The 288,358-nt window shown below is 45.3% G+C and overlaps 5 protein-coding genes and 1 long non-coding RNA gene across 20 annotated transcripts; 3 read left to right on the forward strand and 3 right to left on the reverse strand.

Annotated features, from left to right (window-relative positions):
* Positions 1 to 25,838: 25,838 nt before the first annotated feature.
* Positions 25,839 to 132,003, reverse strand: LOC119820298 (zinc finger protein 431-like). 6 transcript variants are annotated; one of them, XM_038338443.1, is made up of 11 exons: positions 131,795 to 131,929; positions 108,489 to 108,700; positions 107,792 to 107,847; positions 104,719 to 104,878; positions 92,997 to 93,205; positions 83,548 to 83,589; positions 82,517 to 82,663; positions 57,661 to 57,787; positions 57,409 to 57,469; positions 54,705 to 56,282; positions 53,718 to 54,039 (listed from the first exon to the last, which is right to left on the reverse strand). In XM_038338443.1, exons 5-11 carry the CDS (start codon positions 93,057 to 93,059, stop codon positions 53,871 to 53,873), a joined length of 2,187 nt encoding a protein of 728 aa, XP_038194371.1. In that variant the 5' UTR covers positions 93,060 to 93,205; positions 104,719 to 104,878; positions 107,792 to 107,847; positions 108,489 to 108,700; positions 131,795 to 131,929; the 3' UTR covers positions 53,718 to 53,870. The 6 variants fall into 6 exon arrangements, with proteins under 6 accessions (XP_038194375.1, XP_038194376.1, XP_038194371.1 ...); XM_038338445.1 differs by having other exon boundaries at positions 82,517 to 82,740; XM_038338447.1 differs by lacking the exons at positions 53,718 to 54,039; positions 54,705 to 56,282; positions 57,409 to 57,469; positions 57,661 to 57,787 and adding exons at positions 25,839 to 27,875; positions 28,780 to 28,840; positions 29,041 to 29,167 and having other exon boundaries at positions 131,795 to 132,003.
* Positions 97,404 to 107,685, forward strand: LOC119820299 (ribonuclease P protein subunit p29). 2 transcript variants are annotated; one of them, XM_038338449.1, is made up of 8 exons: positions 97,404 to 97,767; positions 97,805 to 97,807; positions 100,392 to 100,444; positions 102,077 to 102,297; positions 103,362 to 103,439; positions 103,591 to 103,652; positions 105,107 to 105,208; positions 107,084 to 107,685. In XM_038338449.1, the coding sequence occupies exons 1-8, from the start codon at positions 97,761 to 97,763 to the stop codon at positions 107,218 to 107,220; spliced, it is 663 nt and encodes a 220-aa protein (XP_038194377.1). In that variant the 5' UTR covers positions 97,404 to 97,760; the 3' UTR covers positions 107,221 to 107,685. The 2 variants fall into 2 exon arrangements, with proteins under 2 accessions (XP_038194377.1, XP_038194379.1); XM_038338451.1 differs by lacking the exon at positions 97,805 to 97,807 and having other exon boundaries at positions 97,408 to 97,767.
* Positions 132,004 to 154,236: 22,233 nt separating the features above from the next.
* On the forward strand, positions 154,237 to 160,521 carry Plekhf1 (pleckstrin homology and FYVE domain containing 1). Of its 2 annotated transcripts, none has more exons than XM_038339400.1 (2): positions 154,237 to 154,322; positions 158,989 to 160,521. In XM_038339400.1, the coding sequence occupies exon 2, from the start codon at positions 159,005 to 159,007 to the stop codon at positions 159,830 to 159,832; it is 828 nt and encodes a 275-aa protein (XP_038195328.1). In that variant the 5' UTR covers positions 154,237 to 154,322; positions 158,989 to 159,004; the 3' UTR covers positions 159,833 to 160,521. The 2 variants fall into 2 exon arrangements, with proteins under 2 accessions (XP_038195328.1, XP_038195329.1); XM_038339401.1 differs by having other exon boundaries at positions 154,281 to 154,751.
* A 19,968-nt stretch (positions 160,522 to 180,489) lies between these two features.
* On the reverse strand, positions 180,490 to 194,738 carry C8H19orf12 (chromosome 8 C19orf12 homolog). 3 transcript variants are annotated; one of them, XM_038339712.1, is made up of 3 exons: positions 194,558 to 194,738; positions 189,327 to 189,496; positions 180,490 to 182,502 (listed from the first exon to the last, which is right to left on the reverse strand). In XM_038339712.1, exons 2-3 carry the CDS (start codon positions 189,484 to 189,486, stop codon positions 182,237 to 182,239), a joined length of 426 nt encoding a protein of 141 aa, XP_038195640.1. In that variant the 5' UTR covers positions 189,487 to 189,496; positions 194,558 to 194,738; the 3' UTR covers positions 180,490 to 182,236. The 3 variants fall into 3 exon arrangements, with proteins under 3 accessions (XP_038195640.1, XP_038195639.1, XP_038195638.1); XM_038339711.1 differs by having other exon boundaries at positions 194,445 to 194,738; XM_038339710.1 differs by having other exon boundaries at positions 194,552 to 194,736.
* A 30,624-nt stretch (positions 194,739 to 225,362) lies between these two features.
* LOC119821381 lies at positions 225,363 to 250,969 on the reverse strand. Of its 6 annotated transcripts, none has more exons than XR_005286609.1 (6): positions 250,550 to 250,969; positions 244,413 to 244,544; positions 229,587 to 229,698; positions 227,895 to 229,346; positions 227,337 to 227,445; positions 225,363 to 226,273 (listed from the first exon to the last, which is right to left on the reverse strand). It is a non-coding gene; the product is annotated as an uncharacterized LOC119821381 (long non-coding RNA). The 6 variants fall into 6 exon arrangements; XR_005286608.1 differs by lacking the exon at positions 225,363 to 226,273 and adding an exon at positions 226,748 to 226,923; XR_005286612.1 differs by lacking the exon at positions 225,363 to 226,273 and having other exon boundaries at positions 227,338 to 227,445; positions 227,895 to 228,568; positions 229,297 to 229,346.
* Positions 250,970 to 273,029: 22,060 nt separating this feature from the next.
* Ccne1 (cyclin E1) lies at positions 273,030 to 283,498 on the forward strand. The gene is made up of 12 exons (XM_038339733.1): positions 273,030 to 273,169; positions 273,654 to 273,705; positions 273,810 to 273,897; positions 274,134 to 274,202; positions 278,173 to 278,321; positions 278,443 to 278,578; positions 280,633 to 280,779; positions 281,521 to 281,616; positions 281,843 to 281,977; positions 282,099 to 282,210; positions 282,296 to 282,453; positions 282,857 to 283,498. Exons 2-12 carry the CDS (start codon positions 273,683 to 273,685, stop codon positions 282,977 to 282,979), a joined length of 1,236 nt encoding a protein of 411 aa, XP_038195661.1. The 5' UTR covers positions 273,030 to 273,169; positions 273,654 to 273,682; the 3' UTR covers positions 282,980 to 283,498.
* Positions 283,499 to 288,358: the final 4,860 nt, after the last annotated feature.

Below are 288,358 nucleotides of genomic sequence, written 5' to 3' on the forward strand. Positions count from 1 at the left end.
TTCCATCAGTCCATTCCAACTGGACTTGGTGATCTCCCGTTAGTTCTGTCCCACTGTCTCCATGTGTGAACCCACCCCTCACAGTCCTGACTTTCTTTCTCATGTTCTCCCTCCTTCTGCTCCTCATCAGGACCTTGGGAGCTCAGCCCGGTGCGCCAATGTGGGGCTCTGTCATTTTCTCCATCCATCGCCAGGTGAAGGTTCTATGGTGATATACAAGATATTCATGAGTATGGCAATAGAATCTGGACATTTCTGGCTCCCTCTCCTCAGCTGCCCAAGGAACTAGCGGAGAGCATCTTCCTGGACACATGGGAACCCCTCTAGAGTCATCTCTGCCAACCCTAGAATGGCTCCCTTAATTACGATATATAATTCCTTGTTCCCACAATCCAACCTTCCTATATCCCTACCATCCTATTCCCCAAGCTCTCCCCATCCTCCACTTCACACTTTTCTACCCCATCCCCCCATCCCTCCCCATCCCACCCACCCCCGAGTTCCCATTTTTGCCTGGGAATCTTGTCTACTTCCAATATCCAGGGGGATAACTATATGTTATTCTTTGGTTTCACCTTCTTATTTAGCTTCTCTAGGATCACGAATTATAGGCTTGCTGTCCTTTATTTAGAGCTAGAAACCAATTATGAGCGAGTACATCCCATGTTCATCTCTTTGGGCCTGGGTTACCTCACTCAGAATAGTGTTTTCTATTTCCATCCATTTGCATGCAAAATTCAAGATGTCATTATTTTTTACAGCCGAGTAGTACTCTAATTTGTATATATTCCACAGTTTCCTCATCCATTCTTCCACTGAAGGGCATCTAGGTTGTTTCCAGGTTCTGGCTATTACAAATAATGCTGCTATAAACATAGTTGAACAAATTCTTTTGTAGTATGATTGGGCATCTCTTGGGTAAATTCCCAAGAGTGGAATTGCTGGGTCCTGGGGTAGGTTGATCCTGAATTTCCTGAGAAACTGCCGCACTATTTCCACAGTGGTTGCACAAGTGTGCATTCCCACCAGCAATGGATGGGTGTACCCTTACTCCACACCTCTCCAGCAAAGACTATCATTGGTGTTTTTGATTTTAGCCATGTGACAGGTGTAAGATGGTATCTCAAATTTGTTTTGATTTCATTTCCCTTATTGCTAAGGAGGTTGAGCATGGCCTTAAGTGTCTTTTGGCCATTTGGGACTCTTCTGTTGAGAAATCTCTGTTCAGTTCAGTGTCCCATTTTTTAATTGGGTTAATTAGCATTTAAAGTCTAGTCTCTTGAGTTCCTTATATATTTTAGAGATCAAACCTTTGTCTGTTGCTGGGTTGGTGAAGATCTTTCCCAGTCAGTAGGCTGCCTTTTTGTCTTAGTGACAATGTCCTTGCTTTACAGAAGCTGTTCAGCTTCAGGAGGTCCCATTTATTCAATGTTGCCCTTAATGTCTGTGCTGCTGGGGTTATACATAGGAAGCAGTCTCCTGGCCCAATGTGTAGAATATATTTTTTTGCACTTTCTCCTCTATCAGGTTCATGTGTGTTCAGATTAATATTGAGGTCTTTAATCCATTTGGACTTGATATTTGTGCATGGTGATAGATATGGAGCTATTTTCATTCTTCTACAGGTTGACATCCGGTTATGCCAGCACCATTTGTTGAAGATGCTTTCTTTCTCCCATTGCATACTTTTAGCTCCTTTGTCAAAAATCAGATGTTCATAGGTTTGTGGGTTATATCCGGGTCTTCTATTTGAATCCATTGTCTATTTCTCTATTTTTATGCCAATACCAAGCTGTTTCATTACTGTAGCTCTGTAATAGAGTTTGAAGTCAGGGATGGTAATGCCTCCAGAAGGTTCTTTATTGTATAAGATTGTTTTGACTATCCTGGGTTTTTGTTTTTCCATATAAAGTTGACTATTGTTCTCTCAAGGTCTGTCAAGCATTTTGTTGGATTTTAATGGGGATTGTGTTGAATTTCTAATTAATTGCCTTTGGTAGAATTGCCATTTTTGCTATGTTGATCCTACCCATCCAAGAGCATGGGAGTCCTCCCTTTCTGGTGTCCTCTTCAATTTCTTTCTTCAATGCCTTAAAGTTTATGTCAAATTGATCTTTTACTTCCTTGGTAGAGTTACCCCAAGATACTCTATGCTATTTGTGCCTATCACTGAAGGTAAAGTTTCTCTGATTTCCCTTTCTGCTTCTCTATCCTTTGTGTATAGTAAGGCTACTGATTTTTTGAGTTTGATCTGGTAACCTGCCACATCACTGAAGGTATTTATCAGCTGTAGGAGTTTTTGGTAGAGTTTTTGGGTTCACTAATGTACACTATCAATATCTGCAAATAACGAAAGTTTGACTTCTTCCTTTCCATTTCGAATCCCCTTGATCTCCTTATGCTGGCTTATTGCTATTGCTAAAAACTTCAAGAACTATGTTGAGAGATATGGAAGAGTGGAACAGCCTTGTCTTGTTCCTGATTTTAGTTGAATGGCTTTGAGTTTCTCTATACATTTAATTTGATATTGCTGTGGCTTGCTATATATTGCTTTTATTATATTTAGGTATGATCCTTGTATCCTAACCTCTGCAAAACCTTTATCATAAAGGGGTGTTGAATTTTGTCAAATGCTTTTTCAGCAATCAATGAAATGATCATATCATTTTTTTTTTCAGTTATTTATATGATGGATTACATTGATAGATTTTCATATGTTGAACCAGCCCTGCATCTCTGGTATGAAGCCTACTTGATTGTGATGGATTTTTTTTTAATTTGTTCTTGGATTCTGTTTGCCAGTATTTTATTGAGAATTTTTGCGCATTGATGGTTCATGAGTGAGATTGGTCTGTAATTCTCTTTCTTGATTAATCTTTGTGTGGTTTTGGAATCAGGGTGACCGCAGCTTCATAAAAGGAGTTTGGCAATGACGCTTCTGATTCTATTATGTGAAACACATTAGGGCATATAACTATCAGCTCTTCTTGGAAGTTTTGATAAAATTCTGCATTAAAACCATCAGGTCCTGGGCTTTTTTTTGTCAGGGAGGTTGTTTATGACAGCTTCTATTTCCTCACAACTTATAGATCTATTTAAACTGTTCACCTGATCTTGATTTAATTTTGGTAAATGGTACTTATCTAAAAACAAGTCTGTTTCTTTTACATTTTCCAACTTTGTAGCATATAAGCTTTGTGTGTAAGACCTAATGATTCTTTAAATTTCATCAGTGTCTGTTGTTATGCCCCCCTTTTCATTTCTGATTTTGTCAATTTGAATGTTCTCTCTCTGCCTTTTGATTAGTTTGGATAAAGTCAATCTTGTTGACTTTCTCAAAGAACCAGCTCTTTGTTTCATTGATTCTTTGGATTGTTTTCTGTGTTTCTATTTTGTTGATTTCAGCCCTCAGTTTGATTTTTTCCAGTCTTCTACTCCTCCTGGGTGAGTCTGCTTCTTTTTTTTTTTCTAGAGCTTTCAGCTGTGCTGTTAAGTCTCCAATATGAGCTTTTTTCTGTTTGTTTTTTTTTAATGTGAGCACTTAGAGCTATGAACTTTCCTCTTAGCACTGCTTTCAAAGTGTCCCATAGGTTTGGGTATGTTGTGTCTTTATTTTCATTAAATTCAAGGAAGACTTTAATTTCTTTCTTTATTTCTTCCGACCTAGGGGTTGGTTCATCAGCAGTTTGACTGTTCAGTTTCTATGAGTTTTGTAGGGCTTTCTGGGGGTAGATTATTTTTAATTCTAATTTTACATCCATGGTGATTGAATAACGCAGGTGGCTATTAATATATTTTGTATTTGTGGAAGTTCGCTTTGTTACCGAGTATGTGGTCAATCTTTGCGAGGGTTCCATGAGATGCTCAGAGAAATAGTTCGTTACTATTTGGGTGGAATGTTCTATAGTTTGTCTGTTAAGTCCTTTGATTTCATTACCTCCATTAATTCTCTTATTTCTCTGTTAGGTTTCTGTCTGATTGACCTGTCCATTGGTGAGAGTGGAGTGTTGAAGTCTCCTACTAGTAGTGTGTGTGGTTTGATGGCTGCTTGAGTTCTAGTAATGTTTCTTTTACATAAGTGGGTGCTTTTATATTAGGGCATATGATATTCAGGATTGAGACTTTAATCCTGATGGATTGTTCCTGTTATGAGTATAAAAGCGTCCCTTTCCATCTTTCTTGATTGATTTAAGTTTGAAGTCAATTTTGTTAGAAATTAGTATAGTCACACCGGCTTGTTTCTTAGGTCCGTTTGCTTGAAAAAACCTTTTCCCAGCCCTGTACTCTAAGTAGATTTCTGACTTTGTGCTTGAGGTGTGTTTCTTGTAAACAGAAGAATGTTGGATCCTGTTTTCATATCCAATCTCTTAGCCTGTGCCTTTTTAAGGTGAATTGAGTCCATTAATATTAAGTGATATTAATCTGACCAGTGGATGTTAACCTCCCGTTATTTTTTCTTCTTTTTTGGTGGTAGAGTTTGTGTGTTTCCCTTCGTTTCAGTTGTTGCTGGTGAAGGGGTCGCTAGATGTCTGAATTATTGTGGGAATTGTTTGGATTCCTTGGTTTGTGATTTTCCTTCTATTACTTTCTGTGAGGCTGGATCTGTGGCTACGTATTTGTTTATAAATTCATTTTTAATCCTGGAATATCTTGTTTTCTCCATTGATGGTGAATGAAAGCTTAGACTGGGTATCGTAGTCTGGGCTTGCATCAATGGGCTCTTAGTTTCTGCAGCACATCTATCCAAGACCTTCTGGCTTTCATGGTTTCTATAGAGAAGTCAGGTGTAGTCTGATCAGTTTACCTTCATAAGTAACTTGACCTTTTTCCTTTGAAACTCTTAATATTCTTTCTTTATTCTGTATGTTTTGTGTTTTGATTATTTTATGGTGAGGGGATGGTTTTTTATCTAGTCTATTTGGTGTTCTGTATGCTTCTTGAACCTTCATAGGAATATCCTTCATTGGTGGGAAAGTTTTCTTCTATAATTTTGTTGAATCTATTTTCTGGGCCTTTGAGCTCTATTCTTCTCTTTCTTCTACCCCTATTATTCTTAGGTTTGTATTTTTATAGTGTCCCAGATTTCCTGGTGTTTTGTGATAAGAATTTTTTGTATTTGCTGTTTTTCTTCTTTGATCAGTGTGTTTATTTTCTCTATAGTGTCTTCAGCATCTGAGATTGTTTCTTCTATTTCCTTGTATTCTGTTGGTTATAATTGTCTCTGTTTGTTTACCTACATTTTCCATATCAATCTGGCCCTCAGTTTTGTGTTTTCTTCATTGCCTCCATTTCAGTTTTTAAGTCTTGAACTGTTTTCCGTTATCTGTTTAAATTTTTTTTCTTGGTTTCCTAGGGTATCTTTAGGGATTTATTCATTTTTTTTCAAATTTTTTGTTCTTCTTCTCATCCATTTCTTTAAGGGAATTTTTCACATCCTGTTTAATGGACTCTATCACTTTCATAATGTCTATTTTTTTCTACTTCTTCTGGATTAGGTGTTGTATGTTTCACTGGGTTCTGGTGTTATCATGTTTGTTTTTTCTGATTGTTGGAGGAATTCTTGCATTGGTGCCTGCCCATCTCTTTCCTTCATAGTCTGGCATTCTTTTTGCTTTTTGTACATTGAAAAAGCATCTCATTCTTTAAGTTAAAAAAATGTTCTTGTATGGTTTCACTCCAATTATTTTCTGGTTCTTTGTTTTTGGATTCTTCTTCTTCCGTTTCAATTATTCTACTATTTAGGCCTTTAAAGATGCCGCTGGTTTTCTGTGTATTTTTTATCAGATGCATTTTGGATTTAACATTTTCTTTTACCAAAGTTTCTATTTTTCCTCTCATATTCTCAAGTCTGATATTTCGCACTTCTATCCCTTCCATTCCATTTCTTAAACATTCCTCTGTGGTTCTTATTCAGATCCCTACATTTTTTGGTTCAGAAAACACTTAGTTTATATTCTCTTTATTTATGGATTCTATTTCCACTTTTAGGTCTAGATCAGTTTTTGTTAGCTTCCACAGTTTGCTTGCGTGTTCTTACATTCAATCCATGTTTTTCAATTCTTTTGTCCTGGACTTGGCTAAGGGATTTAGTTGAGGACACCTCTGTCTCCTTTATATTTGCAATTAGTTGTTTTACTGTTTGTTTAGTTTTTGTTTTGCATTTACATCAGCTCTGAATATGTGGTGCCTTCAGTGGAGGAATATCTTGGACCTAGTGGTGACATCACCCTGGTTGTTATTCCCTGTGTCTATTCTGCTGTCCTCTAATCATCTGTATTTGTGATAAGTATAAGTTCTAGGTGCAGATTTCTACATTTGATTTTGTTAAGTGGATGTTTTGTCCTTTGCTTTATGTTTCCTATCCAAGGTTTCTGAGATGGCAGTTTTTGCCAGTTGCCTGCCCACTGTCGTCTTCACAGGAGTGACTGGTAATTTTTGAGAGTGGATTACTGGGTAAATTTGGATAGGGAAGGTTGGAAGATGACCATGTGATCCTTGGTGGTGGTTCATAGAGGAAAGTGTGACTACTGCATGTTTTGTGCTGCACAGCTGGGAATGAGACTGCAGGGATTGGATCTGAGAATTATAGGTATCCCTTCTGCCCAAATGTTGCCCAAGTTTATGTGTGTGTGATCCACAGGAGTTTGTAGCAATGGTCAGAAGTCAAGTCTGTCATGTTGTGTTCTGTTAAAGAGGTCTGGATGAGCTTGTAGGAATGTGTCTGCTAATCGGAGAGATAAGAGAAGTTCTACAGGTAGCCTACATGGTTTTTCATGTGGTCTTGAGGAATTTCATAGATATTTGAAGTCATTACCATTCAGAGTTCAGATTTTGGGTGAGTTTTAATTCTTGTGAATTTTCTAGTATTTGTCAATGCCATAACACTCATTTTCTTCCTTACTCTTGTTGTGCAGTTTATTTCTTCCCATGGCTTATAGGGTTGTTCTCTCTCTCAGTGATAGGTCACTCTTATGTCCTCTTCTCGAAGTCATGACTCAGTGGGTATTAATTCTTGTAGTTTGTGTGTTCAAGGGAAGTTTTACTACTTCCATTAGCCAATGGGGTATTTGTGATAGATATACTATTGTAGGTTAATGGTCTGTCTCTTTGTGTGTTTAAATGGATTATTCTGTGACTTCCTGGTGTTTACACTTTAGGATGAGGATTCCATTCTTAATAGGATGTATCAGAATGCATGGGAATTTGTATTTTCTTTTTTTTTTTGGTGTGTGTGTGTATTTGTGTTTGTTTGTGTTCTCTTTTGCTTCAGCATGGCTAGGATAACGTAATGAACAGAACTAAGTTGGTGCAGGATTAAGTGTCTTTCATGTTATCCTTTACAGACCATTGTCTAAGTAATCCAGAACAGGGGACCAAGGAAGTATGTTGAGGTAGGATCTAAATCAGAGACTGCAGGATATTTCTGTTTACTGGCATTCTTCTTTAGATTTGCTTAGCCAACATTCTTATATATTCCAAGTCCAACTGTGTTTGTATAGTACTGCCTAGCATTGACTAGGTCCTTCTGCATCATTTATTAATGAATATCATGTTCCATAGCCAGTCCAAGAAAGGCAACCATTGAATTGTCCTATCCTCTTTCCTTAGGACCCTGGTTTGTTTCATGTTCCATAAGCTAAATAGGAGAGTGTGCATTGGTACTTTCAATTGAAGTCGTCACTATTACCCTTTTGTTATATCACAGCTGTGTTCAAAGTACCTTGGCAAAGGAAACATTTTTCTGGCCAATTTGTTCATTATTATTCAATTTTGGGGTTCCCATAAGTACCCAAGGCTAATAAGATTACAGTGGCTAGAGGTATCGATGGAATAGAACGTTGCGAGCGATCTCTGATGTCTTGTGCATTGCCCATAAATGGATGGACCTGTGTTCCTGATTGTTTTAGGAATGAGATTAATTCACCAGGGACTCTGAGAGTATTATGGGGCTGTAGAACCTTTGCTCTTCCTGTTGGATTGTTATGGTCATTGTAAGCAATGAGAGGCCTTGGTAGTAATGAGTGATTCAATCTAAAATGCACATTGGTGGTGTAAAGAAACCAAGAGAAGCAGAGAGAAGGAAAGACAAGGAAACAGGCCCACAATTTCTGTTTGCTGAGCAGCATCTCTTCCACACTGAAACTTTCTTTATAGAAGAGGAGACTTATGTCACTCAAAGCAGATACAATTCAAGTTCTAGGGAAACTGAAGTGAAAGGTGCACAGGACTCCTCCCCAAACTCATACACATTTCAGGATTATTAGAGAAGCACTCTCCACACTGTGTTGCTTGGTTCTGTTAATGAAAGAGCCCTAGGGACCTTGATTACCTGTCATATATACATATCTGTTGCAAGGAGGGAGGGCCTGCTCTTCATCCCGGCCGCCCGGCTAGTTTACACCCAAAATAACCACACAGAAACTGTATTCATTAAAACACTGCTTGGCCCATTATCTTTAGTTTCTTATTGGCTAATTCTTACATCTTAATTTAAACAATTTCTATTAATCTGTGTATTACAATGTGACTGTGGCTTACCAGCAAGATTCTAACCACATTTGTCTCAGGCAGGAAATGCATGGCATCTGCAACTCTGCCCTTCTTTCCAGCATTCAGTTCTGTCTACTCCGCCTACCTAAGTTCTGCCCTATTAGGCCCAAAGCAGTTTCTTTATTCATTAGCCAATAAAAACAACATATGAACAGGAGAACCTCCTACACCACATATCCATGTGAGTTTATGCTTTATGCATCTACATCTAAAAATGATGTTTAGTGCATGTAAACCATTATTCATTCATTTTAAGTAACTTGGGTAATCATACAAGGATGTAGGATTCACTTCTGTATGCTGATTAGCCTTGGCAGTGATGTGTGTTCCTGTGACGTGGTCCTTGGACATGTCTTAATAAAGGGTGGATGTCACCCACTGTCCTGTATTCTCTCTCACTATAGAGACTGAATTTTGGATGGTGAGCCAGAGCCAAAGCTAACATGTCATTACCCCATTCTTCCTCTGTGTGGACATCCACTTCTGAAAGGAAGAGCTGTGTCTCCTCTGAGGGCTGATGTCACACCTCCCCTCCTGGCTTTACTCACCTTGAATCTGGTGTCTGGCGTGGTTTGAGCAGATGTGGGCCAGTAGATGGCAGAGGTGGAGTAAGGTGTTTGGACGTTCATTGGCTGAATGTCCTGTAGTGCCATCACCATCTCTGGGTGCAGAGAGGAAGCCTGGTTGTCAGAGCAGGACACAGAACCATAGGCCTGCTGGCACTGCCAGAATTCTTCAGCCATCGGAGGACCCAGGCTGTTCTGGTCATAGTAATAGTCCTGACTTTCATCCTGGTAGCAAGGTGCCAGGATGTATCGTTGAACTGGTACATTTGATGGTGTTGCCTGTACAAGGCAGGCAATGTTTGATAGGATGGTGGTAATGCATTGATATGGAAAGTATTATCACACTGGGCTGTCATAGACCGAGACCAGGGGGTTGTATTCTGGTCAATGACAGTTACACGGGTGTCCAGGAATGGAGCTTTCCTTCTGGTGGTGCTTTCTCTGAGATCCCAGTGGAGAACACCTGGATAGGAAAATGTCGAAGTAGAGATCTGGTTCTGGTCAGTCAGCTCAGTCAGCATGGTCATGCCAGCTCGTTGGTAAAGGTTGGCACTGTCCGTGAGCTGCTGGCAACATGTGCTGGAGTCTGATGACAGGAGCCATGCTGAGCTCACATCTGGGGTGGAGACCCCGTAGAAATTGTATACCCTTCCTGCTGAGTGTGTGGCATTCCTCAGCACAGGCACAGAGGGCTGCTCAGCACAATCTGTCCCAATGAAAGGTGCACTTTGGCAATTTTCTGAAGGAAGCAAGAAGAGAGATGGAAAAATTTGAGATGGAAGCTTTCTAGCTTCCTGGGAGGGACTGTGTTCTCTCCAGGTTGTACTGTGTGGGAGAGTCTAGCACCTATGTTCCCTTACATATCCTAAACAAATGGGTTAAGATTGATCCTTGGTGCTAGGAAGGATGACAATCATAAGATGAACTGCTTTTTTTCCTGTGTGTGCATGGAAATCCTAGTTGATTTGCTTTAATCCTCACTCAGATCTAGACACCACCCTTCTTTGTCCTGATTGTATAATGCCTGTTGGGATACTTCCTCACAAATATATTCTACAACAGATGTTTTTTTATTGGGAGGAGACCCTAAGGCATCTTCCATGCCTGTGACTTTGTTCTGTTCCGTGCAAATCTTACAGTATAGAGTTAGCTAGGGTCTCTACATAGATCAGTCTTGCCTTGAAATCACACAGATAGGCCTGCTTCTGTATTTAATGTGCTGTTGCTGGGGGTTCCTGCCATGTCTACCAGGCTAATCTCTATGTTATTGAATTTTTTCATGAATGATGTATAACAAATTTCATAGATAAGTACTGAATTTAGGTAATTATCCTTTCCTTTTCTCTCTCTTCCTGTTCTCCATGCATTTCTTGTATAATTAATGATCTCTTATTATCTTATAACTTTTCAGCTATATGCAAATATGATTTCAGAAATATAACCTGCTGACAAAATTTTTTCTTGTTTGCACCAGTTTAGTGTGTCCTCTTGAGATTGCTAATGTTTTATTGGGTTCATCTCTGAATAAGATTATTTCTCAATTTAATATCTGTTGATTAAATTGTTTTCTTAACAGCTCCTCAGTAACTGTTAATTTTATATCTCTTCTAAGGGGGAATCCTTGTGAAAATTGCCCCCTCACAACAGCGTGTCAGTTACCATGGTCAGATTCTAACTGACTGGACTTCCCAACCCCAATTGATCCTATCCAACACCACCAATGCACATGAGACATGGAGAACTGGGCAGAAGCTGGGCTGGATGGAGTGTAAGAACCAAGGACCGGATCAGGATATTCTTTCTATATGTGCCAGGGAACCTTTGTAAGACTAATCTGAACAGTATGTTTGGTTAAACATGGCTTGGGAAATGACAGTGCCTTGTCCCTTTTGATTATAATCTGTGGTCGTCTTCAGCATTGTGTTCTAAACTACCATTGTGGACCACCAGGGTCCTCTCTGCAGAGTGCCTTCTTATATTTATATCATTTCTACACCCGTACTGTGCTTGCCCCCTTCCCTGACTTCCTGTAGGTCTGTCTTTCAAGTAATGGCATCAGTATGTCTTCCAGTACAACAACTGCATTCTCACATTCCACAGTCCTCTTATTCTCTTCCACTCTCCATGTTTAGTCCAGGGAAGTCCAAGTAACTGCACAACATGGCAGTCATTGTTTTGTTCATAGTCAATATTCATTTGGTGAGTATGGAGAGAGGCCAGTGCAGAACTTGAACTAACTGTCATCCCATCCAGGTCTCTCTCCATGTTGTGATTATAGTTGTGTGCCACCATCCGTGGTGTGACCATGACTTTTAGAGTAGCCCTGAATTTTAAACCAAGATTGTAATCAGTAGTGGGGGGAGACTGTCTCATCAGTGGTGTGGAATGCTAGATCTCTGCACACCTTTTTCATGTTCCTGTGTCTCTGTGGTTTTATACTGTCATGAAGGGCCTGATTTTATTCCCTGTTGACTTTCCTCTGAAAATCCAACAGTACAGAACCCAAGCACAGTGACACTGTTCACTCCTTGAGGTGGATAGAAAACACTTGAGAATAAACTGTCTAAAATCACCTACTTAGTAAGAACCAAAGCTAAGTCTGACATTCAAATCTAGATATCTATATCAACCACAGTAGTATCCACATTCAACAAAGATTTAAAAGTATAGCAAAACTCAGTGGAGAAGATCAAAAGACATGTTTTAAAGTTTCTTTTCTTGCCTGACATGGTCAAGGGGAGAGGATCAGCAATCCACAGTACAATGGAGAAGATAATTGGTCAACCTTGTCTGATCAGCTGACCTCAGTGGCAAGTGTGCCCAGTATCAGAGAGCACTCACTGGTCACTGGTCACCTGTGACCTGTGATGATCCAAATTTGTTTACAGTCATCACCATGGAAACTCCAAGATTATTTCAGGTGCTGGTAGGGTTGGAGGGAGAATGATGTCATAAATGAGGCAACAGCTAATGGGAAGGTCCGATTCCTAACTAGAAGATGGGACTGGTTGGAGAAGATGCCAGGAGACCAACAGTAGCCACGGAGGCTGAGGTGTGGGCTACTGAAAGAGGCAATCATGGCATGGAAGTGCCACTTCCCATGGCGTTTAGCCTAGGCTATCATGGCAGTGCTCCTATAAGGTTTATTGATGAAACGGTGTATAATGTACATATGATGTCACCTTCCAACAGAAAGTGTCCCATCAGCCTACACTCACATACAGTGAGTAGTCTCGGGCAGGGGGGAGAACTGCTGTTGAGGGAACTCAGGTGATAGGCCATTCCAGTCCATCTGGCTTTTGTGCCATCAGCATCTGTCCATAACCCAAGGAAGAAATCAAAGTGTTCCATTGTGACTGTGTGCATCTTTGTGATAAACTCTAAGACACTGGTGTTTGTGTTTCTTCTCCTACAGTCCTTCCTGATTCTCTACTGGCCCATGCTGGACTGACAACTCTCTTGTATACTTTTCATCCCTTCTTTGTAGGTTTTCACTCTTGGACCAGCCCGACCCTTCATTGTTACACTCGTGGGCGATGTCACTTTGAACTTCAGATCAGTGGTCCTCTGTGCATCCTGAAGATGCTTGTATTTGGATGCTGCTGGCAGGAGCAAGCAACTTAGTGACTGATGGTGAGCATGGATATACCTGTGGTTCTCTGCATGTGTTTCCATCTTCTGCAAGAGAAGGCCTCTTACATGATGTAAGATACATACTTACATATGTGTGTGTGTGTGTGTGTGTGTGTGTATCAGTAAGATATATCAGTAAGGCACTGATATATGAATGAAACTATATCATTAGCTGTCATTTTTGATATTTGTTGGATTTTTATTTAGACCAGTAGTGTTTGCTTTTCTCCTTAGGATTGTTTTCTGTCTCTTGGTTACAAGGGCAGTGTTTTGATTAGTTTCATCTCTTGGAGTGTGTTTTAAATCCCATCAGACATTGTTTGGCTACTCACATGTGTTCTCTGTCACCATTGCCCTATCAAAACTTTCAGGCAAGAAAGATTGTAGGCCAATGTGTTTGTGGCTGTGATGGTTTTCACATTTCTCTTTCCTCAGCCTGCAGAATCCCTTTCCACACCAGAGACATTAGATTGTAGGGGCTAAGGCTGCATGTAGGCAACAGGTTGATATCTCCAAGTTCAATGAGTATATGGGTTTTTGTCCAAGGAATGGTGCCCTCTTTGTCACTTTGCAGAGAGCAACTGTGTACCTTAGCAACAGGCTGATGTGTTTGAGGATTTTGATGGCTCCCCCTAGGATAATAACTCAACTAAATGCAATCAAATTCTGCCCCAGACACCTTGGCTGGTGAGTGCGGATGACCTGTGAAGAGTCCATAGTCCTTATTCTCTGAAGTCTCTTTTTAATCTGCCTTCATGGATTCCAGAAAGATTCCACTATACTAATTTTACACATGAACTTGGAAATGCCTCTCTTCCTAAGTCAAGTCAATTTTTTCCTGCTCTTTGTCCTACCAACCACTTCCCCCTGTTCCCACATGCTTGCCACTTGCATCAGTACCCAGGAGCAATTCTTGTGTCCCACAAGTAGACTCCTCCCATTTTTGCAACCTATCTGGACCTACAGACTGTAGCTTGATTATCATTTACTTAACAGTTAATATCCACATATAAGCAAATATATTCCATTTTTATCTTTGTAGATTTAGATTTTCCTCTACAGGATGAAGTTCTAGTTAATCCACTTTGCAAATTTTCTTTCCCAAAGAAGCTAGGTAACAAGGAGAACACTAAGAGAGACATACTTGGATTCCCGTAGGGATGGGAAACAGAGAAGTTCTCCTGAGAAAATTGGGAGTGTAGGGGGTGAAGAGAGGATGGAAGGGAGGGGTGAGCAGAGAAAGTTATGGAGGTGTTGGCTATTACAATAAAGTAGTCCCATACTAGCTCACAATGGAGTATAATAAAGGGTTCTTTATTTAGATGTAGACTCACAGATCAACAGTCCTGTGCACAAGCAGGGAACAAGAACCGAATTCAGCAGCCAAGAGAGTACACACATTTCCACATCTGTTTGTATAATACCCAAGGCCATGCCCCAAATGCACCAACATCTCAAAGACCATTGGCTGAAGTTCTCCTAGCACCTCTCTATTTTGTTAAGAGAGTTCCAAACCCAATACAAAATGATATACAATAAGAACAGATATCAAGTATAAAAATTAGAGTTACAACCAACCTAAACAATATTGAGCAAGAAACATATGCTAAATGTTTAGTAATTATCTTATCCTAAGGAGTCTCAGTCTTATATTAGAAATGGCTTGGTTAAGTCACAAGAGGATAGTAACAATGACTATCTAGTATTTAACCCCATTGAAGACCTGAGAAGGGAAATAATACTACATGAGTAAACAGGAAGTGCAATCATGCAACTTCCAAAATGTGCAATAAATGATAGAGACAACTGGCTACCTGGACAATCACCCAAATTCTTCTCATTTGCAACATTGGAGCATCAAACTTTGGCTAAGACCTAGAGTAACTGTCAAATGACAAATTACCATTTTCAGAGGTAAGAAAATTTTAAAAACTGTCTTACCTGTCTTGGCAAGATTTGGCAGTCTTTTTTCATGTATCCTGCTTGTCCAGTCCAGATACCATGCATTCTACCAGTGACCAAGGCATGGGCAGTTTTTTGCCCAAAGGCCCGTTTTGTCAAGAAAAAAACAAACTCCATGTAGAGTGTCTTTAGTGCCCAACAGTATCTCGGGAATAGATTGGTACTGCCAGGAGCAATACATCTCATGTAAACAGAGCCCAAGTTATTTAAATGACTTATTCTACAGTTCTTTCAAGTAGCTGAAGATTACCTGTCGATGCATAATACATTCTCCATGAATCTAAAGAACCTTAGTCCAACTATAAGTATGACAAATATGAATGACAAATGACCTATAATTCTTAATACCTATATAGCTTAAAGACTAAGGTTTCATAATAGAATATTAGACAGTCTTTAAACCACTGTGCAGAAAGTGAATACAATAACTTCAAAATTTAAACAATGTATAAGTATTTTGATCAGAGGCAGAAATGTGTAGTGCACTATGATAAATATATCCTAAAATTGTATCAATATACAAAATGTCTTAAGCAGAGGTAGAAACATACTTATATACAATAGGACAAAATAACTTTGCATAGATATACAAATATTGTAAACAAAAATAAAAAAGCATATTCAACATAACAAGTATAACTTAAATTTATATCAACATACAAAAATCTATACCAATGCAAATTTTCTATAAAATAGCTCACAAGTATATACTCTATTACTCAGCATTATTATTAGTGTGAGTAATCTCACTCTAATCTACCTATTAGGGAGGAGAAGAACATGAGGGAATGGGATGCTAAGAAGGGAGAAGGACAAAGATGGAGAGAAAGAAAGGAGATACCTTGACTGAGGGAGTCATTAAAGGGGTAGCAAGAAGCATAAGCACTAGGGAAATTCCCTGAAATTCACAAGGATGCCCCCAGCTAAGACTCTAAGCAACAGTGGAGAGGACACTTAATCTGGCCTTCCTATGTAATCAGATTGATGACTACCTTAATTGTCTTCATACAACCTTCACCCAGCAACTGATGGAAGCAGACACAGATATCCACAGTGAAGCACTGGGCCAAGCTACTGCAGACCAGTCCAAGAGAGGGAGGAGTGATAATATGATCAAAGGGGTGAAGACCATGAAGATGAAATTAGTGAGAGCTCCCTGATTTCATTGTTTTACACAGCTGTACCACATTTGTTTATGTTTTCTTCTGTTGTGCAACTTGCTGATTGTTTCATGTTTTTGTCTATTATTAAATAAGTCACAATGGACATGGTTGAGGGTGTGTCCTTGGGGCAGGATTGAGGATGCTTTGGGCATATGTCCATGAGTGGTATGGCTGGATCTTGAGATTTTTGCTGTCTGTGGAACTGACAAATTGATTTCCATAATGACTATGCAGCTTTGCACTCTTACCAGCAACGGAGGAATGTTACCCACACTCTACATCCTAGCCAAAATGAATTGTCACTGGTGTGATTGAATTTTGCTACTCGGACAGGTTTTTAGCAAATGACTTTATGAGTCTCTGATTCTCCCAGATATCTGTGATTATGTCCCACTGTTCATTTTGGTCATTTCAAACAGTTTACTCTCTTGGGTATTATTGCTTCTTTTAGTTCCATAGCCTTCAAGTTTTCTTTTAAGTCGTTAGCACAAGATATCAATGCTTCCTTTATTAAGGCACTTATTGCTGTGAATTTTCCTATTAGCACCTCTTTCATTGTGACCACAAGTTTTGGTGTTTATTCCTTTTCCTGAATTGGAGAAAGTCTTTCCTTCCCTCATTCCTCCCTTTTATCTCTCTCTCTCTCTCTCTCTCTCTCTCTCTCTCTCTCTCTCTCTCTCTCTCTCTCTCTCTCTCTCTCTCTCTCTCTCTCTCTCTCTCTCTCTCTCTCTCTCTCTCTCTGGAGAAGTTTCTGTCCTGCCCAGTCCCACAGCCATTTAGTCCCAAATAAACACAGAGGCTTATATTAACTATAAGTGGTTTGATCTGTTGTTTAAGCTTATCACTAGGTGTTATGACTTAAATTTACCCATAATTCTTGCCTATGTTTATCCATGTGGCATGGTACCTTTTCTCAGTATGGCATTCTCATCTTGCTTCCTCTGCATCTGGAAGATGGCTGTATCTCTGTGTTTCCTCTTCCCACCTTATTTGTCTAGGGTCCTTTTTGAAAGGTTTCTCAGGCTTTATGAGGAAGCTCTTTCCAAACATTTGGGTACTGTTTGTAAACTGAAGTTTATGTCCCCCTCAGTCCTGCAGCCATTCAGTTCCAAATGAACACACAGAGGCTTATATTAATTATAAACTATTTGCCTATTGCTCAGACATTTTACTATCTCTTACACCTAAATTAATCCATAACTCTTATCTATATTTAGCCACATGGCTTGGCACATTTTCACATTCAGCAAGTACAACCACATTAAACCTAAAAGAGTTTCAAAAGGAATTCTAGACATAAAAGAACAGACTCAAATACAGGTTCTTGGAAGCAACATTTTATTGGGTAGGCTCTGTTTGGTAGAGGCAAGCAGAGGCATGGATCCTTTATAAAGGCTTCCTGACTCAGCTTTAGCAGCAAAACCACATGACTCTTTTTGTTGATTATATTGAGCTATGCATTTGTCTCTACTTCCTTCCCTTTCTCTCCCCTCCCCCTCAACCCTCTGCCATGGTACCATGCTCCCAATTAATTCAGGAGATCTTGTCTTTTTCTACTTTCCATGTAGATTAGATCCATGCAAGCCTCTCTTAGTGTCTTCATTACTGTCTAGGTTCTCTGGAATTGTGAATTGTAAATTGTAGGCTGTTTTTTTAAAATATTTTTTTTCTTTATGTCTAAAAATCACTTGTGAGTGAGTACATTTGATATTTGTCTTTCTGGGTGTGGGTTACCTCACTCAATATGACGTTTTCTAGCTCCATCCATTTGCCTGCAAATTTCAAGTACAGGTTTTTGAAATATGACCTAATGATCCTCTAGATTTGCTCCATGTCTGTTGTTATGTCCCCCTTTTTATTTCTGATTTTGTTAATTTGGATATTCTCTCTCTGCATTATGCTTAGTTTGGATAAAGGTTTGCATATTTTGTTCATTTTCTCGAAGAACCAACTCTTCGTCTCATTGATTCTTTGTATTTTTTCTTTGCTTCTATTTTGTTGATTTCATCTCTCAATTTGATTATTTCCTGCTGTCTAGTTCTCATGGATGAATTTGCTTCTTTTTGTTCTAGAGTTTTCAAATGTTCTGTTAATTCACTAGTGTGGGATTTTTCCAGCTTCTTTATGTAGGCATTTAGTGCTATGAACTTTTCTCTTAACACTGCTTTCATTGTGTCTCATAGATTTGGGTATGTTGTGTGGTCATTTTTATTGAATTTCAGGAAGACTTTAATTTCTCCCTTTATTTCTTCCTCGACTCATTGGTGATTCAGGTAAGCATTGCTTAATTTTTATGTGTTTGTGGGCTTTCTGGAATTACTGTTGCTGTCGAATTCTAATTTTAAGTCATGGTGATCCAATAAGATACATGGGGTTATTCTAATTATTTTCTATCTGTTGAGGTTTGTTTTGTTAACTAGTATGTGGTCAATTTTTTAGAAGGTTCTATGAAGTTCTGAGAAGAAGGTATATTCTTTTATAGTTGGGTGGAATGTTCTATAGATGTCTGTTAAGTCCATTTGAGTCATAACATCTGTTAATTCCCTTATTTCTTTGTTAATTTTCTGTCTGACAGACCTGTGCAGTGGTGAGGGTGGGGTGTTGAAGTCTTCCATGACTAGTGTGTGTGGTTTAGTGTGTGATTTAAGCTTTAGAAGTGTTTCTTTTACATATGAGGGTGTCCTTGTATTTGGGGCAAAGATGTTCAGTAGTGAGATTTCCTCTTGATGGATTTTTTTCTGTGACTAATATGAAATGTCCTTCTTTGTCTCTTTTGACTGATTTTAGTTTGAAGTCTATTTTGATAGATATTAGGATAGCTTAGACCAGCTTGTTTCTTAGGTCCATTTGATTGGAAAATTCTTTTCCCAACCCTTTATTCTGAGGCGATGTCTCTCTTTGAGGTTGAGGTGTGTTTCTTGTATGCAGCAACAGGATGGATTCTGTTTTTGTATCCAGTCTGTTAGCCTGTGTCTTTTTTATAGGTTAGTTGAATCCATTTATATTAAGGGATATTAATGACCAGTGATTGCTATCTCCTGTTACTTTAGTTTTATTGTTGGTGATGTTATTGTGTATATTTTTACCTTCTTTGATATTTGCTGCTGTGAGATCATATATAGTCTGTGTTTTGTGGATGTAGCCAACTTACTTGGGTTGGAGTTTTCTTTCTAGTACTTTGTGTAGGGCTGGGTTTGTGGCTAGGTATTGGTTAAATCTGGTTCTGTCCTTAAATATTTGGTTTTGTTCATCTATGGTAACTGAAAGTTTTGCTGGGCATAGTAGTCTGAACTGGCATCCATGGTCTCTTAATGTCTGCATAACGCTTGACCACGGCCTTCTGGCTTTCATTGGTTCCATTGAGAAGTCAGGTGTAATTCTGATAGGTCAGCCTTTATATGTTACTTGGCCTCTTTTCTTTGCAGCTCTTAGTATTCTTTTTTTTTTATTCTGTATGTTTAGCGTTTTGATTATAATGTAGTGAGGGGGGAGACCTTTTTTTGATCCAGTCTATTAGGTATTCTGTAAGATTCCAGTATCTTCATAGGCATATCTTTCTTTAGGTTGGGAAAGTTTTCTTCTATAATTTTGTTGAATATATTTTCTTTTCCTTTGAGCTGGAGTTCTTCTTCTATACCTTTTATTTTTAGGTTTCATCTTTTCATGGTGTTCCATATTTCATGGGTATTTAGTTAGTGATGCTGGTGGTATTGGTGGTAGTGCTGATGGTGGTCAAAGTGGTGGTGGGTTTTAATTAAGTAGGTAGTAGTGGTGGTTATGGCACTGATGGCATCGGTGGTAGTGGTGGTAGAGGTGCTGGTTGTGGTAGAAGTAGTGGTGGTTTTAAAGGTGTAGGTAGTAGTGGTAGTTGTAGTATTAGTGTTACTGGTGGTAGTGGTGGTTGTTTTTGGTGCTCATTTAGGTTTTAGTGATGTTATGGTAGTGGTAGTTCTGGTAATGGTGTTTGCTGCAGTGCTTCTGGTGGTGGTGTTAGTGGTAATGGTGTTGGTTGTAGTGCTTCTGGTGGTAGTAGCAGTGGTTTTGGTTGTGGTGATGGTGGTTGCTGTGCTTTTTGTGGTAATGGTGGAGGTAGCTGTGGTGATAGTGTTTTGATGGTGGTGGTAGTGGTATTACTGATGGTAGAGTTGGTGGGTGGTGGTAGTGGTTATGGACGTGGTGGTGGTTGTGATTGTGGTGGTGGTTATGGTAGTAGCAATGATGGTAATGACAGTCGTGTTAGTGGTGGTAGTGATTGTGTTGGTGGTCATGGTATTTGTGGTGTTGGTGGTAGTTGTGAAGGTGGTGGTTGTTTTGGTAGTTGTAGTGGCAGTAGTAATAGTATTGTTAGTGGTGATATTATTGGTCATAGTGCTAGTGTTTGTGCTCATGTTGGTGTTGCAATGTGGTTGTGGTAAATATGCTGATACTATTTGCTGTGGTAATGATGATAGTTGTGGTGGTGCTGCTGCTGTTGGTAACGGTAATGCTGGTAATGGTAGTACTGGTGGTGGTAATTTTTGTTGAGAGGTCGTGGTAATAGTGGTTATGCTCTTTGGTTGGTGGGTGGTGATCATGGTGGTGCTTGAGGTGATTGTGATAATGGAGTTTGTGGTGATAGGGGTGGTAATTTTTGGTGGTGGTGGAAGTGGTAGTGTTATTGGTGGGTTGTGGTAATAATGGTTGTGTTATATTGGCACAGGTAGTGCTGGTGGTAGTAGTTATGTTACTGGGTGGCTGTGGTATTGGTGTATGTGGTGGCTGTATTTGTCATGGTGGTGGTAGTAGTGGTTATGGTGTTGCAGTTGGTAATTTTGGTAGTGATACTGGTAATGGTCTTGGTGGGTAGTGGTAATGGTGGTGGTGGTGGTGGTAGTGATTTTGGTTCTGGAGGTGGTCAAGATGGTGTTGTTGATGGTAATTGTGGTAGTGTTGTTTGTGGAGTTGTAGTAGAGGTAGAAATTGTGGTGGAAAAGGTGGTAGTAGTAGTGTAAGCAGTAATGGTGGTGGTGGCAATAGTGGTTTGTGGTATTGGTGGGAGTGGTTGTAATGGTAGTGATGGTAATGGTTTTGGTAGTGGTAGTGTTGATGATAGTGCTAGTAAAGTTGGTAGTACTCATCATGGTGGTAGGAATCATGGTAGTGATGGTTGTAGTGGTGGTAGAAATGGTTCTAATGATGATGTTGATGGTGGTGTTGTTGCTGATGATATGGTAGTGGTGGTAATGCTGGTGGTATTGTAATGGCTATAATGGTATTGGTGGTAGTGGTGTTGGTGGTGATAGTAGTGATAGTGATGGTGATGATGGTAATATGTTGGTGGTTTTAGTGGCTGTATTGTGGTGGTGGTTGTGGTAGTGGGGCTAGTGGTGTAGTAGTATTACTAATATTTATGGTAATGGCAGTAGGGGTAGTTGTGATAGGGATGATGGTTGTATTGGTAGTGGTGATAGTGATGGTGGTGGCGATCCTGTTGTTGTTGCTGGTGGTGGTAGTGGTAGTGGTAGTGGTAGTGTTGGTGGTGGGGGTTAGTTGTTGTAGTGATGCGTATATTAGTGGTGGTAGCGGTAGCTGTGATATTTGTTGTGGTGGTCATGGTGGTAATGGTTATGGTGGTGATAGTAGTGGTTGTGGTAGTGGTGGTAGTGATGGTGGTGGTGATATTGATGGTGGTAGTAGTTGTGATATGGTAGTGGTGGTTGTGATGGTGCTGGTGGTTGTGGTTGTATTGGTAGTAGTGGTAGTGGTGGTGATAGTATTGGTAGTGGTGGTAATTGATGGTATTGATAGTTGTGGTAGCGATGATGGTGGTGGTAGTGGTATTGGTGGATTTAGTGGCTGCATTCATGGTGAAGTGGTGGTTGTAGTGATGTTAGTGATGGTTATGGTAGTGGTGGTTGTGGTAGTAGTGGTGTTCACGGTACTAGTGGTGGTGGTAATGGTGCTGGTGGTAGTGTTGCTTGTTGTTTGTGAGTGGTGCTGATAGTGGTGGGAGGATGATTGTTGCTGTGGTGATGGTGAAAGTGGTATTTGTGGTAGTTCTGAATTTGGTAATGATATTGGTGGCAGTGATTGTGTTGGTCATAGGGGTAGTGGTGTGTGGATGGTGATGGTAGTGCTAGTAGTTTTAGTAGTGGTGTTATAGTGATTGCAGTAGTTGTGGTAATGGTGTTGGTCATGCCAGTAGTTGTTCTGTTGGTGGTAGTGGTGGTGGTGGTTGTGGCAGTGGCAGGTGGTTGTGGGGGTGGTAGTGTTGAAGTAGTAGTTGTGTGGTAGTAGTGGTGGTAATGATGTTTGTGGTAGTGGTTGTGCAAGCATTGTTAGTGGTGCTATTGTTGGTGCTGGTGTTAATGGTGTTGTGAGTGTCATGGTGTTTGTGGTGGTAATGGTGATGGTGGGCGGTTCTGGTAGTTCTGGTGGATTTGGTACTAGTAGTGGTTGTGGTATTGATGGTAATGGTGATGGTGGGTGGTTCTGGTGGTGTTGGTAGTAGTAGTAGTTGTGGTGTTGATGGTAATGGTGATGGTGGGTGGTTCTGGTGGTGTTGGTAGTAGTAGTAGTTGTGGTGTTGATGGTAATGGTGATGGTGGGTGGTTCTGTGATGTTGGTAGTAGCAGTAGTGGTTGTAGTGGTTTGGTGGTGGAGGTAGTGGTGGTTGTGGTAGTTTTGTGGCTCTTTGCTGCCTTTATGATTAGCACACTCTTATATGGCACATGCTGATGATGATGCTGACAAGGGAAGCCATCAACTTCAGTTTCACTCAGGGTTTCCTGCCTTTTACTAACTTCCCTTCATCACTTTAAACATGGGACTCTAACAGTTTCTTCTTCTGTCTGTCTGTCCAGGTCCTGTATGATGGTTATTGAATACTATTCTTCTGTTAGACATTTCACACAGCTCTCTCCAGTTTCTCCAACCGCTATGTAAACATGTCCCCTTTTACTTTGACTGTTCACTGCAGGGGTGTCCTGTAAGACTTTTGACATTTGTTTATTTTGAGACAGGGTTTTCCTGTACAGCCAAGGCTGACCTCAAGTCTGTAATCCTCCTGCCTCAGTCTCCTGAGTATTGGTGTTACAGATGTGAGACACCACACCTGTCCTGTTTGACATCTTCAGCAATGTTGCTCTGCACAGCAGACTAAGCGAATGTACATAGTGAGTAATGCAGGTAGGGATTCACCGCATGTGGGGCATCATGGGTATCTGGAAGCACCGCATCAGATCTACACAGACTGCTCTACTCCCATTGTGCTTGCTTTCCTGGGGGAGTCTGCAGATGTCTCCACCCTAAAGAACTATGGGCAACTACGGAAGCTAAGAACAGGAGATCACACTGGCTTTTTGACTCAGATAATTACATGAGATCAGTCATGGAGATTTTTACTTTTGGCATTACAGGGCACTGCAAAAGTTTCATAGTTTGAGCTGGGTATGATGGCTCCAGCCTGTCATCTCAGCACTTTCAAGGATGAAGCAGGAGGGTTGCCCTGAGTTCTAGTCAGCTTGGGCAGCAGAGTGAAACTTAATCTCAAAATCAAAAGCTGATGGAGGACTCTAATTGGCTAATAAAGAAACTGCCTGACCCATTTGATTGGCAAGCCCATAGGTGGGTGGAGTAGACAGAACAGGAAGAAGGAAGTGAGGTAGATGGCTCAGTCAGATGACACGCCTCTCCTAAGTGAGATAAATCGCCATGCCTCACCTCTCTGGGCAGACTGCCATGCCTCTCCTCAGTGAGACAGATGTGATGAAGGCAGCCACCAGGTCAGACGTGCTGAATCTTTCCCGTAAGACACCATTCGTGGTGTTGCACAGATTATTAGATATGGGTTAGTCAAGATGTGAGCAAGAGGCTGAAAATAATGGGCCAGGCAGTGTTTAAAAGACTACAGTTTGTGTGTTGTTATTTCGGGTGTAAAGCTAGCCGTGCAGGAGCCAGGGCAGCAGGAACGCAGCCCGTCAGCTCCACACTACAAAAAGCAAACAAGATGAGCCAGGAGTGGTGGGGCATATCTGTCATCTCAACACTTGGGAAGTGGCGGTGGAAATATCAGGAGTTCAAGGTCATCCATAGCTTCCAGGATACTTGAACTATGTGAGTCCTATATCAAAAACAGTTTCAGATATTCAAATTTTGTTGGAATCTTGGTTGTTTTCATTTTTTCTTATAAGTATTGGTATGACGAATATGCTTTCGTCTTAAGTTTCTTATTTTTACTTATTTCCCCAAGGCTATGTCTGAAAGCTAACAAGTAATTTGCTATAAATAGTTACCTAGTCTCTTGCATAATTTCAAATCCATTTCCTGAAATTTGTTTAAATGACTTGAATTCCCACTAGTATAGTGATAGACAAGAATTTTGAAATGGGTGGTAAAGTGGCTATTGTTTCAGCAAGGGTAGGTGTAAGAAACACCTTAGTTTTGTGTGTGTGTAGATGAACTCATCTGTGGTGTCTCTCTGTGTGTGTTTGTGTAGGTGAACTCATATGTGGTGTCCATCTTTGTGTGTATATCTGTGTGTATGTGAACTCAACTTTGATGTTTGTATGTTGATATGGGATTTCCCTCTGTATGCTGTGTATATGTTTTGTTTCGATTGGCTGATAAAGAAGCTTCTTTGGGCCTTGGCAGGGCAGAATGTAGCTAGGTGGGAAATCAAAACAGAGATATAGGAAGAAAGAAGGGGGAGTCAGGAAGATGCCAGAAGCTGCTGGAACAATAAGATGTACTAGAGAACAGGTAATGCCACAAAGCCACGATACGGGGATTATTAGAAATCAGTTAGTTTATATGTAGAACTTAGTAAGAAGCCTGAGCCATAGGCAAAACGATTGTATTTAATATTAAGCCTCTGAGTGATTATTTTATAAGAAGCTATGGGTACTAGTGAAAAGGAAAAAAACTGGTTTAATGGAACCAGGTGGGACAGAGAAATGTCTCCAGCTTGTGTGTGTGTGTGTGTGTGAGAGAGAGAGAGAGAGAGAGAGAGAGAGAGAGAGAGAGAGAGAGAGAGAGAGAGGAAAGAGATTGAGAGAGAGAGTGAGAAATTGAGAGAGAGAGGAGAGAGAGAGACAGAGAGACAGAGAGACAGAGAGACAGAGAGGGGGAAGACAGAGAGGGGCAGTAAATGCACGTTTGGTGCTGGGAATGGATTTAGGGCTTCTCAGCTACTAGGTAAGCACTCTAACCCCCGAGCTTCATTTCTAGCCCATCCATCTTTCCAATGTGTCCCGTGTGAAAACCATTAAGATACCTTAAGTGGACTATAGCTCAGTGATAAAGCACTTGCCTAGAATGTTAAAGGCTCAGGGCTCCATTGCTAATGCTGAAAGAGAAGGATGAGGAGATGATGGAGAAGGAACAGAAGAAGAGATTCCCTACCCATAGAACTGTCTGATGAAGGGAAAGCTAAGGTATTATGCTCTAGAAAGGCAAGATGCTGCTTGTTTCAAGTAAAATAAAAAGCACCCCTAAAGAGAAATAACACCAAAAGTGTTATGAGGTGTAGGAGCAATAGACATCCTACTTTATTACCTACCACAGAAGTAGAAATGCTGCTTCAGATACACGAGATCATCATTGCTTCTGGTATCCTGCTATCAATCATTTGAACATTTACATTATTAAAACCAGTTGATCAAACAGGAAATATTGGAGTTACAATTCTGCATCCTAAGTTCAAAGAAAGTATTGCATGAATATGATCACATACTGCTTGGTATTTACATAAAAAGTGAACCACTTGAATGATGGGCATCCAAGTCTATAAATTGTAGGAGAAAAATACTATCACCAAGTATAAAGCACAATAGGAGAAAAACAGAAATCATAGACGGAAAATAAGAACTTCCAAATAAATATCAGTAGAGAGATTTGCCACATCTACTGCACACATCAATGGCTACCCCCAAAGTTTCAAACTGCAAACAACATTGGAGTGATTGATATACACCATAGACTTCAGTGAACATAGAAAATTATATTTATTTCAAAACTATGGTGAAATGAAGCAACAATTTTTATTAACACTGAAGATAACTGTGATGTCTAATGTCTTTACCAAATTGTTTACATGAATAAGGTTTTTCTAGTGTATGAGTTCTTTCCTGTTTGCTAACATCAAGGTGAATATACTTAAATATTGCTTAAAATATTACTTCCATAGCTAGCAAGAAGGCACAGCAGTTAATTCTCAGGACCAAGGGCAGATGGCTGGCAACTTCCTACAATTTATTGCAATAGGAGATGCAATACCTCTGGCTTCTTTGCTCACACTCACATGCAAACACACCAACATCACACAATTAAAAATTAAACATATCTTTAAATAAACATTTCCACTTCTGACTGTTTTTCTCCTGTGTTCATTCCTCTAAGCCAGTTGTTGCAGCATCTACAGGCACACCTATAAAGTTTTCTCCATCATGAATTTCTTTACATAACTGAAAGCAGGCATGCTGGCTAAAGACTTTTTACACACAGAGTTTCTCTGCAGTATTTCATTTATGTATTTAGAGATGACAGTAACTTATAAAGGCATTACCTCTCTATGTTGATTTGAATGAGAAACATCCTGCAAACTTTTGGGTATTTTGAACACTGTGTCCCTAATTGGTGGCATTGTTTGGGAAGATTTAGGAAATGTCACTTTGCTGCAGGAAATATGTCACTGGAGGTGAGTTTTGAGAGTTTAATGCCTTGCATCATTTCCAGTTCCCACTTTTTGCTTCATGTTTCAGGTTGAGTATGTGAGTTCTCAGCTTCCTGCTTCAGCTACCATGCCTCCCTGTCATGATGGATTATGGAACCATAACCCAAAGTAAAGTCTTCAATAAGTTACCTTAGAAATGCTTTTTTTTTAATCTCAACAACAGAAATGGAACTGAACACATCCTTAAGTTCTTCTGCTGTGTGAGTATCTGGAATGGAGTTTGCTATGCACACTGTTGACGTTCATATGGTTGCACTCCAGAATGAGTTCCTTCTTTTCCTTGAAAATGACTGTGACTTGTGAAAGCCTTACTTCATTGTTTACATTTATGCATTTCCTCCAGTATGGCATCTTCCATGCTCTCCAAGGCCACTGTGACATACAAAAGTTTCAGCACACTAATTACAGTTACAGAGTTACTTTCCAATATGACATAATTCGTGATATTTGAAAATTATTGTGACATACAGAGTGTGCACCACATAGGCTCACACTGATAGGGTTTCTTTCTCTCGTGTATGAATTCTGGTATGCTTTTGAAGAATACTGGGAGATAGAAAGGATTTACCACAGTGATTACACTCGTAAGGTTCTTTTCCAGTATGACTTCTTTCATGAATTTGAAGTTGACTACAATATGGAAAAGCTTTACCACAATGTTTACATTCAAAGGGTATTTTTCCAGTATGAATATTTTTATGTCTTCGAAGATGACTGTGATTTGCAAAGGCTTTACCACACTGATCACATTCGTAGGGTTTCTCTCCAGTATGAATTCTTTTGTGCCTTAGGAGATCACTGCGACATGCAAAAGCTTTACTACAATGATTGCAATCATATGGTTTCTCTCCTGTATGAATTCTTTCATGATATCGAAGATTACTAGGATATGCAAAGGCTTTACCACAATAATTGCATCTATAGGGTTTTTCTAAAGTATGAAATCTTTCATGCCCTCGGAGATCACCACGGCTTGCAAAAGCTTTACCACACTGATTACATTTATACGGTTTCTCTCCAGTATGACGTCTTTCATGATTTGCAAGACTGCTGGGACACGTAAAGGCTTTACCACATTGATTACACTCATAAGGTTTCTCACCAGTATGAACTCTTCCATGCCTGTGAAGGTGACTGTTACACACAAAGGCTTTACCACACTGATTACATTCATAGGGTTTCTCGCCAGTCTGAATGCTTTTATGCCTTTGAAGTTGACTCTGGTGTGCCAAGGCTTTACCACATCGATTAGATTCACGGAGTTTGTTTCTAATATGACCTTTTTCATGCCTTTGAAGAGAACCGGAAGAACACAGAGATTTACCACACTGATCACACACATAACATTTTCCTATTGTGTGAGCCACTCTGCCTGTACCAAATAAACCAGGACAAGCTGGAGGGTTTCCACACTGCTTGTATTCATAGGGCTTTTTTCCAGTGTTAGTTTCCTGATATATTTCTGATGAAAGTTGAAAATCAATTAACTCTATACATGTATCACATTCACCAGGTCTATTCATATTCGGGGCTCCTATAAATCTTTGAACTGTTCTTGGAGACAAAGAGGTACATCGCATATTTCCATATCCTGCATGCTCAAGTGGCTTGTATCTAGAGAGATACATGATATGCCTATTAAAGGATGATAAATAAAAGGTTTTTACATTGTAGTCAGACAATTTAACTTCATAAGAAATTCTCCTCCTAAAGTTGCATTTTGCTATGGGATTTAGGTTCATCCACCTCTGTGCCTCTCATTGACTGTCCCTCTCACTGTATTTTGGTGTGTCACTACGAGCATCTTTGAGTACTGCTTGCTTCACTGTGGTCTATTTGTGTACTATAAGGTCTTAGACATACACTGATCCCCTAATTAAGGTGTCAAATATGAATGATTTGAAAATAAATGGACTTGCTAGCTCTATAGTTAGTTTACAGCTCACAGGACTATGGCTAAAAAAAAGAGATATTTTAATACCAGGGTCCTAGTGTTGTTTCTTAGTGAAATGTATTAGAAACACAAAACAGCTACTTAACACTGAAGAATAAAGCTTTGTGAAAATGTAATAATTATCAATACATTTAAAGCTGTGCTTGTTTTTTTTTTTTCCTGTTGATTGCCCAGAAACTACCAGGGGATGTTAAAATTCCTTCAAAGGGACCTTTGTACTAGCTTTCACATGAGAATTACCTTCCATTTCTTCTAGAACTTTGACAAGGTTCTTCACTCTTGTAGGCTTCCCATTTGTAGCCTAAAATATAGTACCAGAGAATGTAAATATTGTTGGAAATTTTGAAAAATTTAAGTTTCAAGCTTCAGTGAACCTTGTAACCATTCCTGAATTCCTCACCATGTTCTTCCTTTAACACAGCATAATTTATAGTAGAGCACTGGTAACCAAGAAACACTTGCCCCCTTATTTAGAAAGCAGATGAAAACTCATATTCTTACCTATAGCAGTGAGGTTCCTGCAGGTCTCCAGCATCACATCTTTGTACAGACTCTTCTGGGAAGGGTCCAGCAAAGCCCACTCTTCCTGAGTGAAGTTCACAAGCACATCCTGAAAGGTCACTGAGTCCTAAAATATCCATACATGTGTGTGGCAGGTGGGTGAGATTGGAAGGATTACAAATGTGTATTTCATTGACATTGCATCTACATAATCCAGTGAGCTTCACGCATTTATTTCATGACACCGAGGCTGTGATGTAACCACCAATTCATTTTAGAAGGAAACTGAAATGGAGGATCACCCTCTCATGTCTAGGCTACTGATTATGTTATTGAAAAAGGACTGCCTACTAACAGATATACAGAGAGTCAGCCAAATAGATCAACAGTAGTGAGAAGAACAATAAAACCAATCAAAATAATGTTTTTCAAGACAAGGTTTCTCTGTTTAACAGTCCTAGTCGTCCTGGAATTAGCTCTTGTAGACCAGGCTGGCCTTGAACTCACAGAGATCCACCTGCTTCTGCCTCCCAAGTTCTGAGATTGCAGGTGTGTACTACTACCACGTGGCTACAACCAAAACAAATTAAAGCAAAAGACAAAAACTCAAGGCCTCACTGGAAATTCCTCCAAACAGTTCAACATTCATTCTAGGTCTGCACTTATTTCACAAAAGCAGGAAGGCACCAGTTTAAACTGTAAGGTTAGTAAATAGATCTCCATACAAATCAACCCCATTTTAAACAGTTACAGACAAATAAAACAAAACTAAAAATATCACCAAAATCTATACTGATCTTACTAAAACAAAAACGTAAGTAGAAGAGATGGCTCAGCAGTTAATGTGGTGGCTCACAAAAACTGTAACTCTAGTTCCATGAAATGCCCTTTCCTGATTTCTGTGTATTGCAGGAATGCACCATCACCAAACATACAGGCAAAAGAATCATATACATTTAAATACATTTTTAAAAAGTAAAGGAGTGAAGTAACTGACCTTCTAAGGTATTTAATAACCATATGGATGACAGTTGTGTGACTTGGGCAGTTTGTGAGGCCACTGTCAGTGGAACCAGTATTTATCCTTGTGCATGAACTGTCATTTTGGCGCCCATGGAGGGATACCTTACTTAGCCTAGATACAGGGGAGAGGGCCCTAGTTCTGCCTCCTGATGTGTAGGACTTTGTTGACTCCCTATGGGAGATCTTACCCTCTCTGAAAATTGGATGGAGAGGGATGGGTTGGGAAGAAGTTGGAGAAGAGGGTAGAGGGAAGTGAGAGGGAACTGGGATTAGTATGTAAAATAAAAAAAGATGTCTGTTATGGAAAAGAACATTTGTTTAACTATGTAAGGAAAAGTTGTATTTGTTTATGGTGCATTTGTACAATTATGTAAAAATGTGATGTTGTTTCACCTTGCCTGCCTAAGGCACCTGATTCGTAGAATGAATAATAAAAATTGAGAAGCTAATATTAGAGTTCAAACTAAAACCAGAAAAGTAAGGCAGTCAAGCTACTAGGGAAGTCTTAACCTGAACTAAGGCTGGGTGACAGCAGACTAAGCAATCTAAATAAACAAAGGAGTCTAAGCAGACTAAATAGACTAAGACTCTCTTGCCTCTCTAGTTTATATTCCCCCTAGTGCTGGGATTAAAACCATGTGACTCCCTAGTACTGGGATTAAAGGAGTGAGCCAGGACTACCTGGATTTGCTTAAGTATTGATCTTGTGTGGCCAAGGATAGCTTTGAACTCATAGAGATTCATCTGCCTCTTGGGAGATGCCTCCTGGGATTAAAGGTGTGAGCCACCACTGCCTGACCTCTAGGGCTTAGTTTTACCTTTCTGAGCTTTAGGCAAACTTTATTATCAAAACATAAATATTACTATATTTCCATTTTCTGTCTAAAATGAGAAAAGGCTATGACTAATATAGAAAAACTATATACAGAAGTACCATAACGATATATAATATATACAGGCAATAAATAGAACAACGATGTCTTGTCCAATTCCATTAGACAAATTTAGAGAAAATACTCCATATCTATGCTATCTTGATGAGTCCAAAGTCTTGTATGTAATTTACTTACTTTCATAAATTGCGTTCTGCATCTGGTAAATAAGGAAAACTATAACTATCTAGTGTTCAACTCCCTCAGAGACCCAAAAAGGAAATAATATTAACTGAGTAAGCAAGAAGTATGAGCAAATGACTTGCAAAAAGTGTGAGTAATAACAGAAACAACTGGCTGCCTAGACAGTCAGCTGAAGTTCCTCTGCAACATTGGGGCATCTATCTTCAGCGTACACGTCTAGCATTTCTGACAGATTTCTCTAAGAAGCAGGATATTTTGAAGGGCTGTCCCTCCTTGTTTGGACAATGTTTGGCAGCCACTCTCTTGTGTCCTGCTTGTTGAATTAGAACAGCATGTCACCAGTCGAGGTAAGGACATTTTCTTGCCCAGTGACTTTCTTTTGCCACAAAGAAAGTAAACTTAATGTTGAGTTTCTTCAATGTCCATTATCTTCTCTGAAGTAGATTGGTGCTGCCAAGAGCAGACATGTCTCATTGTCAAAAAAAATAAAAAAAGAACCTATGCTATTAAAACATCTTAAATGCCATATTCTGTAGATCTTTGAAGTTTTTGAAGATGGCCTGTCTATCTAAAATGTATCTTTGTTTGACCTTGAAAACATACCTAATATGACTACAAGTTTGATTATAGTAGGTGATTTAACTACTAACCTGCATTTTCTTATTATCCTAAAGAGCTGGTAATAATAACTTTCAAGGACTAGAAATTTGCATTACATTATTAAATGAGTTTTAAATGAATAATACCTTGGAAAAGAGTAGAAATGTATGTACAGTGTTTTAACAAAATAAATCTCAGTATACAAAATATAAAAGTCCAATCTAATGTAAAACATTTAAAACTAGTAGTTGCTTTTTAAAAAGTAGATTCACTAATCTACCTTTTTTATCTTAAATCTATACTCTCCTTTTTTTCTTTTCACAGTAGATTCAATAATCCATTTTTTATCCTATCATATCTATATTCCCCTTTTCTCTTTCTAAAACAAGAACTCTGGCTATAATTTCCTTTATTTAGCTTTTGACCTGACCATTACCAATAACAACTTGTAACTAACCCCCCCCCCAAACAATGACAAGTATCCACAACCCATTGAATGACCAAACACTGCCCACCCCATCTCTTGGGTATGTGGATGTCATATTTTTAAATTTACTTCCTGTTGTCTAGGGGCAATGGTATCTTTAGGGGATCCTGAAAGGAAAAGGCTGGGTCAATTGTCAAGTCCTGGGAGGAATAGCTACATCATTTGTTGTCCAGTCTCTGCATAATGGGAAACTGCAGGACTTGTCTCAAGTCCTGGCTAGAGTAGTCTGTTAGTCTGTTAGATTAGTCACCTCAGCTAACAATCCCAAAATTGTTCTCAGCAGTTTGTAGTCCAAAGTCGATCCTTAGGTGGTGTTTTTTAGCTTAGTGGTGTTATCATAGTTCTGGAGGAGTTGTCATTGTGGGGCCCCTTCCTCCTTAAGGAGACTTCAAAGGTACCTGGTTCACTGAGGAAAACTGATAGATACTCAATCAGAAATCATATGCAGGAAGGCAAATAAAACCATTTTCCAGAATTAGTACTCTATATAACCATTAATATCATGACAAAAAGACATGTGTGTATATGTATATGTGCATTGTATATGTATGTATATACAATACTATATATATATATATATATATATATATATATATATAATACCTTAAGAAAAAACGTCATATGGGGTCAAAATAAAACCAAAGAATTATGAGATTAGTAGCAATAAAATAGTCCTCAAAATCTAGTTTTTCTTCTGCCCCATATCAGGTGACTCTTATAATATGAGAGAGATTTTAAATTTTACTTTAATAAGCTTGCCTGGGTTTAGAGAAGGAGGGAGCCACACTCCAAATCCAACTTTAATCTTTCATTGGGCTGAGACTACAAAAACATCATTTGTATTACATATCTGTAGATGATAGCAGAAACAAACATTTGGAAAGATTTATGATATTTTACCCTGTTGGAAATGTGGTATACCATAGGCCAATTTACTGGGGTTTTTTTGAGACATTTTTCTGGAAGACATACCCCTTTTCTTCACATGTCTCATTTGTCCAGTAGTCCTCAGATTCCTTAGCTGGATACTTTTATTTTTCTGAATAGAGAGAAACAAAACCCTCCCCAACCCTAATTTTGGGAAGATTCTCTTTTGGCAAGTTATATGTGACCAAATGATAAGTATCTGTTAGTTTTATAGGTTAGTTTAGAATAAATGGCCATGGTGCTTAATGAACTATCATTTCTTCTAATTAAGAGCTGTCTCTTGTTCAAATCTAATCTTTATCCATTTTGATGCTATCCATAGCTTTTCTCCTCCTGTGGAAACAAAAGCAAAACCATTTCCCCAACGTACAACAGGTATATTTTGAAAAGATTCATTTATTCACTATGTTCATGTAGTGCAGGGCCCAAGGATGCCAGAACGGTGATTATAGATGCTTACAAGCATCCATCTGGTTTCTAGAAATGAAACCCAGGTCCTCTGGAAGAGCAGTCAGTATTTTTAAATGTGGAGCTCTATCTCAGACTGTACACTTTCTTGTTAGGTGATTAAGGCCATGTAAGTGACCAAACATTAACATTTTGTTGCATGTGTTGGTAAGGTCAGTTGGCATGCTTGACTGGATTGTTGTTTTAAGAGAATTAGAAAGAGCCCCTTGTCTCTCTTCATTTCTCTCCATGAGGTGTGCTACCAGCTGGGCTAGTTCAGGGTCTTGCTGATCAGGTGACTTTGCTTCAAAACAATTTCCCTCCATGTGGCTCCTCCTTCACATAAAATGTACCCTTTTTGAGTCCAACCCCTGGAATGTACATGGTTCTCTGATCATGAGGTGACTTCCTGGAGGAGCTACACTTTTAGAGATGTCCTTATGACCTCCAGAGATTCTGCGAATTGGAGGTAAGAGCCAAAGTATTTGTCTGTCCCTAAATCCCCTATATAGCCACTGGCTTTGTGATCTGAGTATATTTATTAAATACCTTAGAAGGTCAGTTACTTCACTGCTGAAAGAACTAGTTGTTCTTTAACTCTCAGCTACTTTGTGACATTTAGATGAAACTTGACACATTTTAAGCAATTATTGTGTGTATGTGTGGTATGCATGTGGTCAGACTAATGGCACAACACATGTCCTGAGGACATTTAGGGAGATTTAACCTTGTATCACAGCTTCCAGGGATTAAACTCCATTCATCAGGCTTACGCCACAATCACTCTTATAAACTGTGTTATCTTGTTAGTCAAAGCACAAGAGTTGTCATTTTTAACATACATTTTATGCTGTATATGTATGTGGGTGCATGCACACCAAAGCACAGAGAAGTGAAAGGATAACTCGAGGGAGTTAGTTTATTCCATCAACAGTTTAAAGAATCATATTGAGATCATCAATTGAGAGAAAGTTCTTTTGCCTTCTGCCACTGTTTGATTTCTGCTAATGTGATAAGATACTGACCAAAGCTAAAGTAGGGAGGAAAGAGTTTATTTGGCTTACAGGTTATAGTCCCTCAGGAAGGAAAGTCAGGGCAGAAACTCAAGGCAGGAACCTGGAAGAATGCTGCTTTGTTCACCTGATCTCATGACTTGCCCAGCTTATTTTCTTATACACTTCACGACCACCTGCTAAGGGTAGTACTGCCCACAGTGGGCAGAGCCCTACTACATCAATCATTAATCAAGAAAATGCCCTGCAGACTTGTGCTGAGGCCAAACTAACTATAGCTTATTTAAGTTAACAAAATGAACCTGCTTACCGACTGAGCCCTCTTGCTAGCCCCCAAAGACACATTTTTAGTTAACCTCAACTCTCTTAACTCTCTTCAGCCTGTGCATGTGCACATACACCCTAAAAAACTTTTTAGATCTGTCAAGTTTATGAATGGAGAGATAGTTCAGAACTTAAGGGTGCGTCTGGTCCTGAAGAAGACCTGACTTTGGTTTCCAGGATCCACATGGTGGCTCACCATCATCTCTAGCTCTTGTTCCAGGAGATCTGGTGCTGTTTTCTGTTCTCTGTGGTCACCAAACACAAATATGATTGAAAGAGGCACAGCTTAAAGAAAGCATTGGAGGAACCAGACCTGCTAAACACACAGCCCTATTTTCTTCAAAAGAAGAACAAATTCTGAAGCAAATGTCTAACAATCTTGTGATCTGCTATTCGACGGAGTCAGCCTTCCTGAATCCCCCAACATTTTTTAGGCGCTAACCCTGAGCTCAATCTTACAGTGAATAGGATCCATCCTTATGAAAGAGGTCCCACGTACTTTGCATTCTTCATCAACAGAAGGATACTTATTCTTATCACAAATCGTTCCTCCTTAGATCCTTGCCCTGAGCTTGGTTTACCACCCACTAGAACCCATCCTTACTGTAGAGGTCACAGGTGCTTTGCTACATTGCTAGGGAGTTCCCACGTAGCTATGACTGAAGCTTTGTTGGGATAAGTGTCATGTAGAAGCCTTTTTCCAAAGTCCTACTGTGTTTCAATGTGTAGGGAAAAAAAATCGTGGGGAGAGACGAAGGAAGTTACTACCCGAGTACCTGCAAAAGTGGTGCTGACTTGACTTTCATTCTTTGCCTGGCACAGATCATTTTCCTGAAGGCCATGAGGCTTATGAGGTACCCAACATGTGGTGAACATACATACATGCAAGCAAAACATGCACACACATAAATAGAGTATGTTTGGAAAAATTTTAAAAACATACCCCCATGCCTCTTATACTCATCATGGATAAAATGGCCAGAAATATTTAGAAATGAAACAATATCAATAGACCAGAACTTTAAATTTATAATTTAAAAAAAATAAGAAATACCATAAAAAGAGGGAAATTCTATGGCTGCAGATAAGAAGCCTCAATATGATGTCATTTAAGAGTCTGAACTATAAAACTGGGCATGGTGCTACACATTTTTAATCTCAGCACTCAGGGGGCAGAGGCAGGCAGATCTGAGTTTGAGGCTATCCTGGACTACAGAGTGAGTTCCAGGACAGCCAGGGCTACAAAGAGAAACCCTCAGTCAAAAAACAAACAAAAACAGGGACAAAATAATTTGAACTATAAAATTCTAACAATTTATGTTATCAATAACAGAAAACTAAAATCCAAAGGCAATATGGACAGAAAAATAAGGTCAACTTGTTAGTGAATAAATAGTAAATATAGTGACCCATCTAACTTCAAAACTTCTCATATGGGCTGGAGAGATGGCTCAGTGGTTAAGAGCATTGCCTGCTCTTCCAAAGGTCCTGAGTTCAATAACCAGCAACCATATGGAGGCTCACAACCATCTGTAATTAGGTCTGGCTCCCTCTCTGGCCTTCAGGAATAAATATTGTATACATAATAAATAAATAAAATAAATATTTTAAAAAACTTCTCATACAACTACAATAAAGATGGTACTATGTGGGAAAGAATAAAATGATCAGCTGCGTATAATAGCAAATGTAGAAATAAAAACACAGTCAAATGAGCCAAGAACACTCAGTATGCAGTTACTAACAAATGTGGCTAGTATCTATATGCAAATATATTACTATATACAAATTAATTACAAACTGACATTACAACCTCCAGAAAATTAACTCCAAATGGACGATAAGTGTTAAATCCGAAGTGAAAACCTTCTAGAACACAGTAGAGAATCTAGGGCTCTCGGGGTTTAGAAACTTGCATTACACAGAGAGAGCAAAAGCACTACAGGCACAATAGAAAGGTCAGCTCACCCACAAAAAATTTATCAACACACAGTCCACTGTAGCCGGTGCCCTGAGCAGATGCAGAGCCAAAGGATTCGGAGGGTGCAGTCCTGGGGCCAGGAGTTGCACGGACCTCATGGGGAGCATTGCCATCCAGCCCAGGAGAGGACCCACCACATCTGCTCCCACAGGGCAGCCCCTGCTCATCCCCGCCTGGGGACAGTGGACCCCGCTCACCATGATGCTGCTTCCATTAGCCGGTACTCGCTCCCTCACAGCACTAAACACCTGCCAGCTCACTCTGCCTCAGCCACAGAGCTAAACTGAGCATGGCCGACGGAAGAGCCCTCCGCCCTTTCTGAGTGGCTGGCACACCTGAGGCCCTGATTGGGTGATGCGTCCTGAGTGGCAGGAGACTGTCCCTGCTGACTGCTTGCACAAAGCGACCCACCTGTCCCACACCTGCAGAGTTTTAAATTTCTGTAAATCGAACTTGCACTTGAAGCCCTGACTACAGGAAGCTGGAGTATCAGCAGCGATGGAGGCTTCCCTGAAATGACCTCGTAGGAGGGACTTCAGGTCTGCCAAGGCCAATGCTGTCTCTAGGCCCTTTGTTTTTCTAAGGCAGCCTACAGGATGAGGTGAGGGCTTCCAACCTTCCCTCCTAGAAACAGACCAAACCTCAACTTTGACTTACTTCTGGGTGCTGAGAAATGATTTCTGAGATACTATCCCGGTTTTGCTTTGAAATCAACAAAGGGAAACGGAATTCTGCCAGTTTGGTGTTTTGAGCTAGTGATACCACAGGCCAGCTCTGGGCAACATGTTCTGATTTTCATTTTTGAAAAAGAAAGTTTGACTTAAAAGTAGTGTGACGACAAAACACACACAAACAAACAAACAAAAATGGGCTGTGTTGGCACACGCCTTTAATCCCAGCACTCGGGAGGCAGAGACAGGTAGATCTCTGTGAGCTCAAGACCAGCCTAGTCCACAGAGCTAGTTCCAGGACAGGCTCCAAAGCTACACAGAGAAACTCTGTCTTAAAAAAAAAAATAAAAATAAATAATTAATAGTATGAACCAAAAAACTGTATTAAAGGCCAAACATTCTAAATACAGAATTTTAGTCAATTAAGTCTTTTGGAATCAAAGCAGAATTGTATTTAATCACTCAATACATTAAATAGAAATCATTTAGTATCGAGGCTCTTAATAGTCTGATGACTACATAAAGCATATATTACTTCTTAATATCCCCCTTAAGGATGCAGAAATATATTAATATTTACACTAGCCAAACTGGAAATGTCTTTTTTATGAGAGTTTACATATGAAACTACTGAATTATTTTTCTCTCAATGTTTCATAATTAGGAAAACTAAGTAAAGTAAATTAAAAACACATATTTTTATTTTATTTTATTTTTTGGCCCCTCAGTCAGCATCCACTTTGAAGCAAAGACTGAAGTAGAATTCACTGTGTAGACCTGGCTAGCCTTGAATTCAGAAAAATCAGTTTGCCGCTACCTCCAGGGTGCTAGGATTAAGAATTAGCACTACCACACCTGACTTCTATTACTTCTGCATATTTTTAAGTCAGGTATGGTAGACAGTTGCGGTCCCCCCAAAGAGTAGAGTCAGGCAGAAGCATCATCACTGTGAGATTTAGGCAAACCTCCGTTATAGGCCATACCCTAGCTCACAAACCAAGTAGCAACATTGATGCAGGACTTGACATGGTGGGGTCACCACGCGTTGATCCCACCCTCATCTTTGCCCCAAAATCCATATTCCCTTTCGGACAGCCTTACCTTATATCTGTAACACGACAGAAGCAGTGACCAAGAGCCATGGTAGTGCTTGAAGAACCTGCATCCTGCTGGTCTACTGCTATGCACCACCGCTTTTGTGGAGGGATTTGACCCAGTGTCCTGCTAGCAGAGATTCCACTGAGGGCTCTCGCTTACACTACTGTTTGACTGGCATGCTCAGTCTGACATACTATACTGTTCTGGGGCTCAGGCAATCTAATTTCTTAGGGCTATTCCTCTCTACCTGTTTAGTTCTCAGCTGTAGAAACAAAATAACCAGAACTTGGAAAACAGCCAATAATAGTGATTGCAGATCTAGCTTGACAGTTGTGATAGCCACTGGACTGATTGTCACACTGATTGTCACAGCATCAGAACATTTGCTAGAGACCGGAAAACAGAAGGTGATGGGTGGCTGAAGATGTCTTTCCCTTCCAGGATCACCTGCTTTGGTCAATGATCCTTGAATTTCAGCCCATGAAGCATCGACAAATTTCCAAGCGTATATCTTATGCTTCATCTTCTTACCTGTGAGCAAAAATGGATCCATGATGATGATGTCCAACAATTCTGTATTGACTCTTACTCCTTTTGAGGAAAATTTCAGTAGGAATATGTTATGCTAACAAGTTTTTATCATTTCCAAAGGAAATGGAGAAAAAACCATCTTCTAATGGTACTGGCCTATCAGCTTCAGAACCCTGCAGTGCCTAGAGAGATGGTTCAGCAGTTAAGACTGTGTGCTGCTTCGACAGAATACCTGACCAAGGATGATTGACTCACAGGCCTATAACTCCAGCTCCAGGGGATGTGACCTCCTCTTCTACCCTATGAGGGCACTGGGCAATCACATACATACATGCAGGCACTCACACAAACACAAATAGCAAACAAAGTTTAACAAATAGATTAAACAAAACCTATGGTTAAAACTCCAAAGAATTTTCTTAAAGATGTGATCACCAGTGCACACAGCTTGCACCCCTACTAAAATGAAAAGAAGTATATCATATATTACTGGTGTTATGATATGGTGTGGGAGGTACTTTGGTGGGTTGGGTTCAAGGAGTCCCATGGTAGTTGAGAGACAGATCCACCATGCAGAGAACACTCAGGCAGAGGGGTTTTTATTGGGGGAACGGAATGGGATAAGGGGGGCGGTCAGAGGGAAAACCGGCCTCTGGGTTCAGATGCAGAAGATTAGAGAGAGAGAGGCAGAGAGACAGACAGACAGAGAGACCAAGAAAGAGAGGTTCAAAGGTCTACCTGCCTCTTCAGAGGAGCAGCAGGAAAGAGAGAGGGAATGAGTGGAGTCACCTCAGCCCCTCCCTCTACCCCCTACTTCTCTTCTCTGGTCATGAAACTAGCTCTTGTGGACCAGGGTGGACTCACAGAGATCCACCTGCCTCTGCCTTCTGAGTGCTTGGATGGAGCTTGCTTCTTAAAGGGGCCTTTTGCACCTGCCTACAGAGCCTTACACAGCCACATGGATTATGTAGGATTTATGTAGGATTATGTAGGATTTACGTAGGACCCTGAGCTGACTAAGTATTTGCCTGAATAGCGCCAAGCGCATGTGTGGCTGTAAAACGCTGGGATTGATTTGGTGTTTGCTTAAATGCTGACAAGTGCATCTTGCCAGGTGACATGGGTGGGCCAGCATAATGCCTGAATGCTAACAAATGGTTTTACAAAAGTTAATAGCATGACATTCCAAAAAGCATAGTATAGTTTATTCTAGTAACAAAGCATTACATATGTTCACACAGGCAACAGTACCCTTGAATGACTGGTTTCCTAACACATAGACTGTTATTCTACAGCCTCATTTTACTGGCAAGTAGCAACACGGCTGTAAGAACTTATTTAGACTTCTAAACTAAATTAAGAAAAAAGAAGTCAGCCTGAAGTGGAATTATATGGGCAGAATTGTTTTTGCATTTAAGCTAGGATACATGGGTGTGTCATTCTAAAAGATACGACAATTTGGCACGTGGAGTGACAAAGCTATCATTTGTTTTCCCTGAGACATTGTCTCAAGAAAATTTTTAAAAATAATGTAGTTAAAACAGCTTAGGATTTGCTTTTTTTTTCCTCTTTTTATATCTTTTTTTTCTTTTTTTCTTTCATTTTTTGATTAAATATTTCCGTCTCCTCCCCTCCTCCTCCCCCTTCCCTCCCCTCCCTTCCACCCATACCCCCACTCCCTCCCTCTCCAAGCTAAAGAGCCATCAGGGTTCCCATCACTATGTTTATTTATTGTCATTATTTTTTATTCATTGAGAGTGGGGCTCATTATGTAGCTTTGGATAGCCTGGAATTCACTTTGTAGAATTCTCTTTGTAGAAAGAGATTCACCTCTCTTTGGCGCCAGGCTGTTGGGGTTTAAGTGGTGGTACATCATTACAGCCTGCGAAGATTTTGCTTTTTTGGACTTAGTGTTTCCAACAATCCAACATTATTATTTGGAATTAGAGCAGTGATAGCCGCATAACTGGCAAGAAAACAGTTTACAGTGGTGAGTTTCACTGTGTAGCTCTAGCTCAGTAAGGAGGTTTTTTTTTTTAACTAACTATATGTTTGGCTAGAAGCATCACTCCAGCCCCTGGCATCCAAATACCCAAAGAGTCTGGGATGTTTGGGTGGAAGGATCAATCCAGTCCCTGGCATCCATATATTCAAAGACTCTGGAATGTTTGGGTACAACGTTGTAAGAATGTGCACCATTTCAGGTAACCAAGTTGAAACCATCTTGAGCAGCTAGTACCCCAAACCAGTCTCAAAGTAGTGCTATCAGCATCATGATGTCTTCTCAACCAGGTGGAGTCATTGTTGTGGGGGCCCATCTTCTTCCTGGAAACTTCAAAGATTACTGCAGGAAAATTTATTGTTCATTGTGGAAAACATGAAAGTTATTTATATAGACATATAGTCAGTGAAAGAGACAAAAATAGATATGGAGAAAAGTAAAATTTTTCATAAATTCTTTCTTCTTTTTATCCCATACCAGATGGCTTCTGACATGAGACAGAAACTCTGAATTTTCCTTTTAAAACCATGCTTGGGCTTAGAGAAGAATAGCCATTGTCCAACTCCAAAGCCAGCTTTGATTTTTAAGTGAGTTGCGACTATTATTATACTGAGAATTCTGTGTGTGTGTGTGTGTGTGTGTGTGTGTGTGTGTGTGTGTGTGTTTAGGTAATGAAAATTTGGCCTACAGATGACCTCATAAGTCAGATTTCTCTTTGCTTGATGATCTTTTCTGGATAGTTTTTTCTTTTGTAGGCATCTAAATGTCCAAAGTTTCTTGATTTTTTGAAGATGAGTATTTTCCTGCACAGACAAGAACAGAACCCTGCCCCAAACCTTATGAGTTTTCCTTACCACCTGTATGACCATCATCTCTATGGATGAGCTGCCATTTCTCTTTCTCAAGGTTTCTCTTTTTCAAGCTGAATCTTTATTAATTTTGATTGTAATCATACCTGCTAGGGGACTATGGTCTTGTACCCTATAGTGTTTGTTGGTTGTACTGGTTTAATACAGTACTGATTTGCAAATAGTATGCAGCAAATGTAGGAGGGCCAACCAAGCACGAAGAATAGGTGGGGTGATTAGAATAGGATAATTCTGGGAAAAGGACAGTTTCATTCTACAGTTGTAACCCAGACACAGAGGAAACAAGATGAAAATTCCTTGCTGATAAAAGGTATCAAGCCATATGGCTAACACAGACAAGTATTGTGGGCTAATTTAAGATGTAAAAATTAGTTAGTAAGGAAGCCTGAACTACTAGGCCAGTTGATAATTAATGTAGACCTCTGTGTGTTTCTTTGGGACTGAATGGCCACAGGACTGGGCGGGACAGAAACTTCTGTCAACACATAGCTTTTCTTCCTCTGTGGAAATAAGAGCAATACCCCTTCCCCAACATAGTACATCTCCTGGTTTCCTTCATGAGGTCAACACATCGTTGAAATACACTGGCTGATTTACTTCAGAAGTTTTTTTCTATTACCCAATGTCTCTCTGTTGCCATTGTTCCTCTCTCATTAGCATTAAGAAAATCAAAGTTTAATACACCATTATGCAATGTATTTCTGGGGGTATTTTCCATCACTTTCTGTTTAATATATCCTTCATAGTTTGATTTGATCTTTCTATAACTGTCTGACCTGTAGGATTGTTTGGAATAACTGTAATATGTTTTATATTATAATAAGCACAAAAAACTGTTTCATTTTATTGACATATGTTGGATCATTTTCTGTCTTTATTTTTGCAGGTATATCCATGATAGGCATAGCTTCCAATAAATAAATGATTACTGAATCATCCTTTTCTGAGCTCGAAGCGGTTGCCCATTGAAAACCTGAGTGTCAGTGGTGTGGTATACATATTTCAATTTTCAAAATTATGTAAAGTGGAACATATTCATTTGCCAGATATCATTCCTTTGAGTACCCTTTGTGTAATTCCCTACAGGTAATGGTGTTTGGTTAAAGAAAGACCAAGTAGGACACCTCTTTATAATCTCCTTAGATTGTTTTCATGTAATAGAAAAATCTTTCTCTAAGCCTTTGCAATTGACATGATTTTTAATATAAAATTCTGAGGCTTTCAGTGTGTTTCCAATCAATAATACATTTATTTCTGCATTACTTGTACTAGTGGACCTGGCAGACTTGTATCGAACCAGATGTATGGTATGTATATGGAACAAAGCCTATTCCTGATTATATCTTGAACCTAATGAATAATGAAGTCAATTCTGTATCACCTGTTATAAATTCAGTGGTTTCAACATGAAAGACAACTCTTCTATATATATTGCAAATCAATATCTATATTGAGAGGGTTTTTTGGGTTTTCAAGAGAGGGTTTCCCTGTAGCAACCTGTGCTGGAACTTGCTCTTATAGACCCAGCAGGCCTCGAACTCAGAGATCTGCCTGCCTTTGCTGAGTGCTGGGATTAAAGGCAAATAACCTCGACGGCCTGTGTTTTTGAGACCAGGTGATGAAATACCCACAAAACAAATCAAACCCATAAATCAGCATCTGTATCTCTAATCATGCTAGTTGCAGATTCTTTGATGCCAGTGTAAAAACACCATCAATAACACTCAGGACAATATGACTACACAAGAGTCCAGGTATCCTCCAAAACAACAGGCCCTGAATATTCCAATATATTTCAAGCATAAGACAAAGACCTGAAAACACCCATGTGAAGACAGAGGTTCTTAAAGAAGAAACTAACATATACCTTAAAGAACTTAAGTAAAATACAAAGAGATGGTGGATCGGAAATGTAGAAAACTGTCAAAGATCTGAAAATTGAAATAGGATCAGTAAAGAAGCCCCAAATTGGGGATATATTAAAAATGAAAAATTTAGGAATTCAGATAAAAAGTATAGAGTCAAGCTTCACCAACAGAACACAAGAGATAGAAGAATCTCAAGTGTTGAAGACACAAAAGAAGAAATGGATATTTTAGTTAAAGAAAATATTAAATCTCAAAGTTTCCTGAAAAAATCCAGGCAATCAGACTCTATGAAAAGATAAAACCTATGAATAATAGGAATAAAGGATAAGAATCCAAGCTCAAAGGCTGAGAAATTATTTTTAACAAAATTGCAAAAGAAACTGTCCATAACTTAAATGCGATGTCTACAAAGGAACAGGAAGCATATAGAACACCAAAATGATTGGGCCAGAAAAGAAAGTATCCTTGACCCTAATAATTATACAGAACAAAAAAAAGAATATTAAAAGATGCAAAGAAAAAAGACTGAGTAACATATGAAGGCAGACATACTAGAATTATATCTGACTTCACAAGGGAGACACTAAATTTAGAAGGTCATCAACAGATGTACTTAACATTCTAAGAGACCAGATGTCAGTCCAGACTACTATACATACATAGAAAAAAATTTCAAATGCCTAACCCTAACCCCCCTAACCCTAACTGAATGTTGAGCAATTTGGCTATAACTGAAGCTGTGGAGGGAAGGTATGCTGATACCTAGGGCTCTGAAGAAAAAGGTACCCAGACTGTTAGAAGTCAGGCCATACCTACAGCTGTGAAGGGAAAGTGTACTGGATACCAACAGCTATGAGGAGAAAAGTTATCCTTGTGGAAGTCAAAAACCGTGAGTCTATTTCCACTTTATCTGAAGGTCAGAGTTTGAGGTTGCTCAAAGTTGTTAACAGGTGTGGTTACACACCCAGACCTAAGGTGTGGCTGTTTTGTGTTTTGGACTTTAAGAGGGACCATACAGGTAAATCTACTCCTCCTTGAGGAAAGTGAGAGAATTCAAACATACTTTTTTTTCTGCCCCACACCCCTTTCTTTCCCCAGTGATGTAGTTCAGGCTGGTCTTGAACTTGTGATCCTCTCGCTTCAGCTTTCTAAGCACTGGTATGGCAGGCATGTATGACCATGCCAGGTTTTATCTATTTTTAAATGATGGAAGATTTCTATAACATTGGTGTAGGGGCAGGTAACAGCCTCAAATTCATATTCTTTTTCATTTTTATTTTATGTGAGTAGATGTTTTTTTCATGGTTTATTTTTTTATATTTAAAAATTTCCATCTCTTCCCCTACTCCTCCCCTTTCCCTCACCTCCCGTCCTCCCATACCCCCCTCCCTCCATCTCCAGGACAAGGAGCCATCAGGGTTCCCTACTGTATGTTAAGACCAAGGTCCTCCCAATTCCCCCCAGGTCCAGAAAGGCGATTAACCAAGCTGAGAAGGCTCCCACAGAGCCCGTCCATGCAGAAGAATCCTTGGCTTCTCAGTCAGCCCCCACCGTAGGCCACATTCAGAGAGTCCGGTTTGGTCTCATGTTCCATCAGTCCCATTCCAACTGGAGTTGGTGATCTCCCTTTAGTTCTGTCCCACCGTCTCTATGGGTGAACGCACCCCTCACGATCCTGACTTTCTTTCTCATGTTCTCCCTCCTTCTGCTCCTCATCAGGTCCTTGCGAGCTCAGTCTGGTGCTCCAATGTGGGGCTCAGTCATTTTCGTCATCTATCGCCAGGTGAAGGTTCTTTTTATCATCTTCTCAAGAATCCCGAATTAGAGGCTCGATGTCCTTTAATTATGGCTAGAAACCGATTATGAGTGAGGACATCCCATGTTCATCATTTTGGGTCTGGGTTACCTCACTCAGAACAGTGTTTTCTATTTCCATCCATTTGCATGCAAAATTCAAGATGTCATTGTTTTTTACCACTGAGTAGTATTCTAACATGTATATATTCCACACTTTCTTCAACCATTCTTCCACTGAAGGGCATCTAGGTTGTTTCCAGGATCTGGCTATTACAAATAATGCTTCTATGAGCATAGTTGAACAAATTCTTTTGTAGTATGATTTGGCATCTCTTGGGTAAATTCCCAAGAGTGGAATTACTGGGTCCTGGAGTAGGTTGATCCTGAATTTCCTGAGAAACCGCCACACTGCTTTCCAAAGTGGTTGCACAAGTGTGCATTCCCACCAGCAATGGATGAATGTACCCCTTACCCCACAACCTCTCCAGCAAAGGTTATCATTGGTGTTTTGGATTTTAGCCAATCTGACAGGTGTAAGATGGTATCTCAAAGTTGTTTTGATTTTCATTTCCCTGATAGCTAAGGAGGTTGAGCATGCCCCTAAGTGTCTTTTGGCCATTCGAACTTCTTCTGTTGAGAAATCTCTGTTCAGTTCAGTGCCCCATTTTTTAATTGGGTTAATTAGCATTTTAAAGTCTAGTCTCTTGAGTTCCTTATATATTTTAGAGATCAGACCTTTGTCAGTTGCAGGGTTGGTGAAGATCTTTTCCCAGTCAGTAGGCTGCCTTTGTGTCTTAGTGACAGTGTCCTTTGCTTTACAGAAGCTGCTCAGCTTCAGGAGGTCCCATTTATTCAATGTTGCCCTTAATGTCTGTGTTGCTGGGGTTATACGTAGGAAACGGTCTCCTATGCCCAAATGTTGTAGAGTACTTCCCACTTTCTCCTCTAACAGGATCAGTGTGATCAGATTAATATTGAGGTCTTTAATCCATTTGGACTTGAGTTTTGTGTATGGTGATAGGTATGGATCTACTTTCATTCTTCTACAGGTTGACATCCAGTTATGCCAGCACCATTTGTTGAAGATGCCCTCTTTCTTCCATTGTGTACTTTTGGCTCCTTTATCTAAAATTAGGTGTTCATAGGTTTGTGATTTAAGATCCGGGTCTTCTATACGATTCCATTGGTCGACTTCTCTCTTTTTATGCCAATAGCAAGCTGTTTTCAATACTGAAGCCCTGTAATAGAGTTTGAAGTCAGGGATGGTAATGCCTCCAGAAGTTCCTTTATTGTATGAGATTGTTCTGGCTATCCTGGGTTTCTTGTTCTTCCATATAAAGTTGATTATTGTCCTCTCAATATCTGTCAAGAATTTTGATGGGACCTTGATGGGGATTGCATTGAATCTATGGATTGCTTTTGGTAGAACTGCCATTTTTATTATGTTGATCCTCCCAATCCACAAGCAAGGGAGATCCTTCCATTTTCTGGTATCCTCTTCAATTTCTTTCTTCAAAGACTTAAAGTTCTTGTCAAATAAATCCTTCACTTCCTTGGTTAGAGTTACTCCCAGATTATCTTATGCTATTTGTGGCTATTGTGAAAGGTGATACTTCGCTGATTTCTTTCTCTGCTTCCTTATCCTTTGTGTATAGGAGGGCAACTGAGTTTTTGGAGTTGATCTTGTATCCTGCCACATTACTGAAGGAGTTTATCAGCTGTAGGAGTTCTTTGGTGGAGTTTCTGGGGTCACTTATGTACACTATCATATCATCTGCGAATAACGAAAGTTTAACTTCTTCCTTTCCAAATCGAATCCCCTTGATTCCCTTATGTTGTCTTATTGCTATTGCTAGAACTTTAAGCACTATATTGAAGAGATAAGGAGAGAGTGGACAGCCTTGTCGCGTTCCTGAATTTAGTGGGATGGCCTTGAGTTTCTCTCCATTTAATTTGATGTTAGCTGTTGGCTTGCTGTAAATAACCTTTATTATATTTAGGAATGACCCTTGTATCCCTAATCTCTCCAAGACCTTTATCACAAAGAGGTGCTGAGTTTTGACAAATGCTTTTTCAGCAACTAATGAGATGATCATATGGTTTTTTTCCCTACAGTTTATTTATGTGATGGATTACATTGATAGATTTTTGTATGTTGAACCAAGCCCTGCATCTCTGGGATGAAGCCTACTTGATCATAGTGAATAATTTTTCTAATGTGTTCTTGGATTCGGTTTGCCAGTATTTTATTGACAATTCTTGCATCACTCTTCATGAGTGAGATTGGCCTGTAATTCTCTTTCTTGGTTGGGTCTTTGTGTGGTTCAGGTATGAGGGTAACTGTAGCTTTATAAATGGAATTTGGCAATGACTCTTGTGTTTCTAGATTATGAAGTACATTAAGGAGTATAGGTATTAGGTCTTCTTTGATGTTCTGGTAGAATTCTGCAGTGAAACCATCTGGTCCTGGGCTCTTTTTGGTAGGGTGGTTTTTGATAACAGTTTCTAATTCTTCATGACTAACAGGACTATTTAGAGCATTTACCTGGTCCTGGTTTAACTTTGGTATATGGTATTTATCTAAAAAACTGTCCATTTCTTTTACATTTTCCAATTTTGTGGCATACAGGCTTTTGTAGTAAGATCTAATGATTTTCTGAATTTCCTCTGTGTCTGTGGTTATGTCCCCCTTTTCATTTCTGATCTTACTAATTTGCATGTTCTTTCTCTGCCTTTTGAATAGTTTGGCTAAGGGTTTGTCAACCTTGTTGATTTTCTCCAAAAACCAGCTTTTTGTTTCATTGATTCTTTAGATTGTTTTCTATGTTTCTATTTTGTTGATTTCTGCCCTCAGTTTGATTATTCCAGTCTTCTACTCCTCCTAGGTGATTCTGCTTCTTTTTTTCCAGAGCTTTCAGGTGTGCTGTTAAGTCACCAATGAGTGGTTTCTCCGTTTTCTTTAAGTGGGCACTTAGTGCTATGAACTTTCTTCTTAGCACTGCTTTCATTGTGTCCCATAGGTTTGAGTATGTTGTGTCTTTGTTTTCATTAAATTCAAGAAAGACTTTAATTTCTTTATTTCTTCCTTGACCCAACTGTGGTTCAGTAGTTGACTGTTCAGTTTCCATGACTTTTTGGGCTTTCTGGGGGTAGCATTGTTGTTGAATTCTAATTATAATCCATGGTGATCCGATAAGACAAAGGTGGTTACTAATATTTTTTTGTAACTGTGGACGTTTGCTTTGTTACCAAGTATGTGGTCAATTTTCAAAAAGGTTCCATGAGACGCAGAGAAGAAGGTATATTTTTTCCTATTTGGGTGCAATGTTCTACAGATGTCTGTTAAGTCCATTTGGTTCATTACCTCTATTAAGTCTCTTAATTCTCTGTTAGGTTTCTGTCTGATTGACCTGTCCATTAGTGAGAGGAGTGTTGAAGTCTCCTACTATTAGTGTGTGTGGTTTGATTGCTGCCTTGAGTTCTAGTAATGTTTCTTTTACATAAGTGGGAGCTTTTATATTAGGGGCATAGATATTCAGGATTGAGACTTCATTCTGATGGATTTTTCCTGTTATGAGTATAAAGTGTCCCTTTCCATCTCTTCTGATTGATTTTAGTTTGAAGTCAACTTTGTTAGAAATTAGTATGGCCACACCGGCTTGTTTCTTAGGTCCATTTGCTTGATAAACCTTTTCCCAACCCTTTACTCTGAGTAGGTGACTGTCTTTGTGGTTGAGGTGTGTTTCTTGTAAACAGCAGAATGTTGGATCCTGTTTTCGTATCCAGTCTCTTAGCCTGTGCTTTTTTATAGGTGAATTGAGTCCATTGATATTAAGTGATATTAATGACCAGTGGTTGTTAACTCCGGTCATTTTTTTTGTAGTAGAATTTGTGTGTTTGCCTTCTTTTAGTTGTGCTGGTGAAGGGTCGCTAGATGCCTGAGTTATTGTGGGCGTTGTTGGACTCCTTGGTTTGCGATTTTCCTTCTATTACTTTCTTCAAGGCTCGATTTGTGGCTACGTATTGTTTAAATCTGTTTTTGTCCTGGAATATCTTGTTTTCTCCATTGATGGTGAATGCTAGCTTTGCCAAGTATAGTGGTCTGTGCTTGCATCCATGTTCCCTTAATGTCTGTAGCACATCTATCCAAGACCTTCTGGCTTTCATGGTTTCCAGTGATAATTCAGGTGTAATTCTGATAGGTTTCCCTTTGTATGTTACTTGACCTTTTTCCTTTGCAGCTCTTAATATCTGTTCTTTATTCTGTATGTTTTGTGTTTTGATTATTATATGGCATGGGGATGCTTTCTTTTGATCCAGTCTATTTGGTGTTCTGTAGGCTTCTTGTAGCTTCATAGGAATATCCTTCTTTAGGTTGGGGAAATTTTCTTCTATAATTTTGTTGAATATATTTTCTGGGCCTTTGAGTTGTAATTCTTCCCCTTCTTCTATTCCAATTATTCTTAAGTTTGGTCTTTTCATGGTGCCCCAGATTTCCTGGATGTTTTGTGTTAAGAATTTGTTGGATTTGTTTTGTTCTTTAATCTGTGATTTTATTTCCTCTATAGTATCTTCAGAGTCCGAGATTCTTTCTTCCATCTCTTGTATTCAGTTGGAAATACTTGTCTCTGAAGTTTCTGTTCGTTTACTCAGAATTTCCATTTCCAGTCTTCCCTCAGATTGTGTTTTCCTCATTACCTCCATTTCATTTTTCAGGTCTTGTACTGTTGCCCTTAACTGTTTGATTGCTTTTTCTTGTTTTTCTTGGGTATCTTTAAGAGATTTATTTATTTCATCTACTTTTTTGTTTGTCATCTCCATTTCTTTATGGCAGTTTTTTACCTCCTGTTTAAGGTCCTCTATAATTTTCATGAAGTACTGTTTAAGGGCGATTTCTTCTATTACTTCTGGAGTAGGGTGTTCAATTCTTGTTGTTTCGGGATGACTGGATTCTGGTGATGACAAATTGCCTTTCAGGTTGTTAGAGGAGTTCTTGCATTGGCTCCTGCCCATCTCTTCCTTTAAATGGAGCTAGGAGAGACTTGGTGACTTGTTCCAATCCTTGCTCTGACTGAATCTGGGTGGATCTCCTCAGTACCAGGGCAGGAGCTATTCCTTGCAGCACAATCTGAAGGAGCCAGCACTCCCTTGCTGGGCTCCTCAGACCTGCCTGGACAGGAGCCTCTCCCCCCTCTGGTTAGGTGGCCTTGGCACAGGGTCAGGATACTTGACTACGCTAGGGAAGGCCGTCCAGATGGGACTCCACAGCACTGAGTCAGGGATTCCTTGTAGTTGAGGGACGCCTCCCAGATGTGTCTTCCGGTTTTAAGATCTGGTGTCTTTGCTCCCAGATGTGTCTTCTGGTATGAATATCTGGTGTCTTTTGTTCCCAGATGAGTCTTCTGGTGCTAGAATCCGGTGTCTTTGCTCCCAGATGTGTCTTCTGGTCCTCCTAGATGTGTCTTCTGGTCTTTATGTCCAGTGTCTTTGCTGGCCATGGAGTTCTGAGGAGAGGCTACCTTGCCACAGGCAGGCTAATGAAACAAACAAACAAAAAAAAGCCAAACATACTTCTTTTGAATTAAGAGGTTTGACCTAGGGAATGACTGCCTTTAGGATACTAAGTCTAGGGTGCATTCACTGCGTGAATAACAGAATGTTTTTCTCAACAATTATGGACTTGATGGCTCCAAGTATTGAAGCAAGTAACTGTTTTCGTTGCCCTGTGCATCACGTTAAAGCAGTCTTTTGTCTTCTTCCCCTACTGTATCGGGGTTTGAAAGTATATGGAAAATTAAATGCAAGCAGACGTACAGTATTCACTGGAACTCCCTCCCGGTGCTATCCTATGCTTCTAATATTTTCACTTGTGTCTTCAATCTCTTTTCTTACTTTTCTATTCCGTACGCCCCTACCCTGCTAAGTGGTCTACTTGTCAAAGATGGTCCTGACATATACTATTGAAAAGTCCGGCTATACCCGAGGCTGTGGTCTAGTGGGAGAGGTTCTTCCTGCAGGATGTAGCAATACTGCTCCTCTCCAAGAAAGCCATCACAGATGGGCCCTGTTTCATTCTGCTAAGAGAGCTTCAAAGCAGAGATGTCCATGGCTGTTCTGCTCCACTTCCCTAAGGGAGTTTCCTAGCAGAGGTTTCCGTTGCTCCTCTGTTCCACCACACTAGGGAGTTTCCTAATAGAGATGTCAATTTCTTTCTCGGCTACAGCCCAGGTTGTTACTTCTCTGCTTCACTGGAGTTAATGGAAACTGTTGCTGAAATGTTGCAGTCTCTGGTGAAGAGTAGCTACTTCTGCCCTGGTCCTTTAAGAAAGTTTGCCAGCAGAGGTGACCAAAGCTTCTCCACTACAGAGTTTCTTATCACTCCAGTGAAAGGTTTTCACCCAAAATTCATTCAAGAAATTCATTTGGAAGGGAAGAATCCAAGAGAGGGGCTGCCTCTGCTAGGACAGAAATAGGCAGATGCCAACTGGACAGGTACAGAACTTATATAGGACTTCTTAGGGGCAGAGTTTTCCCAGGGAGAAGATTCTCTGGGAGGGAATTGGTTAGATGTTAATCTCTGATCTTGAACAATGCAGAGAATGGCTGGATTTTGCTCAGATGTTGGTAGATCTCGAGCTTAGGGATTAGCTGGTTTGTGCTAGTTGGTCAAGAATAGAGTGTGTATCTTTGGCTCTTGTTTCAGAATCAAAGTGTGTTCTTTCACTTGCCCCTTCTAAACTTTTGAGTCTGGTTTCAGGTTCAGGTGTTTCTTTCATTGACTCTGGATTCAGAAACAAAGTGTGTTTCTTTGTCTTGGTTTTGGAGTCAGGATATATTTCTTTGAATTCAGTTTCAGAGTCAAAATTATGTACTTCACTGGCTCTGGTTTCAGGGTCAGGATGTGTTTCTTTGGCTGGCCCATTTACCCTATACAAAGGGCTTCATAAATTCATAAATTCATTTTTGCCATGAGTTTGTAAATACAAACTGCATAAAAAGGGCATAATGCTTCAAAAGACTGTTAACACTGCCAACTTTATTTCTACAGAAGAAATAGTCTTGTGTTATAAGTGGAGGATTCTTTCTCATTACTGGCTGCCCAGACCTGAAAGAATCACACAGAACTATATTAATTAAAACACCTCTTGGCCGATTAGCTCAGAATTCTTTTGTTGTTGTTGTTGTTGTTGTTGTTATTTTGTTTTTTGAGACATGGTTTTTCAAGGGCTTTGGAGCCTGTCCTGGAATTAGCTCTTGTAGACAAAGCTGGCCTCAAACTCACAGATATCTACCTGCCTCTGCCTCCCAAGTGCAGGGATTAAAGGTGTATTTCACCAGTGCCCTGCTAGCTCAGGATTCTTATTAACTAAGGCTGACATTTTAATTAACCCGTTCCTATTATTTTGTATTTTACCACAAGACTTGTGATTTTCCGGTAAGGTACCAGGGCATCTGTCTCCTTCAGCAGATACATGGAGTCTGACTCCCCTTTCTTTTCTCCTCTGTCTTTGCTTGGAATTCCTGCCTTGCTCTATTCTGCCCTGCCATAGACACAAAGCAGCTTCTTTACTAAACAACAGTAACAAAATACATTCACAGCATACAGAGTGGAATCCCAAATCACTGTGTAGCTGATTAGAAGAGTTTTGGCTAAAGATCTCACCAAATACTTTATAATAAGAAGTCCTCAGTATCTTCTTCAGGTACTGAATGTTTATTGTAATATACAAAGATTTTAACAGATTGTTGCATACAAAACGTTTTACTCCTACATAAAGTACAAAATTTTATCACATGGAATACATTTATAGGGTGTATATGCAGTATGATTTTTCTCATGATTTAGGTTATTCACACAGATAACATTCATAGAGTTTATCTGCAGTGTGTGATCTTTCATGCATTTGAAGAGTACTGTGAGGTGAAAAGGCTTCACCACACTCACAATGTTCACAGGGTTTCTCTCCAGCATGTGTTAGTTCATGTCTTTGAAGATGAAGGTGATAATCAAAGCCTTTACCACACTAATTACAGTCATAATGTTTCTCTCCAGAATGGCTTTTTTATGTTTTCAGAGATTACTCTGACATACAAAGTCTTTACCACACTGATTACACTAAAAGGGCCTCTCTCCAGTATGGGCTTTTTTATGTTTTTGGAGTTGAATGTGGTGTGCAAAGGCTTTACCACACTGACTACATTCATAGGGTTTCTCTCCAGTATGGCTCCTTTCATGTATTTGTAGATTCCCGTGGCATGCAAAAGCTTTACCACACTGATTACATTTATAGGGTCTCTCTCCGGTATGGGATTTTTTTTTAAAATTTATTTATTATGTATATAGTGTTCTAGGCACCAGATCTCATTATAGATGGGTATGAGCCATCATGTGGTTGCTGGGAATTGAACTCAGGACCTCCGGAATAGCAGTCAGTTCTCTTAACCTCTGAGCCATCTCTCCAGCCCCAGTATGGGATTTTTTATGTTTTTGCAGATGACTGTGATGTGCAAAGGCTTTACCACACTGATTACATTCATAGGGTTTCTCTCCAGTATGGCTCCTTTTATGTATTTGTAGATTCCCGTGGCATGCAAAAGCTTTACCACATTGATTACATTTATAGGGTCTCTCTCCAGTATGGGATTTTTTTAAAAATTTATTTATTATGTATATAGTGTTCTAGGCACCAGATCTCATTATAGATGGGTATGAGCCATCATGTGGTTGCTGGGAATTGAACTCAGGACCTCCGGAATAGCAGTCAGTTCTCTTAACCTCTGAGCCATCTCTCCAGCCCCAGTATGGGATTTTTTATGTTTTTGGAGTTGAATGTGGTGTGCAAAGGCTTTACCACACTGACTACATTCATAGGGTTTCTCTCCAGTATGGGTTCTTTTATGACTTTGGAGACCACTGTATTGTGCAAAGGCTTTACCACACTGATTACATTTATAGGGTTTCTCTCCAGTATGGCTTCTTTTATGTATTTGCAGACTGCTGTGAAAAGCAAAGGCTTTACCACACTGATTACATTCATAGGGTTTCTCTCCAGTATGTGTTCTTTTATGACTTTGTAGATAACTGTGGCGTGCAAACGCTCTACCACACTGACTACATTCATAGGGTTTCTCTCCAGTATGGCTCCTTTTATGTCTTTGTAGATTCCCGTGGCATGCAAAAGCTTTACCACATTGATTACATTTATAGGGTCTCTCTCCAGTATGGGATTTTTTATGTTTTTGGAGTTGAATGTGGTGTGCAAAGGCTTTACCACACTGATTACATTCATAGGGTTTCTCTCCAGTATGGCTCCTTTTATGTGTTTGTAGATTCCCGTGGCATGCAAAAGCTATACCACATTGATTACATTTATAGGGTTTCTCTCCAGTATGGCTTCTTTTATGTCTTTGGAGATGACTGTGTTGTGCAAAGGCTTTACCACACTGATTACATTCATAGGGTTTCTCTCCAGTATGCGTTCCTTCATGACATTGTAGATCACTGTGGCGTGCAAAGGCTTTACCACACTGATTACACTCAAAGGGCCTCTCTCCAGTATGGGTTCTTTCATGATTTTGTAGATAACTGTGGCGTGCAAAGGCTTTAGCACACTGATTACATTCATAGGGTTTCTCTCCAGTATGGGTTCTTTTATGACTTTGGAGACCACTGTATTGTGCAAAGGCTTTACCACACTGATTACATTCATAGGGTTTCTCTCCAGTATGCGTTCTTTCATGACATTGTAGATCACTGTGGCGTGCAAAGGCTTTACCACACTGATTACACTCAAAGGGCCTCTCTCCAGTATGGGTTCTTTTATGATTTTGGAGAGTACTATGTTGTGCAAAGGCTTTACCACACTGATTACATTCATAGGGTTTCTCTCCAGTATGGCTCCTTTTATGTCTTTGTAGATTCCCGTGGCATGCAAAAGCTTTACCACATTGATTACATTTATAGGGTCTCTCTCCAGTATGGGATTTTTTATGTTTTTGGAGTTGAATGTGGTGTGCAAAGGCTTTACCACACTGATTACATTCATAGGGTTTCACTCCAGTATGGCTCCTTTTATGTGTTTGTAGATTCCCGTGGCATGCAAAAGCTATACCACATTGATTACATTTATAGGGTTTCTCTCCAGTATGGCTTCTTTTATGTCTTTGGAGATGACTGTGTTGTGCAAAGGCTTTACCACACTGATTACATTCATAGGGTTTCTCTCCAGTATGCGTTCTTTCATGACATTGTAGATGACTGTGGCGTGCAAAGGCTTTACCACACTGATTACACTCAAAGGGCCTCTCTCCAGTATGGGTTCTTTCATGATTTTGTAGATAACTGTGGCATGCAAAGGCTTTACCAAAGTGATTACATTCATAGAATTTCTCACCACACTCATTTTCTTCATAGGATTTCAATCTAGTATGTGTTTTTTCAGGCCTCTGAAGATGACTGTCATATGCAAAGGCTTTAACACATTGAGTGTATGCAGAAGTTTTCTCTCTACTTTGACTTGTTTCTTGCCTACAATGATAATGGAACATATGAAAGCATTACTACATTTAATACATCGTTGAATTTTTTTATCTGTATAAATTAATTTTACAATATAGTCCTATTTTAATTATATATTAAGGTTTTATCACCATGCTTACAATCTTGTTTTCCCCTTCATTAAGGCTTGCTTTTCATCTTTGAAGATAACTGATAACAGCCTTTATTACATGATTCACATTTATAGAATCTTTTTTGTGTATGAGAATTATCATGTATTTGAAGAGAACTGAAAAAGCTCAGACCTTTACCACTTTTATTGCATTCATAAAGTTTCCTATACTGTGAGTGATTGTATATTTGCTACTGAACTAGGACAAACAGAAGTATTTACACTGTCCTACTACTCATGATGTTTTTCTGAAATGTGAGCTTATTGATATATTAACAATGAGAGTAGAAAATCAATTACTTTTATACTTGTACATTAAATTTAACAAGTATACTCAGCAAGGGGACTGCTACATGTCTTCTATCTGTTCTGAGAGAGAGGTATGTTGTATCTTTTCACATCCCTATGCTCACGTGGCTTGTATCCAGAGTAACATATGATATACCTAATGAAGGAAGAATAACAAATATAAGGTTTCCACATCGAGCTCACACAGTTTGACTTTCTGTCATCATAGTCTTGTAGTATCTGGACTAAGGCCTCTCCGCAACAGCTGCCCTTTGATTTGTAACTCTAACTGCCTCCTCATTAAACTTAAAAAGTATATAGGTTAAACCACTCTTTCTATGGACTATTAGTGTAGTAGAGAAATTTAGAGATATACTTATCACCTTTTCAATATGTATATCTTATAATATGAATAATATGAAATACATGGATTGGCAATTTTACATCATAGCTCTCATTGTATTATGATTCAAATGGTAATATAGGTTAAGACATTGTTTCCTTGACTTCTTTCTCAAAAGAATGATTTGCAAGTTCAGTTCACCTATCTGAAATTAAGGTATATGATTTTGTGAGATGAATTTAATAAACATCAATGCACTTTATTATTTACACTGTTGCTTTTCTTTAAACCATATAAGATACATTATAAATTCTTTAGAGGTACATTTGTATCAGGTTATACATGAAAATTACCTTTCATGTCTTCTAGAACTTTGACAATGTTCTTCAATATTATGGTCTTTCCAGCTGTATCCTAAAAGTGCCAGAAAAATGTATGTTATATATTTAAAATTGTAAAAAATTTAGTTATCATTTGAAGCAAACCTTACAACCATGCCTGATTTATGTACCCCACTCATCTTTCTCAATCATATTACAAAAACCATCATTAACCAATGAACAGTTGTCCCCGTATGTGAAACATGAAAGATAATTCAGTCTTACCTATACTAGTAAGGTTCCTGTAGGTCTCCACCATCACATCTTTGTAGAGACTCTTCTGGGAAGGATCCAGCAAAGCCCATTCTTCCAAAGTGAAGTTGACATGCACGTCATCATAGGTCACTGCATTCTAAAATATCCCATACATGTGTACAACAGAGTTTGACAACACTGTAAATATATACTTCTTTGACAGTATAGTCATATAATTCTGGTGCTCTCCATACTTATTCCATGACATAGACATCATAATTTAATAACTAAGTCACTTTAGAAGCACACTGAATAGGAGGTTCACCTCTGTCATTTCTTAACTCTTTAAATAAGATATCACCTTGCAAGAGTAATGCTTATTAACCAAAAATGAAAGATATATAAACAGATCAACAGTAAAAGTACAGATAATAGAAATTGTATAAATGATTAATTCCTAATAACAAAAAAGAAAAATAAGATGAAAAAGGCTGGATGCATTGAATCACGCCTCTAATCCTTGCAATCAGAACGCAGAGGCATGTATATATCTATCTGCTTCTGAGTTGAATACAAGTCTAGTTCATGCAATCACTTTGAGGGTATCCAGAAATACATATTAAATACCTGTTTCACATGAAAGAAATTAATCAAACAAATATAAAAGATTGAAATAACTCATAGATTTTGGCTGAAGTTTCAACAAAGAGTTATGTATTTACTTCAACTCTTTATTCATCTACCAGAAACATGAAGAGCGCCAATTTAAACTGCAACATAAATAAGATTTTACTAAAAGGCACTGTGTGTTTTAAAAGTTACCAATGTAAAAATGAAAACAATAGCAATTAATACACTGATTACAAATAACACAGAACAGAAAAGATAGTTCAACAGTACAGAGTCCTCTTGGTCTTGCAAATAGGTGGGCTCATGGGGGATCATAACGATCCATTATTCCAGGTCTTGCATATAGGTGGCCTCATGGGGGATCATAACGATCCATTATTCCAAGTTCAGGGTTTCTAGTACCATCTTTTGATCAATATAAGATCCAGGTACTCACATGGTGCATATCCATGCATACAACTAAAACACTCTTTGTAAAATAAAAATTCAAGACAAAGACAGGCAGGAAGAAGGTTATGCACCTGCAATCCAATGACTAAGAAGGCAGTATTAATGTCATGAATACATGCCATCCTGGGAAACATAATGATACACTCTGTAAAATTTTAAAATTCAAGATATGGGTGAAGCTCAGTACAACAGCATATGCTTGATAGGAACAAAACCATCATACAACAATATAAAAACAAAAAGGCCAGGAAGGTTGGCCCACCTTTAATCCCAGTACTTGGAAGTCAGAGTCAGATATCTGAGTTTTAACCCAGCATGGTATATACAGCTAATTTCACGATAGCTAGGGCTACACAGACAAATCTTGTCTTCAAAAATAAACAAAAATGAAGAGAGTACGCTACCAAACCACTTTAGCACCAAATAGCAGTTCATTCTACTGAATCTTGTGTGATTTAGTGATAGAGTTCATGATGGTGGGGAAGTTATGACACCAAAAGAAGAAAGTTGACTGATTAGTTTCAACCACAACACATAGACACAACGAACAGGAAATGGCTTAAGGCTATAGAAACTCATATTGTGGGATTCCCCTCTATATGCTGTGATTATTGTTGGTTAATAAAGGAACTACTTTAAGCCTATAGGAGAGCTATAGGATCCTAGAGATCTTAGAGAGCCAGGAAAGGAATTCTAGACACTAAAAAAACGAAGTTTAGCTGCATTTATTTCCCCAGATGAGATTTGCTAACTGATGATATGCTGTGGCTCCTTTAAGAGAGCTTTTCATGATTAAGAGGTAGAAATCAAAATCAAAATCAAAAATCAATAAGCTGAACCATTTTGAAATGCCAGGATTCTGGGCCGTGCTGCCAGCACAAACTCTGACTCTTTCTGGAGTACCAGCTGTGGGGTCTCTGAGCAGATTGCTAATGGCAACTTAGATCCCCTGTGTGCCTGAAAATGGGGCAATGTACATGGCTCTCAGAGGCACCAAACATGCCTCTGCTATGTTGGACTGGGTGGAACAAGCAGGCAGGCCGAATTTGCTCTACCAATGGCACAGCCTAAGTTCATAAGAAGTCCTTATCATTCTAAGAAGCACTCCTGAACAGTAAAGAATTACAGATACACAATAGGACAGATTCATACATAAAAGACCTCTAAATGAAACACAGTGTGTTTTAAAAATGTACATAGGCTTAGGAGAGAGAAGGAGTTCATGAGATTGGCCTGTAATTCTCTTTCTTGGTTGAGTCTTTGTGTGGTTTAGGTATCAGGGTAATTGTAGCTTCATAAAAGGAATTTGGCAATGACTGTTATATTTCTAATTTATGAAATAACTTAAGGAGTATAGGTATTAGGTCTTCTTGGAAGTTCTGGTAGAATTCTGCAGTGAAACCATCTGGTCCTGGGCTTTTTTTGGTAGGGAGGTTTCTGATAACAGTTTCTAATTCTTCGCAACTAACAGGACTATTTAGATTGTTCACCTGGTCCTGGTTTAACTTTGGTATATGGTATTTATCTAGAAAACTGTCCATTTCTTTTACATTTTCCAATTTTGTGGCATACAGGCTTTTGTAGTAAGATCTAATGATTCTCTGAATTTCCTCTGTGTCTGTGGTTATGTCCCCCTTTTCATTTCTAATCTTATTAATTTGTGTGTTCTCCCTCTGCCGTTTGATTAGTTTGGCTAGGGGTTTGTCTATCTTGTTGATTTTCTCCAAGAACCAGCTTTTTGTTTCATTGATTCTTTGGATTGTTTTCTGTGTTTCTATTTTGTTGATTTCTGCCCTCAGTTTGATAATTTCCAGTCTTCTACTCCTCCTAGGTGAGTCTGCTTCTTTCTTTTCTACAGCTTTCAGGTATGCTGTTAAGTCTCCAATGTGTGCTTTCTCCATTTTTTTTAAGTGGGCACTTAGTGCTATGAATTTTCCTCGTAGCACTGCTTTCATAGTGTTCCATAAGTTTGAGTATGTTGTGTCTTTATTTTCATTAAATTTAAGGAAAACTTTAATTTCTTTATTTCTTCCTTGACCCAGGTGTGGTTCAGTAGTTGACTGTTCAGTTTCCATGAGTTTGTAGGCTTTCTGGGGGTAGCATTGTTGTTGATTTCTAATTTTAATCCATTTTGATCCGATAAGATGCAGGTGGTTATTAATATGTTTTTGTAACTGTGGACGTTTGCTTTGTTACCGAATATGTGGTCAATTTTCGAAAAGGTTCCATGAGCCGCAGAGAAGAAGGTATATTCTTTCCTATTTGGGTGGAATGTTCTATAGATGTCTGTTAAGTCCATTTGGTTCATTCCCTCCATTAAGTCTCTTAATTCTCTGTTAGGTTTCTGTCTGATTGACCTGTCCATTGGTGAGAGAGGAGTGTTGAAGTCGCCCACTATCAATGTGTTTGGTTTGATTGCTGCCTTGAGTTCTAGTAATGTTTCTTTTACATAAGTAGGTGCTTTTGTATTAGGGGCATAGATATTCAGGATTGAGACTTCATTCTGATAGATAAATCCTGTTATGAGTATAAAGTGTCCCTTTCCATCTCTTCTGATTGATTTTAGTTTGAAGTCAACTTTGTTAGAAATTAGTATGGCCACACCGGCTTGTTTCTTAGGTCCATTTGCTTGATAAACCTTTTCCCAACCCTTTACTCTGAGTAGGTGTCTGTCTTTGTGGTTGAGGTGTGTTTCTTGTAAACAGCAGAATGTTGGATCCTGTTTTTGTATCCAATCTCTTAGCTGTGCCTTTTTATAGGTGAATTGAGTCCATTGATATTAAGTGATATTAATGACCAGTGGATGTTAACTCCAGTTGTCATTTTTTATTTGGTAGTAGAGATTGTGTGTTTCCTATCTTTGAGATGTGCTGGTGAAGGGTCGCTAGATGTCTGAGTTATTTTGGGCAATGCCGGACACCTTTGATTGTGAATTTCCTTCTATTACTTTCTGTAAGGCTGGATTGTGGCTACGTATTGTTTAAATTTGTTTTATCTTGGAATATTTTGTTTTCTCCATTTATAGTGAACGAAAGCTTGGCTGGGTATAGTAATCTGGGCTTGCATCCATGGTCTCTTAGTTTCTGCAAAACATCTATCCAGGACCTTCTGGCTTTCATGGTTTCCATAGAGAAGTCAGGTGTTAGTCTGATAGGTTTACCTTTATATGTTACTTGATCTTTTTCCTTTGCAGCTCTTAATATTCTTTCTTTATTCTGTATGTTTTGTGTTTTGATTATAATATGGCGAGGGGATGATTTTTTTTTTTGATCCAGTCTATTTGGTGTTCTATAAGCTTCTTGAACCTTAATAGGAATATCTTTCTTTAGGTTTGGGAAGTTTTCTTCTATAATTTTATTAAATATATTTTCTGGGCCATTGAGCTGTAATTCTTCTCCTTCTTCTACCCCTATTATTCTTAGGTTTGGTCTTTTTATTGTGTACCAGATTTCCTGAATGTTTTGTGATGAGAATTTGTTGGATTTGCTGTTTTCTTTGATCAGTGCGTTTATTTTCTCTATGGTATCTTCAGAATCTGAGATTCTTTCTTCTATCTCTTGTATTCTGTTGGTTATGCTTGTTTCTGTAGTCTCTGTTCATTTACATAATTTTCCATATCTAGCTGGGCCTCGGGTTGTGTTTTCTTCCTTGCCTCCATTTCAGTTTTCAAGTCTTGCACTGTTTCCATTATCTGTTTGATTCTTTTTTCTTCGTTTCCTAGGATATCATTTACGGATTTACTCAATTCTTCAAACTTTTTGTTATTCTTCTCGTCCATTTCCTTAAGGGAGTTTTTCACCTCCTGTTTAAGGGACTCTATTACTTTCATAAAGTCAATTTTTTTCTACTTCTTCTTGATTAGTGTGTTCAAGTCCTCCTGTTATAAGTTAGCTGGGTTCTGGTGCTTTCATGTTGTTTTTCAAATTGTTGGAGGAATTCTTGCATTGGCGCCTGCCCATTTCTTCCTCCGAATGGGTCTTCCTCCCTATGGGTCTTCTTTTTTTTTTTTTTTTTTTTTTTTTTTTTTTTTTTTTTTTTTTTTTTTTTTTTTTTTTTTTTCCCTATGGGTCTTCTTTTAGAAGTTCAATTCTCTTTGCTGGCCAGGCAGCCTGCAGGCAAAAGGCCTACCTTGCTGCAGGCAGGCTATTGAAACAAAGGAACTCCCATGCCCCTGGGTGCACTCAATACCTGGTCCCAGAGCCCAAACAGGCTGAGCTGTTGGATTTTATGGCCCTGAAGATGGGAGGATAAGGGGTGGAGTTCTGGGTGCAAGCTAGAAAGGGACAGGAAGAGAGAGGCAGTATCCAGGGAGAATAATCCCTGCAGGAAGACCAGGAAGTGTGGGGGGTTGGGGAATGTCTGTGGTCCATCTCCAGGTGTCTGCCACGGTTCAGGCACTCACTCACCCCTATGAATGATGGATCTTCTGGTAGACAATCAGGTCTCCTTGCTGGCCAAGTAGCTCGCTGACAAAGGGCCTACCTTGCTGCAGGCAGACTATTGAAACAGAGGACCTCCCACCTGCCTGGGTGCACTCAATTCCTGGTCCCAGTGCCCAAACAGGCTGAGCTGTGGGATTTTATGGCCCCAAAGATGGGAGGACGAAGGGGGGTTCTGGGTGCAAGCTGGAAAGGGACAGGAAGAGAGAGGCAGTATCCAGGGAGAATAGCCCCTGGAGGAAGCTGTTTAACATATCTTTTATACTTTAATTTGATCTTTCTATAACTGCTTGACTTGTAGGATTGTATGATATACCTGTAATATGTTTAATATTGTAATAAGAAAAAACCTGTTTAATTTTCCTAGAGACATACGCTAGACCATTGTCTTTATTTATTCAGGTATACCCATGATGGCCATAACTTCTAATAAATGTGTTATTACTGAATCAGCCTTTTCTGGGCTTGAAGCAGTTGCCCACTGAAAACCTGAATAAGCTTCAATGGTGTGGTGTACATATTTTAATTTTCCAAATTCTGCAAAGGGGAACACATCCATCTGCCAGATTTAATTCCTTTGAGTACCCTTTGGGTTACTCCCGGCAAGTAGCGGTGTTTGACTATAGAAAGAGCAAGTAGGGCATCTCTTTATAATGTCCTTAGCTTGTTGCCATGTAATAGAAAATTCTTTCTTTAAACCTTTGCTATTGACATGATTGTTTTTATGAAATTCAGAGGTCTGAAACATGCTTCCAAACAATAATTAATCAATTTCTGCATTACCTTGTACTAGAGGACCTGGCAGACCAGTATGGGACCTGACTGTGTTATATATATATAGGACAAAGACTATTCCTGATTATTTCTTGAACCTGGATGAATAACAAAGTCAATTCCATATCATCTGATATAAATTCATTAATTTCAATATGTAAGACTACTCTTTCTGCATATTGTGAATAAGTAACTATATTAAGAGTTCTTTGAAGGTTTCAATAGCCTGCCTGCAGCAAGGTATGCCCTTTCCGAACTCCCTAGGCAACAAAGACACCTGATTTTAGTCCCAGAAGACACATTCGGGAGGTGAGTGAATTCCTGACCCCTGGGCAGCGGCCTGGGAGACGGAGCACAGCCACTCCCTAAACCCCTACACTTCCTGGTCTTCCTGCTGGGGCTATTCTCCCTGGCTACTGCCTCTCTCTTCCTACCCCACCCAGCTTGCACCCAGAAAAACCGTCCCTTCTTCCTCCCATCTTCGGGTTCATAACATCTCCAGCTCAGCCTGATTGGGGTCGCTGGGACTTGGTAGGGAGTGCAAACGGGCGGGCGGGAGTTTCTTTCTTTCAATAGCTTGCCTGAAGCAAGGTAGGCCCTTTGTCTGGGAGCTCCTTGGCTGATGGAGGAGTGTCTATGTGTTACTTTTATTTAAAAAAAAAACTGCCTTGGCCCTTTAAGAGAACAGAAAATTAGGTAGGCGGAGTAGACAGAACAAAATGCTAGGCAGCAGGCAGTGGGGAGACGCTTCAGGCAGTTGCCATAGTGAGTCGCCATGCTTCTCCTCTCTGAGATGGACGCAGGTTAAGACCTCTCCTGGTAAGCCACCCCTCGTGGTGCTATATAAATTACTAAATATGGGTTAAAGCAAGATATGAGAATCAATCAATAAGAAGCTACAGATAACGGGCCAGGGGCCAGGCAGTATTTAAATGAATACAGTTTACATGTAATTATTTTGGGTAAAGCTAGCTGGGTGGTGGGACACAGCCTGCCAGTCCTTCTACACTTGGCAAGTAAGGACACCTGAACCTGTAAAAGAAGATCCATAGAGGAACATTTGGAAGAAGAAATGGGCAGGTGCCAATGCAAGAATTCCTCAAACAATCTGAAAAACAACATGAAATCTCCAGAACCCAGCAATCTTACAACAGAAAAGTTTGAACACCTCAATCAAGAAGAAGTAGAAAAAATTGACTTTATGAAAGTGATAGAGGCCCTTAAAGAGGAGGGGAAACACTCCCTTAAAGAAATGGATGAAAAGAATAAGAAAAAGTTTGAAGAATTGAATAATCCATAAATGATAACCTAGGAAACCAAGGAAAAACAATTAAACAGTTAATGGAAACAGTTCAAGAGTTGAAAACTGGGATGGAGAGATGGCTCAGTGGTTAAGAGCACTGCCTCCTCTTCCAAAGGTCCTGAGTTCAATTCCCAGCAACCACATGGTGGCTCACAAACATCTGTAATGGTGTCTAGTGCCCTCTTTTGGCTTGCAGGCATATACACAGACAGAATATTGTATACATAATAAATAAATAAATAAATACAAAAAAGACATGAAAACTGAAATGGAGGCAAGACAGAAAACACAAATTGATTGCTGGCTGGATATGGAAAATCTAGGTAAACGAATAGAGACTACAGTAACACGCATAACCAACAGAATACAAGAGATAGAAGAAAGAATCTCAGATTCTGAAGATACCATAGAGAAAATAAATGCACTGATCAAAGAAAACAGCAAATCAAACACATTTTCATGACAAAACATTCAGGAAATCTGGTACACAATAAAAAGACCAAACCTAAGAATAATAGGTATAGAAGAAGAAGTACAGCTCAATGGTACAGAAAATATATTTAATAAAAATATATAAGAAAAATTTCCCAATCTAAAGAAAGATAATCCTATGAAGGTTCAAGAAGCATACAGAACACCAAATAGACTGGATCAAAAAAAATCCCCTAGTCATATAATAATCAAAATACAAAACATACAAAATAAAGAAAAAATATTAAGGGCCCCAAAGGAAAGAGGTCAAGTAACTTATGAAGGTAAACCTATCAGACTAACACCTGACTTCTCTATGGAAACCATGAAAGCCAGAAGGTCCTGGATAGATGTTTTGCAGAAAATAAGAGACCATGGATGCAAGCCCAGATTACTATACCCAGCCAAGCTTTCGTTCACTATAAATGGAGAAAACAAAATATTCCAAGATAAAACAAATTTAAACAATACGTAGCCACAATCCAGCCACAAAATTGGAAAATGTAAAAGAAATGGACAGTTTTTTAGATAAATACCATATACCAAAGTTAAACCAGGAAAACGTAAATGCTCTAAATAGTCCTGTTAGTCGCGAAGAATTAGAAACTGTTATCAGAAACCTCCCTACCAAAAAGAGCCCAGGACCAGATGGTTTCAATGCGGAATTCTACCAGAACTTCCAAGAAGACCTAATACCTATACTCCTTAAGGTATTTCATAATATAGAAACACAAGAGTCACTGCCAAATTCCTTCTATGAAGCTACAGTTACCCTGATACCTAAACCACACAAAGACTCAACCAAGCAAGAGAATTACAGGCCAATCTCACTCATGAACATTGACGCAAAAATTCTCAATAAAATACTGGCAAACCAAATCCAAGAACACATTAGAAAAATTATCCACTACGATCAAGTAGGCTTCATCTCAGAGATGCAGGGCTGGTTCAACATACAAAAATCTATCAATGTAATCCATCATATAAATAAACTGAAGGAAAAAAACCATATGGTCATCTCATTAGATGCTGAAAAAGCATTTGACAAAATTCAGCACCCTTTTATGATAAAGGTCTTGGAGAGATTAGGGATACAAGGGTCATTCCTAAATATAATAAAGGCTATTTACAGCAAGCCGACAGCTAACATCAAATTAAACGGAGAGAAACTCAAGGCTATCCCACTAAATTCAGGAACACGACAAGGCTGTCCACTCTCTCCTTATCTCTTCAATATAGTGCTTGAAGTTTTAGCAATAGCAATAAGACAACATAGGGGAATCAAGGGGATTCGATTTAGAAAGGAAGAAGTTAAACTTTCGTTATTTGCAGATGATATGATAGTGTACATAAGCGACCCCAAAAACTCCACCAAAGAACTCCTACAGCTGATAAACTCCTTCAGTAACGTGGCAGACTACAAGATCAACTCCAAAAAATCAGTCGCCCTCCTATACACAAAGGATAAGGAAGCAGAGAGGGAAATCAGAGAAGTATCACCTTTCACAATAGCCACAAATAGCATAAGATATCTGGGAGTAACTCTAACCAAGGAAGTGAAAGATCTATTTGACAAGAACTTTAAGTCTTTGAAGAAAGAAATTGAAGAGGATACCAGAAAATGGAAGGATCTCCCCTGCTCATGGATCGGGAGGATCAACATAGTAAAAATGGCAATTCTACCAAAAGCAATCTATAGATTCAATGCAATCCCAATCAAGGTCCCATTAAAATTCTTCACAGAGATTGAGAGGACAATAATCAACTTTATATGGAAAAACAAGAAACCCAGGATAGCCAAAAAAATCTTATACAATAAAGGTACTTCTGGAGGCATTACCATCCCTGACTTCAAACTCTATTACAGAGCTACAGTATTGAAAACAGCTTGGTATTGGCATAAAAACAGAGAAGCTGACCAATGGAATCGTATAGAAGACCCAGATCTTAACCCACAAACCTATGAACACCTGATTTTTCATAAAGGAGACAAAAGTACACAATGGAAGAAAGAGGGCATCTTCAACAAATGGTGCTGGCATAACTGGATGTCAACCTGTAGAAGAATGAAAGTAGATCCATATCTATCACCATGCACAAAACTCAAGTCCAAATGGATTAAAGACCTCAATATTGATCTGAACACATTGAGCTTGATAGAGGAGAAAGTGGGAAGTACTCTACAACAAATGGGCACAGGGAACCATTTCCTACGCATAACCCCAGCTGCACAGACATTAAGGGCAACATTGAATAAATGGGACCTCCTGAAGCTGAGCAGCTTCTGTAAAACAAAGGACATTGTCACTAAGACACAAAGGCAGCCTACTGACTGGGAAAAGATCTTCACCAACCCTGCAACTGACAAAGGTCTGATCTCTAAAATATATAAGGAACTCAAGAGAGTAGACTGTAAAATGCCAATTAACCCAATTAAAAAATGGGGCGCTGAACTGAACAGAGAATTCTCAACAGAAGAAGTTCAAATGGCCAAAAGACACTTAAGATCATGCTCAACCTCCCTAGCTATCAGGGAAATGCAAATCAAAACAACTTTGAGATATCATCTTACACCTGTCAGATTGGCTAAAATCCAAAACACCAATAATAACCTTTGCTGGAGAGGTTGTGGGGTAAGGGGTACACTCATCCATTGTTGGTGGGAATGCACACTTGTGCAACCACTTTGGAAAGCAGTGTGGCAGTTTTTCAGGAAATTCGGGATCAACCTACCCCAGGACCCAGCAATTCCACTATTGAGAATCTACCCAAGAGATGCCCAATCATATTACAAAAGCATTTGCTCATCTATGTTCATAGCAGCATTATTTGTAATAGCCAGATCCTGGAAACAACCTAGATGCCCTTCAGTGGAAGAATGGATGAAGAAACTGTGGAATATATACATGCTAGAATACTACTCAGCGGTAAAAAACAATGACATCTTGAATTTTGCAGGCAAATGGATGGAAATAGAAAACACTATTCTGAGTGAGGTAACCCAGACCCAAAAAGATGAACATGGGATGTACTCACTCATATTCGGTTTCTAGCCATAATTAAAGGGCATCGAGCCTATAAATTTGGGATCCTTGAGAAGATAATAAGAAGGTGAACTCCCAAAAAAAGATATAGTAATCCTCCTGGATATTGGAAGTAGACACGATCGCCAGGAAAAATTGGGAACTTGAGGGTTGGGCAAGACTGGGCCAAGGGAAGACGGGGAGAGAAAAGTGTGAAGGGGAGAACGGGGGGAGCTCGGAAGAATGGGGTGCTTGGGATATAGGAAGGGTGGATATGGGAGCAGGGAAGCACATATCTTAATTTAAGGAGCTACCTGAGGGTTGTCAAGAGACTTGACCCTAGAGGGGTTCCCAGGTTTCCAGGGAGACGCCCCCAGTTAGTTCCTTGGGCAGCTGAGGAGAGGGAGCCTGAAAAGGCCAGTTCCTATAGCCATACTGATGAGTTTCTTGCATATCACCATAGAACCTCCACCTGACGATAGATGAAGAAAATGACGGAGCCCCACATTGGAGCGCCGGATTGAGCTCCCGGGGTCCTGTTGAGGAGCAGAAGGAGAGAGAACATGAGAAAGAAAGTCAGGACCGTGAGGGAACCTCCATCTGGCGACAGATGGGGAAGGTGACTGAGCCCCACATTGGAGCACTGGACTGAGCTCCCAAGGACCTGATGAGCATCAGAAGGAGCGAGAACATGAAGGAGAAAGTCAGGAACTAGAGGGGTGCGTTCACTCATGGAGACGGTGGGACAGAACTAATGGGAGATCACCAACCCCAGTTGGAATGGGACTGATGGATCATGCGACCAAACCCGTCTCTCTGAATGTGGCCAACAAAGGGGGCTGACTGAGAAGCAAAAGACAATGGTGCTGGGCTCTGGTTCTTCTGCATGGACGGGCTCTGTGGGAGCCTTCTCAGCTTGGTCGATCACCTTCCTGGACCGGGGGGGAGTTGGGAGGACCTTGGTCTTGGCATGGAGTGGGGAACTCTGATGGCTCCTTGGCCTTGAGGGGGAGGGAGGGGAGGTGTGGGTGGAGGGGAGGGGAGGGAAGGGGGAGAAGGGGGGGAGGGAAGGGGGAGGAGGAGGGGAGGGAAGGGGGAGGAGGAGGGAAGGAGATGGAAATTTTTAAATGTGAAAAAAATAAAAAAAAAAAATAATAAAAAAAAAAAAAAGAAAAAAAAAAAAGAAAATAGAAGAAATCAGTGACACTTTGGTCCTGCAACCACAGGCTGATTTGAAGCGGGACCTGGGCCAGTCTTTCAGTGAGAAGACCTCTGTGAAGGCAGAGCAGACACCGGATCAGTTTGCCACTGCTGTTCTGCCTCCAGGTCCTGCCAACTCCTTCCAGCTGACTTCAGACAGCTGAGAAGTTCCCCAGATATGTTGTATCAGTATTTAAAGAAAATCGAAACATCTTTGTATCCGAAGTTGTTTCAGAAAAACCTAGATCCAGATGTATTCAATCAAATCATTAAAATTTTACATGACTTTTACACTGAGAAGGAAAAGCCATCTCTCATCTTTGAAACCCTACAGAGGCTTTCTCAGCTGAAGAGGTCTGACATGGTAGTGATGTTCATGTCAGCACCCGAGAGGAAGATCACAGATGTATTATTCAATCACTTAGAAAAATCAGAATTGAAGGATTCTCTTGAAGAACTCAAGAAAAGATATGGTGGCTGATCATGACTGCTGAGGTTGTCTTTGTTTTTTACGTATACATTATTTTTCTCACTGAAATCAAGTGTTTTGTTTGACTTTTAAAAATGAATGAAATCATACCTGAGAGGACTCTCATCTCGATGGTATTAATTCATGTAAAGTGTACTAATGAGAAATGGTTCAAACAAACTTAAGTTTTTATGAAAATAAAAAAATGTAAATTAAAAAAAAGAAATCTGGAAAATGGAGAATGGTGACAGATCTAAGAGCTCTCAACAAGGTTATCCAACCTATGGGCCTTCTACAATCTGTAATTCCTCTGCCTTTTCTATTACTAAAAAAATGGCCTCATATAGTTATTGATTTAAAGGATTGATTCTTCACTATACCTTTACAAGAAACGGATCAAGAAAAAATTGCTATCACAGTGCCTACTTATAATAAGTCTCAGCCTGCTAGAAGATACCAGTGGACTGTCCTTCTACAGGGAATGCTCAGTAGACCCACCCTGTGACAATACTTTATATATCAGCATTGGAAATAATACGCAAGCAAATTCCTAAGTCTATAATTTATCATTACATGGACAACATTTTGTTATCTGACTCAAATGCAGATACTTTAGAAAGAATGTTTGAAGAAGTAAAAAAGTTTTGCCTAAATGATTAAAAATTGCTCCTAAAAATACAAAAAGGAGATTTACAAAATAGGTTTACAGAAAATTAGAACACAAAAGGCACAGATTAGGAGAAATTGTTGTGGACTCTTAATGACTTTCAAAGATTTTTAGACAATATTTCCAGTCTATGACTGGCTGTTGGGATAATACCTGACTTAATAGTTCTTTTAAACAAAACCTTATATGGTGACAAAGACTTAAGTGGTCCCAGAGAAGTAACTTAAGCTGAAAAAGAATTGATGGTCATTAAAAAGAAATTACAGGAGGCACAGGTGGATAGAGTGAATCCAAATCTTAATTTTATTCTAATCTTCTTGCCTTCCAGAATTTCCCATACAGGAATCTTAATGCAGAGGGAAGATATTATCTTAGAATAGATAATTTTACCATATAAGCCAAGTAGAAAAAGTCTCTGAATTAATTATAAAAGGTAAATTGAGACTTCATCAATTAGCAGGTATAGACCCAGCAAGAGTATAGTCCCTTTTACTACTGATGAAATAAAAATAAAATATGGGAAGACAAAGAACCTTGGCAAAGAGCTCGTACTAAATTTTTGGGAGAAATTAATAGAAATTATCCCAAAAGCGATAGACTTAACCTTATAAAGAGAACTACTTGGATTCTTCTGTGAATTGTACATGACACACCAATAACTGGGGCCTGTTCATTTTATACAGATGCAAATAAACCAGGAAATGCAAGTTACAAATCAGAAGAATTAAGTTGGAACAAAGCCCTTATACTTCTATTCTAAAGGCAGAATTATATGGTATTCTCAGGGTACTAAGGGATTTTAAAGAACCTCTCAATATAGTTACTTATTCACAATATGCATAAATAGTTGTCTTGCATATTGAAACCACTGAATTTATACCAGATGATGCAGAATTGAGTTTATTATTCATACAGGTTCAAGATATAATCAGGAACAGGCTTTGTTTTATATACATAACCAACATCCAATTCCATACGGGTCTGCAGATCCTCTAGCACAAGGTGATGCAGAAATTGATAAATTATTGATTGGAAGTGTATTTCAGGCCTCTGGATTTCATTTAAAAAATTGTGTTAATAGCAAAGGTTTAAAGAAAGTTTTTTATTACATGGCAATAAGCTAAGGAGATTATAAAGAGATATGCTACTTGCTCTTTCTACAATCAACCCAAAGGGTACTCAGAGGAATGAAGTATGGCAGATAGATGTGTTCCACTTTATAGAATTTGGTAAATTAAAATATATACACCACACCATAGACACGTATGTATTCAGGCTTTCAACGGGCAACCACCTTGAACTCAGAAAAGGCTGATTCAGTAATCCTGTATTTATTGGAAGTTATGGCCATCAGGGGCATTCCTGCACAAATACAGACAATGATCCAGAATATGTATCTAAGAAAATGAAACTTTTTTGCTTATTATAATATAAAACACATTATATTTGGTATACCAAATAATCCTACAGGTCAGGCAGTTATAGAAAAGTTATAGAAAGGTCAAATCGTACTATAAAGGATATGCTGAATAAACAAAAAGGGATGGAAAATACCCCCAAGAATAGATTGAATAATCCTTTATTAACCTTGAATTTTCTTAACACTAATGAGAAAGGAACAGCAGCAGCAGAGAGGCATTGGATAATGGGGAAAAAAACTTCTGAATTGAATCAACCAGTATATTTCAAGGATGTATTGACCTCACAATGGAAACTAGGAGATGTGTGACACTGAAGAAGGGGTTTTGCTCTTGTTTCCACAGGAGAAGAAAAATTATGGATACCATCAAAATTAATATTCATTTTGAAAAGGAGAAACCTCTGGAAAAGAGAAATGACAGCTCATCCACAATGGTGGCAATCACACAGGTAGTAAGAAAAGCTCATAAGGATAGGGGCAGGGTTCTGCTCTTATCTTTACAGGACAACATACATCATCAAAAATTCAAGAGACCCTGGATGTTTCAATGCTGACAGAAGGAAAAATAACTATCCACTATGGATCATCTAGAAAATGAAATATGGATTATGAGGCCAGGTACATTCAGCTGGTTTTGGTTTTGGAGTTGAACAATGACTCTGTACTTCTCTATATCCAAGTTTGTTGTTAAAAGATACATTCAGAGTTTCTGTCTTGTATCGGGAGCCATCTGGTATGGAACAGAAGGAAGACGTTAGGAAAAATTTTACTTTCTCCATCCCTATTTTGTCTATAGCATATTCTTCATTAAATATATGTTTGTATGAATGATGTTTAAGTTTTCCACAATGAACAATGGATTTTCCTACAGATCCTTTTCCTGTAGTGATCTTTGAAGTTTCCAGGAAGAAGATGGGGCCCCAGAGCAAGACCTCTGCTTGACTGAGATGATATCATGATGCTGATAGTGCTTCTATAAGACTGGTATTTATGGGTACCAGCTGCTGAAATGGTACACCTGATGATGGTCTGGCCAGATCTCCAAATAAGAACTTTAGGGGGAAAAAAAACAACCCTATCAACTGCTCGGAAATCATTTGTACCTATATCTCTAGTTAACCATCACTTTACTTTTGCAGGATCCCATTAGGATAACATTGCCCCCATGACAGTAGAAAGCAATCCTAAGAGACAACACCCCCTATCCCAAAAAAAAAGTTTGTCCTTAGGGTTGGGAACACTGTTTAGGGGTTGTTGGTTATTACTTATACTAGATAGAGGGTTGGGGTGAAAACTATGTTTGTTCAAAATAAAGGGATAATAGTTGGTAATAGAGTGAATAATTGTGAGCTATTATTTATGGATAATTTACATTGGTATAGTTTTTGTATATTGATACAAGTTCAAATTATATTTGTTATTTTTGTTTACATTATTTGTGTGTATACCTATGCAAAGTTATTCTGTCAGATTGGATATATGCATGTTTCTACCTCTTTCTAGGACATTTTGTATATTGATACAACTTTTAGAATATATTTTCATATTGCAGTTAGCATGTGCTCCTTGCTTAATATTGCTTATGCTAGTTGTAATTCTAATTATACTTGATATCTGTTCCTAGTGTATGTAGTTCTGTATTGGGTTTGGAACTCTCTTATTTAAACAAAAGGGGGAGGTGCTGTGCGAGCACATTCCACTTCTTCAGCGAAGCCTTTAAGATACCAGCCCACTTGGGTATGATCTCTGATACTCTAAAAGCAGTTGTAAAGCATGTGCCTAGTCTCTTGCTTCTGGCTCCCACTTCTGGCTGCTAGACTTTGTTCCTGTTTGCACGGAAGACTGTTATCTAGGACAGGGATCTGTAAGTTTTCTTAAATAAATAACCCTTTTATTATTTATAATTCTAAACTGGCGTGGGATTATTTTGTGACTTCCATCATCAGCTAGTACATTTCAAGGATGTGCTGACTTCACAATGGAAACCAGGAGATGTGCTACATTGGGGAAGGGGTTTTGAACTTGTTTCCACAGGGAAAAAAAGCTATGGATACCATCAAAATTGATAAAGATTCAGTTTGAAAAGAAGAAACCTCTTGAGAAAGAGAAATGATGGCTCATCCACAGAGGTGACAATTATGCAGGTGGTAAGAAAACCTCATAAGGGTTGGGGCAGGGTTCTGTTCTTGTCCTTGCAGGAAAGTATTAATCTTCAAAGAATAGAGAGACCTTGGACATCTAGATGCCTAAAGATAAAAAGATAGCTATCCATAACGAATCAACAAGCAAAAAGAAATCTGCCTTATAATGTTGTATTATCTGCATGGTAAAACAGATTATTTAGACACATATACTACTCTACTTAAAAATAAGAGCTGGCTTTGGAGCTGGACAATGGCTATCCTTCTCTAAACCCAAGCAAGCAGTTAAAAGAAAAATTCAAAATTTCTGTCTCATATCAAGAACCATCTGGTATGGGACAGAAAGAAGATATATTTTAAGGAAATATTTAACTTTTCTCCATGACCATTTTGTTTTTATCATATCTTTGATTGGATATATGTCTTTATGAATAATGCTTCAGTTTTCCACAATGAACAGTAGATTTTCCTGCAATAATCTTTGAAGCTTCCAGGAAGAAGATGGGTCCCCACAACAATGACTCCTCCTGATTGATATGACATCATGATGCTGATAACGCTACTATGAGACCGGTTTTTTGGTACCAGCAGTGCAAATGGTGCACCTTCTTACAACATTCTGGCCAGAACTCCAAAAAAGAAGTTCAAAACAAACAAACAAAAAGACCCATTGACTACTCAGAGACCATCTGTACAAAATAGTAATCTTAAAACTTAACCATTTTATTTTTACAAGATCTCCTAAAAGAGACATTGCCCCATGACAGCAGGAGGCAATTCCAGAAAGCAACGTTCCCTCTCCCCACAAAGTTTGTCCTCAGGGTTAGAGACACCATTTAGGGTTTGATTATTACTCACATAGGGTTGGGGGTTAGGGTGGAAATTATGTAGGCCTAGAGATTTTAAAAAAAAAGGAAGATTGAATGGTATAATAGGTAATATAGTATGGATTTATTCACACTATTAATAGTAATAATAGTGAATAATAAAGAGAATACTTGTGAGCTATTATTATGGAAAATTTACACTGGTATAGTTTCTTGTATATTGATACAAGATCAAATTATATTTGTTATTCCAGTTTGCAATATTTGTACACCTATGCAAAGTTATTTTGTCATATTGTATGCATGCATGCATGTCTCTACCTCTGTTTAAGACATTTTGTGTATTGATACAATTTCAGGATGTATTTATCATATTGCATTATATATTTCTACCTCTGATTAAGATATTTATACACTGTAACTCTAACCAAAGAAGTGGAAAACTTCTATGACAAGATCTTTAATCTTTGAAGAAAGAAATTGAAGACACCAGAAAGTGGAAAGATCTCCCATGCTTTTAGGTATGCAGAATTAACATAGTTAAAAAGTGGCAATCTTACTAAAAGCAATCTACAGATTCAATGCAATGTCCAACAAAATCCTAGCAAAATTCTTCACAGACCTCAAAAGAACAGTACTCAACTCAATAGGAAAAGCAAAAACCCAGGAAAGCCAAAACAATCCTGTATAAAAGAACATCTGGAAGCATCACAATTCCTGACTTCAAACTCTACTACAGAGCTACAGTACTGAAAACCGCCTGGTATTGGCATAAAAACAGACAGGAGGACCAATGGAAACATATAGAAGAACCGAATATCAATCCACACATCTTCAAACACCTGATCTTTGATAAAGAAGCAAAAAAATATATCAAATGGGAAAAAAAGAAAGCATATTTAACAAGTGGTGCTGGCATAACTGGATATCAACATGTAAAAGAATGAAAGCAGACCCATATCTATCACCATGCATGAAACTCAAGTCCAAATGGATCAAAGACCTCAACATAACGCCAGCCACACTGAACCTTATAGAAGAGAAAGTGGGAAGTACACTTGAATGCATTGGCACAGGGAACCAGTTCCTAAATAAAACCCCAGCAGCACAGACACTGAGAGAAACAATTAATAAATGGGACCTCCTGAAACTGAAAAGCTTCTGTAAAGCAAAGGACACGGTCAACAAGACAAAACAACAGCCTACAGAATGGGAAAAGATCTTCACCAACCCCACATCAGAGGTCTGATCTCTAAACTATACAAAGAACTCAAGAAATCGGTCATCAAAAGAACAAATAATCCAAATAAAAAAAATGGAGTACAGACCTAAACAGAAAACTCTCATCAGAGGAATCTAAAGTGGCTGAAAGACACTTAAGGAAATGTTCCACATCCTTAGTCATCAGAAAAATGCAAATCAAAACAACTCTGAGATTCTATCTTAGACCTGTAAGAATGGCCAAGATCAAAAACACTGAGGACAACTTATGCTGGAGAGGTTGTGAGGAAAAGGAAACACTTCTGCATTGCTGGTACAGCCCCTTTGGATGTCAGTGTGGGGATTTCTCAGAAAATTAGGAAACAACCTTCCTCAAGACCCAGCAATACCACTTTTGGGTATATATCCAAAGGATGCTCAATCATGCCACAAGGACATGTGCTTGACTATGTTCATAGCAGCTTTGTTTGTCATAACCAGAACCTGGAAACAACCTAAATGCCCCTCAACTGAAGAATGGATAAGAAAAATGTGGTACATTTACACAATGGAGTACTACACAGCAGAAAAAAATAATGACATCTTGAATTTCGCAGGAAAATGGATGGAACTAGAAAACATTATTTTGAGTGTGGTAACCCAGACACAGAAAGACAATTATCATATATACTCACTCATAGGTGGTTTTTAAACATAAAGCAAAGAAAGCCAGCCTACCAACCACAATCCCAAAGAACTTAGACAACAATGCAGACACTAAGAAAGACTTACATAGATCTAATCTACATAAGAAATAGAAAGTAGAAAAAGATCTCCAGAGTAAATTGGGAACATGGAGACCTTGGGGGAAGGCTGAAGTGGGGAAGGGAAGAGGCAGGGAGGGGAGCAGAGAAAAACGTAGAGCTCAATAAACATCAATAAAAAATGTATAAAAAATAAAAAGCTATCATATGAATCTCTATTCACTTGGTCACCCTGGTTAATTACTCTCCTGTCATCATTGGCTGTGCCCTTGATCCACTTAATGTTGGCCTTAACCTATGGACCTTGCATCATTAACGCCCTAGTCAAATTTATAAAGGAGCAGATTTCTATGGTCCAACTAGTAGACTATAGATTTAGAAGAAAAACATCTCAAAGATTTTAAATACTACTCAAGGGGGAATGAGAGGGCCAGGGAGCCAGACCACAGGCTTAACAGCTTTCTAACAACCCCTGTCAGGGACTAGGCCTTTGTTTTGCTTTACTAGAACTGGCTAGAGTTGAGCAATCAGTTCTTGGAAAAACCACAACTCAGGAGCAACCAGTCACCAGGGACTCCACAGCCTTCTGCTAGCTCAGCAGGTGCCCCACAGCCTCCTGCTAGCTAAAGATAGCTTTTCCTACCTTGCTGTTGCAAAGTTCCTAGAGCCACCTGCCAATTCTATGAAAGTTTGGTTATACTCACCAATCAGCCCCCAGAATAACCTCTACTCTCTAGAATTCCCCTAACCCTGTATAAAAGATGTGAGCTTCTCTGGGGATTGCCATTTGCCACCCCAACATGTTGGCAGTTTTTAAATAAATGTTCTTGCTGACTGCATACATGACTGGTGGTCCTTTATAGAACTTCTCTCGGACCCTAATAGACAGTTCATAAAGCAGATCAGCTGAAATGGTTTCCCACCTGAGTTTCCTCAACCTAGGTGTTCCTCTCCTTCCTGCCCAAGGCTACTACTGTATGGACAGGGTAGGCTGATGGGGCACATTCTATTAGAATGTGATACAGCATATGCACATCATGCACAGCTTCATCAGTGAACCTTAGAAGAAGCACTGCCATGACAGCCTAGGCTAAACGCCATGGGAAGCAGGATTTATATACCATAATTTCCTCCTCTCATTAGCCCAATTTCAGCCTTCATGGCTGCTGCTGGTCTTCCGGCATCTGCTCTATCAAATCCCATCTGTTAGCTAGGAATCAGACATCCCCATTGGCTGCTGCCTATTTATGACATCATTCTCCCTCCTACCCTACCAGCACCTGGTAGAATCTTGGAGTTTCCATGGTGATGCCTGTAAACAAATTTGGATCATCACAGGTCACCTGTGACCAGTGACCAGTAAGTGCTGTCTGATACTGGACACACTTGCCACTGAGGTCAGATGATCAGACAAGGATGATCAATTACCTTGCTCCATTGTACTGTGGATTGCTGATAATCTCCGCCTGACCATGTCAGGTAAGGAAAGAAACTTTAAAATGTTTCTTTCAATCACTTCTCCGATTACTTTCCGATTATGCTTTTAAATCTTTGTTTAATGGGCACACTATTCATCTTGATATAGATATCTCCGGTTGAATGTCACAGTTAGCTTTGGTTCTTACCAGAGGTTTGAAAGCAGAAATAAAGATAAACTGCACAGATGGCTGTAGAGGTACATGAAGGTAGTTGGGAATTGAATGTTACAGACAGCCAGAGATTTTAAATCTAAAGGCACAAGATAGCATCATATTCCAAGCCATTTTTAGGCAACCACACTGCTGAGATTAGTCTAGGTAAGGTTCCCTATCAAATATAGTAAACAATATCTCACTCTGGTCTCTGGCTCTTAACATCTACCCAGACCATCCTCCAGAGCATTCCCAACATCTTATGTGCACTGTTGTGCTGGATGATACCAACAGGGGCTGGGTACTCCACGGTCAGTTGTTCTCTAGACAAGAGCTGACACATGGGGGGAATTCTCACAAGGATGCCCACTAGAAGAGTTACAAGAGATTAACAGTTAGTGAGGAACTGATCATTTAAGAACCAGTTAACCAACTATTAAGAAACAATCTTGTTCAGAGAGGAACCCCATACTACATTAGTATTCTTAAGATGTCACATGAAACCTAGGCAAGCAACGTGAAATGTTATCACTGGGCTTTATTCGTGTAGTTATATGTGCATATGTACTCAATGGTTATACAAAAATAAGAGGTCATGACTTATACAAGAAGTAGAAGGAAACAGGAGGAGTTAGAGAAAGAACATATAATTACCTAAATACAGTACTTATATATGAACTTCCTGATACATCATTTACTTAAAAAGCTCAGAGTAGAGACAAGCCCGGTGGACATGGCAAATGTCTATGGTGCCAGAACTCTGGAGGAAGAAGCAGGCCTATCTGTGTGATTTCAAGACCAGAATGAGACCCTGTGTCTACACAGAGTAAAATCTGCACAGAACAGGGTAAAGATGCGGCCATGAGAAGCTGTCTAGGTTCTCCTGTCTCCAAACACTTCTGTTCTAGGACACAGCTGTAAGGCGGTGTCACGATACAGCCATGAGAAGCTGTCTAAGGTTCTCCTATCTCCAAACACTTCTGTTCTAGGACACAGCTGTAAGGCGGTGTCACAGCAGGTAGGAGAGCAAGACAAAGCAGGGGAAAGAACAGTGCTGTCTAGATCCCAGGGAGGGCTAAAGCAGATCAACTAGGAATTACAGCTCCACAAAGGAACAATAGGCAGGTTATTAAATGAGCGTCATCCTATCTAGTACCAAGAATCATTCTGAACCATTTGTTTGGGATATGTGAGGGAACACAGGAGTTGGACTCCCCCAGACAGCACAACCTGGAGATGCACAGCTCCTCACAGGAAGCGAGAAAGCTTCCATCTCACCATTTTCCCCTGTCCTCTTGCTTCCCACAGAAAATGGCCAAAGTGCACCATTCTTTGGGGCAGAATGTGCTCTGCAGCCCTCTGTGCCTGTGCTGAGGAATGCCACATCCTCAGCAGGAAGTGTATGCAACTTCTACGGGGTCTCCACACCAGCTGGGAGTTCAGCATGGCTCCTGCCATCAGACTCCAGCACTTGTTGCCAGCAGCTCATGGACAGAGCCTCCCTTTACCAGCGAGCTGGCACTACCACGTTGACTACACTGACCGAGCAGAACCAGATCTCCACCCTGGCACTTCCCTATGCAGGTCTCCTCCAGTGTGATCTCACAGGAAGCTCTGACAGGAGAGAAACTGCATTCCAGGACTTCACTGTAACTATCATTGACCAGAATACCACACTCTCCTCCCTGGCTACGACAGCCCAGGGTGACAGTATTCTAGATCCCAATGCCTTAGTCCCTCTTTATCCGACACTCTCTGCCAGCCTTGTCCAGGCCACATCATCAGAGGTGCCAAATCAAGGATACAACCTGGCACCTTCCTACCAGGATGGCAGCCAGCTCTATTACTACAGCCTCAACAGCCTGAGCCCTCTGACGGCTGGAGAACTCAAGCAGTGCCTGCAGGCCTATGGCCTTGTGTCCTACTCTGGAACTCAGGCCTCCTCCCTGCAACCAGAGATGGTGATGATGCTAAAGGAGTTTCAGCCAGTGAACGTCCAAACACCTTTCTCCACCTCTGCCTTCTACTATCCCACATCTGCTCAAGCCATGCCAGACAGCAGCCTTCAAGGTGAGTACAGAACCAGGAGGGGAAGGAGTGAGATCAACCCTCAAAAAAAGAGGGCACAACTCTACCTCTCAGTAGTGGACAGTCCATACAAAGGGAGAACGTGAGTTCTGATAGGTTAGGTTTGCCTCGGGCCCATCATCGCAGTCTCTACAATGAGAGAATGCAGGGCAATGAGTGGCATCCGTCCCTCATTAAGACATGTCTGAGGACCATCCCCACAGACGCACAGATCACCCTGCAAGCTAATTCGTCCCATCCATCAACACACAGCAATCACCTCCTTCCTAATCCTTCCTATTGCTCAGGGCTCTAGAGGACACAAAGGCCTTTCTGTTTTCATAACACTTGATTTTCCCTGTGTTGAGATCTGACTCGGGAGCAAAGCAACTCCAAACCAGTCCTTCCTCCCAGATCCCAAGTGCTGGCCCTGCAATTCTCTTACAAATGTAAGTGCATCCAAGTCCAGTATAACCCGTGGACAATTGCTTTGGGCGAAGCTTCTCTCTCTCCTCTCTCTCTCTCTCTCTCTCTCTCTCTCTCTCTCTCTCTCTCTCTCTCTCTCTCTCTCTCTCCCTCTCTCTCTCCCCTTCCCTCTTTCTCTCTCTCTCGAGCAAAGCCCATGATCATTAGAACAAGTTTCCTACAACACAGTCACACACAAGCCCAAAGATTTTACCATTTTGTTTGTTTGTTCTCTTTTGCTTTGTTTTTGAGACAGGGTTTCTCTGTTCCACCTGACTGTCCTGGAGCTTGCTTTGTAGACCAGGCTGGCCTCAAACACAGAGATCTGACTGCCTCTGCCTCCCAAGTGCTGAGATGAAAGGTGTGTGCCACCACTCCCTGGCTGATTTTACTTTCTTAAACCAATTTTTGTGTCACTAATAACAAGACTGTAAAATGTGCGGCTAGAGGAAATCCTGGGTTGTTGAACTGCTTGCTTTGCAGGAGTGAGGAACTTGGTTTGGATACCTAAAGCCACATAAAAAGCCAAGATTCTGGGGGTATTTAAGTAATGCCAAAAACAAAGTTGGAAGAAAAGGGTAAGTTCTTAAAAATGATGGACCAGACAACCTGCCTAATAACAAACTTGCAAGGAAATGAGGGATACACTTTCAAAGACAAAGGGTAAAGCAAGAGAGGAGCACACACCAAGGGAATTCTGTAACCTCCCCATGGCCAAGACACATGCACACACCACACAAACACAAAGGAACACACAATCATCTGTGAAAACATGACATTGCATTACCACCAAAAAGAACAGAGCAGTCACCACGAGTCTCCCAGTAGAGATGTTGCCCCTTGCGATTCAAGCAGAGCTCATAGGAATGCCTGCCCCACTGCTGTAGGGCCTGAGTGCTGAGGAGCACTGAAAGGAGGGGAACAGGAGGGGAGCATCTCACTTACCAGGCATCGACTTCTTACTTGACTCTTTTTCAGTGGTGGAAATGGAGACACCCCTGGAATTGACACCTTCAGGTCAGACATTCTGTTTGCTGCAGAGTCCAGACCTTGGCAATGCCTGCACCCATGACACCCGGATGAGGACACCACCTGTCAGTGAAGACAGGTCATTAACTACCCTCATCCACAATCCTTCAGAATTCCTGCCCTTGCCTCCAGCTCCAAGCCTGGAACAAACAGAAAATAACAACTTGGATTTAAAGACAGCCGATCTATCAACGCCTCTGGATACCTATGAGGGCACAAAAGAAAGCCAAGACCCAGCACTCCTACCTTTAGCACACCCCGACAGGCAGCAGACCCTGAAATACACTGACGCTGAAAGCCTACGGCAGAACCTTGTTCTTGACAATGACGCCTTGGGAAACGGCAGCCTAGGTCAGGAAGAGCCTGGGGTGTTTCAGAGTGTGGTGGGCTCCAACATGGACTTTGCAGACATGACTGCACTCGTGGCCGACATTCACCTTCCCCAACTCTTCAACTCCCTCACAGAGCTAAACCAATTCCAAGATCCCAGAGCACCTCAATCCAAAGACTCCACAGTCATCAGGAGGGATCAGGCCCAGGAAAGCTCCAGCAGCATCAGTGCACCCTCAGACCAAGTAAGAAAGAATGACCAGAAAGTCTCTGAGCTGCTTGCTGGAGCTCCTCAAGCCAGAATCAAGCTCCAGAAACTGGTGGAGGGAGAAGAGGCTGTGGGCAGTGCTGGGTTCAGTGAAGGGGCTTTCGACAACATGACCAAGCACTTGGAGGGCAAAGCTCAGAAAGTCACACCCAGCAAGCGCAGCAGAGCTGGGGCACATGGGCAAGACAAGGCCAAGAAGACTAGAGAAAACAACTCCAAGAAAACAGAGGAGCTGAAGCCATCAAATCACAGAGCCAGGGCAGAAGAGAAGCCCACCATCCCCAAGACCAAGAGGAAGAGGAATCCACCTGAGCTCAGCCATGACAGCTTTAAGAAGCCTCGAACTCACCTGGGCATGCACATGCTGGAGTCCGTGCAGGTCTTTCACCCACTGGGGAAGAAGAGTGAGAAGAAAACTGGCATCTCCTCCTCCCGGGCTCTGCTGAACTTCAGCAGCAACAAAGATCCCAGGACAGGCCCGGATACCACATCACTGCTGGATATGCCACGTGAGGGCCAAACCCTTGACAAAAGCCTGGGCAAGATTCAGAGACCAGGGGGCATTGCTCACAAGCGGTGTCCATCTCCATCCCAGTATGAGCTGCCCCCACCTGGGAAGGTCAAGTTAGTACCTCTGCCTTTCCCAGTCCTGGACAAGCCTCAAGCCAAACCTGTTTCCAGAAAGCTGCTCTGCCTGGCTTCACGCAGGCCCCCTGTGGCTTACCCAGTGAGGTCTCAATCCCACTCAGCTCAGCCTCCCACGCTCAAGCCATCCCAACCAGCTCCTGCCAGCACATCTTTGATGGCCTCTGACAAGCCAGCTCTGCCAAACGGCACCAGTGCCACACGAGCTAACATAACCAAGCCCATCCAGTCGTTCACTGGGCCCCAGCCGGCTGCCTCAAGGCCTGCACCCTACAGAGCATCATCTCACACTTCACTCCACAGGGAGCCTCTTTCTGCTGCCAGGAACAAGGCCCTCTCGTCTCCCAAAGCTAAAGCCCAATACCTGCTGCTAGACTTCAGTTGCCAACCCATCCCATGGAGGAAAGTGGACATTCCAGGGCCAGTCATCTCACAGCCCATCCCTGAAGAGCAGAGGCCAGAGAGGGAGGCCATGAAGAGGCGGGCTCAACAGGAGCGAGAGAATGCTGCCAAGTACACCTCTCTGGGAAAACTGCAGTTTTTCCTTCAGAGGGAGAAGGATATGGAAATTTCGAAATATTATGGCTATGCAATGTAAGAGCTAGCCAGGTTCTCAGTGTAAAGTTCTGTTCAGTGTGACTAAGAGGAGATATAAATACCAAAACACATGCATACATAGGTTTGAAAGACTTATGTGAATATATTGGTACATTGGTACAAGTATAGGCAAATAGATGACATGTAGATATAGACGGATATGTAAAATATTTCTATTCATACATATTTGAGTACTTAGTAAAACTCTCTAAAAATCTTAAGTCTGTTATTTTATTTGTGAGTAATGAGTGGTTGAATATTTCTCTCTGATAATTTAACATTTATGTTTTCTAATTGCAGTATCATATTCTATATGAAATAAAGCTCACAAAATATGTATTTAATCTCAGATCAATTAATAAATGCTATAGTGGTATTAAAACCGTTCTCCTAGTGACTTCATTCTCTGGACACGGGATGTCTTGAAGCACACACTGACTACTGAGCGCACTCCTTGTTACCCCAGTCTGCCCAGCTCTCATCTCTCCCCACAGTGCTTAGTCATCATTTTCTGCTCTAGAGCTTTGCCTCTGATCTCATGAAACCTATGTTCACAGGATCTCATTTATGTAAATACAATCGGGAACCACATCTGAAAGAAAACATGGATAGTTTACGGAACCTGGCTAATTTATATGACTATATCCACTGAATTTTTTTCCTGCAAAAAAAAGCATAATTTCCATTCTTTTATGAATAAATAGTTTTCCATTGTGCTGATACATCACATTTTCTTTATACCTTTCTCTGATGCTGACACCCAGGCTATTTTCCTAATGTAGCTACTATGTACTGTTGCAATGGCTACTGTTGGCATCAACCTGAACACATGTGGCATTAACTAAAACCCAATTGATTGGATACACCTGTAAGGGATCTTTCTTAATTAAAAAAGTAAACCATTTGAAGTAGAAATACCCAACTTACTCCAGCTCTTTTGAAATGGGAAGCTCTGTCTAACTTTGGCCACACCTTCAGGTGGCAGCCTATATAAAGGATAAGGAAGAAGGAAACCCTTTGCTCTTTGCTGGCTGGCCCTTACTCTTGCTAGCATGTCCATTCCTTCACCGGGATTAGAGCCTACTTCTTCAGAATTCCAGAATATACCGAAGACCAGCTGAGATATCTAGCCTCATGGTGTGAACAACTACTCTACTCTTGAAATCTCTCATGGTAGATAGCCACTATTGGAATAGGTAGACTATGGCCTATAAGCCACTTATTAAATCACCTTTCTATATATACACAGATGGATAGATTCTATCAGTTCTGTTCCTCTAAGGAAGCCTGACTAGTTTAAGTATGCTGCAATCAATATTGATGTGCAGATATGCCTCTAATAGAAAGAACTGAAATGCTGTGTGTATATACCCGTGAGTGGTATAACTGATTCACTTTTAATTTTTTGAAGAGTCTCCACTGTGATTCTGTTGTGTGGTAATTCTGACAAAGAGCACACATGGACAAGAACTTTATTCTTAAAGTTGAATAGAAAGTCTTTATTTCTGGCCAGCAGCTACATGGTAAACTTGCACAAATGATGCAGCCCCAAGACTCATTGCCTCTGATCTTCTAAGCACAAAAACTACCTCCTGGATTGACATAATTTAGTTAGCAAGAAGCAGAACTATAGAAGCCAAAAGGGAAGACTAGTACATTTAGAGACGTTCCTGGATCCTGGAACTATTGACTATGTCTTTGAGGAGTAGGTCTTTGTTCCCATCTTAGCAGGTATTGGGACCTACTTGCTGGGTTCTAGGGTCAGAATGGTGCCTACAACATGGTGTCGGTTGTGCTAAGGTCAGGGGACTGATATCCAAGATATATAAAGAACTCAAGAAACTGGACATCAAAATACTGAATAATTCCATTTTTTAAAAGGGAAAGGATCTAAACAGAATTCTAAACAGAAGAATCTCAATTGGCTGAAAGTCTTTTAAAGAATTGCTCAACATCCTTAGTAATCAAGGAAATGCAAATCAAAATGACTCTGATACCTGTCAGAATGGCTAAGAGCAAAAGCACTGATGACTGCTTTGTTACAGATGTGTTGGAGTAAGGAGAACACTCCTCCACTGCTGGTGGGAGTGCAAACTTGTACTGGCATTTTGGAAATCAGTACAGCTGTTTCTCAGAAAATTGGGAGTCTCTACCTCAAGAACCAGCGATACCACTCCTAGGAGCTCACTCATGCCACAGGGACACCTGCTCAACAATGTCCATAGCGGCAGTGTTCACAGGGACACCTGCTCAACAATGTCCATAGCAGCAGTGTTCACAGGGACACCTGCTCAACAATGTCCATAGCAGCAGTGTTCAGAATAGCCAGAACCTGGAAACAACAAGATGCCCTCAGCTGAAGAACAGTTAAGGAAAATGTGGTACATTTACGCAATTGAGTATTACTCAGCAAAAAAGAAGAAAAAGAAAAAGAAAAAAAGATATTATGAAATTTGCTGACAAAAGGATGAAACTAGAAAAAAATCATCCTAAGTGAGGTAACCCAGACCCAGAAAAACAAAAACAGTACGTACTAACTCATAAGTGGATATTAGATGTAAATCAAAGAATAACCAGGATGCAATCCACAGTCCCAGAGAAGCTAGGTAACAAGGAGGACCCTAAGACGGATACATGGGTCGCCCTGGGAAGGGGAAATAGATGAGATCTCCTGGATAAACTGTGCCTGAGGGAGACAGAGGGCAGGGGATGGGAATATGAGCGATCGGATTGTCCATATGGGGGAGTGACAGAGAGAGGAAGAGCAATGAAAGAGATATCTTTAGAGGGGTCATTTGGGGGTTAGAGAGAAACCTGTGCCAGGAAAACTTCCAGGAATCCACAAGGATGACTCCAGCTAAGATTCCTAGCAAGAGTGGAGAGTGTAGAAGGAGCAGTGGGCTGCATTCCTGCACGGCTAGCTTTACACCCGAAATAACAACACACAAATTATATTCATTTACACACTGCCTGGCCATTAGCTCTAGCCTCTTACTGGCTAATTCTCACATCTTGGTTAACCCATTTCTAAAAATCTGTGTAGCACCACAAAGTGGTGGCTTACCAGGAAGATTCTAACCTGCGTTCATCTCGGAGAGGAGACCTATGACATCTGGTCTGCCTGACTCTGCTTTCTTCCTCCCAGCATTCTGTTCTGTCTTCCCCACCTACCTATGTTCTGACCTATCAGGCCAAGCAGTTTTCTTTATTAATTAACCAATGAAAGCAACACACAGAAACACCCACCTACATCAGGAGAGGGTACCTGAACTGGTCTTCTCCTGTAATCAGATTGGTGACTACCCTAATTGTCATCACAGACCCTTCATCCAGTAACTGATGGAAGCAGATGCAGAGATGCACAGCCAAGTACTAGGCTGAGCTCTGGGAGTTCAGTTGAAGAGAGGGGAGAGGGGGGTCAATATCATGATGGGGAAACCCACAGAGACAGCTGACCCAAGCCTGTGGGAGTTCACAGACTCAAGACCACCAGCTAGAGAGTAGGCATGGAACTGATGTAGGCTCTCTGTATGTGGATGACAGTTGTGAAGCTTGGTCTATTTGTGGGACCCCTACCAGTGGGACAAAGATCTGTCCCTGGTGCATGGAACCCACTACCTATGTTGGGATGCCTTGTTCAGACTTGATGCAGGAAGAGACGCTTGGTCCTGCCTCAACTTGATAGTCTACGCTTTGTTGACTCCCCTTACACTTTCTGAAGAGTGGATGGAGGGCAGAAAGGTGGTAGGGGAGGAATGGCAGGAGAGGAGGGTGGGGAAAGTGTGGTTAGCATGTAAAATAAATAAAAATAATAATAAAATAAAAAAGTCAGAAAGGAGCCAGGATCTTACACTCCTCTTTATGACCTAATTTCTCCCATGTCCCCACATCCTAAAGGTTCCATTGCCTCCCAGTAGTGGCGCCCATCTGGATCAGAAGGGGCAGAGGCTCCTGCCAGCTCTGCACTGTCATTTTCTTGTCACTGGAACCCAGAGAGCATAAGTGGTCATTCGTGTGACATAGGGAACAACTTTTAAACGTCTATCTTCAGGACCCAGCCTCAAGGGATGATTTCCCATTTCATTATCTGTTAGCTAGGTGGGTAAAGGCAAACCTCCTGGACACCCTTAGAGTGTTGGTCTTTCCTAGATCTCACACCGTGATCCACCACACAGCTTTATCCCTTCCAATAAGTGCCTAATGCAGAAATCATGTACTGAAAATTAGCATCATTGATTACCATCCATCCAGGAACATGGTCAACAGGCAGAGTTTTTTGATCCATGTTACTGATCAATCTCCTAATTAAAGAGAAGGAAGAGCCTCTCTGCCCATCAGAGTGCATTTATGGGCAGTTCTCATATCCGTTGGGACTGGCTCTCTGCTGGGGTCATCTTGCAAGAACAGTGAGAAACATGTGTGCTCCGTGGCTCCAAAAGAGAGTGCATCTCCAGGAAGTGGGGGGACACTTTGAAAATTACAGTGTGTGGCACAGACAGACCTCAGCTTAGAACGTACAGAACTCAGAAGGCTTGCCTCAGCCAGGCAAAGCAAAGTGATCAGTTCAGGGAAGTGACAAACAGGGATGAGCTCTTCAAACTGTGTCTCCTCACATCCTGCCTTCCTGCAACCCTTTATGAGGATCCTTGGTGGGTGGGGCCCAGCGGATAAGGAAACAAGCTACTTGTCCCTAGTTACACGCACCAGAGATGAGCCAAGCTCCCAGAGGCTCTATCCTAGTCAGGTGGAATCTTATTGTCCTTAGGAGGGAAACTGGAATCTGTGTGTGTAGCTCGTCTGATCCTCAACCCTCCCCACCCCCAATTTTGATCTTTACCTACCCACTTGCTCCCTTCACATCCTGACTCTATCAGTGATGCAGGGTGCAGATGTACCTCGGGACACGGCTCACATCCTGACTCCATCAGTGATGCAGGCTACAAATGTACCTTGAGACATGGCTCACATCCTGACTCCATCAGTGATACAGGCTACAGATGTACCTTGGGACACGGCAGAGTTCTTTTCGTACCCTCTCAAGAGGCATTTGCATTCCAGAATATGACCCTGAAGAAAGCTGGCCACCTCTGCTGATGGAAGGACTCTCCTCTCTGCTGTTGGGAACTTGGGCCCTGCAGTTCCCTGGAACACGAGCTTGCTTGTTGCTATACTGATAGAAACAGGGAATCTGACATGCTATGGTGCTCCCTGGAATCACACCACTTAGGAAGCTACCTGAGCCTGCGCCAGTCGCTCAGTCATTGCTACACTCCTTCACAAAGGCTGTCTGCACCCCGCACACACCTCGGCATTGTGGGATCCTGCACCCCGCACACATCTCGGCATTGTGGGATCCCGCTGTCACACCTATCTGCACCCCGCACATACCTCGGCATTGTGGGATCCCACCGTCACACCTGTCTGCACCCCGCACACACCTCGGCATTGTGGGATCCTGCACCCCGCACACACCTCGGCACTGTGGGATCCCGCCGTCACACCTGTCTTAAGCGCCTCTCACAAAAATTCGTCTCTCATGTTGATGAAGAGGGAAAATTGAAATCCCAATGAGATGACACCAATAAACGTCATCATATACACACTAAGTGTGAAAATAGATAATCTCAATTCGTAACAATTTCCCTGAATGACTGCTTGAGTTTTACTTGTCACAGGAAAATGACACCAGCACCTTAAATTCATGAGCTCGTGGACATACATAATGCACAATGGTGGACACATATATACAGTTCGATGCAGAGACACTCTGCAGATATGAGTGCCCCTCCACGGCCATAACAAAGTCACTGGGCAGAGAAGCCTTTCATGGGAAAAGAGGAAATAATACCATCAAAAATAAATAAAAAATAAACATGAGATGAAGCCAGAGTGTCAAGTCAAGACCCTTGCGCTCATCGGAGCAGCCCTGTGTTGGGCTCACTAAGATCTACCTGTGCATCCCCTCCTCTGGGATGGCTGGCCTCCTGCTCTTGCAACACCTTGAGCAGCCACCAGTTCATGAATGTCATCTGCAACCACGCCTCTTCTCCTTTTAACATCTGTTAAATTGACGCCACCTAGGCTGTTGAAGTAGTAAATCAAAATCCAACCAGGATGTGGACAGAGAAATAATTCTGATCCTGAATGTCCACAGCTCCTTCTCACAAGAACCAGCTGCATTCCTCAGAAATGGTGAGTAATCCTGACTTTTAACAGGCACAGGGGAAAATCACTCTCCTGGGAGGGGGGGGGGGGGTAGGGGGGGAACTATTTCATTCCTGATGCTACACTGACATCTAGTGGTCAACTCAAGTATCATTCTGAAGATCCTCCTGCAATTTTGAAGGCTTGTATTTCTCCAAGCTGACCACTTCCATGTTCAAGATGTTCAGGGCTGGCAGAAGATAATTGTTGCTAGGCCTGGTGATGCGAACTGTTATCCAGCCTACTTGAGAGGCTGAGGCTGGGAGATCACAACTTCAAGACTAGCCTGGGCACCTACCCTGGGCTCCAAATAAAACACATAAAGAGGGCAGAGATTGAGCTGGGTGGCAGAACACTTGCCTAGAACACGTCAGCTGCTAGGGTCAATCACAAATATAATTGTTTATCAAACGACTGAGCATGAAGTGTGTGTGACTTTAGGGTGGATTTATGCTCAGTAATTATCTATGAGCTTACTTTATACGTGCAGCCACAGATGAGAACAATTAGCAAGGTCTTTAGCACTTCCGTGGATTATTTGTTTTCTATTCACCCATCTTTTCCTCTATGCTGTTTGATGTGTCTGTTGTAGCATTTTATGGATCCTTCCAGTTCAGGCATCTCAGATGTCCACAGCTCTGTCCTCTCCTGGTCTAACCTGCAGTTCCCTGCATCTGATAGCACTGTCCTCTTCTGGTCTAGCCTGCAGATTCCTGGATCTGATAGCACTGTCCTCTCCTGGTCTATCCTGCAGCTTCCTGCATCCGATAGCACTGTCCTCTCCTGGTGTAACCTGCAGTTCCCTGCATCTGATAGCACTGTCCTCTCCTGGTCTATCCTGCAGCTTCCTGGATCTGATAGCACTGTCCTCTCCTGGTCTAGCCTGCAGATTCCTGCATCTGATAGCACTGTCCTCTCCTGGTCTAGCCTGCAGATTCCTGGATCTGATAGCACTGTCCTCTCCCGGTCTAACCTTCAGATTCCTGCATCTGCATAATTTTCTCCTTTGTTGCTTGTGCATATATTCTTCTATACTGCTTTTTATATTTTAAGCTGCATGTTGCACATTACAGGACAGAAAAGGCAGGAGAAGCAAAAGGTATTTCCTCATCTCAGAAGACACGGGGCTTTTAAACCATTGCAAGCAGCTTTGCTGAGGGGCTCTCTTCACAGAACCAGGCCAAAGTAGCTCCAAGTCTACTGTGACCTGAAGGGGAGGTAGGTCTCTTCCTTCCAGCTAGGTGTCAGGACACATCACCACAGCCTAACTTCAGTCTCTGCTTCCACTACTTCCCCCCTCTCTCACTTGCCAGTATTAGGAACCACCATGGCAGCATGCACAGGGAACTCTGAGGCCTGCAGCCAGTGCCGACTTCTCTGAGACTGAACTTGTCAGAAAGGGAAGTACAGTGTGGACTGAATGCATGCCCTTGCAACCTACAGTGCGACCCTTGCAAACTCCTCCAGTGTCTCAGGAATAGCTCCCAAATCCAAAGAGCCTCAAGTTTATGTGAGCCCCTCACAGAAAACCAAACCAAGTTTTACTCAATGGGGTCAGCACACAGCAAGACCCTTCAGCTAACCTAAACAATCTACTGAAAATATAATGTAGAGGTTCATACCTACAATCCCAACACTCAGGAGGCAGAGGCAAGTGGATCTCTTTGAGTTCAAGGCCACTCTGATCAACACACAGTGAGGACCAGGACACCAGGACAACAGAGTGAGACACTACCGTGGACCAGGAATCTACGGGAGCCCTGCTGTATACAACACGGGGTCACTTTCACAAGTTGAAAGACCAGGGAATTGAATTGGACAAACTGATGTTGGGCTATACATGTTATGCGCCAAAGCCTCTAATGTTGATAATTCCAAATATTAAAATATGGTGCCTCCTCTGGACCAGGGGGGTGCATATAATCAGGCCTGTGATTTCTATATCCGATGTGTCTAGTTATTCAATGCAGGAAACGGTCTGCCCAGGAGAAATGCCCAATGTGGAGCTGGGCTAGAGTTCAATAGTAGATCTGTTGCCTAGCAAGTGGGAAAACAGGGCCCATCCACACATTGTGGGGACTAACAAGATAAATGGATGAAAGTAAGGTCTAAGGTCAGTCTCTTTATTCTTCAGTGGCATCTGGAGACATTATTAAACTAGAAGAACATGGCCAGAAAAGTGGGTCAGTAGGTAAGAGAACAACCTGCCAAGCCTGATAACCAGAGTTCAATATCCTAAACTCAAGATATAAGGAAAGGAGCAACTATTCTAAGCTGTCTTCTGACCCCCACATACACGGCACGGTGAACATACACACGTATACTCCCAAACACAATAGGTAGTCAACCAACCTGAAGAGCGCCGGTGCCGCTGTGCCCATGTTCTCCTCTAGCCACAACCTCCGAGCCCTGCATGCCAGTCCTCGTCCTGAGGCCAGTATGTGGATCAAGTGCAAGGCAGGGCCAGGAAACTCATAACCTGTGTCTTAACTGTTGCGGGCGTGGATAAAGCTGGGTATCCTCTGTCAGGCAGTGTTGTATCGCAGAGTACTCCAAGTCAGCTATGAAGCAAGCACAGGAGAATCCACAATTAAATCTGAAATAACCCAGAATCCAAAGTATCTTGAAAAACCATCAGATTTTCAGGACAATTTCCGGCTTCGAGTTTTCAGATTAAGATACTTCAATCAGCAGATTCATGCCAATATTCCCCCAGTTCAGAAAACTCCAAAGTAAGAGACACTTCTGGTCCCAGACATTTTGGATAAGATGGGAAATATTCACCCTCTGTTGTTCTCATGCTGTTACACATGGGGATTTCTTTTGTGAAAGCACAAAGGGCCCGTCTCTCTCATACATATTCAAAAGAGCCAGAATTGGGCACAGTAGTGATCTACAATCCCATCACCGGGCAGGCTGAGACACATGTATGCATGGGTGTACACACATTTCATACAGCAAATGAAATAAGAGTAATGAAACTTGTTAGATGACAACTCTGATGATTAGCCAGGCCTTCTGGCTCTAATTGCATGCTTGGCGGTAATTCATCTAATCCCTAACTTTTAAGCAGTATTGGGAAACTCCAGTAGAAATGTGTTTCCTTAATTTGAAAGTGAAGGGGGCTATAGAAAGTACTTCCCACTGTCACCAGGAGTCATTAGATAAATGGATCTCTGTCACCTATGGAACACATGGTTTGAATCTGCAGTGTCCCCCAGAGGCTCGTGTTTTGAGTACTTGTCCCCTAGCTGGTGGGAATATTTGGGAAGGCTATGGAACCCTCAGGAAGCCCAGCCTTCCTGGAGGAAGTGGATACTTAGGAGTGGCCTTTGAGTTTAGAGCCCAGACATGGTCCTAGCCACTCTGCTCTTCTTGGTCAGCCATGACATGAGCAGCCACTGCCACACACTCCCACTGCCATGAACTGGGCCACTCCAGCATGCCCACTCCGCTGTGACAGACTGCAGATCACAGACCCTAAGCCAAAGTAAACTTTTCCACCCTATTTTCTGTGGGTATGGTGTCACGGCAGCAAGAAATAAACTAAGGGGTTAGCAAGATGGTTCTGTGGGTATGCTGGCTAGTTTTGTGCCAACTTGATACGAGTTCACCTGAGTGCAGGGTAAAACTGGGGTTTCAATTGAGAAAATGCCTCCGGAAGATCTGGCTGTAGGTGAACATGCATGGCATTTTCTTAATTAGTGATTGATGTGGGAGGGCCCACCTCATTGTGGCTGCTACCACTCCTGGGCAGGTGGTCCTAGGCTCTGTAAGAAAACAGACTGAACAAACACTGAGGGGAAAGCCAGTAAGCGTCGCTCCTCCATGGCCTCCGCATCACCTCTACCTCCAGACTCATTCGCCTTTGAGTTCCTGCCTTGGCTTCCCTCAACGGACGGTGACTCGGGACATGAATAAATTTATGCAAACCCTGTCTTCTCCACATGACTTTTGGTCGTAGTCTTTCATCACAGCAGCAGAAACCCTGACTAACACAGCAGGCAGCTGTACTGCTGCCAAGCCTGATGGCAGGGCTTCGATTTCAGGGGCACAGAGTGCACGGGGAGAACCGACTCCTACACCTGTCCTTAGACTTCACACATGCGCTGTGGTATGCACATACAAATACACACGGACACACATAATAACTGGAAAAGAAAAAAAGGGGCTGGAGAGATAGCTCAGTGGTCAAGAGCTCTGGCTGTTCTGGCGGACCTGATGATCTCTGCGAGTTCCAGACCAGCCTGGTCTACAAAGTGAGTTACAGAACAGCTAGGGCTGTTACACAGAGAAACCCTATCTTGGAAAACCAAAAAGCAAAACCACTCACAAAATAAAAATAGTTCCTTTAAAAATAGAAACTCCTAAGAACCTGAAAGAGACTGGCCTTTGCCTCTGTCACTATGTCCACAGAAGTCATCTACAACCCACAAAATGACTGCTGTTTTTGTTGTCTAATCCAACCTCACCCCTGCAGCTCTGGGAATCAAACTCAGGGCCTCATTGTACAAAGCAAGTGTTCTACCACTGAGCTACACACCCAGTCCGCTGTTGTATTATGCTTCTCTAAGTTCATAACTGTGAGGAGGAATAGTTTAGTGGTACATAGCATAAATTAGTCCTAGGTTGATCCTAAGAATCAATAATTAATTAATTAACTTTTTAAAGAAAAGAAAACCAAAAGTTCACATATAATATTCTAATTATGTCATAGTAACTATAGCAACATCATTTGCTTGAAAAACATCACTACAGGGCTGGAGAAATGGCTCAGTAGTTAAGGGCATTGCCTGCTCTTCCAAAGGTACTGAGTTCAATTCCCAGCAACCACATGGTGGCTCACAACCATCTGTAATGAGGTCTGGTGCCCTCTTCTGGCCTGCAGGCATACACACAGACAGAATATTGTATACGTAATAAATAAATATAAAAAAGAAAAACATCACTACAGTTTTAAATGTCTCACCACAAAAACAATTATATGAGGGTATTGGGTTAATTAGTCTGATTTAGCTATTCTTCACAATATATAAATTTGAAAGTCTCATTTTAAATGTCATAAATATATACAATTTTTGTCACGTAATATTTTTAAATGTTTTAATCCAGCACTCTTGGGACTGAAGCAGGTAGAGTTTGTGGCCAGTTTGACCTACATAGCCAGTTCCAGGACAGTCGGGCCTACAAAGACCCATTCACAAAAAGAAATCAAGTGATACAATATTGAGTTCACATGTTGGATCCCCAAGGGCACTTTCTCTACACAGTCTTATAGATGCTAAACTTGTCGCAGGCCTTTGTCAATGCCACACATTTAGTGTCCATCCTGTTGCTGTCAGGCTGGCCTCAAGCTCTAAACCATATGTGTGTTAGCATGTCCTATACTGCTTAAGATCAAAAAGGCACACAATTATCACCCAAAGAAATACAAAGCCTATGTTTCTTAAAGAACGATGTTTTTGCCCAAGTTTCTCTGAGAATTCTTTTTCCTTCTTTAAAAGGAGGTTGCATAGTACTCAGTATTAAAAATCACTGACTAAAGAGAGTACAGGGACAATAACTCTGCTCTCTCACCCACCATCCAAATTAGAGACAGCACTCAAGAGAAGTTAAGGGCAGTGTCTGGACAGAACCAGGCAACCTGAGAGGGCTGGGCTGGACCTCCGTGTCCCAGATCTCTAGCCATGAGAATTACTTTTTGTCTTTTATCATAACGACAGAAATTAATGCTACCAGTCTCAAGAACGCTGTCTGGGTTAGAGGCAGTCAGAGAGGCAGGGAAATTCTAATGCTCCAGGAGCTGAGACAGGACTATGACACTTCCATCCTCAGTCTGGGCTACATAGTAAGTGTCTGGCTTCACAGGGAGACTTTTGTCTTCGCAAGGGAAAATTAATTTCAGAAAGCACGCGTTCAGAGAGCAAAGGCAGATAAAGCTACTCTCCTTCTTTACTCATTGAAAAGAGACCCTTAAACGGGATCACAAAACTTAGTACTTAGTAGCTGAGACAGAAGGAAATTCCCAGACACTGTTACAAGATGGGGGTAGTAGCTGTGAGGGAATTCTAGACCAGCCAGCGTCACAAGTGCCCCTCACTAAACAAACAAACAAATAAACAGTTGGCGGTGGTTCACGGCATAATAGAGAGGAGAGAGAGAGGAGAGGGAAGAGAGGAGACAGGGGGAAGGGGAGGGGGAGGGGGAGGGGAGGGGGAGGGGAGGGGGGGGAGGGGGGGGGAGGGGAGGGGGGGGGAGGGGAGAGAAGGGGAGAGGAGGAGAGGGGGGGAGAGGAGGAGAGGAGAGGAGGGGAGGAGAGGAGGGGAGAGGAGAGGAGGAGAGGAGAGGAGAGGAGAGGAGAGGAGAGGAGAGGAGAGGAGAGGAGAGGAGAGGAGAGGAGAGGAGAGGAGAGGAGAGGAGAGGAGAGGAGAGAGGCAGAGACAGACAGACAATCGGGGCGAGGTGGTTCACGCCTCTAATCCCAGCACTCGGGGGCAGAGGCAGGCAGATGTCTAAGTCTTAGGTCACCTGGTCTACGGTGAGTTCCAGGGCGGCCCGAGCTGTAACACAGAGAAACCCTGTCTCAAACACGCTAAAGGAATCCTAAGACCTCACTACAGCCATTACCTCCACTATTTCAGACCCACTTCCGCCCTCCCTGGCCCCAATCTCCCTTGCGTCTCTTCCGTGACAACTTGCCTCGCTATACTTCATTAATTCTGACCCGTGACCCGACTCTTCCAACCGGTGAGAGACTCAAAAGAGACAAGGCACAAAAAACAGATTCCACCCGGCACAGAAAGGGCGGTTAGCTCGCCCCTCCCTAGGCCGCGGAGCTAAACCTAAGGCGCCAGTACCGCCAGACGCCGACGCGCGTCGATGACGTCACTCAAGGCGCCATCTCCGAAATCTGGTCACAGACCACTGTTGCCCGCTGGAGCAAGTCTGTTTGTGTACTGTGCCTACGTTGTTTCTTGGGCACAACGGATTTTTCTAGCGGAAAGTTAGACAAGAAAGAGTCCTGGTGACTGAAAACTGCAGAACAAAACGAAGAAAGAGAAAGAAGAGTGGGGCCTGAAGGAGACGTCATCAGAGCGCTCCGGAAGTGTTCCGAAGATGAAGGGTAAGCGGGATGAGAGACAGCACGGATCACAGTATAGAGGGTCGGGACTGGAAGATGAATCAGGGATACCTGTCGCAAAGAGTCCCAGGACAATACCCAGGGAGTTGACTCAGCACACAAAAGAAATCGAGGCCCAGAGTGTGAATTGGCCCGACTCTGTCTCTAAGCTAGGAACAGATGTCAGGATCGAGTGTGTGTTCACCTAAGGAAATTAGAAGGTGGAGCCAAGGCCTTGGCCAGAACTAGGCACTACCTGCCCTGATAACAGTGGCCAAGTGCCTGCTCCCCTCTGCAGCCTCGCTTTACACGCTTCGTCCTGTAAAAAGCTTCCTAGGCGCAGTATCTCAAACCTAAGGCGTAGGTATTTGATCAGAACACAGATGTGTCAGGAAGGGGAAGCAAGCACTGGAGCACTATTAGAGGGGAGAGTGGATACGAACAAGATGACTCACACTCCTGCCATGTCCTTTTATCAGAGATCACGTGCCTTGGCATATCTCGACTTCAGTATTATGTGCATAGAGAAATTCCCAGGAATCCACAAGGATGGCCCCAGCTAAGACCCTAAGCAATAGAAGAGAGGGTGCCTGAACTGGCCTTGCCATGTAGTCAGATTGATGACTGTCTTAAATGTCATCATAGAACCTTCATCCAGCAACTGATGGGAGTAGATGCTGAGATCCACAGTGAAACAGTGGGCTGAGTTCCCAATGTACAGTCGAAGAGAGGGAGAAGCTATAATATGAGCAAAGGGGTCAAGACCATGATGGGGATACCACTGAAACAGCTTACCTGAGCTAATGGGAGCTCACCAACTCCGGCCTGACAGAGAGGGAACCAGCACAGGACCAAACTAGGCCCTCTAGTTTACAGTGACAGTTGTATGGCTGGGGCAGACTGGGGCCACTGCAGTGAGACCAGGATTTATCCCTACTGCTTGTACTGACTTCATGGAACCCATTCTCTTTGGAAGGATGCCTTGCTCAGTCTAGATGTAGTGGGGAGGGCCTTGGTCTTGCTAGACTTTGACTTCCCATGGGAAGTCTTTCCCTCTCTGAAGAGTGGACGGGAGTAGGGTGGGGGAGAAGGTGAAGTGAATAGGAGGAGGGGAGGGAGTATGAGCTGAGATTGGCATGTAAATAAATAAATTTTAAAATTATGGGCATAGTTAGGAATAACTAATTTAAAATTGCTTAGGAGAATTAATGAGACTAAAGTAAATGTCAACACACATATGTCCTTTTAAATCAACTGCTTGACAAGCATTGAGTGTACCAGAGCTGTTACATGTATACTGATGCAGAAAGACTTAATCTGATGCTAGGCATTTGGGTTAGGTAAAACAAAGTTATTCCTAGGTCCCAGGCCCTGCACATTTTTCTCAGTAAACAAACTCAATCTGCAGTTCAAGGGAGAACCAGATTCTACATGTAAAACTGGGAACTACCTTGGTTTGTTTACTTGGTCAAACATTTTCTCAGGGAAGCCCAAGAGAGCAGAGATGGGTTTTTGTTTCTTTGTTTGTATTGTTGCTGTTGGGATAAGGCCAGCTATGTACTGGAACTCACAGTGTAAACTAGGCTGGCCTCTCCCTCTGAAGTAACAGGATTAACCATGTGTGTCACTACACTCACCTTAGAGATAAATGTATAGGGTGTCGTGTAAGCTACATTTTCTGGTCATTTGCTCTTTCTTACCCCATTTACTCCTATACTCTGTCCCCCAGTGTCACCATGATGGTTTCCTCCAAACGAATAAGAAACAGGAGCATGGATAGTTAAAGGGATTTCAGCATCATGCTGGATATATTTAGATTTGAAGAAAGACTGTTGTATTTTATCTTGTCAGGATACATTCCAATTTTATAGATTCTGAACTGAAAAATCTGTTTCGAACTTCTTGTAGTCAGCAAAATGTAGTGTTTCAGCCAACCACACGCCCTAGCCATCAATGTCACCTCAGCTTTAGAGTCTTCACTACTTAGTGAGCACTGCCATGTGTAACTGTAACGTGTATTTTAAATGAGAACAACTCTAGAGTGCTCCAGTGAGGACTTCTTTTGGACAGGCAGAATCTGGAGTTGGAACTAAACCTATGCTTTAATCAAATACCAGTGACTCTTAAACACATTAAGCTTTGAGAAGTGTTCTTTTTAAACCTCATCCTGGGAATTTCTAGGACAAGTCTGGCCAGAGGAAAGAGGAAGCAGTGTCTAAGACAGTTGTGGTGGTTCATGTCTATAATCCCAGCAACTAGCATTGGGAGCTTGAGACAGGATTGTTGGGGGTTTAAGGCCACTGTGAGCTATATAGCAATTTCTAAGCCAGCCTAGGATACAAAGTGAGACCTTGTCTTTAAGTAATATGTAATTAAGCAACATTCAGTAGGGTCAGGACATGGATCCAAGGTAAAGCACTTGCCTGGCATGCATTAAACACCACTGAGTTGAACCCTCCAACACTGCAGAATAAAACAGGAGGATCATCCAAGAAAGCTTTGCCTTTTCATACTAACCCAATATTCCTTCTCTAAATAAGTGTAGTTATTGCCATAGTTAGAAAAGCCTTGGGTGTTATACTCGTTCCTAACAGAAGTAATCGTCTGTTTTTGTGTTTGTCCCCCAGCTGTGATTTACCATGCATTTTCTCACAAAGAAGCCAGAGAGCATGATGTGCAGGTACAGTCATTCAAAGGGGGGCTGGAGCAGTAGACTCGACAGCAGAGCAGGCTCAATGTCTTCTTAGACTGATCTAGCCGTTCTTTCCCATGGATTACTCATCTGCACAGGTCGTATTTTAGGCCAAATCAAGGTCTTTTTGGTTGTTGTCTTCATGTTCCAGGCTCCTTTCTTAGGGTACCAGAGTCAGCTGAGGCACTTGGACTCCTTAATTTCATGTCATCTCCCACTCTGTAGGGAATGACAGACAGCCTGTGCCTACCGAAAACCTGTCTTGATCTTGCTTCTGTGCCCGATCAGTGCTCAACCCATTTCATAAGTAGATGTTACAGATTCTCTCTGAATGCTCACAGGCTTTGTCAATTGGACAGAAGCTTTACCTGTGGCTCGTAAAGAGAGCGTATCCTGCCAGGTTGTGTGGGACACGCCTTTAATCCCAGCACTTGGAGGCAGAGGCAAGCAGCTCTCTGAGTTCAAGGACAGCCAGAGCTACACAGAGAAATCCTGTCTCAAAGATGCGGGGTGGGGGGGGGGGGGCAGAATATCCTTTAAATCAAGATGTTAAAAGGCCAGTTAACCTTTAACCTTTAATTGTATTTCCCCATGAAAGAGAGACCATGTATGTATTTAAAAGAACCAAATTCTCCTGCTATTGATGATGAATTGTTTAGCCATCCCTGACTTGAACTACCTCAAAGATTATGTATTCTGTCTTTTCACCCCCTGCATTAGCACAAAGAGGGTATCATTTACTATTGATATGTTAACCTAAAGCTGGCAGTTAGCCTTAGACTTGTTTTTACTGTCTGGTTGATGCAAAAAAGAACCCAACAAATGGCCCAGACAAGAGGTAGATGCTCAGGAAAGATCACTGCCCATATCTGCAGCAGATGAAGGCCGAGTGAGGTACCTGCCGGCCAGTGTACAGTAGACTGTTGCTGCCCCAGCCTGAGAGGTGGGAAACTAGCATGTTTCAGGACTGATGCGGCTGTGAAACAGTCTCGCCCTACCTTCCCCAGGAGTCCATGTAACTTGATATATGTCCTGTGACATATGAGAGTGTGTGTGCCCTAGATGCCCTTCACACTTTCTGCCTCAAAGTGGGGCTGCAGCAGACCTCTCCAAGAACAGCCACATGGAGTCCACAAGGCTGAAAGCAAGGGAAGGTGACTGTGCTGCTCACTGTCAGAATTCCTCCTCCTTGACCTACCTGGAACCCCCAGGCAGTTTCCCCTAATACTGAAATGGCTCATTTCCCTAACAACCCCAGCTCTCTTCCACTTCAAGCTAGTCTTGTGGTCATGACTTATTAAATAACCTGTGTAGTCCATTTCTCAAGCTTCCTTCCCCACAAGGATTAGAGAAGGCTTGCATTACAAAGGATTTTGAATGCTCAGTAGAGTAACCTCAAGGAAGCAGTACTGGTCAGCATTTGACCTGGCTGCAGTGTGGGGCCGTGTCATAGTTAGCATGAGTGTGACTTTTACATCTTGGCAGTTGTATGTAGGAAATCCTTGGCAGACAGGAAATGTGTGAGCCTAGATCAGCAAAGATGCTGGCTCTAAGGAATGGGATGAGTGCCCTGGTGTCTGAGAGCAGAACGGTGAACCACACCACCATGTCTCTGAGCAGGAGCTGGGAACCCAGCGGGCTGAGGCCTTTGTGAGGGCCTTCCTGAAGCGCACCATCCCACACTTGAGCCAGCAAGACTGTGAGAGCCATCTGCAGCGCAAGGCTATGGTCTTGGAATACTTCACTCGCCAGAAGCCAAAGCAGAGGAAGAAATCCAAAGGCCTCTCTTCCAAACAGAGGAGAGACATGAGGCTCTTTGACATTAACCCAGAGCAACAGAGGTACGCCAGTCTTTCCCATGGCCTTGCCACTCACCATTGCCTAGTCTTCCTGGTAGGGCTCTGGACTGGGATTCCAGGGATTCCCTGGACAGCTCCGCCCCTTTGGTCTCAGGGGCTTCTCCGCCATCTGCCACAAGGGGGCAGCGTCCCGCTACCAATTTTCTTATGTCTTGGCTTGGCGTCTAAAAGGCAGGCATTGGTCAGACTGAGGACTTTTCATCCTTTAACTTCTCTCCTAGCCTCACTAGTAAGTGTCTCCATTGCCCATAGCAACAGGCTGATATTCTTTAGTATGTGCTTTCCTGTACCTTTAACATCACTAGACAGAATCACCCACTCTAAGGGTGCTGCCAGGGAGAAGCTCTGCCTTCACATTTCAGAAGTTTCTGAAAGGAATGTGTCACTGTTTTGTGGAAGGATGTCTCCCTCAAGATGGTTCTGAGTTTGTGTTTACAACCACTATGTTTAGGCTTTGTATAACATAGCCACACAGCCTTTCTTGTCCCAGAAGGCAAGAGAGTGTCGCTTTGCACTGGGGCTGCCTCCCTGGAGTCCTTGCAAGAAGTGCCTGTTTCAGATTTGAGCCTGGCGTTCTTGACTCTGATCCTGGCTTTGTATGAATGGGCACCAAGACAAATGATAACCCCAGAGAAAAGCTCTTGGTCCTTTACCCTCCCTTCCATACAGTCCTGCCACCTTACACAAGGCCCTGCCTGGCAACCTGCACCTGGGTTGTTATGGCTGAGGCTACATCACTACCTTCAGATGCTCTCCTGCTCCGAGCCAGGGGCTCCTCCATCATGCCCACAACTGGCCAGGAGGAAGGCATTATCAAGGCAAAGGGCCCCTCTTGCCTTCTCAAGAGTAGAAATTTAGCCCTGAAAAGGTTCTGCCAGGGAAGAAATTGAGGTTCAAGGAGGAGAGTGCACTTGGCCTTGGTCACATTGTCATCAGGGCACCTAGGGCTTCCACGCAGTCTCGGGTGCTCCCTCATGCTTACTCTCAGCCTTGGCCCAGCTCTGGTTTGCCAAACACTGGAAATCTTGTGTTTCTGACTCTGACAGATACAGTCTCTTCCTCCCTCTGCATGAACTCTGGAAGCAGTACATCCGTGACCTGTGTAACGGGCTCAAGCCAGACACGTGAGTTTTATTTCTGATGCCTGCCATGGGATTAGATCTCAAGTCTTGCGTGCACTAGAGATGCAGCCTGGGAAACCAGCTGGCTGTAGGCGTTTGTGATCCTGTTTGCTTTGTTACCAGCTCTTCTTTGTGGGCTCTCTTGACCTCCTAGGCAGCCGCAGATGATTCAAGCAAAGCCCCTTAAGGCAGATCTTCATGGTGCTATTATTTCAGGTTATTTCTGTAAGAGCGTGTGGTCATCTGGAAACTGTTGTTCGGTGGCAGTACTCAGCCTGGCATCTGTCACTTGGCATCCTGAGGTTTCTCTAAGTTACAAGCAGTGAGGCTCTAAGGTGGTTGGACCCATGCTGGGACTTGTTAAACAGACACTAAGTGGTGTCGGCATGCCGTCAGCTCATGCTGTTGTCACCTCGCCTCTAGTGCAGACTCTGGGGGACAGATTCCCCCTCTTCATGTTTCCAGGTGCCATCACCAGTGCAGACCTTTCCCATGATTGCCAGACTCATTCACCCCATGGCACCCAGCAGCTACCTGGACAGCTAGGAGGGGCCTCAAAGTACCTAACACAGAGTCCTTGGTCTCCCCTGAGGTCAGCTCTCTGATTATGACACATCTCCATATCCAGTTTGTTCAGCTAGAGACCTAGAAGTACATACACATTACTTCTTTCCTAATCCTGCACCTCAGGTCGGTTAACACACCTAGTTCCTGAATCTGACCTACCTCTAACTCCTCAAGCTGCTATGGAAGCTTCTCCCACCCTCCCCAGCTCACATACTGTTTCATTCCCACATACACACCATATCAAATACACAGAATGAAGGCTGTCATCGAACATCAGACTCCTGACTGCCGTTTGCCTGTCCTAAGCCTCCAGCAGCTTCCCATCCAGTCAGAGTAGAAATCTACGGTGTCCTTTGGCTGCCCTCTGTGTGACTTATACACCCAGTGCCTTTGCATGGGTCCTTCTCTCAACGAGGGGGCTCTGAAGGTTCATGCGTTGACTCCTGCTGTAAATCAGGTCCCTCTCCTGATGTCACTTCCTGAGAGTCTACCACCTCTAAGGTTTCCCCTCCGCTCTCATTGTGCTGTTCTTATTTTCCTCATAGCCATTATCAATCAGTATCAAGAAATAGAATAGCCCATGCTGTCTATACACTGTCCTCCATGAGAGCTTCAGCTCACAGGAGCAGGATACAGGCACCTAGTATATTAAGCACATGGTTCCAAATGCTGATTACATGGAGGAGGGCAGGGCCCTGCCAGTGAGGTGACTCACCTGTGTCACTTCTGGGCAGCTCTGTAGAAGGACTGCATTCAAGGAAAAGTTCAGGAGACTCAAAAGTGAATGATGGATGTCCTGCCCATGGCACTTGCTCAATCAAAGCAACATGAATGGACTTAGTTCTTTCTGTGTATGGCCTTTTGGCTCCAGAACCCTGCATAAAACCCAAAGGATACCTGAGAACAGCCCAGAGAGTGCAAAGCCCAGGACAAAGAGTTGGGAATCCTGGGCTCTTGCTGGCTTGGTCATTGCCCAGCTACAGAACCACTATCCTCTGGGCCTTCTTTTCCTCAGCTTAAAAGGGCCGGGCTCCTAGTCCCTGAGGCCAAGCTGTGACTGCTACTACCCAGGCCTTACCCTCATCTGCTTTTCTCCTTTGCAGTGACAAAATCCAAGTGCCCCTCCTATGTGGGGATCACAGGAATCCTCCTGCAGGAGACCAAGCATGTCTTCAAGATTATCACCAAAGAAGACCGACTAAAAGGTGTGTGTTGTGTCCCTAGGGAAAGGGAGAGAGAGAGAGAGAGAGAGAGAGAGAGAGAGAGAGAGAGAGAGAGAGAGAGAGAGAGAGAGAGAGAGAGAGAGAGAGAAAGAGAGAGAACCTTATTCTTTCCTTGAGGTTTTCAGGTTCCACTTGACTATGGAGTCAGACAGTCTGCAGGTGCTTGCTATGTTATGAACTGCAGAGAGAGGCCCCTGCCCCTGTGGCTACCGAGAGACATCATGAACACAATCAGCAGCCTGTCCATAAACAGGACAGAAGAACTGCTTATCTGGGTCTTTGGCACTCATGTATTTGAGGTTTTTACTTGCTAAGGTCACCACCTCTCAAATGAATAACTAAAAGACAGTCAGAAGGAACCAAAACAGCCTGCCACTGGAGTTCTGAAAACTACACCCTTGCTGAAGACACTCTTGAGTTTTAGCACTGTTGGGAGGAGAGAGGCACTTGTTCATCCCCAGCCGCTTAACCCTGAAATAATCACACAGAAACTATATTATTTAAATCATTGTTTGGCCCATTAGCTCTAGCTTCTTATTGGCTAATTCTTACATATTGATTTAGCCCATTTCTCTTAATCTGTGTATTGCCACAAGGTTGTGGCTTACCAGATAAAGTTCCCAGAGTTTGTCTCTGTCGGAGGCTCCATGGCTTCTCTCTGACTCAGCCCTTCTTTCTCCCAGCAATCAGTTTAGTTTTTCCCACCTAGCTAAGTTCTACCCTGCTATAGATCCAAAGCAGTTTTTCTATTCATTAATGGTAATCACAGCATACAGGGGAAATCCCACATCATAGCATGGTTATTGCTACTCCAGCAGGTACTTTTAAATTTTTCAATACCCCAGTACCCAACCTTGCCCACAAATCCAAAGTTCAAACAACAGTTGAGAGGTTTGTAATCATTTCTGTTGATGCTGGAAATCAAGACCAAGACCTCTGTCTGCTAATCCTGGGCTCTATGCCTGAGCTACCCCCACAGCCCTGCTTCATTGTTTTTCCATTTCCCTGTATGTTCTTCTGCTCACTTTATAAGTCCAAGGAAGTAATGTAGAAATTTCCCCACTATGCACAAAACTAAGAACCAGTTAAAGATGGTATGGGAAATTGGCTTTGGTGGTATGGGAGCCCTCAGTTCTAGGAATTAAGTTAATCACCTCCAAATCTGGAAATTAGGCAGTGAGTTATATTTAGACTTTAAGTCAAATAGCCCAGGTCTTTTTTGGGTACTTCTGGCATGGGTCTCCTCATTGCTGTACACTTTTTTAAAGACAGTCTTATATGCAGTCCTGGCTAGCTTGGAACTTGCTATGTAGACCAGGCTTGCCTTGAACTCTTAGATCTGCCTGCCTTTGTCTCCTAAGTGCTGGCAATAAAGGTGTGGCCATCACCTTAATAATGGTGTGGGAAGTCCTTCTGTATATGTGTTGCTTTTATTGGTTAATGAATAAAGAAGCTACTTGGGCCTATGACAGAGCAAAATAGAACAAGGCAGGAATTCCAAGCAGAGATAGAGGAGAAAAGGCAGAGTCAGAGAGATGTCATGTAGCTGCCGAAGGAGACATAACCAGTAAATCACGAGCCTCATGGCAATAATAGAATTAATAAATTAATATAAATGGTTTAATTTAATATGTAAGAGTTATTTAGTAAGAAGCCTAAGCTATTGGCCAAGCAGTGTTGCAATTAATATAATTTCTATGTGATTATTTTGTGTCTTGGCAGCCAGGAAATGTACAAGCAGCCTCTGACTACTTTAATACAATTTAAATGTAAACGTGCATGAATCATGCTGTACATGAACATGAACACACTGTCTATATTGTTCCTTGTCTTTTTCCTTTCTTTTTTTCCATTCAGTTATCCCCAAGCTAAATTGTGTGTTCACCATAGAAATTGATGGCTTTACTTCCTACATTTATGGAAGCAAATTCCAGCTTCGGTCAAGTGAGAGATCCGCCAAGAAGTTCAAAGTAAAGGGAACAATTGACCTGTGAACTCTTTGCTACTGGCGACAGATGTCCCTGGCAGCTGAGAACTGGAAACACCTTTAATACCCACTTTTCCATGAAGCGCTTTCTGACTGTGTCCCGAGTCAATTCCAGGAAAAGCAGAGTGGCTGAAGAACATTGAACAACACAGGAGGAAGTCGGGGGTAGAGATTTGTCTCTCCAGGGAGGAAAGACTAGCAGAAAATACACCAGGACTAACCTTGGGTGATTTGAAGAAAGTGGCTATTGGGTTCTGTCTTTCATACTTTCCTGTGTTTCTGGAACATTCTGTGCTAAATGAGTTCAGTTAATAATGATATATATTTGGACATCTTAGTTCCATTTTAGCTGCCATATTTGTAACCTTTCTACTGTGTAAGACCAGATGAGGTCTTTCTGCACATGGCCACTGGAACTACAGGTCAGGACCAGCATTAAAAATGGCTGGGGTGCAGCTACTCTGTGCTAGTATTGAGGAGACCTTGTCATTGACACCTTGTTTGTAAGAGGTATGTGACTGCTGGCCGGCTCAGAAACTGCCCTGGCAATAGTAGATGACAGCACATCCAACACTCACCCAGGTCAGCAGTGGTGCTGGTGGTCAGTTCCTCGGTGCCTCCCACTCAGACTGCACTGGATGGAAAAGGAATGAGTGAGCCTGATGGTCTTTAGATGACGAAAACAAAGCCTACTCCCTCCCAGAAACCAAAGTGTGCCCCCAAGTCCCAGAGATTATCTAGGCCCTGGTTCTGTCAACATCACCTGGACATTCCTCATGGCACTGCCCCGTCCCACCTGACCCCCATGTTATCACACCGTCCTTGCCACCCAGGTTCAGGGCACACATGACCCCTCAGCCTGAAAATGATCACTGTCCGAGGTCTTATGGACTGGTAAAGAAAGGCTAAGATCTGAACCAGAAGAGCTGGCTCCAGAGTCATGTTCTTCACACGAGGGCAGCCACAGCGGGTGAGAGAGACGCTAAGAGTGTGTGTGCTCCTTGTTTACCCAGCGCTCTACCAAGGAACTCTTGTGTGTAGAGTGACTGCTGTTCTAGAGGCTGAAAGTGCGCAGGTGCTGCACCTTCAGAGCAGACCTGTTCAGCCCCACCCTCTGTGATGTAAGGGGCGCGCTATGTTGCATAAACACAGTTGCTTCCCAAAAAAGCTGCTGGTGCCGCTTGCCAAGTGAATCATGTTACTGCTGGCCCCAACTCAAGTGTCCATTGACTAGCTAAGGACATTCTCCCTCAAGGGAGACAATGTAATGCTCACCTGCCATAGAGTCTCTGCTCTTTGCCTTGTCTGGGATGTGCTGCTCTTGTCTTCCTGACCTCCTCAGGGGACCAAGGTCCACAGCATCCTCCCAGACACTGGTCCTGAGGAAACTGCACTTGGTATTACATACAGCATGACTATCCAAGTCGCCACAACTTCATGGAGAGGGGTATGGTGCTGGCATTTGTGACTGTCTCCAAGGAATAGGTCTGTGGAAGAAATGAGATTTGGGGTGTAGAGAGTCACATGACAACCAAGTCTGTTTAATGTAAACCATGGTCTAAAGAAACATGAGCCCCTTGGAGAGTGCCATAGAAGCCAATGGGAAGAACAGTTGGCACCTCAAGAAAGTGCTCAGACTGCTGTTGAAATTAGTTTCTGCTAAGGCTTCCTCCTGACTGGTCAACAGCCACCTCTCTGTGTGTATGGTCTGTCCTCAAGAGGGGAGCTCTAGTGTGCCTCTTATAATGATACTGGTTCATATAACTAACATCCCATCTAATGACTCCTTTATCTTTATTACCTCATAAAGATCCTAGCTCCAAACATAGTCATGGAGGTTAGAGCTTCACCATAGGAATTTGAGGGTAGTTAGTAACAACTGAAATGTTCCTAATTAGAAAAGTTGGCATTACCTTCCAGGACGGTGGCAATGTCCAGTCTGGACCCCATCCACAATGGCCTGGGTTTCTCTGCTGTTTCTTTGCTGTATGAAATTCTTGGGACACCAGGCAGCTCAGCCTAACTGCTAGGCTATGAGCTCACATTTTCCTGACTTTCATGGGCTTTGACTTAAGGTGCACGCACAGTATCCAGAGTCCCGGAGTTGTGAGCAGCCAAACTCCTCCCTCCTTGTTCCATTGGAGCCAGCAGAGTCAGGAGGGAAATGTGTAGAGGGATGGAATGGTTAATGCCAACACGGCTGGATTGAGAAATGCTTTGAAAAGGGCACTTCTTGCCGGGCGGCGGTGGCACACGCCTTTAATCCCAGCACTCGGGAGGCAGAGGCATGTGGATCTCTGTGAGTTTGAGACCAGCCTGGTCTACAAGAGCTAGTTCCAGGACAGGATCCAAAGCTACAGAGAAACCCTGTCTCGAAAAACCAAAAAAAAAAAAAAAAAAAAAAAAAAAAAAAAAAAAAAAAAAAAAAAAAAAACGAAAAGGGCACTTCTTGGTGTGTTTCTGAGGGCTTCCAGAGAGGATTAACTGAGGTAGAAGATCCACCCTATACGCGGGAAGTTTCATTCCCTAGGGTCAGGAGCTGGATACAATAGAAGGAAGCATGCTACAACACAGGCATCCTTGCTCTCTCCACTTCTCTGTCATGTGTCCTGTCCCACTGTGTCTTCCTCATGTCATTTGTGTCAGATATTTTATCACAGGGACAAAAAGTCCAACATGTGAGATGCACAGAGTTGGCCCCTGAGGGGAGCTGTGGAATATGAAGAATTAAATCACACCCAGGTTCAGAACCCTGATGAACCCAAGCAATCAGAGCAAGGCTTGGGAAGGTCTCCCTAGGGGAGGAGAAATGGGAAGGGGACATGTGGCCACTAGTCAGTGGTGATGCCTCAGGTTGCACCCAGCTCTCTAATGGTGGGGAAGGCATGGCAGGAACTAGCTTTGTAAACCAAGGGGCAGGTTACCGAATTCTGATCAGTTCATCAATACCTGCAATCTTTCAGGGTCTCCAAGCTACCATCTGTCAAGTGAGACATCTTGACTGCATGAAGGCCTCCTAGATCAGGCTGCTGGAATCCTGCAGCAGCATAAGCAGGCACATGTGTGCAGCAGCTGTCCTATGCTGCTCTTCAGCCATACTGAGTCAGGCCCCAGGAGTGGAACTCACATGTCTATGTGTTTGTGTAACCCCACCTGCTTCCTCCAGTCACCAGTATTTGAAGATGGTACATTCCAGATGGCATCTAAGTCTCTTCCAGTCCTGTCATCTGATTTGACCATAGATTCTTGGGCCAGTCTTTTCTGGATGCGGAAAAGGATCAACCAATGACCAGGCCCTCATATTCTGAATAATAAACATGAAGATTCTTTCCAAATATATCAATTATGGTAAAGGGCTCACTTTCTGGACAATGGCTTTTGTATTAATGTAGTTTGCATTTCTTATCTATAATGCCTCATTAAGACATCTGTTAAATGTCTATAATATTAATTTAATTCTAATAGAACTGTATTGGAATTGTCCATTTAATTAACCTCATAGGCTTTTAATGGACATCTTAAATAGACATCTTTAACAAGAGTGCTAGACAAATTAGAATTAGAGCCAATAACATTCTTGGTAATTTCTCATGAGCTGTGAAGGACAAGCATTGCTAAGTAGACAAACAGGGATGACTGCAAAAGAAAAAGTGTTAGAGCAGCAGGAAATCCAGAATGGACAGGGCCCTGAGGGTTCACCATTCTGTGTCCCAGGAGATTTCGACAAAGATGTTTCCCAGCCACCAAGATGGTACTCAGGAGCAAAGCTTCAGGCTTCATTTGCATTTACAGAAAATATTCTCTCTGTGTGTTCCCTTGGACTGAGCTCAGGTAGGGAAGAGTGGAAAGAGTTGGGGAGCATGAAACGAATGGGGAAAGAGAGAAGTATTAGAGAGGGGAGGGTCATGACAGTGGACTACGGACCGGGCACAGAGGGACTCACTGGGATAAGGCAGGTTGGTTGGCACAGAGTGTGGGATGGGATGAGATGGGGAACACTACATTGCGTTTACCTCCACCATCCACTCACCCGCTGACCCAAGTGATGCATCTCTGCAAAGCCGAAGGCTGTCTCCCCATATTGATCTCCGTTGACCTCCCTCCAGTCAGCACTTGGTAGGAGTAACCGTTCCTCACCTGGGCACTCCTTATCCCACCTCCTAACCTTCACCACCTTCCTGGGCAGTCCCTCTCAGAGTCCTTCAATGACTTTTATATCCCAGGCGCGTAAATACTGAGCTGCCCTCATTCCAGTTGTTGGACCTCTCTCCAACTTCCCCCCATCACATGGCCCCAATCTCAGCTACACCTAAAGTTCTCACAATCATATTTTCAAGCAGAGAGGAAGTATGTTCATGGTCTTCCTCCCCCAAGTTAGATTAAAAGCTTGGTAACAATAAAGCCTGTGTTTTGATCATTCTGGATCCCCAGTTATCTAGAAGGAACCTGACCAATGGTAGAGTCTCACTGAATGCTTGTGTGAAAACACTGCCCTTTGACCTCTCCATGTAAGTACAACTACACCCACCTCATGGAACTGTCTTATTGCGTCTGAAACTCAGGTACAAGATCCAGTTATGCCTTGCTTCTTCTCTTTTGTCCGCAACCACATCCGACCTTTCTTGAAGTTCTGCTGGACGTCAGCTTAATAAGAACTGAAGTCTCCTCCCAGCTCCGCTCACGTCCTATCTCTTGACCTCATCCTCCCACACCAACTGCCCAGCCACAGCCCCAGCTCTTCCGTAGCTTCCCTGATTCCATACTCAGCCACGTACAAACAAGGTGGCCATTGGAACAGGACTTAGACTGTGCCATCCTTCCACTTAAAACCCACAAGTAACTTTCCCCTAACTTGATGTTAAGTCATGCTCCTGACCAGAATTCCCAAGTTCCTCCCTGATGGCCGTAGGCTCCCCCTCCCCAGCACCTGTCCTGTCTGCTCTGGAACCCTCAAGTGTGCACGGCTTCACTGTCGGTGTTTGCTCTTGAGTTCTTTATTTGTGGGATTTTCTGTCCCTTGTCCCTCAACCCCATGCCAGCCTTATCTTCTGCATTTGTCTCTGTTCTACTGGAAGGTTCTCTCATGGCCTTCCTAGGTCACTCCCATCTTCCTAGCTCAGCAGCCCCTCCTCCACCAACCTATCACTTCTTGTGGGTACTACAACCCTTGTCAGCTGGGACTTTACCTACCTATTTGTCATTAGAGCCATCAAACATCCCCATATGGTGATGACACTGCTTTGCATAGAATGTGTTTAGCAGTCACTGGGCATGGTGGCACACAACTGTAATCTCAGTGCTCAGGAAGCCTCTGAGGCAGAAGGATCATGAGTTCCAGGCCAGCCTGAGCTACATTGAAAAACCTGTCTCAAAAACCACAAGGAAGACCTCAAAGTGTAGTCCAGTGGTAGAGATCCTTGCCTAACATGGTCAAAGCCCTAGCACCCACTCTCAACACAGGAAAAAACATGTTCCTAAGTATTTGTTGCTTATCTAGTTGTAGTGGTCCATACTAGTATTCTAATCACTTGGGAGACTGAGGCAGAAGGAGAACCATGAGTTCAAGGTCAATAGTGAGTTCTAGGCCAGCCTGGACTACACAGTATGAGACCCTGTCTCAAACATTGAGTTCAAAGTCAATAGTGAGTTCAGGTCAGCCTGGGCTACACAGTATGAGACCCTGTCTCAAACACACACACACACACACACACACACACACACACACGATTTATATGTGCAGTGTCTTGTTAGAGAGAGGGAGCCAAAGGTGGATGATGAGTGGGCATTGGTTCTCACAGCTGCCATGATGACAGCAGTGACTCCATCCTTGTGACTTGTCCACAGCAGATCCATATGCTACCCTCCCATACAGGCAGGCACTGCATCCCCAAGTGCCACAACTGCCCTGTGTCCTCAGAGCCTGCCCCCAACACACAGAGAGAATCACAAGTCTACACTCCACAAACAGCAGGACCATGCAGTATTATATGCCTTTTTAGCTCCACCCATTGAAGCCACTGTGCTGTCATCTTTGATAGTCAGGAAATCAGAGGTCAAGGCCCAACTCACTATCCACCCTCAGTTTCAACAACAGAGATGAGGAATAAGGAGCAGTGTCTACACTGAAGCATTTAATACACACACATTAAATTGTACCTTCAGCCAGAAGTGAGGGAGACAGAAATGTCTTATTTAATGCATCCGCAAGCCCTCTCTCCACAGAAAGCTTGCCTTGCAAGGATCATGAGGTGGAGAACCCTTGGCTGCCTCAGTTTCCTCCACCAGTGATTATACTGTGTTCCATGACCACACAGGGCACACAAACATATCCTACAGGTGTGTGCCTCTCTTCCTGACACGTTTGTGGTGACAGCATGGAACGGACATGGCAGGACTCTCAACATTACCAATTACACAAGAACAAATGGGTTTCCTTCCAGATGTTGCTGTTTGGAAATTGGGTTGTATGGCTGCCCTCAGCAGAGGTTGTGACAAGGCTAAGTCAAGAGCAGGAACCCTGAAGCCCCAGGGTCAGCTGCTGCCGTGCCCTTCCTGCTTGGGCCTGAAAGGTTGCCTTCAGACTTAGCCCCACAGACAGCCCAATGCTACAGTCCAGGGGCTGAAAACATGGGTTATATGCTGGTGGGAAATGGAGAGAATTATAAACTTAGTATTTGTGCTTTCTCTGACTCCTGCCCGTCTCCACTGGAACAAACAGCAAGCCTTCCCTGCCTTGATGGACAAAGTCCTCTGAAACTGAGACAAACCAAATCCTTTTTAGTTACATTGCTTCTGTCAAGTATTTTGTGGCCACAAGGAAAAGTATATACATACATGAATGAAAAGTGTTAGCCAGGTGAGGCAGTTCATGACTGGAGGAGGCTTGGGCAGAAGGATCACAAGTGAAAGACCTGCCTATGATACCGCTAAGACTCAAAGCCAGCCTGGAAGACTTAGACACTGTTCTGTTAAAGGAAAAAGGATGCTGGGGCTTGTTGCTACAATTCCTTCCCTTCAGGAGATGTAAAGAATGTCTACCTCCTCCTCCTAAGGTGCCAACAACAAACCAAGAGGTGATTCAACCAGACCTTACTCTGGGGAACCAGTGAGTTGTTAGACTTACTTAAAGAGCCATGGGAGACTGTAAAGCAGCCACACTGAAAGGTCTGCATCCTGTATGGATGATACCTCCCCCATAGCTGTGTGCATGGAGTCCCCTGTCTTACATAGGTTGCTGTGATAAAGCACCATGGCCAAAAGCGACATGAGAAATAAAGAGTTTCATTTCATGTTTGTACTTGCTGGCTACTCTTATGTCAACTAGACACAAGCTAGAGTCATTTGAAAGGAGGAAGCATCAATTGAGAAAAATGCCTCCCTAAGATTCAGCTATAAGGCTTTTTTTGCATAGCTGTCAAATTATTTTTAATTATTATCATTATTTATTTATTTATTTACTTACTTACTTATTTTGGTTTTTTTCAAGGCAGGGTTTCTCTGTAGCTTTGGAGCCTGTCCTGGAACTAGCTCCTGTAGACCAGGCTGGCCTCGAACTCATAGAGATCCGCCAGCCTCTGCCTTCCGAGTGCTGGGATTAAAGGCATGTGACACCACCGCCCAGCTTAATTCTTTTTATTTTTAAAACAATCTTATTTTACATACCAATCCCAGTTTCCGCTTCCTCCCATCCTCCAGCTTCCCCACCTTTTCCCCACTCCACCCCCCATCCACTCATCAGAGAGGGTGATGCTTCCCATGGGGAGTCAACAAAGTCTGTTGCATCACTTGAGGCAGGACCAAGACCCTCTTCCCTGTATCTAGGCTGGGCAAGGTATCACTCCATAGGGAATGGGCTCTAAAGAGACAGTTCATGCACTAGGGATAAATACTGGTTCCATTGCTAGTGGCCCCACAAACTGCTCAAGCCACACAATTGTCACCCACATTCAGAGGGCCTAGTTTGGCCTTATACATGTTTCCCAACTGTCAGTCTGGAGTCAGTGAGCTTGTACTTGCTTGGGTCAGCTATTTCTGTGGGTTTCCCCATAATGTTTTTGGCCCCTTTGCTTATAATTATTGCCCCTCCCTCTCTATGATTGTAATCTAGGAGTTCGGCCCAGTGCTTAGCTGTGGATCTCTGCATCTCCTATCATCAGTTAGTGGATAAAGGTTTTATGATGACAATTATGGTAATCATCAATCTGATTACAGTTTAGGTACTCTCCCCACTATTGCTTAGATTCTTACCTGAGGTCATCCTTGTGGATTCCTGGGAATTTCCCTAGTGAATAAGGCATTTTCTTAATTAGTAATTGATGGGAGAGAGCCCAACCCATTGTGGGTGGTGCCATCCCTGGGCTGGTGGCCCTGAATTCTGTAAGAAACCAGGCTGAGCAAACCATGGGAAGGAAGCCAGTAAGCAACACTCCTCCATGGCTTCTGTATCAGCTCCTGCCTCCAGGTGCCTGAGTTCCTATTCTGAATTCCTTCAGTGACGAACAGAATTATGGAAGTTGAGCCAATCAACCCTTTCCGCCCCAACTTGCTTTGGGTATGGTGTTCTGTTGCAGAAACAGAAAACTAAGGCAGCCCTCATTAGGCTGTGGTCCATCGTGAAGGGAAGTAAGGGCAGGAACTCAAGGCAGGAACAGAAGCCGGGAAGCAGAGAGAATGTTCCTTATTTCTCATGGATTGCCTACTTTGCTTTCTTATACCATCCTGGACCTCCTGCCCAAGGCTGGTAAGACCTTCAGTAACTGGACCCTCCTGCATCGATCTTTAAGCAAGAGAATGCCCTACAGACAGTCCAATGGGGGCAGGTTTTTTCAACTGAGGTTGCTCTTCCCAGATAATTATACATTGTGTTGAGTTGACAAAAACCAACCAGGACAGTCTTTTTCCTGACTCCTCCCCTACCTATTGGGATATCCTAGAGGGCTTGGGTCCTCTAGCCCTTTCTAGAGAGCAAACCCAGTTGACCTCCTGAAGATGGCTGCACTTTGGCTCACAGGTTAGTCCTGTGCAACAGGATTATAACGTTATAGTCTACAGATAGAGCACTTGCCTAGTATGTGCAAGATCCTAGGTTCTGAGACACTGGGGGCAATGGGAGTCATCTGTAGAAGAACCATGAATAAGCCTACTAAGTGCAGGCTTAGCAGGTATCTGAAATAATTTAAACATTGCCATGGTAATTTTATCTCAGTGGTAGGACTTAGGCTACTAAGGGCCTTTGCCTAAGAACTGCATATTTAAGGCAAGAAAACACCAAGTCCTAAGGAATGCAGTATGTCACCAAATACATGATTTAATATCTCCTGTCACCTCTCAAAATATTGGCTCTTTCTCTACCCTGGACCTCTGGAGACCAGGCATTCAACCATGTTTCAGTCACTAGGGTGTGGTTGTCTTGAATCTGCTGGTCCCCACCCCATAGGTCATCCTGAATTTAGTGTGTGAGGCAGTGACTATAGAGTGGGAAAGGGAAGAGCCACGCCTATCTCCTGTGGGAACTGATGTTAGGATGAAGGAGGCCAGACATCTTCACTGGGTAAGGCAGGCAGGAAAACTGGCATGAGGTAAGACGTAGGACGGTAACTATAGGTGCAGCTGGAAGCTCCAGGCTATGGACGGGCTGGGAAGAAGCCAGGGAAAAGTGGGCAAGAGTGAAGGGGTAGACCAGAAAGATCAGGACAAGGAACGTAAGACCAGGGAGGAGGTGGCTATGGCCTGTGAGGGATATGTGTAGCCTAAACCAGGGCTAGCACTGGAGGCTGTTTTAGTTTGGGTCTCTTTTCTGCAACAAAACACCATGACCAAAAAGCAAATTGGGGAGGAAAAGGGTTAATTTGGCTTACACTTCCACTTTACTGTTCATCACCAAGGGAACTCAGGACAGGAACTCAAACAGGGCAGGATCCTTGCAGCAGGAGCTGATGAAGAGGCCATGGATGGGTGCTGCTTACTGGCTTGCTTCCCTTGGATTACTCTGCCTGTTTTTTTGGAGAATTCTGGATAACCAGTCCAGAGATGGTACCACCACCCACAGTGGGCTGGGCCCTCCTCTATTGATCACTAATTGAAAATATGCCTTAGAGCTGGATTTCATGGAGGCATTTCCCCTTACTTTACAATGACTCTTAACTTTTGTCAAGTTGACACACATAACCAGCCAATACAGAGTCACACAGAAGCATGATTTCCTTTGTTGCTTGTTTGCAATGCTGGGAACTAAACCCACAGCCTTGAACCTGCAAGGCAAGCACTGTACCTATGACCTATACTCCCAGCTTTTCTTGATTTTTTTGCTTATTTGATTGGCTTTGATTTTTTTTTTCTTTAACTAGGATCTCTCCCTTGATAGCCCAGGTTGGCCTGAAACTTGGATCAGCCTGACTGGGGAATTCCAGCTCTCCCTGCCTCAGCCTCCCAAATGCTAGGATTATAGGCATAGTTTAAGCATATTCCCTCACAGCCATCTCAGAAACAGTTCTGAAGCATGAAAATAGCATCCACGAGCAAGGTTTCAGAAGCAGTCTCTGCCTCTTTGAATCTCCATGTACCCACAACTAGGTGGCCCAAAGGAGAACGGACTTACTAGGGAAACATGCACACAGGCTGATGATGGATTGTAAGTGGGAGCCTACTACCCGCAGGACTGAAAATGTGGGGACAGGCCTGCAACCAAGGGCTCAGAGAAAAGCGGAGTGGGAAGGGAGGCAGGAGAAGCATGTCAGGTCCCAAAGATCAGGATCAAGGTGGGCACAGCTGAGAGGTACCAGAGAAGTAGATCCTTGCCTGTCTTGTTTGTGTGACCTTAGGCAACCCACCATGGGCCTTCTGGTTTCTCAGCATTATCTTTAAAATAAAAACTATGAGTGAACTGTGTAAGGAATCAAGTTCTTGTGTGTGGCTTCAACCCAGAGTTGTGTTGTAGGAGGCCACTTGTTCACTCTCAGGTGCCCAGACCATGAAATAACCACACAAAAACTGTATTAATTAAATCACTGTTTGGCCAATCACTTAAACGCATTGCTAGCTAACTCTTATATCTTTGGTTAACCCATTTCTATTATTTTATATTTTACCACGAGGCTCATGGCCTACCAGAAAGGTTCAGGCTGGCGGCTTGCATCTTTCTCCTCCGCTGTATTCTGTTAAGCCATTGGTCTAAAGCAGCTTCTTTATTAACCAATGGCAATAAAACATATTCACAGCATACATCACGTCCCACGTCAGAGTTGTGGGTCTACAGCTCTGTCTTCCAAACCAGGGACCAGGCACGTTCCAAAGCTGTCCCTGCCACAGCACACTCCAGTTAGCCACACTGGCAGTCCATTTACTAGCTGAGGACACAGATATGTCTACCTAGAACCACACAAGAGCAGATGAGTCACAAGGCTGAACCTCTCTAGCCCAAATCATCTCTGTCTCCAGAACTTAAACTTACCCTGAATTTAAACCCCATTGACAAGAAAGGATGAAGACTCTTTTCTGCAAGGCAGGAACCCCTGCCAGCTCCAGGCTCCTACCCGTGTTTACTACAGGATTTACAGATTGCAATAACCATCAAACACCCTATTACCCAGCAGCCTAATTAATATAACAGATAGTTATAGTCCACTCACTGAAGCTTATGTTCCTCTGCGGAGGCCCTGAAAGCCACCTGGGCCCCATTCCAGGAGCTTTTTATGGTGGCAGCCCCTCCTTGGCTGGGTTGAGTCGGACATAAGGATAGCCTTAAATAATGAAGACAGAGGAGCTCAGGGGCTCCTGGAGTAGGGCAGCTCGAGCTGAGCCTGGAATCCTGCGTCAGCTCAGTACTATGCTGGCTCCTTCCTTTCCATTGCAGAGGCTCAGCTGCCCCTCAAAACACATATGGCCATGTTCCAAGGCTTCCCTGCCTGGCAAAGAAAGGAAGTGCTTATCCCCTAAATCCTAGTAGGTGTGCACATCTGGCTCTGTGTCTTCTCTCCCTTCCTCATGCCAGCCTTCCTTTTGTCCTGTGGCTCAGATGAAGCTGCCAAAGTGATCAGGGTTGCCAGAGTCTTGAACCAACCAGGGTGACTGGCCACCTTATTTCAGTCACACTAGATTCATCTTGGTTCCAGACATAAGCCTGCGAGGTCCTCCTGCTGTGGGCCTATGCCTTCACCTGTTCGGGCTGCAGTCACGAAAGGACCACAGATCGGGTACCTAACAAAAGACTTTTGCATGACTCTGGATGCTGGCATGTCCAAGATCAAAGTTTCGAAAGATTTGATATTAAGTAAGGCCCCATTCTTTAAGATGGCTGTCTGACTGAGACCTCACTTGGCCAATGGTCAACGCAGTCTCTGAGGACTCTTTCAAAAAGACACAGTGCTCGCCAATCATGTGCTCACCAATCTTTCAATAAGACACAGTGCTCACCAATCATGACCCAATCTCTCCTAAAGGCCCTACTCCCTCCCTCCTTTGTTGTTGCTGTTTGGTTTTGAGACAGGGTTTTGCAATGGAACTCTGACTAGACTTGTAACTTACTAAGCAATCCAAGATGACCCCAAACTCCTGTCAAAGCTCCTGCATCAGCTGGGATTCCAGGCAATGAATTACCACAAACAACAAAGTCTCTTAATACCATCTGTTAGACTGGGTCTTAAAAGCCCCCCCCCCCCATGGACTCATGGGTTTGATTACCCAGTTCCCAGATGGAGGGGTGCCATTTTGGGAAATCTGAGATCTAAGTTTTATAGCGTGACTTTGGTTCCATCTTGTGCTGTCTGCTCCCAGATCTGCACCATGTGAAGAAACAGCCACAAGCTCCTACCACACAGACCATGCTGCCCCATCCCCCCACTACATTGCTCTGAAATATTTCAACTCATGAGCTAAAACAATGTATCCCTCCCTTAAAGTGTTTCTGTCAGGTATTCTTGTCACAATCTTGTAACCAGTCAATTGTCACATTTGAGGATTGGCTTCAGCATGTGACTTTTGAGGGAACACAAGTATTCAGTGTTCAGCAGTCTGTCTAGCTTCTGTCAGAGCCTCAAAGGGTGTCACCTTTTAGAGAGCCCTTGTCCCCTTGTCTTGGAAACTGACATTCCATGGCCAATCTATTCTCATGCATGGGCCAAAGGTGAGCCTTGCAGCAACTGCCCACTCAACCTCCTCTATTCTCATATGGTGCTCACAGGAAAGTGTGGGGCTGTCCTGCTCAAGCCTGTATGTTAAATCACTAGGGAGTGCCCAGAACAATACTAATTTCAAGCATCACTGTATCTCCAAATTTAAACCAGAACCCCTGGGGCGTGGACCCTAAAAATCTACATTCTTTCAAGTTCATAAATCATTCACCTCTGCAAGCCTGCAGAGTGGACATGCTTGTAATCCCAAAGCTTGACAGACTGAGACAGGAAGAGCATGCATTCAAGGCCAGACTGTGCTACATAGTGAGATGCCCTTTCTAAAACTAAAGCCTGAGAATGTGGCAAGATTCTGGGTTCCACCCCTAGCGCAGAAGAAGAAGGAGGAGGAGAGGAAGACTATGAGGAAGAAGAAGGAAATGGGGCCCACATAGATACTCATAAAATTTTTTCTGTCTTGGTTCTTGTTTTGCTATCCTAAGTATGTCCCCTAAGTCCCCAAGATAACACACACTGGGGGCATAGACAGGCACAGAGGCCCGTCCAACCAAAGGCAAGATTGTAGGGGTTTAGATGCATCATGACATGCCATGATATGTTACAGAGTTTGAACTAAAAAAAAAAAATCTACCAGTCTTAGGGTTTCGCACAAAGACCTCTGTGCAGGTGTTTGGTGAAAGTCCACAAAGCTGGTGTGATCAGGCACTAGCAGGTCACTTCAAAGGCCTTCAGCTCTTCACAGAAGTTTCAGTGACCACACAACCAGGATCTGTCTGCCTCCGCATGCCATGAAGTGACAGTGCTATGGGCTAATGCCTCCAGACTAGGTACCATGACCTCCCCATGTCTTGTCATTAAGATAACAGGGGTGGGAGCTGGAGAGGTGGCTCCATGGTTAAGGGCACCTGCTGTTCTTCTAGAGGACCCAAGTTCAGTTTTCAGTGCCCATGCTGAGTGTGTTACAACTGCATGTAATTCCAGTTCCAGGGCATCCAACACACTTTTCTTACCTCTATTTACTCTTGCATACACATGGCACACATAAATTCATGCAGGAATAAATGAAACACATAATAATAAACAAAGCTTTTAAAAAAGATAGCAGAGATAACTTTTTTAAGAAATGAGACAGACTATGTGAAGAAGTATCAGAGTGGGGCCAGGTGGTGGAGGCACACATCTTTAATCCCAGCACTCAGGAGGCAGAGCTAGACCAATATCTGTAGGTTTGAGGCCAACCTGTTCCAGGAGAACCATGACTGCTACACAGAAAAAAACCCTGTTTCAAAAAGAAAAAAAAAGGGGCTGGAGAGATGGCTCAGTGGTTAAGAGCATTGCCTGCTCTTCTAAAGGTCCTGAGTTCAATTCCCGGCAGCCATCTGTAATGAAGTCTGGTGCCCTCTTCTGGCCTGCAGACATACACACAGACAGAAAACTGTATACATAATAAATAAATAAATATTTTTTTAAAAAAGGGCTGGAGAGATGGCTCAGTGGTTAAGAGCATTGCCTGCTCTTCCAAAGGTCCTGAGTTCAATTCCCAGCAACCACGTGGTGGCTTCACAACCATCTGTAATGAGGTCTGGTGCCCTCTTCTGGCCTTCAGGCATACACGCAGACAGAATATTGTATACATAATAAAAATAAATAAAAAAGATTTAGAAAAAAAAGAAAGGAAAGAAGAAAAAGAGGAAAGGAGGGAGGGAGGGAGGGAGGGAGGGAGGGAGGGAGGGAGGGAGGGAAAAGACATCCTGATTTAGACCCACCTAGAGACATAAGAAGGTCAGAGCACCCTCTCAGTCTGTACCCCCACTATCACAGCCACATTTACAGGCTGTGGAGGTCTCTGTGCAAACTCAGTCACCACTCCCCACCATCCAAATGTCTGGTGTAAACCAGTCATGGCTATCCTAGACTGCCTGCCAGGGATTAGCTTTAAAATGGACATGTGACCCTCTCTTGAAAAAAATGAGAGCAGGTGTAGCAACTTTTAGCATTGTGTGTCCAAAGTTTCCTGGTCCCTTTGTGTTTGAGTGGTGCCATAACACCCTAGCTGATGCCATGAGCAGAAGCCATGTGTGTCATTTCAAGACTACAGCATTTGGAGGCCAGTGGGAGACTCACCAGGGCTCCCTTTGCTCTTCCACCGACAAGGTTCTAGATAGCACTGGTCCTTCAGTGGGCTCCCTCAGTGACCTGAGGGAGAGTGAGCCCCTGTGACTGCTAGTATTCACTGTGAACTCAACAGGGTCTAGAATCACCTAGGAGATGCGCCTGCCATCATAGCTGGGAAGGATTATTTCATCCCTGGGATGGACAGTGAAGAATTACATTGATTAGGTTCCTTGAAGTGGGAAGACTCACACTCAAGTGGGCAGCTCCATTCTCTGGCCTTGGGTAAAGGACGTGTAAAAATGAGAACGCTGGCAGAGCACAAGCGTTCATCATTGATTCTCACTTGTGACCGTCTCGAGATCCTGCTACCATGACATCAGACCATGATGGACTGCCCCCTTGAACTGTGAGACAAAATATACCTTTTTATCTTACGCAGCTTCTTTCAGAGCAGTATCTCATAGCGGCAGGCAGTGAGACTAAGACAGCCCCTTTACTGACCCAGCATAGCAAGCAACAGAGAAAAAAAGCAGACTTATTTGCAGTCACCAAGGCTTTAGGACATTTTGTTACTGATCTGTAACCTAGTTTATCCTGACTATTACAAACCAGGAGAGCAATAGACAATAGAATGGTTCATTTGTTTCTAAGAGTAAGATGCAGAACAAGAACTTGTACGTAAGTCATCCTCTAAGGAGTGTCATGTCAGGATGAGAAACCTGGAGGTGATGTTTTTTCATAAAAAAAAAAAAAAGACCCCCATAGATGCATGTATTTCAATGATTAGTCCCCAATTGGCAGAACTATTTGGGAAGGATTAGGAGATATGGTCTTGTTGGAGGAGTTGTGTGGGTGAGGTATGGGGGAGGAGGTGTGGAGGAGGGTGTGGGCTTCAAGGATTCAAAAGCCAACATCATTCCCAGTTAGTGTTACCTCTCTCTCTCTCTCTCTCTCTCTCTCTCTCTCTCTCTCTCTCTCTCTCTCTCTCTCTCTCTCTCTCTCTCTCTCTGTCTCTCTGTCTCTCTCTCTCTCTCCCCCTCCCTCTCTCTCTCTCTCTCTCTCTCTCTCTCTCTCTCTCTCTCTCTCTCTCTCTCTCCACCTCTTGCTTTTGATAAGATGTAAGAGCTCAGCTACTGTGAGGGGGTGGTCATGGATTTACCTTCTGATACTGTAAGCAAGCTTCTAATTAAATGCTTCCTCTCATGGCTTGCTTTGGTCATGATGTCTCTTCACAGCAACAGAGAAGGAGGTAAAAACACTAGACTCAGCCCCTTCCTCAAAATCAGAAGCCAGGATGAAGGAAAGCCACTACCCAAAGGAAATCACGAGGCAGAAAATAGCAGAGAGACTGAGAGGAGTGGAATCTTGGGGCTGTAAGATGTCTCAACAGTTAAGAGTACTTGCTCATGCAGAAGACCTGGGTTCAGCTCCCAGCACCCCCACAGAATTGCCCCACCATTCTTAACTCAAGCCCCAAGGGATCTGACACCGTCTTCTGACCTCCCTGGGCGCACACATACTCGTGGCACACCTACATACACACGGACAAATGCTCAAACACGTAAAGCAAAGATAAATAAGTCTAAAAAGAAAAGTGGAATTTTGCAAGGGGTAGCCCAACCATTGAATTAACCAACCCTGAACTTCTCTGACTTCTCAACCTTCTGTTGTGTGAAGCAAATTGTTTCTCTTTTTCACCCACTATCCAGCTCAAACTGGCCTCAAACTCATGATCCACCCCCACAACCCACCCCTGTCTCCCCAGTGGGATTATAAACCTGTGGCACCACACCTGGACTTAAAAGTTCCCTCTTGAATCTAAAATGGCTGAAAGACACTTAAGGAAATGTTCAATATCCTTAGTCATCAGAGAAATGCAAATCAAAACAACTCTGTGATTCCATCTTACACCTATAAGAATGACCAAAATCAAAAACACTGATGACAACTTATGCTGGAGAGGTTGTGGGGAAAAGGGAACACTTCTGCATTGCTGGTGGGAATGCAAGCTGGTACAACCCCTTTGGATGTCAGTGTGGCAATTTCTCAGAAAATTAGGAAACAACCTTCCTCAAGACTCAATAATACCATTTTTGGGTATATATCCAAAGGATGCTCAATCGTGCCACAAGGACATGTGCTCAACTATGTTCATAGCAACTTTGTTTGTCATAGCCAGAACCTGGAAACAACTTAAATGCCCCTCCATCAAAGAATGGATAAGAAAAATGTGGTACATTTACACAGCAGAAAAAAATAATGACATCTTAAATTTTGCAGGCAAATGGATGGAGCTAGGAAACACTATTTTGAGTGAGGTAACCCAGACCCAGAAAGACAGTTATCACATGTACTCACTCATAGGTGGTTTTTAACATAAAGCAAAGACAGCCAGCCTACAAACCACAATCCCAGAGAACTTAGACAACAATGTGGACACTAAGAGAGACTTACATGGATCTAATCTACATGGGAAGTAGAAAGTAGAAAAAGACAAGATCTCCTGAGTAAACTGGGAGCATGGGGATCTTGGGGGAGGACTGAAGGGGAGGGAGTGGCAGGGAGGGGAGCAGAGAAAAATGTAGAGCTCAATAAGTATCAATTTTTAAAAAAAGTTCCCTCTTACTTAAGCCAGCTTAACTTAGCATTTCTGCGCCCTGCGGCTGAAAACACCTGAACTAATGAAATGTGCAAACATGTTTTCCCTCCAAGCAACCGGCAGAGGTGACGGTTTCCCAGCTTTACTAAGAAGAAACTGCACCCAAGGCCAGAAGTCTCAGCCAGGACAGCACAGCCCTCCTCCTGATCAGAATGCTAACAAGACCGAACGATGGACCATCCAGAAAACAAACTCAAAATTGACCTGTGCTTTAAAACAGCTGTTCCGGTGTTCATTCACGGAAGTGAAATGACAGAAGCAGCCTAATTCTAAGGAAATATTAGTGGAGACGTTAGGAATCTGCCTTTCTCTCTTTTAGCTACATTTTTCTTTCCTGTTCTTTTATTTATTTTTGTTTTGCTTTGCTTTTTAAGACAAGCACTTTCTCTATATCGCAGCCTGGCCTAGAACTCATGATCCTCCCGCCTCAGATTCCCTAGGACTGGGGTCACAGATCTGCACTGCCGTGACCAGTTCAACTACATTTTTTTTTCCCCTGTCAACTTTGCTCTCAGTTGGGATTTCTTACCAATTGATCCTGGTAAGCATCCAGTTCCATTTTGACCAGCTCAACCTCCCAGGGTAAAGGGTATCTCTTTTCCTTTCTTTCTTTCTTCTTTAATTCTTTTTTATTTTGGTCTGACTTGGTATGCCTGGGACATACCTTTTCTGTTTGCTTTCTTTTTTTCCAAGATTTATTTATTTATTAAGCATACAATGTACTGCTGGCAAGGAAGACACCAGATCTCATCACAGATGGTTGTAAGCCACCATGTGGTTGCTGGGAATTGAACTCGGAACCTCGGGACCTCTGGAAGAGCAGCCAGTGCTCTTACCCTCTGAGCCATCTCTCCAGCCCCTGGCATCTCGTTTTCAATAGTGCCAGACAAGGGCCTGGGGCATGGTCCTAGTTAGCTTTAATTTAATTGTCAATTTGACAACAAACTAAAGGCATCTGAGAGGAATACTTCAATTGAGAAATTGCCTAGATCTCTTTGGCCTGAGGTCACATCTGTAAGGGATTGTCTTAAATTTTAATGAATGCAGGAGGGCAACACCATCCCTAAGTGACTGGCCCCGGGTTGTATAAGAAATCTAACTACGGATGAGCCTGTGAGTGATACAGCAAGCAGCATTCCTCCTTCTGCTTCAGCTCCGGCTTGAGTTCCGGCCCTGCCCTCCCTCACTAGTGGACTGTGACGTGGAAGTGAATGGCAAATAAACCCTTTCCTCTTTAAGTTACTTCTGGTCAGAGTGTTCTATCAGATCAGCTGATAGAGAGGAGGGGAGACAAGAAGAGGGTTACAGTGAAGGGTCCAAGAATAAGAACATAAAAATGTAGATTCTAAAAATAGAATGTAAAACTAAAAAATTATAAAGTTGTAAGCCTAGGAAAATGAGAACAGACTGTCAGCAGCTTTCTCAGTAGCTTAAGGATTAGAACTATTAACAGTGGGTTATTTCGCTTTACAACCCATAGCTCTGTTTACAAGGCCAAAGCATCTCTCTGCACACTGAGAGCTAGCCTACGGATATGAGCTGAGTCAACTTTTAGGAAATAGACATATGACCTCTGGGTTATGCATTATCCCCGCTATGTGAAGCTGGCAGCATCGAAGAGGAGAGCACAGGGCTTCAGTAAACACCACCTGGAAGGACCAAGGAAGGCAACAGATTAAGTGCAAACACTAGTTTAACTAAAAAAACTCTGTTAATGGAGATTGTAAAGCAGGGCAATCTGTATCTGAGTTTTACCTTGAGATTGTAAATATTCCTTTGTTCAGACCTACTGTTTGGTGCCCCTACTATAAAAAGGTGGGTTCAGAAACCGGCCTCTACCACACACAGCCTTACACAAACCATCTCTTGCTGTGGTCTCAGCTAGACCAGAACTGAGACCACAGCAAGCTTTTTGTGTCCCATGGAGATTTTTTTTATTTTTTTAATTTTTTTTCCTGGATTCTGGTTTCTGGAATAAAGTTTGCTTCTGGTTTATTAGGTTTTGGTGGTCTATCCCCATCTTTGCACAACGCCCCTGGACTCAACAACTGCAGGCCACAGAAACTGGACCCCAAGAAGTATTCTGGGAAGGTGTATGATGTCCTCATAGCACTGGTCACTCCAACTGACCCCTCTGCAGTGATCTCATTGTAGTGAGTCTTTCTCTGCCTGCCAGTCACCTCCCAAATAATGACATGGAGACTGCTTATTAATTATGTAAGCTTGGCCTATAGCTTAGACTTGTTTCAATTACCTCTCATAACTTAAATTAACCCATTTATATTAATCTATGTCCTGTTATGTGGGTATTACCTCTCGTCCATCTATCTCCTCTCTGTGTCTGGCTGGCCACTCTGCTTTTCTTCTTCCCAGAGTCCTCTTTGTCTCAGAAAGTCCTGCCAAAACCTCCTGAAGCTATTGACTGTTTGCTTTTTATTACACCAGTCACAGCAATAGACCTTCACACAGTGTACAGATATCCCAAAACATCTCACCAGAAGGGAGCAGGCAGTATATCCACCATGGACAGCTGGCGGTTGACCCAGAAGCTGCTGGATCCCTTGATCACCACAAAAGTGGATACAGATGTCCTGCAGTCCAGAGGATGCCCTCACATAAGCAGATACAGAGATGGTTGTTGGACTCCAATTTGTAGGGAGTGGGCTGGCACTGGGTACTTACCAGAGACCTAAACAGTTACCAGCATCCAATTGTGCCCAGGAACCTCAGGGACTTGCCTTCACAGGCAAGACGGAAACACAGGGATTTAAACCCAGGTTTCTAGTGCTGAAAGCCATTGCTTTCCCCACAACCCCACAAGTCACACATGAGCAAGGGATTTTAGGCCAAAAATAAATAAATAATAAAAATAAATTTTAAAAAAACCACGTGGCCACTTTATATCAGCTGCCATTGATGCTGATGGCCACACTCTGGGACTTTCGTCCTGCTGCCCCATGGGTGTCCAAAGCAGCCAGCCATCAAGGCCTTCCCTTGAATGATCACAGTGGTCTGCAGTCTCTTCCCCAGGGTCTTGTTAAAATGCTAATGAATGACCCTCCAACTTCTTGAGCTGGGCTCAGTCTCTGAAGTAGTTTCAGATCTCCTTCGTGATTGCACTCCTTAAGGAGCTGATTTGGGCCGCTTGGCTCTTATTTTTGCTGTGCTCGTAAAAATGGGAAGAGAACACAGCTAAGTAGGGAAGCATTTGGGCTCAGCCCTGCTACAGAAACTGCAATCCCAGGAGGTAAGACTTGGGACAAGAGAGGAGAGAACTCTTTCATTTTCGGTGCTATTAACAAGTTGTCCCTAGTAACTCTCACATAGGCCACCCCCCCCTCCCGTGCAACAATTTCCCCTAAACGCCTTAATTCTACCTGCTGTCCCTACTCTTGATCTGTCCCAACAGATCTCCAGTGAACTGAAGACTAAAACTGTTACAAATGTGCTGGCCCTTGGTGCTTCTGACTGAATTCCTGACCAGCCTGAGCCTCAGCAACACTGACTGCTCCAAAGCATCCTGCTTGTTCTTAGCCCCAGGTGGTCCCACAGAACCCAGGCAACAAGCCACGCAGCTTGTGCTCCTCTCTCTTCTCATCCTTTATCCATTATTCTGCCTTCCTAGGCCCTGGCAACAATGCACTAATTTCAGCAGGAAGTAGCTATAGAAGAGATTACATCAGCCCTTATCATCAACAGAAAGCTCAAATGTTAGGTCACAAAGCCAGGACAAGCCTTGTTCAGTCTGTGACTCCTGCCAGCACTTCTCACCCCATTCCTACCTTAAACCTCTCCCTCCCCAGGACCAGGCTTTTGCTTCCCTTCCTGAAGAGCACAGTCATTTTGGTTATACCAGTCTCTTGGTCTCTTGGCCTGGGTGTTGAAAGATTTCTTCATCCTGATAACCCTTTTCACCAATGCAACAATCCAAATCTCAGACCAAATCAAACTGAATTAGAAAAAACCCACATTTAATGAATAAAATACTCCCGGATGATTTTCTAGCCCTACAGAGAGGAAATGGGAAAGGAACCCTGGGAAAACACATGTCTGTTTTCTGGGGAGCAGTATAAATACCCTGTGGGAATAATGGTCTTGAGCTTCTCTGGTACAGGTGCTCGTATTATTTGGAGAACCCTCTGCAGGTCATCCTCACACAAGTCTGGCAGGAGTGGGCCTGTGTAGGAACCTGCATGGATCTGTAGAACAACTAGAACAGATTTATATCTTGGTGCTATAGCAAAAGGCCAGGTTAAAGGCATGAACATGTTAGAATGCTATTGGAGAAAACTGAAAACTTTTAAGCCCCTTAAGTTATATCTGAAACCTGTTAATCCTGGACTATGAAGTCTGTGAACGAGGCACGCCTGTCTGTACTTTCAGTAGGAAACTTAACTAATAAAGTAATGAGCTTCTAGTACCCTTGTCATCAAACTCCATTAGACAGATCCGAGAGGGATAAGTAAATGAGCAGAAGCGAGACAGCTTGTCCAGCTACCCAGGCAATCCCAAGTCTCTCCGTGATCTTTGGCAAACATAGGTGTCAGAAGCAGTACTTGCCTTTAGCTGCTAAGCCCAGGAGGCCTGACAGATTTTCCTGTGGGGGTAGGTTTTGGTCTACCTATTTTGGCAGGAGGAGATGGTCAGTCCCCCAGTGTCCTGTTGTCCAGTCCAGGCAGGGCCTAGGCAGCCGATAAGGTAAAAGGCAGCATTTTGCTGTGTGGCTGGCTTTACCACCACATCCAAAGCAAGCCTCCAAGAGGAAGTTCTGCAGCCATTTGTCTTCTTGGAGATACAGGATGCTACAGAAGCTGACATGTGTCTATCATAAGAAACTTTTTTTTATTAAATGCCATATTCTCATATCTGTAAAGGCATTTGGGAACCAGGGTACCATTACCTATCAGATATATCTAAATTAGACATAAAAGTTAAATTTGGACATATAGTTTACCCAACTGGTTACAGCTAACCAGTGTTAGTAGAGGCAAGAAGATTAGAAGGAATATTTTAGTCTCAAGTTTTTAGCTGTGGCTCTGAGACCTAGAGTATAATTTTAATCTCTATAAGGCAAAACTAAGTTTTAACATTGTAAACAATTCAGTGTTTTAAATCAATAGCAAGGGGTTTACTCTTAAATTACAAAACCTGGCTGCTGCAGATTTATTCTGTACATGAATGTAGAGGTGCTGCTTTAATAGCTCAGTAAATCAGCACTGTCGTAAACCTTATTCTTTATAAACCTTGTTTTTAGGACAGGGCAGGAATTATATGATCTCTGTTTCTGACCTCAGCCAAAATGGTGCCTGCCCACCTGTTGTAAGGTATTGGCAGACCATGTGATTTTTTTTCCAGAGCAGCTCTAATTACAAGTTTTACAGATTTTAAAACAAGCACACACAGAAACCCAGGCATAAACAAGCATACTGTGGCCACATTATTCACACAGATATTTTAACAGACAGATGAACAAAACTTTTCCCAGGAAGCTATGTCAGCTGACCAACTTAAAAATCCTGCAGGAGCCAGGGCAGCACACGGGTGTCCCATTGAAGGCCACACCAGCAGATGCTGTAAGGGAGAACAGAAACACAAGGATGGAACACCTACGCAGCTCAGAGTGGGAGGGTAAGGGGAATGGATCATTGCAGAGAGAATCCCAGCGTGACCAGATCACATGCCAGGAATGAGAGAGAGAGACAGGAGTGCAGAGATGCAGACAAACAGCAAACAGCGAAAGGGGGGGCAGGCATGAGTACAAAGTGCGGAGGAAGTGGGTTGACCCTGGAAGGATAGGGAGGGGCAGTAGGAAGGTGAGGAAAGAAAGGTGGGTAAGGAGGAAGTTGGCCCTCCACCTTTGTCCCTGGATGGAGGGTGTGTGTGGGGGGGGGGGGGGGGGAGGAGGATAGATAGCGGGAGGAATGAGAGGAATGTGGCTCACTGAATGGAACACGTGGCCCAATAGGAGGCAGTTGGGTAGGCGGTGTTGGGGCTGGGGGAGGGGCCAGTATCTTCGGCAACGTGGTCAGGGCAGAATTTTTAGGGTCCCAGTTCACAGTTCGGAATCTGGAGGCACCGTGACCCTAGACAACAAGACCTGTGCTGTGAGACACTGGTTACTGAGGGAAGGGCAAGAGCACAGTACCGGAAACTGTGGGCATATGGAGTTCTGTCCTCTTGTCCCCATGCCGGCAAAAATTTTAAGGTCACAGAGAATGGAAAATTCCAAAGTTCCCACTGGTGGTCATCGGGTCCCATTGTCAAGGGCATACTGAGGCCAGGCCTTAGTGCACAGAGAAATCAGGCCTTCAGGACATATGGTGTCAGACAACCCCAATTCAGAAAAGTTTTTGTAAAAGGCAGTCCAAGAGCATTTCGGAATCTGGCTTTGAATTGCAGGTACCTATTTCGCAAGCCTATGCCGGGATCCGAAGCCTGACACAATGCATCCATTGTGATAGGCTTTGGGTCAAAAAAACAGGGTATATGGGATATTCCCTTGAACGGAAAGTCTTCTGGAAAAAAAAAAAAAAAAAAAAGATCCCACTGGACAAAGCAGGTCCTTGTCCCGGTAACATGGGGGGAGGGGAGCCTGGCAAAGCTGCATCTTTAGCAGGACACTTCAAAATTTACAGAAGGTCTTGGGCCTCTAAGGCAATGACTTAGAAAGGACAACTTACCCAGTTGAAAGTCCAGTTGAAAGTCAGTCTTAGCCTGGAGGAGAGTAGATGCCGGGGAGAAATGCAGAGAGATGCAGGGTCACAGCATGTGACCCTGGGCCAGTGAGGGAAATAACAATCCCTCGGTGGAACCTCCAGATGAAGTTTCTGAACCCCGATAAGCCTCTCCACTGACACAATAATCCAAATCAAACCAAAATAGAAAAAGCCCACATTTAATGGGTAAAATACTCCTGGATAATTTTCTAGCCCCCTAGAGAAGAGGGAGGAATGGAAGACCAGAAAACCTCATGTCTATTTTCTGGAGGGCAATTTAAATACCCTGTGGGAGTGGTCTTGAGCGTCACTGGGGGAGGGGTCATTCTTTGTCAGGCTGTCTGAGAAGCGGCAGGGTTTAGAGAAAGATGAAGAAGAGGGCATGGGGTGGAGCTTTCTCCCAAACATTCCAGACTCATTGGGTATGTGGATGCCAGGGACTGGGGTGAGGCTTCCTCCTGAACAGGCACCCTGAACAGGTCAGCAGATCCTCTCTTAACCTCTCTCCTCTCTTGGTCCGGGTTAGTCTGCCAGCCGTGTTCAGCCTAGATTCTTCCCTCTGCCTGCTTTCTCCCTTATATCGACAATAAAAAGCTTCTCAGCCAGGCGGTGGTGGCGCGCGCCTTTAATCCCAGCACTCGGAAGGCAGAGGCAGGCGGATCTTTTTGAGTTCGAGGCCAGCCTGGTCTACAAGAGCTAGTTCCAGGACAGCAATGACTGTTACAAGAAGAAAAAACAAAAAAAAAACAAACAAAAAAAAAAAAAAGGCTTCTCTCTACTTTAGTAGTCATATGTCCTGCCTCCTTTTACTTCATTTCCCATTCAGTCTGCATGTCTGTCCTTACTTGTGTGTATGTCTGATGCTTGCAGATGTCAGAAGGAAGCATCAGATTCCCTAGAGTTTAATGATGGTTGTAAGCTACCATGATATGGATGTTGTGCACTTAACCCCAGTGCTCTGCAACAGCAGCCAGTTCTCTTAACCATTTCTCCAGTCCCTTGTGTGTCATTTTTCCTAACCATTTCTCCAGTCCCTTGTGTGTCATTTTTCCTAACCATTTCTCCAGTCCCTTGTGTGTCATTTTTGAGGAATCTTCAAGGAATGAGACAATATGGAAACTGAAGAACCAAAATCCCTTCATTTTGTCCTCTGCCTCCATCTTATGTCCTGTGTAAGCTGTTTCCCATAAAACATTCCAGTTTTTGGCTAGGGGCAAAAGTAACAGGGTGGCCACCTGGAAAGTACACATAACTGCAGAATGTCCTCGCCCAAAGGTCAGCCGATAAGAAAACTTGACAAGCAACAGGCGAGGTTCCAAAATAAAATTTCTGAAAAGCCCCTAGACACAAGCCTAGCAGTATTGAACCTGTCACCCCACACATTGCTGATGTAACTTTTCTGGGTTTTTCCTTTAAATAATACCCTCTAAAAGGGTGGGGTACCCCCTCTTAGTGCTGCTGCTGCTGCTGCTGATGATGATGATGATGATGTTGATGATGGTGGTGGTGATGGTGATGATGATGGTGGAAGTGGTGGTGGTGATGATGATGGTGATGATGGTGGTGGTGATGGTGATGATGATGGTGGTGGTGATGATGATGATGGTGATGATGATGGTGGTGGTGGTGGTGATGGTGATGGTGATGGTGCTGTGCTGACGAGGTCCCTGCCGGCCTGTAATGTGCACACAATAAACCTTGCTTTTCCATTTCAGTGAGTCGGTCTCCCTGGTGGTCTTTTGGGGTCCCCACAGACTGGGCATAACAGAAATTAATAAAAAAAAAAGAAAAGAACCATTGCAGCCAATAGTCTTTGTGTGTATTTTTAGTTTGACTTTAAAAATACAGAACCCAGCATTAAGACTAAGAACTGTCGTTCAGCCAATGCTGCCTTGTTATGCAGGTATGGCAACACAGTTCTGTAACCCCAGCACTCAAGAGACTGAAACAGGAAGGCTGTAGGTTCAAGGCCAGCCTGGACTAAATGGTGAGCCAAATAAAAAATAGGAATGGGGGGGGGGCTGGAGAGAGGGCTCAGCGGTTAAGAGCATTGCCTGCTCTTCCAAAGGTCCTGAGTTCAATTCCCAGCAACCACATGGTGGCTCACAACCATCTGTTATGAGATCTTGTGCCCTCTTCTGGCCTTCAGGCATACACACAGACAGAATATTGTATACATAATAAATAAATAAATAAACATTTAAAAAATAGGAATAGGTAAACAATAATGAAAACTTCCTTGCTAGGCTCAGTAGTACAGGTCTGCAAACCCATCCACTTGCAAGGCTGTGGCAGGAGGATCATGGGTTCACGGTCAGCCTGGGTTACTTAATGAACCCTTTACCTCTTATTAAAACAGAGCCTAAGGCTAGAGAGATGGCCCAACAGTTAACAGCACACACAAGGAAGCTCACAGCCAACTGTGACTCCAGGGGTCCCAATACCCTTTCCTGGTCTCTGTGTGTGCCAGGTACATACGTGGTGCGTGCACGCAGGCAAAACACACACACATAAAATAAATAAATCTTTCAATGTGTATATTTTTATTAATATGTATATCAATTAAAACAAAAATCAGAAAAGACTTTTACTGCCCTAAATTAGGGAAAAGACATCACATAATAAAATAGATATTGCCTATATATTAGTAAGGTATACACCAATAATTCTTATCCAGGTGTGCTTTTGAAATTTTCACAATAAGGAAAAAGCAGTCAATAGAAAAATGGACGAAAGGTCCAAATAGATAATAATCAATGGCATTAACCACTGAGGAAACCCTTATTAGCAAGATACTACTTAGGACCAACAAAAATAGCTAAAATGAAAAATAGAAACAATGCCAGGCTTAGAAAAAAAAAATTGAAGCAGACAGAAGCCGTATACAAAACTCCTCGGGGAAAAGCAATGGAAAGTTTTGTGGGCTTCAGCATCCTGCTTGGCCTCTCTGCAGCATCTCTCTCCCCTTGCGGGTGGTACAGGATTCTGTGGAATGAGACGTCCCATTACAATATTTTCATAAATGTATGTCACGCCCTTTGATTATATTCAACCCATTATCCTTACTTGTCCCTCACATCCATCCCTCTATTCCCCTTCCTGTTCACAGAGTCCACCTTCTACATCCGTTTCTTATTGTTGTTAACTTTTAAACCTTGTTTCTTCATATGAGAGTAACTGGTTTTATGGCAAAGTAAATATATAAATAAATAATTACTTGGGAATTTGTCTTTTTTTAAAAAAAATATATTTATTTATTTATTTACTTATATGTTATATATACAATATTCTGTCTGTGTGTATGTCTGCAGGCCAGAAGAGGGCACCAGACCTCATTACAGATGGTTGTGAGCCACCATGTGGTTGCTGGGAATTGAACTCAGGACCTTTGGAAGAGCAGGCAATGCTCTTAACCACTGAGCCATTTCTCCAGTCCCAGGAATTTGTCTTTAGTTAAGCAATAAGACTTGATAGGGCCTGGCTGCTGCCTCATAAAGCCACTCCTGGGGTGTAGGGATGGATTTGGTCCACATGAGTGCCTCAAATCAATCCAGAATGTAATTAGATGATTACTCCCTGGAGTTAATGCAAGATGAGCATTCCCAGAGTGGTCCTACGACAGGAGTGAAAATCCTCAGGCACCAAGGGCCTGCCGCTCACTGCCTAGACAAGTGGCGAATACCAACGGGGGATGCCAGGCCTGATCTGTCCTCTATGCACCTGTCCTCAGATGCCTGCTATATGGGAGCCCATGGGTGGCCATCTAGATGAACAGAGGTTGACATCATCAAATGAAGAGGGGCATGTACAAAGAAATGAGATGTTACAGGTGAGAGTAAGGAATCCCCTTAAACGTGCTTTCTCCTCTCCTGCCCTGATGTTGTCCCTACTCCCTGGGAAGCTCCATCTCATTAATGCTGCAGAGACTGAGGCTTCCCTCCCTGGGGATTGTTTGCAGTGTTGGGAATGAAACTCAAAGTTTCATGCATGCTTCATTTTGAGACAAGATCTTGTCAAGTTCTCCAGCTGCCTTTAAACTTCTCTGTTGCTTGGGCCTTGAACTTTGAGCCTCCTGCCTCAACCTCCTAGATAGCTGAGATTACAGGCCTGCACCATTGTCTCTCAGAACCCTCCCCTTCTAGCTTTCCAGGGGAAAGAGCTTTGCTTTCTAGGTCTGGTGCTATCCTATCCTTGATCATGCTGAATCTGGGTAAATGATAAAGATAAGTGTGTGTGTGTACGTGTGTATGTGTGTGTGTGTGTGTGTGTGTGTGTGTTCTGTGTTAACACAGAACAGCTGAAATGAGCTGGGTGTGGTGACAAACTTGTCAATCCTAGCACTTGGGCAGCTGAAGAAAGGAAGATCTTCAGTTCAAGGCCAGCCTGAGCTGCACATCAAGACATTTTCTCCAAACCTAGTAGTGTTGGTGTACATCTTTAATCCCAGCACTCAGGAGGAAGAGGCAGAGGCAGACAAATCTCTATGAGTTGGCCAAACAGTATTGCAAATAATATGGTTTCTATGTGATTATTTCGGGAGTCTGGGCAGCCGGGAAATGAACAAGCGGCCTCCTACCAAACACTGGGACTCAGAAGTGGGCCCAGGAGAAGCAGAACCCACAGAGACGCCAGACTGAAAGGCAAGTGCGGTAAAGCACAGGCCTGTGTGGGTATCCCCAAGCAACCACTATATCTGGGTGAGGGAAATGTACTTAGCCCGCATCTCTCTTGTCTCAGGCAAAAGGAGATGAATCATTGACCTGAATTAATAATATTGCTAGGCTCTCGTGAGCTATCTACGAAGCACTGAACACACACAGTTTAGTACAAAATAAATGCTTGTTCAGCCACTGTTTTGCTACAACTAGTTTAGAGCAGCAAGGGCTCTGAGACCAACTGGGAACCAAGCGCTCAAATGCATGAGCCTGTGGCAGGGGTTGTCATTTAAACCACCACAGCAAGTCAGAGCACTTACCACCAACTCTAAGGACCCGAGTATGATCCTTAGAACCCATGTGGTGGGAGGAGAAAAAACGACTCTTGCAAGTTGTCGGCTAATCTGCACAGGCTCACACAAACACACACATGCACACACACACACACGTGCAAACACACATACAACAAATATATAAATGTGAAAAATGTTAAAGACAAAAAATTTTGTAAAATAGAGAGAAGAGATTTATTCAGCACGGCTACACTGGGAAGAATAGATAAATGGGTACAGTAATTCAGCATCCATCTTTAGGGAATGGATGTGAGCTTTAGGCTTAAACACAGGAAAAACGGGCAGAGGATGAGAGATCTACACCATTAATCGGTCCAGTGAGGGTATGGTCTGGTCGATCCTTGCCTCCGTTCTGGTTCTACCAGAGTCAAAGAAATCCTTATCTCCTGGTCGCTACCATCTTGTCAGACCTCCAGGGGATCCTTCTGGATCCTGGGAGGTGATCACTTCTGCTCCAGGGTACAGCCTCCCTGATGTGGATAGTTGTCCGGGTTTGTGGAGGTTTGCTGGCCGTAGAATTCAGGAAGAGTTCAGGTTTAATACATTGATTTATCTCTGAGTCTTCACCCTTGAGTCAGAATGAAATGGGTTTGTTAGACCAACACTTCCACAAGGGACCATGTCATCCCGGGTAACTTGAATCTATGTTTTGGGGCCAAGATCACTAGTATTTGGCCCAGAACAAACTGCCACTTTCCCATTTGAGCAAGAGCTGTGCTTCACTGTTTCACATCTATGACTATTTGAGACATTACAGATGAAAAGAAGCAGCTGGAGAGATGGCTCAGCAATTAAGAGCCCTTGCCATACAATCATGAGATCCAAAGTTTGGATCCCTGCACCCATCTTACAATGCCTTAATTACTTTTCTATTACTGTGGTGAAACACCACAGCCCAGGAAACTTATAAAAGAACGTATTTAACTACAGTATCAGAGGTTAAAGCCCTCAATCATCATAGCAGGGAGCATGGCAGCAGGCAAGCAGCCATGGTGCTAGAGCAGTAACTAAGAGCTTACATCTTGATCTACAAGCACAAGGCAGAGAGAAGTAAACAGAAGTGGTATGGAGTGAATCTCAAAGTCTACCCCCAGTGTCACACCTTCTCCAACAATGCTATACCTTCTCATCCTTCTCAAACAGTTCCACTAACTGTGATCAAGTATTTATATATATGAGCCTATGGTTGGGGCGGGGAGCATTCTATTCAAACCACCAGATGGAATGCCTCTCTTGCCTATAACCTCAGCAGGGGAGTTGGGGAAAGATATGGAATAGCTGAGGCTTTCTGGTTTCTAGTCTAGCCAAAAAAAAAAAAAAAAATGCATGCATGCATTCACATAGACATACACACAGATAAATAAAATAAATGTTTTCCCAGGTCTGTAATTTATTATACAAACTGAATATTACAGGATGAGTTGACATCAGCTTCTCTAGATGCTGTCCTCGACAGATGTGGTTAGCCATTTCAGAATCCATGTTGTTTTCAGAGCTGGAGAATTTTTGTCCTTAACTTGAAGCATAAGACCAACTGTGGCAATGCCTCCATAGCTGCTAGTACACAATTCATTCTGCTCATGAGGACTGAAATGTTTTTAATACCAGTGAACGGGAAATAACCATCAGTTTCTGGACCTGCCATGTTTTCTATCTTTGTCCACATCATAAACCTGGAACCATTGTCCTTTAAGAAATCCAGCTATACACTCAGATCAACTAGCAATAAAATACATTTTAAAAACCAAATTACAAGTGATACCTCATTGATGCATTTAGACACAACTTTTATATAAAGTATGACACATATGTCTTGATTTTGTTGAAGATAATTGATCATGTTTATGCCTGTTGACAATATTTTCAAAGCATCATAGCAAGGCTGGGTGTTGTAGGAGGCTGCTTTTTTGTTTCCAGCTGCTCAGCCCCAAAATAATCACACAGAAACCATATTATTTGCAATACTGTTTGGCCTGTTAGTACTAGCTTCTTATTGGTTAACTCTTACATATTAATTTAACCAATTTCTATTAATATGTGTATTACTGTGTGGCTATGGCATACCAGGCAAAGTTGTGGCATCTGTCTCTAGTGAGGCTACATGACTTCTCTCTGACTCCGCCTTCCTTCTCCCAGCATTCAGTTTAGTTTTCCCCGTCTTGCTCTACTCTGCCCTATCAGACCAAACCAGTTTCTTTATTTATTAACCAATAAAAGCAACACATAGACAGAAAGACCTCCTACACCATCTGGGTGTAATGGTTTATGTCTTCAATGCCAGCACTCAGGAGGCAGAGGAAGGTGGGTCTCTGTGAGTTTGAACTCACTCTGGCCCACATAGATAGTTTCAGGACAGCCAGTAAGAAACTATCTCAAAAAAAGAAGGACGAGGAGAAAGAAATGAGAGAAGGAAGAAAAAGGGAAAGGAAGGAAGGAAGGGAAGGAGGGAGGGAGGGAGGGAGGGAGGGAGGGAGGGAGGAAGGAGAGAGAGAAAAAAAGAATGATCACATTATTTTAATAACTACAGCTTTTTTAAAAAAGCCTTTTTTGGTGGCTGGAGAGAAGGCTCAGTGGTTAAGAGCATCACCTGCTCTTCCAAAGGTCCTGAGTTCAATTCCTGGCAACCACATGGTGGCTCATAACCATCTGTAATGAGGTCTGGTGCCCTCTTCTGATCTGCAGACAGAATATTGTATACATATACATAATAAGTAAATAAATAATTTTTTTAAAAAAAAAGCCTTTTTCTTTCTTTAAAACAATTTGTTTTTTTTTTTTTTTAAGACAAGATCTCCGAGTAAACTGGGAGCATGGGGACCTTGGGAGAGGGTTGAAAGGGAGAGGAAAAGTAGGGAGGGGAGCAGAGAAAAAATGTAGAGCTCAATAAAAAAAAAATCAATTAAAAAATTTTTTAATTGTATATGTATGATTTGCATGTGTTAGATCCCCTAGAACTAAAGTAATGGGCAGCTTCCATGTGAATGTTGGAAATTGAACCTGGATCTTCTGCAAGAACAGAAAGTGTTCTTAATAGCTGAACTGTCTCTCTGGCCCCTCTTTTGTTTTGAACTGTTTTTGGTGATTCTGTTTCGATATATTTTATAATCAACTGGTATTCCCATGAAAAAAAAGCCCTGCTGAGGATTTGGCTAAAGTTGATATTTGACAGATGTGCCATTCAAGTAGAGAAGAACAAAAATTTTAGCAAAGACGTGTCTTCCAGTCCACACAGTACGACAGTTCTTCATTTTAATCGGTCCTTCTTTGACTCCTTTGATCAGTATTTTATAGTTTTTAAGATACATACCTAGAATATATTTGTTATTTAGACTTATTAACTATTTTATATGATAGTATTGTAAATGGCACTATTTTAAAATTTTGATTCCCATGCTTCTGTTACTGACATATAGAATATGATTTATTTTTATTTAATGTGTATAAGTGTTTTGTATACAAGAATATATTGTTTACGTGGTGCCTGTGGAGGCCAGAAGAGGGCATACGGCCCCTGGAGCTGGACTTACAAACAGTTATGAGTCATCATGTAGGTGCTGGGAACCGAACCCTGGTCCTCTAGAAAAGCAGCCACACTCTTTGACACTGAGCGCCATCTCTCCAGCCACATTTTTGCTTTCAAATTTTTCTCTACGCAGCAGAGTTTCTGAGTCAAGTTTAAGTAGATGCTACCAAAAGGTTTTTCCAATATATGTGTGCCCCGTACACTTCCGATGTGGGAGGGTCTTCTGTTTGAGTTGACTTCATTGGTTAATAAAGAAACTGCCTGGTGGGGCTGGAGAAATGGCTCAGTGGTTAAGAGCACTGCCTGCTCTTCCAAAGGTCCTGAGTTCAATTCCCGGCAACCATATGGTGGCTCACAACCATCTGTAATGAAGTCTGGTGCCCTCTTCTGGCCTGTGGGCACACACACACTGACAGAATATTGTATACATAATAAATAAATAAATAAATAAATAAATAAATAAATAAATATTAAAAAAAAAAAAAAGAAAAAGAAACTGCCTGGCTCATTTGATAGGCTGGCCCTTAGGTGAGTGGAGTAGGCAGAACAGAATGCTGAGAAGGGAAGTTAATAAATTGTCATGCCTCTCCTCTCTGAGCCAGACGCGATGAAGCTCCGGCCCAAGATGGAAGTACGCTAGAATTTTCCCGGTAAGGCACCACTTCATGGTGCTACACAGATTATTAGATATGGGTTAATCAAGATGTGAGTAAGAGGCTGAAACTAATAGGCCAGGCAGTGTTTAAATGAATACAGTTTGTGTGTTGTTATTTTGGGGCATAAGCTAGCCAGGTGGCCGGGAGCCAGGCAGCATGAAAAGCAGGCCTGCCTGTAGCTCATCACTACAGAATGGTGCCCAATGTGGATAACTAGATCCACAGAAAGCTTGGGAAAGAATAGAGTAAAGCATGTTTTCTTGATAGCAGCAATTTCTCAGGTTTGCTCTGCTTGCTAGAGTCTAGCAAGTGCTCTCATCTAAGAGAGGCTTCCTGACTCAGCTTTAGCTGCAAAACCCTATGAGGTCCTGCCACAAAACACTTAAATGGTGTTGATGAAAAGCTGAACGTGTGTTTTTCAGTTTTCAGCCATAGCAGAAAAAAAGCTGTGCCGTTTAAAAATGCCACCTTTCTGGGCCGTCCTGCTAGGGCAAACTCTGACTCTTTCAAGCAGGCGGGGTCCTGACTATGGAGCTTTTGATTGTTGTTTAACACTGTTGCAGCTTGCTTGCTGGCAGGGACCTTGAACCGCCACAGAATTGTGGTGATAAACATGGCTATAGCCGGTACCTCTGCCATGAGGCTGTGTAGGGCCTGGGTCTGCCCTTGTTCCTGGGGCTCACCTTGAGGAAGGTTTCTGGTCAGATGACTAAGCATCCTGTTTGTTCCTGTGCTCCCTCTGCCCCGCCTGGTGATTTGTTGTAGGGCATTGTTGACTCTATTGTTGGTATGGTAATTTCCCACCTGCCTAGGTGGGAGTCCTTGTGCAGCAGTTAGATATGGTAATTTCCCACCTGCCTGGGTGGAATTCCTTGGGCAGGAGTGGGGTATTTAAGATTTTCCCCAAGGCTAAATAAAGGGCATTCGGCTGATCTCCTTTCGAATGACCCAGGTCTCTTTGTGTGTTCTTTCAATCTCCAGGCCCTTGCTCGACTCGCGTAAGGTACAGTGGTGCACGAACTGTACCAAGGGGGTAACACAGAATTGGGTGTTACAAGGCTGGAAAGCTAAGAAATGGGCTATATCTAGCCGCTAAAGTCACGGCTTTAATTCTACCCATATTGCTTGGTAAATTAAAGACTCATGTGGTCAGAAAAAGAGAGATATACAGTAAAGAAAGATTCAAAGATGAAGAAAACCTCTAAATGATTTATAGTGTGTTAAAAATATATGCAGGCTAAAGGTTAAACTTCTTAAAAGTAAAAAAGAAAAAAGGGAAGTACACTTCCTCAAGGAATATCTCAGGGCACACCTCCTCTATATGTCTTTGATGCTTGGAATCATCAACATTATAATTGCAATGATTCTGGTGAGTGCCAAGTTCAGAATTTTAAAATCCAATGCACTAGCAAAGAAGAAAAAGAAAAAAGCACGTGAGTTCTGCAGGCAGTTAGTTATAAACCTTAGATCTCTCTACTGCATGTGTTCACCTAACACCCACACACAAGTGCAAGTCAGCATCCTCTTCCACAGCACTGAGTCTAAGGAGTACAGCTTCTCCTTCAGCCAGAACTCATAGCTCCTATGATGAGTCGCATCTGCATGTCACATCTCCTCAGCTGTAGTAGCCTTGAGTTTCAGTCCCACACAGTCACTGTATGTACTGGGTTAAGGTTGGGACTAATCTCAGATGCACTTGAGCATGAACAAAGGCAAACAGCACAACATCCAAAGAATAGACTGGATATGAGTTGACATTTGATACAAAACAAATTACCATACAAGTGAGTGGCAGGGGCCACTGAGCGTTTATGGCAGCACACAGTTTCTGTGTGTCAGGAAACAGGGAGTGGCTTAGCTGGACTTTAGTGGCTTAGTTCTGTCACAAATCTCTTTCACAAGATCCCTGTTATGATGTTGATTTGGGCTGCAGTCACCCAAAACTTTCTGGGATTGGACCATCTTCCTCCAAGGTGCCTGCCTGTTCTAGTTTGATTTTCTGTTGCTGAGATGGGCACCATGACCAAACGCAACACTACAGCTCACAGTCATAGGTTATAGCCTATCACTGAGGGAAGTCAGGGCCAGGACATACGCCCACAGGGGAGTGCTGCTTTCTGACATACCCACTGACTCATACTCAGCTAGCTTTTTTTTTTAGATTTTTATTTATTTATTATCTATACAGTGTTCTGTTTGCATGTATGCCTGCGGACCAGAAGAGAACACCAGATCTCATTACAGATGGTTGTGGTTGTGAGCCACCATGTGGTTGCTGGGAATTGAACTCAGGACCTCTGGAAGAGCAATCAGTGCTTTTAAGCATTGAGCTATCTCTCCAGCCCCCTCAGCTAGCTTTTTTATGTAACTCAAGGCCACCTGCCTACTGATGGTGCTGCCCATAGTGGGCTGGACTCTCCTTTATCAATCATCAAGCATGACAGTTTCTCACAGACATGGTCACACACCAATCTGACAGAGGCAAGCTTTCAACTGAAGTTCCCCTTTCCCGGGTAACTAGGTTGTATCAAATGGATAACGAAAGCTAACAGAACTGTGTGTGGCCAGTTCACATTGCTGGCAAGGGAAGCTGGCTGTTAGCAGGAGGCCCCTCCTTCTCCCAAATGGGCCTCTCTATAAAACTCCTTAGAATTGTCACAGCAAAGAAATTACCTCACCCCAGAGCCAAGAGAGCAAGGCAAGAGCCAAGGGGACTTTTGTGACCTCACCTTAAAAGCCACACCCTTTTGTCTTTTGTGTCAGCAGAGTACAGGTCTTCCAGAGGACCAGTCAACTGCAGGACTGCTCCAAACTGTCTGGAACTCCACTTCCAGAGGACCTGATATCTTCTCCTGGCCTCTGAGGGCACCAGGAATACACATGATGCATAGATAAACAGACATCCAAGCAAAAGAACCCATACACATTAAAAAAAAAAGAATTTTAAAAAGTCACACCCTGGCACTTCCACATTATCCCTCAGGTTACACGAGCGACTCTCATTCAGTGTGAAAAGGGACTATCCAATATGATGGTGGCCATAGGACACACAATAAAATGTGGGTATTCTTCTCACAGGTTCAAGCCACCACCCATTCGCCCTCACAGAGGCATTCACAAAACAGCAGTAATTTTTCAAACATTTACTTATTGATTTTATTTTTTAGGGTTATTCACATGCCACAGCATGCATGTAGGGGTCAGAGGACAACTTTCAAGAGTTGATTCTCTCCTCCCACCATGTGAGTTCCAAGGATCAGACTAAGGTCCTCAGGCTTGGCACAAGCACCTTTACCCACTGAGCCATCTGGCAAGATCCCAGTAGTATATTTTAGACACACATGCACAACTGCATTCACCCATAAGTACAACTTTGCACTCCATGTCTTAGAAGTAAGTCTTCCAAATAACTGTTCAGTAACAAGTTCAGATCACAGTAATGGACCCTTCTTTTGCTGCATTGGGGCCCTTCCTGTAATGGATTAATAAAAATTGCTGTGAGTCCCGCAGCGGTGGCAGGCAGCAGAAATGCTGCAGGTTCCCAAGTGGTGAAGGCAGAGGGCAGCAGGTCCTGAGAGCAGCCAGTCCCAGGCAGGTCTCCACAGGTGTCTGGTCCCGGAGACCGGCTGCGAGTCATGTGGCAGTGGCGGGCAAGAGACAGACGGATAGGCACACCATGCAGAGTGGAGTTGGATATTTATTTAGTGGTTATGGAAGGGAAGGGAGAAGAACAGCGAGGCAGACAGAGGGGGGAGGGGAGAGAGGAGAGAGAGAGAAAGAGAAAGAGGGGGAGGGAGGGGCAGAGGGATGGAGGGAGGGAGGGAGGGAGAGAGAGAGAAGAGAAGAGAGAGATGAAGCTATCTCTCCCTCTCCGAGAGGGAACGGAAAAGAGACTATGCCTGCAAGCAGGAAGAAAGACCTGCCTGCCTCAGCAGATAGGGGAGGGAGTGGGCGTGGCTTGTCTCTTAAAGAGACAGATCATTACACTTCCTATTTGTGAACACATGCCATAAGTCAGTTCACCCTCCCCATGGGTGGGTGATTGGAATGCTTCCAGCTGTCTAGCACAAGCAACATTGCCCTAGATTAGCTAGTGCTTATAACCTTTTGCACAGGCATAAGAATATCAAAGACAAATTCTGAGAAATGAACTAACTAGCAGGAGGACCTGCTTGGTTTATTTTTTTCTGTGATCCATGTTGCCATGTTGCCCTTCACAAATGCTGCTTGTAACAACTGATGCTCCCTCCCAGCAAAGAGTGTTAAGCAGTCTGGGAAGCCATTCAGTAATTTAAAATGGAATATCATTCATCCCTATGGTCTGGGGTTTTGTTTGTTTGTTTGTTGCTGTTGTTGTTGTTGTTGTTGTAGGCTACTCCAGCCACTTTTTTACAATTCAAAGCCAGATCCTCTATCGCCCCTGGGCTGCCTTCTACAAAATCTTTATAAATAGGGACTGTCCGATACCATCTGTTCCAAACGGCTAATCTCTCTCTCCTCAACATGTCCTTGATAATGGGACACAATGGCCACCCAGAGGGAACTCTTGAATTTTCCGTCCTCTGGGACCTTGAAAATATTTGCCATAGAAAGAACACTCAAATGTCCGTAGTTTCTAGGCACTGCACTCCCATCCTTCCCTCAGTAGCCAGTGTCTTATAGCACCCGTTTGGGTTGCCAGGGTCACAGCTGTAATGGTCTGCTCTGTCCCTTTAAGAGACAAACCACACCCACTCCCTCCCCCCACCCCTGTCCACCAAAGCAAGCTGATCTTCAGCTTCCATCCTGAGTCCTTTCTTTTTCTCCATTTTTTTCTCCATCTCCCTCTCAAAGAGGCAGCTTCTTTCTCCCCCCTCCCTCTCTCTCTCTTTCTCTCTGCCTCTCCTCCCCTTCTCCCTTTCCCCTAAATAACCCAATAAATAAATATCTAACCTCACTCTGCCTGTTCATGTATCTGTCTCTTGCCCACCTCATGGCTGCCCAGGACCAGCTGCCTTCGGAGACCTGCACCATGGTCTTGTGGCATGCCCATCTGTCTGTCTCTCCTCGTGGAATTGGCTGTTCCGTTGAGGTCTCTCACCCACCACACAACTCCCTGTCTGGGACTCTCTACCCCTCATGGACCACTGCAGTCACTTGAGGAACGTGCTGTCCCTGCCTGGGACTGGATACTCTCGGGACCTGCTGCCCACTGCCTGCTGCTGCTCAGGGACCTGCAGCATGGTCTCGGGACCCACTGTCTGCTGCAACCACTTCGGGATCTGCAGCCTTTTTACCTTTACCATAACAACAGCACCTCCAGATTCCCGACCATCTGGGAATTGGGACCCTGAAAGTTCTGCCATGACCATGTTGCCAGAGACACTGGCCCCTTCCCCACTCCCTCAAACCCTAACTACCCCCTCCTGTGGAGCAGCATTAACCACATTCCTTCCCTACCCACCCCGCCCAGTCAAACAAGAGGTTCAAGGCCAACTTCCTCCTCCTTAACTACCTTCCTCCCCTCTCCTTCCTCCTACCACCTCTCCCTACCCCTCCACATCACAACTCACCTCTTGGACCCTTTCTACACACTGACCTAACCCCTCCCAATCCTCCCCTGTCTCCTCTCATATCAGGTCTCACCATAACCCTGCCCTCTCAGGGAGGTAGCAGGAACAGATGCCATTATTAAAGTCCACATTCCCTTCTCTCTTCTGGACCTCTCTCAAATAGAAAAGCAGTTGGGTTCCTTCTCTGCTAATCCTTCTGTTTATATTAAGGAGTTTTGCTATCTGTCCCAGGCCTACGATTTAATCTGGCATGATTTCTATATCAACCAGGTCTCTATTCTCACTCCTGAAGAGCAAAGTAGAATTCAGGCAGCAGCTAGACAGTGCACAGAGCAGACCCACCTAGTAGACAGCACAGTCCCTGTGGGGAAATTGGCGGTGCCAGCCACAGAACCATACTAGGATTATCAACCAGGCCAAAACAGCAGACAGAGGTGGGACATCATGATCCACTGCCTCCTTCGGGGTATGAAGATGGTCTTGGAAAAAGTTGTTAATTTTGACAAACTCCAGGAGATAACACAAATAGCTGATGAAAACCCGTCCTTTTTTTAAAACCGATTACAAGAGAGACCATAGTTTAGTATACTAGACTTGACCCAACCTCTCCAATGGGAGCCATGGTCCTTACTACCCATTTCATTTCTCAGTCAGTACCAGATATTAGAAAAAAAATTAAAAAGGCTGAGGAAGATTCCCAAACCCCCATACAGGAATTGGTGAAAATGGCCCTTAAAGTGTTTAATGCCTGAGAAGAGGCAGCTGAGATTTCCCGACAGACAAGTCTACAACAGGCGGCAATGCTCCAAGGCCAAGCCCTAGCAGCTGCCCTGAGGCCACTGGGACCCCCAGAAGGGGACAAAGGAAGTCGACCACAAGGCTCCTCCCACCGGAGCTCCGCCAAAGTCAACCTTGCTAGGAACCTGCTACAAATGTGGCCTAAATGGCCATTTGGCACAATATTGCCCTGGGCCTCTGCTGCCTATGAGGCCATTCCCTATCTGCCAGCAGCCTGGACACAATGCCCCTGTGCAGGCTCGTCCTCTATGCCACGCCATGGAGGTCTGTCCAGCTTCACCAACATCGGCAAGTGAGACTGTGCCAGCCTTCTAACTACTCAGCCTTGTGGAAGATTGACAGGTCCAGACTTGGTGACTCTCATCGCTCTCTCGGAGCCTAGGGTAACTCTGCCAGTAGCGGGTGTTATTCTTTTGGTCCCCGCCCCTTTCCACGCCCACTCCCAGTGACCTCTGGTCTCTTGGAGTCATCCTGAATCTTTTCCCTCTCTCTCTTCTCACTGCCCCCCTTTTGCGTGTGCACACGCGCCTCTCTTCCCCCCCACCCTCTCTCTCTCTCCCTCTCTCCCTCTCTCCTTTAATAAAGCTTTATGTCTATTTTCTGTGTCTGTGCCGTTAACCCGCCGCGTACTGTTCACCCGCGGCCCTGGTCACACGTGTTCCGCGAGTCTCCGCCTAGCTATGCGCAGCTGCCCAGCTACTATCTTTAAGAACAAAAGCGGGTAAGTCCATTGCTTTTCTTTTGGACATGAGAGCTACCTTCTCTCTCTCTCTCTCTTTTTTGTTTTTTTCGAGACAGGGTTTCTCTGCAGCTTTAGAGCCTGTCCTGGAGCTAGCTCTTGTAGACCAGGCTGGTCTTGAACTCACAGAGATCCGCCTGCCTCTGCCTCCCGAGTGCTGGGGTTAAAGGCGTGCGCCACCACCACCCGGTTTACCTTCTCTTTTTTAACATCTCACTCGGTCCCCAATTTCAGTCATGGGGGTAGATGGAACCCACTCCTTCCAACTTAAAGCTCTGCCACTGCCCTGCATTCTTGCAGGGCGATTCTTGACTCATTCTTTCCGAGTCATAGACTTGCCCTGCAGTCTACTTGGTTGAGATTTTCTCAGCAGCTTTGGGGCCACACTCATTTTGACCCCATACCCTCTCCTGAGTCACACTTTCTTCTCACTTTAATAGCCTCACAGGTTCCTATCCCAAACTGTCCTGACCCTACCCTACCTGATCCAATAGATCCCCAAGTATGGGGCACTTCCCCTCCTGTGTTTGGTACTCACCACCAGCCAGTCCTAGTTCACCCTAAAGACCCTTCATCCTTCCCTTCCAGACCCCAGTTTCCTATTCCTTTCATTCAAAGAAAATACTTAACAAGTATCAAAATGTATTATTGTTAAGACAGTAATGGAGTTGACATGACACACAACTGTCATCTCAGCCCTCAGGAGGCTGAGGTAGAAGGACTGTGAGGTTGACGCTAGCCTGGCTAACAGAGCAAAACCACTGTCTCAAAAGGAAAACAGCTGGGCAGGCATTTAACCCCAAGAGGCAGAGGCAGGGGGATCTGTGTGAGTTCAAGGCCAGCCTGGTCAATGTAATGAATTCTAGGACAGGGCTATGCAGTGAGACCCTGTCTCAAAACAAAACAAAAAATGGCTGGGTAGGATGGCACATACCTTTAATCCCAGCATTCCAGAGGCAGAGGCAGGTGGATCTCTATGAGTTCAAGGCCAACCTGATCTACAAAGTGAGTACCAAGCCAGCCAGGGCTACCTCGTGAGATCCGGTCTCCAAACAAAGAGGGTCGGAGTGGAGGGTTGGGGGGTGGTACATACCTGTCTTCAGCTTTATGATCTGTTTTTACTTTTTTTCCTTTTCTTTTTCTCTTCCCGTCATCCTACCCCTGTGCAAGGGACAAAACCCACGGCCTGCTGGCCTATGCTTGTTAGGCAAGCACACTGCGTCCTGCCTTAGTCCTTGGGTTTTTTGTTTGCCTTTTCAAACACTTTTGCTATGTAGCCTAGGCTGACCTAGAACTTACTATCCTCCTGCCTCAGCCTTCCAAATATTGAGGTTGTAGGTATGACCGTTAAAAATTTGTTTTCCCAACATTTTGTTTTGAACTTTTTATACTGACCCAGAGTTGTAAAAATACAAGCAATGGAGGTCTGTTTCTGTATGAGCCACAAACTGAGAATGGTGTCCATATTTTCGTCTGTTTTGTTTTTGTTGTTTTTGTTTTTTAAGACAGGGTTTCTCTGTGTAGCTCTGGCTGTCCTGGAACTCACTCAGTAGACCAGGCTGGCCTTGAACTTGCTGAGGTCCACCTGCCTCTGCAGTGCTGCTATTAAAGGTGTGCACCACTACCCCCACCTTAAAGATTTTTAATTTTCTGTGTAATCGTGTCTAGCTGAAGTTACAGGCTAGTGTGAGTCACCTTGTGGCCTGGGAACCAAAAAGGATCCTCTGAAAGAAGCAAGTGCTCTCAACCTCTGAGCCATTTCTCCACCCTCTAGCTTCCACATTTTTAAAGGGTTAGGATGAAAATACAAAAAAAAAAAAGGAAGAATGTTTCATAACACTTTAAAATGATAGAAAATTCAAATATTCATGTCTGTATCACTTACTACTTGCTTCCATTTTACCCACGGCTGATCTCACTCTGCAGTGGTGGTCCCGGAGACCCCTTTGCTAAGCCCCAAATACTTACTGTTTGAACTTCTTTTACAGAAAGTTTGCTAGCCCCTAACTTAGATTTGCAACTTTTTAAATGTCTTTTGTGTGCTTCTCGGACGGAACCCCTGCAGGGCCTTACAGAGAAATGTTACAGGGCCAAGACTTTCTCCGGCTCTTCGAGGGTTAAGATTTTCTGCTGCTTCCACCCCTAAGTATGTTAGTGGTTTCTTTACCATTTTTTTTTTTCTGGGATGGAACCCAGGACCATTCAGGGCATGTCCTCTGTCCCTGGGCTACATCCCAAGCCCTCTGCTTCTTGAGGCAGTCCCAGGAAATGAGCGGGCTTAGAGAGGGGAGGGCTGAGATAATGAAGTGTTAGCTGCCTTGTGCTTGATGGGTAAACAGAACGTGCAATGAAAATTCCAGGCATTTTTTTTCACACAGGGTTGAAAACAAACAAACTAGCTAGGGCCTGCTTAAACCCCCAAGCCTTCCCTCACTCCCCAGTTCCTGGAGTCTGGAAACCAGCTTTTCCCAGAAAGGATTGTTAGCCAAGGAAGCAGAAAAGGCCTCCAGGAAACTTCATTTTTTCCATAGCTTGTGGCTTGGTTGACTCAACTTCTGCCTTTCCCTGAGTCACGAGTTTGTCCTCTTCCTTGGAGGAGGGAGGGAGCCCTCACTCAGGCCTCCCTACCCACAGCCAGGCCCCTCTGGGAAGGGGTGGGTGGCTGGATGATCAATTTATGTAGTTGCAGGGAATTTCCCACCCTTCAGCTGCATGGGATGCTGGGACAGAGGGAGACTGTTGAGAACGAGTTCTCAGTGGGCCCTGAATCACCAGTGGAACAAAGCTGGAGGAGGCACTGCCTGACTCCAGAATCAACAGGTATTCATTCCTTCCTCTGGTCTTTTAGACTCCCTCTTTGGGCAGCCATTCTCCATATCTCCGTTCACCCTTGCTAAGGAGGTGAGGGAGGGAGATCAGAGGATTGAGGCAGCCATGAACCATGACCCTGAAGACTCGGTTTAAAAACCCCTCCACACAGCAGTGTGTGCCCTTAGGATGACATTCTCGGTATCCTACCTGAGCTTGAGGAGACTGGAATACTGCCTCTTTGTAAAGCAGACTCCTCACTTACGCCCACAGGGGACATGAAAGGATGAGAGCCCAGCATGGCTGCCTGCAGTTCTTTATCTGTCAGTCCACCTGCTTACCCCACGAGTAGGCATGTCACCCGCTAAAGGCCTGCAGGTCTGAAGACAAGGGGGATCTAACCTCCTTCATGGCATTCACACAGGAAGCATCCTACCTTCGGCTTTTACAACGTCCTGTTCCAAAAACCCCAAACGCACAGGAGCTCTGTAGTCACTGTCCCAAATTCGTGAACTTTGGGACTAGCAAAGCCTCCTGGCGGATCACCCCACCAACCCCAGTCACCTTCAGACAATGGTCTCTGCCCATCCTCACCCCCTACCTGTAATGGTCTGCTCTGTCCCTTTAAGAGACAAGCCATGCCCACTCTCTTCCCTCTCCACTGAGGCAAGCTGCTCTTCAGCTTCCAGCCTGAGTTTTTTCTTTTTCCTCTAGATCCTCTCAAAGAGGCAGCCTCTGTCTCTCCCCACTTCCCTGCTCCCCCCCCTCTTCTCCCCTTCCCTTCCATAACCCACTAAATAAATATCCAACCTCACTCTGCATGGTGTGCCTATCCATGTCTTTGTCTCTCGCCTGCCTCATGGCTCCCTGCCTGGGACCACGAAGGCCTGCGTGGTCTCATGGTGTGCCCATCCATCCACAGCATTTTACTTAATCCATTACATTACCCAAATTCATCATCTATTTAAACCTAAAGCTAGTGTCGGTGCTCCAAAGATAGACTTGGGACATCATAGAACCCCTTTATCTGCGAATGAAAAGATGAAATGAGGACGTGACCCTCCTAGGAATGATGGAGGAGAAGGTTTACTGTGGCTACGAGGAAGAGCATAGGCAGAGTCATCTGGAAAAGTCCACAGTGAGATGGCTGGTACACTGAACGGGGCCACGTGGGAAGAAGAGTCAGGGGAGAGGTAAGAGTCAGAAGTCAAAACGTCAGGAGAGCAGGGGCCAAGAGCAGTGCCCAAGAGACAGCAGGGAAGCCCAGCCCAGTGACTAGGCTGGAGAATTTAAGGCAGGTGAGGTATGTAAGCCAGGATGGTTCTGTAAGGATCCTAAGAGAGGCTGGAGAACCTGGCAGCCAGCGTCTGCTTTGCTATGTCAAAAAGGTGCCTCAGGTAACCATTCCTCCGGGCTTTGAGATCTAACGATCTGTTCTTCCCGGCTCCTCTCTGCCTTTTACCCATCACTGGAGAATTCTCACGGGAGAATGGAGATGGCTGGAGACTCAGGCTTCCGTCCTAAAACTCTAGGAAAGTTACAGCCTGGCCTGTGGGACTTCAGACCCTGTCTTTGCCCTCTAGCCAGTGAAGAGTTTGGCTACACCACCAACCAAAGATCCTACTGGGATCCATCCAAGGGTGGGGGAGACCTGGAGTGAAACCATAGAGTGGTTCGCTTCTTGGTGGGTGAGAGAACATGAGCCCCAACTAAAGGGGACAGTGTGCTGTGGAGAGGCAGACCAGTGTCTCCATCACTGGCTGACCTCTAACTCAATCCTCCTGCCTCAGCCTCCTGAGTACTGAGATCACAGGCATGTGCCACCCAGGCCCCCAAATTTTAGATAAGCTAAAAATCTGGGCTGGGTATGATATAGGTCATTGATTTGGCACTTGTGTTGTATGTAAGGCCCTGGGTTCAAATCCCAGTACTGATGGGGTAGGGAGAACAAAGTTGGGGAGGGAGAAATGGGACTAAAAGTCTCAACCTTTATGGGCATGTGCCACCAGGCCCCCAAATCCTCCAATTAAAGACAAGCTAAAAATCAGGTCTGGTGATACAGCTCATTGATGAAGCACATATCTAGTTTAGGAGGCCCTGAGTTCAAATCCCAATACGGGTTGTGTGAGGAAGGGATAAGAGGGGAACTAAACGTCTCCAATTTTATGTGAATTCTTCCAATTTGAAATGTTCATTGCAGTGCACTTTGTAAATGTTTAAACCAATTTCAAACCAAAAAGAAATGTTCGTAAAAGTATGGCGGCTCAATAAATGCTGACAGGGGTAAGGGTGACAGGAGGAATTTGGTGGGGATTAAGCAACAGAAGGCTGAAGACCCATCAACACTGAGGGCCCCATTAGCTCTTTCAAAGCCCTCCAGTTCCCTCTTGCCTTGTCACTGGCCCAGCAGGCACCAGGGTAAGCAGAGCTCGGACCTCTTCAATGTAACAAGTTTGGCAACACCAGCTGGCACTATACAACAGCACTCTAGAGACAGAGGCAAAGCCTCTAGAGTTTCTGGCCAGCCAGGGATACATAGTAAAACCCTATCTTTACAAAAACAACAACAACAACAACAATAAAAAAAAAACACCACCACCAAAAAACGGACAAAGTAGAGAACTGCCTGGCCTGCGGCCACGGGGCCAAGGAGACCTCTCAGAGGAGGTGACATTGAAGTGACAAAGGAAGGGGAGGGAGTGCAAAGGTGGGAGTTGAACCAGCCCAGTGTTTTTGAGGAACCAGAAGACGGTGGAAGAGGTTTCGCGTGGGGGCAGGTGAGACAGGAAGGAAGGCTTGGCTTTGAGTTCCCAATGTCACCACCAGGCTGGGTGGGGTCAAGCAAGGAGTACTTAAAACTTGCTTATGAGAACGTGAGGTCCACTAAACTCATCTATTTCTTCCCTTACATTTTTGACATTTCCCACTAAGAAACTTTCTATAAAGTTCTGTTGGTCTTCAATAAATGGCGTGTCACCATTGCCGAAAACAGGTAGCCTTCACGATAGCAAGGGCATCTGAGGGCCCACAGTCCCACCATCCCGTCGCGCGTGCCTCAGTCGTGGCCCGTGCCCCGAAGCTGCGCCGATTCAGTCTTCAGCATGGTGGCTAGGGAAGCTAGGAACGAGACTCCAACCAGGGACCAGTCCCGCCAGCCCACGCATATCCCAAATCCGAGCTGACCCGTCTGCCATCCCGCGGTTCAACCCCATCCGCTCACATTTCTGAGGAACTCGGGCCCGCTCCGGCTCCGCCCCCGCCTGCGTTCCAGGGCTCCGATTGGTCAGGCGGCATCTGGAGGGCGTGACCAAGGAGTTGGACCCCGAAGACGTGGGCGGCGCGGGGATTGGCCGGCCGGAGCGGTGACCGTAAGCGGACCGGCTGTGCGGGGTGCGCGGCTCTCGGGAGGTAAGCGTGCTACTGCACCGGGAAGCGCTCCCCTCCCGCCCGCACAGGCGGATCGAGGTGGCCGCGGGGATCGACATCCCGAGACTCCACTGGAGAAGAGGGTGCTCGCTGCCTGCTGACTTGTAGGAGCTCCTTGAAAAGCGGTTGACAACGGGGACTCGAGGGCCACGGAATCCCCGAGTTGTGCGCGAGCTCTGAGCCGGGGGAGGGTCGTCTACAGAATCTCTGCCCGCACTTTGTCCCACCGGGAGTCATTACTTGGCCCGATACGCCTTGGAGTGGGAAGGACGGTTCTCACTGGCCTCTGATTTGACATCCTGAAGAGTTTGAGTTGGCGACTCTAAATACAGGAAGTTACTGCGGTGGGACAGGGCCAGGACTTTCTTAGGGAACACCTTAAGTGCAGAAGCCCCGTCGCCAGGCCTCAAGGTAGGAGAGGAAAAAGGCAGTTCCGAGTCACTCTGGAACGGGTGCACACGCCTAGAGGGCGCAGGCCTTGGAATTTGAACAGAGTTATTATCAGATTCCACAGGGCTAGAGCCCGCGGAGGAGGGACGATCAGTGCTGGGGTCAAGATCCCAGTGGTTTATGGAAGCTGAAGCGCTTCACTTACTGTGTGTCTTGCCCACGTCAGCCCTCAGAACTGCCTACACTGACCAGGCCAGTTGCCTGAGCACTGGAACCTGGCCAACACAGCCGCACCAAGGGAGGAGGGGTTTGGCTTTGTGGCCTGCGGGGTCGGACAGGCCTCCCTGTGTGTCTATAGTGAGAGAAGACACGGAGGTTGGGCTGTAGGAAAGACTACACACTCTGGAGTTTAAGAACTTCTGATTCTGGGTGTGTGTGTGTGGAGCGGGGGATGTTGTTTATTTTGTTTAATGTGGAAAAGGGCACGCCTTTCAGGACTCAGTCTCTCCTTTTCACCAAGTGAGCTCCTGGGATGGGATTCAGTCAGTCTTGGCTACAAACACCCTTACCCTCTGAGCCGTTTTGCCCAGCTAAGTTTTGTTTTGGTTTTTAAGAAACGATCTCTCTGTATAGCCCAGAATGACTTAGAACGCTATCCTCCTGCCTCATCTTCTCAAGTGCTGAATTACAGGTGTGCACCCTAGGCCAAAGTTTTTCTTCTTTGCCTCAGAGCTTATTTGGAAACTTGGCCACTAGCCCAGGTTCTAGGGAGGTGGCTGTGAAGCGGCTTGGTACTTCCTCCAGGTGAGTGTTGTGAGTTAGATCAACTATGCTGTGTGCTTAATGTTGTCCCGAAGTAGCAGCAGGTGCTGAGAAAGTGGCACCTAAGGGTTCATTTTACTTATTCTGTTCTCGTGGAGGAGGATTCCAGAAAATCTCAGTGACTCACTACCCTTGCAATAACATTGACCTGTGGGCCGACAAGATGACCCTACCTGCCCCTGTGACCTGACCTCTTACCCCTCCCGGTGCCTCCCTCCTTCCAGGGCCCAGACCTCTCTTAAGAGGCTGTACTACAGCAGGCACCGGGACATGATGACTATGGGTTGGGACAGATGTGGTTGTCAGTATCCATGAGTAAGGTGCCTTGTGCATCATACATGGGTCAAGGGTCAAAAAACCTTTTCTACAAGGGGCCAGAGCGTAAATATATTTTAGATCGTGTTAGCTTGAATGTATTTCACTAAGGTCGCATTTAGGAAGGCTGGCAGTGGGCCAGATTGGGTCCTGGTTGTAGATCACATTTCCTCCTTGGCTATCATCACTCACATGTTTCTTAGTGATGGGCATCTGGGTTGCTTCTGCTTCTTGGCTTTTGTGGACACACGCAAGACTATAGATATTCCTTCCAGTCCATTTGGAGATAGAACCGTAGTGGGGAATGTGGGTGAATAATAATAATGTTTTTAATGGGGGAGGGGAGACTTCAGGTTGCTTTCCATCGTAGCTGTGTCATTTTTTTCTCTCAAGATGTATTTGTGTATTTTATGAGTGTGTCTGTGTTTGAGCACCACACGCATGCAGATCCCTTGGAACTAAAGTTCCAGGTGGCTGTGAGCCGCGTAATGTAGGTGTTGAAAGCTGATCCTGGGTCTCTGCAAGAGTGTCAGGAAGCACCCAGCCCATAGCTATAGCATTTTCCATTTCCAGCAGCGGGGTGCACACCTCTTCTCCTTCTCCCACGCTGGGAGCCTTCCAATGGGCATGAGGTCTCCTGTTTTTAATTGCAGGTGGGTTTCTTGAACAGTTTGGAATGTCGTACGGTTTCGGCATAAGTGACATTCAGTTGTGTGCGCCATCCTAGAGCTGCTCACCTCGGTCTATCAAGTGATCCTCCTGTTGGTCCATTTATCCATTGTGTGAGGAGACCCTGTTTTGCTTTGTTTAAAGATTTATTTTTATTTTTATCCATGTGTGTGACTGAATGCCACATGTATGTGAATGCCTCAGAGGCCAAAGAAGCGTGTGTCAGATCCCTGGAGTTGCCTTATCGGCGGTTGTGAGTCTGGCACCCACTGTGATTACTAGGATCCAAATTCTGTCCTCAGGAATAGCAGAAGAGCAGTAAGTGTTCTTAACTGCTGAGCCATCACTCCAGCCCAAAACCTGTGTCTTATTATTCCCTCTGCTCCTGAGTGTTCCAGTTGTCTCTGCTACCCAGAAGCCACTGCACTGTTGCTCCTGGGCCGTTCTGGCCTCTCCACAGTGAGATCTTATCCACATTGATCCTCAGCACAGTGCCTGGTGGCCATGGAGGTAGCATGCTGGCACATTAAGGGACACAGTGTAGGTTTGTCAGATTGTCCTTCAGCCAAGAACTGGTGATCAAGTGGCAGAATGACTTGGGGTTGCAAAGTTTGTTGCCAAGATCAGCAAACTAAAAATAGTTATTACATCAGGTGGTGTGGGCAGCTCTGTGTGTGTGTGTGTGTGTCACACACACACATGCTGCTCGGGAACTGGCTGTGTATGTCTCAGCAGATGTTTGCATGTGGTAAGAGGTCAAATCACTCCTCCTTCCTCCCAACAAGTAAGTCCTGAGTCTCACAGGGAGGTTCATACATGTAGCACAGTTTTAAGAATTCAGTGGAGGGCTGGAGAGATGGCTCAGAGGTTAAGAGCATTGCCTGCTCTTCCAAAGGTCCTGAGTTCAATTCCCAGCAACCACATGGTGGCTCACAACCATCTGTAATGGGGTCTGGTGCCCTCTTCTGGCGTGCAGGTATACACACAGACAGAATATTGTATACATACATACATAATAAACAAATAAATAAATATTAAAAAAAAGAATTCAAGCCGGGCGGTGGTGGCGCACGCCTTTAATCCCAGCACTCGGGAGGCAGAGGCAGACGGATCTCTGTGAGTTCGAGGCCAGCCTGGTCTACAAGAGCTAGTTCCAGGACAGGCTCTAAAAAAGCTGCAGAGAAACCCTGTCTCGAAAAACCAAAAAAAAAAAAAAAAAAAAAAAAAAAAGAATTCAGTGGAGCCGTTATCAAGAAAAGACTACCGTTCTGCTGGAGCTAAGGAGTGAGTAGAGACAACAGAAGGTCATGTGCAGTAACTAGACAGGAAAAAACCGGGGCTTTTGATGTTATGGGTGTGTGTGTGTGTGTGTGTGTATTAAGGAGGAAGATTGGTATCTGACTGGTGTCTCTTCAATTGCTGTCTACTTTGGTTTTCTAATGATTTATTTTACTTTTAATTATAGGTGTAGGTATCTTAGTTAGGGTGTCTATTGCTGTGACAAAACACTGTGACCAAAAAGAAAGCTGAGAAGGAAAGGGTTTATTTGGCTTCCACTTCCACAGCACTGTCCATCATTGAGGGAAGCCAAGGCAGGAACTCAAACAGGGCAGGAGCCTGGAGGCGGGAGCTGATGCAGAGACCATGGGGGTGGGGGGGGGGTGCTGCTTACTAGCTTGCTTGACTGGCTTGCACAGCCTGCTTTTTCTTAGAACCCAGGACCACCAGCGAAGGGGTGTCACCACCCACAATGAGCTGGACCCTCCCACATCAGTCACTAAGAAAAAGCCACCTGGTGGCCGTGATGCACATCTTTAATCCCAGCACTTGGGAGGCAGAGGCAGAGATAAAGTTGCCCTTGGCTTAGAGGTACCCAGCACATGGCCCCCAAGATGGCCATGGCAACCTTAGGCCACCCAGAGCAATTAGATACTTTGGGGGCAAATGAGAGATCACAGAGCCTGTGAACGGTTTGTATTCCATTCATATCGTCCAACACACAGTGTTTAGCACGTGGACCCCCATTCTTCTGATCACGACTGTCCCAGATCAGCGGATGGGAGTTGGAGGCTCCCTATTCCAGCTTCCGTGCTCCTGATGCATGCCTGAGGTGTGCTCTACTTCCAAGGCTCCTCAGACCACTGAGTCTCTTACTTCTTGCAGTTAGTCAACTCCTCATGGCTGTCCTTCTACCACCGTCTACCTTCCACATCCTCCTGCAGGAGAGTCCCCTTCACCCACCCCACCCCCCAATCATTTCTTCCACTCCTTGTATCAGGTCGGCCTCTGGAGCATTCAGTTTCTGTGCCAGGCAGGCTGGGTAAGGTTTGGGAGACGCAGTGGGATAATAGGTTTGTCTGGTTTGGTGGGTGAGTAAGCTGGCGTGAGGGGCATGAGCAGTGTGGTTCTGACTTCACGGACAAGCTGATCGCTCCCTGTCTGCCTCCTACAGACTAGCTACTGAGAAGATGGTGGACCACTTGGCAAACACAGAGATCAACAGTCAGCGGATCGCAGCAGTGGAGAGCTGTTTCGGGGCATCGGGGCAGCCGCTGGCCCTGCCGGGCCGTGTGCTCCTGGGCGAGGGGGTGCTAACCAAGGAGTGCCGCAAGAAGGCCAAGCCACGCATCTTCTTCCTCTTCAATGACATCCTGGTGTACGGCAGTATTGTGCTTAGCAAACGCAAGTACCGCAGCCAACATATTATCCCCCTGGAAGAGGTAACATTGGAGACGCTGCCAGAGACCCTGCAGGCCAAGAACCGCTGGATGATCAAGACAGCCAAGAAGTCCTTTGTGGTGTCTGCGGCCTCCACCACGGAGCGCCAGGAGTGGATCAGCCACATCGAAGAGTGTGTACGGAGGCAGCTGTTGGCCACTGGCCGCCAGCCCACCACTGAGCACGCAGCGCCCTGGATCCCTGACAAGGCCACGGACATCTGCATGCGTTGCACACAGACACGCTTCTCGGCACTCACCCGGCGTCACCACTGCCGCAAATGTGGGTTTGTAGTCTGTGCTGAGTGTTCCAAGGAGCGTTTCCTGCTGCCGCGTCTCTCCCCGAAACCCCTCCGTGTCTGCAGCCTCTGTTACCGAGAGCTAGCTGCGCAGAAGCGGAGCGAAGAGGCCAAGGAGAGGTGCGGGGACTCTCCGGGACAGCCAACCCACCTAGGCGGCGCCATCTGTGGTGCGTCCAGTGGCGATGACGATGACTCCGATGAGGACAGAGAAGGTGACTGGCCCAGCCAGGTGGAGTTCTACGCTTCTGGTGTCTCCTGGTCAGCCTTCCACAGTTGACCCTCACCTTCAGAGTATCTGCATCAAGCCAGTCCACTGCCCAGGGCTCCAAGATGCAGGTCCTGAACTCTGACTTTTGCTGGGACCCCTGCCAATGGTAGTGGGCCTGTGACATGTGGCTGTTCCAGAGCCATTACTAGTGCCTTTCTGCTAGACAGCAACCGCCTACCCTCTTCTACTTCTGGTCAGATAATTGTCTTTCCATTTCACAAGGCCCAGAACATGTAGCCCTTGGTGACCAGGCTACAGCTACAGCCCTTGGGGTTAGACCAGGCCCGGTGTCCCAAGCATTAAAAGACCAGGGTTGAAGAGAGCAAAGGGAAGACCAAACCACAGTTGGGGTCCACTCCACTCTGAAGCTTGAGCTTCAGACCCTGTTCCCACCTCTGCCCCTTAACAGGCACAGCCATGCTGGAGCAGGAGGCCTGTACAGTTTCTACCATGCAGATAGCACCACCTGGCCACTGGGTCCTGCCAAGCTGGACCCCAGATGCACTGTGTGTGCCCTCTGGGCCCAGGTGAGCTGCCCCCTGAGCTTCCCCCAACCCAGGGCCACCCATCAAGGTCTCATCTGGTGCCTGTTTGTCCTGTCCCCATCTCTAACTGCAGTCAGTAGAAGTGATGTTTTCCCTTAGGACTCTGGTTTCAAGGACAGAAACCCTATCCAGACTGACTTACCAATAAAAAACAAAAAAAAAAAACAAATCTTGATTGCTAATTCTAAGAGTACCCTAGCTTCAGACACTGCTCAACCGAGGGACTAGGGACAACCATCACTGATACTGCCACACTGGGCATCCCTGGAAATGCCTCCCACCCAGTGAGACATCCATGCCACACGGTGTCTGGCTGCCCAAGAACAAAGCCCCATTCTGTTATTATGATAGCCAGCCTGCCTGCTTGCCTTCCTTTTCTTTTGAGACAGGGACTTGCTACATAGGGCTGATTCAAACTTGAGATCCTCTGGCCTCAGCCTCCCCAGTGCTGGGATTACCAGTGTGTACCACTGCACCTGGTTTATTGGTGTGAGCTGTCTAAATGGGTGGTAAAGGAAATTCATTGTCAGCTATGTGTGGGACTTAGAAAGCTTCCTCCGACTCCGGTACAGTGAATCCCTATTATCAGTGAGCTCCCTTCCCCCAGAACAATATTGTCTTTGTCCATGTTCTGATTCTGTAGGTTAGGTTCAGATTCCAAAGCCTGCAGTTGACAGACATGTGGTCACTCTTCAAAGAGTGCTGGAGGGATAGACTATGGAGCACCCAGGAGCTGCCTGTGACCCCTCCTGTACTGGCAGTGAGTGACAGCTGGGAAGGACTGGGGATGAGTTTGTTTGCAGTGACAGCTGGGAAGGACTGGGATGTGCTTGTTTGCAGCCCTTTCACTTTTGTGGCCTCTGTCAGCCACAAAAACTGGTTCAGGCTGCTTCTCCTGTTTGGGCACAGGGCCAGGCAGGTTCCTAGGTGAAGAGCAGCTTCCTGAAGCTAGAGCTGGTGTCTTTTCAGAAGTCCAGACCAGGCAACCCATCCCTTCCACCCATGGCTGGTGACTCACAAACCTCACTTGGAACCTTCCTTTCCTGGAAACCTTCAGAGTATCCCCCACTGCTGAAGTGTAGAGGGGAACAAACGACAGGAATGAAGGCCTTGAAATAAGATGTATAAGAAAACAAAATGCTGAGTCTGTGTGGAAGAGGAGACCTGTGCCCTGGTCGCTGTAGCTGCCATTGTACAGGCTCCTCAGCAAACCAAACATCTGGGGGTGACCCTGTTCAATATGGGTGGTCAGCATACACTTGGGTTCTGATTGTCCTAGCGATAGTCACAGCAGCCAATATGGAGCTAGCCTAGGTGTCCATCAGCACATGAACAGATAAAGATAATGTCCCGTACACTGGAGATCTATCCAGACACCAAAGAGAAGAACATTGTGTCATCTGCGGAGAAATGGATGGAACTGGAGATTGCCAGGTGACACCAAACGAGCCAGACTCAAGGATCGCATGTTTTCTCTCACAGGCAGTGAATTAACTTTTTAAGGAAAAGATATGAATGTAGAAGGTACTATTTAAGAAGAGAGAGGGGACCAGGGAGGGGGCAAGAGAGAGAAATGGGGTGAATATAATCAAAGTGTTTGATAAGGACGTGTAAATGTAACAAAACAAAACAAAAAGAAAGGGAGCATGTGCCCATAGAACGGAGCCTGGGAAGTGAAGGAACCATGGGGGACATCTTCCTCAGTCCCTTGCTGAGGCACCATGGTCAGCCAGGCTGGGATCCAGGCTTGCAAGCATGCTATTGAAGCTGATCTCAGCTAAGGTGCTGAATCAAGGCTATACTGCTGACCTTTGCCCCCTCCGCCGCCTACCCAGGAACTCAGGGGTTCTCAGAATGGACTTAAGCACCTCAGCTCTTTGCCAGTGTCCTTTTTACCCAGTACTGAACTGAAGGCCAACAGGATCTGAGAGCTCTGTCTGATGGGTTGGGGCCAGGATTCACTCTCTTGCCCGTGGCTCTGTTCACAAGGCCTGGCAAGGGCTCAGGAACCCATTGTCCTGCCAGCTGAGTCTCCCTGGAATGTGTCCTCCCAGCTGTGTGAATACTGTCCCTGCCAGGAACATGTGATCCCCTGGCAGCATTTGGTCCTTGGGAGGGGGTCTGCCTTGCTCGTCCTGGAAATCAAGAGAGAGACAAAGGAGCTCTGAGGCCAGAACCCTGCAGCGTGGGAACTTGCGCCTCAGCATGGTCTGAGGCAGCTGTGCAGAGTCCAACCCGATGGAGTTCTGAGGCAGGCGGCAGGCGTAAGGTTGCAGCTGGGGCCCAGTGCATCAGGGACAGACTGCTCTTGCAGTTCAATGGAGTCTAATCTTTGCACAGGATTCAGATACCAGGAGAGGCCGTGCAAGGGACATGGCTAGGGATCCTAGCCTGTGCACTGGCCATGGGACTTCTGGGTGGCACATTTTCTCAAAGGAGAACTTTGCCACTTACAGAGAACTAATGGCATCCAAGTGTAGACTGCCCAGGTGGGGAGGAAGGCAGGGGATCCTGGCCCCCAGGAATGTTGTCCCTGTGATGAGGGTGAATGCTGGTGCCCGCTTACTAAGGTCTATCTGTGCTTGAAGCTGAGACAAAGGGAGGTCACACAAAGTCGTCTTGAGGCTCAAAGAGGATGGCCTAAAAGGCTTCCTGGAAAGGAGGCATTTGTTGGCACCTCAGAATAAGGGGCCTCAGTAGGCTCTCTCTTGGTAGCCATGAGGACTGGGATACTTAGCTATTTTGTTAAATTTTCTTTTTTTAATTTCTTTAAATTAAAAAAACATGGTTGGGCATAGTGGCACATACCTTTAATGCCAGCACTTGGGACGCAGAGGTAGGTGGATCTCTGAGTTCAAGGCCAGCCTGGGGCTATAGAACAAGTTCTTAGGCAGTCAGCCAGGGCTACTTAGAGAAACCCTGTATACTGGGTGGTTTTGTGTGTCACCTTGACACAAGTTAGAGTCATCAGAGAGGAAGGAGCCTCAGCTGAGGAAATGCCTCCATGAGATCCGGCTGTAAGGCATTTTCTCAATCAGGGATCAGTGCAGGAGGCCCAGCCCATGGTGAGTGGTGCATCCCTGGGCTGCTGGGCCTGGGTTCTATAAGAAAGCAGGCGGAGCAAACCATGGGAAGCAAGCCAGTAAGCAGCACCCCTCCATGGCCTCTGCATCAGGTTCCTGCCCTGTTTGAGTTCCTGTCCTGACTTCCTTCTGTGATGAACAGCAAAGTGGAAGTATAAACCAAATTAACGCTTTCCTCCCCAGCTTGCTTTTTGGTCGTGGTGTTTCATTGCAGCAATAGAAACCCTAAGTAAGACACTCTGCCTCAAAGAGAATCTTAAAAGATAAAAAGTATTGCATTTGTTTGTGTAGGCGTGGGTGGCATGTGCCATATGGAGGTCAGAGGACAGCTTGCAGAAGTCAGTTCTCTCTGCTGTGTAGGCACTAGCAGACTTTCATGAGACTTAAACAGAAAATGATTTTCCATATGACACCAAAAGCAAAAATAGACAGGAGGGCTACAGTCAACTGAAAAGATGCAAAAGAGTGGACGGACTGGCAGCAGAAAGAAAAAACAAACAGAAAGGCGTTGAGACAGTATCTCACGTTAGCCTTAGCTGGCTTGAGATTCACTCTGTAGACCAGGCTGGCGTTGAACTCACAGAGACCCGCCTGCCTTTGCCCTGAGTCATGGGGTGGCACTGCCAGTTTGTGAGTTTAAGGCCAGTCTGGGCTGCATAGTGAGATTCTGCCTCAGATAAACAAACAACAAAAGAAAATTCAAGATAGTTGTAAAATTGGGCAAATGGGCACTTTTCAAAAGGAGTAATGAAATATACATTATATATTTTATATATTTTTCATATATTAATACTAAGTATAATCATATATTGATAATATATAATTAATATGTTAATACTTAGTATGATTAGCCATCAGGGATATATAAATCAAAACATCATTGACCTGTCATTTTACCCCAATTAGGATGTTTACTATTTAAAAAGTAAAAAACCCTGCTGTAAGGCTGTGGGTAAAAGGACCCACCAGCAATGTTGACAGGGCAAGTGGACTAGACCAGCCATTCTATAACAGTGTGAGCAGGCCCTCAGCTGAATGGAAGATCCAACACTTGAGCCAGCTCTCCCACCTCAGGGTCTCATTCGAAGAAAATGATACCAGAAAGGTGCCACACACCATGGTTGGGCTTGCCCCCAAGGTTCCAATAGCTAATTGACACACAGGGTCCCAGATGCAGGGCAAGTTCTTCCTGACACCCACTGTGAGTTGCCCTCAGTCTGGGGCAGAAGTGCCCACCATACCATAAAAGTTTCTGGAAAGATTGCATCTGTCCTGCTGATTGGCTGAGGCTCTGCAATCTAAGTGGACACCTGATTGCCACTCTGGCCTCTCCCTTGCCTCTCAGCCCTGCTGGAGGAATTTGGATCACCCACTGGGACTGGGACCCTATAAGTGTGATTCAAAGGCTGACCCAGTTCTCAGGTCAGAACCTGAAGTCTTGGGACAGGTACAAAGCAAGGCCAGCCACTTCCTCTTGACCTGCTTGTTCCTGAGGCCTCCAGGATGTGACCTACCCAGACAGGGGCTGTGGGGAGAGACAGGACTGTCGCTGGGTGTGGGGAACGCTTCACAAGGTAGATCATCGAGTTCTGGCCACCCCCAAGCTCAAGCCTCAGCCCTTGCCACTGTCGGCAGAGGCTCCCACTTGTGAAAGCCCACATCCTCCTTGTATATGCTCTGCCTCCATCCAAGCAGTCTCTCTCGGAACTGTGTTCAGAGGGCAAAAGAAGGGGGCTGGAGCGGAGCCAGTCTGCCAATCTCTGGGAAGCTGCTTTCTGGCTGCCCACCACTCACTCCCCTGCTCAGGCCAGAATGTTCAGCCTTCCAGCATAGACACCACCTCCGCTCGGCAGCCTGGATGATGGGCGTGTCTGTCTCTGTTCCCCTGCGCTGGCTTCCCCACCTTTCCACAAAGTATCCCATTCGGTACCCTGTGAAGTGCTGAGCAATCACAGATGATTCCTTTGAAGGCATCAGTACCTCCGCTAACTTCTGGGGCATTGTGGTGCTTTGAATGAGAATGGTCCCCATATTTGATTTGTTTGATTTGTTTTATTTTTAACGACAGGGTTCCTCTGTGTAGCCTTGGCTGTCCTGGAACTCGCTCTGTAGACCAGGCTGGCCTCAGACTCAGAGATCCGTCTGCCTCTGCCTCTGGAGTGCTGGGATTAAAGGTGTTGTGCGCCACCACCGCTTCATAGCACAGGGCTCATATATTCTGAATGCTTTAGTCACCAGGGAGTGGAACTTGTATGGGAAAGATTAGGAAGTGTGGCCTTGTTGGAGGAGGTGTGTCACTGGGGGTGGGCTTTGAGGTTTCAAAAGCCCATGCCACCAGACCCAGCCCACCCCCTTTTCACCCCAGCCCTCCTGCCACCATTCTGAAACTATAAGGAAGCCCCCAAGTAAATGTTTTTCTCTTATAAGTTGCCTTCATCATGGTGTCTCCTCACAGCAACAGAAGAGTAATCAAGACAACTCTCAAAGTGTGACCTCATCCCCACCTGCTTGTCCTACCTCTGTCAGCACCTGCAATGGGCAACCTATGCAGTCAGACACTCCTGCATCTCCCAGCTCTGCCCTTGTTTCTGCCTCTTCCCTCACCCTTCCAGCAACACCCTATCTGCGGATGCCCTGGGGGCCAGGACCTTGTGGCTACCCCAGTACGTGGGGAAATATGCATAGGAATGGGGTTTGTACATTGCAGTACCCACGGAGCTCCCTTTGGGCTGAGTGGGAGTCCTTCCAGCAAGAACACAGGGGTGAACGTGGCCCAGGCTGTGTAGGTGCCGTCCAGATCCCAGAGGAGAGGAATTCTGTACACAGACACTTCGCACATTCTCTCTCTCCTCCAGCTCCGCCCTCTGGACTCACCAGTCTGTTTCCCTCCTGCTCTCGGACTGTCTCACAGCATATGACTCCCTTGGTTCATCATGGACGTAAAGACTGGATGGATGGGTGCAAGGAGATCTTCAGTTGTGGAGATTGAACTTAGGGCCTCGGGCATGGCAGTCAAGTGTTCTCTCACTGACCTCTGGGCCCTCGCTGGAGGATTCTAGGCAGGTGTTCTACCACTGACAGACACATGGACCCTACCCATCATCGGTGGACTCTAGGCAAGTGGTCTACAGCTAAGCCATGCCCCCAGCTCCTTACTGTTAGATTCTAGGCAAGGTCTGTCACCAAGTCATGTCACTAGTCCCTTGAGAGTGGATTGAATGCAAGCTGTACTGCTGAGTCATGCTACCAAACCCTCACTGCTGAACTCTCAGTAAGGTTCTCCTACCGAATGACACCCTCAGTGTCTGTCACTCACTGAGTAGATTCTAGGCAGGACCTCTGTCAGAGCCCCCACCAGCATACACACACACACACACACACACACATGCACGCATGCATGCGCGCACACACACACACACACACACACACACACACACACACACAAAACCTCTCCAGGCAGCTTTTGCCCAGGAAAAGAATGAAACTACCTGTGACCTCCAAGGCCTGGGGAGCAGTCGCTCAACCCCCACCTGATGCTTAGGATCAAGACATGAGAGACCGAGACCAAGGCTGCCTTCTGTCTTCCCAAGCCCCTCTTTTTCCCCTGCTGTCTCCCAGTCCAGCCTCCCAGGCCAACATAAAGGCAGTATGGGGATGGAGATGGGGGATGGCAGGGGCAGGCCACAGAGCCAGACAGTTCTGGGCAAAAACAAGTGGAAATTTCAGTCATTGGAGCTCCGTGGAGATTCTGGAAGATGTCTAATTCCAATGAGCAGGTCTTCCAGAGTGCCTGCCCTTCATGCACAAAGTGGCTTCAAGCTGGCAGGGAGTGAACCTGGCATCTGAACCAGTCATCCACTGTGCCAAGGGTGACATTCCCTCTGTATGGCCATGCTTACCGTAGCTCCCAGCTGCCCACGGTAATACCATGGAAGCTTCATGAAGCTTGCAAATCGTCAAAATCATGAATACTCCCAATGGCTGTTCCTGGGTTCCAAAGCAGGAAAGCCTTCTGGGGGGGGTCCCACTCCTACCCCCAAGGAGCGAAGCCTTTGACCTTTTTCAGCCCTGAGCTAATCATCCTCTTGCTGGCCTGTGGGAGTTCCTGGATGTCTCCCGGAGTCAGTCCAGTGAAAGAATGAGAAATAGAGCCTCATAGCAGGAGCAGTCTTGGGGAAGGCAGCCACGCAAGTGCCCTGTCCTATACGGCCTTGTCCTCCCAGGGGGCTGAAGGGCACAGGGTACAGAGTACACAGGAGGAGCAAGTGTGAGGCCCCTCTTACTCATTTGTACACTCTTAACTAGAAACATTCCCTGCCCACAGCCCCTGCCCAGCTGCTGGGAGCGAGCGTGTGCAACAGGGTGGAGGCTCCCGTGAACGTCAGTCCTCTTCAGAAAATCACTCCTTCCTGAGCCTTTCAGTTTGTCATGGATGACCTCACCCATGTCCTGGCTCTAGAAATAGCCTTCTAACATAAGTAGCCTTCTAACATAAGTCTTGCCAACCAGAACAGTCCTCAGTCTGCAGGAGCCAACCTCACCTCTCCTACCTACGTCAGGGAGCCGTGATCCTGAGGTCACGTCAGCAGGTGTCACCGTGATTCTTGGGAGAGTCTTGGGAAACAAGTGAGTTGGGGTCTCAGGGTCTAGATTCACCTCTCTGTCTCTGTCTGTCTCTCTGTCGCTGTCTCTCCTGCGTATGGGTGTTTGTACCATTTGCTTGCCTGGCTCCCATGGAAGTCAGAAATGGGCATTGAATCTCTGGAAACTGGATTGAAAGCTGACTGTGAGCTACCATGTGGTTTCTGGGATTTGAACCTGAGACCTCTGGAAGATCATCTAGTGCTCTTAACTACTGAGCCATCTCTCCAGCCCTGTGCAGAGTTCCATTGAGAAAGAAATCATCAACAATGAACAGCTCAAGGCAGAAAGACGGGTAACAGGGTGTCCAAACCACAATGGACACAGAGAGCCCTTTATTCTAGTCACAAACAAGCCAGGCTTTTTGCCTCCCGAGCCAATTTCCATGAGTCACAGCCCAGGAAGAAACACAATTCAGATACAAACTGACTTGGAGGTACAAAGGCCTTCTAGACCTCTTTAACATAAAAAAAAATATTGATGCAGGAAGACCTTTGGGCAGATCCACCGTGACACGGCAGCCTGAGCCCTCCTGTCAGTCACAGAGCCTGAGCCCTCCTGTCAGTCACAGAGCCTGATCCCTCCTGTCAGTCACAGAGCCTGAGCCGTCCTGACAGTCAGAGTTTGAGCCCTCCTGTCAGTCAGAGCCTGAGCCCTCCTGTCAGTCACAGAGCCTGAGCCCTCCTGTCAGTCACAGAGCCTGAGCCCTCCTGTCAGTCAGAGTCTGAGCCCTCCTGTCAGTCAGAGTCTGAGCCCTCCTGTCAGTCAGAGTCTGAGCCTTCCTGTACTTGTGTACACTGATTCCACAGCGGTGGAGCAGGAGGGGGAAATATGTGTCTCCAGAGAAGTCCTGGGAAGAAGTAGCAGGAAGCCTGATACACTGATACAGAACAGAAGACGGTCAGTCCATCCCACTGTTCCCCTTTCTCCCCACTTCCTCCATCTTTCCTTTTTCCTTCCTTAAAAGTTTGTTTCTTTATTTTTTGGTGTTTCTAGGCATTGAGCCTAGGCCTGTGCCTATGCTAAAACATAGAGCAGCTCTTTACCACTGAGCCATGCCCCCAGCCTCTTTCATTTGTGTATGCAAGAGAGAGAGAGGGAGGGAAGGAGAGAGAGAGAGAGAGAGAGAGAGAGAGAGAGAGAGAGAGAGAGAGAGACACTACCTTATTTTAAGACAGGGCTCAGTAAGTCTCCTGGGATAGCAATGAACTCACTCTGTAGTCCAGGCAAGCTTCAAACTTGTGATCTCTTGTCTTAGCCTCCTGAGGAACTGAGATTCCAAGTCTGAACAACTCCGTTTAATTTCCCCCTCCCCCATTTTCTCTTGTAACTGCTATATAACTTCCTTCTAGTGAAGCACATACATTTTCTTAATTTTTTTATTATTTTTAATTATGAGGAAAGGAGCATATGCACATGAGTGAAGTTGCTTCAGAAGACAGATGAGGACATCAGATGCCCTGAGTTGGAGTTCTGAGCTGCCTGACATGGGTGCTGGGAACTGAACCTAGGTCCTCTAGAGCTATATGTTCTCTCTCTGTCTCTCTCTCTCTCTGTCTCTCTCTCTCTCTGTCTCTCTCTCTCTCTCTCTGTTTCTCTCTCTGTCTCTCTATCTCTCTCTCTGTGTCTCTCTGTCTCTCTCTCTCTCTCTCTGTGTCTCTGCCTCTGTCTCTCTCTCTCTCTCTCTCTCTCTCTCTCTGAAGGTCAGAAGGGTCTGGCTGACCTGGAACTCACTATGTAAACTAGGCTAGCCTTGAACTTACAAACATCCTCTTGCCTCTACCTCCCAAGTGTTGAGAATAAATGCATGAAACACCACACCCAGCTATAATATACACTCTTAGCTACAGAGCCATCTTTCTAGCCCTAAACACAACTTTTTGCTTTATTTTTGTTTCTTGAGACAGGGTCTCATTCTATAGCTTTGACTGGTCTGGAACTTATGTAGACCTCAAACTCACAGAAATCCACCTGCCTCCCCCTCCTGAATGCTAAAATTAAAAGCATGCATACCACGTGCCTGGAAATTGAGTGTCTATCATGCAAGAGAGGCAAGGTAGCAAGCAGCAGGCATGGAGCAAGGGACAGGAAGCTGAGAGGTCACATCTTAACCACAAGCATGCAGCAGAAGGAGCAAACCAGAAGCAGGGTGGAGCTGCTTACTCTCCAAACTGGCCCTAGTGACATACTGCCTCCAGCAAGGTTGCACACCTCCTAAACCTCCCCAGACAGACAGCACCATCACCTGGGGACATGTTCAGACGCTGAGCCTATGGTGGGCATTTATCATTCAACCACAGGATCGGAGTTCTTTGCCCAGTGACCATTCTGGTTGTATTTGGAACTCTGGCCTTGGACCTTGGGCTGTGACGGTCTGCCTTCCCTTCCTTCATGCTGGGGCCAGAGGCCTGCCTCCAAAGGGACAATGAATGTTCTGGAGGCACTGAAGCCACAGGAAAGGGAAGCGGGTCGCCTCCTGTCTTTTTCATCTTTTGTTTGTTCGTTCAATAAATACATGCTGAGTGCCTCTGAGAACTGGGGCTACAGCTGTGAACAAAACAGGCAGAACTCTCTCCTGGAGCTCGCTGGTGCAGGCAGATAGACAGGAAACAAGTTAGAAGTCTGTTACCAAAGGAATCCAGGGAATTTCACCCCCAAACATGTGTGTACCCTGGGGATCAGTATAAAGTAAAGGCCCCTGGTGAACAGGAAATACTGTGGGAGGCTTCCCAGGATGCTCCCTCAGCTGGATAAAGGACTTTAGGTTACCCCCAGAGCTCCAGTGAATAAACACCACACACAAACACACACACACGCACACACACACAAACACGCACACAGATAAGAGGAAGAGACAGCCTGGACCAATTGTCAGCTATGGTTCTTCTCCCAAGGTTCGGTTTCCAGAGAGTTGATCACAACTGTTGCTTGCTCTCATTTCCACGGCCTCCCAAGTTCACTCTCCCATCTCCGAGCCTCCATGAAGAAAGACACAGAGGAATCTGCCCCACACTGGCTTTAGGCAACCACGCTTCGGTGACTGCCCCCCCCCCCATTGTGTTAATCTCTTTCCAGTTCATTCCAGTGAGTCCTGTGTCAGGGGCAGAAGTGATCCGCTTTCGCCTTCCCTACAGCCCCATATCTCCTGCATCTTCTCCAGTGTTAGGAAGATTCCTGCAAAGAGGGGCCGTGATGTATGTAAAGCGCATGCCCGAACGTATGAATTCAGTCCTGCTGCTGTGCTGTATAGCTTGTTACCTTCAAGAGATTATCTTAATATTCTTCCCCTGGATACAAATCCTTTCATTTGGGGGAGGGGCAGTGTGCTTGTTAGTGTCTGTCGACACAAGCTTGACTGAGGAACTGCCTCCATCAGATTGGCACGTCTGTGGAGACATTCTCTTAATTTATGATTGATGTGGGAGGGCCCAGCCCTCAGTGGGTAGTATCAGCCCTAGGCAGATGTTTCTGGATTGGATGAGAAAGCAAGCTGAGTGAGCCATGGGGACAAGCCCGTAAGCATCATCCATGCACACCCCCTGCGTCAGCTATGTGAGTTCCTACCTAGCTTCTCCTCCTGATGGACTGTAAGTTCTACCAGGCAATAAAGCCTTTCTTTCTCAGGTTGCCTCTGGTCATGGTGTTTATCATGGTAATCGGAAGCTAACTAGGGCAGGCAGGCACAGTACCACAGTACCACGTAGACAGGTGCTAACTCCTACGGAAAAGCTACCAGACAGGGAGGGAGATACTGAAGCTATGGTTGGTTTCAGGTGGAGGAGCTGTCGGAGGTAAGTAGGCAGGTTCCCAGAAAAGGAGTTGTCCTGGACCACCCTTCAGAGTGCGCTGTAGGAGACAGCCCCTTCCCCAGAGGGACCGTGGCTGGGTCCTGAAGGAGGAAGGCATCAGGAGAGATGCAGCTTCACATCGGAGACCTCATGGTGGGGACTAAGAGGAGATGCAGCAGGAGAGAGCCAGCCTCCGTATATAGCAAGACGGGGAGGCTGAAGGCCTTGTCAGATCCCCCAAATGAAAGGGGTTCTTACCCATACAGTTTTTCAGGGAGGATGGGGACTTCCCTATCATGTGACTTGGCCTGGCCTAGCCTATATGCTAAAGGAGGCAGGTAAAAGCTTCAGGTTATCTTGTGGTTGCAAGGAGGAGGTGCTGAGCTGGCTTGCCAGAGTCACTTACTGGAATTCCCCCTGTCCTCTGCCTCACGAGCAACCCTCCCCGACATGGAAATTCGCCCAAAAAGTGCTCTCCAGGCCCCTTGTCTGTTCATCACGTGGTCCTCATGGAGGGCGGAACCTTCAATTCCCAGCAGCAACACAGCAGCTCTCAACTGCCTGTAAATCCAGTTCTGGGGACTCCTGGTCCTTAGGATGGCTCATGTGCACTTGCCACCCCCACCACACACACGTGCACACACTTAAAAATAAACATTTTGTTTCTATCCATCCTTTGAACTTGTAGGGTTTGTTTTATTTTGTTTCTGTCTTTTTGGCTGCATGAGTGAGGAGGCTAATGGATATTTGTGTGCAAGCTTCTGTGTGGACATGTGTTTTCAATGATCTTGGGGACAGGCCTAGACGTGGAATTACTTGGCAAGTCTGCGTTTAAGCTTTTGGAACTGTCAAACTGCTTTTCCAAAGGGCTGAACCATTTGGCATTCCCTCCAGCACGGAAGGAAGGTTCTAATTCCTTCCAATCTCGTTGACGCTTCTTTCGATTTTTATTTTACCCATTCTTGTAGGGCAGAAATCGAATCCTCTCACGGTTTTGAAGATTTTTGTAATTACATGTTTGCACATGTGTATGTATGTGTGTACACGTGAGTGCAGTGCCTACAGAGGCCAGAGGAGGGCGTTAGATCTCCTGAAATTGGAGTTACAATTAAAATCTGGATGTTGTGAGCCTCCAGAATGTCCTCTGTAAAAGGAACAAACACTCAAAAATAAAAAATCTTTTTTATTTTACATACCAATCCCAGTTCCCCCTCCCTCCTATCCTCCCACTCCTCCAACCTTCTCCCCACCCACTCTACCGCCCATCCACTCCTCAGAGGCATCTGTGGAACCTGCATAAGACTGAACTAGACCCTCTGAATGTGGGTGGCAGTTTTGTGGTTTGGACAGTCTGTGGTGCCGCTGGCAGTGGTTTCAGGATTTATCCCTAGTGTATGAACTGGCTTTTTGGAGCCCAGTTCCTATAGATGGATACCTTGCTCAGCCTAGATACAGGGGGGAGGACCTTGATCCTGCCTCAATGTGATGTAGGAGCCAACACTCTTAACTGCTGATCCTTGCTGGGATGATGAATAGGGCAGAACTCATTTCACGTGCTCACTTCCCACTTACTTTAAATAAAAGTATTTTATTTTATTATTTTGTATTATGAGTGTTTTACCTGCATGCTTGTTTGTGCACCATGTGCATGCAGCACCCTCAGAGGCTAGAAGAAGGTGTTGAATCCCCTGGGACTTGAGTTACAGATGGTAGTAAGGAGCCATGTGGGTGCTGGGAATGGACCCAGGTTCTCTGGAAGAGCAGCCAGTATTCTTAACCACTGAGCCATCTCTCCAGCCTCCTTAATGCCTGTTTTAAATAACATTGTCTTTTTATTGGCATATGAGAATTACATTCTGGATTTTAGTTCCTTATCAGAAGATTTATAATTTCTCCAATCCTGTGATTTACTTATTCACTTTTTGAGACAGGGTTTCTCTGTGTAGTCCTAGCTACCCTGGAACTAGCTCTGTAGACCAGGCTGGCCTTTAACTCAGAGATCTGCCTCTGCCTCCCAAGTGCTGGGGCTAAAGGTGTGCACCACTACCGCCCAGCAAGATTTCAATTTTGATGCCCACTTATTTAGACTGGAAAGGTGGCTCAGTGGTTAGGAGCACTGGCTGCTCTTCCAGAGGTCCTGAGTTCAATTCCCAGCAACTACATGGTGGCTCAAAACCATCTGTAATGAGATCTGGTGCCCTTCACTGGACCTGCAGGTGTATATGCAAGCAGAACACTGTATACATGATAGATAGAGAGATAGATAGATAGATAGATAGATAGATAGATAGATAGATAGATAGATAGATTCTTTTTTTAAAAAAAAGAATGTGATGCTAGAACCCAGTCTCTGCTCAGGCCATAGTGTCTGCAGCAGCCCCCCCCACCCTCTTTCACAGGCAGAGACAAGGTCTGTGAGTTCCTAGCTAACAGGCTCCCCAGGGTCAGGATCTCTCACCGGAGCAGTAAATTTATATCAAAACAATATATACTGCTCTCCACACTCTTTCCTACCTTCTGCATGGAAATCGCAGAGTTTGTGGTAGGCTTTTATCGTGAAATCCCGTCCTTAGAGCTACTTCTCCCACTGCTACCACATGGACTCTGATACCCACACCGTGTTGTGAGAATCTGTCTCCCCTGCTGAGGTCAGAGTCCCTGATTTTTATGTTTTCAAAATTGTGTGTGTGTGCCGGGCGGTGGTGGCACACGCCTTTAATCCCAGCACTCGGGAGGCAGAGGCAGGCGGATCTCTGTGAGTTCGAGGCCAGCCTGGTCTACAAGAGCTAGGTCCAGGACAGGCTCTAAAGCTACAGAGAAACCATGTCTTGAAAAACCCAAAAAAAAAATTGTGTGTGTGTGTGTGTGTGCGCGCGCGCGCGCGCGCGCACGCACTCATGTAGCACAGTGTGTGGAGAGGTCAGAGGACAATTTGCAGGAGCCAGTTCTTCAACCATGTGAGTTCTAGGTATAAACTCAGGTCACCAGGCTCAGCAGCAAGCATCTTTAGGCACTGAGCCATCTCAGTGGCTCACTATTCTTATTACTTTAAAAAAAAAAGTGGCCGGGCGGTGGTGGCGCACACCTTTAATCCCAGCACTCGGGAGGCAGAGGCAGGCGGATCTCTGAGTTCGAGGCCAGCCTGGTCTACAAGAACTAGTTCCAGGACAGGCTCTAGAAACTACAGGGAAACCCTGTCTCGAAAAAGCAAAAAAAAAAAAAAAAAAAGTGTAGTTATGCTGGGTATGGTGGTCCACACTGTTAATCCCAGCATATAGGAGGCAGAGACAGGAGGATTTCTGTGAGTTCAAGGCCATCTTGGATTACATAGTAAGTTACAAGCCAACCACAATTGTTGACAGAGGTTTCTGTCCTGCCCGGTCCTGCAGCCATTCTGTCCCAAAGAAACACACAGAGGCCTACATTAATTATAAACTGGTTAGCCTATTAGCTCAGACTTTTGTTTTGTTTTGTTTGTTTTTTGGGGGGGGTAGTTTTGTTTTTTGTTTGTTGTTTGTTTTTCGAGACAGGGTTTCTCTGTAGCTTTGGTGCCTGTCCTGGAACTAGCTCTGGTAGACCAGGCTGGCCTCGAACTCACAGAGATGCTCCTGCCTCTGCCTCCCAAGTGTTGGGATTAAGGGCGTGCGCCAGCACCACCTGGCTAGCTCAGGCTTCTCATTAACTAATTCTTACATCTTATTAGCCCATAATTCTTGTCTATGTTAGTAGCATGGCTTGGTACCTTTTATCAGTGAGGCATTCTCATCTTGTTTCCTCTGTGTTGACTGCAAACTGAGCCTTTCCTCTTCCCAGAATTCTCCTATTTTTGGTCACCCCGCCTATACTTCCTGCCTGGCTACTGGCCAACCAGCATTTTATTAAACCAGTACAACTTACAAAACTTTACAGGGCATAAGACCGTTGTCCCACAGCACAGGGTTATATGAGACCCTGCCTCAATCAGCCAATCAGTCACAGGGTTATATGAGACCCTTCCTCAATCAACCAATCAGTCACAGGGTTATATGAGACCCTGCCTCAATCAACCAATCAGTCAATCACAGGGCTGGAGAAATGGTGCTGAGGTTAAAGAGCACTGGCTGCTCTTCCAGGAGACCCAGGTTCAATTCTCAGCAAGCCAATGGCAGCTCAAACAGGGTCTTATCATATATCCCTGGTTTGCCTGGAACTTAATATGTAAGCTAAGCTGGCCTCAAATTCAGAGATCTGCCTGCCTCTGCTTCCAGAGTGCTGAGTGAGATTCAAGGCATGTGCCACCATACCCACCAAAACTAAATCTTTTCTCTTTTTTTAAGTAAAAATTAAGGGGGCTGGAGAGATGGCTCAGCAGTTAAAAGCACTTGTTTTTGCAGAGGACCTAAGTTCAATTACCAGTACACAGATAACATAACACCCAAAACTCCAGTTCCAGAATCCGCAAGGCACAGACACACATGTGAGGAAAACACTCATGCACATAAAAAGTGGTCTTAGAAAATAGTAAAAAAAAAAAAATTAAATCCAAAATAATAAGATGAATGGTATCACATCAACAGGAAACAAACACCTTTCCCCCATGTCATCTGCCAAGACTGGGGGTAGCCAGAGCTAACCTCTAGGCTGTGATTCACCTAGCCAAGCCAGAACCCAGCCTTCTGAGCCGCCATTTATCATGCCAGCCTTAGAAGTCTCTTCTGGCTAATGAAGCCACTTATCTCCTCCTAGCAAACTGGAGATACCAGACAGACCCAGGATAAGATGAATCCTGACATTTTTTAATAGCCATATGTCGATTGCTTAGAACAGAGAAACATCCGGTTTTGTATGCAGAAAAAAAATGCCTGCAGGAGACCCAGACAGTGTTGTGCTCTAGGCTTATTAAAACCTGCACCCCCCTCATAAACCAGACTCCACTGTGGTGGCTTCCTGGGTTTTGAACGGTGACCACGAGAGGGCGCTGCGAACCGAGCTGCAGAAGTTGCGCAGTTCACCGCTAGATGGCGCCTCATAATCTCCGCTGAGTAGTAGCAGCCGGCTCTAAACCTCCCTGACTGCCTCCTTTCCTGGCCATGGGGTCTTGGTCCTGCATCCTTGGCCATAGGACCTCTGCCCTGCATCCTTAACCATAGGACCTTTGTCCTGCATCCTTAGCCATAGTGCCTTCGCCCTGCATCGCTCCCCGCGCGTTTCCTTTCCAGACTCTGGCGGCATCTCCAAACACAGAATCAAAGTCAAGTCTCGCTGAAAATACACCATCTGCCTGTGAATAAAATCTCTCTGGCGCTGTCACGTCAGCACCCGACGCAGGTTAATAACCAGCCTCCGAGCAGATGGCCGCCTTTTATAATTACCGGGTCCCTGCCTCGGCTTGCTCCCCTTTGCCTCCTCCCCAGCGGGAGCAGGTGGGTGTCACACCCCCACATGTGCCCTGCCACCTGCTGCCACCAGCTACCAGTGGCGACACAGCCCTGCAGGGTGCCCCTTCTCCCCAGGGAGGCCTGGACCCAGATTAAACAGATACTCGGTTTGCCGGAGAGGATGCAACAAGACCTGCACGCCAAACCCTGGGAGGATAAATTAATGAGAAATTTTGATTGAACAACACATACTTTGAAATCCAGTCATTTCACTCTGGAGGAATCTGTCATATTCCAAAGACTATCAAAATGCAAATTACAGAGATAGTAACAAAGCATATTCACTGCAGCGCTCTGATGTAAGAAGATAAGAACTTGCCTACTCCCTCCATGCTATGATATAAAGGACACCGTATAACCATTGCCAGTGTGTCCAAGGAGTTTGAAATTACCTTTAAAAATATGAAATTGGGGAGAAATGGCTCAGTAGTGAGAGCCCACAGTGCTCTTCCAAAGGACCCAGCTTCAGTTTCCCACATCCATATGGTGGTTCACAGCTGTCCATATTCAAGTACCAGGAAATCTGATGCCCTCTTCTGGCATATGTCAACATCGGGCACGCCTGTAGCATGCAATCATACATGTAGGCAAAACACCCATACACGTACAAATGAATATATACATTTTTAAAAGGAATATGAAGTTGGTGGTGCATGCCCCTGAGGCAGAATACACTTTTCTATATTTTTCTAAGTTTTCAGCAAAAATCATTGTCAAATAAAAGGAAATGAGTGGTCTCTAAGAACTGTTTCAAAATACAGAGTTAAAGACGGGCATGGTGTCACATGCCTGTGATCTTAATATTTAGGTGGCTGAGGCAGGAGGAGCATGAGTTTGAGGACAGCCCCTAACTACACGATGAGGCCCTGTCTCAAAATAACCCCAAAGTAAACCAAATCAAACCAACCAAATCAAGGCAAACCCAGCAGAGCTGAGCACAGCCGAAACTGCTAACAGTGGCTGCCTTTCTGAGGCAGTCCAGGCAGCTTTCTGTCACAGTTAGCGTCCTCTGGCTCTCTAGTAGTTTTGTGCCTGTCAGCTATTAGCTATTCAAAATAAAGTTTAACAAAAAAGATACAGGGCTACAGAACAGGAATGGAGAAGCCATCACCAGGGACAGAGAAGCCATCACCAGGGACGGAGAAGCCACCACCAAGGAAATCCGCTCCTGAAAGAAAGGACGGTGGGAGGTGGGTGCCCTGTTGGGCCCAGTGTCACTCAGTCACAGCAGGACTGGCTGTCAAGGTGCCCTCACTTGAGGGCTGCTCCATCAGACAGGAATCCCCAGGCCTCCTGGTTCCCCAAGCCTGGCACACAGTGGGACCTCATGCAGGAGCATGGAAGGGTGGGTCCAACTGCCTAACTGATGGAATTCTATTACAACCCTGACGTTTCTAAATGCATGAGTGTAAGCAGTTGCAGAAGTGGACATACCAAGGGCACATGCACTTGGGAGGCTGAGGCGGGAGGATTGTTGAGTCCCACAGCCTGGACTATGTAGCAATACGGTGAGAACCTAACTCAAATTAACAAAACAAAATAAAAAGGAAAGTATCCCCTAACCTGAAGCACTGAACAAAAATCCTAACTGTGGTTTCATTGCCAAGTATCTGCCAACTGATGTCTTCACTGCTCCACTAGAGCCCAGCGAAGCCATAGCAACTGGGGGTGTGGTCTCGACTTTAGACTTCTAGTTCAAGAGGCCTAGAGGGTCACTTACTGATTAGTAGGAGGAATAGGAAATGTCAGCTCAACCAGAAGAACCATAGTCTCCAAAGAACGCACCTGCTCCCAGCCCTGCCCTATTCCCTTTCTGACTTCACAAGCTCACAGAGCATCTGACAAAGGCCAGCTGAGGTACTCTGATGCGAAGGCTCCGCCTCCTCCATCTCCACCCCTGCGCCCATGGGGCGAAGTCCACAGAAGGTTTCCCGAACACACGGAGCTCTCTGCCACTCAGAGGCTGGGCTCTCCCAGCTGGCCCTCAATCCAGCACCCGCCTCTGGCAGCTGAAATCCCAGGCTGCAGCCATGAACAGAATCTGGGTCCCAGCACTACCCGCACGGGACTTGGCCATAGACGGCTGGAGGAGGCTAAGCATGCCAGGCAGCAACACAGTGGAAGCTGGCTTGAGACAGTCGTCGGAAGGGGGGCTGGGAAGCTTTTTACCCATCCTGTAAAAGCACAAATCAAACAACCTTCCCTTTTAGGTTAAGGCTTCAAATCTCAGAAGTGGCTTACACAAAATACACGGAAAATGACTTTTTCAGAGGAAAGTAATTTATTTGATGCCATTCGGGTGTAGTCTTGAAAGCAAGAGAAGATAGCATCAGGAAAGACCTGGGGATTAAAATACTTGTTGTCCATGGCTGGGCCCCACCACCATCACTTCAGAGACAGCATACAACTTACTAAAATAGTTCATGTGAAAAACATTCCCCAAACTTGTTCGTGAAAACTGGGGAGCTCCCATCCGGTGTTTGAGTGAGGGCTCTGGGTTCTAGAATCACCAGGTCAAAGTCTGGCTTCCATGGCTGGTAACCCCACTTGTTTCAAGAAGCTTGAAATCTGATCCTAGGTTTTCTCTGTCACATGTCTTTTTCCTGGAGGAGATCCATAGAAGTGATTTCAAAACAACGACTCCCAAAAGTGTTTGCTGAAGCCTGGCATAGCAACGCATACCTCTATGATCCCAACACTTGGTAGGTGGTGGAGGCAGGAGGGTTAAGAGTTCAAGGTCATCTTTGGCTTTACAGAGAACTGGGGGCCAGCCTGGGCTACATGGGTTCCTGTCCCAAAACAACAAAACAGAAACAATGAGAATTTAAAGACTTCAACAACAAAATATTATAAATCTTAGCTTGGTGATGCCTGCCTGTAATCTCATGGCTCAAAAGTCCGGGGCAGGAGGATCATGAGTTTGAAACCAAGCAGAACCCCACAGAGAAACCCTGTTTTGAAAAAAACAACACCTAGAGGTAGGGAAACGGTTTAGCCATTAATGATCTTGCAGAGGGCCTGGGTTCGGTTCCCAGTTCCCACAAGACAGTTTACACTGTCAGTAACTCCAGTTCTAGGAGGTCCAGTGCCCCCTTCTGGCCTCTGTGGGAATCACACAATACATACTGTACTTACATAAATGCAGACAAAACATAAACAAACAAACAAAAATCCAGAAAGACATAAAGCACATAGCTTTAAAGATAAATATTTATTGAGTGTCCACCACATAAAAGCCATGGTGTCAAGCAGGAGCAAGCTGGAGATAGGTAGGGTGACCAAGACACATAGCTCCTGCGCTCCCTGAGTGCCCATCTCCAACAGGGGATAAAAGAAGTATCAAATGTTTAATCAAATGTATATGATGTCATCCAGCACTGGGACCAACTGGCCAAACCAAAACTGAGCCACTCAAGGGCTGGGAGCAGGCTTAGCCATATAGCGCTGGCCTTGGATCTACCAAGGGAGAGCTGGGCGCAGGGCCCAGGGGTGGTATTTACCTAGCATATGCAGGACCCTGTGCTCCATCCACAGCATCACAAGAAAAACAAACACCAAACAAGCTGCTTGTCAGGATTGAGCCGTGGACTTAGGGAAATCAAGGAGAGGATGGACAAATCCTTGGCTTCATCCAGGGCAATAAGGTGCCTGCCCAGGGGTTAACCTCAGTGCTGGTGGTGTGTCTGTTCGCCCTTGGTCTCCTGTCGAGCTCCTCTCTCCAGCACATCAGAACACTCACTGAACCTTGATTCTGTGACTGTAAATAAAAGCTAAGTAAGGAGCTATGTCCCCATCTTCTATCTCTCTCCCAGCCCCTCCGTGTTGTCCAGGTTGGTCTTCAATTCCTGGGCTCAAGGATGCTCCCGCTTTGACCTTTCCCTTACTTGGGACTGTGGGTGTGCATCAGTTAGGATCTTTGAACTTGATTCACTGTTAATTTTGTCTTTCCACACAAGTGAATTATAAATTGCAGCTAGTGTGGGGAGGAAACTGAGCTGGGATAGAGAACCTGGAAGAACAAACTTAGATACAGTGGTGAGAACAGTCTTTGAGGTAAAGCTGGGTACAGTGGCACAGCCTACAGACCAGGAATTCAAGGCCGGTCCAGGCAACATAGAAAAAAAAATAGAGTGAAATTAACTTAGACTACAAGTGTAGAGAATAAAAGGGTCCAGAATTAACAATAAAAGTAAAAGATAAATAAGATATGGATGGTGGTGGCGCACGCCTTTAATCCCAGCACTCAGGAGGCAGAGACAGGTGGATCCCTCTGTGAGTTCGAGGCCAGCCTGGTCTACAAGAGCTAGTTCCAGGACAGGCTCCAAAGCTACAGAGAAACCCTGTCTCAAAAAACCAAAAAAAAAAAAAAGTAAAAGATAAATAAGTGCCATGATTTTCCATAATAAGGCAAAAGACTTTAGAAGTTTAACCAAAGTTACTCAAGAGAGCCTGGGACATAGAGGGTGGGGACTGCCTGGCATTTGTGGCTTCACTCAAAGTAGGGACCACTGGGAAGTCCCTGGGCAAAGAAGGGGAACACTCAGCAGGTAAGCACAATCCTGGCAAGAGCTGGCTCTGAACCCCCCAAGACCCTCCAATCCTGTCACAGGTACCTAGAGGTGCTTTCACAAGAAAAGGCGCACCCGGCACAGTTGGCCAGCCAACCTGAGAACTCCTTTTAGACCCACAGGATCAGAAGGACTCCTAAGCTGTCTGTGGATGCCAACAGCCTGGACCTTAACATAGCACACACAGCCCACAATGCACGGCTGAAGCCTCTCCAGCGAAGGACAGTCCAACAGGATGTACTCCAGCTTACAGTTAATGCTGATGGCGTGCAGGTTTCTCAACGCACCTGCCAGGCACCCCCCATTCCCAGGTCACCTTCTGGGAGTCGTAGAATCATCCAAATGCAGGCCCATCCCCCAGGGAGAGTGACCTAGTCATCATAGCGGATCTCGGCCTGCAGCTCCTTGGTGACATAGGTGGCGAGCATGGCCAAGAGCTTCTGCTGCATGGCCTGGTTGCTCATGACCAGAGCAGTGAGCTGTATAGCATCTGTCCAGTCCAAGTTCCTGATGATGGCCGTGGCTTCGTTAACGAGTTTCTGCTGTTCGGCAGGGGGCAGCTCCATTAAGATCTGAGGAACCGGCTTATACTGTCCACTCGTCATCCAGGCCCCCAACAGGCCCCCAACAGTCCCCCCTGGAAAACAACAAAGGGCAACAAAAAGCTCAATTAGTCAGTCTCATCCTCCCACAATGGCCTTGGTGTCTTGCCGAGAATGTAGCCACTGTCATGACAAGTGGGCACATTCATGAGCAGGTCACAGCAAGCTCAGCTTCTGCCAGGTAGTCAGCAGGGCAAAGGTTTATGCGGTCTCCAGTCCCTGTAGCCCCAGTAATTGGCATCAAAGGAAGGCCCTCCCAATGTCCCCCACTTACCCCCTCCCCACCTCTGACCTGTGCCAACTAAGTCAGATCCCCTTCCCGGCTGTGACTCCCAGAACAATCTGTGTCCATAATGGAGGGACTGAGAGGAAACTGCACCTTCTGGGAAACCACTTGCCTGGAGAGGCTGGGAGGTTGAGCCGTTTCCAAGGTGTGGCTGTGATAAAACACCAGGACAGTACGCAACTGTGGGGGGAAAGGGTTCATTTCATCTTACAAGTCTCAGATCACACTCCATCACTGAGGAAAGTCAGGGCGGGGATTAACCTAAGGCAGGATCCTGAAGAGAAGCTGATGCAGAGGCCGTGAAGGGGTGCTGCTTACTGACTTGCTCAGCCAGCTTTTCTTCAAGCACCCGGAGCCCACCAGCTCAGGTATAGCACAGTCCACAATGAGCCCACAGGCCAGTCTAGTGGGGGTATTTTCCCAATTGCGGTTTCCCCTTCCAAAATTACCCAGGCTTGTGTCAAGTCCATATAAACTCAGTGGCTAAGGGGAAACATGCCCTTGAGCTTAGGAAATGCCCAGAGAACTCACGTGGGAAATGACCCAGGGGGAAATCAAGTGTTTCTCTTGAAGACTGTCTTTCATTCCATCCCGTGTGTGTGTGTGTGTGTGTGTGTGTGTGTGTGTGTAAACTATGTCTCTTTCTAAAAGTGGATATGCTTGTTTTCTCTTGCTTTTGTTTTTAGGAGACCAAGTCTTATTGTATGCCCTGGGGTAGCCTATAGCTCTTGCTTCTTCTGCCTCAGCATCCCAGCTGGGAATCACAAGTGTGTGTCAGCCATCAAGCCCAGCTAGAAACATTCTTTTTAGATTTCTGCCTTCATTTGTTTCCAGGTGCTTGGCACTACAGGATGAGGGCAGAGGGGTGGCTCAAGAGTTCCAGCTATGAAGTACTTTTAACACTGAGAGACATCCTCAGCTAGAAGCATTGTTTTATTTCTTATTTTTTATTATTTTTTTTTTCAAGACAGGATTTCTCTGTGTAGCCCTGACTGTCCTGGAACTTGTGTACCACCACACTCAGCTTAGAAATATTGTTTTTAAATGTAACTTTCTGGCCAAAGTTAAGCCATGCTGCTATGGAACCTGAAGATCTCGTAGGATGGAAAATTCTACATCACCAGGCCATTTGTCACATGACACAAGGTGGGGGAAGCTGCTCTAGGGGCAGAAGTATCAAACTAAAGCACCTAGCCAGGCGGTGGTGACACATGCCTTTAATCCCAGCACTTGGAAGATAGAGGCAAGCAGATCTCTGTGAGCCTGGTCTATAGAGTGAATTCCAGGCCAGGCTCCAAAGCTACACAGAGAAACCCTGTCTTAAAAACCCAAACCAACCAAACAAACCTTCGAGGGCAAGGTAAGTGCTCCAAAGGGATGAAGAAAGCATTGGGCTTGGTGGCACACTTTTTTAATTCCAGCACTTGAGAAGCAGAGACAGGCGGCACTCAGAGAGTCTGACGCCAGTCTGGTCTACATAGTTCGGTTCCAAGACAGCCAGTACTAAATAGTGAGATTCTTTCTCAAAATGTAAAGTGGTAAAGAGGGCAGAGGGGTCCGTGGTGGCCTGAGAAGCCAGGTTCCTGCCTGAAGGAACACCAACTATTGCATGCCAGCCAACGGCTGCCACTGGTCGGCACCTTTGAAGCATCCCATACATTGGATTAGCAGCCCTGAGACAGACACAGAGTCAACCTGGCTGGACTAGTGAGTCACCCCTAAACTGCAGACTATGGGATGAGAAACAGAAACTTTGGAGTAGAAAGCCCAGCACACATGACCTTGACCAAGTTGCTTGGTGCCACTCCTTCCCTAAATTACCAAGTCAGCTCACTGGAGATGCCACAGGATGTCACACACCCCTGGACTAACAAAGAAGGCATGCCACCTCCAAGATGCTCCCTCCCAAGACTCATGAGAAGCACATCACACAACGGAGAATTTTATAAAACACGTGTCTGCCACATCACACCCCAATTCTGAAAGGGAAAGCCTAAGAAACTGCCGCAGGCCAAAAGACTAAGGAAAATGGAGTCATTAAAACAAAGTGTCAGCTGGGTGTGGGGGCACATACCCTCAATCTCAGTACTTGGGAGGCAGAGGCAAGGGGATCTCTGTGAGTTCAAGGCCAGCCTGGTCTGCAGAGTGATTTCTAGGACAGCCAGGACTACACAGAGAAACCCTGTCTCAAAATGAAGAAGGAAGAGGAGAAGGGGGAGAAGGAAGAGGAGGAGGAAGAAGAGGAAAAGGAAGAAGAAAAGTCTGGTCAAACAGAAATGTTCACAGTTCTGCCCTAGTGCTGACTACTGCTTGGGACTACAGCACTGAGTGGAACACATTCCCACTGCAACCAAATCTAGGTGAGGGACACATAGGGAATATATATATATATATATATATATATATATATATATATATATATATATATATTTGATTTTTATTGAGCTCTACATTTTTCTCTGCTCCCCTCCCTGCCTCTCCCCACCCTTTCAACCCTCTCCCATGGTCCCCATGCTCTCAATTTACTCAGGAGATCTTGTCTTTTTCTACTTCCCATGTAGATTAGATCTATGTATGTCTTTCTTAGGGTCCTCATTGTTGTCTAGGTTCTCTGGGATTGTGATTTGTGGGCTGGTTTTCTTTGTTTTATGTTTAAAAACCACCTATGAGTGAGTACATGTGATAATTGTCTTTCTGGGTCTGGGTTAGCTCACTCGAAATAATGTTTTCTAGCTCCATCCATTTTCCCGCAAAATTCAAGCTGTCATTATTTTTTTCTGCTGTGTAGTACTCCATTGTGTAAATGTACCACATTTTCCTTACCCGTTCGTTGATCAATGGGCATTTAGGTTGTTTCCAGGATCTGGCTATGACAAACAAAGCTGCTATGAACATAGCTGAGCACATGTCCTTGTGGCATGGTTGAGCATACTTTGGATATATACCCAAAAGTGGTATTACTGGGTCTTGAGGAAGGTTGTTTACTAATTTCTGAGAAATCACCACACTGACATCCAAATGGGTTGTACCAGCTTGCATTCCCACCAGCAATGTAGAAGTGTTCCCTTTTCCCCACGAACTCTCCAGCATAAGTTGTCATCAGTGTTTTTGATCTTGACCATTCTGACAGGTGTAAGATGGAATCTCAGAGTTGTTTTGATTTGCATTTCTCTGCTGGCTAAGGATGTTGAACACATCCTTAAGTGTCTTTCAGCCATTTTAGATTCCTCTGTTGAGAGTTCTCTGTTTAGGTCTGTACTCCATTTTTTTATTGGATTATTTCTTCTTTTGATAACCAGTTTCTTGATTTATTTGTATATTTTGAAGATCAGACCTCTGTCTGATGTGGGGTTGGTGAAGATCTTTTCCCATTCTGTAGGCTGTCATTTTGTCTTGTTGACCATGTCCTTTGCTTTACAGAAGCTTTTCAGTTTCAGGAGGTCCCATTTATTAATTGTTTCTCCCAGTGTCTGTGCTGCTGGGGTTGTATTTAGGAAGTGGTCTCCTGTGCCAATGTGTTCAAGTGTACTTCCCACTTTCTCTTCTATGAGGTTCAGTGTGGCTGGCTTTATGTTGAGATCTTTGATCTATTTGGACTTGAGTTTTGTGCATGGTAATAGATATGCATCTATCAATTTTGTGCATGTTATACCAGCACCATTTGTTAAATATGTTTTCTTTTTTTCATTTGATATTTTTTGCTTCTTTGTCAAAAATCAGGTGTTGAAAGTGTGTGGATTAATATCCGGGTCTTTGATTCAGTTCCATTGGTCTTACTGTCTGTTTTTATGCCAATACCAGGCTGTTTTCAGTACTGCAGCTCTGTAATAGTTTGAAGTCAGGGATTGTGAGGCCTCCAGAAGTTCTTTTATTGCACAGGATTGTTTTGGCTATCCTGGGATTTTGCTTTTCCATATGAAGTTGAGTGCTGTTCTTTCGAGGTCTGTGAAGAATTTTGCTGGGCATTGCATTGAATCTATAGATTGCTTTTGGTAGGATTGCCATTTTTACTATGTTAATTCTACCTACCCAAGAGCATGGGAGATCTTTCCACTTTCTGGTGTCTTCTTCAATTTCTTTCTTCAAAGATTTGAAGTTCTTGTCATACAAGTCTTCCACTTGTTTGGTTAGAGTTACTCCGAGATATTTTATGCTATTTGTGGCTATCATGAAGGGTGTTGATTCTCTGATTTCTTCCCCAGCTCTTTTATCATCTGTGTACAGGAGGGCTACTGATTATTTTGAGTTAATCTTATATCCTGCTACATTGCTGAAAGTGTTTATGAGTTGTAAAAGTTCCTTGGTAGAATTTTTGGGATCACTTATGTAAACTGTCATATCAGCAAATAGTGAGAGTTTGACTTTTTCTTTTCCAATTTGTATCCCGTTGATCTCCTTTTAGTGTCTTATTGCTCTACCTAGGACCTCAAGAACTATATTGAATAGATATGGAGAGAATGGACAACCTTGTCTTGTTCCTGATTTCAATGGGATTGCTCACATAGGAATTTTCTGTACAATCTTTGCAACTCCTACATGTATATAATATTATTCCAAAATGAGACGTTTGCTTAATAATGGGGACACCATGATTGCAATTCCAGCACTCTGAAGGCTGAGGCATGAGGATCTCATGTTTGAGGTTGAATCTGGAATACATCAATCGTTTCAGACCAGCCTGAGGTACACAGGGAGATTATAGCTCAAAAAAAGTAAGTTGGACTGGAGAGTTGGCTCAGTGGTTAAGAGCAGAACATTGGCTGCTATTGCTGAGGACTGATGTTTGATTTCCAACATCCACATGGTGGCTCACAACCGTCCTTGACTCCAGTTTCAAAGATGCTGATGCCCTCTTCTGGTGTCTATGGGTATTGCACACATATAGTGCATGGCCGGCAAAACATCCATACACATACAATGAAATTAAATAAAACATTTTATAAATATTTAATTAAGTAAATAAACAGCATAGCTTAGTGAGAACCCACTTGTAGGCTAGACTCAGAGGACAGAGAGTAACACCCACATTTTCTGAATCCAAGCAGCATGGTGCTGGAAGCAGACAGCTCCCCTGGTGCTCTATACTGGGGCAGCCAGTCTCTAAAGGAAAGAGGCATTCCAGGGAAGGAAAACCAGTTCATTCACAAGTTTGTCTGAACTCTTCCTCTTGACACTGAGCGTCTAGAGCTGACAGTACCACACGCATCAGCATTAACTCTTCATAGATCATCAATATCTGATTTACAGCAGCACTTAATGTGGAGGGTTATCAGGACATCCATGCACATATTACTAGCAGGCCTCTGGAGAAAGGACAATTCCTGTGTTTTTCAGAGGGAATGAAGCACCACCAATGACCAGGGACCAGAAGCAGTGAAGCACCCACCTGTGGCCAGAGACGAGAAGCAGAGAGTCCCTAGAGATGCTACTCTCTGCCTGCCTTACTCAACAGGAATAAAATATGGGCTCCCACAACAGAGACAGCGTAGGGCTCTCCAATAAAACAGCCCCAATCAGGCTTCCTGATTGAAGCTGAAGTTGGGTCTCCTGAAGTCACAGAATTTGAAATCACAAAAGATAAAGAAACGTAGCTTTCATACAATGCAATGTTCTGTACAGGGGTAGGGGGACGACAGACGGACAGATGGACACACTTGTCAGCAAGCTGGGAAACAGAAACCAGAAACCAGCCTTAGTGCTAAAGAGCTTCCGTCTGCGCAGCCTGTCACGATGTAAGGACTGAAAAATCACCTAGCAATAGCTTCTAGAAGACTGGGGTCAAGGAAGGACTGTGCCTGACCCCACCACAGTATATACAACAGCAGTCAGTAAAGAACCACCCAGCTGCACACGGCAGGTATCCAGCCTGCGGTGGGGATGCCGGCTAAACTGTATGAATGAACGATTCATTGGTGGCCATCCCAGGAGGAAGCAAGCAAAGGGAGCAGCATTCCAAGGCTTTTGCTTCGGTTCCTGCCTTGAGTTTTCACCGTGACTTTTCTTCATAAGGGACTGGAAGCTGTAATAAACCCGCCCCTCTCCAAGTTCCTCCTAGTCATGGTCTTCTCACAGCAACAGAAAGCAAACTAAGACAGGGCCAGGCTATGAGCACCTGGTCATGGAAGGAACTTGGCAGATGTGGCTTCTTTGGCTCCCTTCTACGGTAGCATGGTAGCAATGATGTACACAGGGAACATCTGGAGGTCCTAGGCGCTCCAGTACCTGTAGACTCAAGGACACATCTCTAGGGAAAGGGCAGAGCCAGTGCCTCCCAGGCCTGACAGATGCAAACACCAAGGTCAAGAGAATCCTACATCACACAGAAGCTGTGAGGACACATGACATACAGAAGCCCCTGGGCCTTATGGAATCCCTGTACAGTGTATGTGGTAGGTACCATTCTTACTGATCACATCATTCTTCCATGTAGTTCCAAAACCCTCAAGCATGCCAAAAGTCTGGAGCGTACTATGTAGCCCAGGCTATCCTTGAACTCTCCGTGTTCCTGCCTCCCTAGGGGCAGAGATTACAGGCCTGAATCAAGGCTGGTTGTACCTGTGAAGACAAACTCACCAAGAGCAATTCCTGGCGGGCCACCAACCAAACCACCGACGAAAGCCACTGTCCCTGCAACCAAGGCACCCCTCCCAGAGTGCTTGACCGCTGCCTTCATTTTCCTCTCATGGGAAATGGAACACAGGAGCTTCATGATGTCATCTACCTCAATGGGCATCTCGGCAGACCTTAAAGGAAGATTCAGAGAGATAGGTGGTTTCAATGTTTGCCCAAGTGTGTACTTAAAAAGAAAGCGAAGCCAGGCAGTGGTGGCACATGTCTTTAATCCCAGCACTCAGGAGGCAGAGGCAGGCGGATCTCCGTGAGTTTGAGGCCAGCCTGGTCTACAAGAGCTAATTCCAGGACAGGCACCAAAAACTCCAGAGAAACCCTGTCCAAAAATCAAAAAGAAAGGAAGGAAGGAAGGAAGGAAGGAAGGAAGGAAGGAAGGAAGGAAGAAGGAAGAATGCAGGTGTTCTGCTGCATGTATGTCTATGTACCACATGCGTGCGGTGTCCTTGGAGGCCAGTGATCTCCCGGAACTGGAGCGACAGACATCTGTGAGATACCATATGGGTGCTGGTAATCTACTGGGGTCCTCTAAAAGAACAGCCAGTGCTCTTAACCTCTGAGTCGTCTCTCCAGTCCTTTGTTTTACTTGAGTTTATTTTTGAGATAAGGCCTTCCTTGCTACTTACTCTGGACTAATCAGTTTAGCTTAATTATTTATTTTGAGATAAGGTCTTGCTACACATGCCTTGCCATAATCCCTTTGCCCCGGGGAAAACAGGAGAGTACCCCAGTACCCTGTGGTGGAAAGGGAGAGTTTTAATGAGCTTAATGAGTATTTTGACCCAATGTATCCGTTTCTAGCATCTTAGGAGGAGCTCCCACCTTCCAGAAAGAAGAGTCGCTTGGCCTTGTGCATGTCAGACGGGCACACAGCCCTGTGTGGTTCCGTCGCCAAGAAGCTGGGCATCAGCTAACAGGCAAATGGGAGCAGTGAAGTGGATGAAAGGTCTGTTGTGCCCTCTGGTTAGCTTTAGACTCCTGACAAACGAGGAAGCAGCCTCAGCCACAGGCTTCACCAGCCCCCCAGCAAGCTAAGCCTGACCTCTCTCACACCAGCAGCCGTTCATCAAGTGGTTCCCACAACCTTCAACATAGAAAGTCTGGCAGGGACAGAGAATTCCCAGCCATATGGCCCCTCGCGTGTGACAAGGTATCTGAGCCAAGTCAGAAATGGGGGAAAAGGACAAGACTCTGAGGCCATACTGGCATTTGCCTGCTACGTAACCCAGAGCCAGGAGTCAGATACTCGGCTTTTAAGACGGAGCTCAAATGGGGCTGAAAATGCAGATCTTTACGGCAGACACAAAAAATGCACTGAGTCTGAGCCCCAGTGCAAAAACAAGGAGGGACCCTTGTAAGGGGTAGATAGAAGGGATGCAGAGTGACTGAGGGGAGCCAAGGGCACTGTAGACCATGCTGGGACGCCACGTGTAAGACAAGAGCTGGGTAGGGCAGCACAGACTGTCCTCTCAGACCTTGGGAAGCTAAAGCAGGGGGTTGCGAACCCATGGCTAGCCTGGATTAGATAGCTAGATTTTCTATCAAAAAGAAAATATTAATGATTAATTAATAATTTATTATTATTAAAATCTATATCATACATTAAATATTATTATAATCATATTATAATTAATTAATGATAAAGAAAAACAGGAACAAGGTGAATTAGCAAGATGAAGCCATCACAAAACAAAAATCAGATTTCTGGGGGCTTGGTGATAGGCATGGTGGCTCATAGCTACAATTCTAGCACTTGGGAAGTCAAAGAAAGATCAGGATGAGTCTGAGGCCAGTCTGGGCTACACAGTGAGATAGAGGCTTGCCTGCACTCAAAACATGAGACTTCTAGGGGCTTGCAAGATACATGAAATGACAGAGAGCCCTTAAGAATAATGACTGTAGGGGCTGGAGAGATGGCTCAGAGGTTAAGAGCATTGCCTGCTCTTCCAAACGTCCTGAGTTCAATTCCCAGCAACCACATGGTGGCTCACAACCATCTGTAATGGGGACTGGTGCCCTCTTCTGGCCTGCAGGCATACACACAGACAGAATATTGTATACATAATAAATAAATAAATATTTAAAAAAAAAAAGAATAATGACTGTAGGCAATTTGCAAGGACCAGGACACATTGCTGTGCTGCTGGGAAGTGATAGGCAGAGGTGGAGCCATAGGTGAGAGGCACTGTGCCCCACAGAGGGACTGGTGGGTAAGGAGAGCCCACACACTGACAGACCACTTCCTAAGGCTGGGGAGAAAAAGCAGCACAATTGACTCTTCTTGACGACTCCCACACTTCCTGCTCCTGTGAGGCTGAGGGACAGACATGTCAGTAAGCTAAGGGACCTTGCTGAGGGAGTTCCAGGAATACAGCTTAGGTTATACTAGGCTTCGGTCGGTTAGCTGGTTTCTCTCCATGCCCAAGAGTTATGCAGAATCAGAATCCCTCAACGTAAAACTGTCCTCTTGGCTCTGGGAGTTCTGAGTTCTGTAAGGAACCCATGGAGTCACCACATTAACACAAAGGCTTTTTTTCAAAAACTTCTGGACACCCCCAGGAGGAAGAAGTATGCTATGTTCCAACCCCTTGAAATGGTCCTTTTGCGCACCCTTATCCTTTTGAGACTTTACTTGCCGTGTAGCCCAGGCTAGTCTGAAACTCCAAGATGGCCTTCTGCATTGGCCTCCTAAGCCCTGGCATTATTGCTCTGCACTACCCATTGTCTGTGTTTTATCAATTTTGATAAACTTTAGATGAATGCCTTCCTTTCAAAAGACTAACACCCCCACTCCCATCCTGATTGGCTTTGGTGCAGATCCAGCTTTTTGTTTAATCTGTCGGTTACACTGGAAAAAGTCAGGTTCAGCCCAGGTCTCAGAAGACGGCAGGACACCCCCTCCCCCCATGCCCAGAAGCACGAGGCCCATGCCCTTCTGGTCCTGAAGCGCCAGCACACAGATACCACTCCACATATCAACTCTCTGCAGAATAATGGATCTGCACTCTCAGAATGGGTTTCGCATAACAAGACAATGCACGTGGAAGAGGCAGGACAGAGATGTATACGGCAGCTCCTCCACCCCCCTGGTCCCTGCATCCATAAAGAATACATTCTGAGACTGCAGTAGATGCCCAAAAGCTTGATTAATCTGTCCTACAGCTTTTATGTCCTGGATCCTTTGCACTGTAACTCTCGAGCCTTGGAGTCTTTAGTCCGTAAAACGAGGTTACTGGCACAAGCACTGGGCACCCACAACGTGGCAGCTGAGGGCTACAGAGTGACTAGCAGGCGGGAAGGGTAAACCCTGTGGATACACTGGACAAAGGGAAGATTCAGATCTTCGGCAGAATGGAGCAGAATAGCATGAGACTGTATCACACTACTGAGGATGAAATTTCTAACTACTCAGAAAACCCATGATTTAAAACTTACCAAGTATTTAAAACTCATGAATTGTTTATTTCTAAAAAAAAATTTTTTTTCACTTAATATTTGGCTGCACTTAGCTGAAACAACAGAAGGTAAAACCGTGGACAACGGGGAGCAGGCTAATGTTCCTACCCATTTCACCCTCGATTATCCCCAAACCTGCTCTGGATAATTTTAAGTGGAACAGATAAGGCACCAACACGCCCATGCCATTCCTAAATCTCCACCTAGCCCAGCTAAGTCAGTGCAAGAGGACAAGCCAGGCTCTTTAGCAGGTGCCAGGGAGCAGGGGAGCTGGGCAAGGGCAGCTCCACTCCAGCCGGGCGTCTGCAGTCTGCGGCTGCAAGGCAAGGCGGGTTTAAATTTCTCGAAGAATAATTTCAGAAGTTACATCAACAACAGGCTTGTGTTGTGGAAGTATGGTTTGCCATCCCGGCTCCAGAGTCCCTGGGAAAGCCTTTCATTTCCTGCCTTCTTCAGACTCACGAGATTGAAAGGAAACATCCCCTGTCTCTCCTCCTCCCAGCCCAGGGCCACCCATGTCTGTCAGTGACCGGGAGAGGTGAGGACACAGAAGACAGGGTCTTCCCACAATAGTACAACTATTTCAATAATGCTGTCCTCAAAACAGGTTCTGATCACTGGGCATCCACCTGCGGGCCACAGGGAAGGCAGATGCTAACTGAGCCCTGATGGTTTACAGTCACCCAGACTTAGTGGGAAGACAGCAGCCGGACTCTGGAACATACACAGAGCAGGGGAGAAGTCAAGCCTTTGCACAGCAGCCTCAACTGAGTTCAGTCAACTTATGAGAGACAACAGAGGAGGCTCTAGAGCTAACAGGACCTCCATGTCCTTTACAGCGATATTAGGCAAAGCTGGGATTCCAGTCCCCAGTGTGGAAGGAAGAAGTGTGTGTTGGTGGAGAAACGAAACAGAAAGAGTGTGGAGAACTGGCCCTTGCTCAGAGGTCATTATCTTGCTCCCCTTTCCAGAATTTACAAACTCCAAGCTGAAATCTGGCCTCTATAATGTTCATCATCCCATTATTCCACACATAAAGTTGGTGTTTAATTACTCGGCTGTTGGTATGTAAAAACAAGAGGACGTCGAGGACGTGCTGGCACAGCTCTGTAACCCCAGACCTGGGGAGGCTAAGGTAGGGGGACAGACAGTTCAAGACCAGGCTGGATTATATAGTGAGACCCTGTCTCAAAATAAGGGTAATAATAATATCTTACAACTTAGATTTTCCTGACTTCTCTTGAAAGACCAGAAGGTGTCAGTGGTAGGTTCACTACACAGCTCGCAGACTGGACTGGCCAGGGGCTGACACCGGGCACTCTTGCACTCCGTGGCGCAATGCCCTCTTCCCTGTAGGCAGGGATGAAGGCCCTATCTACTTACTTAATCATAGCAGACGCTTCTCAACCACAACTCCAACTAATCTGGCTTTCTGCGCCCCTGACATCTTCCCTGACCATCTCTAAGTCAGTGCCATGTCCCCTCCCGTAAGGAGCCAGACCCTGAAGTCCGCTAGGAGTAGGCTGTGAGAGCCACCGCAGCACGCACGCGCACTCCCGCACACCCGGGCTGATGCTGGCTGCTCTCGGAGCTGGCCCCGACTCCAACCTCGGCCTGTCCGTGCCTCGGTTCCTTTGCGTGAAGATGAACAGCAGTGTGCCCGACACCGTGGGGTCCCCGACCGGCTCCGCAGACCCTGGCTTCCCCGCGCGCACCTTTACCGTGCTGGCGTCTGGGACCGCGGGGACACTGAGCACCGCTCCGCGCAGCCGGCTCCGCTCTGCCAGCGCCAGCGAGGCGCTCACAGGCCACGGCCGCCCTGGCTCCGCCCTCCCTCCTTCCGGCTCCGCCGGCCTTCCGGGTCGCGGTGCCTCGGGTCCCCGCGGGTCCGGCTGCTCAGCGGGGCCAGGCCTGGGAGGGAAGGACCCTGAGGGTTCAGCGGGGCGTCCCTTCCCCCTGCCCCGCCCCAGCGTCTGGTTGGCTGGCACACACAGAGACAGACTACGGCTTGGAAGCGGTGACCCTACGGGAATGGGGAGCGTGTGGAGAGGACTTTGTGACCCGAGGACACACCGGGACACAAAGCTTCCCCCCACCCACCCACTCCGGCTACCCCGTCCTATAGCCAACCTCATGGCTAAGATCTGGGGTTGCTCCTGGAAGGTCCTCTCCGAGCACCCTTTGCGCGGGGTCTATGACCTGCAGGGGCTTCCTTCCACCCCGAAATCCTGTGCCTGGAAGATGCTGCGGGGAGGAGGGGGCGGGGGGCGGGGGGCGGGGGGCGCTGAGCTGTCAGGAACTGCTACTGATTAACGCTGGGGCCTAAGTGGGGTGCGCAGGGGCTGGCCTGGCCTTCACACCTCCTGCGGCTAGAAAGGAGCCTGCTCCACTTGCAGTCAAAGGAAGGCTAATTTGGAGGAGAGCAAAGAGTAGCCAAAAAAACCCTGAGAGACCCGTAGAGCAGTCCCCCTTCTTGACTCTAAGGACCCCAGGGCTAGCCTTGAACTATCGCTAGTCAGAAAGAGACTTCTGGAAGCTCTCCCAGTACTGTGAACGTAACCCTGAGCAAAGTCTTGCTGAGGAGGAACGGTTGTCCTTGCCAAACTAGTTTCAGAGGAGCTGGGCGGGCTAACGCCACCCAATTAGAAAGTGTGGGCTCCAGTCTGGGTCTATGTGGCTTCTAGCAAGCTCTGCCTGGGTTGTGGCAGTTCAGCGAGCCTCCAGATGACAGACTTTCCCATGAAAAGTTCTGTCATTTGTGTTCTTGTCTTCTTGTGAGAAAGCTTCGAAAACCTTTTAATACCAAGATTCTCCTGGCTGGTGTGGAAAATTGTGTCCGCCTTCGAATAGGAACTTTTCCCCCCTGAGTTTGGGTTACTTTCAAGAGCCAGCCAGAGTTAACCGAGGCTGAGAATCAATCAGCTCGCTGCTCCAGAGCTGCCTATGCTGAGTGAGGTGCCCCAGTGTCCCCCGCGGGCAGCGCCTCCTGGTGGCACGTTAGAGAACCGGACTGTCGTCTCCTTTGCCTAAGACTAGAAAGAACAAGAAGCAGGTACAAGAGATGCAGCGAGCAAGAAAGAAAGCTCGGGGAGAAGAGAGGCTAGGATATAAGACATTCACACAAATAATAAATGAAGTCATAAAATGATCGCGCTGAAGGCTAGAAATGTTCACTAGCGGCTGAGGCTGTCTGTGGAGGAGTCATCACAGAAGGGCTAGCTGGTGTACATCCATAGTTCCATCACTTGGGACCCACCTTTAATCCTAGCACTCAGGAGGCAGAGACAGGCAGATCTCTTAGTTTGGGGCCAGCCTGAACTATATAGGGAGTTCCAGATGGGCCAGGACTACATAGTGAGTTTGAGACCCTGTCTCAACAATAACAAACAAAAACCACAACATTTTAGGCTGAATATGGAGACTCTGTCTCAACCCTCTCCCCTTCCAACCCCAAATTCACACAATGAAAGCTATTGATAGGGTAGTGGTACTAAGAATGGGTCTTTGGAAGGTGACTAGTGACCGAGTATAAGAGGTCCGAGGGAGCTTGTTGTCTTCTTCCTCCATCAGTGAGGTGCTTGACTTCATGAGACTTGGAAGCTGCTGGTACTTCCTGGTCTCCAAACTAAGGAATCAGTTCAGTTGTTCATAAATCTTCTATCTTGCTCTTTTCTTACAGCAGCTTGAAGGGACTAAGACACTACCTCTGAGCCTGTAGGAAAGACCCGTCTCTTTTAGTTTCTGCTAAAGCCACCAGTCGTTGATAACCATTGACTTGCAGTGTTAATTTTCTCAGCTGCTGTGTGGCATTCTCCTGTGTGTGTGTGTGTGTGTAGTGTGTGCCTACTGCATGCATGTGTGTAGGCTGGTGCACCTATGCGTGTACATGAAGAGGCCATATAAGACATGCTCTTATTGTTCTCTATGGTAGTTCGAAATAAAATGGTCCCCGAAGGGACTGGCACTATTAGGAAGTACGGCCTTGTTGGAGTAGGTGTGGTCTTGTTGGAGGAAGTGTGTCACTGTGGAGGCAGGCTTTGAGGTCTCATATATGCTCAAGCCATGCCCAGTAGACCAATCACTTTCTTTCTGTTGCCTGTGCAAGGTATAGAGCTCTCGCTACCTCTCCAGCACCATGTCTGCCTGCATGCTGCCATGTTGGACCATGGTGATAATGGACTGAACCTCTGAAATGTAAGCCACCTCAATTAAATGTTTTCCTTATAAAAGGTGCTGTAGCTGGGCAGTGGTGGCGTATGCCTTTAATCCCAGCACTTAGGAGACAGAGGCAGGTGGGTCTCTGTGAGTTCAAGGCCAGCCTGGTCTACAGAGAGAGTTCCAGGACAGGTTCTAAAGCTACATGGAGAAATCTTGTCAGAAAAAAAAAACAAGCAAAAAAAAAAAGAAAACAAAAAAGAAAGAAAAAAGAGTAAATGGAGAGAAACTCCCAGTGACTCCACTGAAATCAGGAACAAGACAAGGTTGTCCATTCTCTCCATATCTATTCAATATAGTTCTTGAGGTTCTAGGTAGAGCAATAAGACATAAAAGGGAGATCAAGGGGATACAAATTGGAAAAGAAAAAGTCAAACTCTCACTATTTGCTGATGATATGACAGTTTACATAAGTGATCCCAAAAATTCTAACAAGGAACTTTTACAACTCATAAACACTTTCAGCAATGTAGCAGGATACGAGATTAACTCAAAAAAATCAGTAGCCCTCTTGTACACAGATGATAAAAGAGCTGGGGAAGAAATCAGAGAATCAACAGCCTTCACAATAGCCACAAATAACATAACATATCTCAGAGTAACTCTAACCAAACAAGTGGAAGACTTGTATGACAAGAACTTCAAATCTTTGAAGAAAGAAACTGAAGAAGACACCAGAAAGTGGAAATATATCCCATGCTCTTGGGTAGGCAGAATTAATATAGTAAAAATGGCAATCCTACCAAAAGCAATCTACAGATTCAACGCAATGCCCATCAAAATCCCAGTAAAATTCTTCACAGACCTCAAAAGAACAGTACTCAGCTTCATTTGGAAAAACCAAAAAAACAAGATAGCCAAAACAATCCTGTACAATAAAAGAACATTTGTAGGCATCACAGTCCCTGACTTCAACCTCTACTACAGAGCTACAGTACTGAAAACAGCCTGGTACTGGCATAAGAACAGACAGGAGGACCAATGGAACTGAATAGAAGACCCAAATATCAATCTACACATCTTCGAACACTTGATATTTGATAAAGAAGCAAAAAATATCAAATGGAAAAAAAAACATATTTAACAAGTAGTGCTGGCATAACTGGATATCAACATGTAGAAAAATGAAAATAGACCCATATCTATTACCATGCACAAAACTCAAGTCTAAATGGATCAAAGACCTCAACATAAAACCAGCCACACTGAACCTTATAGAAGAGAAAGTGGGAAGTACACTTGAAAGCACTGGCACAGGAAACCACTTCCTAAACCACTTCCAGCAGCACAGACACTGAGAGAAACAATTAATAAATGGGACCTCCTGAAACTGAAAAGCTTCTGTAAAGCAAAGGACACGGTCAACAACACAAAATGACAGCCTACAGAATGGGAAAAGAGCTTCACTAACCCCACGTCAGACAGAGGTCTGATCTCCAAAATATACAAAGAACTCAAGAAATTAGACACCGAAAGATCACATAATCCAATAAAAAAAATGGAGTACAGACCTAAACAGAGAACTCTCAACAGAGGAATCTAAAATGGCTGAAAGACACTTAAGGAAATGTTCAACATCCTTAGTCATCAGAGAAATGCAAATCAAAACAACTCTGAGATTCTATCTTACACCTGTAAGAATGGCCAAGATCAAAAACACTGATGACAACTTATGCTGGAGAGGTTGTGGGGAAAAGGGAACACTTCTGCATTGCTGGTGGGAATGCAAGGTGGTACAATCCCTTTGAATGTCAGTGTGGCAATTTCTCAGAAAATTAGGAAACAACCTTCCTCAAGACCCAGTAACACCACTTTTGGGTATATATCCAAAGGATGCTCAATAGTGCCACAAGGACGTGTGCTCAACCATGTTCATAGCAGCTTTGTTTGTCATAGCCAGAACCTGGAAACAACCTAAATGCCCCTTGATTGAAGAATGGATTAGAAAAATGTGGTACATTACACAATGGAGTACTACACAGCAGAAAAAAATAACGACAGCTTCAATTTTGCAGGAAAATGGATGGAACTAGAAAACATTATTTTGAGTGGGGTAACCCAGATGCAGAAAGACAATTATCACATGTACTCACTCATAGATGGTTTTTAAACATAAAGCAAAGAAAGCCAGCCTACAAACCATAATCCCAGAGAACTTAGACAACAATATGGACACTAAGAGAGACTTACATAGATCTAATCTACATGAGAAGTAGAAAGTATAAAAAGACAAGAGTAAATTGGGAGCATGGGGACCTTGGGGGAGAATTGAAATGGGGAGAGGAGAGTCAGGGAGGGAAGCAGAGAAAAATGTAGAGCTCGATAAATATCAATTAAAAAAAAGAAGAACAAAAAAGAAAAGAAAAAAAGAGTTGCCATGCCATGGCATGGTGTCTCTTCACAGCAACAGAAACCGTAACTAAGATGCTCTTATCGCCTTGAGTTGAGGTTTCTTACTAGTTAGTCAGTGTCTTGCTGTTTTAGCTAGGCAGGCTGTCTAGTGAACTAGTTCTTGGCATCTGCCTGTCTATGCCCACACCTCCAGTGCTGGGGCCCCAGTCATATGCAGCCACACCTGGCTCTTTACATGGGTGCTAGGAACTCACACGCAGGTCCCCATGCTAACAAAGCACTTAGCACTGGGTCATCTCCTCGGTCCTCCAGTCCCTTGTCCTTATAAGGACACCAATTATGGTGGCTAAGAGCCTACCTTGATGACCTCATTTTTACAAGATTACATTCATAAAGACTCTACCTTCAAATAAGGTTACATACACAGTGACAGAGTTGAAACTTCATGTCTTTGTAGGGAGATTACAATTCAACCTGGTAGCTGAATCAGAATGGCCCCTAGAGGCTCCTCCGTTTAAATAGCTGGTTCCCGGTTGGTAGAACTGTTTGAGATGTGACCTTGTTGATGGAGGTATGTCACTGGGAGCAGACTTTGAGGTTTCAAAAGACTGGTAACATACTCAGTGTGCTCTCGGCTTCCTGTTTTGTGGATCAAGATATGAGCTCTCTGCTGCTGGAGGAGAGGCTCAGTGGTTAAGAGAACTTCCCTCTTTTCCAGAGGACCTAAGTTCAGTTCCCAGTACCACCTTTAGCTCCAGCTTCAAAGGGATCTCATGTCTCCACTGGCAACTGCACTCAGATACATACACACAAAAGCAAACGAACAAATATTAATATAAATAAATGCATGCATACTTAAATAAAAAGACGTGCGCTCCCCGCTGCTGCTCAGTCACCTGCAGCTCTGCTTTCCCTCTGCCACCGTGGACTCTAGCCCTCTGGAACTGTGAGCCCAGTGAAACCCTCCCTTTTATGAGTTGCCTTGGTCATGATGTCTTAACACAGCCGCAGAAAGTAACAAAGACAAACCCATAACACCAGGAACTCACGAAATGCCAGCTGTGAGTATTGAGCACGTGCCTGACAGATCCACGTCCGCTCCATGGCAGGACACAAACAGAATGCTCAGACCAGACCTACTCAAGCCCAACGTGTGCACGAGGACCACTGGTACTCCAGTCTCGGGAGAGCTTGACTCTCAAAGGGCTGTCAGGGCCAGGATGGTGTGGAGACCGCTGACAGTCTCACCTTGGGCCCATCACTCTTCTAAAGGTTCATCCATCATCATCTTTCAGATTCCCGTAGACCGTTATCACATCCCTTTGGTGGCCACTTAGCATCAGTCTGCACGTTTGCTCTGGCATTCCGTGCAGTGTCATCACTGCCAGGATTACTGTCATTCCCTCCCTGCACAGCCATGCCTCCCTCAGCCATCGTCACCGCCTAAATCTCCTCCAGGTTCCCAGCCTTGCAAGCGCCAACTTACCCAAGGCGGGACATTAAAAACCATGAGTGGAGACAGGAGATGGCTGGCTGGCAGGCTCCGTAACCCCTGATTCCTCTCTAATTCCTATCACTTTCCCCAAAGTCACATTTAACAAGAAACAGCAGAGCTCGGTGGAAACACAGTGCAAATACAGCTTCCAGACAAAGCCCTAGGCTGGCTCCCGACTCATCCTTACCGTCCCAAGTCAGAAATGAAGACAAGGCTCTCAACAACCTGGGCTTATTGTGATGGCTGAATGAGAAAAGCAAGAAAAAGTGTTGTGTCCACTAAGAACAGGAGACCAGTCGTACCAGCGTGCTGTCAATGACCGGCGTCTACAAGGCAACCTGAGGATTCTAAGGGAGAACTTACAAATATGAACTTGCCAGAGCTCTGCTGCACCCCGAATCTGCCTGATGAAGGCCAGGCGGTGGTGGCATGTACCTATTGTCTCGGCATTTGAGAGGCTGAGATAAGAGGAGAATTAAAACTTTGAGGCCAGCCTGAGCTACACAGCGAGATCCTGTCTTGAAAAAAAAAAAAGGGAAGGGGGATATGCAGGCCTGAAGAGATGGCTCAGTGTTAGGAGCACCAGCTGCTCTTCCAGAGGACCTGGGTTAGAGTTCCAGCACCCACACCCACATGGCAGCTCACTGTAACTCTAGTTTTAGGGGATCTGATGCCCTCTTCTGGTCTTTGTGTGAACCAGACACACGAGTAGTGCACAGACATACATCCAGACAAAATATCCATTCACATAAAAAAGAAAGGAAATTTAAAATAGGAGCCATACTCTATGAAAGTAGAAAGAATACTGTTTGGGACAAGAAACCAGAACAGCATGGGCACCAGAGAGGATAATTGGGGTAAATAAGGTTCAAGTATATAATACACCTGAGCAAAAATGTCACGAAACCTAGCCCTTCATACAATAAATATGTGCTAGGAAATGTGTTTTATTTGGTGAGGATTGAGGCGGGACCTTACTATGTAGCCTTAGCTGGCTTAGATCTTACTATGACCAGGGTGGCCTTGAATATGGGGTTATCCTTGCTTCTTCCTCCCAAGTGCTAGGATTGAATTCACTCAACATCATACCCAGCTAGTATTTTTTTTTAAGAATGGAAAAAGAATTAGACCCTACTTCAAACCCCACTAATAAATTTTAGCTTTCCAAATGCGGCATAAGTCTGACTCCTGGAGGAGTCCCAGAGAATGTGTCACAGATGGCTCTGAGGGGACTTTGGAAGATTACAATGCCATCCATAAAAGACTGGGGGGAAAGAATCCACCTTGCCTTCCTCTCAGAGGGCGCGGAAGAGTTTCCCACTCAGAAGACTTATTTTCAGTCTGAGAACAATGAGTTTTCAATGGTTCTGTTGAACATGCAATTCTCACACAAGTATTTCTATAATTATCCTGTTTCAGTTATGATACAGTTTCTGGAACAATGGGACTTTTATTGTATTGCTATATCTGTTATAATAGATGTTTATTACAGAAAATTATGGTAGAGTTACTCTTATGATTCTGAAGTTTTTATTTCAAATTGCGCATAGGATGGAAATCCTTTCTTTTCCTAAGTACTTTTACTTTAGTGCAGCAATGGGTGCACTTATTTTAACCCTGGTTGGTGTGAGAGTTTCTTCAACAGCAGAATGTTTTCTTCTGCTTCAGATGCATGTTGTGAGGTCACGCGTGGTATTTACTTGCTGGCCATCCTGGTCAGTATGCTTTACATTTTCTTCATCTAGTGGATGCTGGAGATACGGCTTAGCAATCAAGAACACTTATTGCTCTTGTAGAGTACCTGGACTCAATGCCCAGCACCCACACCGCAACTCATAATCACCTGTAACCCCTGTTCCCAGGGATCTGATGCCCTTTTCTGACCAACTCGGGTACCAGGCATGAAGGTGATGCAGGAGAAATACTTATACACATAAAATAAATAATATAAACTTTCTGGTTCATCTGGATCAGTTATGAACACCTCTCTCTCTCTTTATCTCTCTCTCTCTTCTGTGTGTGTGTGCGTGTGTGTGTGATGGGATATATGTATGTGTGCTTTTATATTAAGGCTTATCTTTATTATTTTTTAATTATATGTAGTCTGTGTGAGAGTATGTGCCCACAACTGCAGGTGCCTGACGCCAGAAGAGGTGTCATATCTCCTGGGACTGGAGTTGCAAACAGTTGTTAAGATGGCATGTAGGTGCTGGGAATTGAACCCAGGTCCTCTGGAAGAGCAAACAGTGCTCTTAGCCAATGAGCCATCTCTCCAGCTCCTGTGTTGTGGTATCTTTGAGGCATAATCTTCATATGTAATCCAAGCTGGCCTTGAATTTATGATCTCCCTGCCTCCACCTCCCCCCAGAAGCTGAAATTACAGGTATAAGCAGTCATACCCAGGACTCTGCTAATGAGATCCTCGCTACCCTTAGAATAAATTAAGGCAAAAAGCTGCACTTGAGAAGGAAAACTATCTTAGTGACAGTAGAGACATAGAAACGTCAAAGGTGCTCTCGGAGTGGGCAAAGCGCTTTTCAGATGGTGGTGTAGCTCGGAGAAGAGTTGGGGCTGGGGACTTAAGCTGGGATTGGAAATTGATCTCCTTGCCTGGACGAGTGTGTTACTCTAGCTTTCTGGTCATTGTGACAAAAAAAAAATCTGAAAGAACAACTTAAAGAAGGGTTTGTTTGGAATCATTTCAGAGGGTTCAGTGTCACTTGGCCCCATGTCCTTGGGCAATCGTGGTGGGAGAGCAAGTGGCCAGGGCTGATCTTCAGGTGCTGCTGAATAAGGGGCAAAGGGAAAAGTGATGGGGCCAGGGCAAGATCAAACACCCTCGGGACCACTTCTTCCATCTCTGCTTTGCCTCTCACCGTTTACTAATGAATGCCATCGAGGAACTGGTCCAGCGGCTAAGTCAGAGTCCTCAGAATAGATATTTCTGGGAATACCATCACAGATGCTCCCAGAAGTCTGCCTCACTAATACCAACTCCTCCCCCTATCATCCGGCCTGCCTGCTGGTCCCTCCCTCTCTTCTCCCCTCCTCCTCCTCTTCACCTCTTCATCTCTCCCCCCTCTCTCTTTTCTTCCCCTCTCTCTCTTTCTCTAGAGTCTCACTATGAAGTCCTGGCCTGGAACTCACTCTATAGACTAGGCTGTTCTCAAACTCATGGAGATCCTACTGCTTCTGCCTGCATAGTACTGGGATTAAAGGCATGTGCCACAGCATGCTCGCTGCCCCCTTCCCGGTTTTGTGAGATGGTATCTGACTTCATAGTCTAAACTGTTTTGAGTTCATGACCCTCCTTCCTCAGTTTCCCCAGGGCTAAGAATATCAATGCACGCCCCCAGACCCTGCTTTGTAGTATAGTTTGAATAAAAAATAAAAGTCTAGTCGGGTGGTGGCAGCACAGGCCTTTAATCCCAGCACTCAGACGGCAGAGGCAGGTGGATCTCTGTGAGTTCAAGGCCAACCTGGTCTACAAAGTGAGTTCCAGAATAACCAGAGCTACACAGAGAAACTCTGTCTCTAAAAACTAGAAGGGGGAAAAATGTCTGGTTGTGTTAAGATTGAAGGGTTGTTTGCTGCCACTTCTGAGCCTCTTCTGTCATTAGTAATAGAGAAACTAGAGGCTTCAATTATTCTGTGCCCAGGCCCACACACCATGCCCACCTCATGGGGTGTTTCTAAGCCCAGTCAAGCTGACAGTTCAAATTAACCATCGCAGATGGCAGTGGCTTCAGATCACCCTCAAATCCTGGACCGCACACCTAGCTTTTAGGCCATTCATCCTTCCCACAGGAGAATAAGGACTATGGAAAGTCCCCAAATTATCTGTCCCCATCAGTACTACACTCTGATAAGCTGTCACTTACCTTATGCCATGCACACGCTGTGAGTGGTGGAAACCCCTGCAGGCTAAGTCAAGAGATGCTGATGGAGGGCCAGATTCTAGGTCCTGGGAAGCACAGAGTCCCACTCCCCCTAGTTGCAAATAACATTGCTGGGAGGTCATGGATGTCTGTGCATATGAATTCAGGTGCCCAAGGCCAGAAGCATCCAAACACCCAGAAGTTATGAACCACCTTTTGTGAGTGCTAGGCTCAGGTCACCTGCTGTCTGTGTTCTTAACTGCTCAACCATCTCTGGAAGACTTGCTATTTATGGTCTTTGCCAGGGCTCTCCGCACTCTACGTGTGTTCAGGTCTGGAACAGGGCAACTTTAGGGTGTCAGGATTTCAGGGACACCCTGAGATTCCTTTGGAGGGCTACCTCCTTGGTGGGTGTCAGGCCTAACCCCACTGATTTCTGTGAGTCCTAACTGTCCTCCTCCACAGGTTGGCATTGCTTCAGGGACGGGAGGCACACACTTTGCAGGCTGCCGAACCGGGGGCTCGAAGGAGACCGACCTCAGCAAGCCAAGTGATCTGTGTCAAGCAGCTCCTTGCAATATCTGTAGAAACTCGCCGTTTGCACAATGGTAGCAAAGCGACTTGCAGCCAGGCGGTAGACAATGGGGCGGGAGGGAAGGAGGGGGGACTGTGCCCAGGGACACCCAGCACACGTGTGCCCCGCTCTCTATATCTCGGCCTCTAAAACAAAAGCCGGGAGGCATCTGTGCGGGGCTACACGCGCGGCACCCGCTCCTCGCAGAGAGCCAGGGAAACAAAGGGCCCAGCCTAGCTGTCGGGGGCGGTGGGGGGGGGAGGACAATTATACACCCAGGAAATCGTGTCTGTGGATTTGAAACGAATAAGGACCGCGCTCCCAAACAATGCCTGTTGTTTGCACCAAGCTGCTTTCTGCTAAGTTTCATCCTGTCATTTGCATGCTGTTTCAATGACATTAATGAATCACGGACGGGTTTTTGTTTTGTTTACACGAAATAAATTTTTTCTTGTCCTTTATTATTGAAATAATCACCCCGCCAGGATGCACAAGCGAGCCAGACACCAGTTTCCTTTCTGCTGGGCTGTATTGGAGAGTACTTTCCCCACCTGCCTTGAACTTTCTTAGGGTCTGGAATTTCTTTGCAGGAGACACAGAGAGGCAGCAAAAACAAAGGGTCGGGAAGCAGGGATGAGTGAACTGGAAAGCAGCCCAGAAGCCTTGTCTCTTGAAGTTATATTTGCAAAACAAACTGTTACAAAGAATTCCTGTTGCTTCTTAAAAGGTCACGTTTTCAGAGGAAATCGTCCTAACACCCAAAAGGTCCTGCAGCCCCTCAAAATAGCGGGACCAGCTGGGGAACAGTATTCAAAACACTGAGAGACTGAGGTCTTCAAGAGACTCAGCCCTCAGGGCACTAACTGATGTCCTGCCTTCTCCCGCTTCAACTCTGGTATCCTCCCTCGTGTCCAGCTTGAAGGATCAGGGTCTTGCTGGGGTGAGTTCCCAAGGGATTGCTTATAAAAGTGCTTGCTGAGACAGACCTTCTACACACTTTTACCTGTGGCAGCCGTTTTTTTTTTTTTTAAAGTTATCTGTTTGTTTTATGTGTGTGTGTGTGTGTGTGTGAGAGAGAGAGAGAGAGAGAGAGAGAGAGAGAGAGAGAGAGAGAGAGAAAGAGAGAGAGTTTATGAACAGCATGTGCATGCCGCCTAGAACCCTCAGTGGCTAGAGAAGGGCGCTGAATTGCCTGGAACTGGAGTATTAGGTCTCGAGTCACCTGGTGTGGATATGTGGATACTGGGTACCCAACCTGGGTCAGCTGCACAAGAGCAACAGTGCTCTGAATCGCTCAAGGGTCTCTTCAGCCCCCTAATCTTGTTGTTAAAAGTCATTTGACCCAGCCGAGGATAGAGCTCAGTGACTGACACTAACCTATCATTCACAAAGCTTTAGGTCAATTCTGCCCCCACCCCAAAAGTCACTTGGGGAAGCCAGACTCGCTGCCTCTCGATGAGTTTCCAACTAAGCATTGCTTAATGGTCCAGCCTTCAACTCAGTTCCACAGTCACACACCGGGCTCCCATTTCCCATCGCCAGTATGAGCAAGATTCTCAATATGGCTTAATGATGCCTTGTGTTCTCCATGGATGGGGCAGTGGGAACAAAGGTTTGCTCTGGCCAAGCAAGTCATGCAATGCCCTTCCTCCCCAGAAGTCAAGTATCTCCTATCAAAGTGAGAATTTTCATATAGGCAGGTACTCTACCACTAAGCCATACCCCCAGCCCCTCACTGGGGGATTCTAGGCAGGGGCTCTACCACTAAGCCATACCCCCAGCCCCTCACTGTGGGATTCTAGGCAGGGGCTCTACCACTGAGCCACACCCCAGCCCCTCACTGTGGGATTCTAGGCAGGGGCTCTACCACTGAGCCACACCCCAGCCCCTCACTGGGGGATTCTAGGCAGCAGCTCTACCACTGAGCCATGCCCCCAGCCCTCACTGATGGGTTCTAGGCAAGCACTCTGCCACTAAGCTACATTCCCAGCCTTCTTTGTACTTTTCATTTTGAGGCAGGGTCTAATTACCCAGGCTAACCTGGAACCTGGAACCTCCTGCCTCGTTAGTAGCTGAGACTTCAGGCTTGGACAACCAGGCTGGCCAACTGTCTAGTTTTTGGTGATAGCTGTCATCCCAGATACACATACTCATCTCCTCATGGCTGATGGAAAAAAAACAAAGAAAGAAGCAAAAGCGTGATCTTGAGAATGTAAACCATTTCTGTCTTGAGACAGTGTATTAGGGTTCTCTAGAGAATAGAGATGAGAGAATAAATCTAAATATATGAAAGGGGAATTTTTGGAGTGGTTTACAGGATATGGTCTGGCTAGTCCAACAATGGCTGATTTCCATAGGAAAGTCCAAACATCCAATAGCTATTCAGTTCACGAGACTGGATGTCCTGGCTGGTTTACAGTATATGTCCGAATCCTGAAGAAGTCTTCTCTAATGTCAGTGAAGTTAGGGTGGGAGCAAGCAGGCGAAGAGCAGATGCGGCCTTCTTCCATGTCCTTTGTATAGGCTGCCATGAAGAAGTGGCCCAGATTTAAGGTGGGTCTTTGTGGTAGTTGGAACGTGATTGGCCTGCATAACCTCACAGGGAGTGGCCCTGTTAAAAGGTGTGGCTTTGTAGAAGTGGGTATGGCCTAGTTGAAGGAAGTGTGTCACTGTGGGTGCAAGTTTTGAGGTTTCCTATGCTAAGGATACTGCCAGGTGTCTCAGTCGACTTCTTGTTGCCTGCAAGATGTAAGACTTTCAGCTACTTCACAGAGATCCTCTTGCCTCTGCTTCTGCCTCCTGAATGCTGGGATTAAAGACATATGCCACCATGCCTGGCTAGCAGCAAGTACTGTTTACTGCTAAGACATCTCTCCATCATCAAGAATATAAACTTAGAATTTGTTTCTTTTAAGATATTTTGGCTGGGAGGTGGTAGCACAGCCCGGCAGTTGATGTGGAATGCCCTTCTGTATGCTGAGAACATGTATTGCTTTTATTGGTTGATACATAAAGCTGGTTTGGCCTATGGCAGGGCAGAATATAGCTAGGTAGAAAAGTCAAACTGAATACAGGAAGAAAGAAGGCAGAGTCAAGGGAGACACCAGCAGCTGCTGGAGAAGCAAGACGTAAGGTACCAAGCCACGAGCCTTGTGGTAAAATATAAAATAACAGTAATTGGTTAATTTAAAAGTAAGAGCTAGTTAGTAATAAGCCTGAGTCATTGACCAAACTTTTATAATTAATATAAGCCCTGAGTGTTTATTCAGGACTGGTGGAAAGGAGAGAAACCTCCATTTACAGGCAGTATAATCCTGTAATTACATGCCTGTAATCCCAGCACTTGCAAGGCAGAGGCAAGTGGATCTCTGTAAGTTCAAAGCTAGCCTGGTCTGCAAAATGAGTTCCAGGACAGCCAGAGCTATTACACAGAAAAACCTTGTCTCAAAAAGCAAACAAAACAAAAAAAATATTTTTAAAAAATGTATTTTGATGGTGATAGAGAGATGGCTCAGCAGTTGAGAGCACTTAATGCTCTCGCAAAGGACTGTAGTTGGACTTGGACTTTCTTTGGGCTCACCAGCTCCCCAGTAATGATATGGAGATCTATTAATTATGAAAGGTTGGCTTTTAGCTTAGGTTTGTTTCCAACTAACTCTTATAACTTAAATTAACCTGTTTATTTTTTTTTCTTTTTTGTTTTGTTTTATTCAAGACAAGGTTTCTCTGTAGCTTTGGAGCTTGTCCTGGAACTCATTTTGTAGACCAGGCTGACCTTAAACTCACAGGGATCCTCCTGTCTCTGCCTCCCATGTGCTGGGATTAAAGGCACGCACCACTACTGCTTGGCAATTACCCGGTTTCTATAGTCTATGTTCTTCCACACAGCTATTTACCTCTCTTCCATTCTCTATGTCCAGCTTTCTCTGTGTCTTTCCATCGTTCTCCTAGATTCCCCTCAATTTCTCCCTCTGCCCGGAAGTCCCACCTAAACTTTCCTGCCTAGATACTAGCCATTCTGCTTTTTATTAAACAACCACACCTTCACACAGTGTAAACAAATATCCTGCAACAAAAGACTGGGATCTGACTCCTTAAACACTCATCCAATAGCTCACAACTGTCGGCAACTCCAGTTCCAGGGCATCCAATGCCCTCTTCTGGCCTCCTTTGGCTTCTGCAGACACATGATGCATATAAATATACACAGGTACCCATGTAAAAATAACCAATACATAAAATTATCTTTATTAATTTTAAATTAATAAATAATTTTTAAAATTAATTCATGATTAAAATGATTTAATTCAATGTAACATAATGGGTCTTTGGTGTATTAAAATTTTAATTTCCACAATTTTATGTCCACACAGGGGCTTGAGTGCTTTTCTGAGATTTTTGTTTTGTTTTGTTTTTTGTTTTTTCGAGACAGGGTTTCGCTGTGGCTTTGGAGCCTGTCCTGGAACTAGTTCTTGTAGACCAGGTTTGCCAGGAATTCACAGAGATCCGCCTGCCTCTGCCTCCCGAGTGCTGGGATTAAAGGCGTGCACCACCACCGCCCTGTGCTTTTCTGATATTTTATGTTCTCAGGAGTCCAGGCATACTGGAGAAATTCCTGCCATCTTGTGAACAGGTGGGCAGGGCAAGAAGTTTGTGGGCCACCCTAGAGTGATTTTCAGTGTTTCAGACAAGAACATCACATCTTCTTTCCTCCTCTCTAGAGTCTGGAACTAAAATCACACTTTTTTTTTTCCTTTCTCGTCACTTAAAATCAAATTCTTGCCCTTAATATTTCCTTTGAAAACTACACCCAAAACGACGCTGTCTTCTCATGCATACGAATTACCCAAAGTGTAGAATAGACCTCACACTGGGGTGTGTCCAAAGCCTTTATGCCACGTAATGTAGAGCTCCCGGGGCCCAACTACGGCAAAGAGAGCTTTATTGGGGGAAATAATCAGGCCAGCGCTCACCACCTAACACAGATGCTCCGAAGTCGATTGCGGGGCAAACTCTAAAGAGAGCAGACGCTCTCAGGATCTGTTTCCCAGCCAGGTGCGATGACGAGATTCAGATGGAACATGTGTGTCATTCACACACTAGGAGCCGACTGCTCCCTTAGCTTGTCTAGCCGCCTCCTGTGGTGAGAACGTGGGCATTTTCCTTTGGAACCACATGCAAAGCTCTGTGCCTTCTCTATTTGAAACATAAGGGCGACACAAAATTTAGTTTCCAAAGACTCAAACAGCGGATGTCTTTTTGGAGAACAAACAATGAAAGAAACTGTGTGAGTCATACATAGTTCTTGCTGAGATTCAATTCCGGGCTTTTCTCAGAACCGGCGGTTATGAGTCAAAGATACCACTAGGGGGCGATATAGATCAGGAAATCCATGAGACTGTAGCGGGCACAAGATCTTGTCTCTGGTCTTTCCCACGTGGTGAAAAAGACCCTGCATATGACTTATGCTTTCCCCAAATTTTGTGCGATGGAACTATTCTAGATACGCCAAATTTGAAATTTTCACGTAGCAGTGATTATATGGGATGCCCAGATTTTCTTGGGACGGTAGATCTGAGCGGCCCTGTGTTCCATTCCTTGTGGTGTTGTCTCAATCATCTGGGCCAACCCAGTTATCTCCATCTCCAGGGCAGCTGGAGCTGGGAGGCGACCCCTGGCGATGAGCAGGATCATTAACAAGGCCGCTCACTGCTGTGAGTAGCCAGGGCCTCAGCTGCAGGCTTCCGAGGAGTCCGTAGAAACCCTCACAGACTCCTGCGCATCTTCCCCACTCACAGGGCCACAAGGCCACACAGGTACGTGTGCCCAGCCATGCCACACCACAGCACGTACCCCAGGCAAAGTGCAACAGGGCACAGTAAGCAGACTTGGCACAAAACAATCACAGCCAGGTAGGTGATTGACAGAGTGTGTTTAACTCTCCAACCCTTCAGATCCCAGGGCTTTTCTATCAAAAGCCTTCAAGGCCGAAGCCAGACAAAACCCTACTGCGAATAGCCTTGAAACCACCATTGGTGTTGAACAACTCCCTACTTGCAAGGGGAATGGTTTGGATACCCTCCAGCCTTTGCTGCCGTCTCTAGGGTGGTGGTGTAGTGAGGTGGCGAAACCATTGGGAGGAAGGTCACTGATGACCTGAAGTCTTCCTTAAGCCCCATTCATTAGTTATCTACTGAAGGGGCGTGGAGAGACCGCTCAGCAGTTAACGGCACCTCTTGCAGAGGAGATGGCATTAATTCCTGGCACCCACATGGTGGCTCACAACTATCCATAACTCTAACTCCAGGGGATCATGATGCCTTCTTCTGACCTCTTGGGGCATCAAGCACATGGTGCAGATGTATATCCAGGCAAAACACTCAGACATGTAAAATAAAATAAACAAATCTAAAAGAAAAATTTGAAGATGTGATTATAGCCGGACGGGTGGTGACTCACCACGCCTTTAATCCCAGCCCTCGGGAGGCAGAGGCAGGTGGATCTCTCTATGAGATTGAGGCCACCTGGTTTACAGAGTTCCAGAACAGCCAGGGCTACACAGAGAAGCCTTGTCTCAAAAAAAAAAAAATATACACTCACACACACACGCTCACACGTGCACACACACACACACATGATCGCTTGGGTTTGGAGAGATGGCTCAATGGTTAAGAACACTCACTATTCTTTCCAGGCATGCAATCAATTCCCAGCACCCACATCAGGTGGCTTATGACCAGCTCTAACTCCAGCTTGAGGGGCTCTGACTCCCTCTTCTGTCCTTCCTAGGCACCCTCATACACATGGCATAAGCACACAGTTGCACACACATACATAAAAATAAAAAAAATTAAAGCATACAATTATTTAGGCCAGGTATGTTGTCAAACATCTATAATAACTGCATTTGGGAGGCTGAGGCAGGAAGATCACAAGTTCAAGGCCCACTTGTGATGCAAAGCAATACCTGTCTTGACAGACAAACACAGTGACCTCTTGAGCCCTCATTCTTCCTCCCATGCTAAGCTATCCTCCACCCTCTCCAGAAGCCAAATCGGTGGAGCTTCCTGATCTTGAGTGTTAAATATTTTAGTTTTAATTGTGTTTGTGCATGTATGTTTGTATCTGTTATTTGCACCAGAAGTTCTCTTAACTGCTGAACGATCTCTCCAAGCCCCTCGGTCTGAAACTTAGAACAAAACAAAAGAGACAGATTTATTTATCTATTATGTATAATGTATTCTGCCTGCACGTGTGCCTGTAGGCCAGAAGAGGGCACCAGATCTCATTAGAGATGATTGTGAGCCACCACGTGGTTGTGGGGAATTGAATTCGGGACCTCTGGAAGAACAGCCAGTGCTCTTAACCTCTGAGGGATCTCTCCAACCCCCATGGTCCGGAACTTTAAACCTCTCCAAACTGTGAGCTGAATAAACATTTCATCTTGATCATGCTGTGGCCTCAGGTGCTTCATTGTAGCCATGCAAAGCTGACTGATGCCAATCATTCCAGAGGTTCCTCACTGATGGCCACCACACTGACTTGTCTAGGTTGTGTAGGCAGTGAAGCACACTTTTCTGGAGTCTGGTGCTTAGCTGCTTTGTCACCCTTGGCCCGTGATGCTGAGGCTGCTCATCTATCATTATTGCAAGTCATTGGCTTACACAGAGAGGGTCATATCAGTGAATCCTGCATCCCAGCCTGAAGCTTCCTCACCTCTCACTGTGGCTCTGTCTCAGTCATTAGTTTCCTCTGCTAGTACTATTAGTGCCTTCTTTGTTATTTTGGTAAAATGTGTCTAGCCCAAAATTTTCCTCTTGGATCATTTTAAGCCCTAAATTCAGTGGCATTATTTATATTAATACTGATTACTGCTTTCAAAACTTTGGGACTTATAGAACTAGCTCAGCATTTAAGAGCTTATACTGTTCTTGCAGATGACCCGAGATCTGTCCCCAGCACCCTCAGTAGGCAGCTCACAACCTGCTGGAGCTCCAGTTCCAGGAAACCCAGTGCCTTCTTTTCTGGCCTACTGGGGTTCTACACACATGTGGCACACACACACACACACACACGAATTAAATAAAAATAACTCCTTCATTACTCCAAAAGGAAATACTGTATCCATTAAGCAACGGCTCTCTATGCGTCACCCCTCACCCCAACCCTACCCCATTTATCACCCGATTAGCTTTGTCTCTGTGGATTTGCCTGTTCTGGGGATTTCATTTCAGTAGAATCAGTTTCTGCACCAGCACGATGCCTTCAGGGTTCCTCCTACCGTAGCTTGAGTCAGAACTGCCGTTCTTCTGTCTGGATGACGCTCCATTTTGCGTGTGGACCTCACGGTATCCGTCCGCCAGCTGATGGGCCTGGGTGGTCTGTGCCTTTCAGCTGCCGCAAACAAAACTCAGAAACAGTGTGGCAAGTGTCTGCCTGAGTCCCTGGTGTCACTTCTTTTGGCTCTAGTCTTACACTGGCATGTCTAGGCTATGTGGAAGTTCTATTTTTGGATTAAAAATTAAAAAGGAAAAAAAAAAAGGCCCACCACATTGTTTTTCACCGCGGCATCCTCATTTTAAAATCTCGGCAACCGTATTCTAAGACTCCAGTTTCTCATCCCACACGGCACTTTCTGTCTCGTTTTGTCCTTTAGCTCACAGTAGGCGTCCTAATGGATGTGCCATGATGTCTCGTTTTGGTTTTGATTTGTGTCTCCCTAATTAGTGAGGCTGAGAGTATTTTCACATGGCCATTATATATTTTTGTTGGAGGTGTAACTATTCCAGTCCCTCGTTTATTCTAATCATTGAGATTGTGTTCGTTTGTTTGTTTCTGGGTTTGGGTGGTGCTGGGCATTGAGCAGGTCAAATGCCTGAGAGCTAGGCAGGCATAGAACCCGGGCAGGCACTGCACCGGGGCAGGCACTGCACCCGGGCTGGCACAGTACCTGGGCAGGCACAGCACCCGTGCAAGCACGGCACTACCCCTGAGCTACATTCTTGTGCTGTATCTACTTTTTACCTTGAGCCCAGTTTATATCATTTTCCCAGGCTGACCTTGAACTCATCCTATAGTTCCCGGGAGCCTTGACTGTGCAATCCCTCTGCCTCTGTTTCCCTAGTAGCTGGGGTTACAGATTTGCATTAGGAAGCTTGATTTGTCTTTATTGTTATGTTGTAGTCATTCTTCGTATATTTTATATGTTAAACTCTTACCCAATACCTGTTTCATAAGGCATTTCCATGGTTTTGTCTGTTTGATTGTGTTCTTTTGAGACAGTCTCCTGTATAGTCCATGCTTGCCTGCGTGGCCTTCCTGTTTCGCCTCCCGAGGGCTAGGATTGCAGACCCGCGCTGTTTCCTCTTCCTCTTTTCCTTCTCCTCCTTTTCCTCCTCCTTCTTTTTTCATCTTCCCCATTCCCCTCTTTGTCCATCTTTCTCTTCCTCCCCATCGTTTTCCTTTTCTTCCTCTCTTGTCCCTCCTCAGAGGAATGTGTGGCGTCCTCTAATGGAAGGGTCCATCTCTGTCTCTCACTCTCAGGGGCAGGGGTGTCGGGCTGCAGCTATGGGGGCAGGAAGCACGGTTTCTCCAGAGAGACTCCGAAGGTGGTGGGGAGGGGGCAGTTTCTGCGGTCAAAGCGCAAGGCTCCTGCATAGCCGCTGTGAGGCACTCCAGTTTACAGGGTCTAGTTCCTTCTTCCACCACAGAACGCAGTGTAAGACCTGAAGGGGGCTCTTCTGGCGTTCAGGATGAGTCTGTGGTTGTGAACCGCACTTCCTGCAAAGCAGATCCCATGGCTTGCACCAACACTGCTCACATCCTTTGCCAGTCAGTCCGGTAGTCGCCACCCCCGGACTGCAGTACCAGGAAGGTAGTGACAGCAATGGACCCACACCTACGATAGCCGTCAGTTCTCATGAAGACTGATCACCTGTGGAGGGCAGTGTCTGAGGCCGCAGCCTCTCTGTCAGGGGCTGCCTGGTCTCTGTAGAAACAGCATCTCTGAGGACAGTAGCCAGGAGCAACCTGCCGCTCTGCTCACAGAACTGTTGGTTACCCATACATAGGGTCACCCTTTCACCCAGTGCTAAGAGCTGATTGGCCTCACACGAATCCTGGGTGGCACACAGAGTGGACCCTGTGTGCGCTCCTTACTGGTCGATCCTGCCTCAGTTTGAAATTTTTGATAGCTTGTTTCTTGACCCCATTAGCTTTAACTTTAAAAGATGGAATTAACTTTTGGGGGTGTGATTTCGTACAGGGTCTCACTTATGCGTTGGAACTTGTTATGAAGATCAGGCTGACCTCAAATGCAGGCATCTGCCTGCCTCTGCCCCACTGAGTGCTGGGATTAAAGGCGTGCATGATCACTCCCGCCCTGGCCATCTGGCTCCTGATCAAAGGAGAGTGGACATGGAGTCCCAGGGGCAGTTTGCTCTTTGCCCATGGCAATACTCAAAGATATTGAACACTCGCGGCTCCAGGTCCCAAAGTTCACAGTGATCGTGAGACATTCACTGGACTCCACACAGCTGGGTCTACCTGGCCTATCCACAGACATCAGGACCCTTCTGCCTGGCCAGTCTCCCAGCATCCTCCCCTTCCCTGCTTACAGGCCTGAGAGCATGCCCCAAGCTGCACACCAGCGCACCGTTCTGATTACGTTGTGACAGAGCACATTCGCAGAGTGGCCGCTCTGGAGAAGTGATTCTAGAAGTCATGACAATTGATGTCTTTCTGCACCACAAAAGCCGCAGAGCAGAGGAGTAAGCCGAGGCATTGGGAGGAAGAATGAGAAGAGGTCACACCTTCATGGCATTTAATTCATTAGTCTGACAGAGTCCTCCTGCTGGTTACAGCCCCCAGCACCGTGCCTGGTTTGGTACGAACAGGACAGGTTGAAATGTTTCCTCACCCTATAAACCTCTCCGCCGACAACAATCCAAATCAGACCAAATCAAAGCAAATGAGAGAAAGCCCGCGTTTAATGGATACCAACGCTTCCAGATGGCTCTCCAGCCCTCCAGAGAGGAGATGGGAAAGGAAGACCATAAAAACCACATGTCAGTTTTCTGGGGGGCAGTTTAAATACCCTGTGGGAGTAGTCTTGAGCATCTCCGGGGGCAGGGCCATCATTTGATGTGCTTTCTGAGATGCAGCAGGGTTTGGAGAGAGATGGGGGAGGGTGCTTGGCATAGAACTTCCACCCAAACATTCTAGAGCCTTTGGATATATGGATGCCAGGGGCCGGGGTGAGGCTTCTACCAGAACACAGGTGGATGGATGAATGCAGATAGAGTTGGCCCGTTGTGTCCAAACCGTGGGACCCGTGAACAACATTTGTTGTGGGAGGTCCTTCTGCATATGTGTTGCTTTTATCGGTTAATGAATAAAGAAGCTGCTTTGACCTGTGATAGGTGGGGAAGACTGAACTGAATGCTGAGAGAAGTCATGAAGAAGTCAGGAGTCAGGAGAAGCCATGTAGTACCACCAGAGACAGACACTGACTGGACCTTTACCTGGTAAGCCACAGCTACGTGGCGATACACAGATTAATAGAAATGGGTTAACCAAAGATATATGAGCTAGCTAGCAATACACTTAAGTGATTGGCCAAGCAGTGATTTAAATAATATTGTTTCTGTGTGATTATTTTAGTTCTGGGCAGCCGGGAACAAACAAGCGGCCTCCCCCAACAATCATTCAATCTCAGATTCAATCAATCAGTCTCAGATGTCAGAACTGTCGCCATCAACTCCCTAAAATTCCAATGAGATGGTGAAGGATTTGGTGATAGCTGAATGAAGATTGTGTACTTAGAGAGAAAGGAGATTGTATGTATAACTTATCCTGTTTTCAGAAAGAAATCATCTACCTTCCTATCAAGAGAAAATGATGTCACTCATGTGAAGACCAACATTTAGGGATCCTCGGGGATGGGCTGTATATAGAGTCTTTTAAGAAATATTTGTTTGCCGGGCGGTGGTGGCGCACGCCTTTAATCCCAGCACTCGGGAGGCAGAGGCAGGTGGATCTCTGAGTTCGAGGCCAGCCTGGTCTACAAGAGCTAGCTCCAGGACAGGCTCTAGAAACTACAGGGAAACCCTGTCTCGAAAAACCAAACAAATAAAAAAAAAAGAAATATTTGTTTGTTTTTCTTTATTATTTTTATATGTATGAATGTTTGTCTGCCTGAGTGTTTGTCTGTATGTGTGTATGTGTACCAAACATGCATAGTGTCCATAGAGACCAGAAAAGAGCATCAAATTCCCTGGGAGTGGAGTAACATATGGTTGTGAACTGCCATGTAGATTCTGGGAATGAAACCCAGATCCTCTGCCAAAGAAGCCAGTGGCCCCTTAACCACTGAGCCATCTCTCCAGGGCCCCTTAACCACTGAGCCATCTCTCCAGGGTCCCAAGGCCCATAGTGAACTGAGCCACCTCTAATGCCCCCTCCTTTATTTTTTAAGCATACCATTCTCCCTCTGTATCTTTAGTCTCTTTGTCCTATTTTCGCAGCTTTTCCATAAAGTTTAAGTTATTTCAAGATGAAATAGAATCATTAAGATTTCTAGTTAGCAATGGAATCAGTCACAAATTTGTCAAGTTCATTGAAAACAACAAGGGAAGTTCAATAAGAAACCAGACAGAGAAATGCCCACTCCCAGTCCTGTCAGGAGGCTGAGGCAGGAGGAGTGAGTGGTCCAGGCTATCCTGGGCTACACAGGAGGAGTGAGAGGTCCAGACTATCCTGCACTACATAGGCAGCTCTTGTCTCAAACAAACAAAAACACAAAGAAGAAATCCAAGTCCTTGCAGATAAATGATGGTTTTAGTTACAAAAAGAAGTGAACAAGAGGGTCATAAAGATGGGAGAGACTGAGGGAGGCAGGTCTCTGTGAGTTTGAGGCTAGCCTGGTCTTCAGAGCGAGTTCCAGGACAGCTCGGTTCCTGTGTTGAACACCTCCCAGAAATAAAATAATAATAGTAATAACAATAATAATAAAAATATGGTTAGTGGGTAAAGATACCTGCCACCAAACATGACAACCTGAGTTTGCTCCCCAGACCTTTACAGTGGAAGGAGAGAACCCATTCCTACAAGGTGTTCTCTGACCTCCACGTGTGCATCAATGGCACATGCACCCTTGCCTCCCACTATAAATAAATAAGTAAACAAATGTTTAAAAAACTTAAAACCCGAATACACAAAAATCCTAGTCAGAATCTGCTTAAAATGACTTGATCATTTATCCTCCCAAATCAATCATACCTGACAACTACTGAAAATCAGTTTATTTTCAATTTTCAATTGGATTAAATTAAAACGTAAGTGGTGACTGGTACCTTTCTGGAGACAGTGTGATGTCATTCCGTGGTGTCACATGAAGTGTGCTGGTGACCTCCATATTGGGATTACCATCTAAATACCTATGAGCCTTTGCCTGCCTTGTTCTGAGATGGCGCCTGCCCCTGTGAACTTCCGTCCCTAGCTTCTGTTCCTCTCTCTCTCTCTCTCTCTCTCTCTCTCTCTCTCTCTCTCTCTCTCTCTCTCCCTATCTATCTCTCTCTCCTCTTATATTCCCTGCCAGGCCTCAGCCAGCCAGATGTTCCCCGGCTTTGCGCTAGAGGCAGGCACTCAGGAGTGAAACCCGAATCTGGGAGTGTCTATGAGGGGTATGACCTAATCAATGGAGCAATCCCCTGATGAACACAGTGCGTTACTGGGAGGTGGTGAAGGGAGGGGGCACCACATACACGACTTACTGGAAGAAGTAGGTCACAGAGGAAGTGTCCTCGAGACTTGATCTTGTCCTAGCCCTTCCTGTGCTTATTATCCCTGTTTCACCACCCCCTGTCCAGCATGATGGACCGACACCTCTGAAATTGCACCTTTCCTTGCTCTGTCTGGCGTTCCATCGCAGCCATACAGACACAATAAGTCTAGAAGGAGTTTGGTAGAAGGAATTTGGTCTTAGGAAGAAAGAGGACTCTGAATGACTTGTGCTTCTCCTTGTGCTATGTGACCACCGTGGGACCTGCTCTTTCTCTGAGCAGCCCTGAGCCCCAGGGGTGTGAAATACCTGGCCAAAGGAGCCATTCTTCCCTGGGGAACCTGGCTTATCAAGTCTCTCTGGAATCAGGACTCCCAGAGGTCTGGGGCCTGCGCTGTGATTAGAGGCTGATGGGCAAGAGCTGGAGACCTATCAAAAGCCAGTCAACTCTTGTTTGAAAGGCTCCAGCTTTCATAGTGAGAGCTTCCTCTTTAGCTCCTGGGAAATCTTTGATTTTCAAATTGTAGAGCCCAGGACATTAGGTGTTATGTGAAGGTGTGGGGGTGGGGGACTTTAAAAAGAGGCGTCTGGGTTTAAAGTCAGAGAAAGCTGTCACAGCCACCATTTCCCTGAGTTTGCACGCTCTGGGCTATGAGCTCTGTCTCCTGCAACTGCCTCTTATCGGCAATGGGGAGAAAGTAAGATTTCTAGCTTTACAAAGATGGGCTGGCCTGGCTAGCACTGCCCTGAGGTGTTGGGGTTCCTAAGGAAGTTTCTGTAGCGAGCGGTGCATCACACAAAACCTTGGTCTCTTCTGTCCCCCAAGTCCTCTCTTCAGGAGCCATCTGGGCCCACTGTAACCATAACACCACGTGTCTACTTCTTGTTTTCTTTTATCTACTTATCCTACCCCTGGGACCCTGCCCTTTGCCCTTATCCACCCCATCCCCTGGAGCTGTGGGGCCTGCTATTCTCCAGGTGAGCTCTCTGAGGATTAAGGGAGGTGGGGTGAGCCTGAGCCTGAGCATTCTTCTTCCAGACTGCTCCATAAAATCCTATCCAGTCTCCCAAGACAATAACTCCGGTGTCTTCCTCCTTCAGATGCAAGGCCATGGCCCGTCACCATGTCTAGTGTGCCCGGCACACTGGAACATGTGCCAGGCTCTCTGAAGAAGTCTGTACAAACAAGGAGGCCACAAGCTGCTGCTCCCCAGAGGCACTGTGGGCTCCATGACTCATTATGATAAACTTAGGACCAGAGAGGGCCACCTCCTATATCACACCAAGCCAGTAACCTCTTAGGGAAGCATTCCACGCTGACTCCATGTGGGCACATGGTCAGGTTGCCCACAGCAGTGAGGAAGGACAGGCTTCTAGAGTAAACCCTGCAGTCTGGATGACTTGTGTCCTTTCTCCTGGACACAGACCTGCCTGAGGGCCAACCACCATTGCCCTATGAACCGAGAGGCTTCCGGATCAACATCTGCTTCACCACAGTCCCCAGCAGATATAGAAAAAAAAAATCCATGGAGCAAGGAACACAGACCCTAGCCTTGCCCAGCTGTGCCCTCGGGAGCGTCCTCTCGTACCCAGGGATGGCTGTGTTTAACTGACCAGCTTTTAACTTTTTGATCCTCCCACCTTAGCCTTCTTAGTGGCTGGGATGACAGGCCTGCGTCGCAACATTCCGCTACCAGCTCATTTTCAGAATTCAGAGGTTGGGGCTGGAAAGATGACTCAGCCAGCAGTCAAGAGCAGTTGCTACTTTTGTAGAGGACCAGAGTTCAGTTCCCAGCAATCCCAGTTGGCTCACAGCTACCTGTAACTCTAACTTCAGGGGATCCAATGTGTTCTTCTGGTCTCCTCAGGCACTTGCACATATGCGTGCATGCGTGCGTGTGTGCATGGGGGGGGGAGCAGTTGCTCTTCAATGCCCTTGCGAATGTTCCAGGTTGGACCGTTTCGTTTTCGTTTTTTGCAGTGCTGGGATGGAACCTGGGGCCTTGTTTATGTTCAGCAAGCATTCCACCACTGAGCCACACACTGGTCTGGTTCCAATCCCTTGTGTTGAGAGACAGAACTGAAACCCAGACAGGAGAAGACTGCAGAGTCACAAGGCTAGCTACATGCTGCTCTAAGGCTCCGGCTAGATCCAGTTTGACCTGTTACCTGCTCACCTTTCCCCACCCACTCCCTCTTTGCTGGAGCCTGTCCACACCACGCTGCCTCAGGCTCAGAAGAAGCTCAGCTGAGCCCAGACAGGCACTCCGGGCTTGGGCTGTACACAGCAGCTGGCCTGCTCTGGGGCTCAGCGTATCCCAGGCCAACCTTGCCTCTCATCCCCTGAGGCGTGAATGCATAGAAACCAAAGCCAGCAACCACCACCAAGCCATCCTTCCTGGGAGCTACTTCCCTTTAGGGGTGGAGAAGGGTGCCTTCTGTTATGTCATTTTGCAGTGAGTGACCAAGAGAACTCGACAGTGAGAAGTCACTAGTCAAACACCCTAGACTCAGAAAGGTCTCCATCCCGGACTAGTCTGGACCAAAGTGAAACCCAGCGCGGCAGGTGAGAGGGTGCAGATCTGTAATTTCAGTGCTGGCTGGGGAAGCAGAAGGACTGAGAGTTGAAGGCCAGCCTGGGCTACACACTGAGATCCTGTCTCAAAGCAAACACGCACACAGACAGCAAGCATCTCCTGAAAACTCCATCTCCCACTTAAGTTAAAATAAAATGAAGAAATCTAAAAATACGTTTTTTTTTTTTAAAAAAAATTAGGAATACATGCTAAGAAGGGGAGATGCAGGGATAGATCAAGAGACTGACATACTCATAGCAATCCCCCTGCTCTAGCCTCCTAATGTGCACTTCGTACGCCTGTGCCAAGCTATTAAGCGGAGTTTGAAACTGTCGAACAAACCAGTGGCGTGTTATGATTCTGGCTAATCATAATGTCCTGGAACGTTGCATCGGGCAGGACTGATGGTGTCTGGTGCATTTGCTCTGTGTGACCTGAGGGAAGGGAAAGGGTCTGGAAGAGCCAGGCTCCCAGTGAGAGGCAAGCATGAGGCAACTGTGGAAAGACAGGTCTTGAGAACCAGTAGGTAAGTAGATAAGATAAACAGACAGGTGAAAGATTGTATGTGGGCTATTCTTTACTGCATCTGCAATTATATATTGAATTATTTGAAGTAGAAGACCCATCCTAAATCTGGGTCTTTTCGGGTGGGAAGATCCATCTTTAACCTGGGCCATACATTCTCGTGGTGGTCTATAAAAGGGACACAGAGGAAGGAAGCTCTCTCATTTTGCCTGGCAAGTTTATTCCTTTACTGGTGTTACAGTCTACTTCTTCAGGATTCTGGCATATACTGAAGACCAGTTGAAATGTCCTCATGGACTGAAAAACTACTGGGCTCTTGGACTTCTTGTTGGTAGATAGCCATTGTTGGACTACAACCTCTCTCTCTCTCTCTCTCTCTCTCTCTCTCTCTCTCTCTCTCTCTGCATATATATACAAATACATAGATAGATAGATAGATAGATAGATAGATAGATAGATAGATAGATTCATTCTACCAGTTCTGTGGAGAACCTGAGTTCTGAATACACATACACATACACACACACACACACACACACACACAGAGAGAGAGATTATGGATGGACAGAGGGATGACAGACAAGTCAGAAGGTAGCTTCTGAAAGCAGGGCCTCCACCGCCACTGCCCAGAATGATACAGTCCTCAGAACAGAGTTTTGAACAAAGCAAGGGGCCTGGGAGGGCCGACGAGCTCCTGGAACCTCCTGCAAGCCTCTGGCTTCCACTCTCCAGGTTCACTGCCCTCTAAACACTCAGGGCCACAGCCACTTAATCCAAGTACACTTTCTGACACCCAGAGGGATTTGGGCTATGTCCTTAGGTCCCTCACAGTGTGGGGGACTTAAGAGGTCACCAGGGGTTAGTTAAGATGTCATCAGGCACAGGATCCCGAGGCTTTGGAATATTTGACAGCAATTGCAGATGGTGAGGCAGGAGATGTCTAACAGCTGACTACCATCCGTCAGCCTCACACCAACTGGGGATCTGGCCCTGGCCAACAGCTCTGGTCCCCAGGGCAGGGCCTGGCAGCAGTACAGGCAGATGGCAGCTGGGATGGCTGCTTGGCAAGGGACCTTCCTCAGGAGCCTAATGCCACCCTCTGCACACTGGTGAATCAGCGTGTCACTGCTACTTCTCCCATTTAACATTCGAGAGAGATGTTTGCGGCAGCGCCTCCTGTGCTAGGTGGTCTCATGTGTCACCATCAGTCTGCCTGTCTCTTCTGGAGCACAGGCCACTTTGAGGGCAGAGACTCACTGAGCCCAATTTAAGGTCATTATGTTGCAGGGGCTGGGGTGTGGCTCAGTAGTGGAGCATCTGCATAGAATCCCCCAGTGAGGGGCTGGGGTGTGGTTCAGTGGTAGAAAACTTGCCTAGAATCCCCCAGTGTGGGGCTGGGGTGTGGCTCAGTGGTAGAGCCCCTGCCTAGAATCCCCCAGTGAGGGGCTGGGGTGTGGCTCAGTGGTAGAGCACTTACCTAACTTACAAAAAAAAAAAAAAAAAAAAAAAAAATCCCAGGCTGATCTAGAAAGGGAAAGGAGGAGGAAAAGAGAAGAAGGGAGAAGTTAGCGCAGGGGCTGCCAACAATCCTCTGAACACTGATTTTGGTTCTAAAGGACTTGCCAATGTTACAGACATGTGAACAGAGGGCACATGTCTACTGTGACTCCCAGGAGACTACGGTGCAGCCTGCCTGGGCCCTCCTGGAAGGCTCTGGAATGAGTGAAGGCCACATGTTGCTCACTAAGCCAACCTCAGTGTCTTGATGGAGTCCAAGAAGGACCAAGACACCAGCCTTTCCTTCTAAAACTGCCAAGTCCTTACTGCTCAGCCCCACTCTCTCCAGCAGCCCTCTCCTTATCCCAACAGACCACGATCCCAAATCCCAGGTCACTACTCTCCGGTCTCCATTCCAGGCTCACTGCCTGAGCAGCCCTGGAGTCAGGAAGGGGCGAGGACCCTTGCTAGACAGCAGACCTGGTGCCTGGTGACTGCAGAAGCCCTAGACCCTGTGTCCCTCTCAAGATGGGCGTGGGTAGCCTGGGCAACAGGGTGCCATGAGCCTGCCTGGCCCATCTGTGCCAGGCAGGGGGAGCCTATTGGCACAGTTTGATCCTGGGGTGCCTCAGGTTCTGTCCTGTATTTCTACATTCTAATGATTTCACATGTGGTCTTCTGATGGGCTCATTTACTGGGAAGCTAAAGATACCGTTAAACGCCTAAAAATAAACACGAACTGCTAAAAATTCAGCATTTCTCTCCCTCGCCTCCACCAGCTGGGCCTGTCTGCTTTCACTCCAACACCATCAGGAGTTACAAACAAGATGACATAAAGCGAGCAACTTTACAAGGCCCGACCGGCAGGTTTTCTTCAGACTCAACTCTCCCAGACACTGTGCGGCAGATACTGAAACTGCCCCCTCTCTCCTTCCTCCCTTCCTCCACATTTTCTTTCCTTTCTTTTTTTCTCCCCCTTTTCCCTCCTTATTTTTTCCTGTACTCCAGTTTTTGACTTATGTTCCTTTATTTTCATATTATAGGAGGAAGAAGGAGAAGAGGAGGAGGAGGCAACAGGAGGAGGAAGTGATGATGAGGAGGAAGGAAGGAAGAAGTTTCACCCAAATTTCACCCAAATGCAGCCTCCCACATTTCTCCCTGTAGCACATCCCACCCATTCCCTGCCTTCAATTATTTTAAATTATTTTAAGACCCTCCCCTGATCTCTCTGAGCACCAGGTGGCTCCCCTGAAGGCCACTTAAGAGTCAACGTGCTAAGCCAATAAATTACATTCACTCTTATTTCCAGAAGTCTTTTACATAAATACCTGCCGTGGAAATACATCGGGTAAATTAATACAGACTCCCTCCGCCCCACAAACCAAACAGTGAGCAGTAATAGTTATCAGACCAGTTAAAAGAATAAACCTATTAGATAAATAAATTTGCTCTGCACCAGTTTAATGTCACCGATGTACTTCGAGGGAACCTTTTAAAGGAGTGGATTTGCTGTGCACCGATCTCCACTGGGTCCGAGTAATTATGCATAAGAAAGACATTACTTTTAAAGTGGATGAATGGGCGATAGTTTTTTTTTTTTTTTTTTTTTTTTTTTTTTTTTTTTTTTGATTTACTGTTCAAAGCAGAAAAAAATGGTAATGGCATGAAATAAGCTTTTGCAAACCCATTTTGGGAGACAGGAAATGCTTGATTTACCTGGGGTGCCCCTGCCCTCCATGTTTCTGATCAAAGGAGATAAATGGTGAGGGAAATGGGTATTGGGGGAGTCTGCAGTCTGTCAGTGCTGCCTATGAGCCGTATAAATGAAAGCACAGAGTCCATGGGGGGTGATGGCAAGATGCTCAGCAGTCCAGCACAGAGAGGCCAGTGAGGACTCAGCAGAAGCCTGGCTTGGCCATAGCTCTCCATGGCTTTGGGGCCACTGTTCCTACCACCCCTGCAAAAGCTTTCTCCAGTGCTCTTCCTTGGACTGAAAATCTCTGCCCTTGACCCACCTAGTAGCACAAACAATTATCTGAGGCTGTGGGCACTGTCTGCTGACCTCCGCCTTGGCCAAGCCTTTATCCAGCACTCACTGTGGCATGGACCTTGCAGGCAGCTGCTCAGTTCGCGGTAGGATGTCTCAAGAACCCGCAAGATGTGCACCTGACTGCATTCGCAACAGGAAGATTACCCTAAGTTCACAGCCAACCTGGGCAGTATATGGAGACCCTGTCAGGTGGTGGTAGGTAGTACCATTCACTACCCTGTTTGTTTCTTCACTGACCAACAGGCAGGCTGTACGCTCAGCTAAGCTGTGGCTGGGTCAAGACGTGGGGGAGCTGAATCCAGGCTCCACCGCAAGGTGGCTACCTCCACTCTTGTCCTCAAATATAAAGAGGAACAGGTGTGTGGTGTCTGTCAGGGCTCCGGGAGTGCGTGGGCTGAGACCTGGTTGTGAGCAATCAAGACGACAGAGCAGAGGAGAGCATTCCAACAGCCTGCAGGCAGCAACGTTCACAGACTCCGTGCTAGCTTTCCACCACTGTGACAAAATGCATGAGAGAATTAGCTCAGAGAGCAAAAGGTTGATTGTGATGGAGGTGTCACTTTGGGGGCCTCTGGTGGGGATCCTGGCAATCCTGGGGAGCTAAGAGGAGAGTGAATTGTTCTCCTGTGGTCAGGAAGGAAAGAGGAAAAGAGGCTAGGACCCTAGAAACCTTTCCTGTGGTGCCATCATGTGGTTAAGGTCATAGCACAACAGCTAATCTACAAGAGCCAGTGTCCGGGAGGAAGAGGGGAACTGAAGGGGAGAGGAGGAGAGGGAATGGGGAGCTCTCCCTCATTGAGGTATAGTGAAGGAACAGGAATATCGTCGATGTGGTTGCTGGGAATTGAACTCAGGACCTTTGGAACAGCAAGCGGTGCTCTTAACCACTGAGCCATCTCTCCAGCTCCCCACCCCCCCACCCCCACTCCCGGCCTGGAAGGTTTTTACCAAGGCCGGACCCGTCTGCCCTCCCCCTGTGGTTTCAACTCCAGGACTACACTTGCCTCCGGGTGGGAAACACCAGGCCATCCTAGCTGGGCATCCTGCTTGCTGGTGTCTAGGCAGGAGGACATGCTGGGAGCACTGAAGAACTCGGAATCTGGCAGATTTATCCAGTCTCAAATGTGCTAATATATTTTGACCAGCTTCAGAATAAATATGGCCCAACAAATTGTCATTTTTATGGGTATTTACAGCCAAGGCACTTTGTAAACCTGAGGACTAATATTTCCCAGAGGAAATCTGGCTCTTGATTCTTGATAAATTATTGGAAACTCTCAGCAGTCCCAATCCAGGGACTCCCTCTCCATCTTGGCTCCAGAGTCCTGCCTCAGGCTATGGTGGGCGGGATAAGCAGGCTAAGGAGGCTTCCTTGGCACCCTCCAGGTCTGCAACCCTTCCCGCGCGCCCCTCCCCCTGAAGCAGAGCAGAGCCCCTGTTAGCACTCTCATCTTGCAGCCCAGAAAGCTAAGGCTGGGCTCCAGCAAGATTCGAAAGGAGCTTCCTCAGGGTCAGTGACCAGCCCAGCTCAGAATGATCTTACACAAATGACACTAACATTCAGGTAAAACATATTGGTAATTGTCATCCCAGCACTCTGGAGACAGGCAGGACGATGGCAGGTTCAACACCAGGCTGGGTGACATAATGAAACCCTGTCTCAAAACCTGAAACAGAACACCAAAAATAATATTAGTTCATTAAAACAAACAGTGACCAAGGATGGGTGCTGGGAAGAAAGCTGCTTCTCTTACATCTCCACACTTCCGGGTGGGGTTCCCTTACATCATCACCACGCTTTCGGGTGGGTCCCCTTACATCTCTACACTTCCTGGTGGGTCCCCTTACATCTCCACGCTTCCTGGTGGGGTCCCCTTACATCATCACCACACTTCCTGGTGGGGTCCCCTTACATCATCTCCACACTTCCTGGTGGGGTCCCCTTACATCATCTCCACACTTCCTGGTGGGTCCCCTTACATCTCCACACTTCCTGGTGGGTCCCCTTACATCTCCACACTTCCTGGTGGGGTCCCCTTACATCATCACTGTGTTTCCTGGTGGGGACCCCTTACATCACCACACTTCCTGGCGGGGTTCCCATTGATCAGCTCACCTCTCAGTGACATGAAGATTACAGGAGTCCCAAACTTCAAAACTTCTTCCATTCAAATCAAGCCCAACAAAACAAGCCTGTGGAAACTACCACATTTTATTTTAGCTCCAAAGTCACTGCTAAGCGTGCTGTAGGTAGCCTGCAAGAGCCCAACTCAGCAAACCAGAGTGCAGTGCGGTGGGCCCAGGAGGTAGTGGGGTTCTCAGCCATAGATTTCAGGACAGTCTTTCCATGGACTTCACATACCTGGTCTCATTTTTTTTTATTCTCCCAAATTAGATATGGTCACACATATGACACAGAGTGTCTCTGAACCCCAGTTGCCACATAAAGGGTACCTTGTGTCGAGGCTACTGGGATGTCCAAGAAGCTAGGCATGGTGACATTTGCTTGTGAGCCAGCACTCAAGAAGCTGAGACAGGAGGACCAGGAATTGGAGGCTCACCTAGGAAACTCACAGGAGACCCTGTTCACCACCCTCCAAAGTGGGAAAGATAGGCAAAAGAAGGAAAGTCAAATAAGAAAAATAAGAACTAGAGAGACGACTCAGGGGTTAAGTGCACTAACTGCTCTTAAGGAAGACCTGGATCAGCTCTCAGCGTCCTCATGAAGCCACAATGGTCTGCAACTTCAGCTCCAGTGGATCTGACGCCCTCTACTGGCTTCCAAGGACACTGCGCTCACACGTATATACCCCCACACATCCACAAATTTAAAAAGTAAAATAAATCTTTAAAAATAACATGAATCTTTTAGAGAGAGAGAGTAGCACTGAGGAGGTTCAGTCCCCACATGTCCCAACATAAGGCTTTGCCTGCCGACTGAATTGTGGGTCAGTAGGAATAGTGTGTGGCCCTTCTCTGTCCTGCACACCTAAACCTGGCCGTGGGTCAAGGGTTATGGGGTCAAGGTTGGAGATTAGAGCACAGGTTGAGGGCTGAGTGGTCTAGGCCCTGATTTTCTGGCTCAGGGAGCCGGTTTTAGTCCCACTGCTTGTCCGACCCTCCATCTACTCCTTGTATGTGGAACAGGTATCCACTCCCTTTCAGTTGTGCAGGAGGACAACAACTTAAAACAAATATCTGAGCTCTCTAAACACACTTCCCAACAGCTTGGAAAATTAACTAAACAACAGAAATCGTAGTTCTCCCCAGGGTGCTCATGGTGAGGCTCCCCAGGGCAAACATGTCTCTCCAAGCCCTCTCTGCAGGTGGCAGCTGTGTGGGCCTGGCTCTTAGGCCTGACACCTGAGTACAGAAGGAGGAGGAACAAACCTAAAGCCCCCAAGGAGCCCAAGATAGGGAGCACCCTGGAGCCCTCCCCTGCTGGGGTAAGGGGTAGGAGGGAGAGCAGGCTTGACAGGGTCCTGTAATAGATGAAGTCACCAGGAAGCCATACTCACAGACCCTGGATCCAGTGGGGATGAGGAATAGGGTGAGGTCAAGATGTTGCCTAGAGATACACAGGATAAACTCACTTGGAGGAGCCAGGCATGTGACACCTGTGTGTCATCACCGTGATCAGGAGCCTGAGGCAGGAGGATCAAATTTGAAGGCCAGCCTGAACAACTTACTGAGACCATGTCTTAAATTTTTTAAAAAGCGGAAAGAGGAATGGGGGTGGGTTTCAGCACAGGACTTGCCTGGTAGGAGGGTCAATCTCAGCTGCCAACTTGATGAAATCTAGACTCACCTGGGTGATGGCCCCTGAGCATGCCTGTGGGGAATGCTCTTGATTAGATCCATGGGTGCAGGAATACCTTCCCCACTACGGGTGGCACCATTCCCTTGGCTGGGGTTCTGAGCTACATGAAAAAGAGAAAGTGACCTATCATTGCTGCCTTCTTCTTGGCTGTGGATGCAATGTGACCAGGGGCTTCGAGTTCTAGCCACTGTGAGTTTCCCAGCTGTCCAGACATCCCCTGGGCTTCAGCTGTATTTGATAAAGTCCACTGGACAGGGAGACTTTACCTCCCTTGTCTTTTACGTGGTTCTTCTGTCGACACAACCACACTGAGCACTGGCTCTCCTGTCAGCCCTCATCGCCCTGTAGACCCACACCAGCTACCGTGCCAAGCATCCAGCATGGAAGTTTTCATACCCTCTGTTACCATGCTTGGCCTTGTCCCTGTCATGCACTTGAGTTTGGATCCTGGGTGTTGCCTTTCATATTTGATCATGTGTCTACACCAGAGAGGGAACACGAAGCCACGAGTGTCATCGAGGAGAGAGCAGTCATGGACAGAGAGTCTGGGAGACCCCGTGCTCACTCCAAGGCACAGAATCCTCCCTCCCTGATCTTCAGCTGCCCCTACTTGTCTCTGTGTGCACCCTGCCTGTAGGAGGCCCTGGTGCTTCTGTGATGTGCCAAGTCCCTGAGGAGCTGGCTCTGCTCCTGAGACAGCAGTGATCCGTGACTCCATGGTCTGGTTTGGTTCAGAAAGTGGCCTAAACACCAAGATCATGCCCCTCTTCTCCAGCCCTCAAGTGATGGGCGAGTGGTCTGCACCCTCTGGATGACCAGTTCACTCATCATCCCGTGACCTCACAAGACAGTCCTGAGTGTGAAGAGTCGCCGGGCACAAGCCTGGAGGTTCCAGGGCAAACTCCAAAGTAGGGAAATGAACCCTTGTCTTTGTGCAGTTGCTACAACTGAATACCTGATGCTGGTTCATTCATAAGGAACGGAAGTTTATTTAGCTGCTTTTGAACTCAAAATTCCCCATTTTGATTCCTGCACTGGGTACAGTTCTGGTGGAAGCTTCACCCTGGCCCCTGGTATCCATATCCCCAAAGAGTCTGGAATGTTTGGGAGAAAGCTCCATCCCAAGCCCCCTCCACCATCTCTCTCCAAACCCTGCTGTATCTCAGAAAGCCCACCAAATGATAACCTCACCCCCAGAGATGCTCAAGACCACTCCCACAGAATGTTTAAACTGACCCCCAGAAAACAGGTGGTTTCCCAGTCTTCCTTTCCTCTTTTCTCTCTGCAGGACTGGAAAATCATCCGGGAGTGTTTTTATCCATTAAACATGGGCTTTTTCGAATTTGGTTTGATTTGGTCTGACTTGGATTGGTTGAATCAGCAGAGAGGCTTATGGGGTGCAGGAACTTTGCAGGTACTGGGATTGCAAGTGTGCCCCACTCTTCCTGTACTAAACGTGGATTTCTGTTTTGTTTTGTTCTGGTCTGGTCTGTATAGCCCAGGTTGGCCTGGACTCTGCATGCTCCTGCCACCAACACCAGCTGCAGCTGGCTTGAAAGCCCTGAGCTAGTCAGAGCTAATCACAAAGCTTTGTTGTGGACCCCCAGAACCTGGTGTGCATACAGACAGTGTAGCCCCAGGGCAGGATTCTATCTACCTGGTCAGGAGGTTGTTCCTACCTGAGGGCCTGGGCCCCTCCTAATCTCACTCTGGTGGCCTAAAGTCCCCTTTTCTAGCATTCCAGACCCGCTCTTGGCGCCTCCACAGGCCTCTGAATTGTGCAACTCTGGGTAAGTAGGGACAAGGCTACAGTCTTCCTCTCCAAGGGACATTTATTTGGCAGCGCCTGGAGACACTTGGTTTTCAGAGCAGAAGGACAGGTGTTTCTGGTATATGGTTGGATCAGACTAAAGAAGCTAACAGAGTCTGCCACGTGCAGGGCGGCGCCATGAGGAATGACAGGGTCAGAGGTCAACAGCCCCAGGTCACAACGGCTGAAGGGTTGTGTTGAATGAGGTAGAGAAAGAACCTGGACACACAGCTAGGACTATCCTCACACAAAAGGGGACAGTAGAAGCCCACCCCACCCTTCTACAGTAGAGGTCTGGCGATAGTCAAGGGACTTATCCGTCCACTTGCATGGGAGATGGGAGTTGGGAGGCTAGGGACCCTGGAACTGGTGGGCAGGCATGTGAGGAACTCCAGCTGTGCAGACAGCTGGCTGGGTTCTGTCAGTGACAGGGACCTGTGACTGACCACTGAGGATGACTGCCTTGGGTCACTGGAAGCCTTCAGTGCTTGAGTGCCCAGAGCACACTCCTATGGGGTCCTTACTCGGGCCACATCAGACTCATGGGACCCTGATGTCCCCTGTGCACACGTGGGGACTCCCCTTTCCATCCTAGCCTTGAACAATGCCAAGATCTTCCTCCCCCAAGGTCTCTGGTATCTGAGATATACACACACACACACACACACACACACACACACACCAAAACAAACAAAAAACCCAACAGCCTTGGAGATGACCAGTGTGCCCGGTTGTGAGGTGCACACCAGGCAGATGACATCCTCTTGACAAGGGCAGCTGTGGCTACTATCAAAAGATCCTCAAGATGGGGCCTGTTGACAATTCCCTTATAAGAGGAGGAAGTGGAGAGGATTCTTAGCCCCTCCCCTGGGATTCCAGCCTCGCTCTCCGCTCTCCTATGTCACCCACTTGTCTGTATGTAGTTCTGCCCCAGATGCCTGTGGTCTCTCTGTCTCACAGGGTGCAAGAGCACCCAGCGGGTGGAGAGTTAACTGAGAGTGGGGTAGACTCTCTGTCTGTTTGGCTATGAGCAAGTCTTTGTCCATACTGGGGGAAGTCTTTTTGGTAGTATGGCTGTTTAGGGGTTACCCATGCTCCTCTAAGTAACTCCACAGCACGTTCCTATAAATAAACCTGATAAACTCCTTAGTTCCCAAGCTAGACTTAGGTAGAATCACACTTAGTCTGTTGCCTTCTTTAGAGGTGCAGCTTGTTCATGTCTCCTCAGGTACAGCTCCCCAACTGTGTCACAGAACGGGAAGGAGCGATCCCCAGCCTGCACAAGATCTCCTGAGAACATCTGCTTCAACGGGAAGGGATAACTGCTGGCTCTCATCGCAGAGGCTTTGGTGGCTGGCTCTGGTGTTCCTGAGCATCATGGTGGGAGCAGGAAAGAGTGAAGATCTACCCACAAGTGGCCAAGAAGACAAGACTTAGCTTGCTCTCATGACAAGCCCCTTCCCCAAGCCCAGTCAGCTACTATGAATCCACAAAGGATGAACCCAAAGAGGGTAGCCACGTCCTCTGGAGCCACGCACCCCCAGAAGGTCGCACCTCTGGATCCCTCTGCCTGAAGCCACGCCTGAAGCTCATGAGTTCTGAAGAACACTGTAAGTCCAGAGTATGGAAGCCACGGGCAGTGGGCATGCAGGGGCTAACCATCCCCACAGGCTCTGTCCTTATTATACGTACGTGTGTGCGCCTGTGTGAGTATACACCACACGCATGCAGTGCCCTTGGGGCCAGAAAAAGGGTCGGGTCCCCTGCAACTGGACTTACAGGTGGTTGTGTACTGTTGTGCGGGTACTGGGCACCAAACCTGAGCCCTTTGCTGGAACAGCAACTGCTCTTAACTGCTGAGCCATCTCCCCAGCCCCCTGGTTGCTTGGCACGCTCTTCATAGCCATGCCCCAGGGCTGCCATGACTATATTCTGGACTATCAGAAGTCCCCCCCCCCCCCACCAAGTTCTATTTTCCCCGAGGGGAGAACCACCATGCAGAGAACCCTTCCATAGCCTGACTTGAGACGGGAGACAGTAGCCCTTACTCTCAGAGGGGAGGAGGTGCCCTCTCTGAGCCTTCTCCCTTGTTACCTCTTCCCCTTCTTGCTTAGAACTGGCCATTGAGTTCCTCTACAGGCGTTACCAGCTTTGGCCAGCAGAGGGCGCCTAGCCCTAAGGCTCCTTTAGAAGATGGCTGGCCAGGTGCAAGTCCGAGAGCCTTCATTCCAGATAGCCTGCTCCAAGCATCAGCAAAAACAAGCAGCTCTTCCTGGTCCTCAGGCCAGTGGAGAGCCTTCCCGCTGACCATGCACTGGCGGAATTGAGCTGTGTGTTCTGTCTGTCACTCTTTCCCATTACTTTGGTTACGTGTTAAACCTCCCTATCCAGGTCCTCACCGTGGGCCCCATTTCGCAAAAAATTAAAATTAGGTAATGAACGGAACATGACAGCGTACACTCATAATCCCAACACTTAGGAGGCTGAGGCAGGAGGAATGTGAACTTGAGGCCAGGCTGGGACCCCCTTCCCCCAGTACACACACATACACACACACACACACACACACACACACACACACACACATCTTTTTGCTTTTCAAAAAAGTTTCCCCCTCATTTTAGACCCACAGAGCCCTTGCTATTTCCCTAGGCCTGGGATTCAAGAAGGACAAAGGAGCTTGAGCTGAGTATGGAAACATGGAGCTTGCGGGAGCCCACAGGAGTCGGGAGTTCCTGTGCACAGAGGATGAACCGGTCAAATGACCCTTTCACAGGGATGGCCTAAGACCGTCGGGAAACACAGATATTTACACTACGATTCATAACAGTAGCAAAATTACAGTTATGAATAGCAATGAAAATAATCTTACTGTTTGGGGTCAGCACCACATTAGGAACTGTATTAAAAGGTCACAGCATCAGGAAGGTTGAGGACCACTGGGCTAGAATGTCAAATCCTACTTCACAGCACTGTCGTTGTGACTGGGTTAAGCCTTTGTAAGAGGGACCAGAATCTGCCTGGCAACAAGAAGGGAGTGCAGGTTAGGGAAGGTCTGATTGGACAGAATCCCAGAAGCAGGAGATGGCCTGAGTTCTTGACCTGGACTGTCTTAGACACAGGAAGGGGGTGTGCCACCCAACACTGGCCCTGTTGCTGGGACGGTTGAGTCTGCTGCCTGCTCAGTCTTTACAATAAGAAAACTCGTCTTGCTTCCTTGCTCGGCAGTGAGTAAAAACACAAATCCTTAAAGTGTTGGAAAACAGCCTTCAATTGGAATCCGGGCTCTTCCTCCATCTGTGGCAGTTTGCACAGGTTTTTTTAGAGTGTCAGAACGCCTCGCCTCGGCACCAGCCTGCTGCAGACACCATCCACTGGGGAGAAGCCTCCCCCAGGCCTCTGAGGGATCCTATTTCAGACACCATAACCCAGCTGCACTCAGCCCAACACTGCAGGATGCCAAGATGCTCCCCGTAGCTCTGAGTGAGGGAGCCTCAGATTTGTGGGGGCTACAGATCAGCAAAACGACCCCCATACCAAGCCAGTTTAGGGAGATCGGCTTATGATTTTGTTAAAGAAAGCTATTTGAGAAGTAAAACAGACGACCCCAGGGTATAGTGAGTGGTACAGGCCTATAAGCTCAGCTCTGGTGAGGCTGAGGCCGGAGGATCACAAATTCAAGGTCATTCTGGACTACAGTGGAGGTTCAAGGTCAGCCAGGGCAATTTAGTGAGAGCCTGTCTCAAAATAAAAAGTTAAAAAAGGGCTGGGGTTGCCAGGAGGTGGTAGCACATGCCTTTGATCCCAGAACTTGGGAGGTAGAGGAAGTAGAATCTCTGTGAGTTCAAGGCCAGCCTGGTCTCCAGAGCAAGCTCCAGGACAGGCTCCAAAGCTACACAGAGAAACCCTGTCTCAAAATAAAATAAAATAAAATAAAATAAAATAAAATGGCTGGGGCTCAATGGTAGAGCACTTGTCTAGCATGTAGAAAGCCTGGGTTCAAGCCCCTGTCCTGAAGAGAAAAAAAATTTTCAATTTTTATTTTTAAAATATTTCTTTTATTTTTTTAAATTATGTCTATGCATTGGGTCTATGTGTGAGTATGTGTACTTGCCTGAGGAGGCCAGATGTGTAAGATCCCTTTGGAGCTAGAGGTACAGGAGGCTGTGAGCTGCCAGATACAAGGGCTGAGAGCTGAACTCGGGCCCTCAGTGAGAGCGAGGCACTCTCCTAACTTCTCAGCCATCTCGCCAGCCCTGGAGAACCTGCACTGTGCCCCCTGGGGGTGCACAACTGGACCTTCTAGAACATTCTGAGTTAGCCTGCCCCCCATCTTCTACCCCCTCAAGAGCACAGGGACCAACAACTGCAACCTTGGGAAATTTGTGCCACTCCAGAGCTTTTCAAGTGACAATGAGTCAAGCAAGGAAAAAAATAGCAATATTTTATAAGTTTTAAAATGCTATTTTAACACAAATCCCAGAGCAACTATAGCATAAATCAACAGACACCCAAAAGTATGTTTGTACAAGAAATGTAATAAGCTGGTATGAAAAACAGTGTCAACTGGTGCAGATGGCAGAAAAAGCCAATATTCAAATGTATGCTGTTTTACTAACACATTAAAGATCAACATTTTGCTACCTGCTGCTCATGATAGCAAGATTAAAAAAAAACACACAACACACACATATACTCCCGCGTGATGTTATAACCCAGAGAATGAAGATTCTTAAAGAAATTGTCACGTTCTTTCTATACTTCATCTGTTGGCTTTAAGGCTTTTTCCATTGAGAGAGACATTTGCATCCGAAAATGTAGCCCCTCTCCTATACGCCTGATGTTTGAGAACATTAAGAAGAAGGTGGGAAGATGTCGGAGCTATGGTCCTTAAAGGTCTCCTTCTAGACTGAGATTGGGAGTGGAATCTCCCCAGGCACACTCATAAGGCACCCTTCTCTGTGAATGGCGCATGGCTGACTTCAGGGTACTAACCCAAGCACTGTAGTCCTTAGGACGCCAGAGAGCCCTGTGAGCTAGGAAGCCTTCAGTCCATACAGTATCTAGCACACAGTGGCCAAGGCCTGCAGGTCTACAGGAAGCACATGAGGCACTATGGACCGGACCATGCAACAACTGTCAAGGACGTCACCCCAGGATTGCCAGTTCCTTCTGTGGTTGATTAACAAGCCTGGGAATTGTACAGCCTTTGGGCATTCAGTTCCTCCTTCGCAGTGCGGGAGGCATCACAATGCCTGACCTGAAACTACAGTACAGAGCCATGGTGACCAAGACTAGAAAACATGCTGTCATAGCTAGTTTCTATTGCAGTGAAGAGACACCTTGACCCCACATGGCAACTTTTGTGTTTCTTCCCGGCTTGTGTTTACCGCGGAGTAGGAGGGAGGAACCTGGGACTCGGCCACGTGGGTGGAAAGGTTGTTTATTAGGGAAGGGGGTGTTCCACAGTGGGGTAAAGGGGCCAAAGGGGGGGGGGGGGGTGAAGAAAGAGGAAGAAGAAGAGAAGGGGGGAAGCAGAGAAGTGGGGAGAGAGGCAGAGGCGAAGCTGCCTCTCCAAGAGGAAGATGGAAAAGAGAGTGAGCTCAGGCCGGAAGCTGAAGATCAGCCTGCCTCAGCAGATGGGGGAGGGAGTGGGCATGGCTTGTCTCTTAAAGGGACAGGGGCCAAAACAATAACAGCACCTCTTATAAAGGAAACGTTCCATGGGGTGGCCCCCTTGTAGTTCAGAGGTTCAGTCCGTTATTGTGGTGGGACACGTGGTGGCACGAAGGCAGACATGCTGCTGGAGAAAGAGTTGTGAGACCTACTCCTTGACGTACAAGCAACCGGAAGTGGTCTGAGACACTGTGTGGTATCTTGAGCATGTTTGAGACCTCAGAGCCCACTTCCACGGTGACAAACCTCCCCCAACAAAAGCACACCTACTCCAACCAGGCCACACCTCCTCAGAGTGCTACTCCCTTTGGGGGCCATTTTCTTTCAGACCACCACATATGCCCATAGACCAGTGGAATAAAGTACCTAGAAATGAAACCACATGGCCTACGGCCACCGGGTTTTTGACAAAAGGACTGAAAACCCACTGGGAGAAAACAGGCTCTTCTGCAGGGTTCTGGAAAAACTGGGTAGTTACAAGGAGCAAAATGAAACCAGATCTCTCTCTCTCCTTCTCTCCCTCTCTCCTTCTCTCTGCACAAAGACCTCAGTGTAAGACCCCAAATCTTGAAACTGCTGGAGCAAAACACAGAGGAAGCATCCAAATCAGGCGTAGGCAGGAAAAGGGCTCCTGAAAAGAGCTCTGGAGGTCAGAACATAACAGCAAGAACTGACTGATGGGATCCCATGAAATTTAAAAGGTTCTGTCCTACAAAGCAAACAACAGCAAAGCAAAGGGGCAGCCTACAGAATGGGAAAAGCCTTCGCTAGCTGTAAATATGAAAGGAGGTTATTATCTGGGATCTATGAAGAACTTAAAATACTAAATACTTAGGGCTGATATCCAAAGTGTGTAAAGAACTCAGAAGACTAGGTATCAAGAAAACTAATTACCAGCTCAGTCGTCAAAGGCCTTGCTCATGGGGAGACTACAATGGCCGCTTGATGGGATTTAGAGTATCGAGAGGGGGCTGTCTCCGGGCTTGGCTGTGGAGGATTACCTGGATTCAGTTGAGGCGGCAATACCTGCCTAAAATGGGAGAGGTACCATTCCACGGCTGGGGTCCTGGACCGCACAGAAGGGGGTGTAGGTTTAGCAGAGCGTTCCTGTTCTCTGTTTCCTCACAGTAGACACTGTAACCAGACCCCTCCTGCTCCTCCACCATCTACCCTCAGCATGCACTCTTCCCAGAAACGGAGAGCTAGGATACAGCCTCCTCCCTGAAGTTGCTTTAGGTTGGTGTTTTGTTGCAACAATTGTGGGGATAGGACCCACAGATATGAGCCTGTTCCACCTTGACTGGACGTCAGAGAGTTTGAGATTATTTTTGTTATCTCAAAATTGTTGACAACAAGCCGGGCGGTGGTGGCGCACGCCTTTAATCCCAGCACTCTGGGAGGCAGAGGCAAGTGGATCTCTGTGAGTTCAAGGCCAGCCTGGTCTACAAGAGCTAGTTCCAGGACAGACTCCAAAGCTACTGAGAAACCCTGTCTCAAAATAAAATAAAATTAAATTTTAAAAAATTGTTCACAACAGGTGTGGCTACAAATGAGAGATTCTGACCTAGGGTGTGGTTAATTAGTATTTTGGGTATAGAGGTGAATCCACTTCACCTGAGCTAAAGGTCAGAGAATTCAAGTCTATTCCTTGTATCATGTTAATGAAGTCTGTTGCATTCCTCCCCTCCCCTTTTGGAGTGAGGTATATAAGCCTGTGGAAAATAAACGAGGAAGGAGTCAGTATTCAAAAAAAAAAATACTAAATACTTAAACACAAATAAACCAATGGATAAATGGGAAAATGAATTTAGCAGACAGTTTTTTTGTTTTTTGTTTTTTGTTTTTCTTTGAGACAGGGTTTCTCTGTGTAGCCCTGGCTGTTCTGAAACTCGGTCTATAGACCAGGTTGGCCTCAAACTCTCAGAGATCCGCCTGCCTCTGCCTCCCAAGTGCTGAGGTTAAAGGTGTGCACCATCATGCCCTGCTTTATCAGACAGCGGTTAAAGAGTGTTCAGCATCCTTAGACGTTAGTGAAACACGTGTTTAAACTGCTTTGAGAGTTCAGTTGACTTTAGTCTGAGTGGAGATCTTCTAGAAAGCAGATGATGGGCTGGAGAGATGGCTCAGTGGCTGAGAGTAGTTGCTGTTCTTCTAAGGGCTCACCATCACCTGCAATTCCAGCACCAGGGGATCCCAAACCCTCTTCTGGCCTCCGTGGTCACCAACACATGTGTGCGTGAGCACTCACACACACACACACACACACACACACACACACACGTACAAACAAATCTTTTAAAAAAGAGAACAAATTTCAACAGATTCTGGTGAGGATATAGGGAAAGAAGAGCCCTCGTTCACTGCTGGTGGGAGGGTAAACTGGTACAGCCACTATGGAAATCAGTATGCAAGCTTCTCCAAAAGCTAAAACTGGAACAGCAAACGGAGTCTAAGTCAATATACACAACCAATCGCTGCTCCATTCACAATAGCCAGGAAATGGAACCACCCTAGATGTCCATCAGCTGATGAATGCGTAAAGAAAACGCTGCGTACACAAAATGGGATTTTACTCAGCCATAAAGAGACTGAAAAGACAACTCAGTGGTTAAGAGCCCTGGCTGCTCTTCCAAGGGCCCAGGTTTGATTTTCAATATCTACAGGGCAGCTCACAGATGCCAGTATGGGGACTGGGTGGGGGGCTGACTTCTGGCCTCTGTGGACATCGCATGCACGCACGTAGTGTATGTATACACATGAAGGCGAAACACTCATATACATAAAGGAAAAATGAATAAGAGAGACTGAAATGTCATTTGCAGAAGGCTAGATGGACAGAGGGTCACCATGTTAAGGGAAATAAGTCAGACAGACCCTGGAAGACAGATGTTGGGGGTTTTCTCTCATTTGCAGGATCTAAACATAAAGGTTGATGGTGACCTTGTGGGGGAGAGAGGAGCAGCAGGAGGGTGAGGAGGAAATGACATATCCGAGCCCCAGAATCTGTTTGCTAAAATACGTTTGCAGCTGTCATGAAAGGAAGACTCTCAACATGAGAGGGTGAGTCAGGTGGGTTCGAAATCCACAGACAAGCATGTGCTTCCAAAGCAGACATCTGCGCGTCAGGGCATGGTGTACATTCCTGTGATCTCAGAACTCAAGAGGTTGAGGCAGGAAGATAGTTTGTTTGAGGCTAGCCTAGGCTACATAGCAAAACCCCACCTTAAAAAAATAAAATAAAGTTGGGCTGGAGAGATGACTCAGAGGTGAAGAGCACTGGCTGCTCTACCAGAGGCCCAGAGTCCAATACCCAGCAACCACATGGTGGCTCACAACCGTCTGTCTGTATGAGACCTGGTGCCCTCTTCTGGCGTGCATGCATTGTATACATAATAAATAAATCTTAAAAAAAAATAATAATAAAGTAAAAGTAAGATGCTGGTAATATGATGATGTGCCTAGAGATTCAGGGACGCAGCCGCAAGCCAAGGCCTAGATCTGCCAACAGGAAGAGGGGCGGGAAGGCTGCTTCCTCGCTGGCTGCTGCTGTCTCTCTCAGCTTTGAACTTCAGTCTCTGTCTACAGCTACGGGCACATCCTGCTGTCCTAGGCCCCCACAGTGGTGTAGTGTACCTCAGACTCAGAGCATGGGGCTTTACCCTGCCTGCTCCAGCTGCCAGAGCACCTGCCCTCCTTCTCCCTCCCCCTCCCCCGCTCAGACTCTCCTGGGACTCCCAGCCTCTGAGGTTCCCTAAGACCTCTGCTCCTGGAAGCACAGATGCTCCCTAAGCTCTAGCCTTGCTGACCTGGTCACAGTGTCCCCCAGGGCACTAGGCTCCACCTGTCCATCCTGACCCATCCTCTCCCACCTCCCTTCCTACAGCACAGGCTGCCTATCCCCGAGGGCCTGCCCTCAGCTATCTGTCTCTGGCAGTTAGCAACTGCTGCCTCTGCCTTCACAGGGGAAGTCACACAGTGTCAGGCTTTAGGAGCGATGTCAGGCTGTGGTCTGCTTAAATGCTTTAAACGCGCATCTCCTATGCCCTACAAGTTCCATTCTAAACTCTGGAAAATTCTTTTTTTTTTTTTTTTAAGATTTATTTATTTATTATATAGACAGTGTTCTACCTGCATGTATATTCACAGGCCAGAAGAGGGCACCAGATCTCATCACAGATGCTTGTGAGCCACCATGTGGTTCCCGGAAATTGAACTCAGGACCTTTGGAAGAGCAGGCCAGTGCTGAATATGGTAGAACCTAACTATAGTCCCAGCAGCACTAAGAGACTGAGGGAGGAGAATCAAGAGTTCAAGGTCGTGGTGTAGCTGCTGTCATAGTAGATTCAAGGCCAGCCTGGGCTGCCTTAGATCCTATCTCAAAATAAATAAATAAATAAATAAATAAATAAATAAATAAAAAGCAGAAACTGGGAATTAGCTCAGTTGGTAGAGTGAGCTTAGCCAGCTGAGGCCCACGGTTCAGGAGTTCAAGGCCAGACAGAACTGGGTATAGTGGAGTGCTTGCCTAGAAGTTCACAGCCCTAACATTACAAAGAAAAGTAACTGGGTTTGGTGGCACAAGTCTTTCCCTCCCGCTAAAGCAATCTTTTTATTAATTGAGAATTTCATACAGTGCAATTTCGACGTATTTACTCCAACTCCTCCCATAACCACCCTCTCTACATTTCCATTAAGTCTGACCCAACTTTGAGCTTTATTCTTCTTTGTTTCCACTTCAAGTCCAATTCGTCGTGCCCACATCCAGTCTCAGCACCTAGAAGGCAGAGGCAGACTTGTGAGAGTCAAAGTTATGGTTTAAGTCTTAATTACAAAATGCTTCCAATCTGTAAAGCCCTTTGCCCAAGGAGAGATACTTCCTGAAATGCTGGAGGCTATTGTTTACCAGAGATAACAAGCCACGAGTTTGGTTTGGGATTTTTATGTTTTGTTTTGCTTTGTTATTTATTTATTTATTTATTTATTTATTTATTTATTTATTTATTTATTGAGATAGGATTTCTCTGGGTAAACAGTTCTGGCTGTCCTGAAACTCACTTTGTAGATTTGTAGACCAGGCTGGCCTCACTGAGATCCACCTGCTTCTGCCTCCCTACTGCTGGGATTAAAGGCGTGCGCCACCACCACCCTGTCATGTTTTCACTCCCCTAAACAAGTTTGTTTGACCCAACTGCACTGTACATGCTCGATCACATGTGGGCGGGAGGGACTGGGCAGGAAATACATCGGGATATACACTTGCCCCTGATTGGCCCTAATGGGAAAAATGATGGCTGAGTGGTTTTGCCTTTTTAAACCTCTCCAAAACATGACTCATGAACATTTTCTGGGAACCCATAAACTTGGCCAGTATTTAATTAAAGCTTGATTTGGCTTTAAATTGTGGTAGTGGTTGTGGTCTTATTCTTTTTTTTTTTTTTAAAAAATATTTATTATGTATACAATATTCTGTCTGTGTGTATGTCTGCAGGCCAGAAGTAGGGCACCAGACCTCATTACAGATGGTTGTGAGCCACCATGTGGTTGCCGGGAATTGAACTCAGGACCTTTGGAAGAGCAGGCAATGCCCTTAACCGCTGAGCCATCTCTCCAGCCCTGTGGTCTTATTCTTGACTGATGGGATTAACAATATTTCTGTGAGATTGAGGCCAGTCAGGGCTACCTGTCCTTTTTTTTTTTTTTTTTTTTTTTTTGATTTTTTGAGACCAGGTTTCTCTATAGCTTTGGAGCCTGTCCTGGAACTAGCTCTTGTAGACCAGGCTGACTTCAAACTCACAGAGATCCACCTGTGCCTGCCTCCCAAATGCTGGGATTAAAAAACAAACAAAACCCAACCAACCTCACCTCCCTGGATTTAGAGAGGGATGGGTGGGCTGAAGGACGATGAAAGAATGGCGTGTGTGCTGGGTGGTGGTGGCAGTGTCGGTGCTCGCCCTTAATCCCAGCGTTTGGGAGGCAGAGGCAGTCAGATCTGGGTTCAAGGCCAGCCTGGTCTACAGAGTGAGTTCTGAAATGGCCAGAGCTACACTGAAAAACACTGTCTCAAAAAGCAAAACAAATAAACAAACAAAACAAAACAAAGTCAAAGAATAACATGCAGGTTATACTGGCAGGTTTTTGTATGTTTGCTTTTGTCTTTTAGCCAAAGCATTCTACGGAGTAATTGATCATCTGGGCAGAGGGTCACAAGGGGAAGTGGCTCTACCCTGCAGGAACACGTGTCAATGTCTGCAGACATTTTGGTTGCCCAATTAGAAAAGGTTGGTAGTGGATGCCAAGCCAACAGATCACTATCCTATGATACACGGACAGGCAACACCAAACTGGCGAGCCCCAAATGCTATCAGTGCTGGGTCCAGAGTGATAAGCCTTAGTTTAAGATGATGCCTAGAAAGCCGGGCAGTGGTGGTGCATGCTATAATCCCAGCACTCTGGAGGCAGAGGCAGGCGGATCTCTGTGAGCTCAAGGCCAGCCTGGTCTACAGGAACTAGTTTCAGGACAGTCAGGGCTGTTACATAGAGAAACCCTGTCTCGGAAAACAAACAAACAAACAAACAAAAAAAAAACCAGATGATGCCTAGAAGCTGAGACCCCTGAGTTGGTTCCAGGAGGCACGAACACAAACCACCTCTCCATTGTCACTTTTATTTCCTGAAAGTATACATGTATGTGTCATGTATGTGCCATAAAATAAGGCAGCTAGAATCACCAAAGCCTGGAAGAAGAAGGGAGAGTCAGAGTGGACTCTAGGGACCTTGTGCTAGGCCTGGTAGGTGGGTCAACTTGCAAAAAGTTAACCGAGATCAGTCCTGAGGACCGCTGACATTCCCTCCTATAAAGAGGGAGCTGGGAGGGTCGTGAGGTCCTCGCCTTAGTACCAGCCACTCCTCTCAGACATTTGCCTACCGTTTTACTCTAATTGCACAGAGCCTTGGGGCCTGAGGGAGGGCTTAGAGCATCTGGGCTAGGGAGGACTAGGGCAAAGGGGCTCCATCTCAGAGGCATGATGGATGCAGACCTTTCAGTGTGACTGCTTTAGGGTACGCACACATAACCCCTCACCCACACTGTGCAAGGAGGACTAATAAACTCAGCACTTTCCTGGGGAGAACCTGGACAGAATCATACTTTGGTTTGTCATTGGGACCTTAGAAGGAGGGGAAGGCACTTTGTGCGTCCCTTCCACCCCCCAGGAAAAAAATTCTTGAGACACAAGTAGCAAGGCTTACTTTAGTCACCACTGTTGCCCACCCCACGCCCCATGCACTCCCCCCCCCACACACAAATGAGTCAGGCACCCAGGTCTTACCTCCTAGATGAACACAGCTTTTGGTATCAGGGCTGGTATTTTCACAGACACCCCACATCAAGGTCCAAATGAGAAGATTCAGGAGAATTGCAGTGTTTTCTGAAGCTCCCCCCCTATGCCTGTGTTACCCACCTGGAGTGAATGAAGACCCAAAGTCAGGCCAAAGCCCAGCAGAGCGCTGTGGCAGCTTTATTTCCTAGAGCGAACCTCTTGTGGGGGATATTTAGATGATAGACAGACCAACAGGGAAATCAGCCCTCAGATGGTAGATGCTTAAGAGATGCGGAACATCGGCTAAGAAATAGGTAATCGGAATAGATATCAGTGGAAGATGCATAGATAGAGACATGCTAAATGAACTGGTAGATGGTAGATAGATTGATGAGGTATCAGAAGTAGAGATCCACATATGTGACCTGCGGTGTCTTTCCAGCTGCTGGCCACACAGACTTTCAGCACATGTGATTCAGCCACTGTTTTAAACCCACAAGTCTGCAAGTGGACACTGAACTTGTCAGGGCAGAAACGTGTGAGACCTCTCCCACCCTGTGAGGAAGCAGCCTAGGACAACAAAAGCCAGAGAGGATTTGACTGAAATTCCCTGGTAAGAGACTGAACCAACCACCTGGCTCGCAGCTGCCTCCTTCATTTGAAGGTAAACAGCCCAGGTCTTTTTTTTTTTGCTTTTTTTTTTTTGTTTTGTTTTTGTTTTTTTTTTCGAGACAGGGTTTCCCTGTAGTTTGTAGAGCCTGTCCTGGAACTAGCTCTTGTAGACCAGGCTGGCCTCGAACTCAGAGATCCGCCTGCCTCTGCCTCCCGAGTGCTGGGATTAAAGGCGTGCGCCACCACCGCCCGGCAGCCCAGGTCTTTTTTTTTCCTTGACTGCTTGATAGTATGCTGTTTATTTTTTTTTATTGATATTTATTGAGCTCTACATTTTTCTCTGCTTCCCTCCCTGCCTCTCCCCTCCCCCTCCAATTCTCCCTCAAGGTCCTCATGCTCTCAATTTACCCAGGAGATCTTGTCTTTTTTCTACTTTTTACTTCCCATGTAGATTATATCTATGTAAGTCTCTCAGTGGTCTGGATTGTTGTCTAAGTTTTCTGGGACTGTGGTTTGTAGGCTGGCTTTCTTTGCTTTATATTTAAAAACCACCTATGAGTGAGTACATGTGATAATTGTCTTTCTGTGGCTGGGTTACCTCACTGAATAATGTTTTCTAAAAGCTGTCATTATTTTTTTCTGCTGTGTAGTACTCCATTGTGTAAATGTACCACATTTTTCTTATCCATTCTTCAGTTGAGAGGCATTTATGTTGTTCCCAGGTTCTGGCTATGACAAACAAAGCTGCTATGAACATAGTTGAGCACATGTCCTTGTGGCACGATTAAGCATCCTTTGGATATATACCCAAAAGTGGTGTTACTGGGTCTTGAGGAAGGTTGTTTCCTAATTTTCTGAGAAATTGCCACACTGACATTCAAAGGGATTGTACCACCTTGCATTCCCACCAGCAATGCAGAAGTGTTCCCTTTTCCCCACAACCTCTCCAGCATAAATTGTCATCAGTGTTTTTGATTTTGGCCATTCTTACAGGTGTAAGATAGAATCTCAGAGTTGTTTTGATTTGCATTTCTCTGATGACTAAGGATGTTGAACATTTCCTTAAGTGTCTTTCAGCCATTTTAGATCCCTCTGTTGAGAGTTCTCTGTTTAGGTCTGTACTCCATTCTTTTATTGGATTATGTGATCTTTTGGTGTTCAATTTCTTGAGTTCTTTGTATATTTTGGAGATCAGACCTCTGTCTGATGTGGTGATAGTAAAAATCTTTTCCCATTCTGTAGGCTGTCATTTTGTCTTGTTGACCGTGTCCTTTGCTTTACAGAAGCTTTTCAGTTTCAGGAGGTCCCATTTATTAATTGTTTCTCTCAGTGTCTGTGCTGCTGGGGTTCTATTTAGGAAGTGGTTTCCTGTGCCAGTGCTTTCAAGTGTACTTCCCACTTTCTCTTCTATAAGGTTCGGTGTGGCTGGCTTTATGTTGAGATCTTTGATCCAATTGGACTTGAGTTTTGTGCATGGTAATAGATATGGGTCTATTTTCATTTTTCTACATGTTAATATCCAGTTAGACCAGCACCACTTGTTAAATAATCTTTTTTTTCCATTTGATTTTTTTTTTTGCTTCTTTATCAAATATCAGGTGTTCGAAGATATGTGGATTGATATCCGGGTCTTCTATTCGGTTCCATTGGCCCTCCTGTCTGTTCTTATGCCAATACCAGGCTGTTTCCAGTACTGTAGCTCTGTAGTAGAGTTTGAAGTCAGGGATTGTGATGCCTCCAGAAGTTCTTTTATTGCACAGGATTATTTTGGCTATTCTGGGTTTTTTGCTTTTCCATATGAAGTTGAGTACCATTCTTTCGAGGTCTGTGAAGAATTTTGCTGGGATTTTGATGGGCATTGTGTTGAATCTATAGATTGCTTTTGGTAAGACTGCCATTTTTACTATATTAATTCTGCCTACCCAAGAGCATGGGAGGTCTTTCCATTTTCTGGTATCTTCTTCATTTTCTTTCTTCAAAGATTTAAAGTTCTTGTCATACAAGTCTTCCACTTGTTTGGTTAGAGTTACTCCGAGATATTTTATGCTATTTCTTAGCCCAGGTCTTAAACACAGTTTCCGGGAATAAATGGACTCTAGCTTTCCACTAGAGTCCCAAGCCTGGGTGAGACCTTAATACTCCTACTTGCCAATACTGTCGTACTACATGACTCCTCTGTCATTTATGCATCCATCCCCCATCTCTTCAACCATTCATCGACATATTGATCAATCCACCCATTCATCTCTCCATCCATTAATCCATCAGTCCCTCCATCCACTTACCCATTTATAAATAGGTCTGTCAACAATCCACCCATTAACATATCTATTCATCCGTTCTTCTCTCCATCCACACATTCATCAAAGACATCATCCGGTCACACATACATACATACATTAGTGCATGCATGTATCCCTCTAAGTATGTACTGATCTCTGCATTCATCCAGCCATCCATTTCTTCATACATCTATCCACCCACCTACCCACACATCCATCCATCACTTACTCATCCGTTATTCATCTATCCATTCACTAACAATCATCAATTCATCCGTTTCTCCATACATTCAATGACACATCTCTCCATTCAATCCCCAGCTATGGGGTCAAGAAGCATAAATCCCACCGCATTCTCACCCAGAGATGTCTGCCATAAGGATCCACTTGGCCCCACCCTTATGCCACCCAACACTTGGCCTCCTTTGACAGGACATGGGACCACTGCTCTGAACACAAAATAGCCACGACACAAAGTCTGAGGTCAGAGCTCCAGACAGAACCTGTCTCAGGCTCCTCTTCAGTCAGAGGAAAGGATTTTGACACCACCCAATGACTTGGGTGTCCCTAAATTCCCGCTCTCAAATCTTTCCTGGTTCTGCTTGGTTGGTTGGTTTTGCTTATTTGGGCAAAGGTGGAACCGGTTCTTGACATGTAGCTCAGGCTGGCCCGGAACTCCTTATTTGGTTGTATTATTTTATATGTATAAGTGTTTGCCTATATGTATATCTGAATACCACACACATGTATGGTGCCTAAGAAGGTCAGAAAAGGGAACCAGATTCACTGGAAGTTGAGTTACAGATAATTGTGAGTTACCGGGCGAGTACTGAGAACTGAACCCAGGTCCTCTGCAATGCAGTCAATGCTTTTAACTGCTCAGCCATCTCTCCAAACCCTGGCCCAGAACCCTTAACTCCCCAAGTACTGGGACCACAGGTGTTCACACATTATACTGACTGAGCTCTTTGTAAAACGCTGGGCCGTTCTCTGCTCAGCAGCCTATTTCCTAGGATAGAGACTTTAAGTCTTCACTTTGTGTTCAAACTGAGGCCAGGCCCCTAGCTGGCACAAGTTTATTGTACAATAGTATTTTGAAAGAATTTAAAACGGTTCCAACAACTAAAACTGGAAGAAGTGGCATTAAAACAAAAGAGTCTCTGCTTCTCTGGGAAATTTAGATTGATGCTTGGCCTGTTGAGGGCCATGTGACACCACTAGAGAGAGACGCCCCTGCTTTCGGTGCCACCACTGTCCCACTCCCTGCCACACAGAGGGACAGTGGTGGGTCACCTGCAGGTTCTGTGTCTCAGCTGCTGGGTGTCTCAGGGCATCTGAAAAAGTGAGAGCAGAAAAAAGAAGAACGATTTTCTTGAGCCTGTAGAATATGGGACATGAGGGTACACCAACCCCATATCTGTGGACATGTCCCTGGGATCCCGAAAGAAGCTCAGTGCAGAGCAGGGGAGACCCCCAGAGCCATGCAGAGGAGGAAGGAACAAATAGGATAGAGCAGTTTCATGGGTGCTGATCCATTTCATCAGGCACTGACCCCCAAATTTATGACTTTGTGTAGAAGGCATGCAATGCCTTGCATGGTCACAAGGGGGCCCAAAGCTCAGAACACAGACTTCTCTTGGCACATGGATGGCATCTAGATTCACATTACATGAAAAGAAAGGACGGGAAATAATATGTATACCTCAGGGTTAAGGGAGCTGGGTCAGCGTCATAGAAGTCACCTGCTCGTAGGAACCTGTGACCACTAGAGATGGGGGCATGCACACACATGCCATGCAGAGCCAGTTCCTCTGTAGCCTGAACAATGTTCCAGATTCATCTGCTGAAGTCCAGGACCTCAAACCGTGGCTGACTGCAGACAGGCTTTTCAGGGAAATGACTTGAGGGGCTGGGGAAATGGCTCAGCCAGTAAAGTACTGAGGCCCTGAGTTCAATCCCAGCAGTCCTATAAAATGCCAGTACATGTCGGTATGTGTCTGTAATCCCAACACTGGGGAGGCAGAGGCAGAAAAAAAATCCTTTGACTCCCTGGCCAGCCAGCATAGCCTACATGGTGAGTTCCAGTCAAGAGCACTTGTTCTTTCAGAGAACCTAAGGTTCGTTCCCAGGACCCACCGTGGCTGTTCACAAACACACATCGCTCCAGTTCTGGAAACCTGATGCCCTTTTTTGGCGCCCGTAAACACACATACATGAAAAAAGAGAAAGGAAATAAAATAGGTGGACAGCAACTGAGGAATGACAGCTAAGGTTGACCTCTGACCTCTACACATGTGCACCCACCATAGCGAGTCCTGGTCTCAAAACGAAACAAATCAAAACAAACTGGAAAAAGCTGTCTTTCTGGGCTAGCACCATCCCAAACACAACTTAGCACCTACAGTGGAGGATGATGTTGGCCAGCCACCCCTGTGCTGTGCACAACACACCCATTGTTGGTAACAGTCTGACCTCTTGGGCTCTTGGACTAGGCCACATAAGGCCCCTCTCTGGAACTGAATGGTTGCACGCACACATGTGGCTCACAGTGCCTGCCTGGGACCCAGCGTCCTGCTACAACAAGGGGGTTAAGCCCCTCCCCAGGTGCTAGACGTGAGACGGCCCAGCATGCCTTCTGCATACCCCTTGCGGAACAACAGGAAGCTATTCATCAGCAGCGTGAGTCGAGCGGACTCCCCCCGGTTGCCGGAGCCATGACCAGGGCCAGGTCTCCAGATCCCGGCAGCAGCCCATCCAGAGACCAGAAGCAGCACCACGCACCAATTACGGTAGCCAATTAATTTGCACTTAACGGGGATATTTTCTTTTACTGCACAGAACCGAAGGGCATAAAACACTGATTCCCCTTCTGGGGCTCGATCCTGCTCTCCACGCGGCCATATTATTTAATAACTCCTGCATACGCCCCAGGCCGTGTGGCAGGGGAGCCTCGTGGGCCATTTCCCATTAGCAGTCTGGTGCAGAGGCCACTCAGACTGCGCTGTTTACAGTTCTGCTTCCCTCACGGCTCCCAGAAGTTTCCATAAAACCAGATGTAAGGTAATCAAAGACTTCCCAGTCCCGAGCATCCCACTCCTAAAGGTTTCTGCGAGATCCTCCCGTTCTGGGGCTCCTGGCTCCAAAAGACTCTTTAAACCACCCAAAAATCTATCCCCAGCAAGAGCAGCTCCTCAGACGCAGATACTGCGATCATTTGTCAGAAATATTTTACAGTCAATAATAGTAAAGTACCTTGGAGTTCCCTGTGCCTTCTAATGATGCTCAGAGCCTATGAGCAGGACCTCACAGTCTCAGTGGTTGCCAAGGAGGCGACTTGCTCTTGTGCCCCGAGTGGAAAGAGTGGGCAGCTGGCAGAGAGCCAGACCGAATGCCGTTCGCCCCTGAAGGCGCCAGGAATGTGGCCAACCTTTTCCATCACTCCTTCCCTCCGTCTTCTTCCAGGTGGGGGGACTGAGCCAGGACATCAGAAACAGAGACGGAATTTTAGAGCTGTAGGCAATCCCACATCGCTGAAGGGTTGGCCCTACTCAGGAAGTCCACAGCTGAGTCTGGAGCCCAGTGTGCAGGAAGGCCAAGGCCAAAGGCCAGACTTAGGTAGACGCTGAGTTCAGGCCTCCTGGCCCATTTCTCTGCAGCTTTCCACGTGGTCAGCCTGAGCTGGGTGGTGGAGACCAAAGCATTATTTACTCGTGCTGGGGATAAACCCCAAGACCTTTGAACTTGCCAAACAAGCATTCCACTACTGAGCCGATTTTTTTTTTTTTAAAGATTTGTTTTACGAAGTCAGGTGGTAGTGGTGCACACCTTTAATCCCAGCACTCAGGAGGCAGAGGCAGGCGGTTCTCTGTGGGTTCGAGGCCAGCCTGGTCTATAAGAGCTAGTTCTAGGACAGACTCCAAAGTTTCAGAAGAACCCTGTCTTGAAAAGCCAAAAAAGAAAAAAAATTGTTTTATGTGTAAGAATATTTTGCCTGCATGCATGTGTATGTACTTGTGTGCCTATTAGATCCCTTGGAACTGGGGTTACAGATGACCGGGAACCACAACTGGGTGCTGAAAATTAAGCTCTGATCCTCTGCAAGAGCAATAATTGCTCTTAACCACTGAGCCTTCTCTCCAGCCCCAGGCCTTGGGTTTTTGAGATAGGGTCTTGCCGTATAGCCTCAGCTAGTCTAGAACTTGTTATGTATCCCAGGGATCACTACTGCAAACCATCAGTGTCTCCCAATGCTTAGAACTTACCCACTGATTCTTAAAAACGCAACAGTCCTGGCTTGGACACCCAACATCCCCTGAATCCTCGCCTCTGACTTAGCGGATTTATCTGGCCTTCCCTCTCACTGGGCATCAGGCTGCCTGGCTTCTGGTTGTGCCCTGCTGGAATGCAAAGTTTGACTGGCTACCCTGGTTGATTCTTTCCTTCTTTCCCTGAAGGCGAGTCCTAAGGCACCTCCTGTGGGCTCTTCCTCCAAGCAGCCCTTCCTCCTCCTCTGCTCTCTCTTCCAAAGTTTATTACCAAAGGAAGCGACCTTTCTGGTATTGCTATGTCATCTAAGCGGGGAGGGGGCCTTATATAGTACATGCTCAAAAGCACATGTCGGAGGTCTGGAGAGATGGCTGAGGGGTCAAGAGTGTGTTTTGCTCTTTCAGGAGCTTGGTTCCCAGAACCCATGTCAGGCAGCTCACAACTGCCTGTAACCACAGCTCTAGGAAACGGGACACTCTCTCTGCTTCTGTGGGTGCCTGTATTCCCCTGCACATACCCACACAGAGATACAAATACATACACATCATTAAAAGTTTAAAAAGGGGGGGGGGGCTGGAGAGATGGCTCAGTGGTTAAGAGCACTGGCTGCTCTTCCAAAGGTCATGAGTTCAATTCCCAGCAACCACATGGTGGCTCACAACCATCTGTAACGAGATCTGGCGCCCTCTTCCGGCCTGCAGGCATACATGCAGGCAGAACATACATAATAAATAAATAAGTCTTTTTTTAAAAACTATTTATTTATTTATTATGTATGCAATATTCTGTCTGTGTGTATGCCTGCAGGCCAGAAGAGGGCAGCAGACCCCATACAGATGGTTGTGAGCCACCATGTGGTTGCTGGGAATTGAACTCAGGACCTTTGGAAGAGCAGGCAGTGCTCTTAACCTCTGAGCCACCTCTCCAGCCCAATAAGTCTTTTTCTTTTAAAAAAAAAGGAAAAGTAAAAATAAATCTTTGGGGCTGGAGAGATGGTCCGGTGGTTAATAGTACATACTGCTCTTGCAGAGGACCCGACTTTCAGTTTCTAGTACTCACATAACACAACTCAAAACTGCTTCTTCTGGACTCCAACGGCCCCTGCACTCATGTGCACACACCTGTACACAGACACACATACATACACAGGATTAAAAATCAAATAAGGTAGCTGGGTATGGTGGTGCGTGCCTTCAAGCAAAGGCAAATGGATCACTGTTGAGTTCATGGCCAGTCTGATCTCCATAGTGAGTTCCAGGATAGCCAGAGCTATGTAGATAGACCCTGTCTCAAAATAAATATATATAAAGCTCATATTGAGTTATGAACGAATGAGTGGATGAACTAACGAAGGACTCAGTTTCTGGTGGCCTGTCCACACGCGGCCTCCTGGCCATGTGCTCCTCGGCCTCATAAAGCCCTCCCGGACCCCACTTATAGCACCATTATCACGAGTCCTTTGGTTGTTTTGTTTGAGAGGGGTTCACCTTGTAGCCTAGGCTAACTTCAAATCATGATCCTTTCATTTCTGGCTCCCATTTGCTGAGATTACAAGCATGGGCCACCGCCTTCAAAAGATCAAGAACCCTCCCTATTGCCCCCCAAAGCTCGTCCCACCCATTCTTAGATACTGCAGGTGGCCTGGGAAACTCAGGCAGTTACTTAAAGGATCTGAGGAGCTGGACAGGATGCTCTTCCAAGGAGCCCAGGGGAGTAGAGTGCCCCCTTAGGGGGAAGACCAGCTTTCCTTACCAGACGAGAATGACAATTCGAAGAAAATGCTGCTTCAAATTCCTAACATGGTGAGGGCGGAAATGGCTGTGCAAGAACCAGCCCCGGCTGGCTCGCTATTGTATATGCACCTGCTAACATTTTTAAAGCCGGGACTTTATAGAAAGGACATTTTGATCGCTTCTGAAGTTTGCCGAGCAATTCCCCTTTCTCTCTCCGGCACAGGGTTTTTGTGCTGAAAATTTCCCCTGTGGCTGCCTGCAAGCTCCAGCAGCCGGGGCCGATGCTGGCGGGCACACGCACAGCCGCGGCCCTGTTGGCAGGCTCTGCCTGGCTTGCAGGTGCGGAACTGTGGAAATGGAAGCTGGAGAATGAATAACAGCTCGCACCTGTGCTGAGCACGCACGCATGCCGGAGGAAGAGGACGCCACCCGTGGCGCCCGCCACAGTCTGAGATGCTGTTCAGAGAAGATGGCAGAGGAGGGGCAGGCATTCTCTCAGGTGGCCCTGGACCACCCGGGGTTGTGCTGAACTTCAGAGCGCCAGGGACGGTGGGACAGGCCTTGGTTTTGTGTTCCATGAGAATCCCTCGCTCATTCCAGGCCCCAGTTGGCAGCTATCCACCCAGTCCTGCCCCCACGGCTGCTAGCCCGGAGCTGACAGGAACAGGTGGTGGGCAGCTTGCTTCATGCTGTCCATGCAGACAGGCAGCGCCACAAGGGGCTGAGGTCACAGCATGCCTGGAGCCTCTCTGGGGTTTGGAGTCCTGAGAATCTGGGGCATTCCTCACCCCCTCTGACCAAGGCCTCACAGGACCCTTACTTCAGAGAGAGATCCTCCATGTGACACTCAGCCCTGGCCAGACCTCTGCTTTTCAGGCCCCGAGTGGGAGTGGGTGGCTATGAGCAATGGCACTAGGAAGAGTACCATCATGAAAGTGACAGTCACAACAGTGTATGACCCAGTAACATAGTGGCATGAGGAGGTGTCACCATCACAAAGCCCTCTCTGAGGGGACATTAGAGAATCCTAACACAGCAGTTGGGATCAAATGGACATCTTCAATAGTAGCAATGGAAAAAGTGAGGTGCGTGCCTACACTGAAGAAGCTACAGGAAGCTAGCCCTCCTGAGAAGGAATGCCAGCAGAAGGCTGGGGATACGTGGGTAAAGAACTTGTTACACAGAACCAAGGACCTGTGTTCGAATCCCCAGAACTCACACAAAGCCAGGCAAGGAGCCAGGCATGGTGGCCACACCACACCACACAGGAGGGACAGGTGCTCTTCTGGGCAGCTCTGGGCCATGCTGGGTCTCAGACAGTCTCAGCCCAGTGTGAGCCACATCTGTAATCACAGTACTTATAGGTTAAGGCAGAAGGATATCAAATTCCAGCCTTTCCCTAGCGACAAAGCAAGATTTTGTTTCAAAAGCAAAGCAAACCCAGGATTTACTAGGTCCTAATTTCCTAGGGACCAAAAGATGGCTCGGCAGTCAGTGAAGGTGCCTGCCGGCAAGACTAACAATCTCAGTTCCATGGCCAGGGCCAACATGCTGGAGGGGAAGAACTGACTGCTTCAAGTCGTCCTCTGACCTCTGCACTGGCATTGTGGTGCAGATGTACACACACACACACACACACAAAATACATGCATACATAAATTAATTAATTAAAAATTTTAACTAAACAGTTGCACATACACAATAGGGCTTGTTTTAAAAAAATATTTTACTTTTGTGTTTAAATTTAATTGTGTGTGTGTGTGTGTGTGTGTACTGGGGAGCATGCACACATGTAAATGCAGATGTCTCGAGAGAGGATATCAAACTCCCTGGAGCTGGAGTTACAGGTGGATGTGAGCTCTCCTTTGTGGATGCTGGGAATTGAACCTGGGTCCTCCACAAGAGCAGTAAATGCTTTTAACTGCTGAGCCATCTCTCCATCCCTCAAGTTCCTATTTTTTGTTTCTTGGGGTTTTTTTTTTTCTGTTCTGCTGCTTGTTTGTTTTTCAAGAGACAGGGTTTCTCTGTGTAATAGCTCCGACTGTTCTGGAACTCACTCTGTAGACAAGGTTGACCTCAAACCCACAGAGATCCACCTGCCTCTGCCTCCAGGGTGCTGGGATTAAGGTTGTGTCACCACAGCTCAGCTTTAAATTTTTGTTGTTGTTGTTTTATATTTTTATTTATTTATTTTTAAGATCCCATTTTCTAACCTTACAAAATTCTTCTATTCTCATGATTTCACACACACACACACACACACACACACACACACACACACACGCTGGGAACTGCAACAGATCTTCCCAAAGGCAATTTCAATGTGTCAGGCATCCTGGGGAGGGCCCTGGGTCATTCACTAAGCTGATCTTCACTGGACCCCTTTGCTGGGAGACACAGTGTTAGCCAGTGTCTGCTCCTGTGAGCTGACAGTGTCATGGGTGTGGGGTTGACAGTGTCTGCTCCTGTGGGGCTGCCAGGATCACGAGTGTGGACAAACTGAAAGAAAGACATCAGATAAGTGAAGAGGGTAAGGACAGCTATGCTAAGTGCCAGGAGGAATGGAACCTGTGATAAGCAGACGAAAGGCAGCTGGAAGTCAGGGCAATCTGCCTAGAGATGAGTGCTCAAGCCCTGTGTTCCCCAGAGCAGGCAAAGCCCACCCAAAACAAAATCTGCCAATGCAATGACTGGGCACCATAGCTTGGCCTAGCACCATGTGGGTGCAAAGAACCACCTCCACCCTCAAAATAACCAGGGAAGAAGAGAGCAAGCTGGGAAATAGAACCAACTCAGGGCAGCTACCAGCAGAGGATGCTTCTAAATGCTTATGATATCTGGGAGGCCTTCCTGGAGGGGGTGGTGTCTGAGGAGGATGTTGAGGAGGAATTCTGCCATTTAGATAAGCTAAGAAAGGCATTCCAGACAGAGAACAAGTCCCAGAGGGGAGCAAGAGTAGTGGTTGGAGGGTCTGGAAGGAAACAGAATCAAGACATCAAAGAGTAGACATGTGCTTAAGAACAGACTCCATCCAGGGAGCGATGGGGTGCTACGGAAGGTGTTAGGCAGGCTGTGGTAGGCTTATGCTATAGGAAGACCTTTCCTGGCTGCCACAGGGAACGTGGAGAGTGGTGAGTTGGTGGGCAGAGGTGTTGTGAGGTTCACCCCAGTGCCCTAGTGGAGGATACTGCCCCCTGGGGCATCAGGAACAAGACAGTAGAGGAGAGGCAACTGCAAAGCCTGCAGATCCCGGAGGGGAACTGAAAAGGGCGTGGTATGGGGGAACACCCTATTCTCTTGACTGCTCCATATCTGGCATCACCCTGGGAGTGATCGTGGGCCAAAGGAACACCCCAAGTCCTCAATAAGTGTGTGAGCCAAGTCTGACCAATCAGCACCAAGCCAGGGACAGCAGATGACCCAGCCAGATTAATGGATGCCAAGCCTAGACTCTGCAGGAATACCTGACCGGCCTTGTTCCCTTCTAGGGATGACCTAACAGACAGCAAGACCAAGCAGTTGACTCAGTTGAGGACCCTGACTGGGAAGCAGCCATGCTTGAAACACCCCCTACAACCCATTCAGAAAAAAAAGTGTCAGGAAATGTGTTTTTGCATCTGATGAATTCGGTACAGGAAGTGGGAGGGGACCACTGAGTTCAGTCCTCCAGAGCCACAAGATACCCAGAAGCACCAACATTGTGTTGGTATTTACGATAGGTGCAGGGATCCTGCAGAGACTCACAGACAGGGGAGGGGGGAAGAGTCGGTAGCTACTTGAGTTAGTCCTTGAATGTGATGTCCAACTGATAAAGATGGATGCTGGGTGAGGCCAGAAGGAAAGTCAGTAGTTTAAGAGTTAAGACTCCAGAATGACCTAGCTCCTAAGAAGCCCACCATGGTGCTGGGACACCTGGGGCCCTAGAGAAACTTGGGGAAACTTCACCAGAGAAAATACCACTCACCACGCAGGGGCAGCGCACACCCAAATCCTACAGCCCTACAGGAGGAACCAACCCAAACCCCTCAGGAAAGACCAAGAAGGCTATGGATAGATTGTCAGCTTCTTCTCTCTTGCAAGCGTGCCTGACCCCAGAGTCCACCCCACATGCCCAACTCTGGCCAAGCTGCTATCTTGACTGCTTGGCCCACTGGCCTCCACAGATGGAATCCCCTATCTTCTGCTGCCTGCTTCTGGCTCCCCTCAGCACAGTGACCTTTAAGCCTGAAAATCAGATGACTCAACTGCCTCCTTCAAACCCTCCCAAGGCACGGAGGTGAAGTTGAATAAAACACAGACTCCTGGTTCAGCCTGTGAGCCTGCCTGCCTCTCTAACCTCGCTCCTGGATGCTCTTGCATTCCTGCCTCTGAACCTTTACACACACAATCCCTGGGTCTGCAATACCTTCCCAGTGGCAATCTCTTTCTTTCTTTCTTTCTTTCTTTCTTTCTTTCTTTCTTTCTTTCTTTCTTTCTTTCTCTCTCTCTCTCTCCCTCCTTTCTTCCCTCCCTTCCTCCTTCCCTCCCTCCCTTCCTTCCTTTCTTTCTTTCTAACTGGGTTTTCCTCATGCCTCAGGTCATAGGTCAAATGTAGCCTCTTGTGAAAGGCTTCTCTAAGCCACCTTATCTGAAGTGATAGGGTGGGCTGTGTAGACTCTGTAGCCCATTACCCAGTCATTCACTAGCGAGTTCTAAAGGCTACTGGAAGCATTTTTATCTTTCCCATGTATTAATTGGTTTACTTAGGACCCGACCCTTTTCCCATCTTGAGGACTGATCTCTGCCTGTCATGATGGGGAAGCAGTCCTGGACTTGTGGGAAGAATCTGGACACTGAGCGAGGGAGGAAGGTCAGCTGGCCCTAGCCAGGGCAACGGGGTCCGGTGGGGAAGGTTACACAGGAGAGCCTGTCCCTGTTTCTGCTTGCCCAGGGCTCTTCAGAGGAGGGGCTCAGTAGGCCTGGATAGTCTTCTGCACCACATTCACGCCATATGGCTGGCAGCGGCTAAATTGCACAGGCTCTAACTTGGAGCGCTCTTGCTTTTGTGTGTTAATAACATAAAGATGGAACATAGCTTGCCACACATTTTGTGTTTGCTAACTATCTATATGTATATAAAACAGACTTCAGTGTTACCAGCCAACCCACTTGTGAAGTGGAAGGAAAACATCAATTAGAGAAAGAGGGGGGCGGGGGAAGGCCAAAACTGAAGGAGCCTGTGGATGAGATCTAAGCTCAGGTATGAGAATGCTTCCTAGGATCAGAAAGAAAACCCCAGAAGAACAAGTCACACAGTGAGGAACCAGAGGAGGCGGAGGAGGGGGGAGCCCTGACCTCAGGGCAGGAGCCAATCGCTCCAGAAACCCAGCCTGGGGGCACTGGGGCTCCTAGGCTTTGTTAACCCGGGCTTGCTGAGGGTCTCCTCCCTGCCCGCTCTTTCAGCTCACTCTACACAGAACCCTGTCCACTCACCCCCTTCATTCAGATGTGTCAGGTGTGTTATCATAGGTGTGCCTGGAACCCTAGCATGAGGGCTGAGACAGGAGGATTGCAAGTTTGAAGTTTCCTTGGGCTTCAGGGTGAGACCCTGTAATCACCACCACCATCATCATCACCTGGATGTGGTGGCGCGCACCCTCGACCTCAGCACTCAGAGAGTCAGAAACAGATGGATCTCTGAGCTCTGGGTTGGACTGGTCTAGATCGTGAGTTCCAGGCCAGCCAGGGCTATACAGTGAGACCTTGTCACAAGAAAAGTACAGAGGCATAGGCCTGCAATCCCAGCATTTGGAAGGCAAAGACAGCAAGATTGCGGAAGACCAAGGCTAGCCTAATTTACATAGCAAGTTCTAGACCACTAGGGCTATAAAGTGAGACCCTGTCTCAATTTAAAAAAAGTATGAAGATTCATCAAAAGTATGAAACTTATTCCACCATGTGAGCCATGAGCTATATTTTGAGGTAACCAAACAGCCTGGAAATTTTCCTTCCAGAAGACTCAACTGAGTGCACAGCAGGGCACCACAACGGGTGGGAAGCCGGGAGGAGCCAGGAGACTGACACAGTTTAGCCTCACAGGGGCATAGAATTGACAGAAAGCAGAAGGCTGCAAAGGCTTCTTTCAAAACAGCAAAGGCTGTTTATGATCGCTCCTGAGCTCATTACAAACTCAACTGTCCTCGCCCCCTGCCCGCATCGGCATGGGGCCGATGGTTTCCACACTCCGTCCTCCTGGAAATGTCTCTAGTGAAGAAGAAGCAGAAGAAATTGCCCAAAACCTCATCAGACAACCAATTCCAGAGAGTTCAAGATGAACACTTGAGAGGCTGAGACAGAGGGATTACCAGTTTGAGACCAGCCTGGGGCACAAGAAGAAAACAAAAACAAACAGGGAGCAAACAAACAAGATCCATATGGACTCCTGGAGATCTTCCTAAGAAGTCTGTGCGTTTGCAGAAATGACTTAGTGGACAAAACCGCTTATCTCGGAAGCCTGAGGATGGAAAAGCTGGGTGGGATGGAAGCAGACTTAAGCGGATGCTGGGGTTTGATGGTCAGGCAGTCTACAGGCTCCAAGGTCATTGAGAAACTCTGTCTCAAGAAAATAAGGTGGGGGCTGGGGAGATGGCTCAGTGGTTAAGAGCACTGGCTGCTCTTCCAGAAGTCCTGAGTTCAATTCCCAGCAACCACATGGGGGCTCACAACCATCTGTAATGAGATCTGGTGCCCTCTTCTGGCCTGCAGGGATACATGGAGGCAGAATGTTGTATACATAATAAATGAATAAATCTTTTTTAAAAAAGAAAATAAGGTGGGTCAGGCAGTGGTGGCGCATGTCTTTAATCCCAGCACTCGGAGGCAGAGGCAGGCAGATTTTTGTGGGTTCGAGGCCAGCCTGGTCTACAGAGCAAGTTCTAGAACAGGCTCCAAAGCTACACAGAGAAATCCTGTCTTGAAAAACCAAAAAGAAAAAAGAAAATAAGGCAGAAGGGGAGGAAAGATGTCTCAACAGTTAAGAGCACTTACTGCTCTTGCAGAGAGCTAGGTTCAGTTCCCAGCACCCATGTGACAGCTCCCAATCCTCCATAACTCAGTTTCCTCTTCTGGTGCCCATTTCTGACCTCCATGGACACCAGGCATGCCCGTGGTGGTACGCATACACATAAAAATAAGGTAGAGAGGATAGATGGAGACACCTGATGTCAACCTCTGACTTCTACATGCAACTACATACATATACACACACAAACACACACAACATATAGAAAAGAAAAAGGAAGGAAGAAAAAGAATTTTGCAATGCAATATCTATAAGGTGATGGAGAGAGAAAGGGGGGAGAAGGGAGGAAAGGAGAGAGGGAAGGAGAGAGAGGGAGGAACTGAAGAGTTAGCTAAGCCATATAGTCCTTGACTAGAACGTATGGGTAAGGAGCAGGGGCCCAATTCACCTGCAGAGCTGCAGAGGACTTGCCTAGGATCCACCAGAGCTGTCGGTGTGAATCAGCTATGGAGCACCTGCCCAGCACGCACTCGTGAGAGGCGGCCGATATGGCTCAGTAGTAGAGCACTTACCTGGTGAACACACGATCCCGAGTTCCAGTCCCAGAATCGTTCAACTAATCAATCCCTTTGTCTTCACCTTCCTTCTTGAGACAGGATCTCATTGTGTCTCGGTGAGCGACAGTTTTGAACTGAAGATCCTCCCACTTCAGCCTCTGGAGTCCTGTGATCGCACGCCTGGCTTTATTAGTACAAACACTCCTGCTTTTAAATGAACGCCTGCTTGAGTGTGTGAAAGTCAAACGATGTCACGTTTGGCATTTGCCTTAAAATACTTCAGCCAAGGGAACAGGGCGCTGACTCAATGAGATAGACAAGCAGTTCTCAGTTGCTCAGTTGTTGTTTTGCTTTTTTTTTTTCAAGACAGGGTCTCACTATGTAGCTCTGGTTGTCCCAGAACTCAAATGTAGACCAGGCTGGCCTCAGACTCACAAAGATCCACCTGCCTCTGTCTCCCAGGTTCTGGCATTAAAGGTGTGCACCGCCACCACTGCCCAGCGAACAAGTGAAATGGGGTGTGGAAGGATAACCAACCGAAGGCTCATCACGTTAGCATCTCTCTACTCCTGCATTTTGGAATTTTTTTATTGATATTTATTGATCTCTACATTTTTCTCTGCTTCCCTCCCTGCCTCTCCTCTCCCCCTTCAATCCTCCCCCAAGGTCCCCATGCTCCCAATTTACTCAGGAGATCTTGTCTTTTTCTACTTTCTATTTCCCATGCAGATTAGATCTATGTAAGTCTCTTTTAGTGTCCGCATTATTGTCTAAGTTCTCTGGGATTGTGGTTTGTAGGCTGGCTTTCTTTGCTTTATGTTTAAAAACCACCTATGAGTGAGTACATGTGATGATTGTCTCTCTGGGTCTGGGTTACCTCACTCAAAATAGTGTTTTCTAACTCCATCCATTTTCCTGTAAAATTCAAGCTGCTGTTTTTTTTTTTTTGCTGTGTAGTACTCCATTGTGTAAATGTACCACATTTTTCTTATCCATTCTTCGGTCGAGGGGCATTTATGTTGTTTCCAGGTTCTGGCTATGACAAACAAAGCTGCTATGAACATAGTTGAGCACATGTCCTTGTGGCAAGATTAAGCATCCTTTGGATATATACCCAAAAGTGGTGTTACTGAGTCTTGAGGAAGGTTGTTTCCTAATTTTCTGAGAAATCGCCACACTGACATCCAAAGGGGTTGTACCAGCTTGCATTCCCACCAGCACTACATTTCGGAATTTTTTATAACTGAAAAAGTAGGGTGTTGCAAGGAAATCGGTGACAGGTGAAAAAACAAAAAAACAAAACAAAACAAAAACTAACAGCCCGAGGTAGAGACAGACAGTTTCAGAAAATATAGCCAAGGATGAACGGCCCCCATCAGACGGGGCCAGTCTCTGGGAAGGCAGGGAGGACTGGGAGGGTAGCAGTGAAGAACAGGTGCACCCCCTTCCCCTGGCAGCTACAGGCTTAAGGAAGGGGCAGGAAGCCAGTCAGGGAGAATAAAGCAGAGGAATTCTGGGAGGAGAGGGCTCTGCCAGGCCTGCCTCCCCAGGGAGGAACGTGATTGCTCTAAAACAGCTGGAAGCTGTCCCTCAGTTTTCAGAGGGGCAGATCTAGTGTGGGTTACTTCCGAAAAGGATGATCCTAAATGCTGGGTAACAGGCATTGCTGCTGGCGCCAGGGATGGCCAGGAAGCCAGGAAGGCAACGTGGCTTTCCAGTCTGTGGACGGCAGCTTTGGTCTATGATGGCCGCAAAGAAAGAGGAAACTGAACAGACTAGAGATATTTGGGAGGCCGAGAGCCATTGGGGCACGCTGATGTATGCCGTGTATGGGCTGGGGAAAGGGAAAACCAAGGCGAAATGTCAGGTTTGGGCTTTGAGCAGCTGGGTGAACGCTGGCAGAGGGCTTTCCCCGATAAGGATGAGGGAGTAGGCACAGGGTGGCAAGGTCATTCATCGTTGGGCATCTTATATTGGATTTACTTAGAGGGGAGTGGAGATGTGTCATGGGCATGGCTGAGGCAGAGGTTCGGGCATCAGGAGCTCCTGCAGAGGGAGTTTATGGGCACTAAGGTCTGAGGCCAGCCTGATCTACAGATCGAGTTCCAGGACAGCCAGAGCTACACAGAAAAATCCTATCTCTAAAAAGAAAGAAAGAAAGAAAGAAAGAAAGAAAGAAAGAAAGAAAGAAAGAAAGAAAGAAGAACGAAAGAAGAACGAAGAAAGAAAGAAAGAAGAACGAAAGAAAGAAAGAAAGAAAGAAGAACGAAAGAAGAACGAAAGAAAGAAAGAAAGAAGAACGAAAGAAAGAAAGAAAGAAAGAAAGAAAGAAAGAGAAAGAAGAGGAGGAGGGTAGAGAGCACTGGGTGTGGTGGAATATACCCCAAATTTTAGCATTGGGGAGGCTGAGGCAAGATGATCTTGGGTTGAAGGAGGCTACATAATGAGACTCTGTCAAAATAGCTTTTTTTTTTTTTTTGTAGACAATGTTTTTCTGTATAGCCCTGGATGTCCTGGAACTTACTCTGTAGACCAAGCTGGCCTCAATCTCAGAGAGATTTGCCTGCCTTTACCTCCCAAGTAAAGGATTAAAGGGTGTGTGCCACCACTACATGGCTTAAAATAACCTAAAAATTAAAAAAGAAAAAAAATTGTAAAAAGTGGAATATTGGGGACCGTAAAACATCAGCCAGGGGCTGGGAAAGAGGTCCCACAAGCGGAGAGCCTCAAAGACTCACTGCTACAGAGAAGGAGGGCTGAAAGGACCCCTCCCAGGCTGATGAGGTGGAGACACCGGGAATGTCTAAGTTTGTCCAGGCTGCTTTAACAAAAGAACATAAGCCGAGTGGCTCTGAGCACCAGAAGCCCTGTTTCTTAAAGGTCTGGAAGCTGGAAAGCCACAGTAAAAGTGCCGGTGGCAGGGCTCACTTTCTAGTCCACGGACCTGTCCTCTTCCTCTGTCCTCACATGCAGCGGGGAGCTGAGCCAACTTTCTCGAGTCTCTTTCCTAAGGGTTTAAGAAATACTTTTAAATTTTCTGTGTTTGGTGTTTTGCCTGCATGAGCGTCTGTACACTGTAAGTATAGTGCTGAGGACACCAGGAGAGGGTCAGTTAACCTACAATTAAAATTACGAATGGTTATGAGCTATCATGTGGGTTTCGGGAATCAAACCTGGGTCCTCTGAAAGAGCCACAAATGTTCTTAATCATTTCTCCATTTCTCCAGCCCCATTATTTACCTATTTAATGTGTTTTAGTGTTTGCCAGCATGTGTGTTTGTGCACTGTGCTCATGCCCATGGAGACCAAAAGAAAGTGTCAGATTCCCCTGGCACTGTAGTTACAGATGGCATGAGCCACCTGATGGGGTGCTGGGAACCAAACCCAAATCCTCTGCAAGAGCAGCAATTGCTCTTAATCACCGAGCAAACCATCTCTCAAGTGCCATGTGTTTCATTTTGTTAATGGGGTGTCACTATGTAGCCCAGGCTAGCCAAGCATTCATGATGCTCACATCGAAGTCTGAGAGCTGGGATGACAGGCACATACCACCATAGCCAGCCTTGCGTGTGTCCTTCTTGCTGTCATGAATGGTAGACTCTTTGCCTTGTCACAGCATCTTAAAAGCAGGATAACTGGATCACCTTCCTGTCCCCAGGACAGAACTCAACGTGTTATAAGCACTGTGTGCAAGACCATTTGTGGTCCAGAGCAAGGACACAATCACCAAGTCCCTTCTGTTAATCCAGTGGTGTGAAGGACATGATTACAAGGAATGTAGTTAGCTATCCCCAAAATAAGAAATAAAATCTTCTGCCGGGCGGTGGTGGCACACGCCTTTAATCCCAGCACTCGGGAGGCAAAGGCAGGCGTATTTCTGTGAGTTTGAGGCCAGCCTGGTCTACAAGAGCTAGTTCCAGGACAGACTCCAAAGCTTCAGAGAAGCCCTGTCTCGAAACCCCCCCTTCCCTCCCCAAAAAAAGACATAACAGCATTTAATAGCATTGGCTGCTCTTCCAGAGGACCTGGGCTCAATTCCTAGCATCCACAAGGCAGTTTACAACCATCTATAACTCCAGTTCCTAAGGATTCTAATCCCCTCTTCTGGGTTCTGTAAGTACCAGGCATGCATGAAATGTAGAGATACACATGCAGGCAAACATGTAACATAAATAAATTCACAAATTTTTGAACAGAGCAAGTCTAGGAAAAGATTCCTTGTAGGCAGAAGAAACAGACTCTAAAAATGTCTCCCCTCAGCTTCCCTCCAGAATCTCCACCTCATGACTACTGTAGGCCCCCAAAGATGAAGTGCTTCCCCAAGGCCACAACAAAGCAGGAATGCAGGAGTTGAGGCTCATATCGGGGCATTCTTCTACAGCAAAGGGACAGTTCTGTGTGGATTCACCAGCCTCGTCCATTACTCTAGGACACCTTCCCCAGAGCCACAGGCTGCCTCTGGAAACCCCACCCTTTGTCCCCCAGCCACCATCGGTCCTTTCCCTTAGACCCAACCCAGAATAACCGATTTTGTAATATTTGATTTGTTTCCTTTTGAGACAGGGTCTCAATATGTAACCCAGGCCAGTCTTGAACTCTTGACCCTCCTGTTTCAGACTCATGAATGCTGAGGTTGTAGACATACAAGTTCACATTACTGCTTGCTTGGGGTGCTTTGTGGTTGAGGTTCACTTGTGGTGTCAGGGATGGAACCCCAGCTAAGCAAGCACTCTGCTGCCGAGCCAGGCCCCTTGCCCCTTCACATTTTGCTTGTTTATTTTGAAATAGGGTCTATCTATCCCCATATATATCACTGTATATCCCTAGCTGTCCTGGAACTCACTATATAAAACAGGTTGGCCTTGAACTCACAGCAGTCTATCTCTGCCTTGTAATGAGATTTGTGCCACCATGCCTGGTCTACATTTGTTTGTTTGTTTGTTTTTCAAGACAAGGTTTCTCTGTGTAATAGCCCTAGCTGTCCTGGAATTAGCTCTTGTAGACCAGGCTGACCTCAAACTCACTGAGATCCACCTATCTCCGCCTCCTGAGTGCTGGGATTAAAGGTTTGCACCACCACAGCCTGGCCTGGCCTACAATTTTGCTTTGTTTTTAACTCTAGATTTTCATATTTTAAATTATGTGCATGTATATAGGCCTGTGTCGAGGCTCATGCAGGTGAGAGCCACTGCCCACAGATGCCAGAGGTATCTAGTGTTCCTGTAGCTGATGTTTTTGACTTTTGGGAGCTGCCCTACATGGATGCTGGGAATTGAACTCAGATCCTTTTCCGGAGCAGTACCCGCTCTTAACCCCCGGGCCATCTCTCCAGCGCCATTCTCACAGTCTTTAAAAGGCCTTAATGTTCCTGTACAGTCATTATTATCTCTGTCCATCCACGCCTCTTTTCATCTTGCCCCGCTGGAATTTGATCCCCATTAAACAATGACTCTCTTCTCTCCTCTCCCCAAGCACGGGCAGCCAGCACTCAACCCTCTGTCCCTGTGAGTGTGACTATTCCAGGAACCCTGTGTAAGTGACGTCTCACAATCATCTCCTGCTTTAAACAGCCCGGGGCAGGCAGCAGGCTCTGCCTGGATGTGTCCACTTCAGACACAACTGTCTTGATACTTCCCTTTCCTTGAGTCTAGGGATGCTGGCTTTCCATTTAGGGCAGAGACAGGAGGTTTCCCTTTGCAAACATGTGGGCTGAAGTGGGAAAAATAATTTGTAATGAGAGGTCGAAGGTGGAGAGGCCCTCGGAACCAAGAACGGTGCAGGAGGGAGGGGGAAGCCTGCCCTCACGAGTGGAATAGCCTTTTGTGTCTCTAATAGCAGCGAAAGAATGTGCTGGGCGCTGGACTCCACACGCTCACTCGCTCGACTTCCCTGGGCTTCCTATCACCTCCTGGAATGGCATCCTGAAGTGCATCCCTTTGTCCTCTATCTGTTCATCCAACTATTTATTTGCACAGCAAAGGCAGGTTTCCAGAGTCTGGGCTGGCCTCTACTGACGCTCAGGAACAGGCCTAGCTGCCTCCTCTATGCTTCCTCCCTTTAATCTCAGGCCTCCCTCAGCCCTCCAGGCTCTGAGTCAGCCTGAATTCCTTCCTAGGTGGGGTTTCAAAGCCAGACGAGCAAGGAGTCCAGGTTGATCCCTAAGTTAGGAAAAAAGATGATGATGATGATGATAATAATTAATGATAATAACGATGTGAAGAGAAGGAACTTTCCACGCGGGGGGCTTCCTGCAGTTGTTCTGCACAGATGTGGGCTCAACTTTGCCAAATTATTCCATTGTTCTATGACTCAGAAACGTTCATGCATATAGGAATTCGAAATTTTGCTATTTTTCAGTGGGCTGCCAGCACCTGTCTGTGTGTGACTTCTGCCGGCTGCCAGGCTGATTGTAAGTGGATTCCAACGTGACCGAGGGATGTTCTGTACCTAGACCTGGCACCCACAGAGTCTATGGCTTTGCGGGCCTTGTTGGGGAGGACCATGGCCTTGTGGACTCTGAGGCTCCATGGCAACACCTGACCATTCCTCACGCTCTCACTCACTCGTGACAACCATGATTTTCAGTGACATAGGACAAGAAATCCAATCCCAACTAGCTAAGTCAATACATGAAAATAATTGATTGGTTCCAGCATCCAGGAAGTTCCTAGTAATCCAGCCTTAAGCTTGATTGGACACAGGGACTCAACAAATCGGAAACCTGCCTCCCAGCACCCCCCTGCTCTGCTCTCCAGGAAGAGTTTTCCTCCAAAGCAGGTCAATTTATGTGGCAAGATGGCCTCGTGGCTGCAAGCCCACTTCCAGCCAGCCTAGCAACTCCTAAGGAATGTCATTGGCTCAGCTTGGGCCATAGGCCTGTGCAAAAACCAATCGCACACACAGGAATGTGGTGCTCTGATTGGCCAAGGCTCTGTCTCCCATCAAAGTGCCTCAGAGGGTGGTGCTTAGAGAAAAATGTTGATCTCTGACCAGAAGTGAGAGTCAAGCCTTCTCCCTCAAGCCCCACCTCTGCTTTGCAGCTGTGTCTGTCTTCAGACAGCCCAAAATGAGGAGATTTAACTGAAAGCTGGGGATATGGAGTTCGGATACAGAACAAAGCACCCTTGTGCCTTTGCCTGTGCTGAGGCAGTAAAGGCTTGCTGCATGTATGCCCCCCAACACTCAGCGTGCTTGCACAGTCTCACTTCTCAAAGTATCTGCAAATTAGCCCCTGATCCTTGCAAACCAGAGCTTGGCTCAGAATCCATATGCATCAGCTGTCACCTCTCTTCTATGCTACACTAGGCCGAAAGGGTGATTTTAATTTAATTTTTCATTGATCCTAGCTTCCTCCTTAGAGCAGCATTGACTGGCTATGCGCCCTGATAGAATAGAGACTTAGGACAGAGCTAGGACCACCTCTGTAGTCTACCCACTGTGAGGCTCAAGTGTAGCAGTGTGAGCTGGGTAGGCACAGCAAGGAAGCCTTGGGGAGCACAGATTTGGGGCCTCAATTTCCCTGGGCAAACTTCTCCAGCTAGCAGAGCATCTTAATTTTCTATTTAAACACATTTAAAGTAGGTTGGGGACATACCTCAGTAGTGAGATTACTTTGTATATGTGAGATTCTGAGTTCCAGCCCAAGTACTGAAATAAACGTGTGCACAAACACACCACACACACGGAGACATACACCATACACACACCAATCACACACCACACCCCATCACCACACCCTCACACACACCATGCACACAGACATACACCACACATACACCAACCACATGTGCACACACCACAACCCACCACCACACTCTCACACACACCACACCCCACTCTCACACACACCACACCCCACCAACCACAGATACACACACCACCACCACACACACACACACAGACACACACCAACCATACATACACACACTACACACCCTCACCACACTCACACACCCACCACACACACACACACACACACACACACACACACACACACACACTGAGAGAGAGATTCCTTTTAGGACCTGGTAAAGGTTTCATATCTGAAGTCTGTCCAAGGCCCCCATGTTAGAATAGCATATTTTTCTGGCTCCTGCTTCTACCTCTCCACCATGATCAGGGCCTGGGCCACATATGAAGCTAAATCAAGACCTCCGACTTGCCTTGTGAATAGTGATCATGTCTGGGCACCCGTTGTCAGACTCTGTTGGAAGAGCTTAGTAGACATGGGTATCTGGATCCTCACAGTAACTCTGGAAGACTGGACAGTTAGAATCACATCCATTTGCAGATAACGGGAGCACAGGGAGTCCGTGAACAATCCAGAAGACTCCTGCCCGGCGGAAGAGAGGTGCTACCCACTCTACGCAGCAGCTGGATCTTGTCTCTAAGACAGTGTGTGGGGGTTGTGGGCTCCATGCTTTTTCCAGAGTCTCCCTCAAGACTGTGTTCTGTCGTGTGCTCTGGACCCCATGTAGGGACAAAAGAAAATGAGCTTATGTACCTCAGAGCCAACCATCCCAGGTGGAATGGCCCTCAGTGAGTTCTAAAAGGCTTGGAGCTGTGGTGCAGAGCTTTTCCTAGCTGTGGGCAGCTCTAGGCTGTTTATTCTCCCTTAAACCCTCCAGGCACTCATCCCCCCCCTTTGAAGTCATGCCCCAGAATTTTCTCATCTCAGTCTTTACTGCCAATCCACATGACTGCCTCTCTTCCTAAATGAGCTGAAATTCAAATCTGGCTTCTCTTGATTTCGATCTTTGAAAAACAATTACCAGTGGTGGCGCACACCTTTAATCCCAGCACTCGGGAGGCAGAGGCAGGTGGATCTCTGTGAGTTCGTAGGCCAGCCTGGTCTACAAGTTCCAGGTCAGGCTCCAAAGCTACAGAGAAACCTTGTCTCGAAACAGAAAACAAAACAAAACAAAAAACAAAAAACAATTACTGGGGTTGGAAAGATGGTTCAGCGGTTAGGAGGACTGGCTGCTGGTTTCATTCCTGTTGCCTACATAGCGGCTCACAACTACTTGTATTTGTATCTAAAAACTCACTGATGGTAGACAGGTGTCACTGACTAGATCTTACACAGTGGACTGCTTGACTTCACAATGCAAACACATACCAACTATTCAGTATACATAAAGTTGTGCAATATTTTGCTGTAAAATGGACCTTCCAGGGACTGAAGAGACGATTTGGTTAAGATCCAAGTTGAGCAGTTAACAACTACCTGTAATTAAGTTTTAGGGGATCCAATGCCTTCTTCTGGCCTCCATAGGCACCTAGATACATGTGGCGTTTCTCTCTCTCTCTCTCTCTCCTCTTCCTCTCTCTTTCTCACACACACACAAATAAAAATAAAATCTTAATAAAAATAAGTCAGTGTTAGACCACTGTGTCCCACTGAGTTCATGTGACTGTCCAGAGTGCTCTAGGAAGGTTGGGCTAAGCTGTAGAAAGCGCAGGGCTAGGAGGATAAAACAAATTTCATTTTGCTTCAGTTTTTTGTTTGTTTCTTGAGATCAAGAGGTAAAGCGTGTCTGGATCCCAGAACTTTCCCTTAACCTTTCCCTGGTTATTATCCTTTACTGCAGACATAACTCCTATTTTTTCTACTCCGTGACCATTGCTTTCCTCAACTGCGGGGTGCTGAGAACTGGACCCAGGGTCTGTGTCCATAATCATATGTACTCGACCACCTGCCTTTCCTGGTTTTCCTTTTTTTCTTATTTATTTATTATTTATTATTTGAGACAGGGTTTCTCTATGTAGCCCCGGGCTTTCCTGGAACTTGTTCTGTAGACCAGGTTGGCCTTGAACTCAGAGATTCACCTGCCTCTACCTCCCAAGTATTAGGACTAAAGGTGTGGACCACCACCACCTGGCTAATTTTTGTTTTCTTAAGACAGGAAAAAAAAAATACATAGCTCAGGATAGGCTCACTCTGTAGACCAGGCTGGCTTCAAACTCACAGAAGTCTACCTGCCTCTGCCTCCCCAGTGATGGAATTAAAGGCATGCACCACCATGCAGGTTTATGCTCAAATTTCCGCCCCCCCTTGAGACAGGGTTTTTCTGTGTAGCGCCAGCTGTCCTGGAACTTGATCTGTAGCGCAGGCTTCAACTCTCAGAGATCTGCCTACCTCAGTCTCTACCTCCCCAGTGCGGGGGATTAAAGGTGTGTGCTACCATGCCCAACTTGTGTCTTGCCTTCTTGAGTGTGGGATTCTTGTCTGCTGCCGGAAGAGTCAGTGAGTTGTGATTTTTTACTGTGTAGTCTTTAACTCATCTATTTTACTGTTAGGACATGAAGTATCCGGCACTCTCATTCTTTCTTGATGGAACCGTAAAGAAAACTATTGTGGCTACAATGCAGCCTTTATTGAGCATTTACTGTGTGCCAGGCCTGGTACTGATTCATCTGCTTCCCTTAGTTGGCACAGCCGAGTGTAGACAGTGGATAGCTGTGGTCTGTCAACTAGGGTCGTTGTGGAACCAACATGCAAGGATTATTGTCAGTTCATGAGGATGGGCTTTAACTTTAAAGAGCTCAACGCAAAATTGCATCTTGTTAAGTTTGCCATCTGCTGTTGTTATCAACAGGGCTGGGAGAATCTAGGGTTTTGGGCTCCGCTTGGATATGACATCCTGACCAGATCATCTCAGAAGCCTGTGACATCACCAATGTGCTAGTCAGGACCTGTGGGAAGGGTACACCCTGCTCGACTTCCAGACAACAGCCACGGAAGGAGAGGAGACAGGCAGGCTTACCCCGAGGAAGGCCCGGTATTACACGTGTTACAAGTTGAGGAGGGAAGGTCTTTGCCACCTGACAGTCATTGTTCAATGTTCTCTCTCTCTATCCTGTATGCTCCACAGACTTGGGTCAGTATGTTTTTCTCTAACATGAGGCAAGTGTCCCTCTTGGTCTAGACACTGTCTAGAGGTCAGCACTGAACAGAATAGACGAGAGGGGGGGATTGGGACACGAGATCAGGGAACAAGAGGCTCAAGGAAACAAGCGCTTTGCCACAGCAAGGCAAAGACACTGGAGAAAAGGAGTGCTGGGAAAAGATCCTGGGAAAAGATGTGCTGGAGACCAAGTGGTCACCCAAGACCTTCCAAAGTGTTCCTGGAAGCACAAACCGCCGGTAAGGGTCAGGAGAAAGTACACACACAAAGTTCCAAGGCCCTGGGGTGAGAAAGAGCACTGGATCCAGCAGTTCAGGCGGAACAAAGGTGGACTGAAGGTCAGGTCTGAGAGGGTAAGGGTCACTTCACGTTCTGAGCCTTGAGCTTATTCTGGGATTAATGAAAACACTTGGAGTAAAGTTTTAGACTGGAAGCCACCTCACCGCACGTGGACCTGAGGGTCAAAAAGGCCTGACTGCATGCGGGTTGGGCGAATTTGTGCTAGAGGCACAGGAAGGTGCTTGCATAGCTGAATGAATGAATGAATGAATGAATGCCCTGAGAGGCATTGACAGATTAAAGGTCTTGCTGGTCCACTGGAGACCTCACACCAGAGCCTGAATCCTGGTTCTGGTCCCAGGCGCCACGCGCCGTTGTGACCTTGGGGACACTCACGCCCCGACTCAGGGCCCGGAACTCAGCGTCTTAGGGGCGGGGAGGACGCGCCAGGAAAGACAGTGCGCGCGCGCGGGAGACCGACCGACGGCTGGTTCTTTGCGCCCGACCCTCCCGAGCATCCCTCCTGCCAAGCCCGGCAGAGGATCATTGCGATCTGCAGTGATGACATTCCACTCGCGCGGCCCACGCGGCTCCTCGTGGCCCCGCACACTCTGAACATCTCGAGCGCTCGCGCCAAGATTCTCCCGCGTCACCGCAGCCGCGCGCGCCAGCCTACTCTCCCGCGTCCCGCCCCGCGCAGGCCCCGCCCACCACGTTCGCGCCACGCCCCTCTGGCGCGCGGGCCTTGTCATTTATTCCCGCCCCCCTTCCTAAAACCACGCCCACCGCCCATCCACGCCCACCGCAGGCCACGCCCCTGTCAGAGCGCCTCGCTGGCCCGCGCAGCGACGGGGCGGGCCCCGGGCTTGCTGCGGCCGCTGAGGGGCTCGCAGCCCGCGGGGCGGGGCTCGAGGGCGGGCCGGGGCCGGTGCCGCGCGCTGGGATTTTTAAATGTCCCGCTCGAAGCCGGGCGCAGGAGCAGCCGGCTCGGCAGCCAGCGCGGTGTAGGGGGCAGGCGCGGATCCCGCCAGCGCCGCGCGCTCGGCCGCCGCCTCCCGCCTCCTGCTTCCCGCCCGCCGTCGGCCTCCTGCCCGCTCGAGCGCGCCTGCCTGCGGCGAACACAGCTTCGGGTACGGGCTGCCTAGACTCCCGGGACTCCCGCGACTTCAGAGCGTCCCGACCCGGTCGGACCGGACCGGACCGGGCCCGGGTGGGGGTGGGGCGAGACCGGGTGGCCCGGTCCCCGGTGGTATCGGCTCAGGTTGCCCCGCCGGGGTGGTTGTGAGAGACGGGTCACGGGGACGTGTAGAAGGGGATACAGGCAGCCCCAGTCCCGAGGGCGGTGATGGATCGGGGGTCCTCTCGGAGGGCGTCTGGGCCTCCATCCCCAACCTCAGGTTCGGACCCGGGATCGTAGACTTCCAGCAGCGCCCGCGGGTGACAAGCCACCCGGGCCCATCGGCCATTTTCCCGGCCGGCCTCCGGGCCCGGGAGGCTCCCGCCGCCGCCGCCCGCGCGGGAGGGGGGAGGGGTGCCCGGGACGGACCGGCGGACTCGGGACCCTTCTGCGGGCTGTGCTCACCACGATGCCTGTTTGATGTTCCCCCCCCCCAGGTCTGAGTTCGGAGCCCAAGCACTGCGCCATGCCAAGGGAAAGGAAGGAGAGGTGAGTGGCCTCGCTGCTGCGGGAGGGGAATGGTGAGTAGCGGTGGGGGAGGGGCGGCCTGAGATTTTGGGGAGCCCCACCTCCGTGACACCATGCCTCTGCAGAGATGCGAAGGACCACGGCAGCATGAAAGAAGAGGGTGGCCCTGACCTCTCGGTCCGCTCCAGAAAAAGGAAGGCGAATGTGGCCGTTGTGAGTACAAAGGACACAGGTTGGGAAGGACCTCCCCACCATTCCATCATACCTGGGTACCAAATTTGGGTCTTCTCTTCTACTAATGAAGAGAATTAGTTTGATGAGGAGGTTTCCTTTAGTTTAATGTAACTCAGAACCTAACAAACTTTTTCCCCCTTTTCTCTCCGTGTTTTTGTCTCTGTGTTGCTCCGTGTGTTCCCTTGGTGGATTGGTAATTTTTTTGTTTTCATTAGTTTTTGCAAGATCCAGATGAAGAAATTGCCAAGATTGACAAGACTGTGAAAAGCCAGGATAGCAGTCAGGTAGGTCGGCTGGCCTAGGGAGCGTTCAGTCTCTTGAGTTCCATGCTTTCTTTCTTCCAAGTTTCCCAAACCAGAGCCGCAGGCCACATGGCTGAACCACGGGAGCCTGTCAGTGTGGCCTGGCTTCTACTGGGCCTGGGGTTGTGGGGAGGGTTTATGTTTCTGGAGTAGCACCTCTGAGGTTACAGGTACTGAGACCTGAAGGAACCAAAGTGAGCATCATATAATTGGGGCCTCTCTCAACCCAGGAGGAAACTGAGACTCACAAGGCAACCCAGATCCCATTGCAAGCCAGTGACAGAGCTGGGCCCTGTAGCTTTATTGCCAAAGGCTAGTGACTTGGGGACTAGGGCTCCCAACTACTTCTCCCTCATCCACATGTGTGGCTTTTATTGTGTCAAATATGGACTTTTTCCATCCCGTTAGGTCAGATTTCAAACTTTTATCCTCTTGCCAAGTATGATGGCACAGTCCTTTAATTCTGGTGGTAGGGAAGCAAAGGCAGGTGATCTGAGTTCTAGGCCTGCCTGACCCGTATAGTGAGTTCCAGGCCAGCCCAGACCATATAGTGAGATTATGTTGCAAAAACAAAAATCAAAACTTCTTGTCTTTGTGGCCTGGAATGGTCCACCATCACTTAACTACAATTGGTCACTGCTGTCTGGACTTTGCCTGGCCTCAGCCAAGGGTCTATAATGACGTATGTCTCAACCAGTATTTCACTGGCTGCTCCATTCATTCTTCTGTCCCTCCTGTGTAGTGCCTGCCAGATCTTTTGAATGCAGCATGGTATAATATCAGCAGATCCTTGCAGAGAGAGAGCTTGTATTATCTCTTTGCCTCCAGAAATGACTGGAGACTATAGTTATGGCTCCAGTGGGGGAAACAGCCTATCTCCAAAGGGGCTGGTGAGACCTTCAGCCTTCATCACAGATAAAGCTGAGCAGGGACAGTATTCTGTTGACCTCATCTCTTGTCCCAAAGAGGTTAGCTGTGACTTGGAGAGCAGGGAGAGGCAGCTGGTTCTGAATAATGCCTTCCGAGCAATGATGTCCTGCCACCTAGAACTGCAGTAATGTGTATTTCTAGAGAGGACCCCGCTAGCCATTAAAAAGGCCAGTTTATCTTCCTGTTAGAAAAGAATAGCCCCTTAAAGAAAGCCTTCAGAGAGTTGGGTATTATCACTATTAGTAGTAATATAAGATAACCATGCTTTGGAGAATTAGGGATTGTTCATGTCACCAACCGTGTTTTTGACAGAAATTTCCAAGTAAGAATGAGGCCAAGCCCTCCTTACTGGCTTTGTGGAGATTCCGACTCACTTTTACCTCAGGAATAACTGCAGCAGTACTTAGGGTGTCCAAGAAAGGCCTGGCTCCTTGTTTGAGCTGTGAAGACATAGCTGTGGCACGGGAATGGGGCAGTAGCGAGAATCCAGTTGTGACTGCCCCCTCATTCCCTGTGAGAAGGCATCTTTGTGCTTCTCTAGACACAAGTTTGTAGAGTAGACAGCTTAGAAACAACTGTTGATGCAGTTTTCTCTTTTTCTGTGAAGATTCATGAAGTTAGAATTTGGGGTGTAGGTGATTTTGTGGGGGGTTTTACTTTGTTTTACTTGCATAGAATGTTTCTGTGGAGTTGCATTCAGCCCAGTGCAACAACTTTGAGCCAGTGAGAGCAGTCACATTAAATTCACTGATACTGAACATCGACAAAGCTCTTTGATTCTTTAGTGACTATTTTTGGTTTTGAAACAAGGGTTCCTATATGTGACCCAGGCTGACTTCAGACTCAGTGATCTCCTGTCTCAGCCTCCAGAGTCCTGAGATTAGAAGCATGTACCCTACTACCTGAGTTATTCTAAATGAACAGAATGCCGTTATAATCTATTTTGCACTGGGCAGTGGTGACACACGCCTTTCATCCCAGCACTTAGGAGGCCCAGAGACAGGTGGATCTCTGAGTTCGAGGCCAGTTTCCAAAGCTATAGAGAAACCCTGTCTGGGGTAGAGGGGATCTATTTTGCATATCCATTTTTTGAGACCAGGTCCGACTATGTAGCTAGCCTTGGATGGCCTGGAGCTCACTGTGTACCAGGTTGTCCTTGGATTTATAGATTGCCTGCCTCTGCCTCCTGAGTGCTGCGATTATAGGCATGAGCCACCACACCCAGCAAAATGTAATTTTTTTTCCCCATTGATTTCTTTTTTTTTTTGAGACAAGGTTTCTCTGTGTAGCCTTAGATGTCCTGGAACTCACTCTGTAGACCAGACTGACCTCTAACTCATGGAGATTCTCCTGCCTCTGCCTCCTGAGTACTGGGATTAAAGTATACACTACCACTGCCTGGCAAAGTAGAACTTTCTTATTTGAAGCTGCACACTAGTTAAACTTCTCTACTTGTTTTGCATAAGGAAAAGAAATGAAGTGCAAGGATAAAAGGTGATGAGCCATAGTTGCAGTCGGTCTCAAAGTCGGGCTGATCTCTGACATCTTGTAAAACTTGATAGACACTCAAAAACAGACTTAATTATCCACTTATTTAGCCTTATCCCCTGGCTTCTAGAAAAGCCAACTTTGGAGTCCATTTGTCTGCTGAAGGCTCACCTAATTTGTCTGTGAACTGCAGGCTGGAAACTACTGCATTCATCTCTAAAGGCCTGCTCCCAGAAGTGCCAGCCATCTGGCTGTGGAGGGTGGCACCTAGCTTGTACCTTCAGAAGAACTTTTTCTTGAATGGAGAGCAGCTTCCTATAGTGGTAATGTGAACCTTTTGAGTCAGCACCAGAGATGCTACCAAACACGCAAAGCCAGAACTGAAAGGAAGCTGCCTTTCTCGAACAGCTGGCAGGAGCTGTTGTGGATGATTTGCATGCCTGACTCTTTGTACCCTGAGCAGAGAGGAGCTATATGCAACTTTGCTCTCTCTTCCACTAGTTGGAAATCTGGTCTTCCTCCAGTGGCCTGGCTGCTGTAAGAGCTTCCAGGGGCATTCAGTTCAGGTAGACCTCTCAGTTACCTATTGTTCTCTGGTTCACATTAGTGGCCTTTGCTTAAAATAAGGTACCTTGCTAGTGCCAGATAGGTGGTGTGCTCTTCTAATCATCATTTAAAAGGTGCAGCAGGAAGATCATGAATCGGAGACCAACCTGTACTGCACAGGCAAGAGCCTGTCAGTAAATGAATCAGTACATAAAATGATGCAAGTCTTAAATTGGGGGCGTTCACAGTCACAGATTCATTACCTGCTTATAATACCCTTGTTCTCTCTGTTTTTTAAGATTTATTTTTATGTGTGTGAGCATCTTGCCTGTATCTTATGCCTGTACACCTTTATGTGGTGTAGCTGGTGCCTGAGAAGGCCAGAAGAGGGTGCTGGATCTAAAACCCTGGAAACTAGAGTTACCGAGAGTTGTAAGCACCATGTGGGTGCTGGGAACCAAATGCAGATCCTCTGCAAGAGCAGCCAGTATTCTAAACTTCTGAGCCATCTCTCCAACCCCTAGTCTCTGTTTTATAACTTAAGGAATCAAAATAAGGGCTTCTTATTAGGAAATGAAAATCATTTCCATAGACTCATTAGCTTGACCTGTGATTACAACTTGATTTGGCTCTAATGATGTAGTACTTTGTCTTGTTTTGAGTTAGGTAGAAGGTTCCTGTTGAATACACACACACACACACATATGTGTGTGTGTATGTATGTATGTATATAACCAGTTTTTTTGTAATATAAGTTGACCTCTCTTGTGTCCAGCTGGCCACCCAAATACTTCATTTGATGTCCATATGTCCTGAACTAGTTACAGAAGTGACATGGAAGCTTCAAGACATGCCTGTGGCTTTTGCTTATCCGTGCTGTTTCCATCTTAACAAAGAGTGTACTAAGCCCAGCTAATCTACTTACCAGTTCATGAATGGACAAGGTGCTGGGTTGCACCCAACCCATTGTGATGTGTTTTATTGGCAGCCTTGGGATGATAATTCAGCATGCGTGGACCCCTGTTCTTTCATCCCCACCCCTAACAAAGAAGAGGACGATGAGCTTGAGTACCCCAAGACTGCATTTCAGCCTCGGAAAATCAGACCACCCAGAGCCTCCCCACTTCCAGTCTTGAAGTAGGTGTTGACTTTGATCCATAGCTGCTGGGTATCATTTGTCTTTCTGGTCTACATTTAGTATGAATGCAGATTGACATCTATCTGTGGTTTGTGTGTTTCTTGTTTTTTCTTTTTAAAGCTGGGGCAATAGAGAAGAGGTTTGGAGGATCATGTTAAACAAGGAAAAGACTTACCTAAGAGATGAGCACTTTCTGCAGCGCCATCCTCTCCTACAGGCAAGGATGCGAGCAGTTCTTCTGGATTGGCTAATGGAGGTGAGCCTGACTGTCCCAGTCGCTGGGGCACCACCATTGGTAGATCTTTCTGTGCTACTGCAATCTCTGCGTGTGCTCATTTGCACTGGCACATTCTGCTTCTCTGAAGCTGCCTGGTATAAGTACTGTGATGGTCTTTCTTTTCTCTGAGTTCTTGAAATTTTTGAATTCATTTTGTTCCTTGGACAATTTTTCCTAAGGATAGCTCCTGGAATTCACATCAGCTGTGCAGTGGTCACTGTCATTAATTGTAGGCACTCATGAACAGGTTTCTGCAACAGTCGGATCTCACAGATCACTTTAAATTCCTTGGGTCTATTCCTTCCTCCCAGAAGGATTTTGGGGGGGGGGGGGCATTTCAAGACAAAGTTTCTCTGCAACAATTCTGGCTGTCCTGAAACTAGCTTCTGTAGACCAGGCTTGCCTTGAACTCACAGATCCGCCTGCATCTGCCTCCTGAGTGTTGGGATTAAAGGTGTGTGCCACTACCGCTATGCTCCCAGGATTTCTTAACAGGCTGTCTTGTTCTAATTGTACTGAGAATCATTTCCCTACTTCTGTGCTTTTGTTGATCAATAAGCAAGTACATGAGGCTGGAGTGGAGCTTGACTACGTACTGCAGGCCTTGAGTTCCATCCCAGGCAAGAAACAAACAAAATTCCAGATTTTAAAAAGTATGGCAGGCTTGCTGGGTAGTGGTGGCGCACGCCTTTAATCCCAGCAGAGGCAGGTCGATCTCTGTGAGTTCGAGGCAAACCTGTTCTACAAGAGCTAGTTCCAGGACAAGCTTCAAAGCTACACAGAGAAACACTGTCTCGAACAAAACAAAACAAACAAAAAGTATGACAGACTAATAAGATAAAAGCCAGTGTTCCTAGTTTATATGCATGCTGGTGTTTCCAGACTTAGAATCGTTCTCTGATGACGTGGACATCCAGGGGTGTTGGAATCAGATAAGTTGCTTACATTTGAGTCTCAGTTATTTTAGATGGGCTCTCTCTCCAGTAGCCCAGGCTGACCTTGAACTTGCTATGGTGTCAAAGGTAACCTACCTCTGCTTCCCAAGTAGTAGTATTACAGATGTCTGCCACCATGGGTTTTGTGTTTTTTTTTTTTTTTTTTTTTTTTGGTTTTTTGAGACAGGGTTTCTCTGCAGCTTTTTTAGAGCCTGTCCTGGAACTAGCTCTTGTAGACCAGGCTGGCCTCGAACTCACAGAGATCCGCCTGCCTCTGCCTCCCGAGTGCTGGGATTAAAGGCGTGCGCCACCACCGCCCGGCCCTGGTTTTTTGTTTTTAAGATTTATGTATCTCTGTGTGTGCCACTTATGATTGGTGCCCACAGTGGTAAGAAGAAGGTCTCAGCTAGAGTTATAGGCAGTTGTGAGCCGATCACTGCGGGTGCTGGGAACCAAACTTGGGTCATAGATAACAGGCAAGTGCTCTTAACCATTGGGCTGTTTCTCTAGCCCCAGAATCTGCTATCTTGTTTCTAGTGTCTTCTGGAAATGTTTTGCATGCAGAGTTGTACAGGTTGGAAACACTGTAAGCCAGGTTCATGACACAAGCCTATAATCCTATGACTCCATCCCCATCATTGCAAAAAGAAATATAAACTGCTGCACGCATGTGGTGGCACACACTCTTAAACCCAGCACATTGAACGCAGAGGCAGATGGATTTCTGAGTTCCAGGCCAGCCTGGTCTACATAATGAGTTCCATGTCAAGCCAGAGCTACATAGTGAGACCCTGTCTTAAAAAGGAAATGTAACTGGTACTGCCCAGCTGTGAAGAAATACACAGGTTCTTTCTGAGTCACAGTGGCACTTGTAAAGGGGAAACATTCTTTGATTACCATAGGCTTTGCTGGGTGGGGATTGGTCTGTGGAATTGCCACTTAAGCAGACTGAGCCTGTCTGATTTGCATTCACTGTTGTGTACCGCTCTCAGTCAGAAAAGCAGTTAGCATTCTTTCTATGTCAGAACTCTCAGAAGTTAGCTTCTGCTGTGCCCAAGAAGCTGTTGTAACATGGACTAACATGGGACCCTCTTCCAGGTGTGCGAAGTCTATAAGCTTCACAGGGAGACGTTCTACTTGGCGCAGGACTTCTTTGATCGTTACATGGCGTCACAACAGAATATCATAAAAACGCTTTTACAGCTTATTGGGATTTCAGCCTTATTTATTGCTTCTAAACTTGAGGTAAACGGCTCCTTAATGTTCTTTATGCAATCAACATTATGTCTTAAGTTCTGCGCCTTCTAGGGGAAACTGTCAACTACTGGTCAATTGTATCCTGAATTCTGAGTCAAAGGCTTCTAAATTAAAGTACATGGTGGCAGGGAGTAGGGAGGACAGGCATGAACCAATCAAGAGTAAAGACAAGGAGCAATTACATAGACCATTTAGATTAATTGCTTTAAGCATAATTGAACTTGGTCCTGAAAAACTGAAATTGTAGCATAGTGGGTCCCACCTCTAGTCCTAGCACTTGTACAGCTGAGGTGGGAGGGTGGGGAGTTTGAGACCAGCATATCTAGATGGTAAGACCCTCAACAACACAAAAAGGTTGTTTTGGTGTGATTATATAGAGTGGATCAAAAAATTTAAGGTTCAGTTTATTTATCCATGGGTCTGTTTATTTGTGGGGTGCCCCTCCCCCATCTGTTTGAGACAGGATCTCCCTCTGTATAGCTCCAGCTTGCCTAAAATTCAAGAGCTCTTCCCTGCCTGCTCCTCTGGAGTGCTAAGATTAAAGGCCACCACAACCAGCTAGTTTTACTTCTTTAGAACTGTTTGGGGTTGGTGAAGTGAACCTGTGTGGAGCTTTTCAGTATATCCTTTCTGTGTCAGCATGCTGGAATCATTTTGGATGCATGTCCCAATCTGAAACTGCTGGGAATGGTTTCTTTGTAACAGCACCTTCCTTCTGTTCCCTTTTAGGAAATCTACCCTCCAAAGCTACACCAGTTTGCTTACGTTACTGATGGTGCTTGCTCTGGAGATGAAATTCTTACCATGGAATTAATGATGATGCAGGCAGGTTACACATTAATCTCTCTCTCTCTCTCTCTCTCTCTCTCTCTCTGTGTGTGTGTGTGTGTGTGTGTGTGTGTGTGTGTGTGAGAGAGAGAGAGAGAGAGAGAGACTTCAGCTAAGTACACACCTATCTTTCCCATGTGAGGTATGGGTGCACCAAGTGGGTCTTCTCCTCTAGACATGTGGCAGGGACTACTTTTCACAACTACCATCTCTTTCCTTTTAGGCCCTTAAGTGGCGTTTAAGCCCTATGACCATTGTGTCCTGGCTGAATGTTTATGTCCAAGTGGCATATGTCAATGATACAAGTGAAGTGCTGATGCCTCAATACCCACAGCAGGTCTTTGTGCAGATTGCAGAGGTATGCGGACTTTCTGCTTCCCCTCCGTGTGTGTGTGGGGGGGGGGGCGTACACCACAGCTCACCAGGGGCTTCTAGAAGCTTCACGTGGCATCTGTCTTAGCACCCCTGTCTCCCCTTAGCTTTTAGATCTGTGTGTCCTGGATGTTGGCTGCTTAGAATTTCCTTATGGTGTCCTTGCTGCTTCTGCCTTGTACCATTTCTCCTCATCAGAACTGATGCAGAAGGTCTCAGGTATGTTGTTTTTCCTGAGTTCGTAGATAAGGTATCTTGTCAAGGTATCAGCTGCAGACTGAGCTTCTACCTTCTTTACTGGCAGGATATCAGTGGTGCGACATAGAGAAGTGTGTCAAGTGGATGGTTCCGTTTGCCATGGTTATCCGGGAGATGGGAAGTTCTAAGCTCAAGCACTTCCGGGGAGTTCCCATGGAAGACTCTCACAACATCCAGACCCACACCAACAGCTTGGATTTGCTGGTCAGTGATGCTCATGGTCCCATCAGACAAGTACTTAACCAGCGCTGCCTAAACAACCTCACTTTTCTTCAGCCTGGCCCCAGGGAGTCTAGGAAAAGCCAGTTCCAATTCCATTATGAATGTTTTTGGTGCACAGATCCTGTGTCTGGGTGTCTACAGACCATAGACTAGGTGGAAGGGGTTGTTTGATTAGACAAGGTCTTACTAGATAGCCCAGGCTGACCTAGAACTCAAGTTTTTGGCCTCTTCTCCCAAGTAAGATTACAAGTTTGCCACCATGCCTAACTTTAGATTTATTAGTTTTTACTTTTATGTTATTTTTCCCTCTTGCCTCCATATTAAAAAGGTATATCAAGTGAAACAAGTCTTTAATGTTGACAACTTTCCCTTTTATTCCATGTAGGACAAAGCCCAAGCAAAGAAAGCCATATTGTCAGAACAAAACAGGATTTCTCCTCCTCCCAGTGGGGTCTTGACACCCCCACACAGCAGTAAGAAGCAGAGCAGTGAGCAGGAGACAGAATGACCAAACCTGCCATCGCCTCCAAAGACAGTGGTGTGGAAGCAGCTGCCTGGAGCTCCTTGTGCTGCCTTGGAGGTCAGGAGCCCCTGCAGATGCCCTGCGGAAAAGTGTGCATCTCTTCCAAAGCAGCAGGGGTCTACACAGTGGCCTCAGACAGAAGTGCTTTTATTGAATGCTACGCATTTTAACAATAGGGTCAGGTACACCAGCCACCTCCAGAACACCACTGAGTGCTCCAGAAGCTGCTAAGGAGGGTGCTACTTGACTCACTGGACTCTTCACACATGACAAAAGCTTGAAATTATGGAGGCCACGGCTGTTGCTGGCCTCTGCTCGGGTGTTCTGGGTTGCTGTTGTGTTGGGTGGGACAGGTAGTTGTGAGCAAGCATGGGATGCAGAGCCCACAACCCGGACTAGCTGCCCCTTTCCACTGTCAGCTGACAGCATGTCCCTGCCTTTTATGAACTCTTGTAAGTGCTGCTATGTCTATCAATTTTTAATAAAGATAATATCTTTGAAGCAGCTGTTATTACTGTCTGGTAATAGAAACTAACAGTTGCCTTTCAGAATGGCTTGACCAAGTTCTCTCGGTTTCATGATTTTTGAGACAGTCTTGCAGTGTAACTCATACCTGCCTAGAGCTTGCCAAGTAGCCTAGTCTTCCATGAAATTCTTCTCCCACAATGCCCTGCATAGGCGGGTATTCACACCGCAGTCATCAGCTGTACTAGGCTATGCTAGGGAAGCCATTCCACACCCAGGGAGTTTCATTAGTGTCACCGACTCCAGCCTAGTTAAAGGTCGTTACAGAGCTGTGGTTCATGTTCTTCACCCTCATCCAAACTAAAGAACGTGAGAGATTTTGTTGAAACAATTTAGCATGCTTAAAACTGCTTCTAAGAAGAAAACTTAGGCACATTGGTGTACACCTATAGAGCCAACGTGGGAGAATCTGAAGTTTTACGTTACCCTGAGCCACTTTAGGAAGGCCCTGTCTCAAGACAAAGGGAGTGTGGCGGGTGCAAAGTTAGACAGCAGCTAAAGTGAAGGAGAGGACATTAGATGACGTAGTATTAGATGACGGGCTGGCTATATAGAAACACCCGGAGGCCTGTGCTGATGACTGGGTCACTGCTCACTTTAGACCTGCTGTGTACATTTCTGTCATCTTGGTCACTATATTTCATCTTCACAGTGTTTCAATGTGTGTATACACACGGGACAATGATGAAGGAATTGCCACTTTCGACTTGTTTTTGAACCTGGTTTTCGAAAACCTAAAATGAGACGGTCATTTTAGATCTATATTGTATTTATATGAAGTTGGAGGTATTCTATTTCTTTGACACTGCTTTTATAGTTCTGGAAGGAAAACCTAGACAACAAAGAGGACCCTAAGAAAGACATACATGGATCTAATCTACACGGAAAGTAGAAAAAGACAAGATCTGAGTAAATTGGGAGCATGGGGGTAATGGGAGAGGGTAGAAGGGAAGGGGAGAGGAAGGGAAGAAAGCAGAAAAATTATATAGCGCAATAAAAATTAAAAAATACTGGAAATTTTTAAGTCTTCTACTTAAGTGTATCAGAAATGAACACCTGAGACTGGAGAGATGGCTCAATGGTTAACAGCACTGGCTGCTCTTCCAGAGGGCTTGGGTTTGATTCTCAGTTCATCTCTAATCCCACTTTTAGGAAATCTATTGCCTTTTCTGGCTTCCTTTGGTTCTGTACACGTGTGGTGCACAGGCATACATGCAGGCAAGACATTCGTACAGATGAAGCTTTTAAAACAAGGCTACCTCTAATGCCATCTGCCCAAACAATAATATTCCTAACTAGTTATTTCTTTTGTTGTTGTTTGCTATTTGAGATGGTTTCTCTGTAACAGCCCTGGGTGTCCTGGAACTCACTCTGTAGATGAGGCTCACCTCAAATTTATAGAGATCCACCTGCTTCTGCCTCCCGAGTGCTGGGATTAAAGGTGTTATAACTAACTAGTTATTTCTAAGTCTAAAGCAGAGACGCTGTTTTTTAAAAAGTAGTGGTTACCATGGTGGCCTACATCTGTAATCCTAGCACCCAGGATGCTAAGGCAGGAGAGAGTCCAAGGGCAGTCTGGGCTACAATAAAAAGACCTATATTACAATACGCAAAAAAGTAGTTTTGTGATTTGTTTAATACAGGATCTCACTGTGTAACCCCACTGGCCTCAAACAACACTCCTGACTTGTCTCAGCCTCTGTAGTGTTGGGATTGCAGGTATATAACATCAGGCCTAGCATGGAGCTCATCAAACAGTGGTACTGTCATAACAAATCTATCATCTGTGCTAACAAAGGACAATGCCTCATGAGTGAATAAGATCCATAATACTTGGTAATTCCTGTGGCTCCATCATGAAATCCTGGGAAGCACTAGTGAGTGACAGATCCCTCAGCAAAGCTCCCATCTCCGGTTTGCGGCAGATGTTGCTCTTATGGCTTGGCTCTATAGACCTGTTGGTAGCATTCTTTCAGTTCTACTATTCAGCCAAAAGCAGCTGAGGCCATGTGACCATCGGGAAAGTCACTGGTTGAAGAATCAAGAGCAGACAGAGCATGGGTCTTGCATCTGACTTGAGGACACAGTAGCCTATTGGTTCAGCACACCACAGTCTCTTTCCCAGCTCACAGAGTCTTGGTCATTTCTCTAACCACTGCCTAAAGCATTGGTCTTTGGCTGTTGGCATGGAAAGCTTTCCAGTGACATCTTCCCCGGGTGGTAAAGCAGCTTGCTGGTTTACAGAGGTCATTTCATGCCAAGTAGACAGATGAGCAATGATAAGGTCACGTGAACTGTGTCTCTGAGGCAGATAGGTGTGCCCTTTAAGACACGAACACAGCCGGGCGGTGGTGGCGCACGCCTTTAATCCCAGCACTCGGGAGGCAGAGGCAGGCGGATCTCTGTGAGTTCCAGACCAGCCTGGTCTACAAGAGCTAGTTCCAGGACGGGCTCCAAAGCTACAGAGAAACCCTGTCTCGAAAAACCAAAAAAAAAAAAAAAAAACAAACAAGACACGAACACAGTGCCTGATCCACCTCTTGCCTCCTTCGAACTCAGCTGCATAGGACACTGCAAGACATTCGGATAAAATTAGGCTGTAGCTCAGAGCAGGGATGGAAGGGAAATCAGATCTGATAATGTCTCGTCCTATTTATCCAATCGTGCATTTTCCTACCACATGTTCAGCAGTTTGAAATTCAAATCACATTTATACCTTGGACATTGTTAGAAGACTATTTTTATCCCTGCTGTAATCATCTAATTTGCTGATTACAGGTCTCAAATTGCCACAGAGAACTCAATTTTTGAAAGAATTGTCCTATTTGATCAAATATGTTATTCAAGCAATGCAGTCATTTGTTCCACAAGGTTACCTAGCAGGCAGAGTTAACCAGGAGTAACAGCATTAGAAGCCCACACTTAAAACCAGGCATTAGCCAATCTACCCGCGACAATAGAGTCCTAAATATAATTTGCTGCAGACACTCAGTTCCTGCGCTGACACACAATTGCATTTCCTATTCAATGAGCATAGATTTTTTTCCTACCTTGTCCTAATTCCTATTTTAACTCCAGAAAACTCTAATGTGCTCAGTTTCACTGGCTTACCTGGCACTATTTCCAAGGAGCCTCAGATGGGGAAGACGGTGTTGTCTCTAATTAAATAGACAGCCCCTTTAAGTCATTTTTCTCATCAATTCCAATTCTAAAAAGTGCAGCATCAGGCTGGCCCAAGAGGTTCAAGTCTAACGCTGGCTTTTCTCACTTGAATGAATGAGGTACTTTCTGGTGGGCCCTCAACCGTGTGCTGGGCATCAGCAATGATGGAGACTAGATCCAGAAAAAAAACAGCAGTCCAGGATCAGGGTGGCCTCCAGGGACACGGCCAGAACAGTTGTTCCTATTGCTGTTGAAGTTTTGTCTTTTGAGACAGTTTTGCTGTACAGTCCATGCCAGCCTGAAACTAGCAAAGCTTCTCTTCAGTCTCACATATTGGGGTTACAGGTATGCCCCGCCATGCCAGGCTAGATGTGGTTGTTGAATTCTCTCTGGCAGTCTTCAAAAACTGTTCTTAACATGGGGTGGAGGAAGATGAGAAAAAAAACTGACAGAGACTGCACATCAAACTGCAGATGGGTGTGGTGGCCTGGGCTGCAGGAAGCTGGGGTTAGTGAGGAGGGACAGGGTGACGACTGACATGCTCAGAGCAGGCTTGAAGGCAGACGTTGAGGGAAGCAGCTCAGTTATGGTTCTGTGCTACAGTAAGAAAGCAGCTGCAGTATTTGAGGGCCATAAAGGGAAGGCAACAGGACATCTCATAACCAACAGCTCCCACACTTACTGTATTTATTTGGTGTGTGTGCATCTATAAGTGTGCACCACAGTGAGCACGTGAAGATCAAGGAACAACTGAGTCGCTTCTCTCCATCCACCATGTGGGTTGCAGGGATCAACCTGCAGGCCCCACTTTATTTTATTCTGGTCTTATGGTCTTAGGGTGTACTTATTGTCAACCTCCCCGTTCTTGTGTGTGTATGTGTCTGCATTCATTCCTGTGTGTAAGTATGGGCATATACACGGTGCAAGTGTGTAGGTCAGAAAGACAACCTGGGTGTCAGTCCTCCTCTTCCTTCCTGAGACAGGGTCTCTAGTCCACTAGTGCATGCTGTGGGCTAGCTGGCCCACAAGCTTCCCAGGAGTCTCTGCCCGCCCGCCCGCCCCCCCCCCCCCCGTCTCACTGTAGGAGAGCAGGGATTACACGTGTGATACAGCACTGAGTTTCATATTGCTTCGAGGGTTCCGAACCCAGTCCTCAGATTTACATGTTAAGTGCTTTGGCCACTGAACAATATCCCAGTCCTCTGTCCCCCTTTCAATTTGATCTTGCTAAATTGCTTAGGCTGGCCTCAAATTCATGATCTTCCTGCCTGCCTCTGCCTCCCAAGTAGCTAGGACTATAGGTGTATACCATCACCTAGTACTAATGCACGAATCTGTGGTTCCCTCCCTCTGAAACTATGGGGCGGGGGCTACTATATACTCCAGGCTAGTCCGTAATCCTCCTGCCTCATCTTTCTAGGTCCTACGATTATACACAAGCATTAAGTGACTGCCTGCATCTCTCCTTAGCCGGAGCTATTTCCGCCGCGTACATCTGCCTACTCACCCTTCCATGTCAGCTTGTACCTTGCTGCCTGTGTGAAACCACCCCTTTTCTGACTTCCACTCAAAGAATGTCTCTGCTGGCCTCTGGAAGCAGACTCCTTGAGCTAGGACCCGGCTCTGCCACTTCCTGAAGTGATCCATGCTTACTGTCTCCCGGTTTAGTGTTCTCTG

The sequence above is a fragment of the Arvicola amphibius genome, chromosome 8 (genome assembly GCF_903992535.2).
Source record: "Arvicola amphibius chromosome 8, mArvAmp1.2, whole genome shotgun sequence".
Lineage (NCBI taxonomy): Eukaryota > Metazoa > Chordata > Mammalia > Rodentia > Cricetidae > Arvicola > Arvicola amphibius.

Coding starts and splice junctions, on each gene's coding strand:
- LOC119820299 (XM_038338449.1), top strand. Junction 100,445..102,076: donor CCAGAGAGCATGATGTGCAG/GTACAGTCATTC, acceptor GTCTCTGAGCAG/GAGCTGGGAACCCAGCGGGC. Junction 102,298..103,361: donor ATTAACCCAGAGCAACAGAG/GTACGCCAGTCT, acceptor TGACTCTGACAG/ATACAGTCTCTTCCTCCCTC.
- Ccne1 (XM_038339733.1), top strand. CDS start 273,683: ATGCCAAGGGAAAGGAAGGAGAG. Junction 280,780..281,520: donor TTATTGCTTCTAAACTTGAG/GTAAACGGCTCC, acceptor GTTCCCTTTTAG/GAAATCTACCCTCCAAAGCT. Junction 282,454..282,856: donor CCAACAGCTTGGATTTGCTG/GTCAGTGATGCT, acceptor TATTCCATGTAG/GACAAAGCCCAAGCAAAGAA.
- LOC119820298 (XM_038338443.1), bottom strand. CDS start 93,059: ATGCAGGGCTCGGAGGTTGTGGCTAGAGGAGAACATGGGCACAGCGGC. Junction 83,590..92,996: donor GCGGCACCGGCGCTCTTCAG/GTTGGTTGACTA, acceptor CTTCTTCCCCAG/TGGGTGAAAGACCTGCACGG. Junction 82,664..83,547: donor TCCAGCATGTGCATGCCCAG/GTGAGTTCGAGG, acceptor CTTCACTGACAG/GTGGTGTCCTCATCCGGGTG.
- C8H19orf12 (XM_038339712.1), bottom strand. CDS start 189,486: ATGCCCATTGAGGTAGATGACATCATGAAGCTCCTGTGTTCCATTTCC. Junction 182,503..189,326: donor CCCGCCAGGAATTGCTCTTG/GTGAGTTTGTCT, acceptor GTTGTTTTCCAG/GGGGGACTGTTGGGGGCCTG.
- Plekhf1 (XM_038339400.1), top strand. CDS start 159,005: ATGGTGGACCACTTGGCAAACACAGAGATCAACAGTCAGCGGATCGCA.